Raw genomic sequence first — 284,363 nt, forward strand, 5'->3', positions numbered from 1 at the left:
TTTCTCTTTGTGTCTTTTGTTCATCATCCCCCCAAAAGCACCGCAGGCTTCCTGCGAAGCTGTTGGCTCAATCCATCCTGGTGGTCTTTGCTTCATTGTAATACACCCCAGAGGTTGTACCCTGCTGATAAAGTGGTTTTCCACTGTATACCCAGAGTGAGTTGTCATTGTGGAACCCAAATGGCTCGCCCCCCCCAAAAAAAAAAATGATAGTGCCATTCTGAAAAGTTGAGAAAACAAAACTAAGTGCACTTTCTTTTGGATGCCCATAAATGACGCTCGGAGGCAAGTGGCCTTCAGTGTGTGATTTTGAAAGTTTGGCGCAGTTTTCTCGCACTTTGCTTTGCTTTTCTACTGATATGACAGCATCGGAATACATGTCCTCTTTGTCCTCATTGTGACACTCGACGATACGAGAGGATCGTGGAGATGGTACGACCTCCCTTCAGGTGCGGCGGGAAAAGCATTTTGTCTCTTTCGCTGTCACACACACACACACACAAATATGGTGTCCCCCTCCTCCTCCCCCCCCTCCCCCCTAACGAGAGCCGGCGTGGCCTGGGAGAAGAGCCAGAAACACCTGCAACAGATTAGTGTTCCTAATGGCAGGTAATAAATCCTCTCGCCCTTCTCCAGCATCTCCATCTCCACCATGCATGGATTTCATAGGCTGAGGAGCATCCGCCCACTACACCCGCTGCAGCACACACACACACACACACACACACACACACACACACACGCGAGACACGGCGCGAGACACCGAGGCCGCGCCGTGTCCACGGCTGTGTTTATTTTGTTTTTTTCCTCCGTTACTATCAACCAGGCGTGCTTTGCTGCAGATGAAACTCCACTTGTGCAATCTCTATTCTCCGGTCCGGCGGCGTGGAGGTTTCCCCCCTCAGGGTTGTTGTTTTTTTTTTTTTTTACACTTGGCTCCATATCAAGATCAAACAGTCTCATCGTGGCGGCAAAAACAGCCAAGGCCGAGGCCGGAGCTGAGGCCGGCCGCCTCGCACATAAAACCTGAAAGGTGGCAGAATGATCGGCCAATTGGACTCTTACTTCCAGAGGTTTTGTAATGGAGGCTGAATTCTGCTTTAATGTCCGTGATACAGCGTATTATTTCATCTCTACGTCGACCGATAAAGAAAGACAATCTGTACGCGCGCCGCAGCAGTAAAGGCAAACGACATGTAAAATAAGTCTATAACCCTCTTCCTGACAGCACGCCGTACGTCCTCGCTTTTATATTTGCACACCACGTTTGCTGATGCAGCAGAAATTCCACGTCGCAGACCATAAATAGTCACCTATCCATGGCAATAGTACAGTGCGGCTCCACCATCAAGCACCAATTCCAATTTATGATTCTTTCTCGCGCTGCTCCTTTGAGCACAAAGGACACCGGTCCACAAATCTCCGGCCGGCTTCATCCATCAGTTACTTTGAGCACTAAAGAAAGAGCGGCCTTGGTGTACACACACACACATGCGTCGTGTCACGCATGCTGGCTGGCTTGTGTGTACTGTGTGTGTGCATGTGTGTGTGTGTGTGTGTGTGACATTTATCATCCACTGACTTGGGAGCAGGTGACCATCTGGTGAGAATAAGTGGAAGTGGGAGAGTAAACCATGAGGTTAGAGCACTGATGTATTATTAGGACACAGCTCTCCTGTCGATCCAAAAAAAGATAGATTAAAGGAGAAATTGGATATAAGAACTAAAAGAAACTTCTCACAGCAACATATAACTAATCTATTTTTAAAATGTATCGTATTGACTCCTCAAATGAACGGTTTGATGTCGAATGCAGCCAAAAAAAAGACTTTTACATCAAATAAATATGAGAAATCCATATATTACTTTATTTAAAAAATGATAATACTTCCCTGCAGGCTGTAGTTTAGTCACCTGAGGTGTATTGTGAGTCTGTTGTACCTGGTAGCGTTCATCTTGACATATTCACTGTCGTCTCTTGTAGGTGTTGAAGTGGCCAGCTCTCTCATGCCATGTGACACAGGTCACATGACCTCTCGAACGCACGTATGCACAAAGGCTTTTTAACACTCAACCACAGTGCCCAGTACACTTTTTTCTGACTTCAAACCTACACCTAGTACTTCCTTTAAAAGTAGCTTGACAGTCACTGTGTCTTATTTATACTTGACTACTTGCCTTACCCCCGAAAAGCACCTCATCTTTTTGTTTTACTTCACCAACATCGAGTTTCTTCTGAGCAGCACACACTTCATTTTCCATCAAATCTTTTACTGTGTTTGTAATTCATTTGTTCATGTTAATGAGAGCTTTTGAGGTACTTTCTGTTAGCCCATTTTGTTAGCTTTGAACAGTGGCAGGCTAGCTGTTTCCCCCTGATCCCAGTCTTTGTGCTGAGCTAAGCTAAGCTAGGCGAATAAACTCCAGTTTCCAGCTATGTATTGAAATGGCATATCTGAGAGTGGTATCAATCTTCTCATCTAATTTACCCAAAAAACGTCGAAATTGTCCTTTATGAGCTTTACGCGCCCTCACAATATAAAGCAGATCACCTCGGATATGTGGATTACTTTCAAGCTGCAGCATCGTAGTGAAGCAAGTGTCCTGTAGTAACAGTCTTTGTAGGCTACTAGCATTAAAATGTAATACATATTTAACATATCGTCTGTGGCGGATTTAAAATCTAATATCCTTCCTTCGTCGGCTCTTCTGGTTAAAACCACGCCATTGATCTGCGTTGTTGTGTGACCCGATTCATGTTCAAAAGAATGTTAATCTTCCTGAATACTGAGCTTGTGTATGACCGCTGAAAAGTTTTCACAAAACATTGAGCTATGATAACAAAAGGAGAGAGTGAGCGAGAGAGACAGAGGAGGAGGAGGGGCGGGAGGGAGGGAGAGAGAGGAGGGATGAGGGATGGAAAACCTATGAAAGGGAGCGTCAGTGTGAATAAAAACTGTGGGTGTGAGAGGTGGCTGAGGTGGCCCTGTGACCTCTGACCCCCTTCCCTCCAGGTCCATTCAGAGTGGCACAATGGTTGACACCTGTGTCCTTTCAGTGCTGGCACTATTATTATTTACATCAGTCAGTGGGAGAGCGCCGGGAAGACAGAAAGAGGCCAGAGGTGCTGTGAAGCGCCAGCCTCGTGCCAACAGCACCCCCCTCTGCCCGGATCCCTTCCAAAGACAGGTGCCCTCCTCTCTCTCTCTCTCCCTCTCTCTCTCTCTGCCAGTCTCTTCCTCTTTAATTATTTCGGATAACTCCAAACACATCGGCGGAAGGAGAGGATCCACACAAAGAGGACAGACGGGTGTTTTTACATCCTGTACCTAATTGTCTGCCAGTGCGTCTGCTCTGCTAAATCACCAGTAAAGAAAAGAGGGCATCACTTTGAGTTATGGAGGTGGTGGGTGGAGGTGGGTTACCAAATGAATGCACGTCGCCATCAGCAGAAAACCACTTTTACCTTAAAAAAAAATATTTAAAAAAGGTTGCTGCTGATTTACAACTCACGCTTCGGGGTTATTTGAAATTTGATTTCAAATGCGCGACGGTTCGGCGCTATCGAACACGAACCCAAACAGTTTCAGTTTAATGACGTTCGCGGGACAATCCTTTTGTTCTGCTCTTGTCATTTATCCCTCTCTTGCTGATCAGGCCGGTGGGGAGAGTCACAGGGAGCATGGGTGGCAGGCTGGGGGTTACATGAATTCTTCTTTCTCTCTCTCTCTCTCTCTCTTTTTTTTTTTTCATTGGGGGCGAGAAAGCCCAATTAACAAAGGATAAGAAGTGAACCGTAAACACCCTCAACAAGGCCCAACAAACCTACAGGAACAAGAGCTCTCTCTCTCTCTCCCCTCTCTCTCTCTCTCTCTCTCTCTCCTGCTGACCACTCCCCCCCTCACCTCCCCACCCCTCTTGCTCACTCACTCTCTCTTCCACTTCCCTCACAAAAGGAAGGCTCAGAGCTTACAAAGTGCCAATTAACACTGAATGTTTGCCCCTCGCACCTCCCTCTCTGAACTGCTGACAGCTCTGGTGTTTGGGTTAATACCAAAGGCCTGCAAAGAATTATAATTCTCCTCCTTGCCCCCATCCCCCTTCTCTCCCTCTCCTATCCTTTTATTTTGTTTCCAATGGGGTGGTTTTACAGTTCAATGCACAGTCAAAGGGTGATATAAAATGACTTTCCAAAGAATTTCATTTGGGGAGAAGAGGGGCTGTGTTGCATTGAGGACCAGGGGATGCGATGGGTGGGTGTGTTGGGGCCCGGCGAGGCATAGAAAGAGAAAGAGAGACAGTCGTGAATTAGAGACAGTCAAAAAAAAAAGATGTTTAATCAAAATATGTTGATCTTACTTTTGTTTCCTTTTTTTTTTACATATAAAAAAAACAAACAAATTCCCTGAAATCCCTCAGTCACCAACAAAGACATGAATATGTGTTCACCCTGAAGGCTTTGTTTGCCGTTCATCCCTCTATCATCAGCGAATTGTATGCAAAAAAAAAATTATGTAAACATGACCCACACACACACACACACACACACAGTTTCTCACCCATTGGAACTGCGGGTCCCACTTGAGATGAAGATAGCAGCGCGGGCCATTTATCACAGGCGAGGCTGATGGCTGTGCTATGCTTGTATTTCTCCCTCGTGAACTCCAATAAATCAGCCCTCTGAATAAGAGCGCGGCCAATGAGGAGAGGTGAGCGGGTTAAACTCTGGGAGAAACAGAGACCACTTGGCTCTTTAAGGGAGCTTCTGCTGGCACTCAATTCCCTGCCCAACCGGGGTCTGCCTCTGCAATTTATGACCCCCGGGGACCAGGTCTCTCTGCTCTCTTTCTTTACTTTGGGGTGTGATGCTCACTCCAAATTGGTTATTCGTCGGGAAGGAGCCAAAGTTGAATTGGATCCAACTAGATCTCAATATAGTTTGGAAAAAACAACACGGTAAATAACTCGCATGTAAAGGGAAACCGGGCCCATTTTACACATCACGATTATTTACAGGTCTCGGGGAGTACGACTGCATATGTGGGATAAAAAAAAACGTTGAACGTAGCCTTTTGCGGCCCCAGAGGGAGCTTTGCGAAATCTGATAAACTGCCTCGAGGCAGCGTCGGTCGGGGCTTAGGACGACTAGTGTGAAAAATGAAGGAAAAAAAAAATCTGTTGGTGTAGAATTAGAAAGAAATTAGTTTACAAGACCTCCGCAGCCGGCTCCTAATCTCTGCTCGAGGCAAGCGGCTAATCTCCTACTCAAACATTGGCAGTCAAGTTGCATTTTGGGTAACGTAGCCGCCAGGTTTTGACTAGGAAGGAGAATGCGTGGAATAAAAAAAAAAATCCTTTTTGAAAAACTGTCCATCATAGACAATGTTGCAGAAGTGCCATAAAATAGCATCTTTCTGTGTGCGTAGCCCTTTGGCATCGGATGCCACACACGACACAATTACTTTGCAGTGTGCGAGTGTTCTTTGTTTGTCAGTTTTTAACAGAAAAATTACAAAACAAAACAGTGGGCTGTGATTATAGACAGAACACATCAAATAAAACCTGTTGAATATATATTTAACAACCATAAACCCACAAAAATACAATGGAGGAAGGTTCACCAAACCCACGTGGAACTCGATCCACGGTCTTCTACCTTTACATGAAGGTAATCTACAGCACGATATTCGCACTGACATCAGCCTGAGACCACAGTGGACGGCAACTTGTGCCCGAAATCAATCTCTAAATCAAACCATCTCGTTAAAATATTCACAGATAACATCCTTTATGTATTTGGACAATGACTTATTACAAGATATGTGTATTTACCTACTACTACTACAACTACTACTACAACTACTACTACTACGACTTTACATGATGGGTCACAGCTCCGTCCACTCTGCAAATCACCAGGTTGTTCACATGTAAAAGGAAGAAAGACCATGATGCATTTGGGTTAGTAACACTAACAACAACGCCTTGCGACCACATTCTGCACTAGCAAGTGAGACCGCGACGGCCCACGGACAATCTGTTTCACATTTTATGTCAAATTAAACACACAAAAAAAAGAACACGTAGGTTTATCACCATTTACATATGTAGATTATAACATGAATGCTGTGAATAGCGGAGAGTCTTTATAAGTAAAAGCTCACCTACTGTTGGTGTAAAAGCAACTGTTTCCAACAAAAAGTTGTTTTTTATATGCAATGAAATTGTTCTATTTAATACATTAAGTGGTTTCACTGCGACAGAATTTCTTGGTCATGTTTGACCGTTAGCTTATAGCGGCTATTGTTAGCAAACTTAAGGAAGACGTTGTTGCATTTTTTTAAAACTTTTTTCATCAACATAAGTTCCAGTTAACTTAAGTTTTAGTTAAGTATCACTAGTATCCACATAGTGATACTTAATGCTCTATCGCTAGTGTAGCTATAAGCTAGTACTAAAATGACGTAGCTTTGCGCAAATCTTTACCCTACTTTTATCCTACCGCTACTTTTATTCCCTACTTATTATTTTCCGGACGATGAACAAGAGCTTTAGAGTGAGATCCTTCCTGTTAGGATGTCATTTGTTGGCGCTACAAAGGAGGGTGAGTAGCACTGGTGGTGTGGAACCAAGCCAGACTGACTTGATCCACATTAAAGTAAGGGGAGCTGAGCAGAGAGCTGACATGACCTGACACGGTTCATGGTTCCACCAGCGAGGGCTGGCTGGGTCTCCAACCTCCACCCCGGGACCCCGGGGTCAAAACGCTCTGCAGCCTCCCTGGGATGAAGGCGGCTGGGCTAATCATGTGACTCTGGCCTCTGCTTTAAATCCCCAAATACAGGGATTTACTTAAGATAAGCGGAGCGCCAAACGGGAACCTATATAGCTCGGTGGGTGAGGCGATGGATGGAGAATTTACGTGGGAGTGAAAACACAGTATGTATGCGTAAGGAATCCGATTTCAACGTTTCCAGACATACAATCGAGCTACAGTATATCATTTTTATCAGAAGATTTATTTGGAAACAGGTGCTCCTCCTCCGGCTAAGCTGCCAGGCGGCTAAGGAGCGCTCAAGTCTCCTCTGTGTAACATCTGATTCACATGAGCTGTAATTTCTGCTTGCCAAAACGGCGGATCCATAGGTCAGTGATGTGGCTGTGTCAAATGAGGGTCGTGAGAAAAGCGGGAAGGAGCACGTGCCTAGAATTAGATGGATGTCAAAATCCGTTCCACTCCTTCTTCAAGAACGGACACATGTGAGAGGAGTCACTTTGGCCTGAGTGCAATTACAGGTCCATCGCTCCCTCTCTCCAGCGCTCTCACAGGATTTCCTCCGTCCTTCATTTCAACATTCTTCTCTTTTCCCCCTTCAATCTCCCGTCCTTTATTTTCGATCAAACCCAAAGGAATTTCCTCGAGCGTTGTGTGCATGTCTGGAGTCTGCGTGACCCCGTCGGCGCTGAGCGGAGCGGAGCGAACCGGCCGAAAAAAAAAGAAAAAAAGAAAAGAAAGCCCTGTGGGACCCAAATCTGGCTCGGGATCCGGGACCCCGTCCTGCTCCACGTCGGAGCTCGGCCTGTAACTCACCCTCTTGTCTACGGTTCGGGATGGTGCGTGGAGGGTAGGGGTGAGCTGCAGGTCAGCCATGGAAAAAGCTTGCTTTATTGTCTGTCTCCGAGAATGAAGGACAGAGGGAGGAGAGGGGGGATGGTCGGAGGTGAGGGAGGTTGGCGGTTGGGCAAGAGGGGAGAAGACCATGAAGGAAGAGGAATGCATCCAACGCCGGGTGGAAGAAGAGGACATGGAGGTAGCTGAAGGACTAAAATCATAAAGTCTGAACACATAGAGAGGTGGTCCGTCATCTGCGATGTTCAGCTTTCCCACATGTCGGCCTGAAGACAGTTTCCCCTCCGCAGAAAGCCAGTAAACACATGGCTATCTTTAAGGCCGAGCCAATACCCTTGACACAGTATTCGTATCAAACGGTAGATCAAAAGCAACTCTTGCCGTATGCATGTGCTCTGCGCTCTAAGTGAAGGGCTTATGAAAGTTATATTGAGTGCAGTTGACAGTTTGAAATGCCGCACAGAATTAGCACGGGTAGCAGCACTCGCACACCACGACGGAGAGGAATATGAACGCATTATACATGTGAGCCGATTTGTAGAGTTCTCTAGGTTATCAAAATGAGATGATTTCTGCCAGATTTTGGGTGTCAAAGTTCTTCGACCAAAAGTGATCGATGAGTGGCCGGTAATTGTCCATTGTGAGGAGACGTGGCGGTGCGATGGAGGGTGGGGGGAGGGAGGACGGCGTGTCACCTCGCAGTGAGAGTAAAAGAGGCGGCAAATGGAAGTGATTACGTCTAATATTCTCCATCTGGGAGCGATTGCCTCAGAAGACGAGTTTCAAAGAGGAGTACGGCGGGGGGAGAAGAGAAAGAGGCAACAGTAATTTGCACAGGATTTACAAATCTCCTGAATCGAATTTGGGAATCTTTGTGCACATCTTGTTCTATTCCCTCGAGACAATCACTCATGAAATGCACGCACACGCGAATAAACAAAACTCCGCACAAAGGACTCAAAGCGCTACTCGACTGCACAGATGTATTCGTGCCGGTGAGATCGCTCGTCGGACAAACTCTCAACAGTTCCCTGAGAATAAAGTTGTATGTTGTTCCCATACAAGTATGTTGGATTTTAAAGGCTCGCACATCAATACTCAATAAATCTCACAGTCTGTCTGTGAGCAATCACAAACCACCCAAGAAATGGTTGCCAGTGTGTCAGAGTTGAGTCGGAGCCAGGTCAGAAGTGATCAAAGACTGCTGGGGGGGGACAGAGAAAGAGAGAGAGAGAGAGAGAGAGAGAGAGAGAGAGAGAGAGAGAGAGAGAGAGAAAGAGAGAGAGAGAGAGAGAGGGTTATCTGGTCCCAATTACACTCAATCATGGGGAATTGGCGATGTGCAAAGCGAGAGAGATCTTCGTGATGAGAGGCCAGATGAGCCGAGGTGGTCCGCTGACATTTCTGACTTCAGAGAGATTACAGTTTTTAGTTGGAGTGTTTTTATCTGTCTTTTTGTTGTCGCCGGGTCACGGAGCGATCGACTTTACATAATGATTGGATCGTCTGGCCCAAATCAAACATGGAAGAAAACACACAAATAGATGAAAGTGGATAAAAAAAAACCTGACAAAGTAAAACTACAAGCATGAAGCACAATATGAAAGAGAACAAATAGAGGGCATTTGGCTCGTTGATTTGATCCATGATGTCGCATTCATAAACGCGTCCCACAACATCGCAAATGATCTAGAACCTCGAGATGTTAATCTGTTTTCTCATCATTAACTACGTGCTGACAAATGAGCAGAACAATCAAATGTTATTTAACGTTCCAGACACAACAGGAAGGGGATACTTTACTGCGACTCATCCTTATTCGGCAATTCTTCCTGATGAACCTATCAACAGGTCGTACGATATCATACAAATTTCTTTTTAGGCAATCAGTGTGGCTGAACAAGCCACTGCAGTGTCAGGCCAACAAACTACTTGGTTGGATTTAGGAAGGGATTGTGGTTCGTGTTAACTTATCAACAGAAGTGACGTTACGTAATCACGGCAGTTACGTGACAAATAAGTCCACATTGACTTCTGGGTTTCACACAAGACAATCATGACGCCAAAAAGCGTTGCGAATATTCGCTTTTTTTTTAGAGCTTTTTAAAGAATTTGCCCAATGCTGAGTTGCGAAAGCCAATCAGCAGAACTGGTGGTCATTTCATTGGTGAACGGCAGCGCTGGAAGCGGCCGTCCTCCAGACGCAGTTCCCGGAGGAGTCGGTGAAATTCAGCGAGCTGTGTGCGGCTACGGATGTTATGTTTTGTGTTATGAACCCAGACACAACGGGGTTTGATGTTCCAACGTTTGTGGTATTCCCACAACAAGTACAATGCAGAAATAGTTGCTAATGTCCCATGGTCGGAAATGAAAACTGTTTTACAGGAACGTGGCCGGGTCAGTTTACGTTAGCTAGTGAGGCTATGTGATGGTAACTTGGGGTAACGTAGCCGCGCCCCCTTTCCGCCGCAAATGGTTGCGAAAAAGCGAATTAACCACATACAGTCGAGCGAGTGAAGCCGCTCGACTAAAGTAAAGATTAGAGGGAAATATGAATCCCCTCAGACTTGTGGGCAATTTTGATTTTGTTCCTGTATCGAGAAATGTCATTTTGCTGCATTGTTGGGTGGCAGAAATAGAAAGAAATCAACGACCCCATTGGTTATTGTTAACTTTCTCAAGTAACACTCACGGTCCAGGAGAGTGAGTGACTATACAGAGAGAAATATTTGTTATAATCATTAAAATTTAGAGCATTTTCACTCATTTTAAACACTATTTCCATCCTTCTTTGATTCCCAGTCACTAGATCTTTACCGTAGCTTTAAATCTTTGTCTTAAAACCTCCGGCTCATTGCTCACGTCACACGATCTTCAATGAATTTGCACAATACAGCAATTAAAATATTCCCATTCTCTATTGATTACGGTCTACGAGTCATTTTCATCATACCGCCATTAAAATGCTAACTAATTAACAAATCTGTAAACTTAATCTTGAAATAGTTTAATGAGCCAATGAGAATCGTGATCAGGTCTTTAAACCTATTAGGAATCACGGATTTAAATAATTAACTGTTGATAATGGGTGACAATGTAATGATAAGTTAAGCCAACTTTAAATGATGAAGCGGCTCAAACAAAGGCCTCTCTTTGTAGACAAAGGATTGGAACAGACCGCATTTTCCCTCCTAATGAATGCAGATAAAGTGAGAGAGGAGATAACCAAACAGGCATAACAAAAGGGATTCCTGAAGGTTTCACTCCGGTTTGTCAAGTGGTTCCTTGGTTCCTTCTCTCCTTCCCGATTGGCCGGGAGCGCTCACCAAAGAATGCCAACAACAAAAAAAAAAAAAGATGTGACCCTCCAGTGAGCATCTCCTCCCTCAAATCCCTCCATCCCCCACCTCACCCTCCCTTGCTCTGTGTCCCCTCCCTCCTTCCCTCCTTCCCTCCTTCCCTCCTTCCCCCCCACACCCCCCCCCCCTCCCTCCGAGCCCTCCACCACCCCTCTCGCTCGCTCTCTCCCAGTTGCCTCACGGCTCGCTGTGACCCATCCTGCACCTCCCGAAGCCCACAACAGACGCTCGGTGTGTGAAGAAGGTCAGGAGTTCAGGCTCGGCTGAGGCTCCGTCCCTCCCTCTGCACAGAGGAGGCCTGCCCTGCGGGTTTATAATTATCTGCCGTTGGCATTCAGCGCAGGTTCACGCACAGTGCAAGCGCTGGCACCAGCGTGGGGGGATGCGCATGGCTACACACTTGGTGATTAGTTGTCCCTAATTGTCAGTTCCTTGTTCCTTTTTTTACCTTTCTCTCCCTCTCGCTGTCTCTCTTCCACCCCCACCTCGCCGCCATTAGAACATCTTTACATAAAAAAAACTCGCCGCTTGGTTTATTGTCCTGAAGAAAAAAAAGAAGAAAAAAAAGCACGCTCGGCATTTTCTGCTTCGTTATTCTTTGGATGGGCTCGCTCGGCATTTTACGATTCCCCTCACAAAATAAAAAATGTTCAATAAGTAAAAATGATGCTTCTTTCTAACAGATTCATACCCGCGGTGACTCTGATCTCAGAGCTCTGCGATCGGGTGACACGGATGTGCAGCGGCTGACACAGGTACATTCAAAGAGTTGAACAGCCTTCACTCTTGACTCAGCGTGGATGAATAATGGATGCTGTTTTATGTTCCACTGCTTTTTATGATGATTTTTACATCTGTAAGTGCACTAATTCAAGGTTATCCTCGTGGCAGGATGGCTGCCGCGATGACACACTGGAGAGTCGGACCTTTCTAAAACCTCGCCGGCGGCAGATTCAAGAACAACGCTATGAAACTCTTCTAAGAGGAAAGACGAGGAGAACTGAGGTTACAGAGCCTCCAAAGATGACCACTGACTTGGGCAAACCGTGCATTGAGGAGTTTGTATTTTTTGTCTGTGACCCAAATAAGTTGTTCTTCATTCTCACCTCAAACTTGTATTTTCCTCTCCAAATGTATTTGACAATAATACTTCATCTCGTGATTCACTGCAGGTTGTTACCCCGTCTTTTTGTGGAGCAACCGAGTCGCTTTTCAAAAGGTGAGCGTGTGCTTTCCATCAGGCGTTTATATTGGCACTGACAGGCGGCGTGATAGATGACATTGGATAAATCCATTCGTCAATGCCTTCAGAGATGTCTCCGCACCATTAGTCACTCACACTAGAGATCTCGGCAAGAGTCCATCATTGCTGCTCTGAGAAACACATCTGCAGACCTTGAGACAGACCCTGAAATGGGCTGACAACTGAACCAATACTGTTGGGGGCTGTTTGGGTGGGAAGAGGCGGGTGGAGGGGGGGGGAAGGAACAGCAGTCAGGCAGATGTGGGGCCTGGACGGCTGCCAAGCAGCGCCCCGTCATCCTACAGCAGACCCTTCATCTCAATATGAGTGAGGGAGAGATGTGGAAAACAGCAGGGAGTAGGAGGAGGAAGAAGAAGGGGAAGAGGAGGGGGGGGCATGGATAGATTCTGCACAAAGGCTCCACGACTAGTCCTCCATCTGAGAACATCCTCCAAAGCGCTTGGCCTCATTACGACGTGACTGCACACCCACGGTGTAATCAGCAGTGCCAGCTGATGATGAAGACACACACACACACACACACACAAAAAAATAAATAATTTGAAATCATTAATTGTGCAAACACTTCACTGAATGCGGCACTCTGACTGGCCTATTATTCTTTGACATTCTCGTGGAAAGTAGAACTAGTCCTCCGAGCCTTCCATATAAATCTATATTTAACACGTGCACAGATGGTTGGAACGAAACCCACATTTACCCCTCTTCCCCTCTGCTTTTTTCGGCGCGAGGAAGCAGTCGAGATCTTTTTTGCCAATTTCCAAGAGCGATGTGAGATGAGACACGGACTTTTTGACAGGTGTTTGTTTGAATATCAAACAGAGCCGTGGAGGCCTGCAGATGGCAGGCAGATTGCATTCCAGACAGGGGCTTCGGTCTGGGGGCCGGAGCGGTGTGTGTGTGTGTGTGGGGGGGGGGGGGGGGGGGGGGGAGCCCATCTTTGCTCCTTGATGGTCCTCCAGGGGAATGCATGTACAAAACCTCTCGTCTGCATGACTATCATCATCATCATCATCATGGCCTTCGCGGCCGGGACAGGCGTCCACGGTGGAACAGCGCAGCACTTTTATTTTCCATGAGCCGTGTGCTCAGAGATGGGCTCAGTGTCGGGTCACAAACAGTGTTTGATGTTTTGCGTTTGTGTATTTGGCGGCAGTTGCGCGACCGAATGTTGCACCATAACACTTCTATGGGACTGTACTTAATTATGTAACATAATTAGTTGGTTTAAATTGGTGCCTGGCTGACGGAGGCTCGAACAATTCGGAGACCTGGACTCACATTTTCAGCTGGTAGTTGCAATGTGTGGCTGGAGACCGTGTTTAGTGTGTGACTGCATGCAGGTTGGGTGAGAGGTATACAATTTACAGTATTTCAGAGCAACGCAAAGGCCAACAGTGAAATTATTACCCAAACTATCGGATGTAAACATTCATCACTGTTTACAGACTCACTTCCTGGTACGTCTTCAAACCACCATACTTGGGTTTCTGGACGCGCACAATTCGGTGCAATGAGATATATTGCTGACATTTGGGGTGTGCTTAATATCTACGTTACCTCCAGATGCAGCGGTTTAGATGGTACGGCGTGTTTACGACCCCGGTCCGATATCTGTGGACCGGCGAACCCTCGTGTCTCTTGCCCTGTTGCGTTTCATCGCGGCGATGTCGTCACATTCCCAGATGTGTATGAAGTTAACGGATACGACCAGTGTTGATAATAATGATGAACGACAACTGCAATATGGTTTTAAAGAGGCAGAACTGAGAAGGTTGTATCGAAGACGTTGACTCAACCCGCTCACCAGATGTCTTTAATGATAAATCCGGATTAGATAGATTGCACAGATACCTCCGAGCATCTTGTTTATAGTACACAAGAATGACAAATTACACATTTAAGTACAAAGATACCCACTGCACATGGTTATCACGAGGAAGAGAAGTCACAGAGGTTCTACTTTCTGTAGCTCTCGTTTTAGTCTTGAATCTCCCACCTGCTTAGCTGGCAAACCGCTTTGCTGGAGGAATAAAATGCGAGTGGGAGGAAGGTATGAATAGCTGGCACGGTGCACCTCGGTGAGTCAACAGACGTCGGGCCCGGCCAGAAAAAAAAAGGCCCGTGCGGTGTGGGCTAATGCAGAGACTCGTAAGTCGGGTTGTTTGCTGGAGCCTCGACGCTTTGCTTTTTCATACAACTGGATTTATATATTAGGTTTTCACAGTCGCTTACGTCGAGCCGATCCCATCGGACGTGCGGGTGAGGAGGAGGGAGCGCAGGTCGCGGCCGCCGAGGAGAGAGGCTGAAGAAGAGGCGAGAGGCCCGCAGACAGATCCCGAAGAACATGGCCAACGTCAACAGGAGCCACGCCACAGCTCGGGGGCTCCCGCCCACACCACCCGTTTGGGTCTCGTTACATAACCTCTTTGGAGAAAAAAAAAGAAACTGTGTTGAATGTGGTTCTGTTAGCTCTGCTGGTTTTTATTCTGCAGACATTAGGAGCTCTGCAGCTGGATCTCTGTTCACTTTCATGCAAGTCCTCTGTGAGAGCTTGAACAGCTTAAGAACTGAACCAGCAAGAAGAAATCCCCAAAGGGAAAGTCAATTCCTTATGGTTTTTCTTTTTTTTTTGGAGTAGAATGGAGAGGGTTATTATTATTTTTGTAATTTTTTTTTTTTTTTTACAGCAATTCAAAACCATATGCACTTTGAAGGAGAGGGGGAAAAAAAAGAGTAAAAGTCCACACAACGTGTACCAGATGTGCATTTGGGCTCCACGGCCAAGTCTCCATCAGCGGCCTGCGCTCTCCTTCCCCTGAGGGTGGCAGGCCAGCAGCGTGCACACTGCCGCAGCGCTTTCATGCAACAGGTAGCCTCCGTTTCCACATTCAACCCCCGCCCCCCCCGACAGCCTTTGTAGGAAGGTCTGCCGATCTCTCACACCGTGAACAAGCCCACAGAGGAGAAGAAGAAGAGGGCTCAGTTCATCCTGCAGCTCCATTGTGAGCGCGCCCATGCTGCTCTTTCTACTGTAACAATGACCTGTGGATGAATGCTCCTCCTCCCTCCCACCACCACCACCACCACCACCACCCTGCCATGACCCCGACCAACGCTGAGGTAAAGACATGAGGCTATTTTCTTAACCCTGATACAAGAAAAATAGAGCTCCCAGGGAAAGGATCCGGGCCAAATTTGTGTTTTAATTCTAAAAAGACTGAAGGAGGGGAGGTGGGGGGGGGGGGGGGGTTAGTGGCTTTTTACAAGGAGGCTTCTCTCTACTTCAATCAAGTTTACTGAGGATTGTTGCTCCTATAAACACGGAAGGTTTTCATTGTACTTTCACTCTGACGGAAACCACATGACACAGGAAAAGCCAATAAAAAAGCCCACATGCTCATACTGGCCTGACATTATGGCAACCGAATGTGACCGCATCCCGTGAACCAATTGAAAGGAAGCGACTCCTGCCACTCATCTGTGACACCGAGGCTTTCTCCGATCGCATGATTTGAATCAAAAGCGCTACATTTTTGTGCCCCGGAGAGGCCAATGGGACGGCAGCGTCTGCAAGAAAGAAAAGGGTTCAAGGTGAGGAAAGCCCCTCGAACAAACAAGCTCTGAACAAAAGAGGGATGGAGGAATCCGTGCTGAAAGAATGTGGTTCCTCTTTCAACTGTTGGTATGCTCGCGGCACCTCCTGTCAAGAGAAGAAAAATCCCAGGAAGAAACAAACTGAAGAAATGCAAAACAATCCCGACCTCCTGCCGCCCGCCGATTGATTGATTAGGACTTGTCGCTTTTCTCTTCCTTTCAAACGGCTGAAGGCATTGAAAGAGTGAGCTTAGACCTCTGGGCTCATTCACTCGAGGACAACGCGGTCTTAAAGTTTTAATTCTTAAGATTTTTTAATTAAATCAACGACGGCCATTCATTGTGTTTGTATTCTTTAATTACCACCATATTTGATAGTTCTCGTTGTCTGTGGAGGAGTCCGCCATTTTGCAGCCTGCATGCACATCTACCTGGTGAAATGTGACTGTACGCGCCATAGAAGTTTGATTGCACATCAGAGTTGAGAGTTTCAGAGCTCACATCCTGTTATTGCAACAGCAACAGCAACAACCACCACAACCTTATGAATTATAGGCGTGGGAGATACATGCAACCCTTCCATGGTTCCCAGCCGTGGCATTATTGTGAGCCAAACTTTGAAACTGTTGAATCACCCTCATGAAATATATCAAAAGAACCACCTGACATTTGAAAAGCGTGGGTCTATATAACAAAAAAAGAATGAAGATGCTCCGCGCAATCCCCTGCAGGGAGAGGGAGAGAGGGTCTCGCCCTTTAAATCGGGCATCGCTTCTCACTCTCGCAGCCGTATGGAGTCACCGCTAATGCAAACCCAACACCCCCTGATGTTGCTCGCTCACGTTAAAAGGATTCAACTGTGCAACGTAGGGTGGATTTTATCGAGAGGCAGTCTCAAGAACTCAATCTACCCCCCTCCCCAGACTCCGCGGTTACCGCTAACGCTGGTCGTTCATCATGAATGAATCGAGGGAAACAAGTTTTCGTCGGCACGTTGTGTCGACCAATCGTTAGAATTTCGCAAAGGAAGTGTGGGGATCAAGAGCTGCAGGTGACAGGCTGCACACCTCCCAGGTAATCTGATGCACACCAGAGTGCTGCTGCGGTCATTATTGACCGACCGCTTTATTAAACCAACGAGAGTCTGTTTGGCTACACCGTAAACAGATACACAGCTGCTCCTCTGCTGCATTTATGACAATAAATACAGCTGCCCGAGGAAGCGTTTCCCGGAGTATCAACCGCACTCGCTGTTACCATGCTCACCACGGGCGTGGCAGAGCTGAAATATTAAAGATTATAACTTTACACAGAGTTTGAAAGGTTTGATTTAAGGACACAGTCGTATATATATATATATATATGTGAGTCAAAAAGTAAGTACTATTTATAAGTGGTTTAAATGGAAGAAGAAGAAGAAGAAGAAGAAAAATCCCAACCCGGCCTCACACAAAGCCGCCTCTTGGCTTGTTTATTCTTCCCCTCTTGTTTTGCTTTCCTCTCCTCAAGCTGCAAGTCTTTAGTTGGATCTTTGCTTTGACAGGTGAAGATCAACTGGAGTCATCGCCATTGGCAATTGTGGGACCGGAGGGGAGAGGTGGACGGCGGGGTCGCTCTCGCTAACCGATGCAACAACACGCCCGGCCGGGGGGGCAGAGTTCACGACGAGCGCCTCCGTCCTCTTCCTGCAAACACGCCGCTGCGCTATTTCACATTCAAGCCCGAAGGCAACAGCAGGAGAAGCGTTTATTTACTAGAAATGATGAACGGCGTCGACGCGAGCGCCCGAGTTAACGACCGTGTTGGCTTTTCCTTTTTCCAGCCGGCCAGTCACAGGGAGAACGAGCGCCTCGAATCCCGCGTCCTGTCGTCTGACGACCGGTCAGAGAGGAGCGATCGACGTCCGCCGCAGACACTTCAAATTGGCCAAACAGCGGTTTGTAGCGATTCAGCGGCAATCACATTTGTAATTATGATAATGTCAATTGAGCTTGTCAAGGATGAATAATTTCAGGGGAGACAGTAAAATACACCTAACAAGGCTTTTCTCAGCGGTAAACACGGGGCTTTTAAAACTGCAATTAGCCCTTTAATGTCTAACACATGGCTCACAAGCCGTCCATGGGCCCAACTTCCCCTTCTCTGCACCACTTTCCCCTCTCGCTCTGCAGGACACGCTCTTCACATCGCTGGAGCTCTAACCACACGAATAGGAAGCTCGCTCAGCGGGGCGGCGGCCGGGGGGGGGGTGGCGAGGCGCAGGCAGGAGTAATTCAGCAATTGTGGGACAAATTGTTATTTTCCTGTGCTGGAAATAGACACAAGGGAGACGCAAAGTCATATTCTTTTTGCCTGCATGTGTTGAATTCAATGGAGGAAAAAACTATCTCGTTCCTGTAGGTGCCGAGATGCGAAGCTAACAAATGCAGCGCCACGCTCGCCAAACACCCGCCGCCACCAGAGCACCCCGGCTTCCTCGCCCTCTCTCTCCCACAACTGCCCCCGATGCGTCCAGCCACCCAAAGTGTTCAAGAATTCCCCCTTGAGAGACAGACACAGATAATTGGTCACAGATTTTTTTGCTGGCAGGACACAAAGGGACCTCCTATTCACCCCTGTGCAGCTGTCTACTTCCTTTTCTACGAACTCGGCTCCCCTACTCGTCGTGTCGCCTCCGACGGTTTCTCCCCGTGAGCCGAGCCGCTCCTCGTCCCCTAACCTCCCCCTCCCCCTCCCCGAAAACACAGCCCCCTTTTCACTGCCGCAATAAAGCCATCGGGACACATGCCTCTCGTGACCCTGACCCCGGAGCCCCGAGGCCTCCGTGACATCGACGGGACCTTTGGATCCGTTACTAGCTCTCTTTGATAAGCGTTGTTCCGCTAATTAGGGATCCGCTGGCCTTCATTAATGCACCTGCCATGTAAATAACTCAGCTCCGTGTTGAGTTATTCTTCTGTGATGGCCATCATCGTTCAGACAGTTAGTATTCACGAGTTTTTGGTCAGTTTGGTTGGGAAAAAAGTGATTTCACACACTTCCGCGTACCGATCCAAAACGGTAACGTACGGCTTTGCTTATTTAGTGATGGATATTTAATGGTTGAAGACAAAATGGAACGGTTTGTGCCCTTGAAGTATGTTTAAGAACAGTATGTGAGTAAATGTACAGAGTAGATTACGTGTAAAGTCAATGCACGTACGTGAATGGTTGCGAAAAAACGGAAAATTAGCCTTTCCGCTAAGTTCAAATATTCAATGATGAGTTGCGAAAGCCAATCGGCGTTGAGCTTCTCTGCCTGAATTCAACTGGCTGCTGCTCCGCCTTGCCAAAAAGCGTTGCAAATATTTAGCATTACTGTGAATTCAGCTAACTGCAACTTTATTTTTCCTATCAATAGCAAAACAATGCAACGTGCATCACATTTAGAAAACGACCAAAGAAAAGTGTCCTTGGTTGTAGTCGCCTTTTAAAGAAGTTTGGTTTGATCACATTGGGTCAGGATGGATTTGTCCTTACGTGTGATTTCTCCCTTTCAAGTAACTTCCAAGTCAGTGTCTGATGACCAAAGAGAAACTTCGTTTGAGTTCAGATCAGACGTGTCGACTGGCAATCAGAATGAATATTGATAATTTTACGGATGATTGACGATTGTTTTTCCCTACGTCAATATTATGTCACTTTTAATTAACTCCCTATCTGAACTAAGATGTTGTTAGAATCTGAGCCCCTGACGAAGACCCTGAGGACCGACCATTACAGGATCGAGGAGAGCAACGTCACTCAATGTGTGTGTGTGTGTGTGTGTGTGTCTGAGAGCGAGACGTGACAGAGGGAGGGAGAGAGAAGGTGGACTGGAATATTAACGTGCATGTCGACGTTATGAACGAAGTGTCGAAGCTTCAAACTATTTGGCACAGTCTTAGTTATGGATATGATTTGAATTGTGATCTCGAGGATAAGATAATCGCCTCATCTTAAACCAGGATGTTGTGATATTGTCGCACAGAGCACAGACATGAGCCGTTGAGGAGACCTGGTTATTAGTCACCCTGCTTTTTCACGTCACTTTCACTGTACCGCTTGCTAAAAGTGTCTACGGGTCTTTGAGTTTAAAGCTCGGTCAGACACTGAGCCACTCCGCTGCACTCTGGATTGGATCGCACATCGGCGATCTCGATCTTGGTTCATGAACCTCGAAGCGATCGCCCAACCAGAGTAGGGAACAGATGGAGGTATGATCCGTCTGAGGAGTCAGAGTACGTGGTCTAAGTGATCTAAACGTGGGTTCAAGCTGGTGACTGGCACAGTCCGACTGTTTAAGTGTCAATGTAGATCGGAGTTCCTAGAAATCAATCTGGAAGGCTCAACATCTTCAGGATCTTCTTCCCTGGATCGTCTCAGTTAGTAAAAGACATGCGTTCCTTTCTCTCAACATCATACAAGATCATGCAAATACTTAACACAATTAAATTCCTACCAAAATGTGTTGGAAGACACCAATCGATCGACTGCGATCGAACGCCGGCGGTTTTCAGCTGCTTCGCCATGACGGCGACCGGCCCATCAGTTTCATATTTATGTTGTGAATGCGGTAACGTCTACGCATGTGTGCACAGACCTTAACGTCACAGCCACAGACACGCACATGTTTAAAAGCTTGTTGCCAGTGACATGCATGTGAGTATAACGTAACGCTTAAAGAAATTCTCATTCTTAAGAAGTCTTATTATTATTATTATAGAAATCGAGCCGCTGGGAGGCGGGGTTAAAGGAAAAGCTATCGTGTACTTGCTCTTCGGGCTCCATGAATGCGATAGATCGATGGAAGATCTGGCTAAATTTATACTCGAGGGTCAAACTTCTTTTGCTTCATGCGCAGTTTTCATAGGAATGAACGGGGCGTCGCCTCCAACGCTGAATCCAGTTCTCTTGATACATCCCTGATGGGAAATGGTGAAACTAAACGAAGTGAATTAAAACATTAACTTCAAACTTTGGTCCACATAGTCATGACTTTACTCCCTTTCTGTTTTAACCCATTTTGTTCAGGATTTAACACTGTGGGAAGGCACAAACAGTAGAAATGTGTTCATTCAGGAAACTGAGGAAAGTAGAGCAGCACGTTTCACCTTCAGCTTCCTGTACTTTCTCCCTCTTCTACCTCGCATAATGGATCGCATGTGCGGAGTTGGTGTTGTGCCGAATGCTAAAAAAAAAAGAAGTGCAAAACGGACACCAGAAAGAAGAAAGGGGGGCACAAACACCAAATAGTACGGTGTCGAAAGAAAGAAAAAGCAGAGAGAAGCAGCAGAGAACGGCGAGAGTTGAGTTTGGAGGGGAAGAAGCAGAAGAAGGTGATTACAATTCCAGTCACAACCAGCGCAGCAGCTTGTGCAGTGATCCTAGATTTCTTGTGCAGCCGAGCACAGCTGCTCCCAAGGGGCTCATGGGAAGGCATAGGTCAACCACCCCTTTCCTGACTCACCACATGTTAAAGGAATTCAGCGGTGCATTGTGGGATGTGACACCGGTAACCCCCACAACTAAGTTTCCAAATTACTAACACATACATTCTCGAACCTGTCTGCCATTTCAGCATTGGAAAAATGACAAATGTTGATGTAAAATGGGAATGTGTAATGTCTGATACGAGTAGGAAACGTGTAGATTTAAAATAAAAACACGCAATAGAGAAAAGAATGACTTTCTTCATTTGATTCTCTGTGTAAATGAAGACATTCTCACCTGTTTTTCTTCTTATTTCTTATTTCTCTCAAAAAATGACCTCACGAATGAATGAGTCAAATTGGAGGTATTTAACAAGTATTTATCACAATGTCCTGGCTTTCCTTCCAGAAAACACTTCTTATCTGTTTACCAAATGGAGACAGTGCATGCTATTGTAGCAGTAACAAAAGCTGAGGCCGGCAAATGTTTGTAAGTCAGTTTAACATTCCTGCATGCAGCTGGAGGTTTCAAATCATTTGTCAAATTCTTCCATCTTTCCCCATCTCTCCGCTTCTCTCCTCTCCTCCCGAAACATGGAACTAATTACAGGTTATTAGTAATCATACCTACAACTTATGAGCTGTAACTATCTGCCGCTCGGCCCGGAAATTGAGTTAGGGAGATAATGAATGAAACTGAGCCTCTGGACGTTTCACAATCAGGGCCAGAAAATTGCCGCGTGTCCTTATTACATGTTGAGAAAGCGTCTCCTCGGTTTGCAGAACGAATGCCATTCAACGGGAGGAGGAATACGTAGAAACTGCGATGCTGCATAATGTTCTGACAGCGGGATCGCCGTCACTAAGATCATCACAATTACAGTCGCACATACGCTGGGCTTTTAAAACATTGGGAACATCTTGCCAGCCAGAATACTGGGTGTCCATTTATAGGGCTGTGTTTCATGGAGCAGTTATTGCCAGCTTCCCTTGTCGGCCTGGAGCTGTGCTGGAGGGAGGGGGTAGGTGAGGGGGGAGAAGGGGGGGGGGGGTGACAGAGCTGATGGACATCTGTCAGCCAGCCAGCGAAGAAACCAACCTGCAGGACTAGCGAAAAGAGAGAGGGAGGGCGAGAAAGGGATAAACAAACAGCGCTCCGGTGACTTGGCAGGACATTTATTTTGCGTTTGAGGACAAAAAAAAAAGTAATGGTTTATTTGACAGACATGGCAGATAAATCCATCCAGCCTGGGAGGGCCGTAGCTGACATGCAGAGCCCGAGTCCCTGTGAGCCCGAAGGGACGACTCGGAGCCACAACAGGCCGGAGGGAGAGCCAGGACCACAGGTGGTGTCCAGCAGCTGCTGTCGGTCCGCATAGACAAACACACACAGATACACACACACACACAGACACACACACAGCATGCACTAATGGACATTCTCCGAACATACGCGTAAAAGTGCATGCCAACATAATTGTGTCAAAGGAAGACTCATAGATAGAACATAGAAGCATGCGAAAGCATTGCACAACACACACACACACACACATACACACACACACACACACACACACACACTGTGAGATACATAGACAGGCACACCCAAACACAAACATTCTCTATACAAACATAATATAAGTATAATATATAAACATAATCCACGGCTCAAGTATAGTGAACACACACACACACACACACACACACTACACTACACACACACACACCATGCTGTCAGATACACATAGACAGGCACACCCAAACACACACACACTCTATATAAACATAATATTTAAACATAATCTCCATGGCTGATGTATAGTGAACACACGCACATGCACAAACACACACACTCTTACACCCAGCTATTGTTCAGAACATTCTACCCGCATCTGGTCTGCACACATGCCAGCACAAAGCCGGCCTGTCGCTCCAAACCAAATCCAAGAGGAAAAAAGAAAAAGATTTCCTCATGACACAATGGTATAAACACGCAAAAACACGTGCAAACACCACACATAAGTCAGATCAACCACAAGCATCGGGCACGCACACGCAGACACACACACACACACACACACACTCGAACATGAAAAAGAAAGAAGCAGAGTGTGCACCCCTTCTCACACCCACACAGATTCCTGAACGTAAACTCCATTGCTGCCGTCCATCTTTCAGCTGTAATGTAGACACACACCCCGAGGAGGGAAAACCCGCAACTTTACAGATTTACTGGCTGGAATTGAGTCGATTTCTGGGTCGTCTACACCGCAACAGTCAGCACGTCTTTCTATCTGTTTGTTTCAGTCGTGATCAAAACTCATGCACACGTAGAAAGAATCCTAACAGCTTTTCACTGGTGTAACACAAAAACAGTCAAAGTCGACGACATTATGTTGAGTACAGTAACTACAGTGTATCGCAAATGTAATTATATTGAAATATGGAGTGGTTGAGTAGTCCGTTTGGCATTTCTTTTTCTTGAAGCATAAGCAAAATTCCCTCTGTTGCGTATAAGCCAGAACAACAAACTAATAAATATGAGAAACACTCACTAACTTTCCGAGCAAGAGTACCCAGATGAACAATTTATCCTGGATTCCAGAGCAGTGAGGCAACAAATTAAAACAGACATTAGTGGTGAATTTGAGCTCTCTTTCGGAGAAGCAGGACACATGACTGACAGCAGCGTTACGCAAACCCTCCCACAATTGTCCCTTTCATCGGCCCCGGGACTCAACATTCACGGAAAGAGAGAGAGAGAGAAAGAGAGAGAGAGAGAGAGTTAGGACTCGGTGGGTGGGATTCAACCTAAAAAATAAATAAATCATAAGCTCGAAAACTTAACTCCTTATTCGAATCAACCGAGATTTGATACGTGACACAACAACGTAGCTTCCCGCCAGCGCCATGTGTTTGGCGTATTATCTGGGCGGGTCACGCGTCCTCTCTCACTGTGCGCTCAGCAGAATCAGCTCTCGTCCGATGCTCCCGGGTTGCTTGTACGAGGCCTTTCCAACTCGTCAGACCAGACCCTCCCTGCCTTCTTTAGATTGCTCTGGTGAGGTGCACAGGGGCTAAACAACAGTGAAGGACCCGAGGGGGTGGAGGGTGCATCACTGTACCTGAAGCCCCCCACCACCACCACCACCACCACCACCACCCATCGTCCAATCCCTTGAGCTGACACGTGTCATTGCCGCTGTAAAGACGAGACACTGCCCTCAATTTCCTATGAGAGGCAACTTTCATTTCCAGTGTCTAGAAAAATATGATTATTAGCGTTGCGCTCCCTTAACATGACTAACTCTGGAGATTATTCATCTGGATGCTGGAGAACCAGAGCGATTGTCTTTTTTTTAATCCACCAGTTCTGCTTCCTTGGCAAAAAAAAATAAATGGCGCCAACGTTACCCGCGATGCAACTCCACCGCTAACAGTTTGGTCGGAGGAGTCGTATTTTGCTAGTCGCGGCTAGCGTAGCCTCAAGGAGATAAAAGAGGTGGGCTACAGGGATAAGCGCACTATTTGAAATTTTCAAACTTGTACCCCAAACGGACGCTGACTCAAGTGACATCACATGAGGCAGACTTCGCACAACTCCCTCTGGAGCCACAAAAGGCTTCCATTTTTTCCTCACATGTCGTGCTATCAACTTGTGAACATTCACATTGATGTGTACAATCGTTGAAGTTCCTTTCTTTGGGCGCTTATATATATATATATATATATATATATATATATATATATATATATATATATATATATATATATATATATATATATATATATATATTTCTTTACAAAATGTATGCAGAAAAAAGGTAGAAAGAAGTAAGGTGAGCGGTGAGGAAAGTTGCTCTCAAACTGCTTGCATAACCTTGAGAGCGAGGCTGTAATTTATGAGGTGTCTGCAGAAAGATTAACAACCTTTTCTTCTATTTATCTCTCTCTTTGTTTGGGCTGCGTTGCCCGCAGTGAGTTGAGATGATGGATTTAGGGAGTGTGAATGTTGTCAGGGATTTTTGACTCGACAAACAAAGAGTAAATAAACGCGACGCACACTCGGATGGGTAGCTCCAGTAATGCTGATGCATGAAAGTTAGGTGGGCGGTTATTTGTCAATACAACAGGCCTTGTCTTGCCCCTCCGTGTTCAGCCGTTACACCGTATATCTCTCATCACACGACTGCGCCGGAGGCAAAAGAGCGGGGCGAGCGTTCGTGGGAGCCTGTTTGAAAAAGGATTGTTGTGTCCCTCCGACGTTTGTGTTTGTCTTTCAGGAGTCATGGTGGCGGAGGAGGAGGAGGAGAGGGGGGGCGGGGGGGGGGCAACTCTCGAAAGCTGACAAATTGCCGAAAATTGCCTTCACACAGTCATTCCTGTTTGGACACACTTGGCACATCTGGTTGTGATCTGGCAACTAAAAAGTGCCGTGGCGGAGGGCTCGGCTCTCAGAGTGGTGCCACATAGTACCCCCACCTCCTCTCTCCTCCTCCTCCTCCTCCTGGTTTGGTCTGCAAACATACTGATGTTTCGTCCCACTCCCTCTCCCTCTCCCTCTCTCTCTCTCCCCCCTTTCCTCTCTTTCTCTCGCTCTGTGGGGCGCTCGGAGCTGATGGTGTTTATATGTGATGCTTGGCAGTTGTCCCGTCAGAGCATTCCTGAGCTCCTCTCCGACTCTCAGGGCATCAGTGGGTTGTAATTGAGGCGTCTGCAGAGATGAATGCAGAGCTGTGACAGTGCAAGCAGCACGTATTTTCAAAGGGGAAAGTTGCTCACAATCTGGCAACTTTAAACACGGCCAATAAAAAGATCCCAGAGATAAAAAATTCTCTATGTTTGGCACGATGCAACCCACACACACACACACACACACGATTAGTAGTTCAAAAGTAGAAGCTTGCAAAGTGCAGACATGTCTTTGTCTGTGTGGCACTGTGATCGCAGTGTGTGGCGCAGCGGCGTCATTCAACGGCGTCCTTACGAAGCCTCACCTCATTGTTTCAGCGCACTCATCTGTGTGCTCTGGACAACATCTGCCGGGGATGACTGCGTGTTTTCCGTGCTAGCGCCGCTCGTGTTATAATGTCTCCATGGAAAAAACACGTGATACGAATGAGAAGTGAGCCGCTCCACTGACTCAAACGCTGGAAAAAGAGAGAAGAAGAAGGAGAAAAAAAAGAAAAGATGCCGAGCGTAGCTTTTGGAAAAGCATTCTTTCTCCCTCAACTCTCCAAAATATTACAGATTTCTTGTGTGTATTCTTTTGTAACATATGTGTCGAATGAACATGCGTTGGATTCTGAAGTAGAGGAGAGGTCATGGGTAAATACTCGCAGCATTGTCAATCCTGCAGCTGTGGAGCTGGGAGAGGAAAACCGAGTGCACAGCTGCAGACCGAGGCCTCAGCTTCTCAAATTGCTTCTGCCTCAGTTTCCTGCCCTCTTTACCGACCAGGCCCTTATTAGACCCACCCCCACCTTAATAATCCATGATGTCACCATCAACATCACTTTTTTCGTGTGTGTTGTTTTTCCTTCAGCCCTGCTGGGGTTTTTTTTTCATCCCCACCACTGGTGCAACCCCCATTGTTTGTTAAATATTAACAGGTGTGGGAGGTCGAAGCGAATCCGCCTCGGCCGAGGCTCTTCTGTTACCGTGCGTCTATCTGTCCATCGGCTGCTATCGCCACATCTGCTTCAGTTTTGACTTCCCCTGGTTTGTTTGTCCATCTGTATTTGTGTTTCTCAACCCCCCCCCCCCCCTCCTCTCCCACCACCTCCTCCACCTTCTCCCCCCCCCCTCCCCCTTTCAGTGGAGGGAGGCTGAGGAATGATCAGTCAGGCTTTGATGCCACTGGCCCCTGCCCCGGCTTTCCACAGCACATGAGCCGAGGCAATTACGAAAGCTCTCCTAGCCGACTGCTATTACTCTGTAATGCTCCTGTCTGGAGCAGGAGGAAGAGGAGCAGGAGGAGAGGGATGAAGGAACGAGGAAGAAGACGGAAGCGCAATGTTTGATTTGATAGATATATATATAGAAGCACATTTTACTCATTTCATTCCTAAATATTTAAAAGAAGTCCGTCCCGGGCTGTGATATTGTGATTGGCGGCTCTGTCACTCGAGCCTTCTTCTTCTTCTTCTTCTTCCTGGACTGAGAGGAGAAAGTATACTACGGACGTCTGGATGCTGCAGCACACATGTGGCAGACAGGAAGCGCTTGGGTATGTTGGGAGGGGGGGAAGATGATGGCCTCCTTTATCCCCAGCAATCATTAGACAAGACTCCAGAGGAAGTCAGAAATCACCACTCCATATGAGCCATACATCCCGTCTATAGGATGAGTGCTTTTAAAAAAATACATAGCAGTATTGTGTGGAAACAGTGAGTCCACAGCTGGTTAAAGTCTGCCATTCAAGGAATATAATGGTCTGCCTGTGCACCAGCCATTAGAAATAAATCATGTGGATCATCTCTTTGGTTCGGGACAATTATGCGGCGCACTGACAAAGTGACGGCATCTGCCGGGAATAATGCAGAGAGACAGACACGCCGACAGAAGAGCAAACAACAACAGCATATTAAAATACCATTTTGGTTTTGCGCAAAGTACAGAGAAAGTATAAGGCGGAGAGTTGTTTTGCCTTGAAGCGACCAGTCTTCATCAACGTTTGAAGGGCACTTTATTGGAAGCTCATTAGTTTAATATGCCGTGAATATGAAAAGAGAGAGGTCCAGCCAGGAGTCTGATGGTTCTCCTGGAATCCAAAATGCTTTTTCTTTTTTTTTTTAACTGCCGGTGAATGATAATCTTGGCACGTTTCGCTGAAAGTTGTGGAAATAAAATCGGAGCTGGCTCGGGATCCAGAAGAGAGAATTGCAGCAACGGGAGCCTGGGATGTTTGTTTGTCGGAAAAGAATTGCTTGTTCAGCATTTCACGTTGTAAATAAAAAAAAAAAAAATCATCCAGTCTCAGTAAAGCTTGGTATAGAGATTGAAAAGTTTTCATATTATGGTCAGATTATACCGAATATCATCTTTCTTTGCAATGGATCAGTTCCAGTTCCAGCATTTGAATGGCGACCATAACTCGGCCGATACGAGATCTCTACTGCCGCTCGCTTCTGATTTTGGAATCTGCGTTCCGGCTCGACCTCTGACCCCAAGTCAGTCGGTGAGTGTCCTCTCATCACCCCTCCGTCCTCTCCGCCTCTGCTTCACCTCCAGCACCCCGTGGCGGCTCGAGGATGCGTTTCATTTGTTGAATCTCCCACTTAAAAGCGCTCGTCCCTTCACACGGGGGGGGGGGGGGGGGGGGGGGGTCACTCCCTTTGTGACCGCGGCCGGCCGCCGGGCTTTTGACACCCAAAGCCGCTTTGGCACCGCGTCAGCTGACGCGTGAGGAGAGGGATTACTCTGTTTACTATGCGCGAAAATGCCACCAACATTCATGTAATGAACCACAAGCACCCGATAAGACGTGAATCTTTTCACATATGGTGAATCTAATTATACCCCGCGTCACAAATCAGTCTGCGCTTTGGTAGCCAAACTCGTCCGGTGGCTTAATCCCATTCAATTTTCCAAATCGATTCCAAAAAAAGAGCACACACACACACACACACACATATTAGAAACAATAGAAAAGCTGTTCTTAAGACCGCAGATCAGCCAGCCAGCCACCCGCACCCACCAGCTCCATCACACTCACACCTGCTGTGTGCCGTGAGAGCAGGGAACAACTGGAGGCAATGGACAGTGTGCGTGTGCTTTTGTGTGTGTGTGTGTGTGTGTGTGTGCACAACTGGGCATGCAAACTCTTGTGTGAATGCGTGTGTTTACGTGTGCGCGGCGCTGCGAGAATGCCCCGGTGCTTGCGGCACAAGGCATGGCCTCAGCTCGATTTAACTCCTCGCTGAATGCCACGGTGACGCCAGGCAGACTTTGTGTGGCCGCATACCTCCACTGGAGAAGATATGGGAAAAATCTGTGGACCAGTAAGTCTCGGAGATTACATGGCTCCTCGCGGCTCTGGCCTCAACAATGCTTCAAATCCAGCAGTGCCACGTCACTCCGATTCAGAGTGTTTTTTTGTCTTGGAAAAAAAAAAAAAAAAGGCCGAATCTCCGTCCCACACCGCCATCATCGCTCTTAGACAGAGCATGTGTGTGTGTGTGTTTGTGTGTAAAAGAGAGGGGAGGCATGAGAGAGGGGATTATATGTAGAAATAGCAATGGATCAACTGAAACACAACATTGACTTGATTTTTTAATTGCCTCTCGGCTGCAATGAATGTCCGATGCAGCTGTCTGCGCCGACAGCTGCTCGCCTCAAACGACAGAACAAACTCTGGGAGTGAGGGGAGGAACAATGTGGGATGAATCATATGCAGCCTATGAGGTATTGTACAATTTCACAACTTTAAAAAAAGAAATGCATGCAGGATTAAGAATCACTTTTATTGGAAATTCACATCTGTTCCGAGGCACATTTCCCAGGGAGCCTGCAAAGATGCATTTTCTATGCTGTCTGGGCAAGACAGAAACAGTACGGTGTATTACTGCTGAAAGTAAACTCAAGCAAGACAATGCTTTTATTTGCTTCTTCCAGCTTTGTTAATGTGGTAATCTTGCATTTACAAGTTGCAATTTGCAGCTGTGGAAGAACCAGGGGGTCTGAAGGATTTGATGGAGCAGTCTGTATGGATTTCCTGCAGAATATTTGTCCGACTTGAATTAAATACTGTTGTTTTGCTCTCTCCCTCCCTCCCTCCCTCTCTCTCCTCCGCCTGAGGCCTCGTGGCTGACTACTCCACATCTATAAATCACCGGGAACGCATGCTTATATCCCCGGAGCGAGTGCGCTGAGTCAGTCTGGCAAGGTTAATCACATTCACATCTCCTCGGCCCAGTTTGCAGCCGCCAACTGATAACCAAACACACATTACGGGGCATGATCCCTCTTGTTTGCAAATTCTGCTCGCATCATGCCTCCGCAGTGACGCCACATGAAAAGAGGCCGGGTGCCGAGGGGAAGCTGTGGAGCCGTGTTTTTGGACGATTGTTACCAAGCGCAACTGGCGTGTTTGGACAGCAGAAATGAAGACCCCCCCCCCCACCGACAAAAAAAACAACCACACACACGTAAATAATGACTTTAAAAGGTGAAGGCGCAGATAACGCGAGGGTGGGGCCGGGGCAGCGGTGGACGAGGATGGACGGGTAATAACAGACAGAGGGCTCATTCACGTCGCACACATGCTCGGCTTACACCGGGGCCAATGGTCGGCTGCACTCGCATCCCTGCGTCTGTGTGTTTGATGGACTTTTAGAGAATACGGGACGCTTTCCAAGTGTGACACATGGTTGCGAGCCTATGAATATCTGGGAATACAAGCAGCAGAAGTGTAGTACGAGTGTGGGTGTGTTTGCAACTGTGCATGTTTCTGAATATGCGCGCTCGTGATTGCGCACATCAATCTTTTTTCCGTGTGTTTTTTTTTTTCTCTCTCTCTCTCTCTCTCTCTCTCTTCTCAGAAGTGCCCTACCCAGATATGTGGGAATTAGGCCACATCGCTCACTACCATTCTGCCCTAATCAAAGTGCCGATTCTTGAAACAGACAGCTGTTGTCATGTGCCTTGATTCCAATGGCTATCTGTCCCTGTAGCTGCCCAAGTTCTTAGTCGGCCAGCTGAAGTTGGAGAGGGAACGAGGGTTAACGCCGCCCGCTCGGTCAAACTTCAGCCCGAGCAGTGCTCCCAATTCACGACACAGCGTATACCACAAACACACTGACCCAAGGTAAGTTTCTTTTTGCTTTGCCGCCTCTTTGGATTTACTCACAGCGCCACTCAGAAACGCTGGAGATGCTCGTTGCGATTTTTGCGAAAGATAAGATGATGTTGGTGGAAACACCGGCTTCGAACGGGACTTGTACTTTGTACAATGCCACGAAACTAAACATGCTTGATCTGATTTAGTACTTCACTAACATACTGGAGTGTCAACGGGAGAGACTCATCAACACCAGCTGATGGGTTGTTTTAATCTATAGAGTGTGACGTGCGTGACCCCGTACGAGCATGTGAGGATTGGCTTTTTCTTTAACCTAAATGTGAGAAACATCTGCTGAAAAGCTAAAGGGGGTGAAGGAGGAGGTGGGCGGAGGAGGGGGGGGGGTGTACAGCCATATCAATTTCCAGCACTTCACGTGGACTTTTCTCCACCTCACAGATCTGAGCTCAGTACATAGCAGTGACTCATTTCAACTTAATTGGTAGAAGTGTACACCCTTGCCATGCTCCTCCGTGTTTCAGTGCCTTAAATCAACGGGAGCAGCAGGGGACATTCTCCGAATGCCTTCTTGGTGAAACTTTGGAACATCAGAATGGCTAAATTTATACACTCCTGAGTTATTGTCTGTTGGTCTATTCCTGGTTCAGGGCAGTTGTCTGGGTGGCCAGGACAGAAACAATACCAACTGTTGCAGAGTAACTGAAGGACAGGCTTCATCACAGACGCATCTGCAGATTAAGTCTCGAGCCGTCGGGTGGAAAGGGCAAAGGGTTGAGAGCACATGGCGGAAAAAAGTAAACCTTTTGAATCTCCACGTATCGGACTCAAGATTCGAAGGATTTTAAAATCCAAACTGTACTGAAGTATGTATTTCTATGATTCCTTGCATGTCAAACAGATCTGCTCAAGTCTATTGAAATGAATGAGAGAAGGAACATTAACCACCTGCTTACGATGTACTTAATGGTGAAGAAAGTTAAAACTGATGGAAAAGGAAACTCGCATAGGATTCCTGCGGTTGTCTTGGTGGCAGAAACAAACCGGCTCACTTTGAATTATAGCATTTTCATTAGCATTTGGCTAGCAGTCTTTTAGAGACATTTCTAAGGATGTTTAAAACACAAAATACAACTTTCAAATAGAACAAAAGTATATGTCCTACATTGCAGAATAGGCGCAAAATGGAAGTTTAAAAAAATGAAGAAATTATGAAAACATTGAGTGTTAATTCTTGAGCTGGTGGACACTGAGCAGAAAACTAATATGTCAGTGGTTTTTTTAAGCAAAAAAAAAAAGTTGTCGTAGGTCATTACGAAGCAATTTGTTGCCTGTTTCTATACCACATGGCTCGGGTGACAAGAAGTGTGGGAGTGCCGAAGACAAAAAGACGAGTTCAAACAAAGTTATGCATCGGAATAAGCTTCAGTGGAGCCGTACGTTAAACTGTTTTCACTACTTGATTTATTAGTTTAAAAAAAACAACGTGGCCAGGTTAAAAAGAAACATATATATATATTGGAGAATTCAAGATTGGGGAGAGGTTTAACTCTCAAAACACACACTCACAAACACATATGCAGGGTTGGGGTCGGAGGTCAAATGGCCCTGAACTCTCTCCCTTTAGGCTGAGGACATCAGAGGTCCCTGTGTGTGCTGCTCTCCATTTATTTTACCCATCATCCCTCATCAGGCGGGGACGACCCCGCGACCCTGCAGCTAGGGTTACCTGTCAGTCGACTGTCTATTCATGAGCACGGGGCTTGACGCTGTGTCAACATTTGTTCTGCGGCAAAGGAGGGAGGAAGGAGAGGAGTTTGCTGCAGCGCCGTGAAGACCAAAGCAACAAACAAAGAAGAAAAAAAAAGACTACATATTGAAATTAAGGAATGAAAATCCACTCTCCTTTTGTTTCCATACCCAGAAGCTAAGATTTCAGGCACTTGCGGACCTTCTGCTCTCATGACACGCAAGTGCGATAATTCCTGTTTACTTAGAGACAAAGATCCAAAGGAACTCTGCAAACAGATGCCTGCATGGATACCTATTGAGGGGTACCTACAAAAACACTCCAAAAGCCCCCCTGTGTGTGCTGTCAGCTATCAATCAGGGTGCCGTAAGTGGGATCCTTGAGTTGAGATGCTATCAGCGCTGCCCCGTATACACTCACACCACAGTTTCCCTTATCTCTGCTGAGATAACAGATCCCCTTCGAACAGCGAGAGGCCTGAACCAGACATGCTTGCTTTCTGCATCCCTCTCCATCTCCCTCTCACTCTCTGTCTCAGCGGTGCTACAGGCCCACTTCATTTCAGACAGGGGCCCTCAGAAAGAAAAAAAAAAAACAGTCAATTTGCTCTGGTTCCTGTTTAAAATTCAATAAGCTTGTCTCTTATATTGCAACCGTGTGGTGCTGGTGGAGCTGCAGAGGGCGCGTGCTACTTCTGATCCCAATCTCTGATGTTATCGGCCCCCAGAAGAAACACGATACATGTCTCAGTTGACGAATCTTGATGGGCATGAAATTGAACAAAAATCAGAAGCGTGACACATCAACAATTTCCTGCAACTCTACTTATTGTTTTGTAAACATGGCGGTGCCAGAAAAGCAGACCTGTTTAAGGGTTACGGCTCCCGTTTGAGGCAAAGAGAAGAGCCGGGTCAGGGTTTTGCAACTGTATTTACATGTTTAAAAAAAAAGAAAAGCCAATGTGCACTTGTGTGTAAAGCGCATTACCAGTCGGTTTTCAAGTGCTGTATGTTGACCACGTTGCGGTGTAGATGTGTGAGGTCACTGCAGTTACTTTTTTTTCCTCGCTTCGAGGACGGCGAGCTGAGGAGATGATGCCGGACCGGGCCTGTTTTTCAGGCTTCCACCAGACCACAGCACGTTGGGCCTAATAACAAAAACAAGCATCCCGGTGTGGAGCTGGTCCCACAGTGTGAGGACCTTAATGAGGAACATGTGGAGCTGCCCAGACACACAGTCAGAGGAAACCCAATCCCTCTCTCAACCCCCCCCACCCTCCTTTTTTTTCTTATTTTTCTTCTCCCTTCCCCCCTTCTCACCCATTCTTTCTCTCTCAGTCTCTTTCACTTCACTCTCTACACTTTCTGTCGCTAAGTTTTAATCACTTCTGTAATGTTTGTTCAAAACACTTTGGCTTTCTCCCTGCAGTCCAAACAGAAACGACCTTTTTTTTTTTGTTCCTCTGAAAAAGTGACCGATTGTCGGCAGGGGAAATGTACTGGCCTTGTTTTTTACCTGATCTGCACCCGTACAGCGCAGCAGCGCGGCAGCTCTCTCCCTCTCTCCGACTTGTTTGAGAGTTGGTAGCATATACAAACCGCTGGGTCATGCAATGCAAGACGCTCAGAAGGAAACACGGGAAGAAAGAGGTCTTTCTCCACCCATCAAGCCTGACAGGCGGACTGGGAGTTTGCTTTCATGTGCTGAATTCATCCTTAGCGTCCACCTGGATCAATTAACTGTTTGCTTCAGTGGTCATCAGTCCCGCAGAGTGGATCCTTAGCTCATTTAGTAGACAGCAGCTTATTGAGTGAAACTATGGCTTTGATTTTGTTGTCTTTTATCTTTGTGTAACACTCGCCGGGATCATGCAGATGGACTATTTCCGTCTGGGCATTTTCTCACCCTATGGCTGAGACAAATTGAAGTAAACACTGTGTTTTTCTTCTGCAGGAAATGTCCTCACTCGCTCGTGAGGAGAAACGCCGTAACAGGTGAGACGCTAATTTGTTTTTATTTTAATTTGCCCGCGCGGTGCAGACGCGCCATCAACAGATCTGCCTCTCCCGCCGCCGCGCCGCTGCCTCGTGTCAAAGTTGTCACAGGGAATATGAAGTGTAACCCGTTTGATGGGATTTCAAATTGTGACCATAAAGTGCACCCATAAAGCGGATGAACCAAGCAAGCCTCCAAAATTAGCTGAACAAACAGAGTAAGGTAGAGAGCCCTCCGGGGGGATAAACTTGGCACACTGGATCCAGTGTGACAGAGGCCCTTCTGGCAGCTCGGAACAATCCAAACGTTCCACTTGGGTTGAGCTGTCTTCGTTTCCCCCTCCACTATATATATCAGCCCCACATCAACATGGGCCTGTGAAGACCTTTCACAAGACTGACAGGCCACCTGAATCACACAATTGTGTGGCCGGAGGAGCCTGCATGTGTATAGAAAAACCAGTGATCCAATAACTGTCTGGGTTCACTTCTCTCTCATAAAGTCAGGAGGGAGGCGCAGAGGGAGACCCACACAGCTACAAGCCAAATGCTCCAGCTGCACCCAAACAAAGCTTTAACTTTTCATTGCAGTTTGAGAAATTACGCAAACTGTAACTGTTGATTTTTTTTAATACAGAATCTGGGTTGGTGGATTACATTTCTTTATTTGCATGGCACATAAAACCACAGAGTGTGTTAAGGGAAAGAAAAGAAAAAAGAAGCTGGTCAGTGTGTGTGCCTTGCAGATGGTCCGGCCTCACAGCAGCTGTGCAAATGAAAGACAGAGCGCCGTTGAAGGAGGTGCGAGAGACGGAAAGTTGGCCACAAAAAAATAAAAGAGTAACTTGCAAGTTGCAAACTGAAACTGTAATGGAAAAATGAGAAAGCGCACCGAGATTTGCTGAGACAAAAAAATTATTGAGAATATGTTCCCTTACGTGACAAAAAAAGAAAATGCCCTTAAGTTTTGGCAGGTGAAACATTACTTTGTTTAACCAGAAGAAGGGATTTATTGACCTTAAATATGACAAGTATATTGGAGAAAACCCTGTCATAGGATACCACTACATTTCTCCTCAGCTTAAATTATTACTTTTCAATCATGGGTAACGCCAACTCTACCTTCATCATCTTTATCAGGTTATACAAGTTAAAATATGTTAGTTTGCACACACAATTGTCAATCAAACTCTATTATTTAAAAAAACAACAGGTGGGAGAATGCTGCTTAATGCTGAAAACACAATGACATTTGTCCCCAGGAAAAGGAGGAGGAGGAGGAGGAAGAGGAAGAGGAGGAGGGGGGGTCAGAGGGGGCAGTTGTCCCTCAGTGCTTTGTAGTGCAAACATTTCTACGAGTCTGATTCAGCTCTGTCTAAGAACGGCTTTATAACTCGTCCCAATCTGATTTTTCCGAGTACCTCGGAGTTGTAAACCCAGCATTGTGCATGTGCAGATAATAGGTGACTGTTATACTATTATAAACCACAACACCCTGTGATTCTTCAATTATAAAAAAAAAAGGGCAATTATAATTCCACACCGCCCCCTCTGTTGTTGAAGGCACTTTTCCACTGTCCCAAATGCCAGTAATTGCCACTACATGTAAATATCAAGCGGTTAGTGAATAATTAGTGTTTCATTGGGCCAGCAATCACCTCTGGGGGCCCCCCTAGTCTACGCTTTTAGACCCCTCCCTCGTAGAGCCGCCCTGAAGACAGGGGCCCCCTTTTGAATGACAGCGCTTGGGAAGGAAGACGAATTTTTTTGTGTGTGTGTGTCTGATTTCCCCGCAGCCGCAGCGTCGATGAGAAGCAGTCGAGGAACTCCATTCTAACTGAATGGATTGGTATGGGGAGAAGCGGACCACAGATCACGGCTAAGCGGCAGCTTTTGGACTGTGTAACGATCACGATGGTTTTACTTTCGCTGCTGTTTCGACCAGGTGAGTGTTGCCTTTATTTCATGTTTTCTTTTTGAAAATCCGTGCTTCTCCACTCAGGCACGCGAAGCCGTGTCCCGCTCCTCACGCAACGCAATGGAGGTGGGGGGGGGGGAAAAAATAAAAAAAAAGTTAACTTTTTCACAGGGGCTGTATGGCTGAACTCAAACTATGTTTTAAACAACTCGGACACCCTCTTGAAGCACAATAACTTAAGTTGTGCGTGTTTGTTTTTTTGGTGTTTTAAAAGATGGAGAAAAGTCGCCGTTGGTTTCAAAGTATCGCGGACAAAGTAATAATGTCCTGTAGGTGCTAGCCGAGCAGCACGAGTTAACGCACGTAACGGACGTCTTTCTGAACGTCCCAAACCGCTCTCGTCGCGCAAAACGACGACGACGCCAACCAGCTAGTCAACCAACCGCTTAACGGTTATTACCACCGCTGTTGCCATGGTTTTATCAAGTCGCGTGGAGTTACGGGTTTAGCCGAGTTAGCATAGCTCGCTAGCAACTGGGGTCCGAGCGCCCGCAGACCGACGAGAAGAAAAACTACGGAGCTTGTTTGGGGGGTTTTCCAAGCCACAGAAATACCGTTAATCGGACAATAAGTGGTCATATGTACTATTAAAGTCCAGAGTATAACTTAAACGCGTAGTTTAGACCGTTTTAAGTGTCGGTGGACCCAAGCGAACCGTGTTATTTCCCCGTGTTCGTGCGTCATGTATTAACTTTGTGAGCTACCATGCATGATGGGGGTCCAACTTTTTGGCCTCTGAACGTGTCGGTGGCTGCTCTCTCCCCCCGTTAGAGATCAGAAAGCACTGCGTCAAACTCACTCACAATAAAGTTGCTTCAGTTCATGTTTTGTGGTCCAGTTCCTAATATAGTTCCAAATTACGTGTTTGTGATTCGTATTTGATTGAGATCAGATTTTTTTACGCAGGAGGTGCGTTTTGTTTAACTGCTCGATAAAGTTGAATAAATTGGTAAAAGTATTTTCTTTGGACAGTGTTGTCTACATAGTTTTTGGGGATAAAAAGTCACTAGAAAGCCCCTTTCAATGTGGACATTCACAACAGTCCAATACTTATTGTTTTTTAAAAGTAATTGTTTCATATCAAATGAAAGGTGTTTGTCTTCCAATATTTTAAATATGAAAACTGCAAACTATCTCTTCTTCAAATAAAATCCTGAGGAAACGTAAGGATAAACAATATTGAATTATTGTGCTGCACCTTATCTAAAGAGCCCTCGGTGGCCCTCAGGTTTTTCTTTGTAGTTTGTTGCATCTGGACGTGGCACCTTTTTAAGTTATAGTGCAAAAAAAAAAAGTTGCTAAAATTCTGTCAGTTTAGTCGAGTAATGTAGGTCTTTTAATACATATTGAGTGTAATTATTAACACGGTGACAAAGTGTAATCACTTTAGGTGATTACAAATAGTCTTTAGTACCATCAAGTGTCTTTCGCCATGTTTTGTACTGATAATGAGCTGGCACTGGGTCCAGTCAGGCCCTCAGTGTGGCCATGGTGGCCTCTCGTTAGAGTGCAACTTAAAGACTACGCCAAAGCCTTTAGAAAACGGTGCCCTTCATCTCTGGGGGTTAACTCAAATCTACTAATCTCCACCAATACAAATACTGTTGGCTTGTTCCTTTGCTGCTCTCATATTCTCCTCATGGTCCTCACACTTGGTAGTCTACTAAGGGCCGGAGCATAAAGGCCCTTTGGGGAGATGCCCGGTTGTTGATGGCTGTGCAGGCAGCGATTGTCCGAATGTGTCAATCACAGCAGACTCGGGTGACCTCGCATCGCAGCGAGACGGGGGAGGCCTGTTGGAATTCAGAGGAGGGCTGCAGGATGCCTCCAACTTGACCTCTCACACTCAATCTCAATTTTTTTTTTTTCGTGTTATATATCAGAGCTCGTGTTGAAGTGCAGCGGCTGTGAGATGCATTAATCATCTGTCCTGCCCCCCCTTCAGTGAATCAGACGCATGAGAAAAGGAAGAAACGGTGCAAAAATATTCATATGCACTGGTGTGAAATCACAGTGCTTATCTTGTTGTCTTTGTCCACGCTATTGGGAGATTAGATGGAGCTTTGGAGTAAACAGAAGATTATTCTGTTGCAATAGAGGAGCGGTCTGTTGCAACTGATCGCTGTTTTTGCAGTAGAAGTGGTGTACTGTGTTGTGGATGTTGCTGTAATGGAAAAATATCCACAATCCAGCAGGAGTTATTATACTATAGTCAGCACATGAGACATCCCAACCTCACGCAGCACTGCGCTGAAGTTAGTGCGATTAACATCCACAGAGAAATGGCTGTCGTTTTTGTTGGGGTTTGTTTTCCTTGATAATAAATATCCCACTTTGTCGTAACTTAACAGGAAGCCCAGAATTTAGGAGAAACCTCCCAAATATCACATGCTGTGCTTTGCAGCCCCCACCATCGTCCCTCTGGCTTTCAGTTTGGACGCGGAGTTGCTGAACAAGTGTGACTTTTAGAGACGTTGGCTGCCCCCGTGTGCCCGGCCCTGCCGTGCCATGTAGTGTAGCTTAATGGACTTCAATTACCCCAGCAACAGCCAAACCACATTCAACACCCTCAGGCAAACTAACACAGGTTGGTTTCCTCCTACGGTGAAGCTACGTGCTGTTGCTGTGAGGGCTAGTTGGGGGAAATAAGATTTGACTGACTCTGGGGCTCAGTGTGGGATCATGGCCTCGTGAGCTCACACATTTTTTTTGTTTTAATGGCTCTCCTGATTGAGCTAAACTTGATAGTGGAAAAGTTTGGACTGCGCTGCCTCGTGCACTGTGCTGAGGTAATGCATCCGTAAACGTCAGATAGTTTAACATTACACTGGGAGAAAACAGTTGTTTTTTGTTCTGTTTGGGGGAATCTAGTCAGCGGTATTTTAACAGACTGGGAGGTTACTTGTGAAAATGAGGGAGAAGCAAATATTTTCATTGTGATGCTATAATGACGTCGCAGTGCAAAAAATCAACGTTGCTTTGTTTGTTTGTTTTCCAGCTCACTGCCAGCAGTGTCGAATCCAGCGCTGCAATACGGAGTATGTGGCTTCTACTTCACCCACGAGCGGTCTGCAGGATGACGTGTCTCTAGACGTGGACTACTGCATCGCCTTGCGTGCCTACGCTCTGTGCACCCGTCGGCAGGCGCGCAGCTGTCGCGGCGACCTGGTCTACCACTCGGCCGTCTTCCGCATTAAGGAGTTATTCTCTCAGCACAACTGCTCCAGCGACGGGCCCACCTCCTCCGCCAAGGTGCCCAGCACGTCTCGCCCGGCCGTGTCGGAGCTGTGCGACTACGAGAACCGGGTCCTCGTGCAGGGCTCGGCCGGACAGCAGAAGAAATACGCCCACTGTGGATTATTCGGGGACCCGCATCTACGGACTTTCCGCGACGAGTTTCAGACCTGCAAGGTGGAAGGGGCGTGGCCTCTGATTGACAACCGCTTCCTGTCGGTGCAGGTGACCAACGTGCCCGTCGTGCTGGGCTCCAGCGCCACGGCAACCAGCAAGGTGAGGAAGGATGTGGCGCAGAGCTGCAACATTAGAAATCGACGAGCGACATCAAGTTTTGATGACCAGAGACCGAAAAAGCAGAAAAGCAAAAATGACGAGTAATCCCTTGGATCACATTCCAATAACATTATGCGACAGTAAATAATACATGTTAAGCGTTCAATCAAGCAAAATGTTTAGACAGTCAATAGACTGAACCATTGATCTGGTAATATTGTGACTATTAGTTGCAGCCATAGAGCAGTGTTTCTCCACATTTTGTAATGACAAAAAACAAAGTAATGTCTACTTGCAAACTCTCACATTCTATTAATATACATCTTTATTTTCTCTCTTTATATCGTTTCGTTTGAACACAATTTTGAGGTCTGATCGGGTAAATCTATTCAAGATTTCACATGGAAAAAAAATTCAAAGACTTAAAAAAAAAAAAGAAAAAGGAAAAGTTTGGCAAAAATATGTTGCTTGCTCGCTCAAGTATTGCCATAAAGTATCAACATGTGAAGTTAATCGTCATTCCACGGTGCCTCTCGAGCCTCCAGCATTCCTCTTGTCTTGGAGCTCCTTCAGATCTATGAGGGAACCGAGAGAGGAGGGGAGTCTTCAGCGGTGTTGAATCACAGACATGCTTGAGCGCTCTACCTTTTAACACATGGGTGGTCATATGGTAGTGATTAACGCTCACTCAAACATTTTCCTCCACCGCCACGACCAGGAATGTTTTTTCACCCCTCTGGTCAAATAATTAACTGGGTGCTTTTTTGTGTAAATATGGAATAATGTGGAAAAACAAAAGGAATAATTGGACGGCAGCGAGGGCTTTTGATTCCGTTAATGAAACAGGCTCTGGGTTTTCATGCTTTTGAAAGTGTTGAAACCTTTATCGTGTCTTTGTTACTCAAAGTCACATTGGTATACAAGACTCGGCAGGCACAGATTATGTCCATTAAAAACAGGTTAAGAAAGCTGCCTTTATTTGAATCATCAGCTTGAATGGTAGATCATTTTGTTGCCCACTGTCGGGGAATCTCATTGACTCCTTACGTTTAACAACGTTACCTCTATACGAAACAAACTAATATTGCTCAATAAACTCAACAAAGGCACTTTAATGTGTATATTTTTGGGTATGCGGCCTAATACAAACCTGTAGTCGGGGATGTCTTTGCAACTGCCAGACTTGAGACAGGAAATCGTCCATCAAATACTGCATCGCCCCCCGTAAGTGTAAACGTAACCACAGCCACCGCTTTGTCAAGGTACTTTGAAGAAACACAGGTTAGGCCCCAATTTTTCAAAGCTCAGCTGGAATACAAATCACAGTCAGTCGCTCTGCCAGCGGAGAAGAAGAAGAAGTGTTGGAAGATGCGAGGAGATTTGAGGCCGTTATGAAACGCTGCCGTTTGAGCCAACATTCACGAAGGACTTGCGGCGGTATTGCCTTTTCATTTTAGTGTTAGTATGGGTTTTCTTCCAGGTAAGAAAGGAAATAGTGAGGACCACACACTGATTGTGGTTTATTTGAGCAGTTTCTCTCTGGGTGGTACCGATCCAGTGAACCACTGACAGCAATCACTGTCACTCTGTAAAAAGGCCAGTGTGGGTCATCAACACCTTCCACAGCAGTCAGAATGTTTGGTTTCCTGCTGCCACCTTGTGGCTTTAACTGGTACTGCTCCTTTTCAAGCCCAATTAGGGCATACTTTGTATTGCTCATCATTAGATTTAGCAAAGAAGAGTCCTTTATTGAAAGGAACAATAGTCAAACTAAAAGAGAATCACGCTGATGTTTTATTTTCCCCTTATGTCAGATCACTGTGATCTTCAAGTCCTTCCACGGCTGCACCGATCAGAAGGTGTACCAGGCCACCACGGACGATCTGCCGCTGGCCTTTCAGGACGGGACCCGCAGCGGCGGCGAGAGCCTGACCATCGTGGAGCGTGGCGGCTCCGGAGTGGGCCGCCAGGTGAAGATACAGGCCCGTTACATCGGCACGTCCATCATCGTCCGGCGCGTGGGCAGCTACCTGACCTTTGCCATCCGCATGCCGGAGGACACCCTGGACTTTTCGGACAACGGCGGCCTGCAGCTCTGCCTGCACGGCTGCCCGCGCAACGAGCTCATCAAAGAGCACACGCTGAACCGCCAGAGCCAGCAGCCCCGCCTGCAGGGCACCAACACGGAGCTGGGTCCTCTGCGGCCTCCCCACCAGGTGTACACGGTGGAGCGGGCCACGGCCAGGTGTAGAGAGACTCTGCAGGTGGAGGACGTGTACTTTCAGTCCTGCGTGTTTGACTTGCTGACCACCGGAGACCCAGAGTTCTCCCTGGCAGCCTACGGCGCTCTGGAGGATTTAAAGGCGCTGCCGCCGAGTAAACTGAAGCAGAATTCCCCGAGGACTCCTCGTCTTTACAACCGAGGAACGTCGCACGCGGCGGCTGCAGCAGCCAACAGCTCCCTGCTCTCGCTCCTCCTCCTCCTCTCTCTGCTGCTTTTGTAAATATATATATATATATAAATGATTAAAAAGAAATACCTGGAGACAAACAGCACGTGGAAGCATTACCAGCTTGAGGAAAGAGTGAGTAGAGCTCAAACATATACATTTGTAATTTTCTTTTTTGTGAGGGGGGCAGGGGGATTTTGAATTTTGTGCTCTTTTTCTGTTTTTGTCATTTGAAGGATTTCACACTCATTAAATATGGTATTTTTTTTTCCCACTTCACATTCTCCGTGGATTCATGAGTGACATCATCAGTTGGAAAAAATAAATAAGAAAAGACAAATGCATGAACTCATGTGGTTTGGGGGTCCAGCACGTCATGTTTCCACACGCTCACTGTTAATCGGTTTACGGCAGCTATATGGCATTGAGTTATTTTTTTTTTTGTAAATAGAAAAGTCATCATTGTGCACAACCTTCAAACACTCCACATGAAGCTGCACATGCAACTCCAGACTGTATGTAAGCAAACATGGTTTCTAGATCCTGTATAATCCAGTCATATCAATAGCACTTAAAAGGTTTTTAACAGCAAATGTCATGTATTCAGATGTCATTTATTTGTCTATTTCAACAGTTAATACACAGGATCCAACAACTGTATGTAAAAACTACCTATCTATAACATATGGTGTGTCAGTGTGATATTCAACAGTTCTCATCTTTTGTGAAACACTCCCTCTTCAAGCTGTTTGGCTTCCAGTTTAAAAAAAAAAAAAGGTTAAAAAAAAACACAAATCTTTATATAATAATATATTAAAAGAGTGTATATATGTGTTTTATATTGTGTACATTTGCCTGTTTATAGATGTTTTAACTGTAATACGTTTTACATTTGTTGTGTTTTTAGTTATTTTTGAGACATTGTAAAAGTAAACTAATATGTTTGTAATTTTCTGTATTAAAGTGTTGGACACTCCGGACTTTGGTCTGTTTTTTTCTGGGTCACTCTTCTACCTGGCATCTTAGACAGAGGACAGAGATATTTTTCCATCACGCCATGATAAATAGTGTACAGAAGTTGTCTATCAAGCTTTCATGATCTCCTTTAAACCTTTGAACCTCTTAAAATCAGAACACATTCACTGTTTCTGGGGGGTCAGGACACAAAACGCCTTCAAGAACCTTTTCAGCAGTTCCTGGCTTTATGCTTGCAGTACCAGCCGTGTCCTGGTGGGGTCCTCAGTCCATAAGGCCTGACAGCTTGTAGTACAGAGACAGCTTTGACAAGCTGGCTGTGTAGCTGTAGGGATCCACAGTATGTTCTCAGTCCCCTGTGTAAATGTTACCTCTGAGTGCTGAGCTGGCTGCTGGCTTTGCTTTTGTCTGCCAGAGCGCTGCATGGCTCCAAATAGGATTTAGTCTGTGGTTTAACACCAGGTTAGAGTCAACACGCGCACGCCGCTGATATTTGCACTGTACGCGAACAATGAGTGCTATGATTAGGAAGACGGGATGTGATCAGTTTTCATCGCCATCAAAAAGGCAATTAAGAAAGCCCCTGCACACTCCTTATGAAGACGTCGCAAATTAATGCGCTATAATTAGAAGATGTAATTTGAATTTAGATCTGGAATTAAGTTTAAAGTGTCTTGGTCCATCTTACAACTCTTGAGTGACAGAATGCTTCGTCACACCTGCGATCACACTCGATCTGTCCACGTCCCGCTTCCTCAAATACAGACGACGGTGTGCTGTGCGGTTGGGAAGGAGATGGCTGTTTAAGAACATGCCACCATTTTTTAAATCAAGTCTTCTTTGGGCGACGCCACCTTGTCGTCTTATCATTGATATTAGGATGCAGAGAGTAAAAACCTGCCATAGTTGGAAAGTAACCAAGTACACATACTTTGAGTCTTACTCCATTACATTGCAGTGGCAAATATACATTTTACTCTACGTTTATCTCTCAGGTAGATACTTTTCAGCAGGAGGTGGAACGCGAACTAGAACGTTATCCTAAAAGTACCATCACATTAAATACATTTACTCAACTAATAGTATTTGTGTGAAACTGTACTCATGTAGAAAGTAGGTCAGTTTAAATGTACCGAGTGAATGTTACTGGCGGCCTTAATGCCTCCGATTATGAAATCCTTTTGGGCTTATCCGACGGAGGTTTTAGTACGACACGCTACCATCCCAGCGGAGACATTGGTATAGTTGTCTCTTTGTAGGACACTGATTTACATTACTCTTAAATGACAAAGTTTTATTGTGCTTTTGTATCGCGTCTTATCTTTCTTTCTGGATTGAGTGTTACATTTGGAGGGGAAACAAAGGGTGCGTGGAAAAACTGTTAAATCAAAGAGCAGGCTGCAAAATAGATTGCATTAAATGTCCAGTTAAACACAAGTGGAGCAACAGCAGCAGCACTGAGAGCCCTTCTGTCCGATTCTCAATTATAATGATACACCTGCCTTCCTGCTGTGGCCTTTGCAAGACTTTACAAGAAAAGAGAGGACACTTGGACAAATTAAACTAACATACAAATAAAGAGGAGCCACACACAACGAATTAAACACCAGCAAAGAGACAACATGTAAACAATATAAACCCTACAGCGGCCATTAACGCACACGTTTCTACACACCACGTGACGCGAACAATTCTGACGTTCACGTGTGGAGAGCGCGCGCTACTTCGGCAGTGACGTGTCATGGTGCTCACCTGTCTGAGCGGCACCTGCGCGGTCCAGCTTTCGCCTCCTCTACGTACGTGACGTGAACTGTACACTGTCCCGGTGTCACCAGTCCACTCGACGTCTCTGTCCCAGTGTCACCAGTCCACTCGGCTGGTCCAACTTTCTTTTTTAAATTCATGTCGTTGCGTACAATAATGCTGATTGTAACCAAACATCGTTTATGGAATCCTTATTTTAAATTCATTTTGTGTCTTTGATGTGGAAAGCGGCACGTTTCTCACCCTCTCATTTCCGGGGTGTCTCCTCTCGCGAGCTCCGCCCTCGCGCGGCCGCAGACACACCTGCAGCTGCTTCTCCTCCTGATTGATCACTTTTCATCTGTTGCCTGTGATCCATTCCTACTCTGTTTATCACGTGACTTTCATCGTGTGGTTGTAGTTTTTGCTCAGTTACGCTAAATGTAGCAAAGTACAATACTTAATAAATATCCAATGACCAATTGTTCAGTACTAATAAAGAACTGTGAGGCAGTAACACAAATACATGCAATCTAATGTACTTCCACTCATGCATTAATAAAAATGAATGATTTTAGAAAAAAAATCAAATATTTTTAGTCCAATCAGTGGTTCCCAAACTTAACCCCCGTCTCAAAAAAACCCCGTTGTCTCACTGTGGGGATCCTGGCATGATCAAGACCCCCAGAGGTAAAATTATGCAACATCCATTTCTTCTTTCCTCCTCTATTAATCATCTCAGACGCGTCACATTCATCTTGTGAGCTGTGTATAAAGGGGATTAAAACTAGTTCCACATCGAGCGGCTACAGCAGTAAAATGCAGCTTACACCTTGTTGCATCAGTGCTAACAATCTGTTAATGTCATACGAAATAAATAAAGCAGTCATAAAACTTCCGCTGACAACACCTCTGTACTTCAACATTTGAGAATACTTCTTACCTCGCCATCTTTTATGTAGGCAACTATGTCAACTGTGTGTGTGTGTGTCCTTCCATGATTTGAGAGCAAAGATAAAAAAGCTCGGAGCCTGGTCCCGATTGGCGTCATCTGTTGAGATGCAGCCATCTGACAGCAGCAGCCTTATATAACAGCGCCCTCAGTCTGCTGGAAGAAGGTGAGATTCTTGACTTCTGAACATGCAAGCTCCTCTTTTTCTTTTTTTTTTTAAAGTGGAGATTGACATTGGAAGACTAGAAATATGTAAGGAGAAAAAAATCTTCTCTAGCAGCCTGGAGGATGTAGCACGCAGGTTTGCAGGAAACTGCTCATGCCTGCGTGGATTTTCTCATCCGGACACGTTGAGCCATCTTGTCTTGACTTTCCTCCTGTAAACAAGGACAATTACCAAGCTAATGAGTTTGAGTGGAAAAAAAAAGAAAAGAAAAACCTGCATGAGTGATTGATACTCTCAATGGGGAAATTAATTTGATATTAATAGAGCACTTGGCAAGATAAATAGATAGTGGTGTGTGAGTCCTCTCCTTGATTGATAATAGATAGATTGATGGCTGTCTTAATGCAGCCTGTTCCTCAGACTTCAATGCGCTGGCCTTGATGAGGAGCGCGTGGCGCAATATGGCGCCTCATATCACGTCGGCGTCGATATTTAAAGCTGCGATCTTACACGGGCGTCTGTTAAGTCCCCATCAATCGCCGAAAGAGTGGAACACAGTGAAAGTATTGCAATGTTTAGTCCTTGGCGCCGTTCGTGTAAATAATAAATGCTGTATTGCAGTTTTTCCCCACAAAAAAAAGGAACTATATGCAAACAATTGTGGAAAGATAGCACGTCAGTTTGGAAATGGCGGACCGAGCCCGATACTCCAGACTTATTTCCACTAAATTATGGATTCTAAATCCTCAGATACATATTACATTATAACAGACCATGCAGAGGATGAGTGGTGGAACACATCTTTTGAAAAGAAGCGTTGCCTTTTAGTCGTTTGGACTCGATTTATTGATGCTACGTGATGTTGCCGTAGCTGTAAACCCGTTAGCTGCTCGTGTGAGATTGTGTTTGCCTTCAGCTTCATACGTCCATCCTTAAATGATCACCTTGCATCATTCCTGCCGCCCCTCCCCCCGTACAACATCCGCTTGCTGAAGCATTTTGCTTAATGATGCACTCAAGAGTCTGATTGTTGCGCCGAGTAGAAGACGTTCAACACACACATACATTACACCCTGTTACATGGGTCACTGCTGCGGAACAAAGAGTGAGAAGTTACTCATTTCTCAGTGTGTGTGTGTGTGTGTGTGTTTGTGGTTCTCAGGCTGCTGTAGTCACAGCGATTATACAGCTATCTCATACCGCAGGCTCTCTCATACCTGACCAACTCAATCTCTCTGTGTCTCCTCAATAATCAGAGTGACAGCGAGCAACGAGACATATCTCACCCACCGGCTCCCTCCAGAATGGGTATTGACCTACATATCAAATCATACGCTCCTGGCTTGTGTGATAGAGATTGGGGATGGGGGATAGGCGCGTGTGATTGGCAGTCCTACTTTAGTAAACACGTTGCATCCCCTGGGTTCCACCGTCTTCACATGTATTCACTCTTTAAAGGGTAAAACTCCAGCGTCGCTGCATCTCTCTGCAGGACGTCCTGCCACTTCTACAGCGTTTCCTCCGCTACTGTAACAGTAGAAAAAGCAGCTGAGAGCACCTGGTTGTCCGTTTGTGTGTGTTTTTTTTTCATTTTTATTAACGAGCCCGTGTCACCAAACTTTTAACAAATGGCCCCCCGGCACCCTGACGCCCCGAAAAAACCCAGCTCGGAAATTAGGCATCTGCATCATAAATCTTGGAAAGTTACAATAATTTGCAATTCACTCCCTCATCAAAGGCAATATTACCCTAATTTATTATCTCCCCGCACGAGGGGCGCGCAAAGGCCGTGGAGATAAGAGTTTATCAGGAGGGGGATTGATTTTCATTAACTGATTGTAATAAAGATGAACTGCCTGCCGTGCACACTGACCAAGAGCCACACTTTATTGTAATTGGGACAATTTATTTCATGAGCCAGTGGCTCTACTTTTTTTTTCTTCTTTTTTTTTGGTCCCTCCCACTCTTTCCTCCCCCCCACCCCTCTCGTATCTGTCGCCGCTCTTCAAAAAAAAAAAGTGAGCGTCTCAGCTGCACTGCTCATGGAGCTGCAGTGACTTGTGATGTAAGGAGATGATGATTGCAAAGTGCACGTGGCGAGGCGAGTCAACGGTCGACAGATGTTCCTCAAAGCAACGCCGTGGTTTGTGATCGTACACTTGACTGTATGCTCCACGGCTTCCTCATTTCAATTTGCTGCCTCCTGCTCGTCACAAACGAGAATGCTATTTGTTCCCTTGTCTCCCAAACTGTCTGATGTTTATGTGCCGGGGTTTTTGGTTTGTTGGTGTATTCTGCTCCCAGCATGCATCACAGCTGCTGCAGAGCAGCATCAGGTGACGTGCTAGCTGCTAAAAAAGCCTTCAGTCTCCACGAAGACCGATAATCCGGACCCGTCCCACCTCTCCCTCCACCGCTGGGTTTCCACACGAGTATGAAATGAATACATTTCCTTCTCCTGAAGCTCGCAGCATCTCGTGATGAATACCAAAGTATGGACTCCTGCCTGGCGCCAGAGCGGCAGACGACTGGGGGTCGAGCGGAAAATAAGAATGTTTACGGATGTGCGGCGATGACCCCGGCGAGAATTTAAAAAAAAGGCACAATGACGCCATCGTCGTCACGGTTTCATCACTTCACACCGGCCGGGGCGTCAGCGACAGACTCTGTGAGAGGGTGCGACGTCTGCACTCGCAGACTTTCACGGTTCCTCGAGAGTAAATCCTTGAGGACGTCACACATGACCGTGAGAAACAAAAACATCCTGTTTGAATTTTTATTGTAAAATTGGAAAAAAAGGAGAGAAAGAGAGAAAAGCCCCAATAAGCATTTCCTTTTGATACATATCTTTATCTTACCATAACCATAAAAGAAAAAGAAAAGTGGCTGAATAAATAATAAATAAATAAAAATAAATAGATAAATAAATAAATAAATAAACATCAAGTTACATACTTGACCCGATAATTAATTATAAAATGATTTAATCATCAATCATTAATATGAAGTAACCTAAGCAGCAAGTATTAAGAAATTTCAACAGGGGGAAAAAATGTTTGGTTTCTCAGGCTAATACAGAACACATAGTTTTTTTGAATAAGTTTTTGTTTATAAAAAAGATACTGCTTTCCCCGTCAGTTAATCCATGCTGTACTGACACTGCCACAAAAACAGGTGGCGCTCTCCTTTAAAAAAAGAAGGAAAGAAAGAAAAACAATACAACCTGTAAACTGCACTTTCTGCTCCAGGTTGAAAGAATAGTACTGAGATTCCTCTTTTTGCGCCCTGTATGCCAGTAAAGTCTTCTTCACAGACCACACTGCTGTTTATATGTTTTTGTATGCTTTGTGCTGAGAAACCAGAAAGTTAACATCTTTAGAAAGCGACCCGCCCCCTCCCCCATCCCCCAGTTCAAACCCTAATCTATAATGTAACCAAAGAAAGGTCCTGTGCTGATTTTTCCATAATATACAGATTTCATATTTATAATAAGCTACTATCCTTAGCATTCAAACCATAGTCAAAGAATCATATTGTTAATACTAGTAGTACCGTAATCTTTAACCCTCCCAGCCCCCATTGAGCATGCTCAGAGATCGAAAGGGCACCATGGCAGGATGACAAATAGTAAAAGAAGAGAGATGGAAATGGATGCAAGAGTGAAAACAATGTAGAAAATAAACGTGAAGTTTGAACCACATGCAGCTGAGTTCTACCAGTTCTGCTATTTCCTTACTGTTTTAGTGGACTTCTAATCAGCTCTGGTAATTCAAAAACGTTAACTCAATTAACTTCTTGGATTTCAGTCGTTTCATTACATCCCTCCCTCCCCTTCTTTTTTTTTTTATTCTCCTCCAAATTTCATAGTGGAAATGTATATTGAGGCTTATGCACCACAAACGCTCTCCGTCCACAAACCTTCACTGTTTTAATTGCGTTCAATCAAATTTCATTTCTTTCTCTTGGCAGAATGAAATTAACTCAACATCTTTTCAAACTCATTAAATTTCAGCCACAGCTGGCATCTTTAATTTGCATTACCCAAGCTGTTGTGAAGGCCACATTTAATTTGATTTTAATAATTTAAAAAACTCTCCAGTAGAAATCCCATAAGGAAAGATTTTTGAGTGGGTTTATAAGGCCCTGTATGGCCCGGGGTAAGGAGGGCATATATCACAGCTTCCTAAAGCTGCCGGGCGCTGACAGCAGAGAGGAAACGAACAGTAACTCACCAGGGGGAACAAAGCTGTCTTCTGGCAAATATATATGAAATCTAACCTTTTCACTGGAAAGCTCTATTGTATAAAATTACAACCTGAAAGGACCTTCCCTCCTCCACTGTTATGCTATATCACAAAATCAAATACTTCTTCCTACTGATCAATATTTCCTGAAAACCAACACATTTATAAGAAACGCTCTTCCATTTTCAAGGAACCTGGCACTCGTTTAAAGTCTGATGAGGAAATGCAGTGGATATGCTTGCATAATTTGGCAATTCATGATGAGAAAAGGCATTTTTTTTTAAAAGACTTTCTTTCTTTTTCTTTTCTTCTTTTCTTTTTTTTTTACAGCATCTAAGTATTGCCTGCAAGAGAACAATATACAGTGAATGAGGGTAGTAACATTTGTTAAATGGTCTCCTGGTCTACTGATCCTGTGGACCAGTAATCATACAAATAAAGAGGATAAAAAATAAAAAGATACAGTCAGCAGGACCTGGGGAGCCGTTCTGGTGATGGCATTAGTTGAGCGGTGTTTTCTGAAGACTCGGCGCGCGTGGACGGGGCCATCGAGACGCCGCTGCGATGCATCTCACGTTTAGAGCGAGATGATCAGAGCGATGAGGCCTCAGAGTCCCGAGGCGGCCGGCTGCGTCGGTGCACACCGAGCCCACGAGCGAGCGGAAGAGTCGAATGTTGGGTGAACACTTCTCAGAGTGAAATGGATGCAACAACAAACAAAAAAAAACAAAACATGACTCATGAAAAGCAGATTTCATCTCGGATGTACTGCACAGGAAGATCCTGTGTCTCTCTGCCCCCAAAAAAAGAAAAAGAAGCAGCGCCGCAGACGACGCCAGTGTCGTTAGTGAATCGCACGCGACGCGGCGAGGCGAGGCCGCGCCGTACAGGAGCCGCGTGGCGACCGCCGCTAATGGTGAGCTGTCGTCTCGTTGAAGCAGCAGCAGCTGTAGCGGCTACACTTACAGGCCTGCAGCTGTCTAATTGATGGATCATTTTGCTCTTAATTTGACCTCCTAAGGCTGGTAATGCCAGGCTGTTCCTCGCCGTGTACAAGCTCTCGCTGTGCCATTACACCCCAGATAGAGAAAGAAGAAGAAAAAAGACAAAACTACACAGCTGCTCTTCACTGAAGAACTCCTACGATGTACTCAAAAGACTTCTCCACACACCCCGCCGCGGCCCTGTCCACCTCTGAACCTCTTTTTCCTCCCTTTTTCTCGGCACCTGGGAATTTAAGTGCCTTCGACGTGTCACACAGGACACCGTGTCAGATTCGGGGTTGGGGGTCCCCTCCGAGACCTCCGAGGATAAAAAGACTCCCAATGCAAACCACTGGGAGAGATGAACAAAAAAGAAAAAAAAGGAAAAAATGGACTCTGTCACTCAGTCAATTCATTCGAAATGCCGATGCGGAATTGACTGCGCATCTCTCGCCCTGCGGTGCCGCTCCCCGTCTGATCAATATTATCATTATCCTAATTACGCTGTGGGTTAGCCCCCGGCCTCCTCCGCCCCCCCCCCCTCCCCAAGTGAACTGATGGTCCCTATTAAGAGAGAAATATGCTGGCACTGGGAGGTGAGGAGCCAGAGAGAAAGAGGAGGGGAGTCTGCGCTCGCCTGCTGAGAGCAGCTGGAGGAGCTTGGCAGCGGGAGAGGGCACGACCCGGCAGGGACCGCTGTGACACGCCGACGGAGGTTGGTTTTTTTTGTTGGTTTTTTTAACAACCGCCGTCAAGCTCATTTGTATATTTCATTAAGCAGTTACGATTGCCGGGGTGGCACTTTTACCACGGCGCTTCACGGTCAGATGATCTGCCACATCGAGGCTTTAATGAAGACGCGGAATCGCTCCGGCTTCAATTGTGGAATCGCCAACGCGGCGGCGAGAGCGGCGACGCGGCCGCACGCGGCGTGGAGTGCAGAGAGAGGCCGTTATTGTGTCGCTTACTTTTGGCACTACGGGTCTGCTTTTTCTCTTTTCCTCCGTCGTCTGCTGACACAAGAACGGCGACAAGATCACACCTCCGAGATGAAATGCTGTGACGCAGATGAAGCAATGAGTGGCAAAAAGAAGATTATCTGAACATGCCCGAAACAATGTCTAACCCACATATTTCTACGCCACTAAAATAGTATAGCTTTATACATATTTTTTTTCTGTTTTGTTTTAATATTCCTTAAACCCAGTAGCTATAAATGTAAAAGGAAAACAAAGCAAAACCCATTTCCTCTTTTTTTTCTTCTTTTTTTTTCAAACCTGAAGCTAGTATTTCTTCTTAAGTTTAACTTGTAATATTATTAGTAGTAGTTTGTAGTATTAGTATCATCAATACTATATATTACTGTTCAGAACAATAAAAATGTTTGGTCCTTTGGTCCCTTAGGGGTGAAAGAGTTGCAGTTCTACTGTTGCTAATGGAAACCTCAGTGACCTCCACAAGTCATAGTTCTGCGCTTGCTGAGAGAGACGGTGAGAGAATAAGAGAAAGAGGGAAAGAGAAAGAAAGTCTGTCAGTGGACGAATAGAATAGCTTCTTTTTTTCCACTGTTTTCCTTGATCTTCAAGTTTTAACCCTCATTTGTCCAGTACAGTAAAAGCCACAAGCGCCTCTTCCCTTATATATATGTGTATATAATATGTATATAGAAATCTATTTGTTGTTGCTGCTTTTTTGTTTGTTAGTTTGTTGCTTAATTAACAATTCAAGTCTCAACAAGAAAAAGTTCTGTTGTTCAGTCTCATCACATCTTTTTTCAGTTTTTTTTTCTCCTTCTTCTCGTCTTTCTTGCACTGTGCCATCTGTTACTGTTAAGTCCCCCGGTGAAGCGCCGCCTCCTCTTTCGCATCTTCTTTTTTCCCGCCGTAACCTATATCTTCATAAGTAAATGCTGATATGTCTTCAAAAAATTCCTTATGTGTTGATTTTTTTTTGTGTGTTTTTTTTTTCAAACATATTTTGCTTCTCAAAGAAAAAAAGTTGAACTCCTCCGAGATATCTTCACGTGTCCTCTAAAACCTGAAGAAGAAAAAGAAATAGAAGAAAGAAGGGCAATTTCAGATCTCGCTGCTCATTAAGCTGTCATTCCAAAAGATCCATTTCTTTAAACTTCGGCTAGTCCAATATGGCTCTATTATATCAGGGAAATGGTCTGGAGAGAGCTAACCCGCGCCGGCACACCCATCAATCTTTGTCAATCCCCACGATGACAGATCTTCTCACAATTATTACGCCTGCTGTGAGGAATATGAACCCGGACCTCGTGGTTTCTGCACGTCTGTGGATCCCGGAACTCTGGAAACACGTTAAATAATTCAGCTTTTTTCATTCGCTGAACATATTTAATACGTGTCTGTCTTGACAGATGTGCTGTTAAATTCGGGCTCGATCCGAAGGAAGTAGGGGAGGGGCGACGTTTTGGCCGTCAGCTCCGTCGAGCGCGGTTAAATCTTCGGCCTCAAACGGGAACAACATTGCAGATCTAAATCTCGGGCCGGTGACAGGGCTTTGACACTTTGCTGGCTCACCTGTGCTGCTGCAATGAATACTGAAGGTAGGCTGTGTCAGTAAGGGCGGCTGGCATCCTTCGGTCTCTTTAGCTGGACTTTCAACCTCTTCATCCCGATCTGAAAGCCATTCATGGATTGAATAGCTGCCTGTGCACTAGCAGGGTTGTCGAAGCTCACGAAACCTGCGAAGAGAGAACAACTTCATCAGCTCGCGAGCGCCGGGGACAAAGCTTCAGACGTCACCATTTAAGTCAATATTTAGAGATGATATCTACTGCAAGGGGCTCCGCTGTCTGGCAGAGAAAGCTGCTGGAAGAGAAGGACGGGGAGATAAAAACAACAACGTCTGGACGATGCCGTGGAGACACGCGACACCGTCGCGCCGCCAAGCGGAAATGCAGCGCTCGCGGCGGTGTGCTAAGTCGTCGCCTTTGAACTAAAACACTTCAAAGATTATTTGTTCAGAGTTTGATGTGCACACAATGAATTTGGTTCGGACCCCGCTGCTTCTCATCAACAGCTAAAGTAACCTGACATCGTGGGACTCGTGAGGCAACAAGTGTGGTGGGTTTTATTGTCATAAAGCAGTTCGTGCATGTCTCAGAGGTAATACGAGGCAGTTTCGGGATCTCTCAGGGAGGCGTGCGAAGCCCCTTTTCCCACTGGACTAAAAGCCCACAAACATCTGCTAACATCTGGCTTTTGTTTTTTAGAGGGAGAGGTTACGATCGGCATTGATTCAGGACAAACGGCTTTGTTGTCGTCACGTATTTATCGGTAAATTACTTTTTTACGATGCTTTGTGACATGTTTAATTGGCGTAATCGCACCATCGCCGATCAGCGAAAACACACTTCAATGCAAACTCGATCGGAACCAAATAAAACTCATCAAAGCCTTCTTTGTTTTGCCTTTCAACTGTTTTCCGACAATCTGGTTTGATCCAAATTCAACCCCTTAATTCACGGAGTCAGATGGAAAAGGAAACGGTTTCATGCTCTCCTCAAAGCTACCAGACTCCAGTGACATAAACAGTGTTTTAAACTCATTGATCGTCACTAAAACATCCCAAAAAACCAAAATAAAACTCATCAAAAGGGTCTTTGTATTTCCACTGTTTCACTGTTGTGATTAAGAAAGGCTACTCGTCTACAACAGGAAAATTTAACTATAATGTATATATATATATATATATATATATATATATATATATATATATATATATATATATATATATATATATATATATATAAACACAGTTTAGTTTTCCTGTGTGTCAAAAACCTGCATTTATGCGCTAAATTTGCAAGAAAAGTATTAGAGAGAATGAAATAACATACTATCTTGAAGGGTAAGAAAGAGAACAGCTGGCTGTGGAGTGATTGATGGGCTATCAAAAGATCTAATTAATCACTTTTGCCACATAAATTGTTACTTTTGTACGCTTTTAGTTTAGTAGGAACGGTGTTTTTCTAACTTTATGTAACGTCCTGACCTCCGTGGAAAAGCCCAAAAACACAGAAACGCGGATGATCGCAGGTGCCTGCGCGAAGCAGTTTGACCAAAAACAAGAGCAAACATAGTTCATCACGGGGAGACAAGTCTGCATTTCCCCCCAAGATGAACACCACCCTCCCCTCCGCCTCACCCTCCCTCAAACCTATGCTGAACATCCTGTTTTTCATCATGTGTAAAAACCAACAAAAAAAATAAAGCCTTGAGAATTCAGTGACCAGAAACTGCAGTGGAGTGTGTCTCCGCTTGATGCGCTCCCCTGTGTCTGTGGTGTCATTAGGAGCAGCCGATGACCCGCGAGAAGCAGCAGGAGCCTCCCCCCCCCACCCCCCCACCTGCCCCACCTCCCCCACCCCCCTTTGCGTTCACGGCCACCTGGGAGAGACGTCTGCCTGGCCTGCTGGGCTCCGGGGTTGGCCCATTAGGGCGAAAAGAAGGCTCGGGCGGCACGCCGAAGGTGCCGGGTGCGAGTCTGAAGAAAGTATGGAGGCGAGGAGGGGGGGGGGCGAGGAGGTGACCTCCTCACCCGCCATCGGGGTTAACACATTCGGGGGGGGGGGGGGGGGGGGCTGGAGAGCGGAGACGAGATGGAGAAGAGATGCGGGCTTACGGCTCTAAGCCCTGCGCTCGGTCCTGTCACACATTACAAGTGTGCTCGCTCGCTCTCTCTTACTCTGTGTTTCCTTGTCTTTTTCACACCATCAATCTAAGTTTATCCCCTCTTTCTCCTCCTCTAGATTAATTACACCAGTGTGCACCCTGTTTCCCCAGGCCTAACATTATGTTGTAAATGCATAGTGTATAAGTCAATACTGCAAATGGCTCTTCTTTCATGAATTTATATGTTATTAAGTCCCCCCAGGGAGACGGGGGTCCGGCGATCAATTTTGCCCAGGGTTCTGCCGTTCCCTGAAGTGAAAACAAATGCTGATCCATAATTGTCCTTTGCCTTTACAGCCCTCCATCCTCCCTCTCTCTCTCTCTCCCCCCCTTCCCGCCTGCAAACCCACCATCCCTGCTGCTTGTCTCCTCAAAGTTGCTATAAGCCCTGGGGCTTGTTGGTGTGTGCAGGCTGACGGAGCTAAATGGGACGGGGAGGGGAGGGGGGGGGGGGCGTGGCGGTGTGTGAATCAGCCTCAGCAGCGAGCGTATTGACAGATATTGGGGTTACAGCACGGTGATGTGGATGCTGATACAGCAGCTCCAGCTTTTTTTTTTTTTTTTAGGTCACGCAGCTGCCAAACCGAAACAAGGACATGGGCTCTGATCGACTGCATCATGGCGAGTTCGGGCCGCGATGCATTCAGCACTTTTTTTTCGCGACGGCGCCGCGGTCGCCCCCCCCTCCCTTTCCCCTCCCCCCTCCCCGAAAACGCGACAGTCATCAAGATGTAAATTCAGGTCAGTCAGTCAGTCAGGGGTAAGATCCTGCAATGTACTGCGTCTGGCTGCTGTCAAACACCATCACAATCTTCAAGCACCTGAGAGGATATTTGTTAAACAAGTAGTTTGGAGCGCAGCATGAAAAATAGAAAAATCCAAAAAAAAAAAATGGAACTTACACCAACGAAGCTTCGCGCCTCGGCTGTGAGTTTTTACACAACACCCACAAGTGTCTGAATATTTTAAGAAAAACTTGAAGAGATCAGACTGCAAAAACAAGTCCAACTCCTGAACGCACCCATTGTACATCTCCCCTCGAGTGTATTCATGCAAATATTTAAAAGGTGTGTTGCTCTGCTTCAGAATTCGTAGTCGAGGCCTGAGCTCCCAGACCCTCTATGCCAATGGTTTAATCATTACAAAGAAATATGATCATCCTTAAAGCCCTCTATTGTGACACGACGGTATGACTGTGAGTTGTGGAGCTGGATAGCTGTGTGTGTGTGTGTGTGTGTGTGTGTGTGTGTGTGTGAGTGGCAGCGAGTAAACTCACCGAAGCACTTGCTCTGGTTGGTGGCTCGGTCCATGAAGACCTTAGAGGAGATGACGCTGCCGAAGGGCAGAAACATCTGCATGAGTTCATTGTCTCCGAACTCCTGTGGCAGGTGGTAGATGAACAGGTTACAACCCTCGGGACCTGAACAGAGAGAGAGAGAGAGAGAGAGAGAGAGAGAGAGAGAGAAAGAGAGAGAGAGAGAGAGAGAGAGAGAGAGAGAGAGAGGGTTGGTGAGAGAGAGGGAGAGAGACAGCTGTGAATTTGTCATTTTCATCCATACTGTCTCTCGTGTCGACTAAATTAAGATAAGTGGAAATAGATTTCCGAGACGTCTCTCGACATTATCGGCGATAACACATAAACTGTTCTTAAACACACACGAGATAAATGGGGGAAAAGTTTCTGCGTCGATTCGCTGATAGGGAATGGATGAGAGAGTATTCAAATTTCACATTTACATTTTAAAAAGCTTTTTCCGATCAAAATATGAATATGAACATGAAGGCCGACGTCTAGATGACAGATCAAAGATTTTCCGACTGGCAACTATCTGTAATTTGATCAATGTGCCGCAAAAAGAAATTTAATTTAATTCATGAAAACTAATAGAAAGAGTTTGAGGTAACACTTTCTATGACACTGATGTCTATAACGCATTATGAACACACATGTGCTTATAGCACTGTATCGTATTGTTATACTCATAATAACAATTAGAACTATATTAGGTATATAATGACTTAATATCTCATTAATAATATTTAATATTTATGTATAACTGGTTGTCACTGCCAGTCGTTTTGCAAGAATTAGGATTATAATTCATATGGAAAGCATTGATGCGTTAAAATATGAATTTTCTTTATTTTAAGAGGTCATTGTTTGCTTGAAATATCATGAAAATATATTTTACAACATTTAGTTTGTTATTCTTGGATTAATTCAATGATACTTTTCAAAGAAATGACCACTGTAAGGAACTCAAAATCACATAATATTGCATTTTCACAGTGATGATAATACATTATGACATGTATTATAACTATAAAATGCTTTAAAATGTGTTCTGATTATAGTTATAAAGCATTATAAATGTGTGTGTAGACTTATTACTATAATTATTCGTTGCTGTAAGCAGTTTATAACTCCTTATGACTACGGTATGAATGCTTTGTAGAAATGGGCGTCACAGAAAGAGTTACCGAGTTTAAAAAGAGGACGAAATGAATCCTGTCATGTACACGACGTGTGAAAGTGAGGATTGCTTCATATAAGATCTCCATCATCCTCTCACCGCCTGTCGACACAGTTTCCACTAATATTTTAAACACATCGACAAAGACGACAACAAAACCACTAATTCGCTGCAAATTGCACAACGTCAGCCGGAATGTAAACCTGCAGTAAGTAAACTCTACTTTCTACAGTTTCATTATTTAAATGTTTCCATCTGGGTTGCTGTGCCATTATTCTTACAGCGAGGGATTTTATTATATAAGCTTTAATTATATTTTATGAAGAAAAGAAGAAGAAAAAAAAGCAGGAGCCTATGCAGATTATACGCAGCCTATTTCCAAGATGTACAGAATAATATATTCGGTTTGACCTTGTTCATCCTGGTGCTTTACACATCTATTACCTCGGATGAGACTAGACAACACCCGGTGATATCGTCCCACTTTACTTATCTATTACCGAGAATGAGATGTGTACAGAGTTAAAAGTAATATCCCGCTCTCGCCCGCACATTCCTTATAGCAGCATTACGCAGGAGGAGGTGTGTTTAGCGCTAAAGTAATATTGGTTTCCCGCGCTCATCTTCTTTATATGTCTATTACGCGGGACGAGATGTGTGTAAGTGTGGAGGGGAAAAAAAAAAGAAAGTAATAACGTTCTCTCACCCTCACCTTCTCTCTGCTGCTGCTGCTGGATGACCTGGGGTGGTTGGGGCAGCGTCTGGCCAATGGGAGTCAGCGTGGCGGTTGGGTAGATCGCTGCGTAGAGAGAGAGAGGGGGAGAGAAAAGAGAGAGAGAGGGGGGGAGGGCAGGGGAGAGAGAGAGAGAGAGAGAGAGAACGATGTCAAGGATGCTTAAGGTCGATCACACAAGCGTAACATGTGTAATCAAAGGCTCTCTGATGTTGTGTTCTGAGGCGCCGTCCTTTGCTATCTGAACACATGCAGCCTCACGCGCGCGCAGCCCTCACCCGGCAGTAATTGTCTCGGAGCCGCTGCACACATTTAGCATTTGCGGAAGATTGCGAAGTCAGAGGAAAGGCGGCTTAGGGGGAAAAGAAAAACAAAAAAACAAACAACAAAAAACAAAACAAAAGCGGAGCCGTCTCGCACCTGTGTACTGCTGCACTCCGGTGAAGGCTTGCTGGAGGGTGTCGGCAGCGGTGGGGCTCTGGGTGGAGTAAGGCGGCAGGCCGTTGGTGTACATGGTCTCCACCGCAGGGTGTCCGTTGGGCTGATGGGGGTGAAGGCCGGCGAATCCGTTGACGAGGGGCGAGACGGACGTGGTGATGTTGGCTGGTGGAGAACTGAGGCCTGCTGGGAAGAAGAAGAAGAAGGAAAAAGAGGCAAAACGGTTTCAAGTTACTGGCTCTGTCGACACACACGACGCGACAAAACAGTTGTGATGTATTGAGACGTAGGTACACACATACAGACAAGCCTTTCTCGAAGAGAGACAACACGACCCAGCACAAGTGGAACACACACACACACACACACACACACACATAAAGCACTGCATCTCCTCTCTAATGCAAGGACACGGCGTGCGACGTGAGTCTGTCACATATCCGCCGTTTGTCGTGACACATCCTGCGGAATAGCCGGGAAGTCAACCTGTGAAAAATGAGCCTGTCCGTAGTGTTTGTGCGATACCCTGCTGGCTCCCACTGCTCAAGATGATGAAACCTCGATGCAACTTCAGAGAGGATAGGGGGGTGAAAAAAAGGAAGAAAAAAAAGAAAAAAGATCCAGACGAAATAGGAGATTACAGAGGGAGATTTGCTTGAACGAGCAGGTAGCAAAAACAAAAAGAGGCCTCCTTACTTTTATACATCGTAAAAGGAAAAAAGAAAGAAAAGAAGACGAAATAACAACAGTTGGCACTTTGACAAATGGGTGGGTCATAACATATATGGTACACGCCTGAAAGGCAGCTGCAAGACGCTTCATGAGTGGAATTGAAATTGGATGCTCCCTGTCCTCTCTCATTCAATGCATTTTAAAAGGACCCTCCTTTGGAAAGTGTTTCCAATTATGCCAGGAACATCAAAGTGCCCATTTTGAGCCGAATCTCACTGCGTGATGGTCTCTCTAAAAGGGCCCGCTCCGTGGCAAAGCATCCAAGCTCGTTGAAGTACGGCTCCCCCGAGGACCACCTCTCAATCTGGAAACCCTCGCCCTGATTGGACGGGAAGCCCAGGTTGTCACGGAAACCCTCCGGCAGGCCATATCCCCACAATCTGGCGCCTGAGTAAAGACCCCCCCCCCCCCACCCACCCACCACCACCACCACCACCACCCTCCCTGCGAGAGGTGGTCCAGATAGGGTAAACAATCACATCCCGTATACACAGAGCATACGCTGAGATTTATGCTAATGCCACGGTAAATATGCTGTACATCACACGCCCAAACCTCCCACGACTGAGCAATATCATACAGTAATCTACATATCCATATGGATTTGCTTTTCTTCTTCTTTACCTATATTTCCCTCTCCTTCTCCTTCTCCTCCTCTCCCTGCCTCAGCATTTAAGTCATGAGGAGGCTGACAGTCCGGCAGTGACCGGGGGAATAGCCCGGGTCCAGTGAGAGCTCTTGTGTCTTTTGCGCTGCTTTCCTTTTTTTTTGAAGCCCCCCCCCCCCCCCCCCTTCCCGCCCACGATTGCTTGTTTCCCGCAGAGCTGTGATGAATTAGACTGCAGCTTCAGCCCATTCTCCTACCAGGACCCAGGAGACCGCCGCTTCCTATTCTGAGGGCGAGAAGACAGCGAAGTCTGCTCGGGCCACACGCACTCCACTGTACCGCCAGATAATGCACCCTCTCCATCACCAGGCAAATTCATTTTTTGTCCTTTTCTTCCCAAGGCTTAGCAGTGCGGTGTGCGTGTCGCAGTTGTGGCGACAGCAGGAGTAGCGGCGGTAGTGGGAGCCTTTAACACGCGGTGTAACGTAAAGTCTGGGGTCAGCAGGTTGGACATGACGTCAGAGGTAAAAAAAATTTTTTAAAAAGAGACCACGCAACGAAAGTAACGCAGACTCCAGTCCAGGTATCGTGCTGAAAAATGTCCCGGCAGGGAATAAGCGTAAAGACCGCAAGTGCATTGATAATGTAGAGCGGCTACTTGGGAACATTCACCCGCAGTAACTAAACTGAACTGAATGGTATTAAACACTACAGCGGCTGGGTTCTATTTATTATTATCTTCATGTATTGGCTCACAAAATGGGGTTTTTCGACAATGAGCATCAACCACGGCCAATAAAACAACGGTTACACGAGAAAGCCCTGGATGCAGCCTCGTCGTCCTCTTCATCCTCGCCGTCGCAATGACCCAATATCCGACAGGAGCACAACCCGGAGAATGTTTCCCTCTGTTGAAACGGCTGGAAGTATTTCCTACTATCCTAACAAGACATTTTCATTTTATACCTCAGTGGACATATAGTTCTTGCATTGTGGGAAATTGTATTCATAGTCTGCTTACACAATGCACACATCAGAGTGTGTGTGTGTGTGAGTGTGTTGGCCTGTAATAATGACACGTTGTTCACCCCACTCTGCCACGGCACAGAAAGATGACATATTCTATACGGCTCGCTCTTAACTATCACTTCTTCACTCTTATTACCACAAGAAAGGGGCCCGCGCTGCAAAAAAAACAACACAGTATGAATATGTGCATGTCACATACAGTATATTTATGTTATCCAGGCAGGATTACATTCATATTCTCGCAGGCCGCTTCTTAAGAGAAAACTGTTGATTCGCTCCGAGCCCGCGATCCCTCCGAAGAAAGAAGTCTTCACACGCGACAGAGGCATTTATTATGCTAATTATGCATTCAAATCAACGAGCAATGCTATACCCACGCTGCAGAGTGCAGTCATTACCAGCACGAGGACCGTCTTTCGCTGGAGCAAGTAATAAGCACTCAAAACAGATGCTTTCATCTAACTGATTTAAAATGTGATGCATTTAGACTCAAAGAGAAAATGTCTGTCTGCTCCTAAAAGTATGAATAATAAATATTTTTCAGAGGCCAGTTGGTATACCGTGAAAAAAAACAACCGATGTGACTTTGAATACGGCCTCCGTGGAAGCGGAGCCGCCTCGCATACGTATTTACACGCATTTTAAAAGATTTTAAATTGACGCGTCGTCTGTTTTGTGTTCAAAGTGTGACTCTTATCAATAAAGTCATTGACAACTGAGTGTGGGATGTATAGAGCCGTTCCGCTTCTTATCAATCAGATTCTTTCAATGACTCAGCAGCTCCTACACGAAAATACAATTTTCCGTTTTGGTTGCTATTTCACATAAAAGATCTATATTTGTCTGGTGGGCTGCCAGGCCTCCGTCAATTACCCCCAACCCACACGGTCCTGATGACGCAGATTAGATGATTCATGATTCACTTTGATTTTTGTGCTTATTTAGTTGCGAAGATTCCACACAGCGGAGACGTGTTAAAAGATTTTACGTCGAGTTTTCAGGGACTTAAAAAGTTTTAATTAAACACTTGCTGCTCCCATAACAAAGACTAATGATGTGCACTATATCTGTACTCTGAAATTTGGGGGATTTCTGCTTGGGTAGAGTAGGATTAGGGCCTTAATTAATGTATTAAAATGTCCTCCTGTTTGTCATCTCCGCTGATGACCTTGTTAATGTTTGTGAGAATGCGGATGATGCAACTCTGTACAGCCATTCGGGGCGGGGGTTGGGGGGTCGATACAGCATAGTATCGCGATATTTTGCATGCCGATATTGTATCGATACACATCGATCTTTTATTTAATCAGTTCTAAACGTTTAGGTCCTAGAATAATAAAATCAAGTTCTTTTTTTGTTGACAAAGTTTTCCTTCGGGGCCAATTTGCAGTTGAATACATCGCAATACTCAATGTATCGCGATAATATCGTATCGGAACTTAAGTATCGTGACGATATTGTATCGTGGGACCTCTGGTGATTCCCACCCCTAACAGCCATATATATATATATATATATACATGTATAGCCATATCTGGTTGAGTGCAGAAGTGGAAGCTAGCCTCAACAAATGAATAAATGACAATGTTCCTGTAAAGCACGGGTCTGCAGTATCATTTGCACCAAATCCGGTGTTCCTCTCGTGCGTCCGAAGGCGTCAAACGTCCGCGTCCATGATGACGCCGCGCTCGAATTCGGCGGGGAAGCTGTGGCGCATCCCGCATCCAGCTGCCTGTGAGTGGGCCGTCTCTGGCTGTGGAGCATCTGCAGTATATTTTGTTTAATATGTACTTGTGCGTGTACATCTTCAGAGGAGAGCGGCGCCACGCAACAGAACATTAAGAGTGACTTTGATTACACACTTCTCACATCCTAACAAAGCATCCTTGACACAATGTGTTCTTCACCACACACACCCAGCAGGATCCGCCGCTCTTTACATTTCTCCCTTCCCCTCCCTCCCTCACCCTCTTCATCTCCCCCTCTCTTTCTCTCTTCCTGTTCTGCTCTGCCGTCCTTTCTCTCTCTCTCTCTCTCTCCGTTGTTTTTGTTTAACTTTTATTCTCTTCTGGCTCAGGGAGCGGCACCTGGTGAACATTATTTTCAAAAAGCATCATCATGCATCATTGTAAGGATACATGCTCTAATCAGCTGAGCCATCTGGCAAACGGCTTATGCACCATCAAGCTTAAATGCTTTGCATCTGTTGATCAAACGGATGTCTCATTGTTTGCGGAGTAACACCCTTAACCTCTGAGCCTCTTTGTTTTACGTGCGGCTCGCTGTCGCAAACACGATTTTGCGCGCGTCGCAGAGGTTACACTGATCGTTTAAACACCAGATTAATGTCACGCATTTACCTGAAGATCAGGCCGGATTTACATCTGTACGGCTGCGATGGGAGCGTCGTGTTAATGCAGGGAGGTACAAGACGAGGTTTGCAATTGGCAACTGCTCTCGTTTGGGACGAGAAGGGGACATTAACCTTTTCTTCTTTATGTGCTTTGGCACAATTGTTGCAGTTGGCGAATGTAAAAAAAAAATAAAAAAAAAGGTATAGATTTGTTTTTAAATCTAATTTACTTGAGGATGCAACTTAATGCATAAATTACACCTCTGTCGAGGAAGAGAAGCACTCTGCTCCCAGACCCTAAAACAGATTCAGATATTACAATGAATAATTCCACTGACGCGTGGCAGACATCCTACAGTCTCTAGTGTCAGAGTCTCTTGGCCTACTTATACAGACAGCCTTGCCAGTAATGTTGTATTCCTTCAATGAACTCTAAATAAGTCATAGCCACAAGTGTGAAAAGGGAGAGAGAAAATAGCTGCGTATACCAAAGCAGCAAGCCACACTAGCACTCCTGCTGCTGCTGGCAGCCACGCTCAAATTAATGAATGAAGAAAGGGGAAATCAAACATTTCATATTTATGACAGTCCTTGAGAATTGACGAAAGCCATGCTTTCTCTCAAGGATTAATAGTATATGACGTTCAATAATGAAAAGTAATCAGCCCGACAGTAGCTGACACAGAAGCATGTCCAAAAGCAGATAAATGGCACCACTTCACACGTCACGTGTTCTCAGTCCTTTCCTGTCGTTGTATCACGAGCAAAAACATGTTTTTGCTTTGCCCAAGCCAAGTCGTTAGCTCCTGGCATTGCCAATTGCTCAAAAAAAAAAGAAGAAAAAAAGATTGCCTTACATTTCCCGAAAACAGGAGCAGTTTTGTTGAGCTTTTAAAGGAGTATCTAACAAAATACGACAATATTTCCTTTAGACTGAGGCACAGATCTTGGTTTTTCGAGAGGCGACAGTTCAAAAGAGACACGAGAACAGCACAAACAATACAAACAGACTGGAGGACAAAGACTCCGATGTGCACACACACACACACACACACACACACACACACACTGCCTCTTGCAATGCAGTTGCGCAATCTTTCATCAGCACTATAGTGTGGCAAAATATAGGTATGCATGCACAACACAAAGATCTGAATTGCCCACACTGTCAAAAGCTTCGCCCATCAAAATAAGAGGCTTCTCAGCAAGACTGAGCTCCACTTTTAATCACGGTCTCTGATTGATTGCGCCCGCCCAAAAGTGCACACTTTGCACTGAAAACATCACGGTGAAAATTTGACAAATGGATCCCCCGGCTCTGGATATATTGAACCGCGTTGAAAGGGATCGCGGATGCACTGTAACGCGCCGCCGTGCGCCGCGCGCCGCCGTCACACTTTTCCGTGCATGCGTTGGTCTGGCCGGAGGCGGAGACATGCGTGTTTAAAAGGTTAATGAGGGTCCTGCGGCATTGATTCCCACACCTGGTCGACTGTTGCGCAGTAACTAAAGCAGAACACAACAGGGTTTGTCCAATAAAGCTGTCTTTCCTTTGTGTCTCCAGATGGAGTGAACACTCGTCCAACTTCAGGGAACTTCAGTGCAGAGAGAATTTGATGGAGTGCAGCAACTTTATAGTAAGGATTCCTATGATGGCTTTAAAGATGATCTACAATCGGCCTCGTCGCACAGATGGCGGCTCTCTCTCTCTCTCTCGTTGTCTCTCGCAGTGATTGGTTTAAAGTTACCAAAGTCATCACCTTAAAAACTCAATACTGCAGTGTTGACAAAGTAGGTGAGCGGAGCGCTACAAAGACTCGGATACTGTATTATTTATTTGGGCTCGTGCTTTTTGTTTAGTGGAGAATCTTGAAGTTTCCCTCTGTCTCAAGGAAAATGAAGCACTGCTGAATAAGCAAATGTTATGCAGTGGGTAGGTATTTCAAAGTCCTTCCCTTTCCTCTGTAATGCATCTGCATCCGAGGTGTTTGTTATGGAAAACAAAAACCGACTGCATGCACATCATGCACGAGTGCTTCAAAGCACAAGGTCAAAATACTACGGGGAAATTAGCGCCTTATCTGTGAACTTACTTATTGATATTCCCTTATTCTGCTGCGATTATTCCCACATATTTTTCCGCATTCACAAACAACATAAAAATGCAAATTCCAATTGACTGTGTTTTTCATCTTAGCCTCCCTTTCTCTCCAGCGGAATCATTTTTGAATACCAGTAAGCAGGCAATCGTCCTTTCGGCCTTGCTGCAGCGCTAGTTTTTATTCTCACACACGCAAATAAAAATAGTCTTACAGACATGATGAAAAAGAGAAAAAAAAAGTGACCTGTAAGGACATCGCTGGCATGTACAAATACAAACCCACGCAAATCCGGCACACAAGAAGAGTAAGACATAAACACGAGCATACAAGAGAACCTGCTGGTAGCATCACCTCCCCGCCCTTGATCCACAAACACACACATATATTTATACACAAACACACACACACACACACACACTTGTGAGAGAAAAGGGAAGTGCTCACCCAGGGCTTGATGAAAGTCACCCGACACCTGGGTCATGGTGGTTTGTGGGAGGCTGTTGATGTTGAGCGCCCCCATCTGGTGGATCTGCGTGGCGGGGAAAGCCACGCTGGGCGTGAGGTAACCTCCGTGGCTTGCTGCCATGATGGCTGCCTGCTGCTGCATGAGCTAAAGAAGAGGGACACGGAGAGATGGGTGGAGGAAGAGAAGGGTTGGATGGGGGGGGGGGGTGAGTGAGAGAGAGAGAGAGAGAGAGAAAGAGAGAGAGAGAGAACAGGGCGCGAGAGAGGTGAGAGGAGGACAGATGGTAATGAAAAATATAGTAAGTTGGGAAGAAGTCAGCCAGAGACAGGAGAGAGGAACGTAGTGAAGGTAGAACAGAGGGAGGATGTATGTTGAGGTTGATGGATGGATAGTGCATGGGAAGTACAGAGAAAGTAGAGCGGAATAAAAGAAAGGGGAGAAAAAAGAAGCCTGTCAACCTATGTTTAGTGAGTCTGTCTATCCTCCCAGCAGGAAGCCTGTCACCAGCTGCAGGAACGATTTAATAGCTGTCTGTTGGGCTCATACAAATCAAGACATTGACATGTGGACATTATCTCCGCGCTCAGGGAACAGGCAAAGTTTGCAGGAGAGTTGCGATGCTTTTTCCTGACGATCGTCAAACTTCACAGCACTCTGTTCGGCTGTGTCGAAACGCGTTGGAACTTCATCAGGACCATTTGTTTTGAGAAGTGGCGTTCAGAGACGAAGACTTCGCCGAACTACACCGTGTACTTTTCTGTTTTGAGGAGTCGCTGAATCCCCCCCCAAAAAAAACCCAGAGTCATGAAAACGAGATCATCAAAGCGGGCGTCGCACTCGGATTCCAGACCACGCTAGTAATGCGGCGTGTTAGTCAGAGAATTGGAAAAAAAGGCAGTTGATTTTCACCCATTGGACAATCCGAGATGAAATCAATAGCCCTTCATTCACTCTGCATTTCTACTGAGCATGAAGTGGGAGCTGAAACTATTTTCCATCAAATGCTACCCACAGAGTGTTTATTCATGCTCACATGCACCAATGCCCCGTACTGCGCTCACTCACACACACACACACACACACACACACACACACACGCACACACACGACATGCATGAAGGGCGATAGAGACTATTTGAGTTTCTACACTCGGCTTGAATTCTCCCCATGCTAACCTACACGCTGAATGCCTAATTCAGAAGAAAATCCATCGTTGTACAAATTGTACTTTTCCTGGTTGTGGAACCCGGTGCATTTGCGTCGGGAAGCGACACTCTTTTGCTGGTGACGCGGCCCTGTGTGGTGAAGAAAGGGGGTGGGGGGGGGGAGGGGGAAGCTGCCGATGGCCGTGGCCTGAGAATAACTAGTATAAGCAGAAATCAAACTCCTCTGCCGCTGGCACTAATGACGATATTGTGAGACACTGGAGGTACAGAACGCCACTCCGCTGGTATTTGCATGGGGACCCTGCGACGCAAAAGCCAATTATTTTCCCTCAGTGCCCCTGTCAGGTAACCTGAAAGTGGCCTGTCCCGCTGCAGAACGCCCAGCGCCGGCATCTCATCCATTAGCCACATGCCTTGCCACTGCTATCTATTAACTCCTTTTTTTTTTGTTGTTGTCATTTGCATAATTCCAACGTGACAAATGGGAATCATCCATTTCTCTCCAAACAAGATGAATTGAGCCTTTAAAAAGGGGGGTGGGTGGAGGGTTGGGGGGGGGGGGCATAGCTGCAAAAGACAGCAGAGGAACAAGAAACTAAACAAAAGCAATGACACGGAAACAAACAAAGAGGTCTCGAGGATCCGGGGCTCCCTTGCTCCGGCAATGTGGTGACTGCCCCCCCATTAGGACGCGAGCAGCGGTTGGACTTCGGGATGAAGGGTCGGACTGGGCTGGTGTTACCGAATAAATACACTGTCACACCAGTCACTGTACTTTTCTCTGGCTCTGCTCGCTGCTTTCAGCGAGGACTGGGCGACTTAGGGCTGATTCTAATAAGCTTGCAGCCTATTTGTCGAGGGCCGCGTGGCCTGATACAAGACCCAGGCCTGGATGGAGTCATAATGGAGTGGAAGTGAATACTAGCCTCCTCTCCCTATGCATGTTTTAGATAATGCAATCCTTAAAGCCATCCGTCAGACTGTCATGGGTAACAACTCTGGCATTCAATGATGCGTCGTTCCAAATTCTCGTTCTGCAAATTGGAAACCCGAGCATATAATTACGCTGGAATGCAGCGGTTAATACAAACTGGCTCTGAAAGAAGAAGAAAAAAGATAAAGAGCAGAAAGCAGAGTGCTTATGTTGACAGAGATATTCAAAGTTCTTTCATTTTACTTTTCATATGTATATGCTTTTTTTCCCCCCCTCCTTCTTATTCGAAATTACAAAGGCATTATATTCAAAAGCCATTCCCGTTTCTTTATTTATGCACCACCCGGCAGATAGCAAATGTCTCCGCGGCGGAACGAGCAGAACTGAGTCTTCATCTTCACAGACGCAACCTTTTCTGCTTCCTCTTGAAAAGAAAGGATGAGGGAAGAAAAGGCAGACAGAAACAAGGGGGACAAAAGAGAAGCGCGAGAGATGAAAGGGAGCAAAGAAAGTTGCCCGAGCTCCAGCAGCATTCATTTAGTGTCAGACATCTGCTTTTTTATTGCAACCTGATGGCATTACTCTCCCCTGGTGCCAGCAGGCAATCACCTCTTTATCACATGGCAATTATCTCTATAGCGCCGCTCTGTGACTCGCTGACTCTCAGCTCTGTCACATGTGACCCCTTATAGCCCGACCAGCCGGGGATGGAGGGAGGGAGAGACAAAGAGATGCATAGCGGGAGAGAGAGAGAGAGAGAGAGAGAGAGAGAGAGAGAGAGAGAGAGAGAGGGTGAAAAAGGTTGACAAAATGAGAGAGCGAGGGAGACAGTAGGTCAATGAGGTGAACTAAAAGACTGAAGACTGAAGACTGAAGCTCAAGGGCCTCGTTTGTTATCCCCATGCGGGCAGGCTGGATTTCCACAGAAAGATTTGAATAGCCCCCCCCCACCCATCTCTCATCTGACGCACTTTGTTGTGTGTGTGTAGCGCTCGCCCTCACAAGTATAATACAGCGAAACCAGGTCACACAGGAGCGTGTGTGCGTGTGTGTGTGTGCGCGTGTGTGTGTCTGCGTGCAGCCGGCTTTACAGCACAGCTAAATGATGCAGTAATCTGTTCCCATCATTTCTCGTGTGTGCCGTGTTGCTGTTTGAACGCGAGTCCCTCCAACAGGGGGAGATGTTTCCTAATGTGAGTTCACAGTCGTCATCCTCCCTCTCATCCGCCCACACATTGTCACCATCAGCGCCAAGTTAAACCATTTTCTTCTCCTCTCATTTATCTATCTCACACTCAGTCCGATGCATCTTTTAGGGAGGCAAGCAGGGGCACGCCGCCGGAGGCGCCTCCGAATGTAAAACTCCTCCCGTGTCCCTCAACCCTCCATCCCCCCCTCCCCCTGACACAGCATGCAGTCCTCCACCTAAAGAGACCAGGGGAAGCTAAAATGGCTGTCTGCGCGGAGAGACGCGGGCTTGAGTGAAAGTGACTTGAATCAAATCTAATCGTGTACAAATATGATGTTTGTGTCTTGAAGGGGAAATACAAGAGGTAATAAAAGCTGGTTTTTATTACTTGCACTCAGCGATTCATGGGAGAACTATTATCACTCACCGCCGACGCCGGAATGAAACAAGGACTCTCGCTCGCTCGCTCTCCCCGCGCTTGTGTTTTATGAAATCACCTTTTTGCAAATAGGATGTCTCCTGTCAGAGCACACCAGTATCTGTGTCTATCGTGAAAATGGCACATTTCTCATTTTTGGCATATGTTGTCAGTGTTGTACCCCTCCAATTTGTGTTCATAGCCCCCTCCTTCTCCTGGTTTGACTAAAATCCAATTTACTGGCTGTCAGCTCAACTCTATAATCCCATCCACCGCTGTAGTGGAGAGGTAGCTCTTTGAATTCACCATTTACTGTACTCTCTGGTTATAGCTATATATATAGCATCTCGCCCTACGTCTGTATTCTTTGCGGTGCCACCTCCTCTTCTCTTGGCCAGTGTGTATGGAGAGTGGGCGAACATGTAGTGTGTCTTTGGAGATAAAGTCCTTTTTGTGTCACCGCAGGTTTTTTTTTTTTTTTTTCCTTTCCTCGTCTTGGGGGAATATGTGCAGTTTATCTTGCAGTGAAGAAACATTTGTCGTATCACTTCAGCACATTCCTGGTAGCGACGGGGGGGGGGGGGGGGGGGGGAGGGTGAAATCAAGGCTGCACATCATAAACATGCAGCCGGCACCAATGACTGAAATGTAATCATAACCGCTGCGCAAGCAGGACACCCACAATAAAGATAACTAGCATTTCCCTTTTATTCCACATTTTTGCGTACCTAGCAGTCTGAACTTGTATTAAAACTCATGAATAAGTATTTAGCGATGAAAACAAGAGCCTGGCTGATAATCCATTACTGCCTCTTGTGCACTTATTACTCCATCAAAAGTGAACTCCAAGGTTGCGTTTCCTCCGAGTTCCTCCACCAACTTGCTTTCTTTTGCTAAATTCATTTTATGCCGGTGCATGGCACCCACAGATTCATAATACTAATGCAAGGAGAATCTCACCTTCACTAACATCATTCATGCAGTATAATCTTTGTGTCGCGACACCACATACGTGCAATTTATCCTTTTAGATTTAATGGTAATTGATTCTCTCTAATGCTGAAGTATCCTCCGCGCCCTTGTTGCTTTCCCTCGGAACTCAATTTCCTAGCTCCATCCTGCTCTTTGTCATATTATATATGTGTACGAGCGAGAGAGAGAGAGAGAGAGAGAGAGAGAGAGAGAGAGAGAGAGAGAGGGTGAGGACGGCGAAAAGAAAGAACATTTGCCGCGCCGTGCGTGTGCGTGCGTACACTCTTGTGTCCTTCTGTATGAGTCGACACGGGTCTCTGCCACGGTAAATAAGAGTCATGGCCGACCTGAGCGGGGCACAATGGTCTCCCCGCAGACCGCCACTGCCTCCGCCACCCCTTAAACATTTGCATTTCTCCACATTTCCTGGGAAAGGGCTGCATTTCATGAATGGTAATGAAGGTGGGAGTTTTACTGGGGAGAGCACAAGAGATGGCCTCGCAATTACTCTGGGATGGTCAATTTGCACATTTCACACTGGGTCCCATAGCTGTGATGTAAAAAAAAATGAGGGGAATGGATAAGCCCCCCCAAGACCCTGGCTAACGTCAACAATTAAACCTGGCATTTAGAAATAACCACAAAAAAAATAAAATAATAGATGTAACTTTAACATTCAAATAAGTGCAGGAAAAAACAAATGTGTCCCCTCCCTGCTTCTCTGTAAATAAATACTCGGCTGATGTTTATGTGTATTTATGCAGTGTGTTGTGACAGAGGACCAGGTTTTTATCTCTGGGTGGAAAGCTTTTCTTAAATTCATTTCAACCTGCTTCAAGTAGGCTGCGTTTAAGTGTATGCGCACGCACGCACACGTGTGTGTGTGTGTGTGTGCTCCATCTCGGCGGTGAAGAGGAAAGTTTGCGTGCAGATAAGTTGCCAATGGAATATTCTGAGTCAACTGTGGCCCCTGAAGCGTCTCATGGGCCCAGAGGGAGGGACAGGGGGTGGGGGGAGGGAGAGGGGAGCGGCGTGATAGAAGGTAGAGGGGCCGCGTGGTGAGCGGTGCTGTATAGGCTGTCTGAACTCATCAAAGAGCCGTGGGTCTGCTGTACGGTGCCATGCCCTGAGGGGGTTACGGTGGGCGGGGGGAGGGCAGAGGGAAGCTGATGAAGGCTTCGGAGGGTACAAGCTCACTAAATGTGTGTGTGTGTGTGTGTGTGTGTGTGTGTGTGCCTACGTGCCGTGGGTTGTGAAGGCCTGAGCGTGACGGCGTAGCAGCGCTGCTTTAAGAGGGAGGAGTGGACGAAGGAGCGGTGCTGATGGGAGCGACGATCGCTCGGCGGGATAATTCTCCCTCACGACAACGCAGAAACCAAGTCGGGGTTAAAACGCAGGGAAAAAAAAAAAAAAAAGTGTGAATAAAAAGTATCTCTGTGTCCAGAAATGTAAAAGTTATGAACTACGGCTTTCAGCGGCAGACGTATACTGTGTTAATGAGCGGAATGCGTTAGCGCACCGGCAACTAGCGTTAGCGTCTCTATGCTACGCAAGCTACCGAAGGTTTACTGAACGTGTACACATGCTGCCTTCGCTTTTTTTTGAGCGATCGGAACTAGGATCTACAGGATGTTCGCGGTCCTCTGTCTCGATCTCCTGGCGACGTTGGTGGCTCACACTGAAGCAGCCGCCTGCTCCGGATGAAAGTGAAGCGACGAGAGGGAAACGAAGCAGTTAACGCGTGGGCCATGAAACTAAAACCGGGAGCAGGAAGACGCTGGGACACTCCGTAGAGCTGCAGAGTCCAGAGATGACTCATCATCATCGGCGATACCTTTCACAAATGCAAAGCCATTGTAAATATAATAAAAATACATATATATTTGTTTTGATCACGATTCTAGCAGGTTGAAGGACCGTATCGCAACAATCGGACCGTTTCAGATTCAGTGAGTAAACCTGTAAAAATTCATTGATTCATTAATTTAGTCAATTTAAATGTTATGCACCTCTCGCCAGGACAAATTCCCCGTCTGTGTGAACATACTTGGCGATACATGGTTCTGATTCTGACACCATCCATGAGTTGTGTGTGTGTGTGTGTGCTACGTGCGCCTTGTCCGACTCACCGCATGTGCGTAAGAACTATAGGTGCTGAAGGGAAGAGCGATGGCTGGGTTGAAGATGCCAAACTGCCCCACCATCTGCTGCATGCGTCTGATGGTGCGCTCCTTATCTGTGTCGGCAAACTTGACCACCAAGCTGGAGGAGGCACCCTGGGGGGGCAGAGAGAACTGGAAATCAGAAGATAAACAGCATGGAGACTTAACCCGGATTTACAGACAATAGATAATCAACATTTATAGGTAAGGAGTGTGTCTGCGTGTGTGTGTGTGTGTGTGTGTGTGTCTGTCTCTAGAGCCGCTCGTCGGATCACTGTGGGTGCATTGCTGGGGACAGAAGGGAGTGCATTGTCGAATTGGGTGCTATTTGGAGGAGCTACACATTTAATGTCAATACATTTAAGAAAAAAAGAGGCGACGCTATGTTGCAGCAGTGTGAAGTTGTTCGTATGAGCGGTTCTCGAGCGTTCGACCTTTTCTGAACAGGCCTCTTTTTGGACGGGCGCTGCACTCGTGCCCTGAATTTCAGATTTAGCACCTTTAATGCTAACACTTGCTCAGTCAGTCTACAGCTTTGACCCACTTCAGGAGGCGTTTGCATGTGCGGCTGGTAGGATTTACCACGTTTAGAGACAGCCACAAACCCCCCAAAAAAGGCCTTAAAATACAAAAGCACGAAGAATGCTGTTGGTTATTATTTCTGATTTCTTAGCATGCCGTGTTCATTAGCAACAACAACAACAATCGGTGTTAACATCAATATGTAGTGTGCGCCTCTAATTGCATGTCAGAGTTTTTCTTGGTATTCCAGATGCAACATCATTGCACATTTGTAGTTTTGCAGGGAATCGTGCGTTCTCATCGCGTGGCTGGCATACATAAACATGCACCGAAACAGATATATGTGGAGAATAAAAATATTCTACGTATTGAGTGAACAGCTCTGGAGGCGGACGTGTCGACGGAAACCTTCCGTTTTTTTTTTTTTCAATCAGTGTTTAACATGTACAAAGTCACTCGGGGCAGAGCAGCCTCGCTGTGCATGACATAAATACTTTATATTTCCCCCTCCCCACCTCCAGTAGAGTACATATATGTAACCTTGGTGCTCCTCCCCAAAGATAAGGTTAAAAGATCTGCAATGTACAACGATTTGGAATAAGAGCTGCAATTGGCGGTTCCTATTGACCTTGCTGTAAGTGTTCTTCAAAGAAAATGTTGCTTTTTTAGAGCAATTTCTCTCACTCACTCCAGTCCTCTGTTTATCCTCCCTCTTCCTTTCTGCGGCTCTGGCTCGCCATCCCCTAATCAACACTATTACCTCTTTCTGCAGCCCAATAATGAAACAGCAGGTGTGTCTGCCACACACCCTTCATTAAGAATCTTCAAATGATTTAGCACTACAGTTGACCTTTCGTGTGCTCCGCCTCTTCTTCCCTCTACGCCCCGAAACTAGCCGATCGATCCATATAAAAGGCCGAAATATTACTCTGATCTGACAGTGTTGAAAGGTCGCGCGTCAGTCACGATAAGAGGCCCCCTGAAATTGATGCAGGATTGTCAATAACAGTGGTGACTGGTTGCATGGATTGGAGGTTGGGGTGGTTGGGGGTATTTCAAGGGCTAAAGGGGTATTTCTTTTTTGGGGGGTTGGATCTGGGTTAAACCTGGTAGGAGTTGTGTTGGACTGCTTGCATTACTATACCATGCCTCACTATAATTGTATTTTTCCTGGACTTGCATATTCCTCTGAGAGTCTCAGGAGTTCTGCTAATAAAGACGTCTACAGAGATGCTCAAAGACAGACTCTGGACCTTTCGATTGTAGCTTATGGATTTTATCCTCTCTTTCTCCCCACTTTTCTCAATATTACCCCGAGCAGTCTCCTCCTGGCTCGCTCGCTGGTTGAATCACAGGTTTGAAGGATTGTAGGTGAGAGGCCAGTTGGTTAGTTGGATGCCTGACTAAATGGCTGATTGCCTGGTTAGTTGAGTGATTGACTCACCGGCAGGCCGGTTTGGCGAGATGGACGGCTAACTGGCTGACAGACTAATTGTCAGACTGTCAAGCCGGCTGACATCTGTACTCTGTCCAGCTGAGTGACTAATTGTTTTGCTTCTTGCTGTGAGAGCCATCATGTCGCAGTGGAACAACACTTTTCCTGCTCATTAGGAGCTCAGTGTGAGTCTGCAATAACAGCAACAAGAGACAGAACAACATAATGTTTTAGAGATGTACTTTCTGTACTATCACTTTCTTAATTAAAAGCGGAGTTCCCGCGGGCACGACTTTCAAAGTTGTCCGACCGCTGCACTGTTCACGCGACACACAACTCGCCGTCTCGTCTCGGGATCGTCGCGAGCCTTCGAGTCGTCGTCGTGTGGTTCACACACGACGACGACGACTGCGCCCGGCGACTGGGCGTCCCGCAAGGCAGGAAAAGTTCTTCCTGTCCGCCGGGTTTGCGCCCCCAGCCCCGTGTCCTGCGCTCTCATTGGCTGCTGATTGGTGAGCAGAATCGCAGCGCTAAAGTCACGTAGTGTGAACTGCTCCGTCACTTCAAGGTTAACTTCAGGTTTAGGGTTTGTCTGTTGTGTCTGACCAGCTTCTTTTTTTTTTTTTTACTATCTGCATCATTAACTTTATTATGAGGTTTAACTTTGAGAGAGTCCAGGACAGGGCAGCGCAGGACCGGAATACAGAAGAGATGCACTAGTACATATAAATAAGTCCTTCTCACGGTATAAAAGAAGCTATTAAAGGGCTAGCTCGTTTGGTAACAGGAGCTGTGTGTTCCTGCTCTGCTTCTCTAATTTTTAGGTAATTATATAATCTGTTTGAATACTGGAGTCATCCTCCTTTCTTTAGAAAAGCAGACCCGACTGCTTGAACGATAGAAACATGGTTTGTTGTAAATTGGCATGTCTAGCTGTACAAGAGCCTTGTGCCATTCTCTTTCATACGCTTGCATGTATGTCCCACTCTGTGCAAAGCTTCTCTTTTTTTTTTTTCAACGAGGTCTATACGCTGACTTTGCCCTCCCGCCGGTTCTGCAAAGGACCCCTGAATCGTATGGCTTATCGGCTAAGTATCCAATGCCACATTTGTTTATCTCCCAGGTTTTCCCAGTTAGGCCTGTCAGGATATCAGTGAGTAGAATCTGAAGTGTGAAGTAAAAGTCTCATTAAATTTTTAAGCTGCCATGTGTGAGCAGGATCCCCCTGCCAGGCGGCTTCCAGCTGCCTCGAGAGCCACTGAAGGAAGGGGAGTTAAACAGGGAGGATATATATATATATATATATATATATATATATATATATATATATATAAAAAGGCACTACAGAGATTCAGAACCAAAAGGAAAAGCCCGAGCTCGGTGTCGGTCTTAGCTGCACACCCGGCTATACATCCCGTACTTTGTAGACTTCAAACATATGCCGGCTTGCATCAGTGCAGCCAGAAGGAAGCCTGGTCCTGTGTTAGCATATCGCTGTATTAGCTTCAAGCGTCACGTGGCCTTAACGGTGTCCCGGTCTGCATGGGTTAGTGAAACTATGAGTCAGTCTGCGCGAAGCACAAAAACAAAAATTAAGAAAAACATGCCGTCTTCCTGATAAACACGATTTCAGCATCCTTACAGCAGACTCTTTTTTCATCAGTGCCTGCAAACTCAAAACAACCCGCCTCTTTTAATCATAATGTATCGCCACTAAAGCGTCCTGTTTCTCCACAACAAATGGCATCACATTCCTCAGTATTTTAGAAATCATGAGTTATCTATTTTGCCCGCACTGAGTTCTGTATTGCTGCTGCATGTACAGTTGGGTGCTACAGTGCACGGGCTTATAATTTATGTCCCTCGCGTGATACAATTCTATGCTTATTGTGGTGATAATGCATTACCACCCATGGAATCATAAATACACATCCTCTTTGAGCTTGGCTAGTAAAATAATGGATGACTGTAATCTATTAGGTTATTAGAATGTAAATTGCCTGGGTAGAAATACTTGTGGGGGAGATGACAGATCGTAAACAATCAACGTTAACTTAAAAATATAAAGGCAGAACACTGTTTAATGAGTAGCAGCACAAAGATCTATCATCCTTGTGAAATACTGACATTAAAACTCTGCATCTCATTGAATGCACAATGAGATCATTACCGTTTTCTGACATAAAGCAGCATTTATGTACTGCAGGATCTGCTGTTTTTCTCTCTCTTTTTTGCCTTTCCACCTTTAATTTTTATCATTAAAACACTGTGTCTTGTTGAGTATTAAGTCCTAGCACTTGCATGTGTTCTCTGTCTGAAGTAATAGAGAAGATCCGGCAGCTGGGGAATCACATTTGGATTTTTCTTTTTTTTTTTTTAAACCCTCTTTGCTCCTCTCTTCACTCTCAATCATCCAGCTCTGTCTTTTATGCAAACTTTACCTCATTTGCTTTCCTTTGTTCTGCTCTTATCCTTCCATCATCCTGCTCCAGTATTTCTGTGTTAGACCCTGCATGTGTCAGCTGAAACTGCCTCAAACCCGAGCTCAGCTGATGCGGATATGCAGTGAAAAAATCAGCGTGGCCCTACGGACCTGACCTGCAAGCCCCCCCCACCTCCTCAAACACACACACACACACACACACACACGTCTTCTATCCCGGGTCTTACTTCCTACACGGCCCTGCTGAATCCCGGCAATTTGCTTTACAGCTCTGGCGTTTAAATGTTTAATTGAGCCACTCGCATCCAGAACTGTGGCTGCGTGTGTGTGTGTGTGTGCCTGAGTGTGTGTGTGTGTGAAAGCTGAACAAGGCTGAGAAATGGTGGCGGTGTGCATGGGAGGCGGCTGCATGTATGCATGCTTGAAATATGACGGGTTAGGGTGTGATGGCCAAGGTCTTCTATGTGACCTGCCGATGCACTGCTATAATTCACACACTTGCGCTGCCTCGCTATCATCCCTCATGCACTGACATTGTGTTGTAGTTAGCTATCGGCAGATCATTTTTCATTTAGGTACGTACGCGGCAATACGTATGCGCCCGCACATTTCTTGGTAAAGTATATTTTTGCATGCACCGTCTGTCATAAATCTACATGCATATATATATATATATATATATATATATATACTCTCCACATACGTGCACACGCTCCATGCGGATTTCCTCTTTCCTGCACCGACTCACACATACGATACATACAAAATGCCCACTCCCCCTCGACATGAATAACACAAATGTATTCAGCTCGAGTCCTCCGAGCTGGAAAATAAGATCAGTCAGGGAGCCTTTGACCCTAGCCTGTGGCTGTACGAGCCTGTGACAGTGAAACAGAGAGCGGAGCAATATAGGAAGAGTGTGTGTGCGTGTGCGTGTGTGTGTGTGTGTGTGTGTGTGTGTGTGTGTGCTCATGCAAATGCACTAGCCACAAAGTGCTTCTGTTTGTACATGCTTATGTATGCACACACATGCATTCTTGTGTGTGTGTGTGTGTGTGTGTGTGTGTGTGCGCGCACTCATAAACTCTAAGAAGCCAGTGCTCATGCTTTGGGGGATTGGCAGTAGATCTATCAAATGGCTGAAGTTAGTCGCAGTGTTAATATTCACTGCACCCTAAAACGCAGCGAGCGACGCCATTGGCTGGGCTTTCTTCGCGGTCGTCTCTCTGAGGCTCAACAGGCGTGGCCTGGTGGGTGGCAGTCGATATGTGCACGCACGCGCGCACACACACACACACACACACACACACACACACATAACTGCGTCGGGTCGGGGTCGGTCACTACTCTCACAGACTCAGGTCACTTTTGGACAGAAATATGCGGCCTGAGCCTCATTATTATTTGTACATATTAGGGTTAGGAGAAAACATGCTTTATTCTTCGATGCATCGCGATTCTCTCTTGAACGATTATAACTTGATGCAGAAAACTCAATAACGGGCGATTTAAAAGCGAATTCTTAACGTTACCATCGCCTGTAACCACTCTGTGACGCCGTACTGTCCGTTCTTTACAGCCGCCCCTGAACGCAACAGACGTAAAAAAAACATGTACGTGTCATTCTGCGCTGGGCTAAATACCAGCAGAGGTTTGTTGAGAGATTATGGGATACAATCCCACCTGTACCGCCCTTTGGTTTTAGAAGCTAACGCGTGGTAGCCTTTCGCGTCTTCTTCCGCACAACTGGGATTGAAACTGTTTTCATGAACAAGAACGTGCGGCCCGACGCACAATCATTCAGAGCTTTCTCGCTACGTCGCACACTCTGATGTACAATGACGTTTTTACAGAGAAAGCTCTACAGCCAAAACCAAAGCTTTTTTTAAGCTACATGCTTCTTCTCTTGTTTGATATGAAGTCTAAGTTGTTGTGTCAAATGACTCAAAACATGCAGACGTCTGTGTGTTGTTTTTTTTTCACGAGGATGCCGTCACAGGAACATATTTGTATTTTCTCGTTGCTTCCCTTTGCGACGCTGGGGAACGCAACCCTCCAGTTGACGCATCTCTTCTATTAGTTACTAATATCGAATGAATAAAAAGGTAATGGAAGTAAATTAAGAATCATCACGAATAAGCCGAGCTTTAAAAAGAGCAGATAGAAAAAACAAATCACGCATGGAAAGATTTTGATGCGTCAAGACGAATCGATAATCGGTTCATAATCCAATCGAGAGGCGCCTTGAGATTCCCACCCCTAATAAATAAATATATAGTTTGTTCAACAATTCCTACATCATTTCTATTCGCCCCAGATGAATAGGAAAGAGACAATTGCTTACAACAATGGATGCCCTTCATAGGTTCAGTGTGTATCCTGTGACGCCGCCGTCAACGATCCCTTTCTTTATTCATGCATTCATTTTTCTTTTTTAACGCATCCAAGAGTGGGTATGAAATCCTATTTATCCATTCATTCCGTCAATGTACTTGTTCGTGACTTATTTTTGCAGCTGCGACTCAACCGCAAATCAACACGAACCCAAACGGATACAGGATGCACGCTCCAAAGGTTTTTTCTCTCGGATCTTCGCCACGCTGACGAACACTTTGCTCTGAATGGCGCCGTCCTACCGAGGCAGAATGGTCCACCGGTGGTCCGCTAATCTCAGCGAGGCAGGCACACTGTGTCCTCTCCTCTGGCAGCCACAGGATATGAAATGCTGATCAGATTTCTATAATCAATTTACCAGAGCAGGAGGTATAAATCCTGTCCATTCACTCATTCTCCCTCGCCCCCCCCCCCCCCCCCACCCTCTCTCTGTCTCTCACTCTCTCTCCAACTCTTACTCCCCTCCCTTCTGCCCCCTGCTTATAGTTAGATGAATAATTCAGCAGCCAATGTGGTGAAAGGTGGAGTAAACAAGTCTATTGCCTAATATCCCGAGAGGCTGCCAAAGAGAGACGAGTGGGGGCAGAGAGCGAGCATAGATAGGGGGATGGAGCCATGGAGAGAGGAGGGTATCTATGGAGAGGGGGACATCCAGAGTCTTTCCTCATGACCTGCAGTTATTTGCACTTAGATTGACTCGGAAGGTTGCGCCAAAAATGGCACGGCTGGCTTCTAGTCCAAGCCTCTCTTGAGCCACACGTTGGCAACCATTAATAATGAAATGCTACAGTGAAAGACAACATCGGCGAGATAAGGTGGGAGAGAGTTCAGGGTCCCGGCTTCTCCGGGGCGAGAGTTCTTCGAAAAACAAAAAAACAAAACAAAAATGTAAAAAAACAACAACGACAACAACAAAAAACGAGCATAAAAGCAGAGGCTACTGTATAATGTGGGACGTGACTCTCTGTCTGCTTCCCAGATGTCACGGAGAATGACTCTATTCAGCTGTGGAGTGCAGAGTAAGTAGCTTTTGTTTTGACGCCATCAGGTATACGGCGAGCTTGTCTCAACACCAGACACATACAAATGAGCAGCACAGCTTCTGTGCTCATAGTAAATCCAATACGGGGGAGAAAATTCAGAGGACACGATGTGCTTACATAACGAGCAAATGTAATCTCACACTGGAGTTATATTCACTGATTATGCAAGCAGAACTACTGATTGATGACTCGCCCAAAATTCAATTATCATTCTAAACAGTTTTATCTGGAAATTAGATTTGGAATTTCTTCTTTTTTTTTTTGGCGGGGCGGGGAGGTTGTAAAAAGTACCGTGTTAATTAAAGAGACAGAAGGCTATTTCTGACTGTATCTGTTTTTAACGCTTGGGTATTTATAAGGCTGGTTGCACTTTCTATAAATTGATTAAAACTTTACAGTTGGGAGGGAGGGGAGTTGAAAACTGCAAGTTTACATCTCTTAATCGGGAAAAGGCGGACTGCACACAGCTATTGTGATTGGAGCGCTGAGTGTACGTGTCGTGCATGCGGCGTGTGTGTGTGTGTGTGTGTGTGTGTGTGTGTTCCTCTGTTACATGTGAGTGCGAGAGAGAGCTGTACTCACTGGCATGGTCTGGCTGCCGTGGAGGGCGCTGATTGCAGACTGAGCCTCGGTGTGTGTGGAGAACTTGACAAAGGCGCAACCTGGAAGAGAGGAGATGCCACATCGCACACAGTCAGGTACACACACACACACAGACACACACACTGGCACGCACGCAGCATATATATACAGTAAATGCACTCAATCGAGCGAGTTTAAAAGCCTACGGTATATTAATAAAGGATGTTGAATTGTATTTGACACCACAGAAATCACTGTGCAGCGAGAGGCTCTCATTGCACAGCAGGCTGCCCCACTCCGGGCATTAGGCAGGCAGACAAGCAGGCAGAAGCTGCCGGCGAAAGATTGCACTGATGAAGCAGAAAAGCATGCTATTTAGCACCACATGCCTGTCTGTGCATATTAAACACGAGCTAAACTGGCTAATCTCGTAACGTCTCTTGAACAGAAAACCGCTCCGTTTTGGGAGCTCAGGAGAGTTTGTTGTTCCCACAACAGGACGATGTTCTCAACAATATTCGCGATGTCTGCCCGTAGGCCGGGAACCACAGGGCCAACACTCTGCGCTCTCATGTCCTCGAGGGATAGTGTGACGCGCGGACAAAGTGAAAGCCAGTTGAAGATGGCTTCTGCGGGTTCACAAAGTGAGCTGTCGCACATCAATTATTCAACTATTAGACTGAAGTATGGCGCCCTGATAGGACCGGGACACTTGATGTGAAGCCGTACGCTTCGTCTCCCTTTAGAAATAAACTCATAAACACGTTGTAATCCTCTTTTAAGACCAGTTCACTGTCTCTTTGTACCCGAGGCCAAAATATTGATGCCGATTATATGCCAGCGTCCCTTCCCACTGCTCTATGCTGGTCTCTGTTGTGAGTTTATCAATCTCCGAGAGCAAAGGAAACCCTCCTCACATGGACATGTGAGGACTGAACCAGGGTCTGTTCCAGTGAGGCAGCAATAGCCACGGAGCTACCGTCCCCTCTCATAATTATACCCCATTTCACCTAATTTCATTTCATTTTAACTTTCTTTTCTACTCTTATTTAATCTTTCATACTTTACTCTTCTTATCGTCTCCACTGCCTGACCTCGCCGCCCTGCCATTCTTCCCCTCTTAATGGGCTTACCCCTGTGGACACCAGCCAATCAAGATGCCCATTCAGCTGTCAAACCACCACCCTCTGTTGAGATATGGATAGAAAGGAGCGAGAGCTCGGCATGACCTGTACAAGGACTTTGCTTCAGTGGTATTAACGAGACGCCAATATAATTATGAATTTAACTCGTCCTGTACTTCACAGGCTGCGGTGTGCATTGCCTCTGTTTAGTTCTTGGAATAAACCAAACAGGAGTCTTATCGTGCGATTGAGAATGTGGAACCGTGCAGCAGCTAGCTCGCATAAAGTAGTACGCTATTCACAGTAATCATATTGTTGCACGCAGTTGTGAGACAATAGGTTGTTGTGATGACTAAGTGCAAAGCAGAGTTGTTTTGGCCAGCGGGGGATGGAGACATTTTGTTTTTGGTTGTGGTTTTCAACAGGAAATAATTACAAAAGAACTAATGTTGCAAACTAATAAAGACACCCATTGGGAGACAAAGATGGATATAATAGTAATATTTGGGGTCGGACGTTCTGAGTGTCTGAACTCAAGATGTTGTAGAGCCACAAAGAGAAGTTTCTGGAAGTAAGAGTATACCACAATGTATAAATACTCTGTTATGAGTAGAAAGAATCATGCATTCAAAACTATTACATCAGCGTAAGTATAGAAGTATTGGCATCCAAATATACTTTGAGTACTAACAGTACATGTACTCATTATGCAGCATTAGCCATTTAAGAATACAGAATATGTTAAATGTATATCATAAATGTGGATTACTGTTCACACTCCCGGATAGTTTTGAGCATGCATCATGACTCATTTGTTTAATGTATGAATAATATGACTCTGCAAAGTGACTCCTTAACTTACAAACTAACTAGTAACTAATTATTTGCCTCTCACGGAGTGGAGTACAAATAGAAAGTAGCATAAAATGGAAATACTCAAGTGGAGTACGAGTGCACACAAATTGTTCTTGAGAACGGCACTTGAGTGAATGTACTTGGTTCAGCCACTAGAAAGTTCCCCGGGCTGCCCTCCTCCTCACAGTGGGGACACTCGGATGGTTTTGACATCCATCTCTCCCTCCTCCTCCAAACCACTGCAGAGTCGGAGCGCTCCGGCTTCAAACCCCCTTTAGATGGAATTCCACAACAATTTCCTTAAGCGCCGACCGGGGAATGGGCTTTGGGGGAAGAGCCACTAGTCGCTTTGCTCTTTGCTTGTGTGTCAGAGAGAATCGATGTCTCCAAAAGTTGTTGGCTGTTTTGAAAAAAAAAAAAAAGGCCTGCAAGATATCAACACTATAGTGTCGGTTACTGTCCACACCTGCAGCACATGCAGGGGACAAAACGCTGCGGATTAACACAAAGGAATGAGGACGTGTGCTGAGGAAGAGTTTGTGACGGCAAAGCCAGCATTTTAATAACTCGAGCATTGTTTTAAATCTTTGCTGCGTTGGGTGGGATTATTATTCATAATATGGGATGTTATGTATCGCTGGTGGCTAAAAACTATGTACTAAACATTACACTAGTCTAGTAACCTGTGTTATTGCCTTATAGTCTACCTACGTTTAATGCACAATTCAACCTGTATAATATGTTCATATTACCTCAATTAATCAATCTGTATACTCCGTATTTATATATTACAGTTCCACTTGGGACGTTAACTTATTTTCTGTATTGGTACTTACTACTATTGCACTTCTGGTTGGATGCTAAACTGCATTTTGTTGCTCTGTACTTATACATATGTAATGACAATGAAGTTGAATCTAATCTAATCTAATAAATAGTCTTATTTTTGTATCTGGCTGTCACCTTTGTATCACCTCTTTAAGTATTATAACTTAATGACTTACATTTTTGAGGGTGTGCTGCTTTACACAACAGCACAAAAGAAGAAATACAAACTAATTATCCATTCAACTTCTCTCAGAGTTCCTAATTATGAAAAATCAGACAGCGTGTGGGACGTCAGGCGTAACTGTTTTCTCCTCGCCCGCAGCCCACGAGCACATCAAACAGCGCGGCGTCAAAATGTTTGCAATTACGTGTCATTTGACCTATATCTGGTGCATATGTCACATACACTCTACGTAGCCCGGCTGACGTAGACACTCACTCACGTTGTCACTTCTCTGTCAGTGACCTAAATAAAGCCGACAGCTGTATCGCGGCGCCTACCTTTGCTGTTTCCGTCAGGACCTCTTAGGACCGTGCACTCCTCAATGACACCGTAGGGTTCGAAGAGGCGGTACACATCCTCCTCGGTCTGTTGTTTGTTCAGCATCCCGACAAACAACTTCCTGTCTTCTGGAACAAACAACGAGACAAAAGGTTAAATTATAACTTTGACCTCAATTACTGAGCCAATTTTGGGAACATACGGCCGTGAGACCTCATCATTGTTCGCCGGCGCAGGATTTGATTTTCTGGAAGAAGTATCTGTTTCCACAGAGGCAACCGCACGTATATACACGGCCACCGAGCCGAGGTTTGTTGGGCTCGAGTCACATTGTATTATCTCTTTTCCAAGACTGATCATTTTAATCTCCAGTACAACTGGGTTTAGTCCCATATGTGCACATATACTGTAGCTGCGGGGGGTAAGTGAGTGGTCAGGGGCTGGGGGGAGAGCAGTGGGAAGACTAATGAAGAGGTTTCTCTCTCACTCACACACACACACACACACACACACACACACACACACACGCAAACACGCACACACCACGGCCCAAGACAATGAGCAAGTCTTTGGTCCTTTAAAAGCACCAGGGGCTCCAAGCAGCTCCAACCTCCTAAACACCACACTGTTACTGGCTGGAAACTCTCTCTCTCTCTCTCTTTCTCGCTCTCTTTCTTACACCCACTCTCTCCCTTGGTCTCTTTCCTCTCTATTCATCTTTCTCCCTCTCCTTTCTGCTTTTCTTTTTCTCTCTCTCTCTCTCGCTGATTCCACATTTTTCAACCTCATTCTTTTTCAACTGCCTCCCTCCCTTCCTCTCTTTATCTCTCTCTTACTCTACTAATTGCTGCTGATCCAGTGTTTTTTGTGTAGCCAGAGAAATATTTCAGTATGCTCTTCAGTGAACAATGGCGTGTCTCTCCTGCGAGCACCGAAGGCTGTGAGACATGCCATGAATAACGCTGACTTTTCAATAGATAGCCTGTATGCTATTGAGTCCTGTTAAATGCTGTGGGATCTGATCTTTACCTTGACCTGACACACTGTGTTTACTGATGTACTCTGGCCGTGTATGATTAATGCCACAGTGCAGCGAGTCTCTGCTGGCAGCAGAAGCACTAAAACATTCCCTTTTTTTTTTTTTTTCTTACAGATTGTTTCTCCAACTCTGACCTGTGAAGTCACAGTGGAGAGGCTGAGTGAGAGACAGGACCGGCGGCCGCCGCCGCGGCGAAGCGGTTGAGAGCGGCCCGGAAATCTCGGCCGACAGGCGTAGCGCAGTGCCAGGGCGACCTGCGACGACTGCAGAGTGTGTCGTGTGGTCGTGCGGTCGCGGTTCCCTGACCCGGACACGAGTCCACATTTCCTGGCGACGGGCACGGCGAGCGAGGGCGTGCAGACCAGGAGCGCCCGGCGAGCGTTTTCGGGCCCTTGCCAATGATGCACCTTTAAAATAATCACCCGTGTCAGTGCATTGTCTGGGGAGGGGAGCAGGCCCCTGGTTGCTGGCTCCTTATTGCAAGTGGCAGGATCAGAGGCTATGTATCACAACGGAAGTGATGCAATGTGACATCTGTCAGGGAGGATTGGGGAGCATTTATCTGCACAAAAAAAAAAAGAAAAAAAGAAAGCCCTGAACTGGAAAATGAAAGGCCAAGATGGTCCGTCCTTTTGCTGGAGGGGGAATATACATTTTCAGGGGAGATGAGTCAAGGAGAAGAGGGGGGGAGGGGAGGGCTCAATGCAGCCGGACCACATCTCTCATACGCTCCTGTACACAGCTGGAGAGCCACACACACACACACACACACACACACACACACACACACACACACACACACACACACACACCGCAGACAGGAACCCCCTTGCCACCGCGGTCGCCCCCCGTGGGTACTTCCTGCCCCTACTTTGGCTTTAACTCCCGTCGTAAAGTAGATGATGGGGATCTGACAAGTTTTTGAATTAATGCACGAGCCTATCAATTTCATACGCGCCGCACTCTCGACGATCAAACTCGGAACAGCTCTTGGCACGTCTTAAAATACGACACCGCATCCATCCTTCCTCTGAAGGATTTTCTAACTGGCAACGTCACCTCCAGCTGAATGGAATAATATTTATATGAATCTAAGTATAACAGGATCACGTGGGCACGATATATCACAGGCCTGTGTATTGGTTCACGGCGAGCGACACACAAAAGACGAACACACTTGAGTCATGTTGAGTCTGCTGGCTTCTTTGCATCGCGTCTGGAAAAAAAAAAAAAAAAAGATGCGAGGAGGCGGGAGATGCAAAGTAAGAAAGGTGAGAGTGTATATACATTTTATATGTACAACAGCAGCATTTAGCACGGGTTCATCATCTGTGGCTGACAGAGAGAGAGAGAGAGAGAGAGAGATGGAGTGCATGTTCTGCACAGTGAGTGTGCTTTGAAAACCAGCTAACAACGCATGAAAACAGATCATCTAGGAGATCTGTTCCACCGTCGAGGATTCTTGCTGTGGCGGCTTTTGAACTAAAACGCTACCTTGGGAATTCAGGTGTTGTGTTCATCGCCGATGGAAACATTATCTCATTTATCTACAACACCGCGGCACAGACAAAGTGTGCAAACAGACACGAAGAGAGTGCAAAGCACCCACAGCCATTCACACATGTATAAAAGGTGTGTCATTTCAAAGAGAAAAATGACATACGGAAACCTGGAAAACCCTCTGGCACTCTGACACAGAGGATTACAGGGGGCGGATCCCTCCACCCTGACCACGCCCATAAAAGACGTACATGTCCCAGTCGCGGCGTCGCCACCTCCACCAGTATGATAACTCCTTCTGTTGCCAACCTCCATTAATCGGCCGCTGCCACACAAACCTCTCCCCATATCAGCTTTCACCATAATGTCCAGATTCATGTCATCCAGCTGCTGGAACAGATACGCTCCTATTTCAATCAATCCGGCTGCCTGCACAGCTATTTTCTTCCGTTTTACACTCGGGACGACGGTGCATTCGGGCTCCTCGGCGCTGCCGAAATGGGAGTGGCCTACACTCGATACTGTGCCTGAACGCACCGTGCTTTACAAGCTGATTTGTTTTTATAGTTGTTAAGAAGTTATGAATGTCATTATGTCATTGAGGCCGACTTTGAAGGCACTTTTCTCCAAAACTGTACAGTAAAATCTCAAAGCCATACACGTGGACACAGCTGGGGTCAGTCTGAACAAGGCTGCATTGTAACCTTACTTTACAAATGTAAGGATCTGTTTTTATAGCTCTTTGAATATTGGAAATTATGACATTATGAATATCATTATGTCATTGAAGCTGACTTTGAAGTCACTTTTCTCCAAAACTGTACAGTAAAATCTCAAGGCCATACACAGGTGCATGGCAGAGGTCAGCCTGAACAAGGCTGCATTGTAATTTTACTTTACAAGTTTAAGGATATGTTTTTATAGCCCTTTGAATATAGGAAATTGTGAAGTTATGAATATCAGTATGTCATTGAAGCTGACTTTGAAGTCACCTTTCTCCAAAACTGTACAGTAAAATCTTGAGGCCATACACGTGGACATAGCTGGGGTCAATCTGAACAAGACTGCATTGTAACTTTACTTTACAAATGTAAGGATCTGTTTTTATAGCAGCTTGAATATTGGAAATTGTGAAGTTATGAATATCATTATGTCATTGAAGTTGACTTTGAAGTCACTTTTCTCCAAAACTGCGCCGGCGTGTGTATTCGTGGTGTAATTGTGACGCCGCTGCTAGCGGGTGCTATCGCTGGCCTAGTGGCCACAGCTGCATTACAGGCTGCAGCGTGCCCCCAATAATCCCGCTTCATCTGTTTGTCATTCTACTAAAATGTAAAGCTGGGCAGATATGATATATGACTGAACTGAAGAAAATCTCACGTCAGTGTCTCTCTATACCGTTATATTTATGCAGTACGTACATGCAGCATCTCTCTAACAGGGACATAATCCGCATGGATGGTAACTGATAACTCAGAGATCGAGAATCCGTGTATCATTTATTCGTTGTTTATTCTTTTGGGAATTGGGGGAAACAGAGATGAACAAAAACCAGAAAAGCAGTGGTTTCTCTTTCTTCATAACCGGAGCTGAAAGATCCACCTATGAAACGATATCGCGAGCCTTGCACACAGTACTCGGATGATAAAATGCGGGATCGGAAAAGGAAGAATGAGTCCGCCGACCCTCCGTAGAAAAGGGTCATTTCTCATTGATCAGCTGGAGGGGCACGGATCAAGCTCCAGTGTTTCCCAATGATTGCGCCTGCTACAGTTTCATAATGAACTGACAATATTTTTTGACTCCTCTCACCGGGTGGGGATTGATCTTTCCGAGGCGATCGAGCTCGCGCCTCTGGCCGTCTGGACGGGAAGGTGCTGTCAAGCACCGCAAAGGGGAACCGACAAGGCCGGGAGAAGCCCCACGAGGGGTTCCTCCCACAAATAGCAGCCGTCCAAGCTCACCATGCTCATGTTGACCCCCCCCGCCCCCGGGTTAGACTGCGTGGCGTCGGACTCCACCCGTTGACATGAGTAAAAATAGTGTCTGTTCATTATGAAACTGTAATGGCCCTAATTAATGGAGCCCGGTCCGCGGCCCAGCTGATCAAAGAGTGGCTCAAAGGTAGCGCGAGCTGTCTATTAATTGTCCGTCGCATGTCTAAGTGTCCTTGGGCAAGATACTAAACCCCCAAATTGCTCCCGAAGGCCGTGCCATCAATGTCAGCACTTTCGCCCTTTGTTTGCACGGTTAGCGCCATTAGCTCCATGAGCAATGAGCCACCGGGCCTCTCCGTCGAGACGTTGCGAGCAGTTGCGAGCTCGACCGTGCTCTACATAATTAATAGGAAGTCATGAAAAGAATATTTGTGATTGAACGGTGTTTTCTTTTCTGGAAATTCCAGCTGTCAGTCGCACGCAGCCCTGAAGCGCTCCGAGAAGCGGAGAGGTTAAAACCGTGATTAGCAGCAAGCGGCGTTTTGGATCCCTCTTTTTCTCTTTTGCAGCCTTCGGAAAAAAAACCCCCAAAAAACGTCCGAGTCATCTTTCTGTTGCAGCTACTCACCTGTGGTATTGTGGCTTCTACCGTATAGATGCATGCGAAATAAGACAAGAAATTATGAGTTGTTTTGTTTTGCTTACAGAGCCTGGCCAGCGTGAATAGCATCCTAAATTAGAGCACTGTAGTGTTCGCAGTGAAATGTCATTGCGGAAACAATTCGGGGGTCTAATCACCGCCAGCAACTTAACTGTGAAAACTGTGCAGCATGCTGGCATTAGGATGCGTTTACAGCTCACTGTGGCAGGGTATTGTATGCAACTTCATTGCGACACACAATTCCTATCCTGGAACTCACCCTCGCATCCTGTTTAATTTACTCCAGAGTTACTAAACAGATGCTTGTTGGGAATAAATGCATTGGAAATTAAACTCCGGAATAATGAAATGGCAGTGTGCTGCCTGGTTACACAGACTGAAGATTACGGGGTCCATTTGGACCCTTTCTAATCAATTTAAGCCGTTTGCTTGTGTGGCCTTGTGAGAAGCCTTTGAGCCACTGCGTGAAAAAAAAAAAAAAAAAAAAGCAACTTATATCGGCCGTATTTCATATCTTAATTCTTCCGGCTGTGGACTGACCGTTGCAGCGTGCGCATGACGAACGGCGGCGCTGTCGTTCCTAACCCCGTGAATGTGCCCCAAATCTCCCGTTACATAACGTGTATTTTCCACGTGGAGTTTTGAAGGATCTCCTGTCCACACGGCACACACGGGCCATACTTTCTGCTGGAGACGCTGCCATGATCACACTGCAGACTGCTGAGCATCTTCTTTTCTACAGTGAAATGAGACTTATTGAATAGCGTTGGGGCTTCTTTTTTTTCTCTCCAGCAACAAGAGAAAGAAAGAATGAAAAGGAGGGAGGTAGAAGTAGAGAAAGGACGAGAGAGAGAGGAGAGAGGGAATGTGTAGGAGACTGAGGACTGTAAGTTGATGTGCATACAGTCCTGCAGGCCTTGATAAGCCGGGATGGATGAAAGAGGTGCACCGCTGGAGTTGGTAAATCATTGTCAGGGGTGGAGAGGATGAGCCAAGGGAAGGGAGGGAGGAGACTGAGAAGGGGGGGAGGGGAGGATGGGGAGGGGACGCGGGGAAGGAAAGCATACCGACTCTCTGCTTTTTAAAAAAAAAAAAAAACCCTTCTCTGTCCGTCTCTTTCTCAGTCCTCGCGAAAGCGAGGGAGCACGGATGGAGGGAGGGAGGGAGAGAGATATTGTGACAGAGGGAGAGAGGGTGCGATAGAGAGAAAAAAAAGCACTTGTCAGAGGGATGGGGAGGTTGCTATGACAACCACTCACACAGCGGGCTGTCAGTCATGTTTCATTGGAGTTTAGAGAGGAGGAGGAGGAGGAGGAGGAGGAGGAGGAGGAGGAGGAGGAGGAGGAGAGGAATGAAGGGAGGCGAGGAGTTAAGGAAGGAGGGGTTGGAGAAGGGTCATTTCTCCATCTGTCTGCTGAGCCGGAGTGTAAATTTGACTGTCAGGCTCGGAGATAAGGACAAATTATGAACAATATTAGCTCGCCGATAAAAGGGAACAATAATGAATGGATAAATATATTAAAACCAAATGAGATAGCATCCAGGCAGAAACAGGGGCCCCCGAGAAGCCGTCCAGGTTTTCTCATTTGGAAGGGAAGATAAGAAGTGGAGAGAGATGCTGTGAGGAGGGGAAGGATCCAGCGTATTAGAGCTAACAGCTACCGCGGCGTACTTCCTTGTCAAAGGAAAGGAAGAAAGAATCGAAATCACTTTGGAGCCGGAATACCAAACATTGTGGCTTCCTCTCCCTCCTTTCACGAGCCTATTATACTTCTCCAATGAGCAGGATGCCGCACAATAACAGTGTCAGCATGTGTTCAAGCATAAAAAACACGGACAGAATGGAATTAAATTAATTAACCCTACGAGATCACAGTGCTTAGCCGGTGGAATCTAATCCAATTTATTACATATAGGGATCCAACCAGGGTTGTGTTTGCATTAATGAGACGGCGAGTATGTGTGCGCACGTGTACAGGCAGTGTATGTGTATAGGTGTGCCACGGGCATCGTTCCCATCCCCGTGTACAGTAAGGGATCAGTGGCAGAGGAGGGGGAAAGACCAACGAGGGAGGGCGTCGGGGGTTTGGCACAGCCCCAGGGCGAGGAAAACCCCGCCAAATTAACTCCTGAATAATGAGCCTTTTATGTGCTGCGTGCGTTATCACCGGCGACAGAGCGGCCATGAATATTGTCACGACGCCGCAGCCGCTTCAGTCGGTGGGATCCACCGGCACACCTTCTACCGAGAAGGAAATGTGGCTTGATGGACTAGTTTGTTTACCAATTTCCAAAGTAAATTAGCGCTCCTGTGCGTGTGCGTGTGTGTGTGTGTGTGTGTGTGTTGTATCTGCGGCTGTCTTTTGAAGTTCGCGTGCTAACCCACAGAGTTGACAGCATAAAACTGCAAGGCCTACCACGCACCGGCCCTAATGAGGTAGCTTATTAGTGCTGTTTCCCTCACAACTTCAGAGATGTTGCTTGGAAACAGCGGCGCAAAGAAAAGAAGAAAAAAAAACAATACTGGCGTTCTCCACGAAAACGCCACCAGCGATTCCAACACCAAAGCGAACGCGGTGCGGACTTCTATTGAAACAACAAATGCAAAAGGGGGATTACAAAGCAACGTTTAAACATATATGAATGTTAAACATCCTATATTTTGTTGCGATGCCTGCCAAGGTTGCCTGCAAAGTCAACAGCCGTGTTCTGCATACACCGCCTCCAGCCTGTAACTCAACTTGGACATCACCAGGATGGCACCGGCTCCTTTTTCCCCCCTCCAGCTGCACCTACTGTGACGCCGGCTTGGTTTCGTGTCATAGTTCCATCATTTCGGTGTCAAGGCCGCTCATCGGCAGCTTGGCTGCGACCCGTAAAAGCCATCAGTAAGAAATGCCAGAGAGCGCTGCGCGTGCAGGGGCCTTGATAGCCGTGCTGCCGGAGCCGCGCATCCTTCACTAAGCACCCCTCTGGGATGGATTAGGCCTTTCCCCCCGCTTTCACATACATGTAAATAAGTACACAGAAGCACGCTGACACAAGGCTGCTCATATGTGCATAAACGCTGTAAACAGACGGCAGTACACAAAGTAACCGTAAAATTATATTCAGACACACACACACACACGCACACGCACACACACAGGCGGTCAGAGGAATAAAACAGCTTTAGCAGCTATATCAACAGGCGCACCTTTGGAGACAGTATACGGCGCGCGGTGCGCTGTACATCAAGAGGCACCAGCAGCGCAAACAAACATCACTGCAGTGGGAGGTTGCTTGTTGGTAACTGTTGCATCACGGGTCCCTATAGCGCATTAGTCAGGCCAAAGAGCCGGAGATCAAACTGGAACGTGTTGCCGAACAGCCGCCTCGCGGGGAGAGAGAGAGCTTCTGCATTTGCGAGCGTGCACATTTCCTCCGAGTCGATTCCATCTCAGAGGGGATTGGGAGACCAGTGATCATGAATTCTCTCTGTGCCGCTGGCAGAAAAAGGATGATGGATATTGTATATGACACCTGGAGGAATCACCCACACATCTGTGCGCACACGCACGCGCCTACACACACATGTTTGTGTCCGTCCACGTGAAGACACGAAATGCACACACAGCACACACAGGACCTCCTGTTTGTCACTCAATAGTCTCCGAAGAGCGCCGCGCATTTTACGCATCAGTGCGATCTAATGGCTGCTCTGTTCTACGCCGCTGGTCGGGGGATTTCAGCTGCATCCTGAGCCCTGCTGGAAGCCTTGAACACACAATTACAGTCTCCTGACTTCCTCCCCTACCCTAAATGCTCCATGTAAAGACCTCAGAGGTTGTTTTTTTTTTGGCGGTATAATTGTCGTGCGCTCCTTTCCTCTCTCTCTCTCTCTCACTCTCTCTCTCTCTCTCTCTCTCTCTCTCTCTCTCTCTCTCTCTCTCTCTCTCTCTCTCTCGCTGCCCAGTCATCAGACCCCCCCCCCCCCCTCTCCCTCATCATCACCCAACTCCCACCTCAGAACAGCTGAAAGGAGAAAAATAGAAGGAGAAACGGCTCAAAATATTTTATCGCCGCGCCGTATACGTCTGAGCAAATTTACACTCAATATGATAACAAATGTGAAATATTACTCGCAGCCTTGTGTCGAATTCAGTGTATTACGGCTGCGGTCATAAATCCTGGAGCTGCCGCGCGGCGTTGTATACGTAGCTACTGTATATAAACATTTACAATGTGGAGGTGCTATTTATATTGTCTCCCTTCATAATGCCATCTGAAGGGCACTTTGGCATCCGTTATGATATGGATTTTCTCCCCCCCCCCCACCTCCATTTTTCCCCCCACCGATCCCATTTATTGCCATTCTTCTCGCCCGTCCAGATTGTGTTCATATACAGCAGAATGGGCCTTTTACCTTTGGCAGTATTTAACACAGCGCTAGCCTGTTTCTTAATTATTTTCTCATCGCTCCACTGACACTGATTCATGAGGGTAATGTTGGACACGCCCCCTCGGCCAGCCCCCTCAACCAACCCCCACCTCCCTTCTCCTACGCTCGGTTCTTTCTCTCCTTCCTCCTTCGCTCCCTCCTCCTTCCTTACAGTAGAGTTGCTCTTGGCCTTTCCTTGTATCTTCTCGCTGACGTATTTTTGCTCTCCTTGTCCGATCGCCGGTGTATGTCCTTCTCCTCCTGCCTTACTATCTCCATCTCTCGCTCTTTCTCCCACATTACCTTGTGATTATCTTTGATAGCTAATGAGTTACCTTCATGGTAACTCATTAGCCTTCATGGTTGCTCTCAAGTAATTACCTTTTTTTTTCTCATTTGGAAGGTCAAAATTGACTACAGCGGGAGACAACAAACTTCATTATACGCCGAGCTAAACTGAGCCGCATGTGATATCCTGCTTCCCCTCTTTCTGATCTTATTGTGTGAAATATGGAGCACAATATCCTCTCACCTCCTCACCTCTGACCAACTGCAATATCGTAAAATATGAAACCCCATGCTGGAACAAAAAACCTCTGTTGGCGAAAAAAGACAACGGCGAGATTGACAGACGGGAAGCGTTTGATATGTAACACCTAAAGATAACGGCATTAACGCTCAAGAACAGCAAATAAAAGCAATGAAATTAGAGAGGAACGCGCGGAGAAAGAGATGATGAGAAAATGTGGGAAGCATGCACGAAGGAGGGAGGGGGCGAGAGAGAGAGAGAGAGAAATGAAAGGGAGGAGGCTTAGGAGATAGAGAGCGAGGGGCCATGCCCAACTCCAGCTCAAGAGAGAGGGAGGATGTACCAGAATATGGGCTATCTCTCTGAAGCTTTGTCTGCAAGAGCAACTGAGCTGGCAGATGACTTTGCTGCACATGGACAAAAGAGGCTTACAGGCCACCCTGCATGTCAGCTTTCCCCGGCCAGGAGTGTGAGAGCTGTAGGGGAATATAGGGTACGCTCCGGCACTCACCTGCCGAGACCTACTGAGACCTCGCTGAAAGTAAATTCAGATTTGCTCTGCACATGCGACGTCAGCCAGCAGCTTGGTTTTGCATATACTCTAGTTCAGTTCAGTGCAGAGCATCACTTCACTCTGGGAGAAAAAAAACAAAAAACTGCAGTGTTAACAGTTATGAGAAGGGGAAATGCAGCATGAGGTAAAGTTGCAAAATACATAAATAAATACATAAGCCCTAAAGCATGTCACTGGTGTACTTTCATTTTTTTTATTTTTTATTTTTTGACATTTCCATATTACTAGTTGGAGCTCGTGCTCGATAGCGGGCGAGACGCTAAACTTGGAGCTCGGCGCTGTCGTGTGCTTTTGGTATGCACGGCCTCTGTAGTGCTGATGTGACTGCAGGGGGAGAGCCTAACCCTGTCAGTCACCCTGACAGCCCGGCTGTCTTATCTGCTCTCGATTGGCGATGGTGCACTTTAATTAGGCTAGAAGGTCAATCAGCACTTTTATAGATGATGTCTTTCCACTGAAAGCATTTCATAATCCAGGACAGCCGCAGTGTTATGAGGGGGGGGGGGGGGGGCCTAAGGCGAACACGCGTACGTTGCTTCCTCACCCTCTATTCTCACTTATTTCATCCCTACTTGTCTGAAGGATCACATCTAGTTATATCACATATTTCCACAGAGCCCTGCACTGCTGAACTAATGAACGGCTGCAAAGGTTTTCTGCAACACATCTTCCTTATTACATCTATAAGAAAAAGAAATGTGCGTGACATACTGAGGGATATTGCTTTCCTCCAGGTTCCTGACATAAAAACCTGACTGGTGAAAGTGTTGCCGTCATTAACTTTTCTGGATGAAACGGCACCACATGTGCTAGCAGCAGGTTGTTCTTCTGTAGCACATTTGCCAGAATTATCCACCGCGGAGAAACAAAGAGTAAAATGCCGCCTTTGACAATTTAGCAATTTGCTTCTGGTTTTCCTCTGCCTGCTTTATTTCCTCTGTCTGCTTTATTTCCTCCGCCCTGCTTGGATAAATGCATTTCAATTTTGTTGTGGAAGCTGTTATGAAGCTCTACCATCGACAATCAAATTGGCTTCCTTGAATCGACCCTCGCAGGTGCACCGTGAGCCTGAATCGTGCACTGATGTCTGCGCTGAGCGGGTTCATTGGCGAAAATACAAACCCTGATATCGTGTATGACTTATTTACTCCGTCATTTTCAATTCATATTTGATATCTCATTTAAATAACGCTCCCCTAAACTACCGTTTCTACTAAACGCCGTCACGTTCAGCACTCTAATTAATCAGTGATGTTTCGGTTGACGTGCCGCCGATTGTTAGCGGTCGATATTGCGTAAAAAAAAATAGCCAATCGGGCAAATGGTACGAATGCTTTCTCAACGACACCGCCCGGTTGTCAAAACATGCGGATGAGGAGGAGCAAGAGCCGGCTCGTGTGTTTGCGCAAGTCCTGCGTCACACGTCGTCCACCGGCTCCCTGGATGTATGCGGAGAACGGGTCGCTCAGACAGTAATTGGCAGGAGAGCTAGTTAACGTTAGCCGTGAGCAGCCGGTGGGCAGCGCAGTCCAGGAAACGGGAACTTCGCTCGCCAACCGCCCGGCGGAGACTTCGCCGAGGAGGACCATCTGATTCGCACATGCACTACAGCTGGCATTACATGATGGATTTAATCTGTTTGTGCATCAGGTCATCGTGGCAGCTGGGCAGCTTATTAGGATTCAACTGGCGAGAGGTTAAAGCCAAGCTGCCGTAGTACATGAGCACAGTGCCGGACCCGCTGCCAGAGACTGGTATGGGTAAAATATAATAATGTACCTCCTATCCTTCCTATAATTGCTCCTTTACTTTCTACAATAGTTTCCTCCGGAGAAACTCAGCATGTAGCCACAGCAAATGCGGCATCAATTTATCCAGCTGTCACTTGTAAACTTGCTCATTTACTATGATTATTGCCTGAAACCAGGCTCAACTAATATCATCCATCTGCAGAGCCGACAGAGTTGATAAGAAAAGATAGAGAAGTGTACCAACAGATACGGACACGTGTGTTGTGGCAAAGAAATGACCCCCGCAATGTTCACACGCACACACACACACACACACACACACACACACGCGCTGCTCGGCCTCTCTTTGTCTCCCTCCTCCGCCCCAATCTTCTTGACAGCCCATTTGTTTTCATTTCCAAGATATTTAGCTTGATATCTAATGAAATAAATATCTATATATCGAACAAATCATCAAGAGGGGCGGCTGGAATTGTCCATCGGATGTCAGTTACATTTTCCCGTTGCTGTTTTACTTCACGCATCAGATTTATTGGATTTGTTTATTGTCATACAGCAAATCATCTGGCATGCATAGAAATGCATCGTGAAGCGCAGACTGTTGATGGAACCCTTGAACCGTGAGGCTCAATTTTGCACGCAGAATGTACAAATTCAATCTATATCTTGGAATTTGATAGATATGAAGGAATGGAGACATTTGGGCCTGTCAAGCTAATAGCTAATAGCATTGGACTGCAGAAAGGCAGACTTATTCCTCTCACCAACTTTGACTAAACTATCAGGCAGATGGCCTTTTCCTCTGGCTTTCTATCTCCTCCTCCTCCTCCTCTCTCTCTCTCTCTCTCTCTCTCTCTCTCTCTCTCTCTCTCTCTCTCTCTCTCTCTCTCTCTCTCTCTCTCTCTCTCTCTGACAAACCTTACAGTAAGCATTTTAATTCCCACTGACCTTTACTGATCTCACCCTGGCAGTGTTGCCCGTTGCTTTGGGCCAAAACAAAATGAAATTTGAATTTCAGATCAGAATAATTTAATATGATCCCTTCTATGCGGGGAGTTTCATCTACGTTGTAGTTTGGGCGATGCCAACTGACTAAATGGACTTCACGTCGGGGCTCTCTCTCTCTCTCTCTCTCTCTCTCTCTCTCTCTCCCTCTCTTGCCTATGGGACTGTGAGACACAGACAATGTGATGCCAGTGTGCGAGGAAGAGGAGGAGGAGGAGGAGGAGGAGGAGGAGGGGAAGACTGGGGGAGGTTGAGCGAGGATAACGCCCCCGACTATTCACATGTATGCACGCACGCATGGGCACATGGGCGCACAGACACACACTCTGGCACACGATCGGACATGCTCCAACTCCAAGACACTGAGCACCGGAGGGCTTTGTGATGCGGGGCTGAGAAATGCCATGTCAGCACGCACCACATGGAAGTTTAGAGGGGAGGGAAAAAGCTAAACAGTGTAGAAAAAAAATAAGGGAGTGTGCGATGAAAAATGCATGCGGGGGAGGAGAAAGAAGAGGAGGGGGAGGGGGAGGGGGGGCCGGTGGCTCCCTCTGCACAGCTGCCTGCAGATCCTCTCCCCTCTTTATCCGGCTGTCTCGACCGACTGTGCCGCTTCCCTGACTGACCACACACACACACACACACACACACACACACACACAATTCAGAGAGCGTACACACACACTCGCACTGAATGTGCTGCCGCCATCATAGATATAAATAAAAACTATGGACCGTGTGCTCCTGATCAATTGTACATTAACCTGCCAAACGACGTTGGATTTTGGATTTTGATGGAAGAAACGTGAACGTTTGTTGAGGGATCGTTATTTCCGACCTCGTTCTTTAGTCAGCTACCCAGCATGCATGGGTGCACACAGCCCTCTAGAGACACATGTTTGTCACATTTTGTGACTCACGACTCATTAGTGAAACAAAAAAACAGCCCCCCCCCCCCCCATACCCTACACACACACACACACACACACACACACACACACACACACAGGAAGTCAGTAAGTACTCAGCACAAGTGGGAGACGCATCCAAACACTTGAGTATTTTAGTTTTCCGGCTTCCCAGCTGCCAGACCGACGCTACATTATTGTAGCTGCTAATGTGCGTTAGCGTTTGGCTAACACCTCCCTTCACATCCAGACAGCTTTACCCTCATAGCTAGCGTAGCATACATCAAAGTGACTTCTTCCACACACGTGTGTGTGGAGAGATTATTTTGGGGGGAAAAAAATGAATATAATTAATTGCAACTAATTCAGAACAACAAAATGATCATTTAAAATCTTCTCCAAAAACTGGAAATGCACATATCGACCACTAGGGGTTTGTGAGTCCGGTTCAGGTGATTGTGTTATGTAGATATGTTGCACCGGTTTTCTTCTGGGAAAGTAGAACAAGTGAAATGAAGTGCGATAAGCTGCCATTCATTTTCAAATGAATTCTATTTGTCCAGTAATATTTTGAGATTTGTTTGAGTGAGAGTGATGTGAACCACACACAAATGTGTGTGTGTGTATGCTGCCAATTATAGTTTCTAAGAAAGAAGGAAAATCAGAATCGGCAGGTGGACGTTTAAAAAGAAGAAAATGAAATCGCAGAAGAAAAATTGAAATCGGTGCCTCTCTCTCTCTCTCTCTCTCTCTCTCTCTCTCTCTCTCTCTCTCTCTCTCTCTCTCTCTCTCTCTCTCTCTCTCTCTCTCTCTCTCTCTCGAGGCGACGCCAATATATTGTTACAAAGCAACACGTAAGACGCGGTCAAAAAGCGCAACATCTTTTCAGAGCAGTTGATGGAGAAGCCTGTTGGCTGTCGGTTCCCAGTCCGTTGATGGTTATAATCAAAGAACCAGTATTCTGCCCCATTCTCGCCGACAACCTTCACAAGATTCCCTAATCACACGATAGAAGTGATGTAACGAGAGAGAAACGCGGCAATTAGACACCTGCAGAACAACTCAATCGCTTCGGAGATCTTCCCGCCCGCTGCAATCCTTTCACACCTTTCACTCACGCGAGGAGAGCGTGCCGACGCGTCACGACGCGCAGACACTTTTCATGCACGTGCAGACATTCGGGGCGTGTTTTTTCTGACACACACACACACACACACACACTCTGAGACACACACAGACACTGATGGCGGATGTTCAGGTCGATCTGTCAAGAGTTCCTTCTTCGGCTGTGAACGCAGCGTGTCGTCCTTTTCACTCTACAACTGTCTGACAATGTTAATCTGCGTGAGTGGCCCGTATTGACAGGACACATTACGGAGCTTTAGGGGAGGGGAGGGGGGAAGCGAGAGGGGAGGGGGGGGGGGGGGGGCGCGAGAGGCTCGGCATCAACACAGAAATAAAAATATTAAAATCGGTAAATCTCTTATTAGGCCTGGATTTTTATGAGCGAATGCCCACTAGACTTAACCCTGCCCTTTCAAATTAATTCATTACGACTTGTTTACTTATGCACGCGGTAACTGTGCTCCATGCTCGAGGTAGAGTCCCGCGCGTGTGTGTGTGTGTGTTTGTCGCATTGAGCTTGGAAATTGTTTTAATCTCCTCAGAGCTCCATCAGCAGTTTATCACCACGCCACCTTTACCGGATGGGGGGGGGGGGGGAGAGGGGAGGGGGAGCGTCGCAGCGAAGTGACTGGCAGGAGTCAGAGAGGAGGGGCGTCTGCATTTCAAATATCAATTGGCGCCGTCAGCGGAGCCCAGCGTGGTGAAGGATTATCTGAAATTAGTTTAGTTAATTCATCATCTTAAAGGGCAGTTGCTTTGCCGCTGATTAGTTATTGTACACACTTGTCAATTAAGGGTCCCGGGAGGATCTCTCCCGCGAGGAAGGAGGCCGACATCAAACGCTCACGCGGGAAGGGAAAGGAAGGGAAAGGAAGGGAGAGGAAGGGACGGACGTGGAGGGCTGTGTTCGGCAGAAGGGAAAATGGAAAAGATGAAAAATAAATACAGGTGAGACCCCGGCCACCGTTTCACGCGTTTCATGTTGACATCCGTGAGAGGGGAATGTTGTTTTTTTTTTTTAAAAATTTAAAAAAAACCTGGCTGGACATGTAAGAAAAGCTTTCAGGTCAGAATGATCCCGTTTGCGTGCAGAGTTTGAGGTGACGAGAGGCGGAGGTGGTTGAAGATGTGGTGAATTAGAAAAATCAATGCGCACGCCTTTGTACAAAGAGGCCAAGTGGAGGCCATCACACTGACCTCTCCACAGGTTTCTATTCCCATAGTAACTGTTGCTACGATACTGGATTCGGCTCACCATGCTCTATAAATATATATATATATATATATATATATATATATATATATATATATATATATATATATATATATATATATATATGCTGCTCGTATTGGATTTAACATTAAAGTTGATGTTTGATCAGTTTTTTTGATACGATTTAGGATTCAACGTAACTTTGCTTGATTTATTTATGAACAATATATTAGTAATCTAAGTATTCTCCAGAGAACATTATGCCTTTTTTCTCGTTTTTTTTTTTTTTAACTTTACCATAATATCTCAGTCTTTTCTTTTCTTCCAGAAAACTACTGCCTTGATTCTATCCTGTAAAAGCATTTCTCCGTCCCCCATATTAACTTTTTTTTTACGCACGTTTCTTCTTCATCTCATTGGACAAATACTAGTCTTTACGAATCGGCATGTTTCTACACATTTATTAAAAATTCTCTAAATCTTGGGCGGACAAACATTATGAGACGAATAAGTTCAAACACGTTTAGGAGAAGCACGGGTGTAGTTTAAAAACTCTTGTTCGATAAAGAAAACAATAATCTCCGGGATGTTAATATGAAGGTATAAAAGCTGCTTGGCGCGGTCTTGGGTAAACATTCCTCACCGCTGCTTTCCAATATAGAAACGGGCAACAGTATGATTTGTCACCACTGATAATGCATTCCACAGTGGTTGTTAGTCCTCTTCCTGGGGACCCATAGTGCTGCTGGTTTATAATCCTATCGGCTCGTACCGTATCCTTCCATAAAGTTAATTACATCCACCTTTCATCCCAGGTGGAAACCAGTCCCTGATAAGGTGTTTAGAATGAAAAAGCTACCTATTTAATCCTATTGGGGCTGCGGCACTCCTACCGCTCATTCGCTAATGCTTTGTCCGCTTTCTCCCCCCTTAAAAATCTCCTGCAGTGGCAGGAAGAGATGCTTCTTAACGCCCCAGACATCGCATCCTGGACATCTCCGATAGGGCCTTCGGCTCTGTATATCTTTGTAATGAAGCGACCGTTTAAATTTTTTCTTGAGAAGATGTCCAATTTGCTTCTGAGATGTTGATTTCTAACCATTCTGCCAGGTCAAGCTACGTCTGCTTCTTTCCACCCAGATGCCCCACAAGGACCTCCGCTCTCACCTGCTCTATTACTCTCATACCTCAGCCCTTTCCCCTAAAGGTAAACTATCTCAGGAAGCAATCCAACCAAATGTGACCCGATGTTCTGCACAGCGGGAGGGCAGATGGCACAGAGAGGGAGAGAGAGCTCCCATAAATGCAAACCAAATGCGGTCTATAAAACCACAGGGGTGAACGTAACCTTTTGCATTGGAGGACGGAGGAGCCAAAGTCAGAGCAGTCATTTAACTGTTCTGACAGTAACTGCTCGTCCCCATTAGTTTCAGGGCTGACTTCTGAAAATACAGAGGAGGAGGAGGAGGAGGAGAGAGAGAGGGGGAGGGGGGAGGCAAAAAAAAAAATACAAATGCCAGAAAATGAAATAATAGAGTGTTTCTACAATTTCCAAATCAATTTCCTCTCGCTGACCTGCAGTAACAAGAGAAATCAATGCAGCCGGGAGTAAAACATTCTGAATTGAGGGATGGCAATAGCCTCGTTTCTTTTTGGTCCTCTTCTCCTCAGCAACTCCAAAGAACATCTTTGTTTTGGAAGATCACTCGTCGAAGAATAAATCACTTTGGAGTAAAAACGCGGGCACTTTGGCTGTCTGTAGGAGTAGGCAGGCACCGACCCCGACATATGCACTCTCCCCCTAAGTTTGCCTTTGAGACATTAGTATCTCACAGCTTTTAACATCCAGCCCGGTGTCCAGCACCGTGAAAAAACACATGAAAAGGAGGAGCTGCTGTCTGAACACAACCATACACCGAACGACCTCCAGCGTTACAGAATGGTAATAAAAGAATGCAGGATGTGATTTGCCTCCGTTTCCCATCGCGTCTCGTGTTCGCACGGTAGCGCCAGCGAAAAAAGGAAGCAGAGTGAGAGATCGCCGACTTTCCTCCTGCCTTCGGCGAAACGCATCCATCACCCGCGTTGTCAACGCAACAATCTGGCCGGTTGGATGGTGGTGCGAACACCCTTTCAGGGTCTAAATGAAATCCTTGATCAGAGGCGTTACCTGGGATTAATGCTGGCGCTTGTACTGAACACAGGAGGCTTAGACGAGAAAATCCAGCCCAGAATTATAGGCACAACTTCTCTCTGTAGACTTTAAAGATGGAGGGATAATAGGGAAAGGAGAGGGAGAGAATAAGCGCTGTCTCCATGGCAGCCGGTGATGGAGGCCCTGCCCTGCGAGACCATTAGAGCATCACATCTGGTCCTTCAGCGTCACGACTTTCTGACTTCTGAAGAATGAAATGGCACGTTCCACCGTGTGCAAATGCATTTCATCTGGAGAGCCAACACACGTGTCTCGCAAAGATTTAGGTTTCTCCTGTTGAGGGAGCCATCTTTCAAATGAATGTGACAGATTCAAATGCAATCATTGAGTCTGGTTAATCTATCCATCTTAAGTGATGCTTAACATTCTGCTTTCAGGAAAAGCCTTATAGATATATAGATTTACAGTATGCAGAGACGAGGTTTGCAAACTTATGAGAATAATAAATGAAGTGGAAACTTTCAATGGGAGTTTATAATAATTTATGGGAAATAACAGGAATAAAATTGGCTCAGGCTGTATTTATAATGCCATATGCAAGATGCACACTAACCATTTGCCATATCACAGCAGACACAATCCATTAATTTGCCAAATACATATGGTACATATGCTATGTCGTTAGTTAGTTGGCTAGCAAGTAAATTAGTGTGGAAAACTGGAAGGAATGGCTGTGAGAGCATTGACTACCACATCGCAATTTACACTTTTCAAACTCTCTCATGCTCATTTTCTCACACAATGAATGTCACGCTGTGCACCATATATATATATATATATATATATATATATATATATATATATATATATATATATATATATATATATATATATATACACATCCCAGTTGGAAACCAGTTTGATTTGATGAAACATTTTCCATAACAGGTTTGCAGAGATGAGTCGAGGATTTTTGCTCAAATTGTTCCTGTTGTCAACCGTAAGTAGTCTGAGTTCACATCGCCGGACGGGGAAAGTCAGCCCAGTAACCCGTTGAACATGTCCTCATTCTGAAGCTCTAATTAATTGGAAGTTTTCTGCAATTCTCATTGTTATCCTGTTCGCGGTGACACCGACTGTGTGCCCGTGTAAAAGCGAAAGTAGTTTTATCGTCTCGTTCCTGACAACATTACAAAGCCCCGGTGCTGGTGAACTATAATAGCATAAAAAATATAAAATATAGCCAGACAAGGAATATAATCAAAATGTACACGTGGCTCCCGAGGGAAAATACCCCTGGTGATGTCCTCGACATCCATGAGATTTCATGGAAGAGACTATAATGTTGCATTGTGGGAAATAGGATCCAGAATTTTTGAGACTTCTTGCCCGATTTCTTTTCATTTGTATCAGTATCTTCCAACTTTTAGGAAGAACAATACAAAAAACTGGAGGACCCATTTAACATGAAACATAGGTGTGAAATCAACATGTGAACATCAAAGTACACACACACACACACACACACACACACACACACACAGTTCAGGGCGTGGCTGTGCAGCTGCATGTACAGTATCTGACAGCTTTAAATTGACGACAGCCGAGGCCACAGCCCCATGCATAATGAATAGTTTGGAGTGTCCAAGAACCCTGGAGCAAACAAGAAGGAATATTGGCGCCAAGTCACTTGCAGGACTTTTAAGATGAGAGAAAATGGCCCCTGTACCATGATGTCCGAACTCTGACCCTGACCTTGGGAATCTATCAAAGTCCCGGACGCCTTTTGTTTTTTACGCCGTAGGCTCTTCTGCGCTTAAAAATATGAAATCGAGTTCCTCTAAACTTATCTTCAAACGTGCCTTTCAACCAACACTTGTCTTTACCGCAGACAGAGGGACCTTTGCTTTGAAAAGTGTGTCTGAGAGAAAATGGAGGAAGGTGTCTCTGACCACGTAACAGAAAAAAAAGAGGCCAAATAACTGTTGAAGCGTGAAAGTCTGAAAATGTTCTTTTCCTTCCCCCCCCCCCTTCCTCTCGAAGCAAAAAGAAGGCTTTCAAGTCCAGAGATTGCGAAATGTTATTTTTCATCTCCCTTTTTTTTTGGAGAGCACAAGGAAACCTGAAAAGCCACGGTTACAGCAGTTTAGTAACCATCCTATTTCAAAATTGAGGTCTTTTCAGATGTTGTGAGCCGTTCAGACCTCCTGGGATTCTCGGCAGCGCACTGTGTGAGTCCGACCACTTCTCTGGGCTGGGTGGAATTGTGGAGAGCTTTTTCTCCTTCTTTTTCTTTCCCCTTCTGTTTTTAAAGTACGCCGTCACGTTCTTCCCCCTTCTTTACCAGCTATACTTTGCCCCGGCACCATGCGGAGTGGCTATCCAGCGCTGCTTGACGTCTGAACTGTTCTCATGTGAATAAGTCCTCCATCCCCACGCCCGTGGAGTAGTTCCCCCCCTCCCTCTCACTCTCTTTCTTCTTTCATCATATTTTTAGATGCATAACTTTCATCTGTGCATTGATCCTCAACGTTAATCCTCCATCTGTGGCAATTATATCTCTCGCATGTATTTTTACATACCGCTCCGCGACTCCGTCGTTGAATATATTAGGTTGCTTTAGGTCGGCTGTTTCCAAACTCGGGAGACATGTCGCAATCACTGCTTGCTTGGGGCCGCTCCCGGCCTTATCTGCTGTGACAAATAAGTGTTGAGCGGCGGCGACAACAGCCGATTGCCATGCAGAACGTGGCCTTTAACGCAGCGGCAATACAAAATGAAATGGCTGTGAAGCGGCAGCTGTTATGAAGCAGTCACTTCATTTGCTCCAGAACAGTTTTCTTTCATCATATTAGAGCTGTTAAACAGGGCCGAGTCTTGCAAAGAGATGTTATTCCCCCCCCGCCCCCCCCAATATAAAAACTCATCAGAAAAGCCTCCCACGACTATTGTCGTCACTCATCAGTGGATGAACAATAAACCTCTGCTGCTCTACACATCCTTGATAGCCATCTTAAAAAAAAAAAAAACACCACTGGGATTACTCCTGTCGGCATGCGTGTGAAGTGTACATTATGGTAATGCCAGCATCAGAAAAAAAAAAGGTATATTTCTTGATTTTTATTTAACCCTCTTCCCCACCTCACCCGTCTTCAGCTCCAAGAGACAATTTAGACTCGTCCTTGGCTCAAAGGCAGCACTACTTGAAATGCCTTTAGATTTGGTGCACACACACACACACACACACACACACACACACACACACACACACACACACACACACACACACACACACACACACACACACACATCAAAGAGACCAGGAGCTTATTTTCAAGTATTTTGCACCCCGAGGCTAGGAGCTACTTCTGAGGCTGTTGTGTTCCCCGTAAATAGCTTGGTTTTTCTGTTCCACAGATCCCAGCAAAGCACCATCTACCAGAGGGCTGTGGGCAGGGGCCCCCGTGCTCTGCTATCACCAGAGGTCCAAAAAAAAAAGAAAATCACTGTGCATAATAGTTCTGCCGATTGCTTTCCTAAGGTGTTGATCAGTAATGCTCACAACAAGCAAGCGAGAGTCTGCCGGGGCAAAAGGCACCCAGAAGTCTGCGGCGCTTCTCGCCTTTGAAAGATCAAACTTCTCGTCCTGCGTTTGATGGGGCCACCCTGTGATGCGCGAGACGTTTTTCCCAGCGTTCAAAGTCTCTTTTATCCCGTCTTCATCTTGCGAGGACGTAAACAGTGACGTCCCGTTTCGGGGGTGAGATGGGAGGAGGGGGGGGAGGGGGGGGGGGCAATCCACAACATGTATTCTGACACCTGATGCTGCTGCTGCAGTGTTGTCACTCGAAAGAGAGCCGGAATAGTTTGTGTGTGTGTGTGTGCGCGTCACGTGACCGCCATTTAGCCCATAGCTTGATCCAGAAATGAAGCTGATTATCTTCTTTCTGTTTTAAACTACGCGAGGGGAGAAGAGGAGGCGGCTGGTGGAGCGAGAGACAACAGAGAGCGTCTGACTCAGATGATGATGATGATGAAAGTGCAGGCGGGGAGAGACCGACTGAGCCGGTCCCATTGACTAATTACATGCTAAACCCAACAAAAATAAATGTTCTATTTGCGTTCCTCATTTCAATATCTTTGTGACTTGCTACTGTTGGTTCCATTGCTTAGTCTGGGGACAAATAACTCACACATCCTGTAACATCATCAAAATCCAACTATATATATATGTGTGTATATCAGAGAAGCGTCACTCAATGTCTCTCTGGATACAAAGCAGAGAGAGTCCTGGTTTGAAATTTGAAAGATTCGGCTCGGCAACTACACTTTCGAGTGTAATCGCTGAAAAAAAAGAAAAGAAGCAGGCTCTGAAATGAATGTCAGAAACTCTCCCTTCCTTATCTCTTTCAAATAGCATCAATCAACATTAGAAATAATGGCACCTTCCCTCGGTAGGGGAAATGTGCCTTTAAAGAGTCGTTTTAAAGTCGTTTCAGTCTGCTGTGTCTATTGCTTTGTCTAAGCTCATCCTTTCTGCAGCGATGCCCTTCCTCTTTGTAATGACTGCTGCCAGCCAGCAATTCTGATGCCTCGCAGTGCAGAGCATCATTCATAAGAAGACTGCTTGCTGTGATTAGCCCTGTGCCTTAAGCCATATATGAAAATTCATTTTAAATGTCCTTTAAAAACCCATAAAACATCCATATTGACTTGAGGCTGCCAAGCTGTAGGGGGCTGCTAATCAGTTCCCTCTATGGTCCATTTAGCCTCTGTGTCATTAAAGATAATACAAATAAAATAAGTGTTGGAAGCACTTTGAATCCTTTCCCCCGAATAAAAAAAATAAAATAAAACAGCCTCCCCTCAAACTGTCAATAATTTGCACTGGAAGATTTTTTTTTTGGGGGGGGGGGGTGTTTCCCACGCTTGCAGTGTGTTTGTGCTGAACAAATTCCAGTTAATTACAAGGCAAATGGTACAAAATGTGCTCTGTGACCATTACAATCGTGTTTGCTATGCTCAGCAAGGATGCATCACTCATCACACCCACACAAACACGAGCAAGCACAGATAAATGAAAACGCATGGCTATAGAAGACTCCTGTTCGCGCACACACACACACACACACAGACACACACCCACATGCACGCACACTGTTCTGTCTCTCCTGATTAGACACATGCATCGTTTTAAGCGCTCTGCTCTACGCAGATGTAACAGTCTCACTCTTTGCTCTACCCTCTCTTGACTTTGACCAATATTGTGAGATAGTAGCATTCCAGCAATGGAACTTTAATGAAAGCTTTTGCAACATGCATAGACGCTTGGTTGATCTAATGAGATCCCTAACTGTTTCTGCCATCTGCCAGACCCTAGTCATGACATTAACTATGCAGCCATGCTAAGCTCCTCTTTCAGATGGAGCAGCCCTCATCCGCTCTGTGTCAAGTGCCGGTGCGAAAAAACAAAACAAATGCATGCCTCACGGAAAAGCCTGCTTTTTTAAAATCGGGTAAAATATATATATATATATATATGCCTCGGCTGTGCGGCGCACTGTGGAGCGCGGTTTGAACTTTATTATATATACGATGCTGCTTCGGTGCGATGTAATGCTTTTCTTTCATTTCACCGGGCTTTTGTTGCGGTATCGACGTCCCCACTATATAAGGCCCTGCTTTCAGTCAAACTCATCTGCAGTTTGCTGGGGTGCCATTGTTCGCCTGGCCGGGGAGAGGTCACTGCGAGGGAGGAGAATAAATGTGGAGTGATTGACTAGTCTCTGTTGGAGAAATGAGTTCTCCATTCATTGCCGGGGCTTCCAGAGGTGAAACGTCCTTCAGGAAAGTAAACACAATCTGACAGGGGCCCGACAACAGACGCAGAGGCACAGCGTGGCGTGGAGTCGGTCGGTGAGGACGGCACTTTGCTCCACTCCGCTCTGCTCTCCCGCGCCCCCCTTTCCTTTTCCTCCCCTGCCTCCGATCTGCACGATGACCCGCACACACACCCGCGGTCTCGCTGCTGAATCCGGACACTCTAGTTGGATTATTTTGGCTTCGCTGCCGCGTAGATGTATGTAACGCCCGGCGGTCACGCTCCCCATTTCGCTGCGATACAAACAAATACAAACGGGAGACGTGGATATAGTGGGACGGAGGGGGATCACTCAAAGAAGGGTATTGGTGTAGTTGCCCCCCCCCCCCCTGAAGACTTCCGTCCCAGATCCAACAAGGTCCCTCCTGGAAAGTAAATTGAAATCTGGATCGCCCATCAGAGACCAGATTAGGCTGTTTTCCCGACATGCTTAAATTGCAATAATCTCGAATGCAGATCACATCTGCAGCTAATTGATGGATTTGCCAGAGGATCTGAGAGCGGTTAGGCTCCACCGTGAGCTCCTGTTTACTTTCAGAAGGCAGATGCTTTAACCCTTCTCTGGCTGCTGCCAGCAACTCCAGGCCAGAGAAACCTTGGATGCCGTCATGAACCGCGGGATAACCGTCCAAATGCTTCGCCTTACACACACACACACACACACACACACACACAAACTCTGCCTAATTAGAGAGAAAGATGTGCCTGGGTTTTCTGTTATACATTGGTTTAGCATGAATAATTCAAGGCACATAAGGCTTACTGTTGTTCTTCAGGCCCTCTCTTGCCATTCATGGTAGGAGCTCCGGTGAGTGTAGGGGCGCCTGGCATCCACTCATGCAAATACGCTTGCGGAGAAAATAGCGGTTAGCAGCTCATCACAGCACCGCAAACGCACAGTTCTGTTCGCCGCAGCCATGGAAGCTTACACCGCGGTGACCCGGAGACCGAGACGACACACACACTGCACATCTAATTCCAAATGATGTTCTCACACTCGATAAAGAAAAATGGCCGTGTGTGTGAATCCGTTAGAGGCGGGGGGGGGGATAAAGAAAAATGCTTTCAACACATTTGCACATGTGTAGGCATTTCTGCATGTGCTTGCCCGCAACAAAACAATGACTGTATGTGTTTGAGAATGCGCTGTGTGTTGTAGTTGTGGCGAGCAGTGATCTATTTTTTCCCATTACCCCCACTGCATACGTGTGGTTCATTTACATTCATGGTTATCCAGATAATGAAGCTTTCAATCCGGGGGATCCTGTGGTGAGAACAATGAACCCAATTACCTCCTGCCGCCTGTGAGATGGGATGGCAGACTCGGAGACAGATGGGAGAGGCTGCACTCGGCCGGCAATCCAATCACATTCATCTCGCTTGCTTCCCTTTTCCCCTGTTCATGTGTTCTGCAGCAACTTATCAACAGGCAGGGGCCAAAGAACCTGGGATCATTACATCACACACATCAACAATTCCGCAAACACACACACACACACACACACACACGTACAGGCGAGCGCTGGCACACACACACACATTCCCTGAGGTCCACTCGGCCCCTGCAATCTCCCCCCCTACGTTCCACACCGCTAACATGCACCTCAGGTTTCTGTCTTCCTTGGAACACAACGTTGATCTTAAGAGATCACATACTTCACCTGCTGGAGGAGGAAGAGGAGGAGGAGGAGGAGGAGGTACGGAAAGGGTTTTTTAAGGGCGAGGTAATGTCTACCTCAATCTTGCTCTCCTTATCAGTGAGCCAGGGTCTGAGTAAGAACATTCCTTATGATTTATGCAAGATACTCAAGTTTCCTTTTTCTAGTTAAATATTTCAGTTATATGCTCTGACTGAAATCATTCAAAGATGGGCTCAGCAAAAGTTAGGGGCTACTTTATCAGCCCGTTTCTGGATGTGTAACATGATGGAAGAAAATGGAAATTGTGTTAAAAGAAAAGAAGTTAAATAAGGGGAATCTTTTTTGCGTGTGTGTGTCTCTCCGAGGGCATGAAATTTGAGACGATGGCAGTTGAGCGAGCTGTACTGTAACGTGGTGCTGTGTCGCAATACAGGGACTCACTAGATGACCATGTTTAGTCTTAAATGATGGAACTAATGTAATAGGAGTAACATTGAAATCGAAACAAACGACAAATCTATGCAAAGCTCGCAGTGCAGCACCAGAGCTGCCGTCTATACGTCGCCTGGAACTTTTATAGGCAAGAAAGCAAAAAAAAAAGAAAGTGTAATGTAGTTTTCTGTGAGCGAGGACTTGACATTCAGCAGTAGCCAATGATACAGAGTGAGCCTGGACCTAGACGCTGCTTGAGGGAATGTATTCCACTACTAGATAATTAGCCTGTGATTGCGTGAGAGCTGATACCAATTCTGCATAATACTCCAAAATTTTCTGCATGCTTCATGCAAAATATACCCTTATCTCATATTCCCCCCCTTACCCTCCCCGACTCACGGCCCCTAATTTTGACACTGTGATCAATAGTAATTGACTTAGTGATCGATGCGTCTCTTGAAGTTTTCCATCAGTCCGTACTGCCGTCAGTAGTGTCCACACCGTTGCGGGGTTAGCGGGGATCTGCATGCTAATGCTAATGCTTACGGCGGCTCCCCCGAGTGGCACGCAGGTGTTTCTATGTTCGTGAATGTCAGGAAGAAGAGATCCCGTTGGTCATCCCTATACACACAGGTGTATCGGTACACACCCCGCCCCTGCCCACCCATGTGTGCATGCTTCCCCGCATACACACACGGACACACACACACATACACACACACACATGCAGAGCGAGGCTGCACACCCACTGAACCCTTGGATGCATTATTGATAAGCTACTAATTACGCTTGTTGCAATTTCAGCTGACCTTTCCCGGGAACATCCCGGATCATTATAAGCTGCATTCTCTCTTGAAATTGCAAAGGTAATCTAAAGTCCACCTCCCTCGTCCCCCTTAAACCCTCCCCCCAACCCCTAACACCACCAAACACCCCCCCACACACACCTTCTTTGATGCACCGCTGGATGAAGATGCGTTCTTCCACCTCGGAAAATGGTGGGATGAAATGTTCAGAAAAAGGACACGTGGGGGCGGAGAGGCGGAGAGGAAAATGCAAAGGCCGAGGAGAGATGGAACAAAATATTGGAAATAATACAGCCCGCAGCTGAGTAAATCTTAAGTTGAATGTCAGGTTTGTACTTGAACTGTTCATCTGAGCAATGACTGAAATTAATTCTTAGAGTATCTCTTGAAGTTTATGGTGAACATCGCAATGCTCGGTATCATCACATTCTGTTAAAGGTTAAAAACTACACCACTGTGGGTTATTATACCTGTTTGCGTGCCATTATGACACATTAGCCTGAAACATTCTCATCATAGTTTGCCATTATGGCAAATACGTTAGTGTAATGGCTCTGTTTAAAGCAGCTTTCCTGCTCAGGAAGCCATTTCATTTTTGGAAAGGCCACAAACTATAATGTGAGTGGTTGTGCAGTCGGTGCTCAGGGAGATCAATTGATGATCAGCTGATGTGGGTGATGCAAATGACCCAATGTCCTTGTTTGAACATACACGACAAGCTCCATTATGGAGACAAATAAAAAAGATCTGTCTTCATATTCAGTCCAAATGTTTTGGATGCCGAGAGAAAGATGCATTTTTTTATTTTATTTTTTCTAATACAGCTGCTGAATTCCGCTTCAATTGATGGTCATTGCCATTTAACAACCAAGCTATCAATCTGGAGCGGGGGTCGTTTGCATAAATGTGCTCTATTTTTTTACAAAACGGAGCACAAAGTGTACGCACAAAGTGTGATTAGCAGCACTTGGGCACTACGTTTGTCAATTTCTTTTCGAGCTGAAACAACAGCACACGACAGACTTTATGTGACTTGCTGAGTAGCATAAAGTCTGACTCTGGTGGAAACGCACAACTCACAAAAGGGCTCCGGTACAAGCTGTTCGGTTCAGCTTGCAGACTGCGTGCTTCCTGCTCGAGTCCTGCAATGACTGCAAGCGTTTACAGGTACCTTAAAGCCTTGATAAATCAAGCCAATACATTTGATAATCCTCTCCGTGAAAGATGCACAAATGCAGATATTTGTGCAGAATATTATCCACAGAGAGCTCGGCTTTCACAGAAAAACTAAAAATACCAGATGTATTGGTGAAATTCAGCCAATACATCTGGAGAACAACAAGCTTCTCAGTAGATCCGTGTGCATTCAGAGTGATGATTGATTTCTTTCCAAGTCGCCTGGAATTGATTTATTTCGGTCTCTCTGTCTTTTTCTTGTCTATTGAACGTGTGAATAATAAAGACGACAGGTAAACTTTTTGGTGCGCGCGCGCTCAAAAGCCCACGTGTTAAAAAGTTGAACTGCTTGTGTGATGTTGTCCACCGAATGTGGACAAATCGACCGCACGCCGCGACACTCGGAGACCAGTGAGGGCCATTTCAAAGAGTCTCAGTTGCACTAATGCTATGCAGGCGTACACTTAAAGGCCTTGATCTACGACTTCATTATTTGATTCTTTGAAATCTGGCTGTGGGAGACATTTGCTCTTTTTACAGTTCCCAATCTTGAGTTATCTGTCCAAGATCACACGTATAATATAATTGGAGAACAAGGTGGGGGGGAAAGAAGGGATGGGGGGGAGGGGAAATGTATTAAAAAAGGTATTTTCTCAAACCAGTATGTGGTAATGAAGTTATGGGAAAGAAGCTTTAGTGGCGCTTTGGAAGAATCTCTCTGTTTTTTTCTTTCAATTTTGCATGTTATTCAAAAACAGAATGGCTGTATGAAGGTCATGGTGACAGATCTCTGCGAGAATTTCATTCTCTTTTGCTTTTACTAGTTCACCAGCTTTTATCCCACCGCCTCCACAACTTCCATCTCCCTCTGAACACACACACACACGCACACACACGCACACACACACACAACTAAACATTTCCACAGATTCTGCAATTTTCCCTCTAAGAGGGGAGTCTATATACCTAAATAGATATTCAGCTCTTCCAGTGGAATCAGATTTTGTTGGTGATGGGAGCTGACTCGGAACCAAAATAAATAGATAGAACGCACAAAAAAAAAAAAAAAAAAAGGGCTGGGAACAGCAGTTTGCTGGCAGCGCTGTGAACCGGGTGAGAACCCTCGCAGGGCAGGGACGACACCCGCCGACGGATTAATGGTCCCAGGGGACGCCAAGGTAAGCCTGCTGCTCCTGCGTGACATCTTTGTACTTGTAAGAGCACAGAAATTAGCCAGGCAACGCAGTGAGTAATGGCCGGGGCGCTTCCATCAGTCCCATTTAACAATGCATGCAAAGCCGACGCAGGAAAATGCGGCGAGGGAGAAATGTTCTCTCCTGGGCATGTGCGCCGAGGTAGCCTGGAGCGGTCCATCACACGGTGTCGTGGACGCAGCAGAAACATTACACTTTCTGAATATTTTCATTCGAATGATTGTTGCTGTCGATAATGAATGATAATAAGAAGAAGAATCATTATATATAGTCATCATTATGTAATAATCTTGCAGCATACATTAAACCTCAGCGACCACAACATATATCAGTGGTGTTCCTTCATTTCTTTTGACAGTATCAACCCTCAAAGGAATACTTTTGCGTGTCTCACGCTGTACTTGGCCAGTGTAAGTCTCCTTCCTCCGGTCGTATGCTCAGTACTCCCCGAACACATGAGTCTTTGCTCCAACTTTAATATTTAAAAACACTTCCGCGCGAGTCCAGACGTGTCCAAAGAGTTTTAAATAGTCTGTTCTGAAGCGAAGATGCATGTGTTTGGGAAGCACCGACGACCGGATTCAGGGTTTTGTTCCCCGGTTTCAGGCAGGTGTTCTCCGAGTATTCATGGTGACACGGGGCGAGTAACTGATTCGCAAATGGTCATTCTGTGGGTGAAGTATTCCTTTGAATTCCGGCGCCAATTCTTGAGAAAAAAAAAACCCAGAGTAAAGAGACACGATCATCTTAAGAACACCGTGGTGGAACCGGGCTAGAACAATAGGGTGCTTCTGGGCCTGTGCGACGGCTGATGTAAAATGGGCCGTAATGACTCACAGTAGGATAAAAAAAAAAAGAAAAATCACAATAAACTGGGTCAGACGTGAAGCCGATCCGCTCTCAGCTACTGTTGTTTGCAGAGGAGCGAAAACATACCTCGGGGCCTCCGGTACATAACACTAAAAGATTTCCCATTATTCCCTTTGTCACTTTTTCAACTTTTTGGGACTATTTGTCCTGCTTTCGAATGTGTGTCTTATTTGCTTATCGCTTATGCGCTGCAACACCCAGGTGCTAAAGAGCCAACACACACACTGCTCTTTGGCATGTAGCTGTCTTTGGAAATGTGATTTAGCTCTCTCAAATGCAATGCCCTTGATACTCATTTCACCCCTCGCAACAGCTGAATATTCCCCATCCCGCCTCTCCTGCGTCTAATCCATAAACAATGATGGAGGAATATGTATTATGCATGTATTTCCCAGATAGACATAGAGGTATAATAAAAAAAATGTAAAAAAAACATATCATGGTGAGTGCCCACAGCGGTCTAGACCTGCGTGGTGCCCGGGCCGCTCCAGATGTTCACATACTGTATCATAGAGACACGGCCGTGCTCTCTCAACTCAGCAGAGACTTTTGTCTCGGCGCTCACCAAATGTCAGTGACTCTGAGGTCAGATGGTATCACAACATGTGCGTCCACACACACACGAGAACACACACACACACACAATATGCATCCCTGAATAATATCGCCAGTGAAACTGCAAGGGTAAAGCTAACGGGTCTATGTTCATATGCATAGTGATTATATCCCATTTAGAATGATATATACTGTATAAAGTTTCCACAAGCATGACTGTGTGTGTGTGTGTGTGTGTGTGTGTGTGTGTGTGTGCACCCAAAGCATGAATCCATATTCCAGACAATGTTTGTTCTTTTACATATAATCCATTCAGGCAAATATTCTGGCTGAAAATACACTATATGCTGCACATGAAACATTTGTATGATGTTGACTTTGGCTGCACCAAGGTCACGCTTGCTGTGAAAACAAATTGTATCAGATTCACACGTGCAAAAGAAAGTAGAATGGAGCGGCGCAGCGTAATCCACAGGGTGGAGAGGGTTACAAGCAGAACTTGGCAAAGTCTTCCTCAACTTGCTTTTCCCAAGGGCAACCCTCTGCAACGGGGAGAATATATATATATAACCACTAGGGGCACTGTTAGAAACAATGAAACACCGTTTCCTTTTCCACTTCATTGCCGTTGCAAACTTTGATCATTTCTGAAATGTCTGTCTCATTGACTTTCAGACAAAGGGCCATGTTTGTAATATCAAAGCCTTGTAATAGTTGGCGAAGCAAATAATGTCCCTCGAGAACAACATATGTTTGAGAAGAATAAATAATTGGCCCACAGAACGCGGCTCGACTTTCCACTTGGTTTGATTTATTTCATTTATAATCACATGAAAACTATGCTCCTCTCTTTCAGAGTGGCGCACAAAAACACCCCAAAACTACCAGATAACTCCATATTTCTCCAAAAAAGCGCAACCCAAACGGTCTCTCCACATCGCCGAGTCCTTCTTGGTCTTACGTGAGCAGCGGGGAGGTTTGAGTCTACGGGGTCCTCCTTGGCAGAGATGGGCGGGGGGGGGGGGGGGGGGGGGGGGGGGAGGTGGATGGACGGAGGAATGAAGGGATGAGGGGCGATAGAGGTCTTCCCAGCTGTCTAAGACCCCCGGCTCGTCCCAGCACACTGGTCCCCGCTAATGACCAGAGGCCCTGAATTCCTCGGGGCTCCCGTGGGACAACAGCTGCTGCCGTCCCCGGCTTCTTCGCGGTGGGGGGGGGGGGCTTTGAAGGGGCCGTGGCAGCAGTTGAGCTGGCCGCCGTCCTGCCTAGCGGAGCGGCAACTCCGGGATCGGGACAGGCGGGCTTGTTGTGCCAGCAGGGTGGCTAAGCCTGCTGAAACCCCATCCAGCCAATTACTCCCTCCGAATGCCAAGCCGGCTCTCTAATGGGGGAACTGGGGACCGCACGCTGTTCGGGTTCCTCACGCAGGTTTACAGGTTTTACAGGTAAGCAGTAACACTCCCGCTTCGGCTCACGCGTTCTTTTTTTTCTTCTTCTTCTTCCAGTCCATTCTGACAGTTCGGACTAAACGGGGGGGCGGGGGGGGAAGAAAAGCTCAGTTTGATTTCCTGCAAACCAATTTGTTTAAAATGACAAATTCCTTTTCGAGCTCTTGTTTCTCTCTGTCTTCCATCCACTTACACATAGCCCCTGGTTAGGCTTACCCTTTAGACTATTTGCAGAGTGAGAAACTGCCTTAAAAAAGAAAAAAAAAAAGTGAGAATGGCCCGGCTAAAGGGGATTGGACGCCTGTGGTAAGACGACCTCATCATTCCGTCCACGTTCCTACTGTTCAGATAAGCAGCACAGCGCCTCCAGTGAGCCTTCCCTCCATCGACGGCGTACGTACACTTTAACTTAGCTAATGTGAGCAAGTCTTGCAGCGTTGCACACCATTTAGTGATACACTTCAGATTTCACTGGAGAAGCGGTGGACCGTATGGCGAGGTAGAGGTCAGAATAAAGAGAGCCGCTCCAACAACCCAGGAGAAATACATTTAAAATATGTATTGTTTCAACAACCGCTGTTCCCCCGTCAGAGCGGTTGAAGTAGCAATCAGCATTACTGTTTTTGCAAATGCGCCGCAGCAGCTGCGGGTAAATACAGTCAAATGGGAATAGATTTGCTGTGCCACTAAATCAACATGAAAACACATCCAATCCAAGTCATTTAACGCAAAAGAAATACTTCAGCTTTTCTTAATGGCATTTTAAAAGCAACAGGATCCCAACATACTGAATCAATGAGAAATATGGAATTACAGGCTGAGAAACTCATTTTGTTACATGTGACAACTTCTGAATTGTGCTCCCCCCCCCCCCCCCCCCCCTTCTGTGTTTACAAAACAATTTGTGAGAGTCCACTGAACCAACTTTCCTCTAACAATGTGTTACGAGACAGAGAAAAACAAGAGAGAATCAATAGGACCTGTGGTCATGTATAATTTGCAGGGCCAGCACCTGGCTGCCAACAAATAAAGATTTTTTGTATTTTTTTTTCCCCTGCACGTTGCATTCAAGGATATTGGACAATTTTGTTGGACGTAGGCGGCTATTTTCACCAAATCCTGGCTGCAGGTCAGCTGAAATGATTGGATCTCTGTAAGCTCTGTGGGTGCACACAGCATTGTCCCCATGTAAACAGGAGGCCTGAATGTGTTCTTCACACTTCTTTGCGTCTTGTGTGTGTGTGTGTGTGTGTGTGTGTGTGTGTGTGTGTGTATCCCTGCACACGCTCAGCTGAGACTCGCTGACAAACTGCACCTCGCCGAAGTCATAGCCAAACCACACCGGCGGTAAAATAAATCTTTTTAATTGCAAGGGAAGCCGTGTGTGCGATCCTCAGCGTTTTTCTCCGCGTACAATCTTTCTCTAACCGGGCACTGTGTGGTCATGTGTGTGTGAGTCTTTGTGTGTGTGTGTGTGTGTGTGTCAGGTTGGCTGGCAGGCTGAGTGGCTGCCTTGGCGAGTCGGGGAGCTCTTCTCCCTGAACCAGCTGGGCCCTCCTGCCTCCCTCCAAAGCAGTCAGTGCAGACCACATGGTCTCACCCCCACTCTGAAAGGTGCCATTCAGCCTCACACAGCGACTCACACATGGACACGCACACTAGCAGACACACACACACACACACACACACCGAGCGACACATCGAAGCCCGGATAGAGAAGCTTTCAAAGGAACACCTTCTGCTGTCCACACATAGCAAACTAACCTGTTCAGCTGAGTCATCCACCAACAGTATTTATAATGCAACGAGCCAGGGAATGCATATAAAAACATGCAGGCCGTCCAGAGTGAAGCATTACAGCGATATAATAAATACGGGCAGATTTTACATGAGCTGCGAGTAAATGCCTCAGCTGCATGGTCAATTCCACTATGCCCCTTGTATTTAATCAAAGAATACACTTTGAATTACACTCTTCTGTCTCCACATGGCAATCTTTCCACTGCTACTCTGCGGTTGTGTTCATAGTACTGCATGTCTGTTGCTATTTCTCTGCTTTCTAACTTTTCTGTTCTATTACAAGAGATTTTAACCGAGTGACTTAAGAGATATGTTGTATTATAGTCTATTTATATCAAATGTCGTTGTATTCTACTGCCACACTTTGCTTATTTTCATAGAAAACAAAAGGCATTTAGGTATCGTTAATGTTTAATTCCGTTCTGTACAAATGTCCCGAGGTGAAACGATACTTCACGATTCGGAGCTGCAGAATTCAAACGTATTTTTGTTGTTGTGTAAATTATAGGTACTTTGCATTTCCCGCAGCGTTGCTCTGCGATACGGGCGGCCTTCTGAACCGCGCTCTGGTTGGCGGAGAAGCCGTTGGCTCTCCGAGGTTCGTTCTATCACTCTCTGGATGAGGTCACTGAGGTGGATGCAGATAAAGAGATGCGTTGAGGAGAAAAGACAAAGAGGAGGAGGACGAGGAGGAGGAGAAGAGCAAGATGTTGGGAGGTCCAGGTCACATGATGGGCCCCAGGACCTTGTAGTGGAGGTAGCTCACTTCCCCTGAGCTACATTTACCCTTTAGCTGGCAAGCAGCAGTGGACAGAGGTAGGGAGGCGGGGGGGGGGGGGGGGAGGTGGAACGAGGGAATGAGAGATAAAGCGCGACGAGTGAACTGCGGAGAGAGAAATGTAGCATTGAATCCTAATGTCAGATCAGAGCGGCGGAGGAGATCTCTCCTGCCAGCGGCGTGCGAACATGCGTCTGCATCAAGGGTAAAATATTGTGATCTTTGATTATTCCCTTTTTCACCTTTCATTAGCGTTACCCAGACGGGGAAGGCGAGGCAGCTTGACATGCACACATGAGAGCAGAAAGGATTTCACAGACACGCCGGTGAGATAGCGCAGGGTTTTTGACAGAAGCCTTTTGTTTCCTCCCGCGCTTGCCGCTGTACATTTCTGCATCTCTGCAGTTGTAGGTCACATTCATTTCACATAACCGAGACGATGCCGCCCGTGTGTTCTCGGCTTTTCATGTGGCGTTCGTGGGCTCATGTGATAGGAGCGGAAGCGAGCACTTTGCCCTCATCGTGTGCAGTGAGGACGGAAAGGGACGTTAGCAAGTGGGTTACATATGAGGAGGACACTGTAATGTGTGAGGGGACTTACGAGGAGGGAACGCAACCCCGGAAGACTGAGCGATGACGTCGATGTAATCATCACAATCATGATTAGAAAAATGTATATCATTTAGTGTCAAAAATAAAAGCGGCAGTTTTAAAAAAAAAGAGACTAAACAATTCTTTGTTTTAATTGCATCTTTGAACAAACAAGTGAGAGATTTGTAGCGTGATGATGAGAGAAATCCTAATCAAGATTCAGGGGAAATTAAATAAAGGGATAATATTGCATTATCGCCCGGCCCTAGGTGGGGGTGTGTCAAAATTAGCGTGGCAGGGACTCTGCACTTTGTTTGTTTTAATGGAATCAAGTGGTACAAATAAAAATCCTGTTCCACTGTCGTGCCGGGATCCCATTTCTCCAGATGAATAATTCAGATTGTGCATGCTGGGAGGCCGAGAATAGATTCCTAAAATAACAGGAGGATTGGGGAGTGGAGGAGAGGGGGAGGCGGAGGGGGATGGTGGGGGGATAAGAGGGGGGTGGGGGGGGGGGACAGGACGACAACTATCGGAAAAAGGAGGCTGACAAGCCAGGCGAGCTGGGGACTTCGTGATCCCTTCAGCATCTCAACCTCCCGTCCATCCCTGACCTGAGAAAGGTAGCATCTCTTGAAAACCGCCGCCGGGTCGGCCATCGTGTCGCTCACAGCGGAGGAGGGCAGGGGGGGGGGGCTAAAAAAGACGCCGTCCTCCTGTCGCGCCTGATTTACGCCATGTCCCCCCCTCCCCCCGTCGGATTGGTTTTGTTAACCTGAGCCGCCGTAGATTAGGAGACCCAACCAGATTAGGATGCCAAACCTACTTCACGGAAGAAAAAAAAAGCATCCCTCCCTTCAAGAGGAGGATGGTCTGAGCGGTGCTTCAAGGTTTCACTTTAACATTCAGGAATCAATCCCCCGCTTCCAATCCAGCGCATTAGCTTGATGTGTGCCGGCGTTCCGGGCAGGCAGCTGTTGAGGGCCGTACCGTTCCCTAAAGCACATTGTGCCTGCGCTGTTCCCCCGATTCCCTGATAACATTAATGCCAGGCAGATGTCCCTGAACTAGTCCAGACATTTTCTTAATATTAGAGTCGGAGACTGGCCTCTTTTTCTCGTGGCCCCCTGCCGAATTTTCTTGAAAATCTCCCGTGGCTTTTAAGAGCAACACAATATTGACCCACAATATCTTCCACATCAACAACAGCCGAGCCATTCGCTTCCCTAATGGTAGGAAAATCAATAGGTAACGAATGGGCTTATTTATATTTCAAGCGATGATGTGTCTTGTTTTGGGTTTTGTGACAAGTTTATTGCTGTAGGGGGATACTGAGGAGGAGGATTTGCAATAATGAAGAAAAAAAAAAAACCCCACTGTGTCTGTGGATCTCTATCAGCTGTTGTCATTCTACAGCAAATAACATCTGTTCCAGATGGGGATCTCTTCCTTATCGAGACACTGCTCCACCTATGTCATTAGTCTGCGTCCGACGCAGGAGCTAATCTAGAATGAAAAGACAGTTCAGCCCCGCAGATCTCACCCGATGACTCCCTCCAATATCAAAGTGCTCTTTGAAGTTCACGTTGTATAAAATTGGTTCAAGTGTCAGGTCAGAGTTCCTGCAGCCAGAAAGGTACGGCAGTCATTTGAAGCCTCATTCTTCTCTCTCGTTATTTCCACAATGAAGCCTCGGCTTTCTTTGTGTTCTTTAGCGGGAGAAAGCTCTTCATGTTTATTGCAAAGAGGCAATCAAAATGGCCCTCGCTTGGACCTGGCCCTGAAGAACTGAAGAGTCTGGGGATACGCTTATTAACTTCCTCGCACACACAGACCCATTCGCCAATCATCCCTGACAATGCCAGTTCGCCTGATAGACTGATCGATGAGAAGAGGGGGCCGGGGGAAAAGTCAACAGGAAGAAAAAAAGAAGACGAAAGAGAGGAAAAAAAGGCAAACAAAGCACACATGAGGGGGAAGGATAAACTCGGTCCAAATATCAATGCGAGATCGAAGGGGGTCTAGTGAGAGAGGAGGAATATCAGCCATGTTTGAAAGGAAAAGAAAACTCACATTAGAAGCTGCCGGTGAACCGCGGCGAGACGGAGCATGACCACATCGACACGTATGGGTCAGGTGGTAACGCCGCAACGGTGACTCAGTCAGGAACGCGCGCGCAGACACACAAACCACTCATGAATACGGTTACAACACTGCTTCTTCCCTCATGCACCCAAGCAAAAGGTTACCCCAATCATCTTTTTTTTCTTACAACGGCCGCAGTTTTACAGCCGCAGAGTGACTGCTTCTCTCTCCATTGCCTCGTTTTTTCGACCGGCGATGGGGGGCAGGCGAGGGACGCGGCCCGGGCCTTTATTTAAAAGCCTCTTTGTGGCGGCCGCTGGGCCAGACGCTGGCATTCCCTAATGCTGCATCGCGGGCACGCCGTCCCGTGAGAGTCCTCGCCGGAGCCCTACGCCCCTTTGTCCTCGTCGCTCTTTAATATCCGCCTCGGCGTAAGTCGCCGGCAATATAGGCCTTAAAATACATACAGATTACATTCTGCATTTTGTGCGAGCGCTCCGTTTAATCCACTGCGTCCGTATCTGTGCTTGAATCGTTGGGTTGAAGCAGGTGTCCTTTCCAGTCCAACGGCAGCATGAAGCGGTGATTTAAGTGGACTGACAGTGAGAGAGACAGAGGGCGATATGAGAGGCTAATGGAGTTAATATCCTAAGATGGAGCGATAAAGGACAGACGAGGTCAGATTGGAGGGACAGACACAAAGAGCTAGCAGAGTTACAGGAACTGAATATGAATTCAGATCTAATTTTACAGGCGATTATTTCCTCTATAACTTTTTGTTGGTTTGTTTGTACCTGGCTGCTGCTGCTGGAACTGGTTCGTACTGGCAGAGCTGACTGTGAATGCACTCCAAAATATATTATTGTCCTTATGCGCGCAGCTAATGTGTGAAATTGTGAAGAAACACAAGTATAAGCTAGCACTAATCTGGCAGTGAGGTATTCAAAATGATATAGAAATAAAATGATTATATAGAAAATGTTCACACACTAAAGGGCTCCAAAAAAAACACGTTGAGATGGAAATTACAGTGTGTTGTGTTGACACAAAGTAAGAAGTGCATTGAATATATATTTCTCTTTCACACTGATTGGAAAGGCATTTTCTGTCCATATCCCGAGGTGGAGAAAGCTTTTCTTTTCTTCTCTCCTGTCTCTTTCTTTGTCATCACTTATATGCCCTGCCATTCTTTCTCTTGTGTTGGCGCCCTCTCTCTTATTTTTCTATTTGTCACTCATGCTCCTGAGTGTTTTCGTGGCCCCAGTCGTGAGAGATTGTTTTCATATACCCAAAAAGAAGGGACAAAAAAAAACAACGATTCTCTTCATATTAAACAATGGGACCAATAATATAAATGTGTAAACACTGTCACACCTCATAAATACAGCAACTGGAAACAGCAGTATGGCTCTTTTTAGTGTTTGTGCGGATTCAAATGGGCCAATGTTTGTGCATGAGCTACACTTGTTTATCTCTCTTTCTTTCTCTCCATCTCATCTGTTTTTGTTGTACACACAAAAGCCCCAAAAATAGTCTTTGGCCTCTCTCTGTGAACAAACAGGACATTTTCTTTCCACATGGGGTGGAGGGAGCAAAGGTCTCCCAGAATTAGGGCAGAGTATTCGGTGCAGCGCTGAGGCCGGGCAGCTGGAGAGAGGGAGGAGAGCACAATCTCAAATCTGCTGTTCACCTGAAAATATCTCAGTAACCTTTTAGTATCTGGAGAAAATGACTCATCCTCTCCCCAACTTGCTATGTTGCAAACATAAACTTCAGAAACCGAGACCTAAAATGACACAGACATCGTGTCTAACTCACACTAAGGGTCTTTGGATATCAGTTGTTGTTGTTGTTGTTTTGATGCAATTAATTCTCACAGGATGGGACTTGTGGATGTGGCGAAAAAAGCAATCGACTTTTTGTTTGGAATAATGGTGATTTTTTTTTTCTGGAATAGTTCGCAACGCCAATGAAGGCAACGGGTTCAGCTGAGTCTACGTTTATGGAAGGACAACACAAAGGCTTTGTTATCTGAACCGAGATGGTGAACATTGCAGAAGCTGCACAGGCCACATCCATTCCTTCCCTTCTTACCTTTTTTTTTTACAACAAAAGCTCTAGACCAATAATATCCGCGGGCGAGTTACGCCTTTTCGGTACACCCTCGGGTGCGTGAAGGCCTTTACTCAACCAAAAGTGGAGAGTGGAGCTCTGTACCTCTGATGTACGAGTGTTATATTTATACGCGTGTGTGCATGTGTCTCCAGTCTGCTTTAATCTCCACCCATCTGCTGGTGGACCTCCTCTCCCCGTTCTGAGGCCTGCCGTGCCCCATCCGATCTGCCGAGCCTGACCTCACTGTGTGTGTGTGTGTGTGTGTGTGTGTGTGTGTGTGTGTGTGGGCTGCTTGATGAGCCTGGTTCCTTATGAAGTGGTGTCATTAAAGCGGAGAGAAGGAGCAAACGGGTGATTGCAGTGATTTGGCAGAGGTTGCACAGACTCTGTCGTCCAATCAGAGCCCTCGCTTGGTCTCCTCCAGCTCCACTGCAATCACAGAGCACCAAGTCCACAGAGGCCACAGACACACACACACACACATAGATGTATACCCCACCCTCACACACACACACACACACACACACACACACACTCACACACACACACAAATACATACACTAGTTTATAAGCCTCCTTGTATTGCCATTCACTGCTTGCACTGTAGTTATATAACTAATATTAACTGCACACATCTTTGAGATTATGTTTATAATTATTTCTGTGGGCACACTTGTTTAATTCAGAGTTGAACATCTGCAGGAATCCGACTTTTAAAGTTAAATTGAGACAGTTAGGGATTAAGGGAACATACTTAACAGTAGAATCAACGTCCGCTGTAAGACGGCTACAGAAGCCGCTCGTCTCCTAATGAACTGCACACAGGTTGTTTTAAGTTAACAGAAAAGGAAAAACTTCCCCAAACAGCTTTCTAACTCATCTCCATGTCAGCGTACTTTAGACGCTCTCAGCACAGCAAGCCTCGTTGCTCTTCTGGCATCCACTGTGGGTAGAAGGTTTGTGAAGCGATGTTGTGCATCCTCACAGCCCCAACAGGCAGCTGCCGGTAACAAAGAGCAGTAAAATGGGACTGATGTCATGAAGAACTGGCGTGTCATTATTATTTTTTCTCTCCATTCATTTCCACATGGTTGCCTTTGACGTTGCATATTGATGTTGAGCGTTGCATCATTTTTGAAAAGCACGATGCTCATTACGACCCATATTGTTGTATCTAAAGACCCGGTGTTAACCGGCGGTGGCCAAATGACGAAAGGCAACCGTTTAGCCTGCGTCACGCGGCGCATCGGCACCGAGATGATGGATTCTTTTGAAGTCGCGTCGATATCCGGTTCATCTTTGTGTTGTGTTAAGGCTCAACGGATGACAACTCAAACATCAAAGCGGTGCATCTGCGCGGAGCAGAACAGAAGACCTCTTATTGTCACAGCGCCGTCGACAACTACTGTACATCATCTACATGTTTTTATGCCTTCAAAGGGTTCAGAGGAAAAGAGAAGAAGAGGGGAGGGGGGTAGAGGGGCAAAGAGAGAATGAGAGGGAGAATGAATTACAAAGTGCAGAGAATTGAGCTGTAAATTGATCCGCAGTCTGTCCGTCCCCGAAGACGTTGAGATGGCGTAATGAGAACGGCAGACCAGATGCATACGGGGGCCGTCGCTTTCCCATCTCCATTCCTCTCTGAGAGAAGACAAGTTTGTTTCTCAAGGTGATTGTTGCGGTGATAAGGGAGAGGCTGTTATTAAGGGTGACAGCGGAGGGGCTGAGAGGCAGTGGCGGACTGGATAACCTTGTCCCCATCCCCGCCTCGCTTCCTTCTGCATGAGCATCTCCACCGCCGGCCTGCCCTGCCTTGCTTGCTCGTCTGAACACAATCTGCTGGCTGGAATTACCTCCCGGCCCCGGAAAAAAAAAAAAAAAAAAAAAAAAAAAACTAAACATGATTTCTGACCTTTCCTTTCTGTGTTCAACAGTAACCTTTGCTGGTCCGCCCACGCTGCGAGACCGTCGCGGCGAACGAGAGGACGGAGTGGACGGCGTGTGCGCGCGGGTTTTCAGGGGGAAAATGGCGAGCGAGGATCAATGTGTGTTTAGCTGAATTTATGTGTGTATGCATATATATATATTTTTTTTTTTAAAAGGCAAGTGCTGGGGGGATGAATGCAATAACCTCGACAAATACCACGCAATCAAATACAGCAGCCCTGAAATACATGACACCTCCGTGGAGCTCACAATGTCCATATTCCGCCGTATTATGAGGCGTTTCCGTTATTTTGTCTATCTGCCGTGAGTAGCTGCTGCTTCCATCTGTGCATGTGCTGACTGAGTGTAGCACAGAAGTTGCAGCAATGGTGTGTTTTCTATGAGACACTGTGTTTGCAGAAATACCGCATCTTTCAACTCGCTAAACTCATGACATCATCAGTCTGCTTCCTCTTGTTGTTCTCTGCCGCGTCAGCAACTTTTGGCATTGGTATTATCATTAGAAGTTTGTTAGATAAGGCTAATTGATCTCCACCTACCGAGTGTATTTAGCGGATTGTTGTGATCTGCTCCTTCCACTGACTCTGCATAACTCCTCCAGCCTCAGCACAATCTGACCCCCAGGAGCAGAGCGCATCCCCGTAGAAAAGATTTCATCATCTCTTTCTCTCACTCCGTTTGTCTGTTGTTCTCCCTTCCCTCCCCTTGTCTGTCCCCCTCTCCCCTCCCTTTTTTCCTTTCAAAACGAAACCAGTTTGTGCTGATGTGAGGGCAAATTTACCAGCTTACGGGCAGAGTGACCTGAACATCCCAGGCCAGCTCGGTGGAGTTAGCCGACTGAACTCCGGGGCTAGCCGAGGCCTGTGTGTTAGTATTGTTTGTGTAAGAGCACCGGAGGGGATTTGGACAAGCAGTGTGAGCTCTGAATGTGTGAACCCACAGCTGGCCTTAGCGTTGGATTAGCTCCCCCTGATCCCCACAACCTCAGAACATGCTCCCTACTATTTCAAGATCTCTCCATTTATGCCCAGCCAAGCACATTGTGACCAGTAATCTTTAGTTTTCTTCCCTCCAAAGGGAGAAGATAGAGCGTTCAGCTTTCTGCTTTGCCCCCCCCGCCCCGCCCCAACCCCCAGACAGTTTATCCTCACTTCCCCCTGTTTATTTAGCACTCGTTCCCTCTCTCTTACCCAGTTTAAGTCACTCAGTGCAAATTCCCTTTTTTTTTCCACCATCTGTCTTTCCAGGCCTCATTCCTCTCCTTCTAACTAACCCTCCTCTCCTTCGTTCCTCCTCTCTTTTCTAAAGGGGATCAGTGGAGCTTAGAGGCCTTCCTGCTTGGTTCATTACTGAGCTGCTCTGACATGGGGCGCTCGTCTCTCTGGTAAGGAAAGGAGAACGCCACTGATGTTTAATACATGGACCACTCTGTTGTCTTTCACGCCAGATAAATTCATCATCAGAAACTGAGGGCAGAACAGCAGCAGAGCATGTAAACCTGCTCTCTCAATCTAGATTCCCAATCTTCCATTCTTTTTTTTTGTTGTTGTTGTCCTCACTCTCCATTTAACGTATTGCCTCTCGCTCCGGTTCTCTCTCTCTCTCTCTCTTTGTTCCGTCACATCTCAGTGAACTGGAGCAAACCTTTTCATTGTCCTTCAGTCGGCGTAAACACACAAACACAAAGCAACGCCGCTGCTCAGACCCGCAACGCAAAACGCAGCTCTTAAAAAGGAAAATTGACCTATTCCATTCGTCGAATGCGTGCATTGTGTGTAAATATGCAACATATACTGAACATGTCCCAGTGTGTGTGTGTGTGTGTGCGCACATGCCCCTATTATCAGGTCCATCCAACTTTCCGCTGCATGCATTTGTGTGTCTGCGTCAAAGAGAGTGTGTGTGTGTGTGTCAGAGCCGTATGGGTATGAACGTGTTTGCCTGTTTCCTCTCTGTGTGGGTGTGTGTGCGTGGGCGGCGGGCCCGCCTTGATAACGCCAGAGCCTGTTTCTAATCCAGGCCTCCTCAGTGGGCTGGAGATGTAGTTGTGCCAAGCGGGGCCTGCTGCAACACCAACAGATCCCCAGCTGACAGCTCGCCTGCTCCTCTCTCGGCTCTTCTGGACAGTCTCTGAGCTCAAAACTTTAACAATGAGTTAAGCCGCAAAATGTCAAGACCCCACGGAGGACCAACGCGTGCAGGGGAAAAAAAAAAAAACGATTTCGCCCGAGAGCGTGACGGCTCTTTTAGGATTATCGGGGGAAGGGAGAAATAAAATCAAGTCAAATGACAGCTTGCGAAAAAGGAAACAAGAAGGGGCAGGAAAGTAATGGTGGAATGCCAAGGGGGTGCCGTTGGTAAAAGGTTTAGGATGAAATCAAAGTGGTTAAAGCTGATTTATCCCGTGTAAGGACGCCAGGCCCTCTAAGGAGGCACTCAACGGCCCTTCAAAAGTGAAATATCAGCAGCAGTCAGTGCCAGTCATCAGTGCCATGTGTGAAGGAAAATCAATCTATTTCATATCAGAGACCTGTGAGGAGAAAACGAGAGAGACAGGCCCCTGCTCCTCCTCGCTGCACCTCTTTAATGCCCCCCCCCCCCCCTTACAGTGTAACATCCCAGAATGCTCTGCGTCATCGGTGACGGAGACATTCACGGGTGTGAATCGTGGCTCAATGTGTAACTGCTGCTGTTCTGCTAGATTAGGTAGGTGATTGGCCATTAATATTCATTTCACAGTGTGTCTTTGTTAGGCGGCAGCAGGGGCTGACAGAGTGTTCGGATGGATTTACTCTAGCGTGTATTCCCCTTTAATTTCTATAGGCAAGGTGGTTTACTCATATGGCCTCAGTGGAGCTCTCGAGGGCCCGATGTATTTTTTTACAGGTTCCTTCTGTCTGATAAGGTCAAGGCTATGAACCCGTCCACCAGGAAACTGCTCAGTGCTGCTCAGAGACAGGACCCGAGTCAAGTCTTCCTGTCCGATGTCAATAAGAGGACAAGCATCGTTCATTTTGACAATAATGTTTCATTTTGTTTTAGTCCGGTACTTCCTGAAAAATTGTTGGAGGTTTAAAGTCACAAGTTAGTCTTTTTGTTTTGTTTTAGACAATATTCAGTCAGTGGAACTTCAGTCACATTCGAGTCAATGTTTTCGTCATAATTTTCTCAGGTGGTTTCCTCACACTGTATTTTGCCGAAGGACATTCCTGCTGTTTGGATGCAGTTTAAATGAGCAGCGACACAGTAACCGGGGAGCGTACACCGGGCCCGTCTGGTCTCAATGACAGCGGAGGGTTGCTCCTGGAGGAGGGCAGCTCCAGCAGGCATAAAACCACGCTTACAGGTCTTTCCCTAATGGACGGGCAACCTAGCGAGGTGATGTGAACAGTCCTCCTCATAATGAGATTAAGGGACTAATTAGTATGACTGTGGCTGGAGTGTGACTGTGTGCACAGAGGAATATATGGCCCCTATCGGACTCGCCACGTGGCCCCTGAGAGAGCAGGCCAGACTGGGCCCGTCCCCGGTGAGCATCCCTCCACTGCACTGAGAGGCTAATTAATAGCTTTTGCATCTGCTCTTCCAGCCGCTGTACACTATGCTGAGTTATAGTCCTGAAGTTATTGATCTTGGTTCTGGCAACAAATCCAAATTACCCAAAAAAAAACAACAAAAAAAAACTGTAACAGGGCAATATAATTACAGGACCCTGAAATTTCAGACAGCTCAATGAAATTCTCTTTTATCTTTTACAGCAAATGAGACGCTACGGCTTGTAAAAAGTAGGCCACGGAGGCGCATCGGCTAGCGGTAGCAGCTAACGACTGGAAGCAGATGTGGAGGAGACCAAGATTGTCTTTGCTAAGGATAAGCACAGGGAGAATTCAAGCTAGCAAATCAGAAGCAGGGTGAGAAAGAAGAAAACAAGCTTAACATGAACATCGGATTCCTTTCCTTTGCAACATTCCCCGACTCCCCCCTCCTCCCCCTCCTTTTGCCTCTACCTCCTAACACGTTAAAGTCACGCCAGTGTTTGATTGCCCCTGCGGCGCCACTTTGACCTGTTCATTTAAGATGATGTGCAACTCTCAGGTCTGTTCCAGCACTCATTTGTTCCTCAGTGGGGTCCCCACGGCTGGCTAGCAAGAGCGCCCCATACTGACCAAAATGCCCTGGGAGCTTTAAACCCAGCCACTCACAACCAAGTAAAGAGACAGCTGAGTGTCATTGTTAATGTGGACACACAGCTCCACAATGGCAAAATCAATGGAGCTATAGGGGACATCAATCTCAACAGCACAAGACCCTTTTGCTTGTCTCACCACTCCTCTAAAGCTCTGAATGAATGGTCGAGAGAAGGAGGGAAGGCGAGGGGGGGAGAAAGGGAGAAGGAAAGAAAGAAAGAGAACATGGAGGACTGACAGTGATCTTTATTGGCCTTTCCTCCATCCATCTCAAGGGGTTATGCTGTCCTTTGAAGATTGTGTGCATTTGACAGGCAGCCAAGTGGCCAGCCATCCTAATTCACCCCCAAAAAACAGAGGCAGAGGTTTTTAGGTAAAGCCTCAGAAGTGCAGCACAGCAGCTGTATGCAGTTGGCATCGCGCTTGCATTTGCTCTCCCCGCCTGTTCACTTTCAAAATCTCTCTCTCCTTCCCTAAAGGAGGAGGAAGACCGAAAAAAAAAAAAAAACAGCGCTCTTTCTTTCAACAACAAAAAAAAGGCACTTGCTTCGTCACGGGGTGACACATGAGATGCACACCCCGCACAAAAACGCACAAAAAAACCAGCGAGGTTCATTGTCTCCGACTGATACCGACTTAAAGGATGCCTCCTCATCCCATTAACATATATGCAGATCGGCAGTGAGTAAATGAAAGCCTCCCAAAAAACGGGAGAGATCAAAGACGACAGAATTAAGGCCAAGTAATGAGGATCTTGGCAAGAACCCTGCAAATTCATTGATTGTTTGGCAAGCTGTATGTGCTCCTGCTCCATTTTACCCTCCCTCTATACCATTTACTCTCTTGTTTCAAACGCACGCAGGCCGAGCGGCGAGGGTTTTTAACGGGGCCTTTGCGTGGCTCCGGTTCCAGCAGTGGGCTTAATCGCAATCTAATTTACAGTGCAACGATAATGTACTTGGCATAGGGAACAAGAGAAGAGAGATGGGCAGCCCATCACAGCCGTACATACTTTCAATAACACAGACTCTTAAATCAATTACATCTCGTACAAGGGCAAAGGCAGGGTGAGGCTATGTGAGTTTAATCCTCAAACCCAAAGGATTTAAAACCAGAGACAACAAAAAAAGACACAATAGAGCATGTATGAAGTGGGATTACATTTCTAGTAAAAAAAAAAATGTCGGCTGAGGGGCCGACAGTCAAACCAAGATGACATCAAATCGCTGTGTTTGATGAGGAGACGTAATGTGTTTTATATACATTCAGACACTTTGCTTTCAGCTATTTGGTACTTTGTTTGAAATGATCACATTGCCACTATTGTGTATGCAAGTGCAGCAACATGAGAATAAAAGGAATTGGAATGAGGTTTTTTTTTTTTTTTTTTGTTGGCTGAAGAAATATTGCATGGAGAGCAGTGGAACAGATGAGATCAGAGGGAAATAATGAAAAGAATTAGCCCAGATGAGGAAGATGAAAAGGGGACATGAATAAATGATGGAGAAAAGAAGACAACTACCTCCACGGCTCTCGCTGTCAGCCGGTTTCACCTGGATGGGGCGAGTCATCTGGAGGGAGGGAAGGGGGGGGGGGGGGGGAGAGAGAAGAAAGAGCAACAGAGAGGTTAGCGCTGGCGACTCGGGCTGTCGTTGCTACAACAAGAGGCCACAAACCAGAGGTGTCAAGGCCCTCTCACCCATACTAATGGCTGTGCTGCGCGACTGATCAAAGTGCCTCGGCTGGGGAGGAAACCAAAGCACCATCATGCAGCTAACTTGACTTGACACTGTAGTGTTTCTGCTGCCGGTTATTCAGTGTAAACAAAACAACTCTCGTCCACACATGAAACAGGAAATGTGCGTCTTTGTGTGTGTGTGTGTGTGTGTGTGTGTGTGTGTGTGTGTGTGTGTGTGTGTCCATCAAGTATACGTCCATTCGAGGTTGCGGTGCGCGGGGAAGTTGCGAGGCTGCAGATGTGTGTCTAAGTGATAGAGGCTGAGGCAGTCCCACTAAAAGTGGATCCAGCCAGGAGGAGGAAAGAGATCAATGCGGGCCTATTGATCCAGGCCCTTGGGCTGTGGAGAGCGTCTGGCTGGTGAGGATTCTCTGGTTAGGAGGCTCACTCTAATCCACTGGACCCTGATAAGAATGGCATTGCCTGGATTAGATGCCTCTGTCATCACAGCCTTTGTGTCACGCTCTCCTCCTTCCCCAATTTGACTTCCTTCTCTTTTTTTTTTTTCATTATTGTTGTTCGAGCTGAACAATTTCTCCAGACAGTGCAAGTTTGAAAGATGGAGCTGTGATTTGCAATATGTTTGTTACAGTTTTTTTTTTTTTTTAAAGTTGAACACACGACTCATTGTCACATATCTGAACACACACTGCGCACACACCCACCCACACACACATGCATGTAATATGTATATATGGACTGTGGCAGCGCGTAAAGCCTTCAATATAATTTATGTGCATTGATCTGAAGCCAGTGCCCCTCTTTTCATGATTCAGTCCAAAACAAATGGATTGAACAATAAAAACACACACATTTTAATAAAATTGGAGCCAAAAGTGGCACCAATTTATAACGAGATTACTGGGACATAAAAGCAACCTCTCATCACACTCAGCCGCTTACTGTAAACCCTTTGTAGCTCCTATTTAAGCATCTTTTTTACTGCTGGAAACTATTTCCCATTACGGGGCATCCCAGTCACGTCACTGAAAACCTCCCAGCGCTGATATTTTTATACGTACATGTGTATATATTTCGTCCCATCGCCCTGTCATGTATCTCTTTTTCTGTTCGATACCAGAGCGGGGCTGAAAAGGTCAGATTTAAAGACAGGGCAGTCCAATAAAAGCATGACATGTTCAAGGAGAAACACCATAATGGGATTTTAAAATGTCTTAATAACATGCTGATATATGGGGGAGAGGCCCAGGCCTGATTCATTAAGTGCTAAACGTATCCAATTTCACCTTGAGGAACTGAGTAACCTTCCCTCGCCGAAATGATTCCATAAATTTACCCATCTTAAATGATATCTAGCGCCGGCTAAGTCTTTGTAGGAACAACAGGGAGGATGCTCTGTGCTGGTGAAGGTTGAGGTGTTAGCGCCTTGTTTCTTGGCTCGCTCCCCCCATCCTTCCCCCCCCCTCCCCATCCTCCTCCCTCCCCGCCTGTTCGAGTGCTTTCTTTCCCCTTGTACAACACGAGCAAAGTAACCCTACAGTATGCTAATGCCGAGCCACAGGGCGCACTGCTCCACAGCATGTACGGGTAGATTACAGAATCAACCGCGACTCCATCGCACACGCGTTCAAAGCAGCCTCTGAGACAGAAACACCTCCGAACGGAGAGGGGGAAAAAAACATCCGCGAGACAAATTCGCGGATAACTTTTTACAACACGGGGGGAATCTTTGAATTTGCCTTTGACATGTCAAACGGACAAAAGAGGCTGCCAGTTGATTTTTTTTTTCCTTTTTTTTTTGTTGTTCAAACGAACATTGGAGGAGGCCAAATCCGCGGCTGTTGCTCCTCCACCGCGTTGTGATCTCAGCCGTCTCCACGGGGGGGGGGGCCTGTGCGTGGGAAGCGGCTCTCTACACAGCTAGTTACTGTTCGGCTTCCAACGCGACCGGCTTAATGGTCTATTTATTTGCCCGAGAGCAATGCATTATGGTCCCGAACAGTCGCTACTGATGCCTCTCAGTTTGCTTCATTCCCCTTTCAACACCAAAAATAGCGCGATTCCAGCAGAACTTGGGAGCCCGTTACAAAGCGCTCATTGTTCTATGTTCATGCTCACACTTTGCGATTCGGTAGCTTTAAATAAAGAGCAGCAAGGAGACCGTTCATTTCATTGAACTCCAGATACGGTAGGGGCGTGTTTTCGCTCCCGAGCTTGGTGGGCTGGAGCTCGTTGCATCTGGACACGCCCACGTTGAAGCGAGCGACGAGTCCCCTGCTGCTGCCTTTACAAACAGTAACAGGTTTTAATTGTAAATGCTCAATCCCTCACTCAGCGAGTTAAGGGAGCGGTTAGGTGAAGGGAGGAAGTGAAGGGGGGAAAAGAGAACCAGAAGAAGAGGGGAGAGATAGTGGGAAAAGACAACAAGAGATGGAGAGACGGGAAAGAGAGATACAGTACAGAGAGAGAGAGAGAGAGAGAGAGAGAGAGAGAGAGAGAGAGAGAGAGAGAGAGAGAGAGAGAGAGAGAGAGAGAGAGAGAGAGAAAGCTGCCTGCAACTCTTAGATAAGATTGCTTCTCTGTTGAGTGACATTTCTACTTCTCTGACTTTAACTTTCTGCCTTTCTCACACACACACACACACACACACACACACACACACACACACACACACACACACACACACACACACACACACACACACACACACACACACACACTTGTTTCCCAATGGGCATCCCCTGCTAAAAAATGACTGGTTCAAATATAAATTGACCAAATGGCCAAATTATGAAAATGCCTGTGACATTAAGGGGGAAATCTTAATCTGTCCGTTGTTTCATGTTTATATAAGCGAGGTTGTGCAGCTGTCTCAAGTACCTTGATTTATTGAACATGAGTTAGCATGAGTTTGGTTAATAAATAATGCTAAATGCATTTTCTCATTTATATATGGATTTTATATATAAATATATAATACAATATAAATGCTCGGGGTTGTGAAATTCAGTAACATGGATGGGCCCGTTGGACATTTAAAATCCAATGTGGTGTCATAATTAAACTTCACCTGAATGTTGATAAACAGACATTTCTAATGTAGACACTTCATATCAAACAGGATGACATCACTGATGAGAAAATCCCACATGCTGATATATTGTTGAATGTGCTTTATGTGTCTTCATGTATCTAATTATTTCCGCAATGAAAAAAATAAACTATTGTGCAAAATAATGAGGTAAGCAAAAGGTTAACAAGGACTTATTTGACAAGTCTGTGTTGAATTCTGTTTGGAGGGAGGCTTTACAATAGTGTATTTATGTTGAGGAAACAACACACATTGGTGTTGGGGAGGGCACATTTCTGAGGACATTAGGGACATTATTTACGCAGACGGCGCTTTGCATTAGTTCTTCTGTATCTCAAAGGCCAAGTTAAAGTGAATGTGAGCTGAATGTGTTTTTTCTCATCTGAATAAACACGCTCCTGTGATGACTCACAACAACTCCGTGGCTTCACAACCTTCAAATAAGTTACTATTCTTTCACTTCCCCCTCTCGTAGAAAATGCAGCTTTTTTGTTTTTCCTCGTTCGAGCACTGGTCTTTCTCACTTTCCCACTCCGCACAAACTGTGCCGCTCGGAGGGCTTTGACAAATCTATAGTTCCATATGGTTTTATTAAGCCGTCTCATTTGCCAAGTTAAGCCTCCAGTCAGTTGAATTAAAGCTCTTAGCACTAGTATGCCGTTTTATATGGAGGGTGAGATAGAAACCCCTAGGCCTAAAGTACATAATGTAGTGTGCAATGGGCCTGGGATATACACACACTGCCTGTTGGCTTGTCTGTTTTTATGTTGGCTATTTCTATTCCTTGACTGAAACTAGCTGCAAATCAATACGCCTACATGCGACAGATCTTGGCTTTTTTCTTTTTTTTTTTCATATCATTAAACTGGTACGGTTTGGCATGGCTGGGGGTCAACAGTTATTAGCCACAAAAAGGACCAAAGGCCTTCGGCCACAAAAGACATTCCACTGTCTGATTTCAAATTACACGGAGCAAGTCAAGGAACTGGAGTCGGGACTTGGCCTGTTAGCAGTGTGGAGGATTTAGAGTCTACTGTTGGCACTATCTACGACAGTAATGAGTTCATGACTAGTAGAGTTGAGCGGGATAGAGCAGTATAGAGTTCCAGGCTCCACACGGCTGAAACCCCAGAGAGGGCCAGTAGCAAGGCAATAATACTGCTTTGGAAAGGCTTTCAAAGACCTGGTGATGTTCCAAGCCCCAAAAACTTTGCTCGTCTTTAACTTATACGATCCAAACAAAAAAAAGACAGGAGAATGTAGTAAACAGGAATAAAATTGCAATAAATCCTGTCCTGTTTTTCGCAGAAGGCTTTTTTACAGCAGTTATGCAACGGCACTTACTTACAGTGCAGCGCTTGCAATAAAATAACTCTAATAGCCATACAATATGTGCGACGTCTTCTGGCTTTCACTCAGGTTTAATATAGAGTAATGTTTGTCCTGGGATCATTAATACGTATTAGTGGGCCATCAAAGCTCATGTTGCTGCGATGCTCAGTAACAGGAGCATAAACAGCCCCCTTCTGACTGGGCCGTCTCTGCTGATATAATTAATATTTCCAATTATTGATCTGAAGGAGTGCTGAGTGGTGGCTGTCCGGGGGCCCCGGGCTTCAACTAATAAATCTGCACTGTGTACAGTGCAGGAGAGAGAGAGAGAGAGCTAGAAAGAGAGAGATAGAGAGTTAGAGAGAGAGAGAGAGGGGTGGTGCAATGATTCATGGTTAAGAAGTGCTTCATTGCAGTCACAATAGTTGTTCATTAACAATAAGAAATATTTAAATGAATTGATTACAAATACAGATGAAGGCTTAGTCGAGCTGATGAATGAACTATTTCCTAACATTGTAAATTAACGGGATATGAAAAGACGTGTCACCACTCTCACATGTAAACGTGATTTCTCCTCACAAGCAATGCCGTTAAAACGCCGAGTCGGGAGTCTCTGCGATGGACGAGTCCTGCGGGTTTCCTCCTGCGTCTGTATTCATTTACAAGAGTTGTGTTACAAAGCGGGACAAAGTGACGCGCCGCAGTGGTCAGATTACCTGTTGGTTGTAATGAGTAACTGCGACGAGTTAGTTTGCAGCTATTTAGTTACCTTCTCATTTGAGGAACCCTGTTACAAGCGCTCACAGTGAGATGCAAAGCGTGCCCCGGGGGATAAGCGTCTGTCAGCTGCGAGGAACTCGACTGAAATTTGAAGCAGCACCTGCACACGCACAGCTCCGCGGCTGCTGGTGGGTGGCGAGGCCCATCGAGGAGGAGAACTACGCTCCGTGACTCTCGGCTGTCGATCCCGAGGCAAATTAACGCTCTCGTAGCCGGTTACGCGGCGGGAGAGACGCTACCAACATCAAGTGTGAAGCCTCCATCTTTCCGCGAGATCCTTTCTGTTTCTTAGGATGCAGAACGTGGAGGGAACGGAGCTTGACGGATTAAAAAAAAAAAGAAAAAGACAAACATTTGCTCGCTAACATAATAAAATAAAGATCAAGAGGTATGCGCAACCTCTGGACAATATAACCAACACGCACTAGGAATCACATCGGGTTTTTCATTTTCATCCACCGTTGCCATAGATAGATAGAAGAAAAGACATTTCCCGTTGTCTGTTTTGTGTTTACACGATGAAATAGTATCTCCTACACATCTACATCCCATCTGGTACACACGCTGACGCATGCATGACACGTTCTTGTAAGTTTATATGTTAATATGAAGACACGTAGATGTAGATGTCTGGCCGTAGTGTGATCTTTGATGTGCTCGTGCCGTAGCGGCGCTGCCATGTGTGAATATATCGAATCAATGTGAGCGTGTTCATATGTGCTTAAGTGCATGTGGGAAAATGTTTGTGCAGGGGAGTTATAATTTACCCATATGTGAAAATGTGCTGGCGGCAGCGGTGTGTTGGTCCAGATAAGAAGCATCAGTCAGTGCTGAGGAGATGGCAGCTACTATAAGCTTTGGGATTCCTATCAGAACCGACAGGATTTACAGCTCGAGGCGCTGACATGGACTGACAGACACCTGCAGACCTCAGCGAGTCGGTATCGGATTTGGAGTTCCACGCCATACTGCTGTGTCCATTTTGAATGCAAAATGCACATTCTGTAAGAGCGAGTTTTGTCTTTGGGAGACAAGAATGCCAACTCTTGTTTAAAAGTGCAATTTGCGTTTGTGGTTATTTTGTAGGAGTAAGTTGTTTTTTTTTTTTCCCCCCCCTCTCCGACGGCTGAATGGCCCCTTTTGGAAACAAAACTGTTGATATCCATCTGTTACATTGACTGCTTCTTGTAATACACAAATGAGGCTACTGCTAACTCGCAAACATGTGCAATCTGCAGTGCCATTACCACTAGCACCACTGCTACATCTCTGATTAAGACCATTAGACCTTCTGTTGTCTGACGCCATCCAAGTTCCTGTTCATCTCTCCCCCCAAAACACTAACTGCCTCCCAGGAACAGCCTGAAGTTCATCTAGCGAGTGCTTTCCAAAAGGCTTTCCAACCCCCTCTATTATCATTGCTTTACTAGCTGAAGTGGTTGGCCAGCTGTCTGACTGCTCCAGCCCTCATTACACAGACAGCAGAACTCAGCTCTCATCAAGATTTCATGAAGGTGAATGTCACCCATCAAAAGCACCTCATTTGTGGCGGCCCATGACTCAGCAGAGGGAGCAGCGTGGCATGGGCCGATGTTGGGTCTCATCAAACTCTTTATTACTTCTGTAGAGAGTCTGATGAACTCAACATGCCACATAAAAACCTCACCCTGCACCTCGGAGTTTGCTTATCACTGTCCCAAACCTCAACACACACACACACACACACACACACACGCACACACACGCGCGCGCTGTCACTCGCTCTCACGGCACGCTTGTCCCGTCTCCTTGATTATGTCTTCCTGTCTTGTGGAGTATAAGCTCTCCACCACTACTTGTATGAGAGACTCTGAGTCCGACAAGACTTGTGCAGTGGACTAGGGTGTGTGGGTGACAGAAACAGTGTGCAATCATGAGGGGGAGTAGATAGGAGGGGGGGGGGATTGAGCTAATGCCTAAATCCTGTCCTACTGAGCCTGAAGCGGGGCGTCCAAGAGATAAAGAGAAACAGGGCGAGAGAGAGAGGGGCAAGAGATGGAGAGAGAGAGAGAGAGAGAAAGAGAGAGAGAGAGAGAGGATCATGGAGGACTGACAGAAACGGGGAAACTAATGAAAAGAGAGCTTGAGAGATGAAGGAGATTGAAACGCGTGGGCGGGGATTTATTAATAAGAGAAAACAAAACAAAAAAAATGAATAAAATAGCGTTCCTCTCCCTCTGCCGCCGCCGCCGCCTTCTCCTCCACTTCCTGACTTATGAGCCGCACTTTGGTTATCGGGGGAAGGGCATCACTCCCAGACATCTTTGGCACGGCTGCTTTTCAAGCCCAGAGAGCTATTGACATGGCGTGTTACTGTAATGCGTGAAGCAGTGGGAGACTCATTGTAAATCTGTGTCAACAAATGCTGGAGCAGCAGCAAGCTCAATCTCTCGCTCTCTCTCTCTCCCTCCCTCTCTCCACTCTCTCACTCTCTCTCTCCCTCTGTGTCTGCACTCGCTTTGCCTCTCTCTTGCATTTACCGACCTATCTAATGAATCTTATCTGCACAGCACACTGGAGGCTTAAGCTTTTGGTGGGCTCACATCTCTCCCACACACACAGAGAAACACACACACACACACACAAACACATACACACACACTCTCTCTCTCTCTCTCTCTCTCTCTCTCTCGCTGTCTCTTTCTGCTTGCCGTTTGATTCGCTTTCCGCTCTTCAGTTCATTTTGAGGAACTGTCCTTAGAAAGATAAGATCGAGACGACAGACCCGGCCCAGTGGCTTCAGAAGGCCAACGTCATGCCGATCGCGGCGTGCGCCACAGCGAGGGTCCGGAGTGATCAGGAAGTACAGCGAAATGGCAGAGGATGTGTTCCGTGACAGAATTACAGATCTGGACTCGCGCGAGGCTTTAATGCTTAACGGTGGCCTTACGCGCCGACGCCGTGCTCCCTATCTGGCGACTGCCGCGATATTTGCTTTGAAGATTACGTCCCGGCCTACTGTAATGATGTGCTACATGTACAGCATGCGAGCCTCCCAGCACGCCATCGCACGGACACCGACAACATATCTTTCAACACAACAGTTCACCGGATTCTCCGTCCTCGCAGTGTCTAGACTTGGAAAGTCACCAATTTACGATGAATCCACACAAAAACAGCACTGGCAGCATTAGGTATGAACGCAGGAATGGAATATGTATTTACTCTGCTGTCTCGTTCAATCTGTGGGACGTTCACGGTCTGGAGTGATTACCGGCGGTTTGTGTACTGGATATAACATGTGGGACAGGACAAGGGATTTCATACTGCTTTACTTTGTTGTGCTTCATTCAGGTGATGAGACAAACTGCTCATGTTTGCTCTCAAAGCCACATCTGTTTTACGCCAGAACTCACATTTGGCTTTGTTTTGTTCTGCGTCGTGTCTACTGAAGCCAAATCCACACAAATTAAATGGCATCCTATTTTTTTTTTTTTTTTTTTTTACCCGCAGCTGCAGTTTCTCCAACATTTGAGTTGCTGTCTTTGACTCATCCAAGTTTAAACTGGTTAGGAAAAAAAAAGAACGACGCCGACTTAACTCCCCGCAGAAAGGATGCTAGCGCGGCGGTTAGTTGTTGCTGCTTAAGATTAGATTCATTGTTGGACTTTCAGGTGCAACAAAGGGGTACAATTTACTCACAGAATCACTTCACTGAACATACCAACGTGATTACGTTTAATCTGGAGAGATCCAGCTATAGCGTCAGTTTCTATACATTTTTTACCTTCCACTCAACCACACTCATACAGGCTTATACATGGAGACACACAAACACACACACACACACACACCCTTAGCTGCGTGTTTCCTTTACCCTCTGTGTTGAGCCCAGAATGCTCCTGCTGCTGTCACAGCAACTCCAGGATTGTGACAGATTACGGCCTGCTGCCCTGACCAATGGGAGCCAAGATGTGTTGGCTGCCCACTGACTCATAATTCTTGGCATACCTATGCCGAGTTGACGTTTCTTTAATGGTCCCCAGACCTCCAGCAGGCATCCTTGTCCTGAGCATTATGATTGCCTATTAGCAATTCACCAACACTTGCACTTTTCTACCCCTCCGCTCTCCATGCCATCCCTCCTCGGAGGGGGGAGAGAGGACACGGAGAAGAAAAAGCCAGAGGAGGATAGAGATAGATGGAAAGAGGGAGAGACGGCGGCGCAGCCAAGCATGTTGGCTTTGAATGGGAGAGAAGTCCGAGGGGTGCCAGAAAGAGAGGAGACGGACAAAAAGGGAGACAGAGAGAGACAAAAAAAAAAAAATCTATGTCAGAAATGTGGATAATAGAGCAATACATCCTTCAACCGCTTGCATTATTTAAAAACAATATATAAATTTGATGTCTCCCTTAAGTCTCTCTTCCATCCAGGAAATATGTTTCTCTTCCCCCAAATCCGTCCTGCCTGCTCCGATACCACTGGAGGACTTCTCCATTCGCTCTCATTAAGCCGCCACATCTGCCATAGCGGCAGATCAGTGTGACATACTGCTTATTAATGATAGGATGATGGACCATTTGTTCTCCTATAGGACCGCCGTCCAATCGGTGGGATCTGGACGCGGCGCCGTCGCATGTTTGTGTGCCTCCGTGTCTGTGTCCATCAAAGTGGGCATCGCGAGAAGGAGCCAGAGCTCACAGGATCGACACGGGGCCAGCCTGCTCCGTCCATCTGCTCCGAGCCTCATTCCCAGCATATCAATACCCCACGTCTCTCACACACACACACACACACACACGCAAGCGCACACACACACTCTGTCACCTGCGACTTCTGCTGGTTCCATCACTCTCCCACCGCTCCATCCCTTGGCTGTAAAGCCTGCTTATGTTTCATCCTGACACTTAGAGAAAATCCCTGCTTGTCTATAAGCGCATTCAGCACCAAACAAAAGAGGGACAGGCCCGTCTTCCAAGCCCTCGCACCCCGTCTCCCTCCCTTCCAGCCGAAGTCGGTCCAACTCAACTCACTTGTTTGTCAAATAAACACAAAAAGCCCTCTCGCAGTGTCTAATTCAACCTTGAACAGCACAGAACCTGGAGGGCCGGACGAGCGGCACACCGGCCTGACCTCTCACCATTTCTCCCAATCTGCAGCAAACACACTCTGACGAAGTGAGAACAAGAAGCGCTGGAGCGGAAAACACATTGGAGGTGTCTCTGCCAACTCCGGGTGGCTTACTTCATTGGTGGGGTATGTGGATGTGTTTGTTTTTTTTTGTACACGAGTTTGTGTGTGTGTGTGTGTTCATGATGAAATTCGGTCGAAATCCTTAGTGCGGAAGGAATGAAGGAAGCTGTGTCACGTCCTGGAGGTGGTTTACAGTAAAAGGCAGCGGCTCCCACCTCGTTTGAAATGCGTTCGGAGATCCACAGGCTCTGTGGTTTGGGACGGCGAGGGGAGTATTTGTGTCTTATCGGGCAAGAAGAAGACATATTCATGGTCCCGGGTTTGGACCGGTCATGACTTCTTCTTGTGAAAGACGAGCCACGATGCCCTGACTTGAGGCCCATTAGGAATGCAACCCACCCTGTCGTTCCACCGCTCTCCTCAGACCATATCCTCCTCCATGTTTACAGCCGCATCCTTGACAGCCCATCACCACACCTGCCCCTTTGCACCTCCCACCATCCGGGGACATTTTGTATGCATGCATGTATTCATGAGCGGGCATTAAATTTAAAGGTATTTTTTTACAGTCAACAGTCACTGATATACAGCCAGTGCAGGCCAAGAGAGAGAGAGAGAGAGAGAGAGAGAGAGAGACGGAGACAGGGAGGGAGACACTCTGTGCACTCTGGATGAACTCCAGCTGAATCACACTCACCAGCCTCCTCCACTTTCTCCCCTCCTTGTCTTAGTTTGTATTATTTATTAATTTATTCATTTTAATGATGTTCATCTGAGCACATTCGTCTAACAATTAGGACTTAAAGGTTTAACATTGTGCAGCAAAAAGGACCTTAAATCCTACGGAAATTACATTTGGGATTTGAGAGGCGTTCTCTCTTTCTTCTCCCTCCTCTTCGGCCCGGCAGGCGCGAGGTAGACGTTCTCTCTGCTGTTTCCTGGGGTCAGGATTGTTTTCCTCGTCTCTTTGGCTCTGAGGGCAGTCCGGGGAGCTCTAATGGCTTGTTCACACTCTGCTTTGCATTATTTCCTAACTGCAAATACCAAGGGGCCATGTCACGGAGAGAGCCATCCTAAAGCACTTACGAGTGTAACCTACATACACTCGAGCGTGGACAGAATCACGCATTCGGAGACACTAAAGCATGAACTTAAAGCAGGCTCACACTCCAACACTCCACCGGCAGGACATGGGGGGGCTCCTCGCTCGATGGGAGGGGGGGCGTCAGGGGGGGGGGGGGGTCACACAATGGACGCTTTTATTTGCTCTCGGTCTGTGCCACCCACGGAGCTCAGCCGATACGGTGTGCGGCACTGATTCCAAAGTAAAGAGGACAGAGGAGGAGAGGGAAATAAGAGAGACGAGTGCAGAGAAAATGAAAAGACCGAAAGAAACAGATTTTCCCCCTCATAGTTCATCTTCATCTGGGTGTCCTGTCCCAAACCCCAGTTCATGAAATAAGTCCTGCTGAAAATCAATGGCAGTCCGAGCCGTGTAAAGGTCAGCCATTCAGCGGCGCTGGCCTTGGTGGACCAGTCAAGCCCGGGCTTGTACTGTGAAGCTCGGCTAAGTAGAATTAATGGGGGGATCGATTATTCTGCACACAACTTAAATTGAACTAAGCAGAGAATCATTTTAAGGCAGGAACTGTAGCATGACACAGAATGAGATGCATTTGCCACACAGCCAACCCCAGAAGTCATTTAACAAGCACAAAGTAAAGGGTGGGGAAGAAAGAAAGAGAGGAAGAGAAAAAGATTTTTAAATAACCCTCTCTTCATCTCCGCTCAATCTCTCCCCTTCTCTTCTGTAACAGTAACCTCCTGGTAAAACCCTGAACCCACCCGGGACCCAACTCCGATTTGAAACATCCTTCACTCCCTCTCCACCATACCTCTTTTTTTTTCTATTTCGTGTCACCTCCAGCACCTCATTCTTCTTGTATTTTCCCCTTGTTTAAAGCAAAATCAATATGGAACCGGAGGAGACAAATCAACGTATGGTGGCACTGCGGGGGGGGGAGGAGTCGGAAGAGGAGGAGGGGGATGGGGAGGGGAGGGGGGGGGGTCACATGTTCGTTGCTCGCTCGCTCCATGGTGTGGGGGGAGGGGCGGCATAAGTGAAGGAAAGAAGGGCGGATGGGTGGAAGTAAAGATGTAAGGTTTGACTTATGGAAGGATGAAATGATGGGAGACCAAAGGGCTGGAGAGGGATGAAAGGGAGTTGGTGAGGGATGAAACAACGCTCCAATGGGAGGGCATATGGAAGGAGAAATGAATGGAGAGAGGGATGAGAGAAAGAGAGGAGAGGAGTGGGCGGCGGTGGCGGCGGCGGCGGCGGCGTTGGGGGTGCGTATCATGGAAAATTCTGCTCCAGTGACTGGCGTGCAGAACGGGAGCCCTCATCTATAATGTATATCATGGATCCGTGAGAGATTTTCATACATATAAAATGGAGCAGCACCAGGAAGTGTCTCGCTGCCACAGCGCGTGCCGAGAGTCGCCCGTGGGGGGCAATTTCAATATGCCGTTCCGTTTGTACTTTCGTGCCGTTAATTCACACACACCGCTGTGTTCCTTTCGCGTCGCTTCGTACCGTGGAAGTCAAAAAGGATTAAAAGACTCCGTGACTATATGTAAACACATTTTATTCAAGATTATTCAAATACCGCCAGCGACGAGAGACGCGCATTTAACCTCGCGCTGTACGCCCGAAGAGATTTCGCTCCGCGCCGACACGCCTACAAAATAAAAGCCTCGACTCAAAAAGTCGGGAAAGTGAAACACTCGCAAGTTTCAGAAACACAACGGACAATAGATGATTTATATCACTTATATATCCATCATGGGCGCGCGCCTCTACCGCCGGTCTTGCGTTTCGTTCTAAACAACTCGGACAGCCGACATTGGCATCATGTGGGAATCGAGGGGGAAAAAATGAAATAAATAAACATGACAAGTGGCCACTTAGCCACAGCCTCCCTCATTGAAACCTGATGAGGGCCCTGTCTCGGCTAACTTCAACAAACGCTAAGTGACATGCTTAAGTGGGTTCAGGTTGCGCATCCGGGGTAATTCAGTAAAAATACAAATGAGGCTGGCTGGGAAAACAGATCACTATGCACTCATTCAAAATAGAAGGAGAGAGAGAGAGCGAGAGGGCCAGGGAGCGAGAGAGACTTTCATTTCTTTTCTCTGTCCTTCAGAGGATTCTCTCGGCCTCACATTGAACGACTGGGACACACACGCACACGCGCGCGCACACACACACACACACACACCCATAAACAGCACTATATAGACCCGGTGATTTCCCTCATTGGGAATCGATAACAAATAACCTCACTTTTCACTGGCCATTATGGACGGTGTCGACCATCCTCAGCCGTCTTTATCTGCACACCGGTGTCGCGCCTGACCTTGACTTCCACGCTCTCCTCTCTCTCTCTCTCTCTCTCTCTCCCCTCTCTCTCTCTCTCTCGCTCTCAGGTAGATTTCCAGCAGAGGGTTTCGGCCCTGGTTTTTTTTTTGGAAAGGTTCAAATTGAGCCCTATGGGAACGAGGAGCAGGGAGCAGCCATCTCCCATGACAGATCAATGGTAGGTCTCACCACAGGGCAGGGGGCCAGAGCCTCGCACAACCTGCTAATAGAATCCCAATGTCACTGCTGACACTACATCGCCGGGGCTGCTGGGGGTTAGCCCGAGGTAGGACAGTAGGACGGCCACGGTTTGAAATGCCTTCAAGGGCTCCGTGTTTCACAATCCTCTGTTGTGTGTGTGGAAGGGTGTGCGGGATACATACGAAAGAATTACGACAAGGAAGGCGGAGAGAAGAGAGATATGAGTTGCGAGGATGTGTTGCCGGTATGTGATGTGTTTAAGTGCAGGACATTAGCAACCTTTGAGTTGAAAAAGTGCTAATTAAACATACGACGCTGCGTAAAATGTAAAGCAGGCTATGCAACTTTCTTTAGCTTTCCTTCCCTCCCTGTAAACTCGTCGGTCCCTTACGGTCCCTGCATCTCCCTTAAACCAAATCCAGGCTTTTGGCTTCTCTCCTTTTGCATTTAAAAAAAAAAAAAAAAAAGATCTTCTTCTCCCTCTCAGTTCAAAGATACAGTGGCAATTTTAGGCCTTCATTAACATCCCAGACATCCCGCCACAGAGTGGAGCAGTGAAACCCATGATTCATAGCACAAATCATTTCATATGTTCCACTTGAAGGCAGGCTGCAGAGGCTGTTAAGCCACTATAAACACCTACACAGGCAAACACACACACACACACACAGACGCGCATACACACAGATGTATGAGTGAGCGATGAGTGCGCGGGAAATCTTGGTCACCAGAGGAAACATGTCTCAGAGAGTCTTAAGAGCTCCTGATGAAGATGAAGAGAGGATTTAGACCTTTGCATATTTTACTCCCACTTTTTCTCTCTCGCTGCTCCACTGTGTGTGTGTGTCACACATACCCGGCATATATAGCAGAGGACTTTAGAGCCCTTCTTTTTTTTCTCACTTCTGCAGCTCCTCTTTTGCTGGATTTTCTCTTCAACGCCCACAAGAAAGTTTTGCAGCTTGAGAGACACAAGTTTTTAGAAACTGGGCTGAAGCTCAATCTCGCATCTGCTGTCCGTTTGGGTCCCGGCCCGTGAAGTGACAGGCGTTTCTGACATGGACAACAGCCAACTCTGGGGCACGTGGTATGAAAACGCACAGACTGTGTAAACAGTTAACGCTCAGTCCGTCGTCTTTACTTTAATTACCCATTGACCCCTCTCCGCCTACCCTCCTTCCTCCTGTCAGTGGGAGTCATGACATTTGCCAGTTACATAGCATGTCAGCCCCCCGGGGCAGATTGGAGATCCCCAGCAAACAGCTACAGTACGTTAATTAATTACCATGAAATTAGAGTACCATCTTTTTCGAGCGGCTGCGTTCATTACACTCTGCCCTCCGTTTTGTCCACGACTTCAACCCAGAACCATATGCCCCTTACAGTATCCTCTCACAACAACAAAAGATTGTGCGGCGTCACGGCCCCTCCGGGCCGCGACAGATGGATAGTTAAGACATTCCAGTGAAGACACAAAGGAAGAGCCGAGCAGAAACAAAGAGAAGACAAACCAGAGAGGTGCACTGTACAGAGATGCTCGGGATCAAAGACTTGAGTGTACTAATAACAGACTAATTGGCTGGATAATTAATATACTGATATTTGAATAATACAGACGTGTCAATACTGGGGGGAGTAGAAGTCAGTCGGTGGAGGTTGAGTTTTCCCCCATTGGTTGTTTCAAAATGGCCAATGGTAACGTCTCTGACTCCGTTATCAATCAGCTGATGCACTTCCTCAATACGCAGTCATTGTTGTTGCTGAAAGGCTCATTTGAGAAATCAACGGGGAGCTCTAAACGATTAGAATGTGTTTAAGCCGCCGTGTTTGTTCTGTATAAATGCATTTGTTTATGTATACGTGTTCAAAATCTATAAAGGAAATAAGTCGTCAAGCCTTAATGCTGAGGCAGGAAAGTTAACTTTGTTTTTTTTTTTTTGTCAAACAGACAAACATTTGAGAGGGTTGGCAAGTTTATAATTGCCATGCGATGTAATCTGGGTCTGGTCTTTTAAACCATAATTACACAATCACACTTGAGTAATACTAAACAACAAATTGTTAAAATTGCAGTTTTAAATTCTTGAATTTACTAAATTAAAACAGCCTTAATTACTAGTCTAAAACGAATCTTAAGCACGTCGTACACTATGCCACTTCAGTACACTTTAATAACACATTTTACTGGGACCACTACAAGAAATTTGCAATTCAGTGACGAGTATTTCACACTATAGTGCTAATAATCCTTACAAAGCTCATGGAACACACACACACACACACACACACACACACACACACGGTACAGACATAAACTTGGTAACACCTAATTAATCAGAATACTTTAACAAACTACATCAAGGGATCCCTGCCAACACACTTTCTTGTTGTTTTAAAAAAACAACAACGGAATATTGACTAGAAACTCTTTATTATTGATATGATTCCTGCTGTTTCTGCAACACATACGCTGCACTGATACATCTGTCTTCACCATATATCATCTAATACATGCCAACGGATCAGCCCAACAGACCAACGTCCATGATTACATGCGCTCACAATTAGCTGCGTGGTTGTCAATTTGTCGCGATATAAATAATGAAAACCTTTGTACCTCTAACAAGCACAAAGATACAACCCCCCAATCCAATCACTCATATACGGTCTTGGCGAACACTGCAAAAAATAATGATTTCCATCCTTGCAAGGGAATCCAGATGTGAATGGACGGCTGATTAATTTTCCGCCTTCAATGACGTTACCGTCTTTAAATGTGAACCAACAGGAGTTGCGCGCACACAGACATATGTATTCACAAACCGACACTTCCAAACCAGGCAAGCAGAGAGGAGATGCGTGTGCTTCTGCCTGCATTAATTCTGTTAATGATCACAGAGGGTCAGCCTGCCTGCAATCCCTGTCCTACCATTAAACAAATAAAAGCAACACTGATTACCGGGATGTTCACTGGATGCATCAATCTTGAGTAATTAGAGAGCTGTGTTTTGACTCGCTACCCTTTTCTTTTCCTCCTTTCTTTCCCGCTCTCCCTTTGCTTATAGCAAAGTCAGGCGGCGGCGGCGGCGGCGGACTCCTTTTAATGAACTAATAAGGGCGCGTGCTTGGCTAACCAAGAGTGAGACAGGAAAGAGACAAATAAGTCGGAAGAGAGGTTGCTTTACCAGCTAAATAAAGCCAACACAACCACTAGCTCTGCCGCCTTCCTCTACCAGGGTTCATCGCTCTCTTTCCTTGAATAGAAGCAAATAATAGCAATATGTGTGTGTGTGTGTGTGTGTGTGTGTGTGTGTGTGTGTGTGTGTGTGCGTGTGTGTGTTTTGCCGCCTGGAAAAGGACACAGCTGTCACATTAAGATCACACTAGCCTGTAGCATTAATCTGTCTTGTAAAACCTTGAGACCTAAAGTACTGTGGTACTTAGGGCTATAGTGTGGTGCGTGTGTGTGTGTGTGTGTGTGTGTGTAGAACATGTTGGCGATTGCATGTCTATGGAAAGAGTGAGATGAAGATGCTACGGTAGAAGGGCATATGGCTCAGGATTCAAATCCAGATGCTCACTCAAACCAATAGCGTGAGATCGGCGCGTGAGAAGAGATCTGGATGGAGGCGGACGAGGAAAAATGTGCGAGGATGGAAGTGAGATCGGAAACCTGGGTTTTAAATAAGAGATGGCGTAGAAAGCAAAAGGCGATGGAGGGAAAGAACGAGAGAATGACGGGATTCTTTTGAAGAATGTGGCGAAAAAGATAAAAGGCCAGAACGTGGCTCAGGAGTTAGCACCCGGAAATACATTTGTGATGACGAGCCGGGCTGTGTGTACTATGCTGCACGTGTGCTATGCTAACCCGGCCGCGTTGCTTCCGTGCTATGCTGAGCAATGCCGCGCTGCGCTGTGATAAGCCGGCTATGTTGTTTCTTTGCTGTGCTGTCCTGGGTGGTGACAGCCTCAGCCGCTGACAGGTCCTTTAAATCCACCACTGCCAATTAGAGTCACTCCAGACCCGGTGGTGGGCGCGTGGAGGAGGATGAGGGGAGGGGGAAGTGAGAAAACTGCTGGGACGATGGTTGCAGGCCTGACAGGCCTGATGTGGAGATGGAAATGCGGTAATTTGGAGTAATTCGGCAACTCGCTGGCGCTTGCCTTGCCTGCCTGTCTGTCTGTCCGCTGAAATAAATGGGGTCAGCAGCGTGTGATCGGCAACTTTCATTTATATGTAAATGACCCCCGTCGTTGCCGCAGCAGCTGCTGTGGAAGCTGCTGCTAAGTCTGTACACACACCGAATTGCTGGGCTTGAGAGAGAGAAAGCCAAGCAGCCTCGCTCACTCGCGTCTCTCTGCTTCTGCCTGCCTTTCGCTCCGAGTGGCCTTTTACTCCCCCTCTCACTCTTTGTTTGTCTCTTTTCGTTTCCCTGCCTCTCTGTGGACCGCGACATCACGACAATCATGCACATAAGAGGACAGCTCACAACTTTTTCAACGTTACTGTCATGAACTGACTTTTGACTTCTCCGCGGCCGGTCCGGTCCGAGATGCAGTGAGAGCTCACGTATCAATTTTATTGTGTGTGTGTGTGTGTGTGTGTGTGTGTGTGTGTGTGTTAGATTGAGGGCTTTATCATAATTATGTGAACTGCATTTTCTGCTACTAGAGCAAGGAGTGCAGGGCAACATCCATCATTATTATTATTTTTTTTGAAATATATTCATTATTGAACATTTTTTATTCATTTATTTTTAATTAATCCTCTCTTTTTAAAATGTCATTTACCAGAGCCCAAGGTGACAAAAACCCCAAAAAACCCAAACGTATTCTAGCTCCAATGCCGACAGAGGAAGGAGGCACGTCCTCGCATTTGAGAAAGTGGAACCAAAGAATGATTGATATTTTTGCTCAATAATTAAACAATGATGCATTATTAAAGCCGTTGGTGAATAATTGTACGTCAATCAAGTGCCTGATTAGTGAACTAATTGTTTTGTCACAATCCTAATAAAAATGACACAGTTGTGTGTTGTTTTTTTTTACTTGTAACCGTTACATTTACAACAAGCACATTACTTGAGTTGAACACGGTTGGCCGTCTTATTTGAGGCTCGCATGTCTTTCCTGGGATCTACTGCAGAAGTGTAGAGCAGTGTAGCAAGAAGCACCAGTGAAGACAGTGGAGCAGATCAGATAGTGTCTTGTAGGGCCTGGAGGTGCGTTCGCTTCATTACCCAGGTAGCCATTGTGCTGATGCAGAACCGGGGTCCTGTAAATTCCTGCCTGCTTGTGACACCATAGATAATTACACTTCCATAAATAATGGAGTGTGCCTTGCCCACTTCCTACAGAGCTCCACTAATGAGATTAATATACAGGGAAGCAGCTGAAAACACTTGGCAGGTAAATCTTAAATCTTTTCTTTTTTTTCTTCCCCGTGCCTTTAATACACTTCTAGAAGACTTTGAAGAGACTAAAGTCTGACATCCGCTCACATCCGAGCACAATGTGTTTGAAGTAACAGAGTTTTTAGTCAAAGACTATAACATTTTGCAAAGTTGGGAGATCTTGCAGGGTCATTATTTAAGTCTCTGAGATTATTTCCCATCCGGAACCTGGTGGAAATTTACAGATACAAGTGAGATAAAAGTGGACATAAATTGCTGCCGCCCTTAAAATCCGCAGTGAGTACGCTACGTGCTATAGTTAGCTAGCTAGACACTGTTCCCAAAGCAAATGTGATTTTCCCCGGGATTACGAGGGCATGAGTCATTGCGTTGGTTGGGTTTAGGCAAGAGGAGTGAGATTGGTTAGGGTAAGAACATCAAGGTAAGTCGAGCAGAGGCAGAGGAGGGCGGATTAGAGGCACAGCGACTCATTTGCATCATGAAAGGGGCTACTTGCAAGCTAACATTAGCCAATATAATATATCCTGTTTGGTGATGGAGGGAGCTCAGCTATCTGTTGTTCACGTCATTGAAGATCACCGTTTGCATGAGCCGAGACTAAGATAATATATATATATATTTTTTAATCCATGCTGAATAAATGTACAATACTATTAACAGCTGTACTGGCAGTGTATAAATTACGACTGAATGCATTTTTGAACGCAATTTCCAACAAAGTTAAGTTGAAGCGGCTGAAATTTGAGGTCCACGTTGCAGAGAGACTCTTTTCCATTTCATTGTTTGGTGGCGGATTTACCGACTCATTCCCAAATAGATAATTAGCCAAATGTTGACAGCGTAGCATCGTGCTAGGATTTTTCTCAGTGCAATACGATGATGTTTGGTGAGAGAAAAGTTTTCAGCTTTCAAAAACATCAATAGGTATCTGCAGGTTTTGGTGTCAGTCCCTCAGAATAAAGAGACAAAGGATTATTTGCACTGATAGTGAGAAATAATACAGAGAGAGAGAGAAATCTATTTCCAAACAGAGAGAAATCCAGACTTAAAGAACAGTATATTTCTATAGACCATGATGCAAAGCAGTATTTGCAGTATACTACTGGCAATGATGGATGGTGTTTGTCTCCATGTAAAGACCGGAGCTAGGTTTTGTTTTAAAAGTATACTATTAAAATGACTTATTAGCCCTCTAATTGACCGTCCTGGTCACGTTAAAGTGAGCTTTTATGTATATTGCTGCATCACTTTTTTTTATTTTGCATAGCGTGTGCATCATGTTTATTTGTGATAACTAATTCATGAAAGAGATGCCTTTGATGATATATTGATTTCATTATCAAAATCTTTAAGTTATCTTTCATCTGGAGTTTGTCTTTTATCTACGTCTAGTCTTGATAGCTGAAACATGTGGGAAGATCTAATTTGGTTCTCCGGATTGAACTGTTTTTCAAGTTGAGTAAATAATTAATGTGTTGAAATAGTTCCATCTGCTATATATATATATATATATATATATATATATATATATATATATATATATATATATATATATATATATATATATGGAGTATGTGTCTCTGTTGTGAAAATGAAATACCTTTTATTAAAGTTGTTTCTTCCACTTTTAAGTGAGAGATCTGAACGTGCCCACATTCTGGCCCAAAATCTGTTCAAAGTGTGATGATAATCCCATAGAAGATGATCCAAAGACAACTTCCAAAAACTTTATCTGTCTGTGCCAGATCTAGGTGGTAAGCCTGGTGTGTGTGTGTGCGTGTGTGAAGTCATCGATAAGGACTAAAAAAGTTTTAGGGTTACTTTTGGGAGGGTGTACCATTTTTCGCACAGTAGCGAGCAACACATAAAGTACATTTCTTCAGCTAGTGAATTTTATGGACACACACACACGTACACCCGTACACAGACACACACACACACACGCTGCACTACATTACCATTCTCATAGTTTCCTCTCTATTATATTCACTCTCCAATTCCTTTCCAACTGCCAAAGCAATAAAATCCCATCACACTGGAACAGTGGCTAATAAATTTGATTTGTTTGGACACACACACACACACACACACACACACACACAGAAACACACACACACACACACACACACACACACACACACAGAGAAACATGCATGCACACACACACACAAATCCAAACAAGTTGTTTGCATTTAAAATGTGCAGTTTTGTGGTCGTTTTCATGTTAAAAAAAAAAACCCACTGCCATGGTCCATTGTTCATTTACCATGAACTAAACCCAATAAACACGCGTGTGTGTGTTTGTGTACCCGCATGCTAATGAGTGAGTTATTGTGTGGGACAGCAGTTGTTCCCAAATTGGACGGTGGACCGGTCGACGGCGCTTGAAGGGCATCCGAGACGTCCAAAAGGAAAAGAACCGCTTAATTGCATTTAAATGTATTTCCCAAGAAATGGTCCTCATGAAAGTATGTGCCACACAATAAAGTGACCTTCTTATTCTCAGTGAGACCTCAAACTCGCAACGATCTCAAACTAACATTTGAACGTTTGAAACTGGACACGGGAGGTGAGATGAAATGGTTAAAAACACACAGAAGGAGTCAGTGCATCTCTCCACCCAACACATCCAGCACTCTCCAGGTCAAGGACACATGAACGTGTGAAAATCCACTCGAAGGCAGCTGAAGTGTGCACCATGTCATCAAGTACCATGTGTGGAACACGGGCTGTGTGAATTATCATATTAATATTCCGCATCAGCATCATCGTAAGTTTTCACTTTTAATAGGTGATGATGCTGATGTGAAAATACAGCGATGACTTTTTTTTTTTACTTCACCTTGCAGGTTTATTGCTGCACAGACACACACACACACAGACAGATCAACACATGCACGCCTCTGTGTAACAACGTGCATGTTTCCATTAAACTGAATACAGTACACGGTTGTGTACTCTACACACTCGGTGAACTCCATAATGGTACCACACGGTGGAACTATTAACACAATAAACCATGAGTGCTTCAAAGAGGATTGGGACTGAGTAAGGAGGGTGCGGGGGGGGAGAAAAGTGTGTGTGTCTGTGTGTGTGTGTGTGTGGCATGGGTTTGCTTTTAAACCCAAACACACAGCTCCCCAGTATCCCATCACTGGTTTAGGTAATATTGAGGAAATAGTTCCACTGATTGTCTGAACACTCAGCCACAATGTCTGTCTGCGGAGGGGAAATAAAAGAGAGGGCCTAATTAAAATTTCAGGGGTACCAGCTGGGTGTCTCTGACCCCCCCCCCCCACACACACACACACACACACTCCCTCCCCTACCGGTGTCTTTGTGTCTGGTTTGAGAAACACTCACCTTGATTTCTTCATTTATTAACCTTGACAGAAACAAATCTGCATCCCCACTCACAGTGCCACAAAGCGTGGATAATGGGACGAGGATGCAAACGTACAGTACGTGCGCACACTCCCTCGTCTACCTCCACGAGGAAAAAAAAAAGCCTCGCACACACACACATAGATGCACGTACTGTACCCACATTAACTCACCTGCACGCGCGCGCGCGCACGCACACCCTGTAGGCCTCGACAAGGCCGTTCTTTAATGAACAGCTTAATGGGCAAAGAAAGATACAACAAAGCAGTCTGGGAGGACTGTTTGTAGTGAGGTGATCAAATACATTTGGCAATGATATCCTCGGCGCGAGCGGCTCTAATGATGAGCACGGATGAATATGAAATCAGGCTCGTTTTCACCTGAATTAAGGCGTCATTTTGCCACCGACGCAGCTCCCAGCGACGGGCGGATCAACTGGGAAACTCATCCTTCATCGTTTTCGCCGGCGACGGAAGACCCTTGTGATTGACTGCTACTTCACAGCTTTTTTTGTTTGTTGTGTATCTATCCGTGGAAATGGAGAGCCGATCGAGAGAGAGTCTATATGTCCATGCGTTTGTTGGCGCGTGGATATACGCGTGTGCGGCGTTCCCCAAAGAGTTGCTATATTGAGGGCCGCATCTTCAATTGGCCCGCCGGAGAGCGACCTTGCAGCCTTCGCCTCAGTGTGCTCCACCGCTGCCTAATGAAGACTTCAGGGCCGGGCAAACAAATTCTAATAAATTGCCGTGCTGTGACTGAAAAGTAGGTGGTCGACCACACACACACACACACACACACACACAAATATAGGAAAACTGTGCACACACGCACATAAAACACACATATCTATTAGCAGGCACACAAAGGTACACAGGCTCATTGAATATTAGACAGAGCATTAATTCTCATCAGCTCGGGAGCAAGAGTGGATGTGACGGTGTGTCTTGCGAAAGCCTCTCGTTCCAGAGCTGCCTCTCTCTCACAAAACACGCTCCTTTAATAAAACCATCACGATCGATATCTGATATCCCAAGTGACAACTTTAAAACACACACACACACACACACACACGCCGGCAAACCTTTAGCCACTGAGAGAAAGTGGACGAAATCTACAGAAAGACGGAAAAAGAGAGGTACGCCGGAGAGGAGGAAGAGCTAAATGTTAGTTAGTTTGAACCTGCATGTTTGTTTTTTCGGCGCGTGAGTGTGTGTGTGTGCGTGTGTGTGTGTGTGTGTCTATCGCGGTAGTTGTCACCAAGGCGATGTCTGACCTTTAACGGTGTCCCGAAGTTAGGTGTCTTTCTTCTTCACTTAAAGAGGAGTGACATTTAATAGTCCCCACGGGTCAAAAAGGGTAACAAACACCAAATAAAGGCTGAAAGATTGCCAAAAGGAGAAAATCCACACTCTGTGTAGTTAAGTGAAAGAGTGTGTCTGTGTGTGTGTGTACCTTTTTTAAAATATTACAGGGTAGGGCAGTGATTCAAATAATAATCTGACACTCTGCCTCGCCAGCTCACCGCACCTTGTCATCCCGTTTCAACTCCTTCCTCTTTTACTCTTCAGGTTTCTTTTGTCTCGTGGAGCCCAACACGTCTTTGCTGCCACGTGTCCCTCCGTGTCAATTAAGTGAAAGCAACGGAGAGGTTGAGAGATAGGAGGACGGACAGGAGGAGTGATGGCCCAAGGCGTGCCATGCGCCGCAACCGACAGACCCTTGTTGCCATTGGCCACTGTAACGGATACCCGTCTCTGGAGTTTTAAATGATTCAAGCGTTTGCCCTTCGTCGTTCCCGCGGTGGGCAAAGATGTTCCTCGTCTCCTCTCCGGCTACGACTCTGCGGAGGCACACTTTGCCATACGAGCGGCGCACTCGCTGAGCAATTTGCCTTTATGCTTTGTTTTTCCTTCATTTCGTCTTTTCAATTTGGAAAAAAGAGCCTCCAATTTATCCTCATTTCGCCAAAGACTACAGGACGCACGGGGAAAAAAGTTTTACAGCAAAGACTTCTGTTTTTTGTTTGATTGAATGAATGCATGACTACAAGCCCCGGGGCTGTAAAGCGTCATCAAACGCACATTCAAACCTCGCAAACAAGTTGCGAGGTGTGCAAGCAATCGGCCGGAAATCACTGCTTAATACACTTCACCGAATCTTGCCAAAAGCAAAATTAAACTCACCAAGCTGTCTGCCCGCCAAGCAGTGCCGAGGTAGAGCCGCGCGGCGTGTGTGTGTGTGTGCGTGTGTGTGTGTGTGTGTGCTGGTCGTACCGTTCGCCCGCCAAACACACCATCCAAAAACAAAACAATAAAAGTGAGCCAACTGTTCCCCCCCCCCCCCCCCCTCCCGCGGTGATCCTGGCAGCGGAGCAGTGGCCGAGAGGTACGCAGCCGTGTGCGCGCTGGTAGATCTGGTAGCTGTTATCCAAAACACGCTGTCCAGAATTCAGAAAAGTGTTATCGGTAGCGCCTCCCCCGGCAGACCTGGGGCCGGTCAAGAGGAGCGAGTGAGGAGTCAGCGGGCAGTAGAAATCAGCTCAGGTGTTTTGAGAAAGTGTGTGTCACCGTGAACCCACGAAAGGTCCTTGATCGCGCGGCCGTAGCTGGGCATCCAAAATAATTTGCTGCTGCAGAATGCGAGATTAGCCGCGGAGAGACACAGACTCACACACACACCAACACACACGTACGTAGGATTGCGAGATAATACATTTTGGTCACACAACTCGAGTGAAAACTGACTGGAGACTAATAGGAGACGAGCAAATAAAGCAAGACCGTAGCCTAATAAACCTGAAATAATAATAACCCACATCTTGAACCCCAAGCCTGGAATAGAGAGCGCGAGAGATGCATTTGGATATAATTGGCAGTCTTTTCTCAGTTCTTGGCAGGCACGACGCTGGACTAGAAATGAGAGGAGGAATGTACTGTGTTCAGTTGACAGAGCTCTAGAGAGGGAAGTAGCTCATTCCCCAGAACTACGCAGCGGCGGTGAGCAGATGAGGGGAGGCCAGAGGTGCAGGGAGGGGGGGGGGGGGGGGGGCAAACAGCAACGCAACAACACTCCCAAGCCCTAATGACTGACAGACCAACAGCAGATGAGCTCGCGGTAAATACATTAATTACACAAACCAAGGCCGAGCGGAGCAGAACTGAGCCGAGCCGAGCCGGGCCGGGCCGGGCCCAGTTGTCTCTCCCTAAGCTGAGTTAGGCCTCAGTGCAAGGCTAGTGGAGGATGCTCCGTCTCCGCCGAGCGTGCTTCGCAATCCCCCGGCCTCATTACGGATGCAGAGAGGTTCTGACTCCCATCACCTGTGAGCTTTTTATATCTGGCATAATCTCTTAGTAGATATTTCGTACATCCAATAATGAGCAAGTTATTACTCCATACAACAGAGAGAGGGTGCAGGGAGGGGAGGATGGGGAAGGGGGGGGGGGGGGATGAGCGGGAGGAAGGAAAGAAGGGAAGAGGAAAAAGGGTTAAGAGCTGAAATACAGAGAGAGACAGAGTCGCCACTCGGGTTTAAAAGGCGGTAGAGATAAGGAGGCATCCCTATTCAGTTTGGTTGTTAACATCAGCAGTGTTTACGGCATTATGACCCTGGTGAAAATCAAATAACTTGACAACCCCCTGCCTGCTGCCTATTTGGGCCTCGGAGGAAGCGGAGGAGGGAAACGGAGCGCAGAAGGGGAGCGGCGCTGCCTAATAAATACATAAATAAGTGCATATATAAATACCACATCAGACCTCTGCCTGACATGGCAGAGACAGCACCTGAAGCATCGGGAGACGAGTCATCCTTCCACTCTCTCTTTCGCTCCTCTCGGCTGTCTGCATTGATTGATGTGAAGCGAGAGGATCAAAGGCTGCTGAACAGTAGTACTCGGGAAGATGGAGGGATAGAGAGGGAGGGAGGAAAAGGTGGGTGGAAGGAGGGATGGGGAAAGTGGGAACAGATAGAGAAGTTTAGGGCCCTGCTGTCTGTCAGTCAGCCCCACAAAATGACCCTCTAACTACCAGGCTAAATCAGACATTAAGGCCTGCAGAGTCAAAGAGGATTCACTCATTCTCAACACCCCCCACTCCTCTATCTGTTCACCTCTCTCCCTCCCTCTTTCCTCTCTCCCTCCCTCTTTTCTCCCTCTCCTTTATCTATTCTCCTCTATGTCCCATCCAGAAGAGGAGGAGCAGGGCCAAGCACCATTAATCTCCTATCTAATAACACTGGTAATGTTACACATTATTGGAAAGAGATGGGCAAAATGAACCAATAAGTTATCGGATATGGGTCTCCCTTCTCCACGCATCCTCCAATCCCAAGGACATTTAGGCAAAAGAAGAGACACAGATGCAGTGACTGAGGAAGACAGAGGGAGGGACGGAGGAAGAAGGAGAATTAGTAATGAAAAAGGGTGGGCATGGTGAAATATTTCCTGCTATCGACCTCCTGGCCAGGGACATGCATAGATTTCTGTATGTGGAAGATAAGTGTCTTTGATAAAGTAGGTTAGCATTGATTAATCCATGAAATCTTCGGGCTGTGGACTTGAAGTTAATGAGTAAGGTTTTCTATTTTCTCTGCAATCTCTCACGACATACGTTTTCAGCACGGCCCGGGGACCCTGCGGCCGCAACGAGACCCCCCCCCCCCTCGCCCCACCCCCCCATTTTAAATGTCTGTTATTTTGGGGCGAAGACGGCCAATCAATGAAGTTGACATTTGTTATGGTGAAGGATTCACAATGCAATCAAGGCGTGCGGGGCCTGCTAGGTGCATATGGCAGAGGGTGTGTGTGGGGTGTTGGGGGAGGGCGGGTGGGGGGGTGTTAAGGTCACGGCTAATCTAAAGGGAACAAGAGTTATTTATCCATACATACCGGAATAAAAAAAGACGACGAGAGACACAATCTATATATACAGCCCCTGGGGGGGTTAGGGCGGCATCACACACACACACACACACACACACACACACACACACACACACATGGAAAACAAAGCATCCTATCTGCAGCAAAGTAATCCCTCCCCCCCCCCACTCCTTTTTCAATTGATAGTAAACACTGTAGATTAAGTGACCTATCTCGCAGCCCATAACCGAGTTTTGAAGCAGCCTACAGCAGCTTACAAGGATGAGCAAATCTGAATACGCCATTAAACACTCACCCTCGTGTGAGGTTGGGCTTACCCCTGTTTAAAAAGTCCGTCCGCATCATTTGTGCGCCGTGTTTTCCTGCCACATTTAATACGGTATGACAGTCTTCTTCTCTTTTCTTTTTTTTTTTTTTTTTGGGGTTTCGTCGCGAGCGGCCGCGGTGAAGGAAAGCAAAGCAAACAGCACGTTGGCTGTACACATCAGTCACATTTAGAACAACCTTGAAACAAATAGCACCGCGGACGCATCCTCAGGCTCGGAGCGCTGGGGGGAAAGAAATCAGGGGAGACAGACAGGCGGGCATTGCAGGCAGGCAAACAGGCAGCTTTCTCCCTCTTTCGCTCCCTCTCTCGCTTACCGACTGTACATCAACACCTCGGTTGCCCACACTCGTTCACATTCTAGTCTCTCCCTCCTCTCACTCACATTAATCAATTTCTCTCTCTCTCTCTCTCTTCGCTGTAAATCATCCCTCTCTTCCTCAACCTCAGCGGCAGCTGTGCGGAGGAGGTAGAGTGGATGTCAAAATATTTGGCAGCCATCTCTAGTGCCAGTGTAGCATTTTAACCTCCGTGGTTATTACACATACACAGGTTTGTCTGACATCCCCCCAGGCATTAGCCTTGAAATCTCTCTCTCTCTCTCTCTCTCTCTCTCTCTCTCTCTCTCTCTCGCTTTCTCCCACTCGCCCCCCCCCCCCCTCTCCATTCATCACATCATTATCCTTACAGCGAGGATACACAAACAAAACAAAAAAAAGCTCACTGCTCAGCGCTCTGTGAATGGGTGAAGCTTGACGCCAAACACAGCATGCCCCTAATCCACCGGAGCGGGAGCTGGAGTCAGGCAGGTGAGTGAGGCTCACCTCTCCAGCCCACGGCTGCCACAAGGGTGATGGTGGGCAACTGGTACATACATGCACTGGATCCTAATACTTGCGTACGTGCGTCCCACGCCTGCTGCCGCACGCACACAAACACTACATGGCTCTTTCTCTCATGCACACGCACATATTTCAGTAGCTAATTATCTAATTTGTTCCTTCAGCATCTGCATGGCGAGTGTGTAAATCATGGAACTCTATGCCCCCAGGCTCTGTCTCCGCCATGCAAATAAAGCAAACAAACACACACACACACACACACACACACACACAATGCATCGCCGCTCTTTTGTCCTTTCAGTTCCCGTGCGTTTTTCTTTTCGTGCAGAGGAGTTGTAGGTTATTCCAGGAAGAGAAGAGAACCCCTGCAGGGCTCCCTGGCAGCGTGCGTAAATCAGATGTTATAGAAAGATCTAATGGTGTTGCATGGTCCTGATATACTGTGCTGTAGTGTGCTGACAGTTGCATGTAGCGTGTTGAACGCAGTACACACACACACACGAGCATTTACACACGGGCCCATCCAGCGTGTGTGCTAATGCAGTACATAACGCCAAGCTTAAATGTGGCTGACAACTGCCTTGCTCAGCAGTACAATAGCCGTGAACGAATGCGTCTCTTTTGTTGTTGTGTTGTTATGGCCCAAAAAAGCACACAAACGCAGGTTTACGCACACATGCAAGACAACATGAGTGAACAATCTGGAATATGCGGAGTTGAAAAAGTGATTTCTGAAGCCATACTTTAATTCATCTGCTGTTTTTTTTTTTTCCTCTCTCACAGAAACACAGATTCATCTCAAGTCGAGCGGTAATCCTTTACGGCTTATTTTCCGCAGCACAAGACAAATCCTCCCCTAAACTGAGGTAATTACTGTAATTTGTATTTTCGCTGCAGTTTCACCTGATAATTAGCAAAAACATGTGTAAGGGAAGGTCAGCGCGACTCAAAAACCGCCTTTGATTGAGTATCGTGGATACAGGAAGTGGATTCACATAGAGAAGAAGCGCAATTATTTCCCACCGTTCCTACTTATTCAAGAATAATAAGATGTAAACCCATGCATGTCTTATTTAAATAGTTGTTTTGTCACAAGGTCCCATATGTATGCACACAAAGCTTCTGCAAACCCACGTGCATATTAAAAAAAAGAGAGAGAGCGGGGAAACAAAACATTTCCGCCGCGTTCCGTGTCTCCAGTTTCGTTACGGTGGATGGAGGAGAGCGCGGGAGTCGCTGATGGCGCTGCCGTGGTTCAGAAACATAAACATATCTCCCCTTTTCTGCCCCATTAAAACCGGTTCTCCTCTCCTGTGCCCTATTACCGCCGATCCTCCTCCGTTCTTCTGTCTGCCATCAAAGATATTTCCCTGCAGTGCGTAATAGACTAACTAACCATAAAAAAAAACACAAAAAAAACAAACACTTGTTAGCATACCTCTTAGCATACTGCGACCACAGCACCACAGGCGTTTGACAGGAAAGCAACAAGGGATTCACTGCTATGGAGGATGGGCAAACAATATGTTGGTGGTATGTAGAACTCTTCCTTTATATGAAGACAGTAAAAGGGCGTGAGCAGGATGGAAGGGGATTATAGGATGTGCCTCGAAAAGCTAAGGCTGAACTATCCAGTAAGATGTGGTTTAACGCAGTATTAAGGGTACTGACTTCACTCTTTTGTTTTGTTTCATGTACATTATATGCACTGCGTTGGTTGCACAAAGTCCAAATGATGACGTAATCAAGATGGGCGTCAGTAACTACAACCATGACAAACAGTTGGGGAGAAAGAAGACTTGGAACTTTGACGCTCGCGGGGGTTTTCAGAAGTTAAATGTATAATTGTCCCCGTCCGCCGAGTGCATACTCATTCACATCATGTTTCCGTCTGACAACTGATTTGACAGAGGAACCAAGCACGTAATGCGACGACCTGTAGGCTCAACCCCCCCCCCTCTGCATAAATATTTATAGAGAAGCCAGGAGGCCAAGGAGAGTCATTCTAACCTTGCGGAGACCCGAGTACAGTATATCCTTGAGTCAGAAATCTTGTTCTTCAGCACAATATTATAGTTACTGCTGCAGGTGTCATGTTGCATCGCATGAAAATGTGAAAAAAGAACAAAGAAAGATGAGGAAAAGTCTCGACAGCAGACGGGATACTGGTGCGGGGGGGGGGGGGGGGGGGAGCCACACTGGAAAGCGAGTCAATGTGAGTGTGGGGGTGTGGGATGAAACGATTGGGGTGAGGGAGGGTGAGGGGAGAAGATAATGAAGTATGAGTCCATGGAGCCGGTCTGAGAGACAGCGCTGGATGCAGAAAGCAGCTTACTCACACTGGTGGTGAATCATTGCGCCCGGCCAGATAAGCTCTGACTCACTGAGAGGAGGGGAGAACAGAGGAGGAAAAAGCGGACAGTGTGGGCGGAGAACGAGCAGAACGTGTACTTGTGCATCTCGCTCTGTGAGGACCAATTTGAGTTTGGAGTTGGAGATCATTGGTGTGGCTGTACATGTGCACCTGTCTTTGTGGGGACACGTTTTGAGTTTCGGAGTGAGGTTATTTTTGGGGGAAAGAGAGGGCATTTGTGGCTGGTCCTCGCTTCTTTAAAAGGCCTGTTTGGGACCTCAGGCTTGGTTTTAAGGATCAGGTTAGGTTCATGTTGGGGTAAGGGTCGGGGTTAGGCACTTAGTTGTGATGGGTATGGTTAGAGTAAGGGGCTCGGGGATGCATTATGTCAGTGAGTGCCCCCACAAAGATAGAAGTACAGGCATGTGTGTGTGTGTGTATGTGCGCCCCCATGTGTACACCGCGTGTATTCTGGCTACATGCATCCTCCCTGGTGGACCCATGTGTGGATGCACGTGTGTGTGTGTGTGTGTGTGTGTGTGTGTGTGTGTGTGTGTGTGTGCTGCAGTGGTGACAGTGAAGGTCAGTTGCGTGGGTGCGTCTCAGGCCTCCCAGCTGTGGCCCGGGGCTAAGGAGCCATCACTGTCACATCTCTGTCCCGCTGCTGTGTGCTGCTGGCCCTGCAGCACGGAAGCACACAGCACTGACTCACACACACACACAACCCCGTGTCACCGAGCGTGCACACACACACACGCACACGCACACACACACATACGGACGCGCTAACACATAAACTAACCTCAGGATACAGAAGCACATGGAGAATTACACATAAATACACAGTGAGTTGTCACATGAGCGTGGTATATTGTGCATGCTCCATAGGGGCACGCACACGCTCGCACGCACACGCACACACCATCAAAACAGTCCCTTTACATTCCTGCCATGGGAGGCATAAAGCATGTCCCCTCTCTAATATGTGAACCTGATGACCTTGTCCACACTCATTCAATCACTGGTGGAGAGAGCACAATTAATCCAGCCGGCTGCTCCGTAGTCTCCGCTGTATGCGCTCAGCTCTCTGCTGTATTCAGCAAATATGTACAAAGAATCTTGTCGGGAAGTTTTGTGCCTCTACAAGCACAAAGTCAAACAGAGTGAAGGTTTGGAGGTGAACGCGTCCCGCTCGACGCGACGCCTCGATCTTCAACTCCGTCTCGGCGCTCGCGTCTCGGTGGGTCTTTTTCCTTTCTTTCCGGAATCCAAGCGTCTGACTCTGCAAAAAACAGTCGGAATCGTACGTCCTCCGTCGACACCGTCAGTTTCAGACGAATTGAGGAAGCTGGAATGAGACATTGTCACTGAGACGCCGTTAACGACGACTCGCCGTGTTTATAGCGATACAACGGTGAGAGTGAAAGGCCTTCAGCCTGTTAAGGTGCTGCTTCTTTTAGAGAAATACAGCATGGAGTGGGGAGAGGGGGGGGCGTCTTCCACTCCCCTTCAAAAAAGAAATATATGTGACCTCTGGTCATATTGTAGAGCTGCAATGGGCTGATGCTATAGTATGCACTTCAGAGTCCCTCTCCTACAGCCATCCGCACACTGGCCTCTTTATGGCCAAATGCACGGCACATAAAACGGAGAGCACATTGCGCAATTACAGCCTAATTAACTGGACGATATTTTATGTGGTCAGCGAGGCCACAGACAGACTGCAGATCATTTGCCAGGGTTTTGAAGGGAATGTCTCAGCGCTCTGAACTCCGCAGCTAATTTTGCGCGCGCCTCTGCGCGCGCACGTTTGTCGGTCTGCGTGTGCGCTCGCTGAAATGAAAGAGGGCATACACTGTATATGTCTTTGGAAAGAGTGGGCCATTTGTCTGAGTCACGGTTTGTACCCCCTCACATCGCTCCCTATCCTCCTCCCCTCTCCTCCTTCCAACTCCGCCTCACTCAGCCCTTAACGGCAGCAGGTTTGCATTGGGATTTGAGGTGTAATTAAATTCAATAAATAGGCGAAGGTGAAGAAATAAATCAAGCGGAAACTGATAAACAACAGGAGATTAAATGCCACTGAGCCGTGCAAACAAATATTTCAATAGAATTTTCAACAGAGGGCACTCGGGACCCCCTGCGAACCTCGAAAACTTTTCAAACTGAAAGTCAGCTCACCAAAGCCGCCACTGCCATAATTACGTTTCGACGCCACCGTCCTCGTTGACATCATAATATGGCGCACAATAAGGGAATAAATAACCATTTGAAGGACATGGATTGTAGGCGATGACAGGCGATGTTTCCTGCCTCGCCGCCTCCCCCGCACCTCATCATCCTCCTGCACCGTCGCTTATTCAGAGGCCAGCCAACTCTTTATTAATGACTATTGAAGTAGCAATTAATGCTGCATAATACATGAACTACAGCTGTGCAAATCTGAATAAAGTCTGATTAGGTGCTAAAGAGGATCGGGGAAATACTGCTGGTGCATATTAATGCGGCCATTTTAGGAGGGGAGGGGTGGGGGGGGCTGGGCCGGCTCGCTCTTTGTGCCGGACTGGCTCGGATAAAGCAAACAAATCAGTTACCCGGCCAGTGCTTAGAGTCAGTCACCTGGCTAGTCGGCGACAAAGGCCAAAGCAACTCAGAGGGAGGGAGGCCGTGGAACCCGTGCTCCCGTTCAATTTTAAGCAGCGTGAGTCAGAGAGCCTTGGTTCACACACTGATTTGCTTGCTCTACTCCATACCGTACCGTACTGCCCTCCCGGGCATAACAAGCCTAAGTGCTTAAAGTCCCCAGAATGGAAATGAGGTAGGTTTTTTTTCCTCCAACAGGCATCGTTCAAGGCCACACCTGGTGCACCGAAAGCACCCGGGGTCCACCGCTTGGTGAATTAATGAAGGATCCTAGCGGCGCGGAGGTCAAACATTTGACTCGGGCGACTCATTCACAGGCCTCCGAGCAGGTATTTGGAAAAGAAAAATGTCTGCCTCCGCGTGGGTGTTCGTATTGTTTGCCTGCTCATTCTCACTCCTTCCCTCCTTGATGGAGACATGCTGTCCGACCCCAGATTAAAACGACAAGGACAAAAATGCTTTTTTCAAATGATCAACCGTGTCCATTCTTCCCTCCGATTCCACTCTCTCTCTCTCTCTCTCTCCCTTTGCTTCGGCTCTTTCGCCACTCAATAAATCTTTAATTCCTAAAAATACAGTCTCTAGTCTTCCCGTAATCTCTCTCTCTCTCTTTCTCTCACTTTCTCAGGCTCCCTCTCCCAGTCTTTCCTCCTCTCTCCTCCTGCACTCTTGTCCTCTTTTGAACAGCTGCTCTGCCTTTATTATGTTGCGCTCTCTCTCCCTGTCTGGCCTTTCACTCTAATCCTCCAATTGCCTTTCACATGCACAATATTCCCCCCTGAGCACCCCATTCCTCTGACAGGCTTTCACATATTAGATTAGGCTTAGCTTTGTTTATTTATTTATTTATTTAGTCAAGGCTATTGTCTCTGAAACTTTTGCCAACCCAAATCCCCCCCCCACCCCCCTCCCCTCCCTCAATAAAAAACAACCACCGACTGTAATTTACAGCATGTTTCTCTTTTCCGTCAGCAACATTCTGTTACATATCAATTTGGCTCTTATGTGCCCCACTGCAATCATTCTTTGGTGCTAGTTTTTGGCAGCAAACATGGCGGCACTAACAGAGTGCTTCAGAACAGGCTGTCTAATGGAAGCTTGCAGCATTTTGTGGTTTGCAATCATTCGATGGTAAAAAAAAATAAATAAATAATAATAATAAAAAATACACGGTAGCAAATGGGTTGAGCAGTCAACCATTAAGCCGGCCACCAGCACACCTCAGTGTAATTGTGGTAATGAAGTTCAGGCTGACCCTATAATGCAAGGTCCATGCATGCTGCCATCCTGACGCTTTTATAGACCTGACCTGAGTTATGACCCTCTCTCGGATAGGCCGGCGGTGAGGACGGCGGCGAGAGGGATGTAGGGGGGGGGGAGGGGGGGGGGCGAGAGAAAATAAAACTGCATGGGGGAGGGGGGGGGGGGGAAGCGAGCGATGGACTCCTAAAAAGTCAGGCAATGACAAGTGGACAGGGGAAGGGATTTCCAGTAAATCATTATAATGAAATGAGTCATTTACCTAAAGGACAGTGTTGCACCATGGGAGTGAGTGCTCTCCTGGCCGGGTCCGACCCTTCAGCCTCCTTCCTTTTAGCCCATTAGCCCCTTGGGCGGGCCCCCGCCCCCACCCATCTCTACAGCCTCTCTAGTGGGCAGGCCCAATCAGGAATCAATAGCCATGTCACAGGGAACCCACGCTGCTTTGACACCAATGGATACGACAAAAAAAAAAAAAAAAAAAAAAAGTCTATTACACGGCAGTTATCTCCATTACTGCTGAGCAACTTGGTCTTGAAAAAGGCACCGAATGGAGGACGGCAGGCTGAGGAAATCAGTGAAGGTGGTGGCGGTGACAGGTTGTGAAGCTCTAATTCAGAGCAACACGTCTGATTAACCTGCATCTCTCTCCTTCGGGATTGGGTCGGTGTGGCTGGCAGGAGACAAGAACGCAGAAGACACACACATGCTGCGAAACAGGCCGGCGCACGTGTCCGCGTTTCACGACCGGCAAAAAAAAAGTCGGAGCGACACGCATTTCATAAACAGTATGTCGTTATTCCGGCCACGCGTGTACCGTCCTTCACCTCTCGCTTGCAAAGTGGGGAGGAGCTGTATAACTTTTGGATAATGTAATAATCCGGCGGGTTCACGGTATGGCCAGCTGTTTTTAATAATTTGAAATTAGTGGACGGCTCGAAATACTGACTGAAGATGAACAGTGTGTATGGTGCACAAATTCCCCCCCCCCCCCCCCCGCCCTCCCACCGATAAAAACAAATCTAACTAATGCAAGAATCATACAAAGGATTCACCCACAATTTTATTCCAGACAAAAGTTCTGTAATTCAAATTACCAGAAGATTTTTTTACAATGTGCGTCTCTATTGTTAGATTTTAAACAATAACACACCCATGAGCCACAGCTGCCGCTACGATGGAGAAGTCAGAGGTGCGATTCAGAGCGACAGAAAAAAAACAAAAAACATTTCTTGTTACAGCTGTAAACCAATGCTCGGTGCAGTAATTGCTGGATTCATGCACAGTTGACCAAAAATCCCCCAAAAGATTATTTTTTTAAGCTAAATTGTGCGCTTCCAGTGTTCTCAACGGCGTGATCTTCAGCGTGTGACCGCCAGCGGTGCCAGAAGTTGAAGCGATGTGATTGGAATGTTTCTGAAATGTTCCTCTGGGGTTGTAGTTTACAGATTTGAGGATACAGGGTTGCATGTTTGTATTCGGGTCTTTGGGAAGGAAAGTTTCACGTCCATCACTGCGAGTCACTTGACATGCACCTCAACGACTAAAGAAGTGAATCGTTTCCAAAATGACCCGTATGAATGACTAAAAGTACTTTGATGAGGTTAGAGAGAGAGGTGGTTGAAATAAACCGACATTTACCGACATGTCAAACTTCAAGGATGGAGGCAAAGGCACAGACTCATGACTCTGATGCAATCTTTTTTTTTTTATAATAACTCCCATGGATCAACGTTTCCAACATTTCCAACTCACATTTGCCAACTTCAGAAGAAAAGCCAGTAATCATCTGAGTGACATTTGCAGAGGACAGGGGTTGTCAATGTTGTTTTGTGCAGCTATCCATCCATCCCGCTCTCCTCCCGGAGATGTTGAATGACTGTAAAATAACGTCCCACTCCTCTCACTTTTGTTACAGAACATTACACATGTGCCGTTTCCCAAAAAAACAAAACAATGAACGCTTCCATTTTTTTCTTGTGGCGAAGCCGGCGCGCGTCTGGAGAAGTGGTTGTCAGGCTTGTCAGGAAAACATACACTTAGGCCCTTTTAAGCAGAACCGATGTTGATGGTTGTTTTTCCCTTTCCCGAGGACAGTTTCAATGTACGGACTGCATTAACGCGCTGGAGGGTCCGTGCACCGGCAGACCTATGGGACAGGAACCATAAAGCAACGTGACACTGTTCGTTGGGTCTCACCTTGGCCCAGTAACCTTGATGAGTCAGGGCATCAATCAATGTTTAATTGCCGAAATGTTATGTGTGGGATGTGGGTGGGCGGGTCTATTCCCGAAGGGATGGGTGGGTGGGGTAGAGGGGGGGGGGGCTCTGTCCAGTGGGTTTCCTCTGCGCTGCACTCTGCTCCCCTCCTGCCTCCCGACTTGCTTTATGACACTCATTTGCTTGATTAGCTAAACAAACGCTGACTGCTCCCTCACTCACCTCTGCGCACACACACACACACACACACACACACACACACACACACACACACAGAGTTACTCTCTGTGTGTTAAATGTATGCATGCAGAGTAAACCGCACGCATGTACACTCGCATTCATATTTCCACGTGCGGCGCTTAAGAATGAACAATGTGCATGCTCCAAAATGATCAGCTTTTAAAAGTGCTCATAAATCACGGCAGGGTCGGAATCAGAAAAACAGTAGCATTAATCAGCGGCTTTAGCACAGATACAGTACAATTAAATGCGATCTATTTGTCTTAATTTGATACGTACTGAGCGTACTGTACGAGCTCAGAGTTTCGCCGGGCGTAATGGGTTCAGAATGGAATCCAGTAATGTTTTTTTGCACTTTGTGCATGCAGCAGGCGTGTATAAAGGTATGCAAATGACCCTTTAGATCCTCCCACCGTCGAAGAATCCCGACACAACGTTTGTCTTCGTAAAATACAGCCTTTGATACGCCGAGCTTCTGTGGTAATGAAAGCAATAGGTCTCTGCGAGTGGAGATTGCTTTTCCAGAGCTTCATTTTACAGCCGGGCGTTGAATACACTCCTCTGGCAACTCCTCTTGAATGTTTCATCACAGAGCAGATCCCGGGGGTTGCTGCAACCCCCTCACCGCACATACACACTCGCTACACCTTCGCATCATGCATGTGGTGCAGGATACGGGAGTCAACTGGATGCCATTTCATCTGCTTTGGGAGCGATTTGATTGAATATTCAATGTGCGCGGATACAAACATGATAGAATGTCAAGTAACACCGCTGTGGTAGTTACAGTCAGCTTGTGTGTGTTCGGAGAAGCGTTCAGAGGTGCACCATCTCATCGAGCCTATCGCTCAGGAGACAATTTACATGTGGCCACAAGTCCTATTTGTGAAAACGCGCCGTTCCATCACGGAAAGCGCTATTTCTGTGGCGTCTTAAAGGCGCGAGTAAGAACACCGCAGTGTGTAAAATACCCCAGTCGACTGGGTTTCTTGCCAAATGATCAGTCATACAATCTTAATATAATCGTCCCGTCCGTAGATACTAGCCGCTGCCAAGAAGATGCCAGATGGCTTATTGAGCGTTTGTGATTGACGCATCTCAGTACAAAACACAGAGTGATTTTCCTCGACTCAGTAGTTCAACACAACTATTCGGTGCATCTGTCTCCCGGAACCGACAGACAAGACAAGAACAAAACAGAGCCAGTGGAGCCGATAGTCTTTGAAGAATGTAGGGAAGGCGTCTGAAACCACCTACCTGTGCGTGTGTGTGTGTGTGTATATGTGTGTGTTTCTGCGTGCATGTGTGTGTCCACATGCATTGGAGCATGTGAATTAGTGACTGTGTACAAGCAGTCTCCATGAGTGCTCTGCATGACGTGCTGTGAGTGGGCGGGGCACAGTGTTGGTGTGGTGTCAGGTGGAGGAATTCACGTTAGTGAGCGAGAAGCCTCTGAACTCGTCTTCAAAGACACTCGCGGCGGCTCATGACGCAACCCTGAGGTCGGTCCAACGGTAGCCCCTCATCGATAACGCACACGTCGACAGACACATTAAACGATGACATTATTCAGATGCATGTTGAATCCTTAGGATTGCTCTCCCACTGTTTGCACTGCCGCGCCGTGTTTGAAGTCAGAACTCCCGCTGCCCTCGTAAGACATCTATACGTTACAATATTATAATAATACTGCTTTGAAAAACATGCGCTCTTGAATAATATGTGTTAAGAGGGTCAAAAGTTGCATGATTTCACAGGAGGGATGCTAATATATAGCCCTAATAACCGACTGTTGTTAACAAACAAGATGAAAATGTAATACTATTTCTTTAAATGGACAAATATCCCATTCAAAAAATGACGGTACCAATACAACTGAAGTGTTTTTTTTGTTTTATTCCACAATGGTGTCGAAACATCAGAGTAGTCAAAACACAACACCACTAATTCTACTGTCAACGTTGTGAATGAAGCTTTTTAGACTTTGTGTTGTAATATTCGTCTTGTGCGCAGTCTGAGACCCACGGCGTAAAAACTTGAGTACCTTGATTGCTAGAAATCGTCGATCGAAATAGTTTTTGCATCGAGGCTTCTGCTGACCTTCCGCCCACACCAGCGCGCGGGCGAGGGTTGAATTAAACAACACGGCTGTGTCGAAATCGGGAGGAGAGCTGCTGAATAAATGCAGTTGTTTGAAAGAAGTGTTTTCACAGCGGCATAAAGTAGAAAGGGAGAGCGGGAATTGTGTTCTGTTAAACTTTCAAACGCTAACTTTAAGCAGCTTATAATACATAATTAAAACCACTAATTTCAATATTTGTTTTTTATTCACGCAAATATTCAATTTGAAATGCAATTATGTATTTCCTAGTCGTGTGAATAGTGTGTGTTCTATAAAAATAACCACTCAATAGATTAAAATAACGAGGTGAAAGAACAAACAACATTAAGAAGTTTGAATTTGTGACAGTTCACACAGACTTTGGGACAGTTCTATGTTTAACATGCATGCACTTTTCTGTTAAAAAGGAATAAAGCCAAAAGCCAAAACGCAGATGTTGGTTGGGCACGTACACATGATGGATTAAAATATCTGCCACACAGAATATGGTGTGGACACGGCTGTCACGGCTCGAATTGAACCCATTGCTCACAGGCCAAAGGCTGCGATTCACAACAAACTCTGTCTGCAGTGAAATCCCATCCACAAATCCATAAACGCGAACAAAAAAATGTAATAAAACTCAATCTGTATGGTCCTTCCCCGGCTCTTCGGGTATATTATACTGTATGTGTATGGTTATACGCCGAGGCCATATTAAAGGAAGAATAGAGGAAGAAGGAGAGAAAAGAAAAAGGTCTGACGCTTTAAACATAAGCACACAATAAGGGCGAAAGCATTCAGCTTTTAATTAACATTAGCCATATCAGCATGGAGTAATTTAAAATTGTCTTTAGGACTTCAGAGAGAAAGAGTGAGAGACAGAGACTTTAAACCATTAAGCTCAGCTGATAAACCAGTCATACCGGTGGAGTCACTATCTTTTGCAATAATTTGATCTCTTTCACTTTATATTTTGCTTCTTTTTTTAGAAACACATGGTGCTTTCCTTCCTTCCTTCCTTCCTTCTTTCCTTCCTTCCTTCCTTCCTTCCTTCCTTCCTTCCTTCCTTCCTTCCCCTTATCCTTTTGATCCGGGCCCCTTTTCTTTCCACATTTCTCTTCCTTCAAGCTTCATCTTTTTTTTTTTCTTCCCATATTCTTTTTTTTTTCTTTCTCCATGTTCTTTATTTCTTCTTGCTCTCAGCTCTTCTCCAGCTTTTATCTCCACTTCATACAGAATAACTGCGCGGCTTGGTGAGTATAATGAGGCTGTTCCTCTACAACTTCAAACCTTCCCGTCACCCGTTTGCCAGGGTTCTAAAACAAACCCGTGACAAATATTTTGACATTCAGACACAAGGGAAGACGCGTGCAACGATTCCATGCATCCTGATGCATCTTCGACTGATACAAAAAAAGGTAACGGGGAGGAAAAACCCTTTAAACATACTGTAGCGTAAATGAGGAGAGCCCAATCAGATCCCCCCTCCCTCCTTTTTAACTATAGTGATCACTTTGATCCTGATATTAGCTGGTCCCTGTGGAATTAGCAAGCGTTATACTGGAGCTTATTTGGAGGTAGAGTAATTAAAGCCTAGAACAGACTCTATATGTAATGTTGTAAACGATTTAGCAGGCTAGCGGTGTACCACATTGTCATGGATCACAGTAAATTGGCCGGGGCAGCTTGTTGTGCAGATACAGTCACTGTAGCACGTTCCTAACAGTAATTGCTATGAATGAAACGCCCATGGTACTGCATAGCACGCCACTCCACAATAAACTTGATTATTATGGTAATTATATAAGTATAAAACACTTTAGCACGGGGCCTGGATTTATCATCACAATTGCTGTAAGTGCATTTACAGAGCTGGGAGCGTGGACTCTGGCTATTCAAAGGCCAAACCATTGAGTTGATGGGAGTTTAGCAAAATTAGAAATCCATCTGGAGAAAAAGGCAGCGTTCCTTCCATTGTGATCATAATCATTTTTCTTGCTCTACTATTGATTTAGCTCCGAATGCTCTGGTCGCTTTTAGCTCCTCAGGACGGCGAGGGAAGGGAGTGTTTAAGGCAGGATGAAAAGATAGAGGGATGGTGGGATAAGAGGGCGGGAGGAGAGGAGGAGGAGGAGGAGGAGGAGGGTCGGTGATGAGTCTTGAGCCGCCCTGAGCAGTAATGAGGAAGCAGTAAAAATGAGACGGCATTGTGTTGTACTTTAAGGTAGTTCATCTTTAAAATGAATAGTCCCTGAAGGGCCAGGTGGTTAATGCCATTTATTAATAGACAGACAGGGCCAGCAGTTTGGGCTGTGGCCCTCTGAGAGCCCTTAGTTAGGATGGAGAGAGAGAGCGAGTGAGTGACTAAGAGATAGGAAGAAAGAGTATGGGTTGTGGGTAGTGGGGGAGAGAGAAGGGGAGGGCAGAAAGGTACAGATAGATCGTGCTGAGTCTGCTTATTGATTGAGAGGATGAGCTATAAGGGGTGTGAGGATGTTCCTAAATGCCAATAAAGACATTTTTTATTTTAAAAAGTGACGGCATTTAAGGTAGAATCAACTCTCTGATGCCAGCTAATCACCGGACAAACGCTTCATCATTCGAGGTCAGAGGTCGATTGTCGATACAGAGTAGCAGTATGAGTACTGAGCAATACCATGCAGTGCTAACAATGACTTTCAAATATACAACGTGATGCCGTTTCTGACATTTTAACACCCAGCGTTGTGTTTTGGGGGTCCTCACGTACCTCTAGGAGCATTTGCAGTCATGTACCTACAAACAAACTACACACACCTGCACTACCACGCTCACAGCTACGACGTCGATGCTGTTTTCATCCTCATCGTTGACCCGACACTCACTCATGTCACACTGCCAGGCACCCGGGACGCCTAGCAGACACATTACCGAAGGCCTCACAGCTTAACTAATTGACGCGATGAAGACTTAAGTTGCTGTATGTTTCCGCGACCAAGCACTTAGCATCGTGGCTGCTAACGGCCTGTTATTTAACCTGGTTGTGCATGGGGGGGTCATAGTTACAGCTGGGCTCAACTGACCAGAAGCTAACGCCACGCTGCTGTCGTGGTTACTGGTCCGGTCGTATCAGAGTAGTTTTAGTCTGAGGAGGAATACGTGAGCACAGTATCAGACTGGATACTGGACACTTGTATTAGTTTCATTGCATCCCTACTTATTTGAGACACTCTCTGACTCGATCATTAAAAGGGGCAATATCCATTCAGAGCATTAATATGGCGGCAAATAACAATTTACTGTGTACTTAGTGGAGTAATATCTACTTGAGCAAGGAATGAAGTCACTCGTCCTCTGTGTGTGTTTTTATCCTAGCTTCTCCTTGCTTTGCCTCACATGCTTCACCTGCAAGTCAGTGCACGCGGCTAGCTCGCCCAACTGGCTAGCTCGCGGCCGCCGCAGTTACGGCTGATAACGCCGTCCTGACCGGCGGCATCGGCGTGTCTTTAGCCATCTTGAGAGCCGTTAAGAGGCAGTAGAAATGCTCCCAATGCTGCATTATGCAGCTTTAAAAAGGGTAATCAAGCATCATTGAATGATATACCTTGGGGAAATTAAATATATGTTTGGGAATGCGTAGGAGACTGGTGCATCTGCCCGTCAGCGTCAGAGCAGGGAGCATAGAGCATCGCATGTCTGGTCCTGAGCCCGCAGTGACCTGGCCTACTAATGAACCAACAGGCATTACCTCCCTGTTAGCCCGCTCAGCGCCCCACCATTTGTCATAAACTGGGTGGAGCTGTCACAGGCGGGCTCATCAGCAGTACAGCTCCCGGAGCCTGAGCCGAGCGCCGAGCCGTTTTCGCTGGGAGCCGGAGCACCTTTAGCTGCCTCCCAGAGCGCCAACGCAGCGACAGCTCGTGCCAAATAGCTTTCATTACGTGGGAAGTATCAGTCTTGATAAAAGATCCAAACAACGGACGAGAGGTGGATTTACTGTGCCGCTCCACCTGGGCTCTGATAATGTTGTTGCTGTCGGGGGTAAAATATCACTGCTGCCATTTGCACACATCTAAATCTTTGAGGGTAGACAGTGTCAATGTGCTGCTAGCTACAGGCCATATTGCTATTGATTGGTGGAATGATAGAACAATTTCTTACCTGATGTTGGAGATGCACCAGAGGCGATGGCATAGGGGAGAGAAAGAGAGAGAATTTGATTAGTGGTGGCCTTGTACGGTGTACAGCACATGCACAATAGGGAAGTACAAAGGAGGCTGAGTGCACTCCATTATTACACTATTGCAATCAAAGTCTGCAAACTCCACCCCGAGAATCAATTCAACATTTCCTCTGTGGCTTTACCGCATTACGTCATAAAAAACTGCCACGACTGCAATCCTAAAGAGTAATTTAGCGTTGCTCGCTCTCCAAGTGAAGAGCGGCAGCACGACATGAGTCAAAACCCCATCAGACATATATTGGTAGTTTGAGCATCGTACCTGTATACTAATGTCTTTCTTATTTACATGTTGTGTGTGTGTCCTATAGTGTTAAAAGCCTGACATTGTGGCCGTAACGATGCTTTTAACGTGTCCTATAGCTAATATTGTGAGCTACTTATGTCACATTTACTTCATTTCCTACTTCCTTCACCACCACCATCATAAATAACATTTAAAATCTAAATGAAAGGTGGACTGCCCACTCACTTTCTACTGAATATGTACTGTATATTCCCGTTCTAGTCCCAGTGATAAAGACAAGGACATTTTAAGCCACGAAGCCGGCTGAATAGGGATCCTCATCCCCCCTAAGCCACACTCCAATGCCCCTTACACCTCCTGACACTCACTAAGGCTCTGAGTCAAAGTCTTGTTCTCATAGCCACAGGAGCCTCCCACCACAAATGTGCTTTTTAAATACATAAATATTCATTGGCATCGCACATAAACCCTACCCATACGCCAGCAGAAGCAGCCATCTGCATTAACAGAACTCAAGCTGTGTGCTGCGCTCCATCCACCAGCCTCCTTCATACGTACATACATCAGTGGGTGACTGGGCAAAGCCAAATCCCAACACCCAATTCCAAAGCAACCTACACTTGGCAGGTGTGCTGGTGAAAAGTGCAGCTCCGCTATTGATGGAACAGTAACCCTCGGCCATATATAGCTGTTCCACATGATCTTGGTTTTTAGTGGGTGAGCGTTACTGTTGTACTAGTGTTCTGTAGTGCCTACACACAAATATGTAGTTTGAAGAATGTAGTGGTTGGTTTTGTGTAATTCCACGCTCGTTGGGAACCTAAAAATAAGTAGAAACATATACAGAATTGTATATAGAATATGTTTCTGTCAGTTCCTGTGCCTTACTGCAACCTCACACTGCGTAAATGGCAGTGTATTAGCGACACATGACCATACACCAAAATGACCTAATCTAGTTAATCTGAGCGAACGATTTGTAACAAGTTGTTTTTCGGAAAGTACCTGTGGGGAAAAAGTTCCCCTGAATTAAAAAAAAGGCGCAAAAATGAGAAATTGCACATTTTTGAATAGTAACTCTGCGTCATGGTGAAGACAGGCCTCTGATCTGCCTAAACTCTTAAGTAAGGATCATCCTCAGTTTTCAGACACTGTCACTCAGAGCTCTCTCAGCTGACAGATTTCCTTTTCAGATAAAGCCTGGGGATCTCCGGCCAGATACTCTGTCACTAGAAAGCTGTTTTTTTTTTCTCCGACAGATTACATCAGCTTTGGTTTTGAACCACTAGGAAAACAGGCACACACACAGAGAGACACACACACAGAAGATGGTCAGTAGCCTGCTTCAAGAAGGCATAAAGCGACGTGCGGTGAAGGGGTTAACTTTCACTGAGCCCTTGCTTCCCATTCTGGACTCTGTGTGGAATTATTTAAAGGCCTTGTATTACAGTCTACAACCGGAGCGAGCGTACTGAGGGAGGGAACGACGGAAGATCGGACAGTTGGATGGAGGCATGGATGGAGGGATCAGCCACCTGCCGAGAGAGAGAGCAAAGCCTTCCAAGTCGGTCCTATGCAGAGAACGAGGTGGGGTTGAGTTACATGATGTGGGTTGCCTCCCTGCTGTGAGGCTGCAATAGTCCACAGCCAACAGCTGGCTCCTGGGATCAGCCACAGGGATGAACTGACTCCCTGTGAAATCGGAAATGTACCAACGGCACCACTGCGCGCGCATGCGCGCGCGCGCATGCGCACGCGCGCATATATACGTCGGCGCGAGTCAGGCTGCTTATTCTGATGCAACAACCTGGAGCTAGAATGCTCCAATGATGATAAACAAACACCATTTTGGATGGGGCGGGACGCATGAAGGGCTGGAGGGAGAGGAGGAGAGAGGAAGGGAGGGAGTATGGCAGTGCTGGGCAAATAAGACTCAGGGGCTTTTTTTTTTTCTTCTTCTTTTTTTTTCTCCCCTCACATGAGATAGTTGCGGTTCTTTTAAAATGTATGTTTGAAGTTGGGGCTTAGTTGAACACGAGCTGTTTGAAAAAGACTGATGCAAGAGTGGAGAAGGAGATGAGAGAGAGGCCAAAAAAAAAAGAGGGAGAGGGTAAAGGGGGTTGTGGGGAAGACGGAAAAAGGGATCCGTGAGACAAGTATATGGAGAGAGCGTGAGGTAATTTTGCAGGACCAGAACATGGATGGAGAAAGACAGAAAGGAGGCCTCCAGTGGCACAAGGTTGCTGTTGCAGCAGAAATTCAATATGCAGCCAATATCCATTGAAGCTGACATTTAAAAACACAACCAATGAAGAAATTGAGGGGCAAATATGTAAGCCCGGGTGAGGTAGGGTCTCTAAAAGAGCATCATTACTATTCCGAACTGTTCTTAAAGAAACACAAAAGGCATAAACGCGAAACATATTCTGATAACGTAAAAATATTCCGTTCTTGTTCAGAAGGACTCTCATGTGGGAAGGTCAAAGATGACAAAGAGTCTTTTCCCCCCTCTCTACATCCAATGCCTTTCTACTGTCCAAGACACACGCACACACACACACACACACACACACATTTCTGCGACACTTTAATCAGAGCGTGGCATGCTCTCAGTCCAGACAAAGCCCAATCAGGGCGGTGATAATTTGGCCTCTCCTTCAATCAGCAGCACCGTAATTGCATCAGTCACAATCTCCATTTCATCTTTCATCTCTGTGTCAGGGTGGCGGACAGGAGACAGAAGGACGCTCTGAGGCTCAGGCCTATCATTAAAACAGACAAGCAGCAAATCCAGAGGAAGAGGCAAGGAGAACAATACAACAAATTGTTGTCGTTTCAATGAGGCTCACCCAAGTCCTCCGGAGCATGAACGTTCATAGGGGTGGTGTGCATGCTTTGTCTCTTTTCTATGTGAATATAAATGCTCTTTATGAATATTAAATGGAATTAGTTAGCAATTAAGTAACTGTGCTTGATATGCACATTTAAATGTAATAGAAGACAATACAAATACTAAAACTACAAGGAATGGCCGAGTTCAATTGACTGATAAAACATGGAATATTTGGTATGTTTAGTCAGAAATGCCTGGTAAACTTAAGATAAAAAGAGATCTATGAAAGTAATTTGTCGACAATATGTTTCAGCGGCGAGGGAAAGCGGAGAAACTAAAAGAAACCACGCTGTGGTGTATCAAGTTTCAGTCTTTGATTTCAAAATTGGAGTTTTTCGACGACAATAAAAAAAATAGCGGCAATGTAATAATTCGGGAGCACTTCATAAAATAATGAGAGAGCGATAAGGACGAGCGCAAGACAGAGTGATTGAAAATGAGAAACGAGTGAGTGACGACACAAAGGAAGAAACACAAAAGAGGAGCGATAGGTAAAGGAAAGAATTAGTACTTCTCGTGACTTCTGTTATCTTTTGGCAAAATGAATCACGTGTGCGTTATTGCATGGAGCGTAATGCACACGTCATGTAAGAGACAATTAAACTGGCCTCATAGCGATTCCCAAACAAGCTACGCATTGATTTATTTGCAGATGATTAGCTTGAAATGCGAATGAGCAATTTCACTAAATGTTCCAACAAGGAATTCAGCCTGATGAGCTGCATTCAATAAGCGTCATGGCCAAAGGAAACAGGCCGCTCCACCTGGACCGGGCGAGTCCCTCGCCTTGTTTGAAGGAAATGAACAGATTTGTCAGCGGCGTGAAGGAAACATGGAGGTGATCCGTGTGTCTCGTGCACAAAGAAGAGCTGGAACGCTGCACAAAGAGACTGAAAGCTCTGGCCGTGAGAAAAAAACCTCCCCGATCGACTGCAGCGGCATTCGTGTCTCAGACGCACAAACGCAGACGCACAAGTGCATCTCTTCGTTGCCGTCCACGAGCTCAGAAAATGAAATCGGCTGCGAAAAGCGGAATATCGTGAAATTGGCATATTTATTTATGGAAAATCAGGGTTATTTCTTTTTTTCACAGCGCCTCTCAGCTGAATGAACACAAAAAACAACAACTCTGTGGTGTTTTTGTCTCATTTACGGGCACGTGGAGTCGCTCTTCTCTCCTCTTCTCCTCGCACACACACAAACACAGCTAGCGTAGAGTTCACGCCACTCGATCCCTAATTTTCCGCTCGTCGATAGTTTTTGGAGCTTCCCAACAAAAGCCACAGATCTGAAGCAAATTGCTGTTGGCTCAGCACATCACGAAGCGGGTTGAATATCTGACTGTCGGGGAGCTGCAGCCAATGAGAGCAAAACATGGGTTGATGGGAAGCTCAGGCATCTGTTAGTCATCCAAAAAATGTAGGAATTTGGCACCAAAAGCGACATTTTCAGGCGCTGTATTTTACAAAAAGGATGGAGAGTTGGGTTTTTTTCAGAACTGCATTGAATCACTTTCTTTTATAGAAAATAGATAATAGCGGTAGATGTGTTTCAATTAAATTCATCAATATTCATTCAACTTAGAATATCTTCTTATGAATCATTGAAATGCTATTCATCTCCCACATGATTAGACACGTTTTATTATGTGAAAACATGCTTGAATCGTAAAAAAAAAACACAGAATTACGCCCCGAAAAACAAGGAATTTGGGGAAAACATTTCATCTAATCTGTTAAAAAAAAACCATTAAACAGGTTTTATAGTACCCTGGATCAATGCTGGGCGGCGAAGATAAAAGCAGACAGAAGGATCAATTTAGATGATCTATGAAAGTTATCAGTAATGACATTTATGAATATTTTATGAAAGGTAGAGAATGTCATCATACATTTTTATATAAGGAAATGAGGCAGGGATATAAAACAAACAGCATTAAACATTGAACGCGGCCCCCATGTCAAAAGGATTGTGTCCAGAATAATGGCCGAGTTAACAGGGACGAGGGGGCGGGATGAAAAGAGAGACGACGGCGAGTCGGCGAGGAAATCTCTGCCTCTCTGTCGACGTGGAAAGGTCGAGCCGGTGTGCCTGACGACCATTAACGAAGAGGCCAGGGATCACGGCGGAGGACAGGAGCGCCTATGTGTGTGTTCATGGATTCCTCAAAAGTAAAAACCCCTCATCATTTATTCATGTATTGATTTGATCCGTCCCCGTGTTGTTCACGTTGTTGTACTGCATTCAAAATAACAAAATCCAGCCACGCGCTTTGCATTCAATATGCCCCGTCCCGGCTTTCGCGCGCCCTTGCAGCAGTTTCACGGACCACAAGAGGAGCCGGTCGGGACTCTGCGGCTCGAACAGCTGGGATACACTCCACCACATGGACGCCAGGGACACCTGATCCATCACTTCAGACGACACCACACTGACTGAGTACTTCTACTGTCTTGATGTGCGCTTGAATTGGAGCAAATACTGCACGCATATTGCACTTCCTGTTAAGAGAAAGCCTGTATACTCTTTCCCCCCCCGCCCCCAAAATAATGTAGTGCCACTGGTGCTCGGGGGCTTTCCAAATTCTTCTCCCCACCTTGTGCTCACCTTCTTCGATCCGTGTTTACATGACAGCGAGTGGACTAGCGTGTATCCTCCCGTGTACCCCCGGCGTGTCGGGTGAGGTCTATAAAAAGAACAGCCGATACCCGGGAGAGACGGCCGGGCAAAAGTAGAAATAAAGAGATGTTGCTCATTTTCATTGGGATGGCACTCGAGGAAAGAGGGCGACACGCACTATAAATACAGGGATAGAGGCTGACTTTTTTTTTAAAAAATTTTTTTTACCTCAGACCATAGTCAAAGTGCAGCGGCCGAGCTAGCGCGCACTGATGTCCTTGCCTGAGTTAGTGTAGATCACTTTAAAGAGGCTATATTTTGCCGTTTAGCGCTGACGTGAGCAGATTTCGGGAGGGACGGGAGAGGCATGGAACATCTGGATAGCGTTTAGGCTGTTTATAAAGACAGGAAGTCCTCTCTGACCTGTTTTTCACACTTCATTTAATGCCATGGATTGATGTCAAATCCCTCTGTGTGTCCGTGTGTGTCCGCGCGCGCGTGCGCGTGTGTGTGTGTGTGTCTGCACTTTCTGTATATGCAGACTAGGCTCATGTGCACACATTACCATACGGAGAAAAAAAAAGCTGCCATGTTATAATTCACACATATGCTCAACACACACACACACGTGCGAAAAAGCTCCACATTTGAACTACACTTGACATCCCGCAACTTAACATTACTGGGCAGCCTAATTATTGTGCGCGCGCATGCGGCTCTGAAGGAGTGTGCGGCGGCTTTGGAGTGTCGTTCCTTCTGCCAGTGACAGTCGGTTTGTCAGGGGCCAGGCAGAAGAATAGCATGTGGCCAGGAGGGAGGTGATTAGCATTCACATGGCACCTGTTGCCAGCCAGTGTGCCCATGCAGGCTACAGATAATTACAGTGATTTTGTGGAGGAGAGGAGTGCAGGGGTAATTGTAGTCTTGGCAGAGCAAAGAGAGAGGAGAGAAAGGAGGACAGCACTTTCACTATCTCACGCCACAGAGCTGTTGACAAACACGCTGGTGTGCACACTGACACACACACACACACACACACACACACAGTTATAATACTTTCTAAAGCTGACGGCCGTGCACACGCGCAAGCCGCCAGGCACGCAAGCGGATACACAAAAACCGCAATTAAGCTTCGGTTGCCATAGCAACACCTCGCTGGACGGACGACGGGGTTCGGCCGAAGCGGCGCAAACATTTCGAATCGGTCATCAGAAGACCTAATGGCACTGATGTCTGCGGGGCGGCTGCTAGTAGACCTGCCAGGACCCGCAGCTCTCTCCGCCATAGAATCTGCTTTCACGATAAATAAATAAATAAATAAAAATAACCCTCAGCCATAAAACACTTGCCTCTGCTCACTCACTTAGCGGGCCTGTTGTGCCATCACTTCAGCCATTACAAATTATGTTATTTAGTAAACGTCTGCCGCGACACCCGAGGGATGGCAGCGGGGGTGGGAGTAGGGGTGGATGGAGGGGACCTATAATATTACATAAAGCGTTAGCACGGTGTAAAGCTTCAATGATTGGTGTTACAGTTTTCATTACACAAAATGAGTAATTGCTTGTCATTTGGAGCTGGCATATCCCACAATCATCCTCACTTCTGTGCCATCAATCAAGCGTTTAAGTGCTGATGACTCGGCTCACATTTAAAGCAGGGCAGCCGAGCCACAATGCACTGGGGAAACTCATTGTTTGCTTCGTTACTCCTCGGAGCTCAGCCACTATGTGCGTGCGCGCGCGCGCGCGTGGGTGCGTGTGTGTTGTCGTGTTTGTACAGTATGTGTGTCTTTTTGTCAGTGCGGATGTCGTTGTGCGCGGAGGAGAAATAAGATCGGGATGTGGTCTCGCTTCCTAAGTAGCACTTAATTCCTCAATCCAAAATATGTCGGGCGGCGCTTTGAAGAAGCTCACAGAGCATTTCTCGGGGCAAAGACAATGAACTCTACTGTAAACTCAGAGTGCACTATTAATACGTTTGTGTGTGCATGTATGGGCTTACACGTGTGTGCATGTGTGTGTGTTTGTGTGTGTTCTGCATGCCAAAAAGCAGACGAAAACTAGCCGGGACTAACTTTAAAATTGAATGAGGTCCTTGTTGACTCTAAAGTAGGGCGATTCTCACACACACACACACACACACACACACACACACACACACACACACACACACACACACACACACACACACACACGCGCAGTAACACTCACAGACAGACACACTCCATTTTGGATGATGCTGTTGGAGTGGGGCCACAATTTTACCCCATCTGTACCAACACAGCTCAGTGGTCCGGGAGTTGTGGTGAGTTACCGTTGCTTATACCCCTGCTCATGACCGCCAGGACATGGTGGGGAAACAGCCACTCACACCCATTCTCCACACACACACACACACACACACACACACACACACACACACGTACCCCCCCCCCCCCCCCATCTGCAGGAGAGCGGCAGAGGGCAGAGTGGGACATGAGATGAGAAGACTGGTGGGGGGAGGGAGGACAAGAAGCACACCACGCCAGTCAACCAAATGATTTGCTCAGTAAAGTAAAACTCAAGTGGAACAACAGCTAACTCTCCAGTCGAGCCCGAGCCGTCGTCTCTCTCTCTCTCTCTCTCTCTCCCCCGCCCCTCCCTCCCTTACCTCTCATCTCCCTCCTTCAACCCCCTTTTTGCTCCCGATTCCCACCAAATCTCAAGCTTGGTTTGACAGCAATAAAGAGCGCTGCTCAGGCAGGGAGAGCTGGTAATATACTTTTTTCATACAGATAATTTTTGGACTGAGATACAGCCAGAAGGCAGGAGATGAATATAGTGTACAAAACGATGACAAGGAATGAGTCACAAACTACAGAGAAAGACAAAGATAGATGGACAACAGGGGACTTACACAACAGAACATGACATGTTTTAAGACAGGATTAGTACTAAGTTATAAACATGTGATTTAGTACTCTATACTATTGCATATAAACAACCATCACTCACACAAAAAAGAACATGTATTCTGGATGTAGCTCAACTGCAGCTATGTCTTTCGCAGCAAGCAGCTCAGTCAGCATCTCTGCTTTGTTGTGCAGTGTGCAAGCTGCTCCTTTTTGTTTATCCACTATGCACTCGCACCATGTTGAGAGATGTCTGCAAAAGTTACTCTCCTGCTGGAGGAACGGCGGACAGACGGACGGACGGGCGGCACGAAAACTGAGCTCGGGCCCAGGGCCGGAGCAAAGTAAACAGGTATTCATAGCCAGTACACGGCCAAAGCTGAGGCGGAGCGAGATCAATAGCTTAATGGAATTAGCCTGGCTTTGAAACATGACTGCCAATCGTATTTACTGAAGGCTGTTTATGTTTGCCATAGAACCTGACTCAATATTTAAAAGCTAGGCGGAGAAACTTGTGCGAGCCGACGACAGGAAGAGCAACGTCTCCACTGGCGCTTTAGCACACCGGCGTCCGTCTGCAGTCGTTTACCACGGAAGGAATAGAAACAACATAGAAGCACACATTAGGTCTGCAGACACGTCCAAGGCTGTTTCACTTGTTATGCGATGTCATGTCTTATCTAATGTACCCACAACACGGTTCGCCTCGGACTTAATTTGATCTATATAGTCTCTGGACTTATTCCCACTGAGGCCTTTAAAGCAGGACCACCATCAACAACATCCGAGTGTAATGACATGTGACCATGAATCTTGGTCTGCGTATCTGCATTGAAATGTCAGCTACGTCTCGCTTAAAGTAAGATTCGGTTGACCCCCGCCTGACAAAGCCGCAAAGTTTTACATCTTCCGGTGAGGGTGAAGTTTTCCACTTATTTGCATTGGTGTGAACAAAAGGTGGTAATCAATGAATAAGCTCCTGCACTGCAGCTCCTAAGCCTGTGAAAGCAGCCTGCAAGCAGAGAGTAAATCTCCCCCCTTAGCCCGGACTGAAAGTAGCAGAGAGGTGACACACCAAGATACCAATACTGTACACCGATATAAATATATCCCTCCACACACACACACACACACACACACACACACACATACACACACATATCCACAAAAAAAGCCAAGCTCACCACAGGGATGGCGGGTGCGGCAAGCGATTAAGGGCATGGAACAGATGCCCACCTGCTCCCCCTGAACCTGGCCATGCCTCGGCTATGCCAGGGTGCCCAGGGTTGCCCCTGGGTGCCTTAATACACTGTTTCCATCTGTTGCCTGGAAAGTGAAGGGCAGAGATGTCCAAGTGCACAGGCATTACCCTCCCTTTCTCTCGCCCTACATGTATCCCTCTCTCTCTCTCTCTCTCTCTCTCTCTCTCTCAGCCTGCCATCTCTGTTGCTTCCACCTACCAATCTGCTGTGAGAGGGAAATTGTACATTATTGAAATAACACAATGTCTAACTCTTCCCTTGAAACCATCACACCAACTAAGCGGAGTCTCCAGGTTTCAGCTGACAGACCAGTTCTGTACATTTAGCATAATGATGACATGAAGGCAGGGAGGGAAGAGATGGAAAAAAGCTGCCCGGCATGTCTTCTTTACTTTAGCTCAATCTCCTCAGTTTATCAAAGATAGGCACGTATTTGTACACAACAAAACAGCAGCAAGAAAGGTCTGCCCATGTGAAGAGTGCCGTGTCTTTACGGGTCGGATATGAAACATTAATAACTACATATACTGTGCTGAACTCGCCTGTCCGTCAAATAATAGTGATTCTGGATTTTTTTTTTCTCTCCTTTTCCTGCAGTTGTAAATGATTATTATCAGCACAAAGCCTGCCTTTATTCTAATTACCTTGTAAATAAACTTGCTTGTCATTACTTTTCAAACCAATTACACGCTGCCTAATGGAAGCGCTTAATTAGCAGACACTCTACCAGAAAAAAAAAGTAGGAGACAGGGGGGAAGAAAGGGAATGAATAGGGAAAAAAAAGGAAAAATGCTGGTGGGGGGGGGAGGACTGCATGCACTGTGTAATTATACAGTCATCAGATGTTTTTTTTTTTCGTCTTCTCTGCTGTTTTGCAACGGCGCCACAATAGAGGTTGGACCTCTCTTTCCCCTCTCTGTCGGTTAAGCGGGCAGCTGACAATGGAGCACTCGGCAGGCGGTGACCCGGACCCCCTAATAGTGCTGTGGCAGCCGCGGCCCTCACAGCGGGAGGACAGGAAACAGCAGAACGCTGCATGTTGGCCGGCCCACCCGCCCCCCGCCCCCACGCCGCCTTCAAACTACTAGCCCCATCTATCTCCAACACACTCCCCTCATCACCTCTATTCACTGCGATGCAATCCCTGCAACCAACGGCATCTTCCTCCTGCATAATAACCTCACGGACGTCATCCATCTGAAGACAAGTCCCGCCTGGGTTGATGTAGAGTACAGCAGCGTCAGCTTGTGTCCATTTTACTGTATTATTAGTTAAACAATTGGGTTTGAAACTTTACTTCTTTGTTCTCCAAGAACCGAGGAAAAAACTGCTCGACGTTATACAAGGCAAAATAAATTTTAAAAAACAGAATTGTTTTCGTCAATATGGATACTGCATGTTTGGGATAATGGCAGGCCTTTCTATTGACTGTCAGTGCTAGTCACCATTATCATAATTAGAGTCCATTTTCCTTGACAGAGAGCTTTGGGGAAGGGGAATGCCCCTCTGTCATTAGCAGAAAATGTTCCAGCCCTAGTAACTGCCTCCTGAAAGGGTCGTGACTAAGTGGCAGAGGGAACAAATGTCCAGTATTTCCATAGTATCCCAGCTCTAATGAATAAAGCAGAAGGCAGTATCAATATAATCTATACAGAAGAAAACGGGACCATGGCACCACAATTTGTACTGTTGGTGAGCGAGAAAATGGTGGACTCAAAATCATGCACGCCGCTGTTAACTGTGACATGTATTCCCCCATTACGTCCTAAAAGATGCTCAGACTAAGTGTGAAACGCATTAAGCAAGAAACAGGGAAACAGCTGTAACTATCTCTAAGCTGACAGGAGTGCTGCCTATTCCACGGAGGGGGGGAAAAATGTTTTTTTTCTGTGATGCTGTTATCAGCTACAGTCCATCTGACTGGGCAGGGTTGGGAGGGAGAGAGAGAGAGAGAGAGAGAGGGGAGAGATGGGGGGGGGGGTGATTACGGCCATGTTAAGACCTGAGAGAGAGAGATCTGTACCCACAGAGATTAGACACTCATCATTCACAGAAAGGTAGGGATGCGAGGATAGAGGGATGACGGGTGGAGGCACGGCGACGGAGGTGGCAGCCGTGTTATACTGGTGTTTGGGGTTTAATATAAGAAATCTGCCAGCATAATTGCGTTTCTGCCCTTATCCTCGGCTGCATCAGGCCTCGTTTGGCGACAGTTTCGGGTGCCTTATCTGCTGCCATTCTCTCCCTATCCGGACCCAATCAAATTTGCTCCGGCTAGCTAGGGACAGGCAGAGGAGGGAGGAATACAGCAATGATAAGGGGAGGTGGGGGTGGAGTTAGAGGGGGGGGGGGGGGTTGTATTTTTTTTTATGTGTGAGGGGATTTTTTTTTTTTTTTTCTAATTCGAAATGAACAGTTTGCTTGGCATGCTTATCTTGCTTTCATTAGTGGGCTGTCATACTGTGAAGGCAGCCACAGAGTAAGGCAGGAGTGCAGGCGGGCAGAGGAGAGAGGAAACGGGCAGACAGGCTGTTAGAGGAGGAGGAGAGAGTCACGCCGGAAAGAAGGAAAGACAGACGCCACGACAGGGGACGATAGACACGATAACGTCGGGTACATTCTCCGGACAAGAAACGGCGGAACGGCGACATGTCAAGAATAACTCACAAATGAATTGCTACACTAACTTATTAAAGGTTGACATCGGAATTTAATCTATATTTGGGAATGTGCCTACAGCGAGCATAATTACAGCAAGTACTGTACAGTAGGTCAAAGTAAAGCCAGAAAGTTGATTGCTTGCATTTCTGGCGCCCGTCTGACATCTTTTTATTTCGCTGTGCTCAGCAAATCACTTGGGTAGTAGAACGTTATTACTATAACCAATATCACGCTGGTTGTATTAAACCGGAATGTGCCCTTTAAGTCTCACATCAGAGTACAGTAATTGTATTTACTGTAGTGTGGTAACGGACCGCTGTCGATCACAGAGTTTAACGTTAACCACCAATGAAATAAAGTTTTACTGACGATCGTTATCCACCAATATTCAGTGAAATATGTGATCAGGACATCGGCATTTATGCTTTTCTAGTCGCCGACCTCTGATGGCGCAGCATTGTAAACAACGTGACAAAAGGAGAGCTCGTAAACGAATGAAGGTTACGTCCGATTACATTATGATGCGTTCAGGCTCTGTTCAGGGACAATGAGTATTGGGCGAAGGTAAACTATAAACCTTATCGGGATGTGCTCACATGTAATCTCCTAAACGGTGGTGTTGATGAGGAACTTGAGTAAATCCAGTTGTTTGAAGGAGATGTTTTCACAGCAACATACATAGATATTAGAGATGTATTATGCTCTGTTTACTGTACCTCTAAGCAGCTTATGACACATCATTAAAACCAATATTGACCAAGATGTGTTGTAATCCATAAAATGACAATCTTGTGTTTCCTAATCACTTGAATGGTGTGTTTTTATGAAGAAAAATACACTTTAAATGGCTGTAACTAAAAGTTGACGTATGCAATTTTGAATTTTTCATGGTTTGTGATCGGATGAAATCATTTTTGGCACGGTTGCAAAAGAAAGCCTTGCAGACCAGCTGCCATAATCAAAACAACAAAGGGATCTGTATCTGCCGATGTGAATCATCAACGATCATCAATTAGTATCAGCGGCAAAATCCAAAAAAATGATCAGGGAGCTCTAAAAGTTAGATATGCTCCCTTTTTTTTTCTTTTATGCTGATCCGAGCCGCGAATCCGGTCCGAACCGTGAGTTTCATGACCCGCTGCACCACAAATCTACTCGTATTTGAGGCAAGCGTCAATGCCTATTCTGCCGGTTGTCCATTAACAGGCATAATATGATGTATCAGCCACCTACTAGGCTCCTAGAGCAGCACATACCCGTGCACCCACACAACACATGCGCGCACACACACACTCACACATGTACACGCATGCTTTACAACCGTGCTATTGTGTAGGAGGCCTGCGAGCTGCCTGCATGTGCAGTTTCCATTTTCAAATGCATTCTTCCTTGGACCATAAAAAATTGTCTCCGGCATGCTCAAGATATTCCCTGCCATATTCATTGCATTAGTCACGGCCCCCGTCTGAAAGAGAGAGATGAGGAAACCACATAGGGTGGCAATGTAAATGCTGCATGTCCTGCATGACTGTGTGTGCGTTTGTGACGACTGGCAAAGTGTGTGAAATGTTCATGTGCACGGGGGGGCGGGAGGAGGGGGGGGGGGGGGGGAGGTGTCACTCTGCCGCCATACAGAGCAGGCAATCCTGTTCTCATTGTTTGGTTGAATAATTCATTTGAGGTTGAATGAAGAAAAAAAAAAGAAAAAAAAAGCCTTATGAATAGGAAAATTAAATCAACACACATTGATACATTCTGAAGTTAGAGAGAAGCCCTCGGGGCACAAAGATAGGTTTGAGTTTTAAGGTTTAATTTGTGCTAAAGAAATACAAAACACAATTACACCGGCCTTGGAAAGAAAAATTAATAAAACGGTGTGCTCTCAGATGTGCAGTAAAACAAGTCAACATGTTCAGCGGTCTTGGGTGAATCCCCCGTCATCGTGACCCGGGCTCGTCGGCTGATCGCAAATGAAAGGTTGATGTTTGTGTACATGGTTTAATTATGAAAATAAATTGATTTCTGTCTGGATCAGATTATCGCCTTCTGGATTAATTTACCTTGAAGGGATATCTTACGGGAATACCGTGTCATACTTGCAGATAGGACAAAAGAAGAGCAGTCGTGTTTGAGAATATTATCTGAAATTGCAAAAGGTGTGCGCCGTGAAGTCACTGTGACTTCTTCCCTTCAAGTGTGACGTGTATATACATTGGCACTAACTTGGAAGACAGGTTGTAAACAGTAGTAGGAAACTTTAAACAGCTCATTAATTTCATAGTTCTCCAAGCGAAATAGTGTGCAAGCTGATGCAAGAGCTGCTCCACGAATAAAAAACAGGGAGAAAGAGAAAATGTGCATGGCATGTTATCAACAGAGTGTCAGGGGGCAAATGCATCATAGATTACGGAATTAATTCAAATGAGCTGAAATGAGCATGACGTACATTTTTGTTCCTAGCCTGAAGTTTGTCTATATTTGGGCATGAGAACATTTAATAATGCAATCACGTTATGCAGTTGCACTTCAAAGTATTTACTGAATCACCGCCCGGGGTTCGGATTTAAATTCTGAATAAACGTGTTTACGGATGAGGCAGGTAGCGGAGGATCTAATCTGACAGATTGGAACAGAAGAGAAGAATGTATACTTGAACCAGGTGAGGGTTAGCGTGGACCCACAAGGCATCAATCTCCATGACAGAGCAGGACCGACAGATGGAAAGCAAGTGCGGGGCCGGGATGGAGGGAGTAACTAAAGAGAGACTGATGGATGGGGAAAAAGTGCGAGCGAAGTGAGAGTGAAGGCAAATGTAAAAGGAGATGAGGGGCTGGCTGGATCAATAGAGAAGTGTTGCCATGGCAACAGGTCATTGAAAACCATCGTTGTCATGTTTTCGACACCATCTTCACAATAAATGGCGTTCGAAATAATACTAAAAGAAAAACATAAATGAGGGGTGTCATTTAAAAAACAAGCAAAATGGACGCTACAATGAAAGCACGAAGTAACATTGCAGACCTTCATTTGAGAATGTTTGGAGCCGTTGTCTGGTAATAATGTGTGCAGGCTTGAAGTGGGGATAGCTGATGAGAAGTGAAAAGGTGGAAGGATTAGAGGGAACAATGTCCAATCAGACTAAAGGGGCCTCGCCCGCTGGTTTTTAAGGGAAACGTCTGTATGCAGCAATCACGCCTCAGTCATCGACAGCTCCGCCAGAAGTAAACAAAGTAATCATCAAATGTGATCAGATGTTGCACACCTTTCACTTGTGAAGAAATTAAATGTTCACTTTAGATTGTTCCCAACTGATGGCATGAAATAATAAATGCGAAATTCAATGATATCGCATCGCTACAAACAACAGCCTGGCTGCGTGTTTTCTTCCCGTCAGCTGATGTCATTCACATGCGTTCACACATTTCCAGCCGTGAATCACTTTTTGTCCGTTAATATGTGGCCAAAAGCACAATTGCAGGTGAATTTAAAAGCAAACTTAACAGACAGATAAACCTTCCGTCTGTTTTTGCGCTGGATCATTCGAGCTTTCATCGAGCGTTAGCTTTAAAATAGCTTTAGCGGTTGCTCGTCTACATTGATCCATCGCAAAACAAAGGAAATGTATTTCAGCCGGTGACATTTGCTTTAAAATCAACACCTGTAATCTTGCGTTTGCTTGGCCCGCTCGACCGTTGAGCCTCGGCCTCGTCCACGTTTTCAAACGCCGACTCCGGCGGCGAAGGAGTCGGCGTCATTTTCACTCATAACGCAAACTACAAAATAGTTAGGACGCTGCTACGGCGCAGCGTCACAACGTAGACCCAAATAATGGACGGTCAAATTTCTTGCCAACCATTTTAATGACAATTTGAATCAATTTGATTAATTAGTTGTTGCAGCCTCATCTAAAATACAATTGCATGTTCCAAAAACTCAAATGCCTGGCGTACGAGGCCTCCAGGACTCTCGCTTCGAAACATTACGACACCGGGTTTTGTTTTTTGGCTGAGGGTAGGGACTCTGCAACACCTACTGTAGTTATTAGCTGCGAGAATTCATTCTGAGGGTAGGTCGTGTGCAGCTGATGCCCTAATCGCCTTGGATCTATGCGATCCATTTTTCAGCTGGAGAGAAGCTGCCGTCTTCCCCGGGCCCAGATGGTGTCATTACTGTGGTAAGGCTGAGTGATTATACACCGCTCACACTGGGAGAAACAATGGTAGAGACTTCTATAGGCATCTTTCCTGACACACACACTCCCCTCTCTCTCTTTCACACTCATCTGCTCTCGTTTCTCACTCTCTCGATTCGCTCTATCATCTTTTTTCCTCCTCCCCCCCCCCTTTTTTTCTTCTTTACCTCCATTTCTGCATTTTTTTTCTCAGTTTTATGACTTTCATTATCGCTTTCTTTAAGGGATAGACACATATTACGGTGAAGTCTAAATGGTTACGTGGGTTCACACATCCAAACAGACAAATATGAACTTGCTGACACACACGCACACACACACACACACACACACACACACACACACACACACACACACACCAACACACACACTCCCAGCCCAATCTCAAATCAGTTGGAGGTTGAGATAGGGGCAGCTGACTGGAAGCCGACAGGGTGGCATGGTCACAGCGCATCAGCTGGAGCTTTTGTTGCCAGGCAATCTTGTCAATCCGAGCTGGCAAGGGGAGAGCTGTGAGCGAAGTAATCTCGAAGACAAAGGTCAACAAGTTGAGAGAGTGACGGAGAGAGCCGTGACACACCTGTCACACCTCTGACAGACCGGCAGTCAAGATGGAGGGGTGGGGGTGAGAGGACAGAGAAGGAGAGAGGACGTGGGGGAGGGGGCGGAGGGGAGGATGAGGAGAGGAGGGAAAGGTATAGTGCAGCGATGGAAAACATCACCGAGCCTCCCCAATAATGTACGAAACAAAATAAAAAAAAGATAAAGGGAAGCAAAGGGAGCCAGTGGTTTGTAACACAAAGGAATGGAGTGAAGAGTGGGCTGGAGCTGCAGTCTGTGAGCCGCTGGGAATTGGGGAGTGGGGAATAGAGGAGAGAGGGAGGAGGGTCAGATTTTGTTATTTTTCCCTTTCATGGTCTATTTGGTTTGCCAGACCATGCAGCTTAAATACCTTCCCTCCCTCCCTCCCTCTGCCCCTTCCCAACAGCAGTGCAAATTCATGTTTGAGGCCAAAACACCCGCTCACACAGAGTACATACAGTGTCACACGAGTAAACACACACACACACACACACACACGCACACACACACATACGATGCGCACATATCAACGACGACAGCAGACGTGGACATTTTATGCTTCAGAGTATTACAAGATATCTAAATTATTGATAAAACAGGAGTTACGCTTAGCATGTCCTGAGTGGTTTGGAACATGCTTTCACACACACACATGCATGCACGCACACACACACACACAGAAACACACACACTGTCATTCCAGTGAGGACAAACATTCCCAGTTTTCCTTCTGAGCCATTTAATCCCTCATCGAGTCCCGCTCACTTTCTGGGACTCTGTCGCACATATACTGTACATCCGCATAGCTTCTTTTGCGGATGAGCAAGACACACTCCTCTTCCCTCTTTTTTTCTGATTTCCTCTCATGCCTTCCCCCTTTCACAACAGTCCCGGTAATTTTGCCAGTCAAACAGGACCCTTTATTCGGTTTCTCCCGCCCTTGACGCTCCCCCTCTCATGTTTTGTCTCTATTTTCTTTGTCCGTCTCTTAGTGTTCCGGTCTAGTTTCCTTATGTCTCGTCCATCCGTTCTCTCTCTGTCCCTTTTCCCTCCTTTTGCGATGACAGAGAGCCTTCCTCATCTCCAGCAGAAGCCCACAGTTCCCTAGCAGCAGCATCTGCTTATATAACTCAGCTCCTGTTTGCTCGCGGTATCCCTCATTTCTCTCCTTTGTTGTTCTTTGTCTCGTACCTCCCCGTCTCAGTTGTTCCTACCCGCCATACACTCCGCATTCTTCCCCCACCTGTTTCCTTTGCACCTTCTCATTTTAACGTCTTTTTGTATTAAAGTTGTCTCTTTCCCTCCAACACGTCTCTTTGCTTTGCTCCCCCGCTTATCCGCCCCCACCCATTTCCTGTCTGCACTCATTTTCATTCTCTCTTGTTCATCTTCACTCTTGCTCCACTCCTTTTTCCTTTTCTTTCTGTCTTTTTCACCCCTCCCTCTCTCGCACGCTCTCCTCCCTCACACCTCTTTCAGCATGTTGAGAGATGGAAATCACACAATGCCAGTGAGGAGGAGCAGGGAGAGGTGGTGGGGGGGGGGGGTGGAGTGCCATTTCTACATAGTATTCACACTTCCTCTCTGGTGAGGACATGAGAGAGCCCTGCAACGTTTGGGCCGGGGGGGGGGGGGGGGGGTGAGGGGTATTTGTCACAAACGCACAACTGAAGGTTATTCGGCTTTCACCGATCCACACCGATGTAACTCCACAATATTCACGAGGACAAATAAAATTGTGTCGGAGCTACTGACAAACTAGTTTGACTCCTTGAAATCCAGAGTTTCGCTCATTTGACGCCATCCAGGGAGACGTATTGTTGCGCAGTCGGCACCTCTGCGTGTTTGCTTGTAGAGACAAAGTGCCTAGGCCTATCATAAGGATGTGGGAAGCGGCACAGGGGGAGAATGTGGAGAGAGAGAGAGAGAGAGAGAGGGCTGGGGTGGGGGGCGATAGAGAATTGGTAATGCACTCCTCCAGCATACAGCGAGCCGCATGGAGGAGCCAGATAAGACACCCTGGCCCCTGCTCTGACTGCTGGAGTAAAGCCTCTCCACCGACGCGAGCGATGACTGCGAGGCTTTGGCCGACGCTTCGCTCTATCCATCTATAGCCCAGTGATGCCTCTATTACAATGGCTGCCCCACAGCTACGTGGGCCCGCGCCAGCTGCACAGGATTATAATTAGAGGAACCATGAAGTGCCCTGGACACTGGCAATTGATCTGACTGACAGGCCAATATTTCCACCAGGGAAATAAACTTTGGTTTGCCACTGAGGCAAAAGTGGGAATCGGGGTCGGGAGTGGGAGTGCAGTGGGTGTCGGGTGAGAGACGGTGGAAAGTGAAATGGCAGCGGACTGTAGGGTGGATTTGGGATTATTTTTTTTGTACGCTTCTCACTTTGGGTTTCCAACAAAAATGGAAAGCTGACCAAGTGCATATGAGCGTGTATGTGCACAACCGTGTGTGTGTGTGTGTGTGTGTGTTAGAGGTGGGAATCACCACAGGTCCCACAATGCAATATCGTCCCGATACTTAAGTCCCGATACGATATTATCGCGATACATTGAGTATTGCGATGTAATGCGATTCATTACATTTTCTTTTAAACCGCAAATTGTCCCCAGAGGATAACTTTGTCAACCAAATTGTCACCAAAATGTTTAGAACTGATTCAATAAAAGATCGATACTTGGCTTCCGTGTATCGATACAATATCGCCACGCAAAATATTGCGATACTGTGCTGTATCGATTTTTTCCCCCACCCCTAGTGTGTGTGTGTGCATGATTGAGACTCCTATTCACTTTAAATTCACGCAACACCTCCTCTCGCGTTCACACAGTGAAGTATTTTTTCTGCGACACCACAAGTCACTTGTGCGTTTAATAATGCCGATCCTTGACAAGGGGTCTTCCAGCACATATGCAAGCAGACACCGCCGCAACTGAGGAGGTGAACTACGCTTAACGATGTCAAACCCATCTGCTTTTCCATCTCTCAAAAAAGCAATATGTTGTGTGGTGACAGTTTATGGTAAGACGGAGTGCTGTTTTGAGCAAATCCAGGTCAGCCTGACAAATACACGGGTATGTGTAGACATTTTGGGGTTGTTCTAATGTTTGCTTCTGTTGTTTCCGCTGAGGCTCTGGGGAGGCTTTCAGCTTGACAGCATCACTACAGTTCCCACAAGTCTGCTGCTGGGTCACATGCCCAGAGAGAGAGAGAGAGAGAGAGAGAGAGAGAGAGAGAGAGAGAGAGAGAGAGAGACAGCTGGAGTATGAAGTCAGACAGAGACAGGAAGAGAGAGCGAACAAAAATGGAGGATGATGACGACAGATTTGGAGGCTGTGAAATGTTATGGGGATACACGTCGGTCATTTTATACACTGATTATGTGGATATGCACTTCAGAAATATACTCACGTAAAGCGTAAAGTTCCCACGCACACATAGGTGTGAGTTTGTGTTAGTTCACAGCCATCTACACATTTTGTATTTGTGTCCTATCCCTTTTGCCTGTATTAAGCCAGATGGTACTGTAGAAGCTGCTGTTTTAAAATGGAAGCCTCTTTTATTAGCACACATACAGTATGGTACATATCAAACAGATTTTTTTATATGGCAACCCACTCGTGTTTTTTTTCACTCGGCGCAGTCTTTATGTTCTGTGCAACGCGTCATTAAAATTCAAATAATAAAAAGCTTTTATCGCTTCAATAACACAGTGTCTGAATTTCACTGGGACAAAGCAAAAATGTACGATGGGAATATTAGATTATCAACAGACAAAAAAAACGAAATACGGAAGGGAAAACAGAATAGAGTAATGCATTTCAACATTTTATTTTGCTTTTTTTTTTGGCCAGATACATACTCAGTACCACCACGTTGACAGAAAAACATGAGCAATTCAATTTGAATTGATTTCAACTGTTCTCAGTCAATATTGCATTGCAACAAATACGACAGCCTAACATCCAGTCAATTCTGCCACTCAGCAAGATCCCTGTGCTATATAAACATGGAAATATGATCATTTTGAAAATAGCGAGAGGAAAAGAACGATTTTTTTGCACAGGAATTGGTAGGATTGGGGCTAACCTACCCTGTTGAGTCAAAACCTCTCCCTGAAGTCTGCTGTAGATAAAAACTGATGTAATTTATTGTGCAACAGCTGAAAATATTCAGATCATAGTTTTTATTATTTAAATTTGAATCATTCACAGACAGCCCTGATACTCCGTTTGAATCTCTTCTGTTGCAAATCGAGTTTGGTTTAATAGGACAAATGTTGCCTTTACTTTTGAAATATGTATTTATAAACACCGTGCAGCTTTTAACCAGCATCCCAGCTTGTGACTGGACTTGACTGCATCATAAACTAATCTGTGGTCGGGCACATAACTGCATCATCTTTACAGGATAGAAGAGATATTCAGATTTTCCTGCAACTTCTTCCTGACTTTCTTTGTTTTGTGCAATTTCCTTTTTGCTTTCCTTTTTTCTTTTTCCATCCTACTTTGTCCTGTGATCATAACGCATTCTTTCTCTCTAACCACATAGACTTTCCTTTCCCCTATTTTTTTTGAACTATTTCTCTCCCTCGTTCTCGCATGCCTCCGCTGCTGCTGTAGCATCAAGGCTATTCAAAGCAGGCACCCGGTGAGGGCATCATGTGTCATCTGCCAGGGTGACAGTAATGCACTATATCATTTCATCTTCAAGCAATGCCTGCATTATCAGTGTATGAGACGTATGGAAAGACAATATTAATGGGCTCTTTCTCCGGTGTGAAATGAAAGAGGCCTCAGCAAAACAAACAATCCGCTCTTTCTTCTCAAGGAAACTGAGCAGGTATATCAAAGGAGAGTAAAAAATGACCACTATGTGTGTCGTTTGTCTCTGCCGGGTCATAAGAGGGATGGCTTTCTCCAGCAAGAAGCAGAGCGAGCGAGGCTGTTCACAGTCTCACGGCTGTGCTTTACACGAGCGGGATCCACTGTTGAAATGTGACTGTGCAGCATGGAGCCATGAATGAGCACTGACACCGTATAAGATGATAAAGCTTAGAGTAATGCTTGGCGAGTATCAAAACGCTCAAGTAAAGCAGCGTGTGATGCTGACAATGCAGAATATTAATAAGATAAGTAATAAAATCAATTGGATTCCAAGATTTTGTGTTACAGTGCATTGAATCATAATACGGTATATCACCAGTGTCAGCATTATGCATTGGCCCCTCAGTCAGAATCCATATCCACTCAAGAGTCAATTTTTAGTGGTATTAGAGCACAAAGCATTTAAAGAATCTGGACATACTAAAAGGTAGTGACATTTCGACCACAACGCTTGTGCATGTCGCAACTGGCTGAGTAGAGCTCGGGGTCTATTTGTCAGGAACAGGGCATGACGATAAAGGACAGAGCTGTCTCTCCGCATTAAAACAAAATGGACGAGAATAAGGGGCTTTCCACGTGGATGAGTGGGTGCAAAGTGATTATATTTCTCATGCAACGTGCTGGATTGAGAAGTAAAAGTAAAACAAAGAAAAGGGTTCAGGGGGTGAATGAGAAGAGACAAAAAAAGATGGATTAAAATGATGGCATGGAACCCTTTTGGCTCATTATAAAACATAAGCTTAATCGGACACCAAAACGGTAATTTCATAGCCATAATCCAGTGAATGCCTTTTTATCTGTTTTTTTTTTTTTTTTAATTCTCTCTGTCTGCTCTATTTATGCAGATCTCGATTTTAATGAGCCTCTGTTAAAAATATGCACAGAGAGCAAGCAAATCTGATGGAGAATAGGTTAGGAAAATGCATTAATAAATTACCTTTCCTGTCTTTATTCATTCTCGTCAGGAACTACTTTACCCGGATGATTCTGTGCCTTCATTCCAGTTTGGAAAACGGTCTAAACAGGAAGGGAGGGCAGATTAAATCCCTTTTTATTTATTAGGCATAGACGTTTTAATAATATCGGTTTATTGGAAAGCCGTGGCTGTATTCAGCTGTTTATAATTCTCTCAGACCCTGGTAATGTATGGAAGGGCTATCTCCTACTGAGGAGATATATTACAGCGGGAGATACCTCCCAAGCAAGTTATTAAAAACACTAAACCATTAGCTTGTGGAGCTGGGGCTCACTCCTCCTTCACTCGCCTGATCTCCTCACTACTCTCTTCTCCCGAGAGCCTAAAATTAGACAGAACATCCCTGACACACACACAGCAACACACTAGCCTGCATGTACACCCTCCCCCCCCCACACACACAACTATTTATAGAGCATAACAGTGACCTATTTGTTTGGTTTCTAAACTGTCTGGGCTACACATTTAATACATAGATTAAATTAGACAATACATGACGAGGTACATGTCAGTAAGAAGTATTAAGCTTTACATCCACTGGTAGAAAAAAAACACATTTATAATTGGTATACTACAGACGGCTACCGTGGCCTATTTTGGAGAACAGATTCTTTGCCCCACCGCCCATTGAAAGCGGATCCAGATATTGGATCCCTGTACTTTATTTAAGCAGGACTAATATAAAGGAGTTCTGTCTGGCCTTGGACAGACTGTTTGTAGGCTACGTTCTGGCTCCAGGGAAGCCCGCGGCGCTCCAGCACCCACAGTCCCAAAAGGAGTGCCACCACCGCTGAGTGAGGAGAAAAATGGCTTTGAGACACAGAGATGGAAATGTGTAGAAAAGAGGCTGGAAAGAGAAGAAGAAACAGAGCGATAGAGAGATAGAGAGAGGGGGGGGGGAGAAGGATGATGTACAGAAGGAGAATGTGCTTTCGGACTAGCCCTTAAAATATGACCACCCTTAACATAAAGACAGAATAAGGATAGACATATGCGATCGCATATCCCCTGTGCTCTACGGGACTCAGATGAGCGGTGTAATGCGTCTTCATCATGGCACTCATTAACAAAAAAAAAAAAAATGGACCAAAAATGTTTAACCTGTCAACAGCTCAGGGAGAGCCGAAAAAAATATTGCAACAGCCGGTCCCACGTGGGTTCAGGTAATTCAAAAGGAGTTCGGCAGCATGACAAAAGACATAAATCAAAAGGTATGCATTTTGGTTTATACAAAAGGCTGAGCTAAAATTACAGGTCAGAAAAGCAATTACTCTTTTCTGAGGCTGCCAAATCAAATAAGAAATGTGTTTTAGACAAAAGACAGAAAGCAGCCTACTCGATGGGTGTCATAACACGCGGCTGCTTTGCCCCGAGGAGCTGGGATTTGTTTTGCATTGCAAAAAAACAAACAAAAAAAAAACATTTTCTTTAATGTGGATATTTCACAATGAATCACACGGATTCCATTCAGGTCACATGTATTGACTCGTGGACCACCCCGCTGCTTCTCATTGTCTCTCTCTCTCTCTCTCTCTCTCTCTCTCTCTCTCTCTCTCTCTCTCTCTCTCTATTACTAATACTACAGGCCAGATGGAGGGAGACAAATAGACTTAAACTAATTTGATAGAGAATTGGACACATTCATAATTCATACAAAAGAGAAACAGGCGAGTTTAACTCTGGAGGAAATGGTGCCTGTGCTACTGGCCATTTCAGCACCATGGACAGCACCACAAGCCAGGAGAGACCACCACACATACCCAGGATTCACCATGTTTTAGAATCGTTTGAGCTATGGAAATGCTTTCCCTCACCAGTTCAGACACATGCCACATATATTTGATTAGTAGCTTAAACATGACACCATAATTGCGACTCGGCTCTTGCCCGCACGCCCTGTGATTTTCCTGCTGGAAAACAACGCATAAGCAAACAAACGTACAAGCAAACAAACAAATTAAAATAGCAGGCTGCAAAAGCATATAGCCCTGATTTTGGAAGCCAACACTCTAGTTAAAACCTCCATCTGTTGAAATGCATTCCCGAGGTGCTCCTAGAAACTGTGAACGCCCACACACAGAAAACTCTGCCAGGAGAACAAAGACAAACATTTCAGAACCCCCGTGCACCTCTCGCACCACAGCGCACGGAGAAGAGAAAAAAAGCCTTTCCCCCTGCTAAATATATGGGCTTGACGTGGGAGCGTGTGGGCTGGTGAAAGCTCAAGATGCAATGCTGTACTTCAGCACGGTTCTGCCATATTAAGACAGACGTAATTTCCTCCTCATTCCGAAGAGTCGCTTGCCCGCGACGCGTAGCCTAGTTTGGTGGCACACATTCACCTCACAACATTTGAGAAGGAACAATGAGATACACGCCGTGAAGCATTTCATTAATTTTCCAGTCGCCGTGCTAAAGCGGAGAACAAAGAGGTATATAAGTACATGGAGTCTATGTACTTAAACCTCTTGATACTCCGCGTTCCCCTGCTGTCCGTGTTCCTCTCCGTAAACATTCGCAAACATCTCCCAAAAAAAGATTTCTATACAATAATAACCACAGCCCCCAGTCCATTCATATTTATAGTCAACATCAAAGGGAAGAGGAAAGGCATTAGAGCCCATTTTGGCTCAAGGGGAGAAGCCATTTCCACAGTTTCTCAACGGGAGAGTAAAACCGCCTTCATCCTGTAACCCATGGCAATCCTAAATAACCCAACCGCTGTGATCAACAGTCAAACAAAGACATTTCATCTGAGGCGCCGACGTTAATTTGATTCACTCTGACCTAATGGTTCTCAATCAGAAAGGCCTCAGGTTTCACGCTCACAAGTTTCACTCAACTCAGGACAAAATAGGCATTATAAATTGCCAATTTTCTGACATTTTATAGACTCAAATATGAATTGATTAAACATAATCAGCAGACTACTTGATATTAGACAGAGTGATTTCAATTAAGGCCGAGCTTTACGACATCCAACTTCAATGAAGGGAATCTTGGAACTTTCTGACCGATAGCCGACCCTCATCAACCGATCAACAGACAGGATGAGTGTGAGTGGAGAGCCTCGCAATCCTCCCAAATGCAACAATAACCGACGCACGAACAGGCTAAACCAAAAAAAAAAAGGTTGAATCCATCACATATTGCCAGCTGTAATGAATGCGCAAAACAGGCACCGGAGTCTGCAGTTCACCCGCGAGTCCGGGGGAGTTAACAGCACAATGTTGCACCACTTTCCCAGTAAGCCTGCACAGCATCAATTAGTTTAGCTGTGAGGTTTCCGGCTGAGTCTCTGACTGCCTGGCTGAGGTCATAAGTAACATTACAGCTCTGGAGTAACAGAGCAGTTTATGGACAGTGTTGTTTTTTTTCTGTGAATAAATGCCAAAACTCCTCAGTCCCACGCCAGATGATGCATGTTTCTGCTAACATCTTTCAGTTTATTTCTGTATGTATAACATACTGATGTGTATCACTGTTGTGCAACACATGAGACACAAATCTTGACAAATGTAAAAAAATAAAAAAAACATTGAGAACTGTGTTGGTTTTTAATTTGCAATATGAGCAGAATCATTGATTTGGAAAACCATACCACTGAAAGTTAATAAATAATAGTATTGGCATATGGCCATTCTGTTATGACAAGTCACAATAGGTGACTCTAAAACACACAGGCGTTACCATTAGTTTCATTCAAGTAACTTCTGCATTGCAGAACTTTTATTTATGTGCGTATTCTTCGTCGGAACGTTGTAAAAGATAATCCGAATGGTCTTCGTCCCCAATATGTCAGACGAGACGTCGCCACAACATGCACACATACACGAAACCTTCTATTAACCTCTGTCCAGCCATCACGCCGGGGCTGCAAGCAACAGAATAACACACACTTAAAACGCACGGGGACATCCATTTTGTTCGCCGTGTTTGCAATTCACATGGTGACACTAAGAAATCCCATCCACTTCTCTGTCAGAAGAAATCCATTAGTCAAACCAAACACTGACACTTAGAATGTCAAACACACAAGGTAGCAAATAATTTGTTTCACAACAGTTTGATAGCTCCAAATTATGTCGGCCTGACAAATGCAACAATTTGAAAATCACCAGAAGAGAGGCTATTTGAATGTTTGTGGGGGGTTTTTATAGATCTCAAGAACAGTGCATGCCTTTGGTGATGATTACTTTGTACATCATGCGCTGTGTACTCTCGGGACTAGCGCAGCATCCCACTATAAGATGTGTTACTCAAGAAGTAATGATGAAAAATAAATAAATTACAATTATATGTACTTACTTTGATCTGTGAATACAAAAAAAAAAAAACTGTGTTGACAACATGTGAAAAGCCTGTCAACTGAAAATGTGTTTTCATTCAGATGTTTTCGAATGTCCGCGTTTCTTAGTCAGTCTGAAAAACATTTGGTGTCTTTCCGTCTTGCGGGCAATAAGCGGATGCATCACCCCGGGGGCTTTGCTGTTCTCCCTAATGTGAGTTAATCTGGACGCCGTCACATCAAACGCAGGGACATCTTAGGTGCTATGTAGATAGTGTTTATACAAACTTAGCCCGGCTCGGTCCCAGTGGGGCCCCTCTCTTGGCTTTTCATTTGGACGGAAGCAGAGAGATAGGCCATCTTCAAAGCCCTCTGTGTCTCTCTGTATCGACCACGCACCTCTGCAGCCCCAGAGGTTTCCTATTAGAAAGGATTTGTCTTACAAGCTCTGTGTGCTGCCACTCGGGAGAAAAAAAATAAAAATAAAATAAATGTGTTGTTTTGCCAAAGACCCTTTTGAGAGGATTTTTGTCTGGAGCTTTGTAACTGCAATCTTATTCATTAATTTCAATCCAATCTTGCCGACCCGTCAGCATCCGCTACACCTACAGAGATGTATTTGACGTGGCAAGATATTACTGCGTCTGACCGGCAGAGCCACGTCAAGCTATCACACATACACTTAGCTAGCTCCATCCACACGTAACCCAGGCAATATGTCATCGCGCTCCTTTATTGCAAGAGGGAATAGCTCTTTCTGCCCATTTGGTTCGCAGCAACAAAAAAAGAAGACTGTAAGCCTGGATTTACAGCTCAGTGATCCGTGTTTTGATAGTGAGGGGCTGAGGTGGACCGACATTTTTTTTGATATTTTGTAATTTCTTATTTTCCTTTGGCTGCGCCCGGTGCTGATGCTCGGATAACCTGCCATCGCTTCTGCCTTTATTACTGCATGTCCTATTTCTCTATACTATAGCCAGGCCACTATCAAGCATCTTCAATAAGAGGGGGGGGCTGGCCGGCAAAAGATAGCAGCGATGACAGAGGAAGAAAGTAAGGGCGAAAGAAAGTGTGAGAGTAAGAAAAAAGGCTTTCATTTTCTCTTCTTTGCCACAACCTGAAATATACTCAGGCAGCACAACTATAGCCGGCCAGCGTATCCCCACAGGGCTCTCACTACGAACGCTCACTATAATCAATCTGACATTATCAGATCCTGGTCATTCAGCAGACACAGCTTAAGTGCTTTTAGATGTGTCAGAGGACATGGCAGACTTCCACTGCCCCGCTGATGACTTCCCATTCATCCTGTGTAAAGTTAGTCAACGGCTCCCTGCAGAGCTTTAATGCTCATAATCATGGTTTTGTATATTAGCGGCAGTTTTTTTCCCACCAAAACAGCATTTTCTCAAGGCCTAAATAAAACACATCAAATTTTCTACTCCATTGAACATTTTGCCTTTTATATTTTCCGAAACCGCCACAGCTTTCTTCTCTTCTTGGCACACTAATAAGACATTACAAACGCCAGCTCTTGTATGAATATGTAACGTGTCCTATGTGCATCATACACAGAGACTGTTTATCACCCTTTGTTTTGGCTTTACAGAGCCACTACCGCTAAATGCTCCAGAAATAGTTAAAATAACCTTAATAAGTCTGTCAACCGGTGAGATGAGGAAAGAAAATGGGGGGAAAGAAGTAGTTAGAGATGGAGGAGAAGATGGCAAAGTGGGTTGGTATGCTTTGCCCTTTCTCAAACCGGAAAGAGGGGCACTGCAGAGTCGTCTGTGAGGAATATATAAATAACACGGTAGTAAAAGCACGCCCATGAGGCGAGTGGGTCCAAGCTGAACCTATCAAATTAATCTGAGCGAAATGTGCAAGTCATCATAATAATTTCAAATGGTTAAGAGACGGAATAAAAGATCAAAGAATTAAAAGGAACTGGTCCGATGACAAAGATGTACAATAAGAAGCCGGGGGAGAAAAAAAAAGACAGGTGAGAGAAGAGAGTTTGCGTAGCAGACATATTTTGATAGACAAAGAAGAAGTCTTGTCAGTCCAGACGGGAAAATGGGCAGAAAAAGCAGCCGGCCCAACTTGATATGCCGCTGCGGTAACATACAGATTGATGGACTCATAAATAATGAATCAAGAAAAACAGGTAAAATAAACTCTGTAAATAAATGTGCCGTCTCGTTCCTGTGCCCCGGTGCCTAATGGATGCCTGTCTGTGCACATCTTTGCTTCGGTGTATATTTGTGTGCGTGCGTTTCTGTACGTGTGCAGTCATTTGAGCGGCGTGGCGGCCCGCGCTGCCATGGCAATCATTTACCAGAGCCCCATCGCTGACGTCGTGTGATCGTGACGGGAGGCGGCTTTAACCCACCTTCACGGTAACGCTCCCTGATACATGTGCATCCTTACGTTTTGCCTGACACTGAGCATATTCCATGCGCTCGTCTTCATGTGTCATCTTGTATAATCATTCAAAAAGACAGATATACAGATTTAGAGAGAAACTTTACACACTGAATGTCAGAAAAAAAACAGCAGCACTTTCATAAAATCAGCTTTAAATATTACTGACAAGACCAGTTAGAGATCATTCCCCCTTGACAAACTCCAGGTGAAGCATGATATAGTATTGTTGTTCGTATTCACACTGAGCTTCATCACCTGCAACAGCTGCCCAACCTGCACACAATCAAACAAGCAAGAGCTTTAGAGGTGTTCAAATGCTTATTTACCAGTAGGTAATTCAAGCGAGCCCGGCATTCCCTTATGAAAGCAACAGAAAAAGAGTGAAGGAATGAATTGAAGTAATGGTTTCCTCATATTTCAAATCTATTTTCCAACGTTTCTGTGTGTGTGTTTTTTTTTTGTGTGACAGAAGGTAACATTTTCTCATGCGCTCAGTGGGTGGAAATCAATCTGCTGTGGACGACGGCGCAACCCATCTGTGTTCGAAGGCAGAGAAGAGGGAAAGTTTTGTCGGAATCCAAATTAATCAACGTTTTATCACAGACTACTCCTGGTCAGCAGCCAGTGCCGCCCGATTGAGGAAAAACTTTGCTTAACAAATCCACTTATCTAAAATTGGCTTTTGCCAGTCGAGGAGCGATGCGATCAGTCAATAAAACTAAATATACGGCAGTAACGGCCGACAAAACCGCTCCGATCGACGGCCCGTCGAGGAACCGGATAGTGTCCACCCGCCGGTCCCGCTTCAGGTAAACACGGCTAGCTTTGTTAGCACCGTTTACCCTGTTAGCGCCGTTAGCAGGGAGCTAACCGTTGCCATGTGGAGAGCTGTGTGAGGGAATAGATATGCTTTGAATTTCCCACTTTTTGATATTAAATATACCTAATAGAAGGCATTGGGGAAAGCAATTACTTTACTGTATGTGTGTTTGTCAATAACATTTTATTTACTTTTTTATGGTTGATGCCATTAGATTTGTGCAAAAGGCTTCTGGTCATTAAAGCTGCACACTGGACATATTTTGGAAATTATGATAACAGGCATCGATCAAAAATACAGACAGAATACCTGCAAAAAGAAAATAAACACTATATTATAATACATAATGTATAGTATAATGTTGCTGCTTTTGTCTTTGTTGCTGCTTTTGTCTTTATTCACATTATTTATAAGCAGTACAAGTAATACCAGGAATTAAATGTCATACTGCGTTTATACTGAGATGGTAAAATATAGCATTGCTTATGTTACAACAGGTTTTAGAAGTTACAAAGAGAAATTGTGTGTGTCTAATGAAAAGTACTAAGCCAATGTAAGCAGGAGTGATTTGAAAGCTCACAGGCCAAGAGAAGATTTCATATGTTGAATAAATCTTGCTGCAGACAGAATTGGTAGCTGATACATGTTTCCTCCTTCTTTTTGCAAGAAATAAAAACGGACTAAAGACAACTTTGATTCTTGAGACTTTATTCCTCCTTCCCCGAGTGACAAAGAAAATCTTCCATCACGATACATCCTGTTGCATATATTTAGTATTAGTTATTTGTTGAATAAATGTCATAAAAAATGTGATGCAGGGAAAAGTTGCACTGCGACTCGAGAGAATTGCGAAAGTCAATATCATTTATTAATATATTGACAAAACAGGGCAAACAATGGAAGCTGGTTCCATATGAAAAACACATGGATTATCCAGGGATCAAAGCTACTTAACTGCTTTGGTTCATATTTATTTTGTTCATTTTGATTCTCCTGCCTGCTTTTTTCTTTTGCTTTTTTCCTTCCTTCAACCGGTCCCTTTAATTATGTATTTAATTAAAAAAAAGAAGAAAAAAAACCTGGGAGGCAGTGAATATTCAGCTCGTGAGCCCCACACACTGTCAGCCTCATGATTGCCACTGGGACCATCATGGATATCATGAGATTCAACAAAAGAAGGACCACAGCTGTGCTGCTATTATTCCTGATTCATTCTGTTTAGGTGAAAACTGCCAGTCCAGTCAGACAGCGGGGCCCTCCATCAATACCTCCTCCTCACGTTTCCCACTCGGTCTCACTCCCTCCATGTCATTTCTCAATCTCCACAACTCAGTGAATCAAATATCTTTCCCCTCACATTCCGACCCTTGCCTGCTCATCCTCCTCTCTCACTCTCCAATCTCCATATCTTCGTCTTTTTCTCCCCCTTTTCCGCCTCCGAGCCGACTTCACGCAGCCTCTCTGGGAACTCGCAGTGAGCACATTAAAGGATGCACGCCGGCTCACCGCGGCGAGCAGCGTGACACGCGTCCTCCAAAACCAAAACGCGCCGCGCGTATATGCATGTATGTGTCCCCCCCCCCGCTGTGCAGAGAGCCACGCCGGGCTGACAAGAGTGAAAGACCACGCAGTCCCTCTGCAGGCTCTGCAGACTCACTTTGCTCACAAGCACACGCGTAAAAGACACGAATGCAAAGCTCTGCACGGTGCCAAGCAAACTCTGCAAACAACAACACAACTCAGTGATGTGTGTGTCCCTACAAGCCCCTTCACGGGTATCGGATCCGCTATGGTTTTGGAGTTGTGGTTGGAGTGATGGGTCGAGGGGAATTTAGTGTTTCACCTAAATGTGAGCTTGCTGCCTGGAAGACATCCAGTATACTGTTTTACCCTGAATTATTAAAAGCTGCCTCTTATTGCAGCTGGGACTGAAATAGTTTAGAGGCCACAGACTATAGCTGTTGGCACATAACTATATAATTTATATTCCTCGCTATTCAGCAGTCATCCAGCTTATTGTTATTTTCTATATGAAAGGCTTAAAGGCAGCCGTGATGGACAAAGCATAACCACTTAAATGAAGTGTCAGGTAAAATCGGAGTCTTCCAAAAAAAAAAAAAAGAAGAAAAAAGAGAGACGCTACAAAAACACTCGCAGAATCCTAACACAAAGAAATGTTGAATGTGCCGAAGCGTTTGATCTCGCCGGTGCTAGCTCAGCTATATGAGGTGTCCTGGTATTCTGCGGGGCAGACAACAGAAGCCTTCACCGCGAGCTATCGCCCCGACGCCGGCTCCCTCAGCGAGCGCCACTGACAGCCCTCCTCTGCAATGCAAATACCCACTTCCACATGAGCAGGCCCATCACTAGCACTCCCCATGCACTTGTATTCCATGTCATTACCCCCAGGGACCCTCACACACACGCGCATACACACACACACACACACACACGCACACACACTGCTCCTCCCCTCTACCCTATGCCTCATGCTGCTACCCTTATCTGGGATGGGAAGGGGGCCGGATGATGCATTGGTAGCCATGAAGGAGGGCTGCCACGGGCTGTTTCCACTCGTGCCTCCTGTCAGTCACATTCCTCTCACCCCCCCCCCCCCCCTCCCTCCAGCCAAGTGTACTGTATTTCATTAGTCCTGATTTTTGCTGACAAATGCTGGCTGTCGTGCTGCGCGGGGCCCTTACCCTCTCGACGGACTCTCCACTAAAGCGCGGCTAGATCTGCCTTACAAATGAGCTCCCCCTGGTTCCGCCACACAAGTGTGCCATTTCCATCGACCACAGACATCCAGGCACATGCTGTGTGTTTGTCTTTGCATACACACTCACGCCGAGAATTGCTGTTTTTTTTTTTTTTTAAAGTAGGACTTCAAGCGTGTCAGGATGACCCTGTGCCCCCCATCCCCTCTTCCTCCTCTCCTCTTTTCTCAACATTTCAACTATTCTCTCACTCCATCTCCCTCTAATCTCTCACACATTCCTAACTCACCCCCCTCTGTCTCCCAAAGGCACACGGTCCAGCCAGTGAGATGTCAGCTCCGATTAGTCACATTGGGTGATGCGTTTTAAGTGTGTCCTTCATTATTGAGTGAAGTGACATGTTCTCAGCTACACTTGCCTGTGCCTCCTAAACTGCCACCGTGTCTATTTGGATATCCAGTTTTTGTAAGCTAATCTTTTTTTCCCTCTCCCTTTCAACAAGGACACACACTTACACACACACACACACACACCCCTCTATTCAGGGCCATAGTTTATCATCCATGTGCACATCCCTCCGCTCGCTCATACACTTTTCTCTTTGTGTCTGCAGGCAGTGACACACCTGAACAAGCCTGTACAGGGACCCGCAGATGGATTGTCAGTCAGTATCTGGGCCTTGCCTCTTGCAACGGTCTGCGCTGCCATGCCCGCCGGCCTGAAATAAAACCAGACTCATCTGGTTCGGGCCCCACCGGTACAGGTGATGTTTCATAGTGCCAAACTGCCATTAGATCCCCTGAACTGTACAGCGTCGGAATGAGCCAGACCAGCACATGTTAGTCTGGTGTTCAGGCGGTGACATTCAAAATCAATCAAACAAATCTAGCCCCCCCACACACTCTCACTCTCACACACACACACACACACAGACACACACTAGACAAAACCAAGCTCTATAACCCAGATCACAGCCACATCACATGATCGAATCACACAGACAGGCGGGCGAGCAGTCTCCAGCCACAACCAGAAATAGGTTAAACAGACTAAAAATATCAAAAACATTAATAATTCAGCTTTTTTGCTAACCTGTGCATCAGAAGAAGAAAAAAAAATAGCACACTTCTCACTGTGAAGTGGCCTAATGGGCAAGGTGTGCAGCCGAGTATTTGGGTATTTCAAGCAACGTCTCCTCTCCTTCCCCAAGAGGCAGTTAGCGAGATGTGGCTCGAGCGGTGGGAGGGGAAGCAGCACTGTAATGTCATAAACACTAACGTCACACACGGGGTCAAAATACGGTCATCTGTAACTCAAAGACAGAAAGAGGAAGTAAAGAAGTAAATCAACACCCCAAAAATGTTGAAAAATGATTCACTTTGTTCAGTCAGTCTAACTAATAGAGCGAATTTCCTGGTCTGCATTAAATATGTGTTGCATTTAATCGTCACAGTTGCACAACAGCACTCTCATAGCAACTAAAGTGAGACCATTGCATATGAGAATAGTAATACATACTCTCTGAAAATGGAAATCGAATTTCATGATGAAACACATTTTCAGTGGGTGTTGTTTATTCTCCAAAGGCAGGTGCAGAGTGTAGATCCTGCTCTTTTTTTTCCCCAAATACCCTTGGAAGCCAATCCCCTGGGGAGAAGAAGGCTTCTCTAAATATGTGGCTAATCTACCACACAGAAAAAACCAGCCGAACAAAGGAGGGGTGTGTGTGTGTGTGTGTGTGTGTGTGTGTGTGTATGTGTGTGTGCGCACGTGTGTGTTTTAAAGGGGGTACCAGAGGAGCAACTACGAGACAGAAGGTAGAAAACAAGCAACATTGTGAGGGCTCCAACAGTTATCCTGTGTGTTTTAGTCTATTTCGAGCCCCTCTGCTTCAGGGGTGTGTATATTTCTATGTCTGTGTGTGTGTGTGTGTGTGTGTGTGTGTGTGTGTGTGTGTGAGTGTGTGTGTGTGTGAGAGCATTAGTGCATGTTCCTAGGGTGTGGAGATTCAGGTCCCTTAGGAGCACTCTGGTACAGTGGCTCTTTACTGTGCGTACATTAAACCAATATGCCATTACACCAGATGTACACTCAAATACACAAACACACACACACACACACTCTAAGAAAAAAAAAAAACAGTTTTGTTGTGCTTACTGCTATTGGCAGTGTGGTAATATTGTTGCGCGCCGGGGTACCCCAGTGCAACCTATAAAAAGTATGCATCAGGGTGAAAAAAGACAAGTCTACTCACACATGCACAGCAGCCGCAGACCTCCAGACTTTTTATCACACCACCTGCTCTTTCTATTCATGAGTGTGATCTGACTTGGGTAATACGTTCAGAGACAGGCCAGGTCACAGACATAAAACCATTAAGAGTACGGGTATCTGCAAAGCCATCTTTATTCTCATCCCGATGCATCAACAAAGGTTATGAAAAATAGACATCAGAGGCAGACTCCTGCAGATCAGCTGCAGCCGTCCAGCTTATTGGAGTGCTGAGATCAGCTGGCGGCAAGTTTCTTTATGAGAAAACGGATGGTGTTCAAATGTTTTAACAGACATCTGGGTCCTTGCTTATGTGTTTGTTAATTACAGAGGCACAGACATCTTGCCGTGAAACCCTTCTAAAACATTTAAGTTCACAGTCAGACATGGCCTTGGCTAACGGGGGAAAAAAACACACACACATAGTGTATAAGCTGGGCGGTAAAGACGCAATAGGATTTTACTTTCAAATCAAATGTTAAAATTCACATCACATGTCCCTGATTAATTCATAGAGCAGGAAAAAAAAAAGTATTTTATCGAAGAAAGGACCTTGACCATGTCCGTTTCAACTTCTACTCAACTACGATCATTTTCATGAACACACACGCGCACACGCACACACACACACACACACACACACACACACACACACGCTCCTGTTGCCCAAAGGCTTAATTCTAACGAGTCCCCTCTCTCTGACTACAAGGCCTCCAATCCTGCCAGCACCGATTGGCTTCATGCTGACCAGTCCTCTCCACCCTCCGCCTCCACCCGTGCCCACTCAACAAAGGCACATACAGTACACGCAGAATCGTACAATACACTATACTCAAACTCCGCCAACCTTCACCGAGTGTAGCATTGAATTATTCAGCCTTTGTGGCAGCCAGGCCGGCACACAGGCTGAGCTCGGCTGGATAGGATAGCACGCGCGCAAAAGTATGGGTGCATTGCGTTGCGCGCGATGCCCGGTGTCGAGGAACGCCGGCCGCGTTTCCCGCCGCGCGAGGTCGGGGCCGCTCTCTCCTCGCGACGCGGCCCCGGCTGAGCTGAGCGCCGGCACACATGCGCACGGTGACACATACAAACGCATGTAAATCCAGGCGCGCACGCGTGTACAAGCGTACAAGAATCCACGCGCAATCACACAGCAGACTTAACAGGTGTGTGTGTGTGTGTGTGTGTGTGTGTGTGTGTGTGTGTGTGTGTGTGTGTGTGTGTGTGTGTGTGTGTGTGTGTGTGTGTGTGCAGCACAGTGCGAGACCCGGTGAGCGCCCGGAGAGGGAGACAGAAATGGAGACAGAGGGAGACGGAGGCAATTGAGAGGGAGGGGATCTACTTAGAGTGTTGACATTGCAGGAGCCCACATGTGTGTGTGCCGGAGCATAATCTTCTCCCCGCTCTCATTGGGTTTTTTTAATGCGGGTGCTATTTCCATAAACCTGCCTCCTGAATCACAGTCAGCCTCTCTTACACTACCCCCGGGTCGAGCTGCACGGGAAACTCTTGAGTAAATGCATGCCGCAAACACATTTCCACCATTGCCTCTCCGAGACAGTCCCTGTTGAACAACAGCGGCTCGCATGACAAAAAGGCGACGGCGGCATGTTGTTCGGTGCTACGGCAAATAGACCCGCTGCAGCGGCTGGGATTATTTCTTGGATCTGCTGGATTTGAGGAGTGGCAGCGAGAGGACGGAGAGTTTGAGAAGAGAGCGAGAGGGGGAGGGAGGAGAGGGGAGGTGGAGGATGGAGGGAGGGAGATAGGATGGGGGATAGTGTGTGAAGGATGCAGGATTTTGTCATGATGCTGAGCAGGGTGGAGTAAATCTCCCACAAGCCTGTGTAGAGAGCTGTGACACTCACGAGCACACACACACACACACACACACACACACACACACACACACACACACACACACCAACTGCTGTGGAAACCGCAAGAGCTGCAAAGATTAATCGATTGGATGTGGATTATTAAATTAATCTGCTGCTATTTTGATAATGGATTTATAGGTTTAAGTATTTTTTTTTAAGAAAAAAAAGAGGGAAGATTTTCGGATTCATGAACAAACAACGAACCCAGAAAAGAGTTGAGACATTTATTGACAATAATTGGAAGTTGCAGCTGTCTTTTTTAAGGAACAAATGATGTCAAAAAAAAAAAAAGCAATATTCAGCATCCAAGGTTATCAAGGGGTGCTTAAACTTTACATGCAAGCACGCATTCAGATACACAAAAGCACTTGTATGGTTATGTAATATAAAAAGTAGTCCATTGCCATCAGCAGCAAACAAGCACGAAACGGCAAACAAATGATAAATTCGAGCCTCGCTGCCGTGGGCGGTGCGTGATCACGGCAAGATGCCATGTGCACATGTTTTTCTTCCCACCTTTATACACTGCTATCTGTATCTACATAGGGCTGGCTGTGATGCAAAGCCAGCTTACCACACAAACACAAACATACACAGATAATAGAGCCAAGCGACACACACCTGGTAAACTGTCAGAGCTTCTCCTATTCGGTGGCCAAACTTATGTCAGGCACTCGCGTCCCCAAGGTTCCCATCACACTTCACCGCAGGAATCTATATTCCAGTCCAGTACACTTCCATTAGGCCATACTGTTCCTTTCAGCAGCTAATGTGTAACAGGGGGACATGGATAATAACATCCAAGAAAACAAGCACTTTCTTACCGATAATAAGAGGACACTGGGTCTGTGTGTGTGCATTTGTTTGTGTATCAACTATAGAGGATATATCAGAGGGTTCGCAAACATATGGCACTGCATAACAAGCATTTAATACTTGAAGTAACTCAAAACTTAAAATGCAATGCTTTAAGTTAGAATCCTGAAAGCTTAAAAAAAAGAAAAGTATACAATTTTAGCTGGTATTTTTTTCTGCAATATAAATCCAATTTCTGAGCTTTCTGTGATTGCCTCTCTCTTTTAGTCTTGTTTCGGAGGAGGAAACCTTTCCTGCAGAGGATTTAAAGTACATATACACACACACACACACACACACACACACACACACACACACAAGTGAATCTAAGAAAACGATCCACGTACGTACCAGAAGTGACATGGAAGACCGAGCAAACATTTGATCGCGAGTACCACACTGAACAACAACATGGGACTGTAGTGTATTAAAACACAAATCCTCTCGACACTCAAACGCACTTTCCATTACCAACACTAACCTCGGCGGACACCGAAATCTACCATGAGTGAAATCGTCAGGGTTATTATTACTTTAAAGTATTTGAAACATTGTTTTTTCTCTCGCCCAGGGACATCACAGCACACATACACACCGAGTGACCCGAAACATTCGGACACTCCATCTCGCGAAGCTCGTTGGTGTCCATGTGTGTGCGGGCGGTCTTGTTGGTGCTCTGTGTTCCAGCGAAGCGCCCTGCAGGAGTTAGGTTTTACACTTTGCATACATGGTGTTGCTCATTAGCAGCCAGGAAAGTCCAGCGGATTTTTGGCGGTGAATTCATGAATCAATTCAAAGCATTTAAAGTAAAAGATAACCATGCAATCACACCGTTCCAATGCCGAGCAGCAATGCAAGGGTTAACGACCAAACGCAGACATTAATAACTCGTAACTCATCTCTGGAGGATTCCTAGTTTACATTAATTACAGCGTAGCCCCTGGCAAACTGCATATCAAGCAGGATTTTGCAAACAAACAACTGGCATATCTACTTACCATCAAGCAGTGAAGCAACAGGGGTCATATCAAAAAAGATTTAGGAGCATGGAGGCTCAAGAGAGAGGGACAGCAGAGACGATGGGAGGCAGGCAAAAGCACAAACACACACAACCCGATGCAGCACGGCCTTTGTTGTAATATGCTGTATGAAATGTTCCTTCCTTAAATTAAATTGTTGAATAAATCTCTCCCCAGCTGTTGGTTCATTAATAGGTGAGCAGAGTCTATGGGATGTTCAGGGACCCTGACATGCTCTCGTAATTCTGATTAGCTTGTGTTGTAGCTGCTTGTGTCATGTCTGGATGTTGTGTTATAGCACACACTCAGTTTCCCTGGACCGCTGGTGTTTTTGTGTGTGTGTGTGTGGGTGAAGCTGCAGGAAAAGGAACAGCAGAGCAGCCTCGTCTGTGGGGCCTGACACCCATCAACGTCGGCCTGTTACATTTCTATGACACGCTACTGTCTCAGGAAGAGCAGCGCCGCAGGAGCAAAGGGACAGAGAGGGGAGCCGGGAGGATGCGGGGTGGACAGGGCTGGGTGGTGGAGAGGGGAAGTCAGCAGGAGGGCTGAAGCAGAACTGAAGGGTACAACAAAAGGGGTTTATTTCATTCCAGGCTGAGGCAAACTTACTGAACTTGTGTGTGTGTGCATGTCAGAGACGGGTACATTGATTCTGCGCACAGTGACTTGAGACTCGTCCTCAAAAGACTTTGCACTCAAGATTTGGAGCTTGTGAACAGTCGTTCATCAATACGTTAGGACATCATTTTTCCTACACCTGATACACACACCTGAACACACACACACACACACACCTGCACATGCTACTGCAGTGCCCACCCAGCCCCGCCTCCTCTCGCTCACGTCGCTGTCTTCTCTCGCCAGCTCGACTCGTTCGCTCCGATTGAATATAGAGGAACTTGCAGGTCCGCGTGGTCGCGTCGTGGCCTTCAGTGTTTCACATTAATTACCTTGACAGTCTGGGCCCTTCAGTCATAATGAGCTGGAAATGTTTTTGCGCTTCAATCTCGGGCGGGTCAGGGACGGCGGCTCGTTGTGGGGGGATCCCCTCGTGGGACGTCTGAAGCCCGGCTCCAGATCGGCTTGGAAAAGGCCCCCGAGGTGATGGCGGCTCGCGGTTTCAACCGTTAGCTTAGCGGCACCCGGTCATATCTAGCATGCATTCTGCCATGTCACCCCCATTCATAGCTCTAGAACGACTGTATTCATGATTAACTGTAGTCTTTGATGGTCTTTGATGACTGTAAAAAGATTTTTTTTTAAAACATGAACATTTATGTAAGCTAAGTGGGTTAACCCTAATGTTAGCTATAGCCAACTCATAGTTCATGTGCTTGTTGTTACAATCTAAGGTCTCATCATCATCACCGTCGCCCTCACTGCGATTTAGTTTCATACAGAAAGCGATAGGTCCGTTTTTATTCCACCCATTTGTTAATTCATACAGAAATATAATGCTCCGTTTTGTCGAGCGACCGCACTGCCATTTGAATGTGGAGCGTCAGATTGGATTCACGAAACACACCCTCAGAAAAGAAGGGTGTGCAGGCGAGAGCATCAGACTTGTTAGCGTTTATGTCTGTGCCCTCATGCCCCTCATTTATGCATTCGGCCACATGAACCATTTAATCCCAGAGGTAGGTCAACCTTTACGGTCTCCCTGCCAATCTGGCAGGCGGGGATGTTATTAATGACTATGAGACGTGACAGAGGAACTTACTAAGGAGCCAGACTGTGGACAAAAACAGTAAAATAATCAGAGATGCCTTCTTGCATTTCTTACATATAGCTGAACACGGTCATAAACTCTCATGAACACATCCTCTGGCGTTACGTGAAATACCAAACCCCCCCCCCCCCTCCACCTCCACCCAACCGCCCTTTTCTCTGTCTTCCGTGTCATTATTCAAATGCAGAGGGGGGGGGGGGGGGGGAGAGGAGGATAACGCCCTCCAGTCTCGCGCTCGGCTAATTTGCAGGATAAACGAAACAACTTGTTTTTGATGAAAGCCACCAGGAAAAAAAATGTTCAAAGTTTGTGGTAGTTGCATTTGCATGTTTAACAGAAACATGTTCCTTTTGGCTGAGTTTCTCAGGCTCTGCGTCTACTCTCCCAGGGAGTGTTGAGGGGTTACGCGAGGAGACGGGATCTTTACTTTGTGTTTCCCCCCTGGCGCAGGCTTGATCTGACCATGTTAAGCCACGCTGCGGGGAGCCACTCCTCCATTCTTTCCACACTTGGGAGGATCTCACAGATGTGGCTGTGCACAGGTGAACACACTCACGCAAAAATGCATTTACACCAAAACAACGACAACAATTCAGTGTTTCCCCGTGTATTCATTATGCATTCAATTATGAGCGCCGCTGATAACATTTTACGCGATCGTTACGATCCTCTGCTCTCTTGTTTCACAGTACAAGGCTTTGTGTCTCCACACACACACACACACACACACACACGGAGCAGAGGAGACTCAAGTAGGTGAAGATATAGATGTCAGTTTGGGTTACAAACCAACTCTGTAGTGAACAGCACGCTGGCGTGCTGACGGATTCGGTGTTTCTGGGGTTTTATTTGAGCCAGACCAGAGACTATTCAGTCACACGGTTTTCCCCGCATTGTTTTTCCCATGAAGTTTACTGAAAGTGATGCAAGATAGCCCCCGTGCGTTTTATGGGGAGTGAGCGCTGCGCCGGACTTTGTTTCAAAAAGTATGCTCTTAAATGTCCCATGGCTTGTCAGCAACCACTCGTGGCATTCAGTAAAAACACCAGTCATCATTTTGTTGTTTTGAAAACCCAACATTTGCTCCTGGTGTACTTCACCGCACTTTCGGAAGAAGGGAAAAAGCGAGTGTAACAAGTGCTGTGGGGTGAATCTAATTTAATGCAGATGCCGATACGTTCGGCGCAAATGAACAAGAGTGGTTTTCTATTTATCAAATGAATTATTCCTATACCATTAATCTAAGCTCTGGCTGCTTTCTGTTGATAGCCCTATTCCAGACATGCAAAAGTTCGATGCCATTCTGTGCTGTTGCTTTAAAAGTGTGGGTCTGAGTGGGTCTGATCAATGCTGGCAATACCGCCAGGAGAACAGACACATGGAGAAGTTGAAACCGGGCCTTCAAAAGGCTGAGCTATTGATTGAATGCTTTCCAAAATGTTTTTCATCTCTGGGACTGTACAAGGAGCATGCCGGCTGGTGTGCAGCCGGGTGCAGATGGCATGGCTGACCACCATAGAGAGAGATGGGAGAGTGAGAGAAGAGGAGGAGGAGAGAGAGAGAGACCGAGAGAGAGACAGACACTTACCCCTGGCAGTGTTTTCTGTTCATGGAGGGCGTTCTGGGCTTTGATGGCCGACTCTCGGGCGCAGTAGGTGAGGAATGCGCAACCTGCAACAGAGCCACAACACATATAGACAATATTAGAGTGACACAAAACGTATAATCAGGGCTAAACAAACAAAAACATTGTCGAAAATATGTTTTATGCATTACAAAATGACACAGCAGTTAAAAAGAAATATCAAATAAGAATATTAGGACAATGATACAAATACAAAGCAATTGACATATAATGTTTGAGCCATTGTAATATTAAAGATGCACCAATATCAATTTTCCAATTTTTTCTTCTTCTCTGACTTATTTCAACAATCCAACCAATTTTGTTTGCATGATTGTTTACATTTTACTCTGTTTAAGTTCTTGGCTTCAGGAGTTGTATTTAAATATTTTAAAGCTAGCTAGCTAATGTTAGCTGCAAGCACTGCGCTGTCAGTACACAAGCAGTTCATGGCATAATATTCTTTGCGGCATTTATGTGAATTACAATACAATATGTGATTTATAGGCGATTAGGGGATGTAGTCATTTGTTCAAAAACGGTTTGATTGTTGTGTAACAAATTGCAAGCTTTATGTCTTCACTCCCGCTGAATAACTTCCACACCAAGACATGCTGCGCGGGGCTGTGATGTCACAGTCTATGCTGCTTTAAAAAAATTATCACGCGGCACCTCGATCTGGTGGAAACTGTCTGTTTCGGCTGCCGATCAATTTGCGCATCTCTAACTATAATAATTCTTAGGTGAAGAAACTGAACTCAGGATCTTGTAAGTTAGTGAAGAAAAAACATTTCTTGGAATAAACAGAGCAAGTTAATGAAAACAGGGCAATAGATCAGGCTAGATATGGCGAGGGGAGAGGAGAGGAGAGAAGAAAAAAAAAAACACAATAAAAAGGTAGGAGATGAGCTGAGAATTCTTTGGATGAATTGCCGGGCCTGTCCAGCCTCCCCATCCCTAGTGCCATGTCCTGTCAAAAGCTCCTAGTAGCCTGGCCAGTGTCCCCACCCTGAACAGTTGTGACAGCAGCGGAGACAAAAGAAACTGCAGGAGAGTATTTGGAGAGGGTGGGGGGTAAAAAAAAAAAAAAGCAGGGAAGAAGGGATGAGATCAGCGTAGGGATGGAGGAAGGAGGGAGATACTGACAGAGAAAAAAGGGAGGGCGGGAGGGGGTGTTAAAACTCTCCAGGGTGAGTGCTGCCATGCGTGCACACACACACACACACACACACACACACACACACACACACACACACACACACAACATCTGTCAAAATCACTGAATACATAAAGAAGAGAAGAAAAGAGCAGAAAAGAAAAGGGAGGAGAGGAGAGAAGAGGCAGGGAGGACGGGAGGTGGAGAGAAACCAGATGGAGTATTGAGGCAATCATTTTCCCCCTGACTCTCTGAATAAATAGATTTGCTTGTGTTCTATTAATGAGGTTCATATGGGTTACCATGCATCATATTTCTGCCACTCTGAAGATGCTTTATTAGCAGCCACTGCATTTTGGATCTCATTTCAACAGCCAAATGTATTCAGTGGGTGGTGATGTATTAAGAGTCTTTACACGGACAATATTCCAATTCGTTTTCCTTGTTGCATATGAGATCACTTTACCCACTCTAAACATTCACCATCCATTTTTGCCGTGCGCTCGTTCACGCGTGTCTTTTAATGTCATTTCAGGGGCCCTTGCCCTTTGCACTTTGTCTACGTCTCCACTGTAACCGCCTCAGGACTGCATCAAAAAAGGGAGGGCTAAAACGCCATGTCAGTCATCGATCCATTGATTGACCTGTAACCTGTTTTGCATTGATGCTTTAAGCCCACTGTGTCGCCAAATGTGTTTATGTGGCTGCAACCCCCCCCACCCCCTCCCTTGTACACAAAAAAAACAACATGAAACCATTCTCATGTAAGCCTTTTGTTTGGGACAGTCAGTCTGTGCCCTGCCAAGCCTTTCAGGAAGAGAAAGACAGATAGTGATGGAGTCTGTCCAGGGTCATGACCTTTGAGGTGGCTGACTGTAGCACTGGTGTCACGGAGCAGCCCTCCTCATAGCCTCCCTTGTCCCAGCAACCCTAACCTAATGATTTCCGATGGCCACCACGCAAATCATTCAATCACTCACACTGTTGTCTCCCCCCCCACCCGGCCCCCCCCCTCTCTCTCTCTTCTGCGTCAGCTTGTAAAAAAAAACAAAAAAAAAACGAGACTGCGGAAATGTCATTGTAGTTTTGGGTTTGTTTGTTTTCTCGAATGGTTGAGGGTAATGGGAGAGAAAGGCTCCATTTTGGGGGTTGTTTTCTCTCTCTCTCTCCCTCTCTGGGCTTTTTGTTGTTTGTTTACTTGACAAATGCTGGCCCTATCTCTGAATAAGCAACAAGTATTTTGCATTACAATCGCAAACACAATTCATTTGTTAATGTGTAATGCATAGGGCATTGAGAATAAATTAACAACAACCACAACACTGGCAAACAAAAGGGAAACATGAACTCCATTTAAATGTGATTCTGTGCTCTTTAATGTATGGCTTAATAAGAATTTGCAGGCCACAGGCGGAAAAAGCTTTAACAACTCCATAATTGGAATCCAAACACGTACAAATTGCCAGTGCTGCATTGCATACCAAGTGCAAAAGTGGGAGAGGGGGAGGCGGGGGGGAGGGGAGGGGGGAAGCATGATGAAATTGTTTGAAACACAACAAAAAGCCAGTGTAATCGGAGCCTGCTGACACAGCAATGGGGTAAGCCTTCCCATTGTGAGGCGATGATCCTCTGCATCATCTGATAGAAACCTAAAACAGCCTTATCTCACACATTGATTTCAGCTCCAAAGAGAAGAAATCCCTTCTCTCCTCTTTGCCGTCTTTCCCTCCTCTCTCTCTCTCTCTCGCTCTCTCTCTCTCTCTCTCTCTCCTCCGTCCCCCCGACTTCTTCCTCTTCGTCAATGCCGACGCCGCTCCTCTCGTCTCCTATTTCTTCATAATATATTTTTAAAGTGTGTGCGGCGTGTGTACCGGGAAATAGGGCCGAGTCTCTCCATCTCCACTGTGTCGAATTGGCATGTAATTAACGAGCCTTACATGGGGGGAGAGAGAGGGAGGGAGAGAGGGAGCGAGTGGTCGAGATAGGGAGGGAACGTTAGAGAGAGTGAGTAGTGGAGGTTACTGTATAGCTTTGGCGACAGCAGCCATTTACATTCACCGCGGCTCAGGCTCCCCATTACCAAAACCCAGTGTGTGTGTGTGTGTGTGTGTGTGTGTGTGTGTGTGTGTGTGTGTGTGTGTGTGTGTGTGTTTGCTGCACAGTAGGACGCCGTACTCTACTAATTGTTTTGTCACGTTTGGCGGCCCTATTGATAAAGTCCATGGATACTCACACACAGACACGCACATCTGATCCTCTTACCGTGTGTAAGCACTTGTTTCAGACACACTTATTCAATGAACAAACCGATTGTGTCCCAATTCTGTATTACAGGATATATTCTATTGTACTTAGTTACAACAAATGGATCATCAACTGGCATCAACAAATTGTCTCGCGATTAAATTCTTTATTTTTTCCTTCCTATAGTGATAGTCCCCACTATCCAGAGTTTGTTTTTTAGCAGCTGTGAGCAGCTCCTCAAGTTCCTTTGTTAGATTTTAATTACAATACACTACTACACAATCAAAACCTGTATAATAGCACAGTATATCCAGCTCTCTACCCGGCTGTTACATGACCAGATATATATATATAAATACTGGACTTTCGCAGCCAATGCGCACGCAAACAGCATTAATATGAACACATTGCACCCACTCAGTTTCATTGTGCTCATTGTTCTTTATCACACACATTAGAAGACCCAAAAGCCGATGAAACACATTCCTCAATCCCCTCTGTTACAAAATCTATGAGCGACCATTATTGTTAAAAACATGGTCACGACTATGAAAATGAAACTCTTAGAGAAAAATCGTTATCACAGTTTCAGCACAACGGCAACATTAACATCAACGCTGTACTTTTTTTCCAGAGAAGTAATCGACTTCTTTTCATACTGGTAATGAGGAAGGGGCACAGGACGTTTTATGGACACACACTCAGTTTTCATGTACAAAATTTCACACCAGGCACATAAGCAATGTTCCTAAAACCAGTTGTATAGTGATATGTCATCCCCGATTGTAAACCCGGTGCAGTTCCTCATTAAATCCAACTATAAAGCAGTGTATAACTGTTGGGGTGCACCGTCCTGTCACTGAGGTAAGAAAAGCCCCTTCACTCGCAGCCCGCTACCAATCAAACTAACAAACCTGTCTTGCATGAAGCAAAGCCACAATTTACTATCATTCATAAATTGCCTTACAGATACAAGCGTAAAATCAATTCTCCTGGAGGAAGAAAAAAAACATCAATCAATACAAAAACTTTTAATATGATTAACCTTCACAATAAACACTGCGACTACACACACATACACAGAACTTCTGCCCAATTGATACTAAAGAACGAAAAATAAATGAAACAAAAGTTAAACTTGTATCCTTCTGGTTGTAAATAACAATCACGAGTAGAGCAAATATGTCCGACAAGACGTCGATGTTTACCAGCTAATGTTAATCACCAAATACACACAGATTTTGGATAAACAGTGCATTGATAAGTAGTAAGCTAACGCTAACCGCACTGTTTTATTACTTCCAAGTCACGTTTAGCATTGCCTACAAGTGGCTACATCCACTTCCGCGAGCTTTCACGCGAGGTATTTCGTTCCTCATCACACAATATGAACTACACAGTTACATTTCTGCAATGGAAACTTTAGCAACATTTACGTTAGTTGCCGTACCGCTCGTCTCTCCATCACCCTGAGCTCGCGCTGATTGGCTAATTCTCAAATTCAAGTGAGTTTTATTGGCAGCAATGTAAGCTTCCTTATTGCCAAAGCTAAGTTACATCATTGTTGAAGTTTCGTTTTACCCGTGAAAACAAACTATATAGTTCTGAATTAATACAATTCAACACTATTCAAGATCATAATTAATGCAATTGTTTCCATTAAGATGTCAAAAAGGGCAGAGCCGTTTTCAACCAGTGTAATGGTTTTTAAATGCACATATGTAATGCATGTAAATAATTCATCAATTATTATGAAAATAATTATCAAGAATAATAAATGATAATGTAGACCATCTTGTAAAAAATAAATGGAAGCCCCATTTGTTCCATTAGAAACCATTTCCCACGTTGCCTCCATTTCCTAGCTCAATTGCCTAATCCAAGTGCTCTCTCTCAGAGACGGATAAATCTGAAAGCCATTTATTTATTAATCACGGCGAAGCCCTTTTCGTTCGTTATCCATATACATCACATTTTACTCTGGGAGTGATTGAAACTTTAACAGTTGCATTTTTTTTTTCTGGGTCTTGGAATTTTCTTTGATGACATTTCACCAAAAAAACCTCATCAGTTAATTATATTTATATATACTAAGTAGGACCATGGAGAGATTCATTTGTGGCTGCCACTATAGCGACTGCAGCTACAGGCCGTGACGTCAACTGCAGGAGCTCAATGTGAAAACCCCACTTCTACGTTGGCATAAATCGTGTGCTGCGGAGCCGTCAAACATGAACGCAATTCCGAGGAAGACGTGGTTAGTTGAAACCACAACGTCTGTCTTTTCCCTCCGCCTCTTTGCTCCCTTTTCTCCCTTTTCTCCATCTCCTTTCTTGCCCCAGAGGAGCCAAACTGCCCCAGCGTTATGAAAAAGTGTGAACCTGCTCTCAATGTGGCATTTCCTTGGCCGGAAAGTGTGAAGGTAGCAGCGAAACAAGCCAGTCTTGGCACCGGTCTCGCCTGCTCCCTCACACATCATTTGCACTCTTTGGAAAATGCTATCACTGTGGGGAGATTACTTGCTTACTTCATTTACTGCCATGCGGGGCTCCGGGGGAACCGATAGCCTTTCGGAGGGGTCACAAGCTGAAACACACATCATCAGCACTGATACAATGTGATTATGAGCTGAATCATTGCCAGCCGGGGAGGCGGGAGGCTCAGTGGCGCAGATTGACCGTGAGGGGGGTAATCAGTCCGGTCTCCGAGAAGCTTTTAACTCATATAATCACTCCCTCACCTTTGGAGAAGAGAAACCAAAAAGATCCCAAACAGTCATAGCAATGTTCAGGGAGAAGGAGGACCGATTGAAGGAGGACAGATTGAGAGGTCTATGAGAAAGAAGTGCTGGAGCATGGAGTTGGCAGGGACTTTCCAAAATGCTCTCACTCATTGTTCTGACAACAATATTTTCTCTGCCCAGCCCTAATGGGCTTGTAATGAGCACTGTAATATAAGCAGTAGCCTAGCGTAACCTGTAAACCTTAATTAAGTCAGACAGACACCTTAAAAGGAATCCGACGCCTGTGCTCAGTCACCATCTCGTGATCCTGAAGCTGACTGCACTCCTCCATCCCTGCTCCATCAATCACTCCATCCCTTCATCTCTGCTACATCCAGCTCCAAATCCTCCTCCCTTTCTCCTTTCACTATACCCCCTCCTGTCATCCGCTCACCTTGAGCAATGTCTGGAGGAGGATGAACGTCGCAGGCCGCTGAGGACCATCGATGTCCATCATGAGGGGCAAGAAATAGTCCCCCGGACACTCCCTCGTATCCTCTTCGACCCCTAAGTAGGAGACCTCAGCCATTGATTTGTTGCTACTCGCTCACATAGACTACACTATAGCCTCCGAGCAGCAGTCAAACGGATCCATAGGCAGCGCTTCCCAGAGGACTGCCTGTGTGCTGTGTGTGAAAGTGTGCATTTACAGAGCACGCACGCGTGCGCGATGCGGCGCGGCGTGCATCGTCTAATGAGGGTGACGAATGCAATGAATTCTTCCTGAGAGGCCCCGTGTATACGTTTCAGGATCATTACTGGGGCAAAGAAGCTATCGTAACAATAGAGCGAGAGAGAGACGCACTTTGATACCTTTGCACTCACAATCTATTGTGCGGCTCTCGGAGGTTGAATAGTTCTCTCAGGGCTCAACTGGTTCCTCATAATCCAAATGTAGAGGATGCAGAGGGGCGTGGGCGGCGCTGCATTAAGAAAGGCTGGAAACAGGAATGCAGCTTCCAACTTGCTAGCGACGAAGTTCCTGAGATCATGCCTTTTGGTGGTGGGTGCAGTTTCCAGAGGTGACATGATAGATTGCAACCGGCCGGCCATTCCCAGAGTTGGCCAGGACTCTCTCAATATGCGCTTCTGTATAACAGTAAGGGTACGGCGTTTGGCATCCTCCACCGTGCCGTAGTCCCTAAAGTTAGCCTTGGCTTGTGCGGACTGTCTGTGCACTTCATCCCTCTTCTGCTATTAAAGCCAGGGCCCGATCTATAAATACATCTAGTGGCCTGCATCCCTGATGAGCGAGCTAATTGACACCGTTAATGGATGGAGTTTCACAGAGCTGTAAATAATGTGTAGGTTCACACTTACTGCCTCCTGCCGTGTTACTTCTGGGAGGGCAACAAGAGTTTACCTGCCAAGTCCCGTCTCGGCAGCCCGGCGTCCCTGCCTCCCTCGCCCAGCCAAGTCTGCTCCAGCCAGGGGATTTATACAGAAATCAATATAAGTCCCCCCTCCACACCCGCTCCACCCCCACCAGTCAAAGAAAGAAAACTGCATTTCCTCTTTTTCATGTACGATAACAACCTCTTGGAGAAACAAACAAGACCAGGCAAAGGGAAATAATAAAATCACTTTCACTTGGCTCACGCCCATTGCCTGCCGCTCTATAAAGTACACTATGCTTCATTTAATGTACCCGATTGGCGTATTTGATGCAATACGGTGCTGCAGGAGTGAGTTTACATTTTTTTTTGCACTTCAGAGTTTTCAGCCAGATGCCTGAAATGAGGTCTGCGGGTAACACGAGCTGAAGAGCATTCACTCATCAGACACCATGGAACTGCTGTTCATTTGCGAAGATGATCGTGCTGTCGTAAACTTTTGGAGATTATTTCCTGCAATAATCCAAACACCCGATGGAACAATCCCATTGGCCTCTTGTGGAGGGAGCCAGTGCTTCGCTAACTTCCGAGGGGTTGGCCTCCAAAAATACGTCATCCCTGCAGCACTCTCCGTTCCTAACGATGCTTGTCCTCTTTTGAAAGGTGAAAGGCATTTAAACCTTTTAGACGGACCAATTGATCATAGCGAAGCCACAATCACCGTTGACTGGCAGCTGCAAACTGACTGCGGACTAAGAGACGGATCAGGTTTTCAGTCTCTTTGATTTTACAAATTGAAAGATTCCTTTAAAGACAGCGCTTCAAAGGCCCAGAGGTGGCTCGGATGGAGTGATTGAAGGAGGGATGAGTAAGAAAGACGTGAGGGGGAGGAGAAAACACACTACCACGGCCATACCACACACACACACACACACACACACGCCTACACACACTTATTTGTTGCTGCTAAACACAGGCCACCTTAAGATGAAACATTACTTGCATACGGCTTCATACACAAACATTTAATGAGTACCCTGCTTCGTATAGCTGCTCTTTCTATTCGATGAATGTAAAGAATGGAGCACAGCAGGAAGAGGAGACTGTGTGTTTGTCTCAGCATGCGTTCTTTCTTTCTTTTTCCCTTTCTATGTCTCAAGATTCTAATTGACACTAATGGTCTGAATAATAAGGCACCAGGGTGTTAATTGCATTGACGTATATTTCCTAGGCACCAAGTTCAGCCCAAAGGATTCCAGAAATCTGTTTTCTATCCCTCCATCCCTCCATCCCTCCATCTATCTATAGCTCAGAAGAATGGCAAAGAAAGAGCTCTGAAGGGAGCCCAAAGAGCACATGAAACAGATAGGAGCCCATCAGCCATTAATTAATTTGAGTAGTCTTTTTTAATTAAGCCAGATCTACCGCTGAATGGGGGAACCACAGAACGGCTGCCATGTTGGAACTCGTATGAAGTCGGCACACACCGCTTATTCGACCAAATTGTAACATTTGATCATCAAAAAAAGGAACACAAATTCCACCTTTCATCTGCGTCTTCGGCACCGTTTGGCACGCGAGTGGCGTGTACGGTGGAAAAAGAAGAAAAGAACGGGAAGAAAAAAGAAGAGGGAATGCGATACATCTCCAGTACAAAGCCCCTGACCGTTTTTTTGTCTCTGGCGATAAAGCACAGAGACTGTTAGCTACCGCGCGGCTGCTTCAGCGGGGGAAAGATAGATGGAAGGAGTGAGGGGAGAGATGGCCGCGTGATGGAAGGGACGGGGGCGTGAGGAGAGAAAGAAGGAGGGTGGGATGGGGGGGGGGGGGGGAGGATGCTGGAAATGATGGGGACATGCAGTCGCCCACAGATGCACCCTGCGTCTCTCCCTCATTCTCTCCCTCCTTTTGAGCACAGTGTGGGAGAGCGGTCTTTTGGGGGAGGCTGGCAGGCAATCAGTGATGTCATGCCAGCAGTGCAGTGATGGCAGCTTAACCTATTTTCGGAAATACCACAGAATTTCTATTTTTAACCGTGCTGAGCAGCATGTATCTTCACACATCCCTCACGGACCTGAGCATTCATCGACACTTTGCAATCTAAAATGTGTCTTCATCGCAGATTGGGGGATTGCTTAATATCTGCAGGAGGAAAAGAAAAAAAAATCTCTTGATGCTGATCATGCTGATTATCATAATTACCAGTTAGGGAGGTATTTTCCATGATGTCAACTTTGCATCATTTAGTCCGTCGTTACAGTTAATATGAGCGTCGCTCTCGTTACTTGCATTGGTAATGTAGGAATAGCAAGAGCCGTAACGTCGCAAATCGCCTCTAAAACGCTGGTAGGAGTCGTCGCTTTTGCACTTACATCGGAATAAGTATTACTTTTGTCACCGGAGGGAATTTCAAGTGATTATTTCTAGACATCTGCCACACTTGGCCTCTGCTCCTCCTCCATCCATCCCGGCCCCGCGGTGTCCAAGCGGGTCTCTCAACCTGACAGAGGGATCCTCCACGTCCCGAGCCGAGCCATCGCTCTACTCTCCCGCAGCCTTGGGATAAAAGCAGCTATTTGTTTCTGCATCTCTGACAAACACTTCATCTAACTCCCCCCATTCCCACCACCACCACCACCACCCTCCACTTATCCATCTGTCCATTCATCCATTGTTCCGCGCCCATGTGTCTGTCTGTCATTTGCCTTGCGGGCCCCGCCGCGTACATGCGCCGTCCTTCCCTGTCCAATTCCGTCGAGCGACGGCGCTAAGTCGCATCCGCGCGGCTCGGCGTGCGCTCCCGGGCCCGACGCGCGTACGACATTTACGCATTGTATATTCACACCAGCATCAAGGGCTCAACCATTTGGCAATCGGAGAGATGTGACAGCTTGACTAATCTGTGATTGTTTTTTTTGGCCAAAACATGGGGGTTAGCGAGCCCTCCAAGGGCACAGTACTAAGGCAAGACAAATAACTTATTATTTTCCAGGCTTGTACAAGGCTTTATCGCATGAGTTCTCCTGAACCATTCCAAAATGGAGAGGGATTATCACAAAACATTGCATTAAAATCTCCTCCCTCCCCTCTCCCTTGTTATTTCATTTTCCATCTAAAATGAATCTGTGCCCAGCCAGGCTCAAACACAACATTAAAGAGCTCATGCTATTCTAACAGAAACTGCCAACCCCCTCCTCTCCTGCTTTTTTTTCCCTCCCTCTGTGCATTTAACCCCCCCTTCATAAGAGCACACTCTGCTCTGTAGGCAATGGCACTCTCTGCTAAGCTACCCATACAAAATAGATAGGCTTCCATCCCTCTATTTAGACTAAGGAAATAGCTGTGACCTTTGTGCATGAGCAAGAAGGCGCTACGGGTTTACCGACTCTACCTTGAGATGAGAAACGGGACCAAAAAATAATTAAACCCCAACTCCTCGATTCAAAATTTCAAACTGCTGTTGGCACTGCCGCAAAAGGCTGAATGGAGTTCCCCAACAATTTTCGCTCACTTACATGTAAAACATCATTGGATCTTTTTTTGAAATACTTTTGCGACACATTCACAGCATCATTATATATCGCAAAAACAATCACATCATCACAGTTTTTAAATCAACAACCTCCAAAAAGTACATTTACTTCCAGGTCGCCAGGTGATGAAAAAAAACCTTTCAAAGTGTCTCCAAGCCTTAACCATCACACCAGCGCCATTATAATCCCACCTCCAAACACGACTCTGTCCACAATCTAAAACAAACCGCCACAGAGCTTCATTTCGTGAAATACAGAGGTAACATACTGTTTCATAAACAAGTGTCTTCGTGGTGAAATCGCGCCATGTTTTCCCTGAGACCTCACAGTACATCTGCTCATATCTATCCCTGCTCCAGGCACCTATTAAGAGCAAACATATTCCAGAAAGGTCACGGAATGACGGCACTTCCAACATACTGAAAGCGTAATGTACTGCGAGCCATAATGAATGTTGCATCGGTGCAGGAAATCAATCCATCTGAGAGGCTCTCTCGGGCAGGGATTAAGGGGAAAGGAGCGGAGACAGAATAAAAGCCAGGTGAGTCGTGTGGACACTAACCTCCAGCGGAGCGCGGCCTTGTCGGCATCTGAGATTGGCAATCTCCTTGGAAAACCAACAGAAAAGTGGAGCAGAGAGAGAGAGGGAGAGAGAGAGAGAGAGAGAGGGAGGCAGCGCTCCTCATCCTGAAGTCAAGGCCCATAAGCGCCTGTCAGTACCCGTTGAGCTGCTGCATCTTTTATGAGGAAAGCCCTGTTGCTTATTACAATATTTACAGACGTTTAAAGATTGCAAAGCAAGCGTTGTTACTGCATTAGCTGGGCTCGGTGGCCCGCGCTCACTCGTCCTGGCAGACAATTTTATTCCAGATTTGTTAAATCGAATCACTGCGCACGACCGCGAGGAGAGCGAGAGACTTGTTTTTCCTGTTTCGCGAATGGAACAGAAATCCTTCTTAAAACCTTTATGAAGCCGTTTAACGTCATAAGCAACGATGCACCGGTCACACTGGCAAAAAGCCCGTACGCTCTGCCGATGTCTGTTAAATCGGTAACATCATCACAGAGTGTTGCGTTGGTACCGTCCATGTCACTTCTACAGCTCTGTTTATAGTCTGTAAGTGAATTTATCCCATCTGTTTCCCCAGGGGGGATGCTGTCCTACAGCAGTGCCCTGATCTTTGACACTTTCCATAAGGCACACACAATATGGAGACGTGTGGATGCACTCTCACTTCCATCATGTCAAAGCAGAGAGAGAGAGAGAGAGAGAGAGAGAGAGAGAGAGAGAGAGAGAGAGAGAGAGAGAGAAAGAGAGAGAGAGAGAGAGAGAAGCTTCAACAGATTAGAGCTTACTTTAATCAATGTCGCTGCCTTTCAGGTATCATTTCATAAATTAAAAACTGCAGTCTCATATTACAGCAACGGCATATCATTTTGGTTTAATGCATATGCTATATTCCGACTATTCCTGTTATTTTCTCTGTTTTTTTTTATTATCATTATTATTATTGGGAGGGCAGCCCACAAAGGGACGCTATCCATCAGACTAGCTCACAGGCATCGAAAAAAAAATGTAAAATACAAACTTGAATAAATATTTCATTAGATTATTCTGTGATTTAATGCGCTTGGCCGGGGTCCACGGCAATATCTTCTGTCCATTTATAAATGCATTAACACAATGACACCCGAGACTAGCATGATATTGATACCCGGGCTGAGATTGAAGCAGCGTTGGGATTGTTTTGTCGGTCTGTCTGCTGTGCAGAAACACACCTGCAGGGAAAAAGAGATATATATTTTCTAGCTTCTCTATCGTTTGAGTCAACCAAACTCATCGGATGAAATCTGTCCGGGCAACTGGAGCGTTTCGACAGAAATCCACACTGGAAGACATTCAGCACTGAGGGCTTTTCATGTATACATCCACTTATGCAAAGCGGGACTGTCAATTTGAACACAACGATGGACAAGAAACAGCAAAGTGAACACATGAATAAACTAAGACCACAGATTAAAGCCCCGGTTCATATGCACGCGCATAAACACGTCTTCTGCGTGTGCTATAAGTGGAAGCCAATTAGAGTCAAAGGGAGAAGTTTTCACACTCTGTGATAAATTCAACATCAGGAAATCCTCCACCTATTAATACCAATTGGGCGACAATAATTGGCAGGCCATCGACAGCGTGGGCAGAATTAATCATTTGAAGAGGCAGACTAGACTGATTTTTTAATTGGCAGAGGCAGCCACTGTTTAGGGAGGCAACCAGCTGATCACCCGAGAGACTGCTGCTTCAGACAATGCACATTTGCTAATCCTCTTGAGTCAAGTTATTATGGCCATGCATTATTATCACGCTTTACAAACTAATTCCATGTTTTCCCTCATGGATTACCAAGGGGGGAAAATAGTTGCATAAGAAAAGAGGAAATAATAAAACACACAAAGCGCAATGTGGATGACATGGAAATCAAAATGACAGAATAAGTGCAGAACCCACAAATGCACAACCCTTGGAAGGATGACAATAACGTGCGTGTGTGTGTGTGTGTGTGTGTGTGTGTGTGTGTGTGTGTGCGTGTGTGTGTGTGTGTTTATCCCTCTGTCCATCAATGTATTTGTCAGTCTGAACGTCCCTGTTTGAGGGTGCCATTACAGTTTTTCCATCAGGATCCATACCCATAATCCTTTTCTGCTTATTAACATGATCCACTATGAAATAACTTCAGAGATCATTGACACATTAGGGTTTGATTACATATTGTTAATGGTGTGGCCTGGAGTCATTGCATGTTAAGCCATTTGATAGAACAGCACTTATTTTCAATTGATTTGTTGTAAGCTAAAGTCTAAAGGTAAAAAAAAAAAAATCACTTTGAGAAGAACATTCAGGATTAGGTTTTTAATCATCTTTGTACTCAGATCAGAGAGATTACCTCATCTATCTGCCTTTACATGTAAACACATTTTTCAGTGTAGGAATAAGCAGTAACAAAAGTCCTGATTGACAATATAATAAATTAAAGTTCACAGGATTGTTTTCACCGGGTTTTTTTTTATGAAAAAGGGGATTTTATTTTGTTCCACAGCTCTTCACAAATTTGAGTTTTGCATTTCATACTAACAAGGCGCCTGAGAAAGAGATTGTTTCAATGAAAACAAACATTTCTCTTTTTTTCAGTTAACTTTACCACCAGAGCATGAATGATGCAATGTGGATTTATAATAAAAAATAATAACGTGATAGTTATTATGCTGCTACGATGTCAAAAAAGAACATTGAGGTGAACAATTCCTCCAACATATAAATGCTAGCCTACTACTACTAATACACTACTAGATTTATTCCACAGCTGTAATTGTGCCAGATATTTCTCTTGTATTACACAAAGATCTATAAAAGCTCGATTTTTCTGTCAATATAATGTGTCTAAGAGCCCAAATCGTCTTTTCCCCGCCACCCCGATCAGGCGACAATCACTTAAGAGCTAAATGCTGCAATCATTACGCAACACCGGGCAATGTTATTTTAGTGGCTGTATGCACACACATGCACACGCAAACACACTCTGAGGAATGCCAAATGAGTGCTGCACTGAAAACAATGTCCTCCCTTTCGCCACACTAACAATATCAGCTCAAGAGATGTGGCCTCGTGAGATATGTGGCTAACAGCAGCTATGATCGCACAATCGAATGGCGCAGTGTGAACCCTCACGTGACTGAAGAACATGTTTGGATCCGAATATGATCACAGGGCTGCTAATTGCAGCTCAAACAATTCACATGTATTTACATTTGAACGCTTTCCTCCATTTGATGAAGTCGGCTTCTGAGCGGGTCTCAGTCTTAGTGGGGCTTTGTGGCAGTTGTGGACAAACCCTTGAAATGGGAACAAATTGAATATCTTTTGATGGTGATTCCATATGTCATAGAGGACATTGTTTGCAAATGGCATTTACATTAGTGTCACAGATTGTCGTTTGTCTTTTTTCAAATGTCACTGCAATAAAAAAAAAAAAAGCTTATCTCCATTACTAACATCCCTCACATATCAGCATCTGCCCTGCAGGAGTACAAGATGGGGAATACAATGGAGAGGGATATAATTGGGAAAGACTTTTTTTTTCTTCTTTTAAGTGTTTTTGGTGAAAGCTCAAATGTAAACCCTGCACACAGATGGACAATGTTTGACAGCCATTACATGGTTCTTCTCTCTTTGAAGCATGATTCAAATGTTCAAATTATGATAGCCAGGTCATTATCGTGGAGGCAAAAATGTCCCTGTGGTGGTTTAAAACCGTGAAACAGCCTCGAGAGTCTTCAAGAGCTTATGGTTCTTGTCCAACCTGGCTGTCTGTAAATGTATTTTTTTTTAATATATATATCAAAGTTGGTTGAACGTGGTGATGAGGATGAGGATGATGATGATGAGGATGGTGATGTGGATGGTGATGAGGATGATGGTGATGATGACGTCCACCCTGCATGGATCGACTGCGTGACATATGGTGAAACCTCCCACACCCAGGGAGCGATTAAGCCACCTTTGATGACCAACTTCATTATGGAAGGTGGAAGTTACCGCTGTGTGTGTGTGCGTGTGCGTGTGTGTGTGTGTGTGTGTGTGTGTGTGTGTGTGTGTGTGTGTGTGTGTGTGTGTAGCGAGCTGGCTGGATTGTACACCCTCCGCTTCCCCTTTCAGCGTCGCTCCCCAACGCTCCGCGCTGACGTCCGTCATCTTGCGTCAGCTCTCGCGCCCCTTTTTGGAGAGACGTCGTCGGCGCTTGAACTGATTTGGCCGTGTGTGTCGAGTTTGCACCCGACGCAGCCCCCATTCGCACATGGGGAGACGTTAAAGAAAGCCGATGGGATGAATAAATAATGCCGCCCCTCCACAACAACAAAAAAAAAAAAAAAGAAAAGAGAAGAAGATGGGACTGGCAAGGGAAGGCTCTTTAAAAATGCATCATTTCCAAGCGCCTCTGCCCCACTTAAAGAGCGTGTTAAGAAAATAGCAATACAGAACATGGCGCGCGCGCGCGCGCGCGTACACACACACACACACACACACACACACACACACACACACACAGTGTGTCACCCCATCATTCGTGACACTGCAAGCGCGACTGATATTTATTAAAACATTTTTTTTTAAATGCCCTCATTTTGATTGTCCCCACAAAAAAAACGTCCAAAATACAAATGCCCAAAAAAATATGTTAGATAAGAAGAACTTTACGAGCAAAGCAATCATAAATGGGACAACATCATGAATGTTAGATGAAAATATGTGAGCAATGATGCTCATGATGAATTTCAGATCGGGATTTAAGCCTGATGAAATGGCGATAAAATAAAAATAAAATGTAATTAAAAAAAAGTGACAAACGCGGGGTTTTTTTTCTGCGTCTCTATTCCAACACGAATCAATTCAAAATACAGCAATAATAAGCAATTGTGCAGCTTTATATGGGCCTCGCAGCCATTTGAGGAGCGACACGTTACCTTTGTGCATGCCGGTGTATCGGTCCTTGAGAACTGTCAGTTCGTGGATTTTCCCAAACTGTTCAAACAGGGGTTTCAGGTCTTTTTCCTCCAAGTTCCGCGGTATCTGCCCGATAAACAGCTTAATGGCATCTTGGTCTTTCATGTTGCCGCTCTCCGGATGAATTGAAATGGGTTCTGACCCGTTCATGGGTTTCGGAAATGTGATCTGAGGGTACTGGTGCTGATGTGGGATAAGTAGTAGTGGTTGTTGGGTCGGTGGCGCCCCCGGTCCGGTGTAAACCAGGCTGGAGTGAGCGGGCTGGGGCTGCTGTGGATGGTGCTGCCTTCTTGTTTCAGTCTGAGTGAATCTGGCCATTCTGAGCTGGGAGCAGAGTGGATAATAATGACAACACACACACACACACTCACACACTCACACACGTACACGCACACACTGTGAGAGAGCAAGCACTCAGCTGGAAACCAGGCTGACTTTCTATCCGACACACAACACACACACACACACACACACACACACACACACACACACACACACACACACACACACACACACACACACGCACAGTACAAGGCAGGCGGAGAGGGGAAAGGGAAGGGGGGGCTGGTAGTGTCGGAATAAACGCACAGGAGCGATATTAGACGCTCTGGAGCGACACCCAGCGGTCATTTTAAGTACTTCAACATAAAATGGCAGCAAGGATTGTTTGAAATTTGGGCTCTGACCAGCTTTTTTTTAAATGTTTTTTTAATAATGACTGAGCATGTTTGAAAAACACTTTCCATCTAAACAATGATGGAAGAAGGCAAACTTTTTATATTTCATACGTTTGTGCTTTAACTTTAACAAAAGTCAATGTGAGTTGAAGCAGGAGAAGCTCAGGTGTTGCTAATAACCTTAACGATGGCTCCTTTCTATTTGAGTGTCCCAGTTGGCCCAGGACAGCCATCGTTAAGTTCACTGTGTACACCTGTGCATCGTTAAATGTCTGTTATGACAAGGCCTGGTAGTACGACTAAAAGCACTTCATTTAATATTTTACTGGACTTTAAGTAAACGAGTGTTGTCAGCCATGTGAGCGTACTCTTTCAAGAAGGATTGATGTGTTAAGACGACAGCAGTATTTCAATGTAGGTTACACGGGTCGTGCTGAGGCTGACGTTGTAGTTAAGTAAAATGAAATGCTGACGTACAGTGAAGTGGAATCTGCAAAGGCGCTGCAGCGGTTGGATAAATTTAATTGAAACTTTTTAGATAACTGAAGTGAAATGGGGCTTTGTTTCCATCTGGATTGTGGTCGAAAAAAGTAAAAAAGTCTCACAAAGTTAAAAGTCCCGAAGACTGTGCAGGTCTGCAAGTAGTAATCCATCAGTTCCCGAAGCATTAGCCTCACAGAAATCAGACAAATGCTCCACTAAAGAGGCTTTACAGCAGCAGAAGTTGGATACTTCATTGTATCTCTTGAAAATGCCAAATCAAATGTATGTTTGATTGTGAATTGCACTATTTTGCAATTCTATCTAACTAGAATATATTTTTCTAGTTAGCTTCAATGTATGTATGTATGTGTATTGCGATATGGAAAATACAACTCTTTTCTTGTGTCATACAGCTTGACTTACTCTACGTGGCTACATTAAAGAGCTTTTTGCTGTCTCTTCTGGTGTTCATTTGTTAGCTCTCTTCCCAATATTTGGTCTCACAGGTGTGCATGCATCCCAAAGATTTAAAGAGAAAAAACAATATTGTGTTAGAGTGTCCTTTCTTACCTTAAAGACACTTAGTTTGCAAAGAACTGTTTGCTGAATCATTTTTACGAGGCTTCGCCATACAATCACATTATAAGATGAATGCAGGATGAATACACTACTGAAGGTGGCTGTGCCTGTTGTACAGTAAATGCTGCTGCTAGCAACAAGTGCACTATCTTTCTAAGTGAATGGTATCTGCAATCTGTCATTAGATTGAGTCAAGGGACCAGCAAACATTAACCACAATTAGCAGACTTACTGTAAGTACTTTTCAAATGGCAAGCAGGCTAATCCCCCACGAGAGGGGTTATTTGCATCATTTGCCTTCTCTTTGCAGACACTGTCAATAGCACTGAGATCCAAATCCGTCATTAAAACTAAATCATCATTTAACTGTCAACTGAAAAGAGAACAACACGGACACAATTGATGCACAACCGGGAGAATAGTTTGGTTTACAACTTAGCCACAAACCACCCTTTACCTTAAACACATCCGCTGGACAGATTTCTAATTACAGCCTGTTTAACAGTGGATTAAATAAAGTGATATATACTGTCTGTGACAGCAGGCTCAAGGCTGCAAGGTGAATCAATACGAGCTGCTGCTGCTGCTGCTGCTTCTCTCGCCGAGGAGGAGCGGCACCGCAGGGGTCCCCTCGCAGAACTTTGACTCACGAATGGCTGCATCGCCGGACGCGAGCATCGCCTTCAGCTGCCTCCGTGGCTCTGAATTCAGCAGTGCGCCTGTAAAGCAAGCGAAGGCTCACATCCAAAAAGGGCCTCGGCATGCAGCGGGAAACAGATTGTCAACAAAGTTCAGGGTTGAGAAGTTTGGAGAGAGAGAGAGAGAGAGAGAGAGAGAGAGACATGGGCTCTCCAGAGCAGATGGTTGTTTTCACTGGTTGGTCGGATAATTTCAGCTATTGAACCCCAGCTCATAATATTTCTTTCTTGCAAAAGCTCAATAAATGCCAAGGGAAGAGGGAAAGACATCAGCAGGCAGGGGTACACATTGACACGACCGGTCAATAAAGCGGTGGGTGGTGGCTGCACAGACACAGGGCTTTTAAAAATGTTTTTTTATTTATTTTTTTTATTGTGAACATGTTCTTGAATGTAATTCTTTTGAAGAAATACATCCCAGAGGGCCGTGCGTGATCGCTGAAACCGCTCCCATATTTGCGTTCGATTGGCCCAAGTCGCAGTGTCCCTTTATGCTCTGCTCATCGTGCTCTAGATGTATTGATCAAAAGAGGCAGGGTACTCACTGAATGTGGCCCGGCCTTCTGAATGCCTGTTGGCAGGGTACGAGAGTCCAGAGTGGACGTGTTTGGTGGACGGCTCAGCATGTTAGCCCTCTTACATCTGCAGTGGGGAAACAAACCGGGGGGACGCAGTGCAGCTCGTGTTGGGTAAGAGCGCCGAGCTGTCATGGCATCGGCTCTCCGGACTCCGAGGGAGGCTGAGTGGCTATTTTTAGGGGGATGTGGTCAACACAGAGGGGAGGGCGGGGGGGGAGGGGTATTGAGAACTTCCACTTCATGGTTTTTTATTGACCAATGCCATTAGTGTTGCGCCAAGCTGAAAGCGGAGACAAGAAATCAATAAAGGTCACACTATTAGTGCGAACTAAAAAGTTACATACAATTTAACCGGCTGGCGTTCATTCTGCTGCTTGTTAACCAGTCTGGACCCTGAGAGGGAGGCAGCCGGGCTGAATCTGTTCAGCTTGGGAGGTCTGGAAGGCCCAGAGGGAGACAAACGCAGCCAGGGGAGTCATTTTGCATTCTGTGTGCACTTGTAGGCCTACATTTAAGACAGGAAAAGAGAGACAGAGAGAGAGAGAGACTCACACACACACTTCCTAATCACCCAAATTCAACATTATTTCCCACATCCACATCCAGTAACTGCACTCGCATATCGTGCAAACACGGCAGCGAGGCACAAACAGCACACAGCGAATATGAGCACACGCAATTTAACTTGCCAGATGCCAGTCAGGAGTCGGAATCCAGCGACCGAATGAAGGAACTTGACGAAACAACACTTTGCCGTGAAGGGGAAGCTTCTTCTCTGCTTGGGCTGGCATGGTGAAGAGTTCTGAAAGTGCAGTCGGGGTTTAATAAGCGGCAAGAGCTGGAGGTGTCCCCTGGTGCCCGATTCACCGTTGCACTCTGGTTATGCATTGCAAGCCGTGCTCGCTCGACTGTTAGGTGTTGTTCAGGAAAATTAGGGTGTGATGTGATGATGGCATATCACGCCGGGGACAGTTTTATGCACCGCTGACTCAACAGGCAGATGAGATGTGATAAGAGCAGGCAGAACTGTGGAGTTGTTGAGCCGCACCTTATTCTCAATGAGGGATCAGGTGTAAAAAAGTAGTGTTGAGCTCTCAGGTATCGATCGGAGCTTTTTTTTTTTCCATTGAAGAACACCTCTTTCGTCATGTTATTTCTTCATCCTTTTGCAAGCAGTAAAGCAACACATATGTGTGATGTAGGTATACGTTCTCTTTTTGTGGAGTGTAAATAATCCACAGAGAAGATGTTGATTTAAAAGCATGTAAACTGGTCAAGCATTTTCACAGTTTTACTTGCAGTTACAACACAGATGCAGTCATTGGATGAGAGAGGGGAAATAACTGGCTCTTTCATTCGGGCTCACTGTGTTGATCATCGTGTGCTGAACCATGATTACGCTGACCTTACTTCAACCGCTGGAGACTAGATGCGATCGCCTTTATGGAAATACGAGACCTGAACGGCACCAGAGGAATTGTAAAAGTGCAGATTACGAATGTCCCTTAAATATACAGCAACGTGTCTAATAATCTCTTGTAACAGATTGCAATATTTCAAAATGTTATAGTTATTCCAGCTTACTTTGTATACTGTTTGATTATAGTTGAGTCATGGCAGCTGGCTGACTTGCAGTGGTGGAAAGTACCTAAGTACATTTACTCAAAAACTATACAACTTTACTCCTCATATAACTTGACTGAATCCATTTATACTACATTGTTCCTACTCCACTAAATATTGTACTTTCAACTCCCCTACATGTATTTGATAACTTCAGTTACATAATATGTACTTTTACTTTTGTTACTTTAAGTACACATTGATGTTAATATTTTCGTACTTTTCCTTATATAAGCAAAGCAAGACATTTTGAACGCAGGATTTGTACCACAGTATTTGTACCTAGCGCTGTTGCTACTTTTACTGAAATCAAATATGTGTGTGCTTCTTCAACCGCTGCTGATTTGGCTCAAGCTTCGACATAAATCCAAGATGTGGCCGAGCAGGACGCTCTCGGCCCGCTGAGGGCTGTGAAGCAGACGATTCTCCTTCACCGGGTCTCTCGCTGAGCAGCAAGGGGGTTGCAGGATTAGAGGAGGGCAGGAGTGATGGGGAATAAAGAGCCATTTTTTTTTCACACATTGAAGATGCATTCTTATCATCCCGAACACGGCCTCTGAAAGAATCCCACCGCATGCTGTGACTGTTGCAGTTTTGTTGTACGGGCGAGATAAACGGCCAGCCTGCTGAGCAATCTTTTCTTTCCTGCTAATCGAAGTCACTGCTGTGATCTGAGTTGCTGCTGTTTTGGTCTTAATGCGATGTCCAGAAAAACATCGTCACATGAACGGACTGCGTGGTGTTCAAGCCCCTGCATCCCTTCTTGCCTCGCTCACTCTATCTTGTGCATTTTTTGGGGGTGATAATATTTGTATTTCCGAACATGCAGAGGTTTATGGCTTAACAGAAGATGCAGAATGGTGTGTTCATCAAAAAAATATCCAGGTTCCTCCTGCATTTATTCCTCTGGACATTTAAAAAAATAAAATTGGGCAAAATCAGCACCAAATTACAAAAAAAAGCACGCGATCCTGTAGTTTATACTTTACATGTAAAATATAAATGCTGACTAAACGCAGGTTTCTATTTCCACCACCAAAGCAGCGTACAAGAAAATATCAGCGGCCCCTCGCTCCAGGGTTGAACTTGTACTTACCTTTTCCAACCAGCAGATGGAAGCTGTGATCTACTGTGGTTTCCTCCTCAGATCCTTCCACTCATGTTAGAACAACCGTGTCTGAATAATGACTAAACTGTTATACATTATTGCCAGTTCCCCCTAAAGCTGCGTCTTAAATATCACATTCGTGGCTAATAATCCACATAAATCACCCCCATTCAGAAACTGCCAGCTAAACAAGCAGGGCTCAGTAGATAGCTGTGGATATCTGGCCTGCTTCACCGGCTGGTTATCTCTTTGCTTTGGCACACAGTGCAAGCGTGTTGAACACACCAACGTTCAGGTATGGGAAGGCCTCTATCGTAGAAGTGGCGGCGCAAAAGTGTTGGCACTCGATAACAAATGCAGTCGTGAAGCGCCTCTTGGATCCGGTGACTTTTGGCATTTGTCACGACCCGTCTCAGGCGCCGTGACGAGACGAAAGGGAAACACGGCGTTCAAGGCAAAACCTGTTCTATTTACCAACTGAGGAGGGTTGCCATGAAGTCATGAAGCGCTGTCGCCATGGCCGGCCTCACACGGACCAGGCCCGGAGATGGAGATGAAGAACGAGAGAGAGAGAGAGAGAGAGAGAGAGAGAGACGTCCCAGAGGCGGAGCTTTATCCCCGGAGAGCGCTGGGTCCAGGTGCTTCCAATTAGGGTGCCCCCCCCCCCCTCCCTTACCGCCTCCACCTCTCCTGTTAACTGTGGGAGACAGACAGACAGGCAGACAGACAGGCGGGCTATATAGGGAACCGTCACAGCATCATTAAGAGGAGGCTGTTTTTCAGAGCCGCCGAACATCTGCTGTGTGCAGGAGACGTTGAGGAAAGGTGCCCCGTACACATGAGCACCCGCGAGTATGTCAATACCTGAGGTGTTTTCCTGCTTTCGCTATGTGTCTCGTATCTTATGTGTCATTCGGGACAGCGTATTTTTTGATTACTTAAATTCCCGCATGAATAAGACATGTGAATACAGTCGTGACAGCAATAAAAAAAAGTGGCAAAAAGTATATAAATACATTTAAAATGAAAAAAATATATATATACGTAAAAAAAAACAAAAAGATAGAGGAAAATACAACACAGAGCATTCAATTTCACATCAATACAATGACCCTTGATGTCTTCTCTTCAACAACCAGATGAGATTACAGATCCCTGAGGGAGTGATGACAGGTGATGACAGGTGAAATGCAAAAAAAAAAATATATATATATATATATTATTGGCACATACGACATTGGTTGAGATGAGAGAGCAAAGCATTCCAGATGTCTGTTTGAGCTGAACCCCTCCAGCGCTGCAGTGCAGGTTGATTCCTAAACATTCCCAGCTGGGAGCGTGTTCAGCGCGGGGCTTTCCTTCTGCACGAGGAGGACATGTTTGGTGTGTAAGAAGCGAGTGATGTTCAAAGCACAGCGTCTTCAAGGAAATGCAAACAGAAGTGCATTCTTTTTGTATGCAAACGATGTCAAGAAAGCTCGAGTAATCAATGCAAAAACATTCAGGCACATGGTGGAAGTTGCTAAGCGACAGCGGGTGGTTAGCAATGGTGTACGGCGTGTGGAACGGCGGCTGGGCAAGAGTACTTTTTACAAGCGGGAAAAGCTGAAAACACTGTGAAGCTGGAGATACTGTGAAGCTGCCTCACTTTGTCGATGAGAGGCGTCTCCAATCTTATGAAAAAAAACAACCAAACAACCCAGTGAAAGACCTTCTTACCGGCACGGATAGTTATTTGTTACACCTGCTCTGGGTCACAGTTGAGAAATACCTGCGAGCAAACCTAGTAATCCAGAAAGGCTGCTTGAAAAAATCCATTTTTGTGCAACCAGTGTGTCCACTCTGAGTCATACAAACCAGTGAACCACAATAAATGAGCTGACTGAGGCTCACGGACATGTCTGAGAGTCTTTCGCCACTGAACTAAGTGCTATCACTACTTGTAAACATTAAGGGCTTGAACCCAAAATTGACAATCTCAGCAATACCTAGCCTACATTTTAATTTGAAATATCCCACATACTCGGTGCTCAGCTTTTCTTTTGAGCAGCTCAGCTGCTTTGAGTCGCAGTGCTGCTTGTGAAGTGAAAGTTGGCGACCGTCGAACGCTTTGACTTGAGAGTTTTTTTAGCTAAAAATGTCTGCAGGCATAGTTCATTTATGCCTTTAGGAATATTATAGGAACATCAAGCAGGGCTGGCTAACCATAGACTACTCTGTGAGTCAATCACAGTCACCTGACCTGCATCTATCAGAAACAGGGCCTAAGTTACTGCAACTTTGTTCAAAGTTGAAGCGTCCTCTTTTCTTTTTTTTGTCACTACGTCTTCTTCATAACCCTGAAGAGTTGAATCCAAGTGTGTTCTTTTATTAGGGCTATTTTTCCAGTTTTTCTTGGCGTATAAATAAGGAATTTAATAATTAAGCTTCGTCAAAAGCTAAATAAATATAGCTAAATAAATAAAGCAAGCGGAAGACCTAGTATTGAAGTCTCTGTATTTTTAGAATGATGTATCCTCATCGGATTACTGTGCCGGAGTTGTTCCTGTTTAATTAGATTGGATTCATCATCCTGATGGGAAACTGAAACTTTGTTGATACACTATAAACTGTGACTCATTTTGTGATATCAGCCGATAGGAACGACACAATCAGTGACTTTGCTGATACCGTCAGTGTTGATTGTGTGAGCCCATGCTGTTTAATGCCACTGCCACTTATGTTGGTGGACGACGAGCTCGTCTTTCTGTCTAAATGCATCAGAGGGCTGAAGTCCCGGTCCATTGTGTGGCTGATTCCCCCGCTTGTACTCTGTCGTGTCACCTCTTGAGTATTTGTTCACCCAATCAGAGAATGCAGTCGCTCTTCCCGCCATGTGTGTTGTTATCTAAGCTTCTCTGTGCAGAAGATGGCACCTTGTGTGGTTTCATGCTTTCCCATGAAAGGGTGAAATGACACCGTGTTAAAGGTTTTGAGTGGGCACAGGAAGAGAGCGATACAACAAGTCCATTTACCATTTTCTTATTTAGCACTTTTAACAAACTGTGAGGAGGACGAGGTCCTCAACGGTCCAGAACGATCAAATATCAAAGTTTCAGAAAATGAATCAGTAAAGTTAAAAGGATCAGGAATGAATCAATAGAATGACCCATGAGGCCAAATGACCACAGTTACACATATTTACTTCACACTGTTTCATCTATGTTCTTCATTTGTTCATTAACTCTAACAAAAATTCTTCTCTCTCCCGGCTTACAAAGCCTCCGACATCAGGCTCTCTCTTAAAAAAACATGACATTCACATCTCAGATCGGAGTTATTGGTTCAGCCTTGATGTTGACCTTAACTCACACAAGGGAGTTTATGCAAATGAGCCCATTGTCACATTGCTGATCTGATATGCTAATAGACTCTAAGACCCAGACCGCGGATGGTATTTTGCTTGGTACATGCAGTATTAGCTGCCTCTATGGTGTTTTCTTCAACATAATGGCTTTCCTCCTTCTTTATTTGATGGCATGCACACGCACGCATAAAAGTACGTCCTCAAGATCCTTTTAGAACAATTTTTACTAAAAGACAAATGAGCTCAGCTGTCTGAAATCCTTTTGTAAGACGGTGTCTGAACAGAATATATTATACAAACTACTCGCGTGGTTGTAAACAGAGATGAAAGCACCAATACTGATGGAGCATTATAAGTGCATCAGTGAACATCTTTTCTGAAACACACCCATGTTGAAGCACCACAATAAAAGTGGCAGGTTTCCGTTGAGAAGAAGCTATGCTATTGCGCCATAGCCAGACTATATTCCATATTGCTATGGTATGGCGATTGCAATTAGTTTTTCTATAAGCGGCAATTAGTGTTTTGTGGGATTTTTATTTAAAATTATGCATGCCATCTATGGGCTTAGTTACAGCGCTTGTCGGACTGGCATTTAGTGTAATGATTGGCATTTGGTCTTCAGCATCTGTAAATCTCAAAGCGTTGCTTTCAGGGGCTAATTAACATATCCGCCTCCCCCCAAGTTTCAATTAGGAATATGTTGTCATTTGACCCTTATTTCAGATTTATGGAAAATTAAGCACAGTGGAGAGCGTTAAAATGGAGAATTAATAGCGTTTTGTCAAATGTCATATCAACTCAACTCAACTCAACTCAACAACAGGGGCCGAGTCCATCCAAATCCTTGACTATGCGTGTTTGAATCGTATATCTTCTGCAGGGCTCTCATCACCGCACAATGATGGCATCTACTTGTTACTTTTTGTTCAATCGACCCCTCCAAAAGAATGGAAATTGAAATGGTCTGACATCCAGCCAACAATGAAAACGTATGTGTTGTAGTAAGTCCAGCACCCACCTGCGTCGATCCAGACACCTTCAAATTAATATTTCACAGTGCTGTCAGACTTCTGACCTTATAGTTTGAAGTGTTTTCTGAGGCCCAAGTGAAGACCCGTGCACGGCGGTACCGTATGCTCTTGGCGTCTCCGCGTCCCAACCCAACAACCACTTCACACCCACAAACAGAAAACTCACACGGTGAAATGAGCGTATTCTGTTAGCTGTTACTCAACACGATTAAATATGTGCTCTTAAGGAAGGTCACCTTGAATTGAATTGCCTAGAAATTGCTGAAATAGAACCAGAGCTGTTCCAACCACCAGCAATTGTTTATGTTGTTCTTGAGAAATGCAGATTCACTATGAACAGCATACAGAAACAATAAACTTGTAAAAAATCAATGATATTGTCTCTAATGAAGCTCTAGCGTGAGTTCAGACAGGAAGACAACCCCCTCACGCTGGGCTCGGAGGCCTCTCGCTCGTACTGTCCCTCACCAGCAGCACACATTACATACTGGATGTCACCATCAGCAGTGTCAGAAGTGTCAGACATGGCGCTCCCAGCCAACAGCACAGTCACAGCCTCTTCATTAGCCTATCAGCTTGTTGCCATCCATGATCCAAACCGCTTATCCAGTTTCAGGGTCGCGGGGGGCGCTGGAGCCGATCCCAGCTGTCAATGGGCGAAGGCAGGGTACCCCCTGGACAAGTTGCTAGTCCATCGCAGGGCAGACTCGGGCCCAATCCCAATCTCTTTACGGACTCACGGACTTTGAGTCCCGCTCCCGCGAAGTCCTTGGGGGTTTAGGGGGTGGCTCCTTGTCCAATTGCCTGAGGGCCCTGTGGCGGACATTTTGAGCCCTTTATGAACCCTTTCCGTAAGTCAGCTTTGCTTCAAGGAATTACCCACAATGCATTGCAACATGAGGCTAAAAACAAGTAAATCAATCATTTTAAAGTGACTTAGGACGTTCAAAATCAGTGAATAAAAAGTATAAAATAAATACACAATATTCTTTTATGTAGTCACGTGATGTTGCAGCAAAGTGCTGCCCCATTCATATTTACACCAGTTCAAGCCCTCAAGGCCTCTCACACTCAACCAGCGTGCTGAGCGTGCAGGGCATGAGGGTTTAAGGTGGAGAATTGGGATTGGGCCGTAGAGACAGACAACCATTCACCATTCACGCTCACATTCACACCTACGGGCAATTTAGAGTCCAATTAACCTAAGTTGCATGTCTTTGGACTGTGGGACGAAGCCGGAGAACCCGGAGAGAACCCACGCTGACACAGGGAGAACATGAACATGCAAACTCCCCACAGAAGGACCTGCAAGCTCCTCCAAGACGGGATCCGAACCCCTGCCCCCTCTTGTTGTGAGCCATCAGTGCGGGCCACTACACCACCGTGCAGCCCCAGAGAGCTCGTTGCCGTCTCCTTTAAATGTTCTGTACCCCCCCCCTCCTCCCCCGCCTCTAGTGTCCTGTTGCTGTCTCATGCGACCCATCGCCTCCCCTGCACCATGCGCCTTCTCTGTGTCCGGACTGTATCCATAGATCTGCTGCCGCTCAGGGCGAACAGTGCGATCTCAAATGTCCAACGTTGAGTTGAAGATAAATTCTGTGTAACCCATGAACGCATCATCTGGCATAATGAATGTTAACTACTCATCACTTACTGTCTCTTCTGATTGAAATGTGTGTTCTTCTGACTTCTCGTCTTGTACATGGTGGCTTTATCTAAATAAAAAATGCAATGAGATGAAAAGTAATGGACTTGGGGACAGCGGAGGTAAACGCTAACGTAGCATCATCATCATGTAGACAGCAGGTACCGTCGAACATGTTTACCATCTCAATTCAACGTATTAACGTTCTAACATTTGCTAATTAGCACTAAACACAAAGTAGAGCTGAGGCTCATGGGAATGTTTAGCAGAGGTCACCAACAACAAATTAAAATCAGCTAATTGAAAAGTCAAGGGATCACCAAACGTATTATGATTTTTCCTGAGGGGGGGACGTGAAAGTCCGTAGCCAATTTCTTGGCAATCTATCCTGTTGCTGTTCTCTCCGAATTACAAGTTTCAACCTGCTGACGGCGATAGTAGGAAAGTCAGATGATCTCCAGAGTTAGGGGGATTTGTTGTGGAGGAACTGTACGAAACACATTCATCGCATATTTATTCATTAGATATCGACAGAGCATTTTAATGAATCAGTTTAGAGTTAGCAGAAATGCAGGTAACACAAGTAGAAACATTACAGATGACGACATAAAGATACAAATACAGGCAAACGGGACAAACTACACAAGACGTTGTTGAGATATTTCATTTTTTTTCCACAGTGATGGACCAACCAACCAATTGGCGCTGTCATTCCTTGTCACAGTCACGGCAAAAAACCTTCACTTATTTTTAATAATTTGTACAGCATTTCATAACACACCTTCTGGTATACATAACAGCTGTCTATGTTTCTTTGTTTGAGAGACAGTGACAGATAAGTGACAGATAAGTGTCAGCAACATGAAGTCTCCACCATGAAAACTCCCTCTGTGTTTGTTATTGAACATGTCCCCCTCGCCGAGCTGCTTTTCAGAGCTGAAGTTTTCAAAATCAGCCCGTGGAGTAATCGTAGAGCTTTTCGCCCTTTGGAACCTTCCTGCTTCAGATAAAGACGCAATAACGATTACATAATGCGTCTTTTATGAAAACCCAACGGACTAGCCCCGGCAAGACGCTCCGGCTCTGTGCTGTGTCAGCTGACGGCTTATCACAGCGGTCAAATCTCAGCTGCTGCTGCTGCTCCTCCTCCTCCTCTTCCTTCTCCTTCTCCTCCACCGCAACAACCTTCACCTCCTCTTGCTCTGCTCGGTTTCATCCTCCCTGCTGCGGTTGTTTGCTGCTCTCCCTTCCTCTTTTATTTATCTTGTGTTACGCGGAGCTGCGGCCTTCCCAGCAGCAGATCCGGGCCACCGAGTCAAATGAACTCATCGTCCATCTCGAACCCGCAAAGCTTGACATCTGATCTGACCTCATTCTACAGCTTCCGACCTGGCAGCGAGCGAGGAGAGAAAAGCGAGGGAGGAGATTTCTGGTGATTTCTGGATTTCTGGCGATTTGGATTTCCACTCTCAGACTATTGCAGCATTTCCCTCTAATTGATTTGTGGTGGACATGTTGGGACATGTATTTCCTAAGAAGTCAATGAGGAAAAGGACAATTAAGAGAAATCTATAATCTTTTTTTTTCTGTGGGTGATACATCTCTCAAAATAAACTACAATAATACAATAAAAATATGAGAAAAGAAAGCCCAGAAAACGTTGCTGTTGACTTGTATTTCGTCTGTTTAGTCTTATGTCTTTCACCACAACACAGAACATTTGTTGCATTCTTTCTCAATAATTGCATCGCTGTATCGAGGATTGTGTGCTTGCAGGTCGCCTCTGTGATGAATTAACGTTTTGTACTCGTTGAACTCTGGGTTTTGAAGCGTAAAAGAAAAAATAAATGATGAAACCCTCAAACTAATTATAAAATTGGAAACAAACGGTGCAAATTGCTTCTGTGTAATTATAGTTTAATTCACTACTTTGAAGTGCATTCATGTTTTAAAGCCACCACTCATTTGTGCTTCAAGAGGCCTCAGGTTGCTTTGTGTTCGTCCCACTTGTAAATAAATTATTCCCGTAGTTATATAAATGTGTCATCATGAATTTATTTACTTGACCAAACAATTAAATGGAATCTTTAGTTTTTAATTCACCAATATGATTTCACATACATACGTGGGTGTAATCCAATAAACAGTGCTTTTTGGCTTAAATGACATCTTCTACAATATTTTCTGAAACCAGTTTAGTTGCTTTTGTTTTCTAGATCGTGACCATTGTATGTTATGAATATATGGCAAAGGTCAGAGCTATCCCTCTGTCAATAAATTAAAAAAATAAAAGGAAAATAAACACCAGACTTTGACCCTCATGGTGCTTTACATCTTAACTGCACGTCCTGCGTCTCCAGACAGACCAACTTGTGAAGTGACTTAGTTGTGTACACTTGGCTCCCAATCAGATCATATCTCCCTGCATCCAATGGGGAAGAAGCGAGCCAGTCGGCTGGGTGTGTTGGGTTGGAGTTTCAACTTTGGACCCGAGAAGAAGAGCCGAGAGATACAGCGGAGGCTCTTTAGGAGCGGAAGCAAAACTACTCCACAACAGAGTAGAAAGCTGTTTTGGCTGAATCTCTGTTGTTTGAGGGCCTTTTTGGTTTTCCCCATGAAGCAAGGAAACTATGGAGCACTACCAAAATCAGGTAAATAATCAAATATTATGTATATATGTATATTGCGCTGTAGTTTGTCAGCCAACGTATCCTCATACAACAGTTCGTACGATGGCTTGAGAGGAGCGTCAATTCTTTTTACAAGATACATGCAGGAAGTCTTTTCAAAATAAACTTCCGTCTTCGCAGGAAACTATTTAATTAGGTTTAGGCAACAAAAGCTACATCGTTAAGTTTAGGAAAATACCTTTGTTTGGGTTCAAACAACTACGAAATTGACGTTGATTAACTCCGAAAGCTATGCGACCAACACTTCAACGTGGACTTCTCGCTTCACGCCGGTGAACAGCAGGTGAAAATACATGTTTCCTATCACCGTAAAAATATTCACAGACACAAGAGCTGTCACGGCTGATTGGGGCTCCATATTTTACAGTCCAGTGGATTCAGGGAGGATCGAGATGAACGGTTGTCAGTAAAAAGCAATCCCCAGCTGGGGCAATTATGCGTATGACACCTTTATATTCTTGTTGTCTTTACTTCTCAAAACACGAGACACATATGTCTTTGTGTTGCCATTAAATGTCATGATCTCATTCCAGGATTGTGATGGCATCGAGCTGCTCGACTGGCTGTTTGATCAAAACGATGGGATCCTCCGTCTCGAGGAAACGGGACGCCATGGCAACCATCACACCTGGCCAGTCCAGGACCCGAATGTGCGTGAGACTGTGGGATCTCCATTGTTACTCGTAAATGCTGCAAAAAAAGAAAACGCTTTGTGCGTTCTGTATCCGTGACATGCTCCGTGGGTCTGCGTTTTGGTGGAGCTGTCTGTTATTGTCTCACACAGACAGACTAATGATAGCGTTTAAGGGTTTTCCACCTGCAGGTGCCGCAGCCGGCCGGACAGGCGGACGAGGACTTCCTGAACGCCCTCCTGAGCGGAAGCGAGTCCGTGGCGGGCTCGCCTCCCTGGCCCTCTTCTCCCAGCGACAGCGGGATCAGCGAGGACCCTCCCTCTGACCAGATGGACAGCCCTCAGCGGCCCGAGAGCCCCCCCGGGGACGCGCGGTGTTTCGGCGCGAGGCCGCAAACCAAGGCGGACCTCGAAGCCAGAGGCTCCGCTGACCTCAGTGAGTCACGCATATCCACAAGAAAAAAACACATTCGTAATGGGAGATATTATGACATCTGAGGGTGCAACTATTTATGATGCTTTATTGTTGTTTTCCTGTTTAATGAACGTATTGTTTGGTCTATAAATTGAGTCAAAGAGATGTCTCATTGTATTTCATCCAAAACCCAACAACACTCACCTGTACTCAGGTGTTTACTTGAATACTTTGCCTATTTACGAATGTAGATTTCTCCTAAATTCACCAAAATGTACCAATAAATAATGCCTTGTTTGCTTATTTACTATTATACTATTATAATATTAGTCTTAATATAAGTATTTAAATGTTTTCCTTATACTCTGAGCCAGAAAACTAAACTTTAACAGCACTTACAGACACCATTTAAAAAAAAGAGATATCCGAATGTCCCTCAGTAAACTCTAAAATGTCCTTAAAATGGTTTTATTCAGTGTTCAGATTCTTGCTCTAGAAATGTATGCAAATGGAAACATAATAACATCAATTTCCAACACAAAACATATAATTTAAGGTAACTAACAACAAGAAAAATATATATACTTATCAACTGAGGAAGTGTACTGTTGATATCTATCAGTAAACCGTTTACCGCCCCTGTGGTTGCTCCGCTTAATATACTAACATCAACAATTAATTTGGATTGCATCATATTAAATTGTGTTTTCTGAGCTTGGGAACCGAGAATAATCAATGCAAAAAAACAATTGTCAGTGTGACATTTCAGTCACACCCTTTGCATATGAATTCTTGGATCTCTCGTGTCTCCGAAGATGATGCAAGATCACACGTGATATCTGTCACTGCGTAAAGAACTGAAACCATCAAAGACACAGATGTTATCGTTAATGGAAAGCACTCATGTTGGGAGCCAAACCGAGTAATTGGCTTTTGCGTAACATTCAAGCTCCAAGTCTCTTTTGTTGTTATTCTTATTGTTGTTTCCAAACAATTGTAATTCTTTTGTGTGTATCCTTGTGTTTGTGTGGGTGCAGGTGGCTGGGAGGCCAGATTCCCAACGGGCGGGACGACACAATACCCTTCTGATGTGCATCGGACACATCTGCCCTCTGGCTTCCCGCTAACTGTCAAGGATCTGCTGCTGTCTGGCACACCAGAGCCCGTAAGTTGTTGTCTAGTTGTGGTGGAGTCGGTCATGATGGTACAGTAGTAGGTGGGAGAGAGATAGTGTCTTGTGGAGGTTTGGCTTCTTTCTTTGGCTGCTTGACTTGTTTTTTGTGTGAGTCAGTGTGTGTGTGTGTGTGTGTGTGTGTGTGTGTGTGTGTGTGTGTGTGTGTGTGTGTGTGTGTGTGCATTTGCATTTTTGTGCAAACAATTGCTCCAAGTGTGGACTCACCAAGGGCTGAGACCTTATTCCTATTTTTTTTTAACTTTTATTTAGAGGAAAGTTTGCTGAGTTTTGACTTTTCTTAACTTCCCCATTGTTCCTTTACGATTTTTGAGACGTGAACTCTTTTCGTAAGTGTGGCTCAAAGGCTGTGGATAAGAAATGTAAGAAATGGACGCGGTCACCGTGACTTCACCCAGTGATTTTATGGACTGCTGGTTTGAAAAGCCTCGAGGTTGGCATCCTGCTTTTTTTGGGACCAGAAGTGACACGAGAGAATGCACATTAACTCTCATGAACTGGGGAAAAAAAACCTGTAAATGGCTTAAATTTCTAAAACAAAAACAAGGACATCTACCAAATCAGAAAACCTGTTGATAAAAAGGTAGCCATAAAGCATACCATGCTTTTTTCATCTAGTTTACTCTATGTGGAACCATGGGAGTGATAGATTACTAAATGGCCTTTTGTGGAGCGAGTATTATGAAGCGATTGTCACAATCATTTGATTTCCAAAGAAAATGTACCCAAAGGTGGCTATTATCAAGTGAAAACAGAAGATCAGGAACAGCATAATAAGTAGTTCTTTCTTCTCAAACTTGAAGGTGTGTGTTGGTGTGGATTTCAACCCACTCCAGCAATTGATCCCATCTCCGTCTCATAAGATGAAGGAAAGAAAGGCAGAATGCAACGTTCTCACATTGTAATTGCTTTGAGGTAGCCATGAAATGAGTGTGATCTCTGTGGCCTGATAGTCTGTACTCATTTAACTACTTCCTGTGAAGCTCTAGGGAGAAAGAGAGAAGGGGAGAGATAGAGAGGAGTGAAGGAGGAGGAGGAGGAGGAGGAGATGTGAGGGCGGACAGAAAATGTAATCACGTTTAATATTAGTATTCATATGTCCCCGCCAGGCCCCACACCCATCCCAACAGTCCATTCAAGAGTTGATTCTCAATGAAGATGAGAAGAAGCTTTTGGCGAAGGAGGGAGTGGCTCTACCCAGCCAACTGCCTCTCACAAAGGTACACTGCTGCCCATACTTCGAAAAACAATTATCGGCAACCGGAGTTTATCTTGCTGGGTCTCAAAATGAAAATTTTAATCCCCCTGTCAATCCAGTACGAAGAAAGGATTCTGAAAAAAATACGCAGGAAGATTCGCAATAAGCAGTCCGCTCAGGAGAGCAGGAAGAAGAAGAAGGAGTATATCGACGGGCTGGAGAGCAGGTATGAGAGTCACAAGCCAGATAATGAGTGTTCGTACAACATATTCAACATGCTTAACATCTTCTAAAGCAAACTGTTAAGGCCTCCGTGCAGCCCTTAGTCAGTGGAAGGCATGATGAGTCACCTTGTTCCAAGGAACCATGACTCACTCCATGGATGATGTCATTAACCTATTTAACATAGTCGCAGCCTACTTTGGGCCGTCACTAATTTCCGTGGGCAAACGAGTCAACATTGGAAACGTTCTGGTTTCTGTTTTTTTTTCCAAGTAGTATTGCCCAATCCCTGGGTGAATGTGGGTAAAGAGTCGTGGTGGAGCACAAAAGATCGGCGAAAATGTGATCTGGGAGCTCATTGGCAGTCATCTGATGATTATTTTGCTTTTTATTGGTTTGAAATGAGCTTTTAAACTAGCTACTTGTGAAACAACCGCCTCTTGACTGCAACTCCAGTCTTGCACTCTTGCGTCTCAAGTTGCTAATCAGGCTGTAAACAATGAGCAGCGCCCGGAGCAGGAAGTCCATCCACTGGCTACTGCAGAAGTATAGCCTCCGAACCCTTCAGAGGCTCATCCGTCACACCAAAAGTGGGCAATTACAGACAAAAATGCTGAAAATATTTTCTAAAACATCACCTCACGGACACAAAATCCATTTTATAATCAAAATGTTATCATTTCATGGTAATGTGAGCAGTGATTTGCGAGTTTTAAGAGCCAGGCGCTGACTCACAGGCCCAGGTGTGAATTCATTATCCGACCTATGATACTGTAAAATATGTACCAGTAGTGAAAAGGTGAAGGTTATTTCGAAATATTGCAATGAAATATGTGAACTCACATAAATAAACGGATTCATTTGCCTTACCTCGGCTGCAAAATATACTGCATATTGCTTACCGGAGCTGTAATGGAAAAGTTTGAGGCTTCAGTATCAAACCAAGTGAGATATTTATATCATTCTTTTGTCTGTTTGGGATTTCATCTTGTTTCTTATCATCTCCTTCAGGATGGCTGCTTGCAACGCACACAACCAGGAGCTCCAGAGGAAGTTGTCCCAGCTGCAGAAATGCAACATGTGAGGGATTTCAAAATCTCTTTTCCTGACATGATGACATGTCTTCCACGCAGAAACTGCCTTCAACGTCTCACCTCAACCTCTTGTTCCATCAATCTCCCGTTAATCCAAGTATTTTTGTTTTTCTCCACCTCTTTTTATTTCCTTTTTCCGATCCTCTCCGCAGGTCACTAATGGAACAGTTGCGCAGGCTGCAGGCCATGGTCATGAACACCTCGAACAAGCCGGCCCAGACTGGGACGTGTGTCCTGGTACGGATGTCCTCTTTATGAACGCACCCCGACAATCCACATGACTCACCAATTTACATGTCATAGCAGGAGAAATAGCAGCAACCGCTATAGCTGAACCAACCATCAAGAAAGACAGAATTAGATGGACACGAAAGCACTATAGGACACAAAAAAAAAGCAAAATTCACTCTTTCTCGGCCTGAACAGAAGCCATTGATTGCCTTTGATCACTCCAATGGAAGAAGGTGCAAGACCCGAGGCAACAGGAGTAGAGAATAAATTGAATAATGTAACTTTCAATCTATAAATATGAATGAGCCTCACTTTCCAGCACGGAGCTTTTGCTTTGCACGAAAAGCACAGCAAGAATATGATTACCGTTTCCTCTGAGCATTGCATAAAAAGCATATTCACAGAGAAAATATCCAAACCACTCGCAGGAGGAAAAGTACAATGGTGTAGAACCAACAGATTTTCAAGCACCACCTTTCTCTCGGCGTCGTCCTTTATCTAACTCTCTTTTTTCCTCATCCCTCTTCATCACATTCTTAGGTGCTGCTGCTCTCCTTCTCACTGATCCTGTTCCCCAGCCTCAAGCCTTTCTCTGACACCAAGGTCAGCCAAGGAGACTTCAGTCCAGTCAGAAGTGAGTAACCTTCAGAGACAAATAGCTTTGTTTGCCCGCCTACCATCTAATCCAGCACGTCTATGCAACATCAGAGAAGCTTGTTGTGTAGAGCCTGACAGCCCGCTCCGCCTGTCTGAGGATTCCCTTTTGTCTTAAACCTTTAGAGCTAATGCACCAAGAACCAAAGCCAATGTATTATCATATTGCTCTGTCAATAGCTACTGATGAATTATTACTTGATCATTAGATCTGTCGGCACAAACACGCCAAGATGTCAATTTCTAATTATGATGCAAAGTCAGGATTTTCAGAGCACCAGAACGGTTTGAAAGCCTTGAAAAAGCAGTGGATGCTGCGCTTTCCCTGTGTGCTCGATGCGGTGTGACCAGTTTTTAGTGCCTCTTTCCTGGAAATCACAAAAATGCCTCTCAAACGTATAGACTGGACTGTATAGAAGAAGTGGGGGTAGTCAACATGGCGTCACTCATGGGTTTGTGGACTGCTGCTTTGAAGCCTGCAGTTCGGCAGATAAGGCGCTCTACATCACTGATGGCTCGGCTACCTTGTGATTGACAGGATAGCGTCTTGTCAATCACAAAGTTGCCCCGCCCTAAAGCATACTACGCTTTATGGTCTATCTGACTCTAAAAAGGATCATCATTTACTATCGAAGACTTGAAACTAGAGAGATGTTTATTGAGGTAACAAATCAAGAGAGGGGTAAGGGCCTTTTCTCATAGACTTCCATACAATTGGACACATTTTTGCATCCAGAGGAGTCGCCCCCTGTAGGACATTCGAGAGAATGCAGGTGTAAGGTACCTCCGCATTGGCTTCACTTTTTAAAACTGGAGGTAAAACTACTGCACCAATATGACAGTAATTCCCACGTATTTGAAATCTTAATTTAGTCAATAGAGAGAATGAAAAGTTTAAGATACATCCACATCCGCTTCTGGAGACGTTTATAGGAAGTTTATAGGAGTTTTTTCATTTGCAATAGCCAGGTTTCAAGACGTATAGAGCAGTTGTTATGCATATTTATAACACAATATGTAAAATTCAATCACTAAAGGTCAATATTAGGACCTGAACAACCCTACTAAATACCTATTTACATTGGTACAAGTGTTTGGGGGGTTTAGTTACATGTTATTGTCTTCAGGTTTACATTTGATGTATTCACAGCAACACACAAAGGTGCAGCATTGTCAGCAGAAATCATGGTAACAATAGGCAGCGCTATGTACCAGGAGGCTTAAACTTCTCTTTCTTTCTCTCCGTGTTACAGTCCAGTCACGATCCCTGCAGAATCTACAGGGTTCCCGTGTGCTGCACGTCATTGAATCTCCATTCTCCGCTGAGGACGAATCGGAGCCTCTGCACCGGCCTCTCCCTGGTGACCGGGAATTGGAAGACATAACTACCATGATGGGAAAGCTGGGGGTGTACCCGGACCTGTCCGACGTGGAGCCCATGGCTGTAAACACCAGTCAGCAAGAAAAAATTGGTCATTTCGAGGTAGACCCAATAACTGGTCACATCGCTTCTTTAACCTTGGATCCCCAGCGCTCTGCCAGGCTGCGACCACATGCAGATGACATGTAATTATAATGAATAAATTATTGCTACAAGATTCTCCTAAATCCTCTTCGTCCTAATAGCAGAGCCGGGAATGATCTGGGCTTTACACAGACAGGGAGATCAGGTTTAAATCAATCCTTGTTTGCCTTTCATATCGTATATATATATATTATGTTCGTCAGTCTTTTCCATATTTGTGATAATGCTTTATTTCAGTTGTCTGGGGATTTTAAATCTTTCTAAAATGATGAACAGCGTATTCTTTGTCTTCTGGCTTTGATAAGACGCCAGGGTGAATGTGGGTGTTTAAAACTGGGCAGTAGAGCTGTGATTTTGTGTACAGTTTTGATCTCAATAGATCATTTGTGAAATGTCCAAGGATTTTTTTTTAACATGTTTTCATTGAAGAATTGATTGGAACTGTTTAAATTAATTCCCGGGTAAAAACTTCATCAAATAAAAGACGTCAAAACGGAGGCAGCGGGCTGAAATTGCTGTGAATTTTCATTTCATCTGTTAACTTTTCTAGCTTTTATAAATATAAAGCCACTCAAAGTGCACAATAATTGCCCTGACAGAGACTGAAAAGATACAATCCGAAGTCTAGACACTCAAATGTCGAGTATATACATTAGTTTTGATGCTAATGGAGACAACTAGGGAGACAGCGGGAAACTGGGACAAAGGTGGGACAGATGACCTCTTATCTCATGTCACAGTATTCTTACACAATAAGTGATATCTCGATCAATGTATTTGTTGTAGACAGACGGTCGCTTGTGTCCACAGATCTCACAGTGTCAGTGCAGTTCACACGTTGATGGGGTGAAAGTGTTCTCATGCTCGCTGCCACTTTGGCCCTGAAGGTCTGATACGGTTTCTAAGTTCGGCTAGACTTTGAAAAAGGGCCGGAGAGTTCATTCTGTGATTGAATGAGCCGAAAAACCAGATATTTTTTTTAAAAAAAAGAAAGATAGTATAAATATATCGTAACATCCCTAATGGTTTGTTTGATTTCTATTAACTTTATTATATGGCTCATAAAACACACTGTTGTGAAATTGACTTATAAAGAGACATTCCATCCAAAACGCTGAAATTTTAAACACCTTAAATAATGGAAACCTTCAATAATGGAAAGACTTTTTAAGAATAGATCTGTTTCATAATGTATCAAAACTGATGTGAAGGGCATTACATCAAAGGGAATGTTACAACACCCACAACACCCTGTTAGCCTTCCACCGTATAGAAGACATGGACGCAGTCAGCGTGACGCCGACCACTGGTTAGCGGTTTGGAAATAATCCCAACCTCCACATTCCCACGAGAGATGTAGGCTGACTCACTGTCAATTCCTCCTCTCTCGTAGATATGTTTTTGCCCTTTATGAACACTTTCTCAGCATGTCCATATTTCTGCAGACTTTGCCCCACAAGGAATTTCCCACAATCCATAGTGTTGTGACGTTAAGCGGGGTATAGTGGAAGCCAGACATAAATAAATTAAGAGGTAAACAAAAAAGCTGCCACATCTGTCTTTAGCTTGACATATTCACATAAAAATGGAGGATTAAAGATCAGAGCAATGAAAGCAGAGGCTGCATACCCATCGACCATTCATTATTATTTTGTTATAGAAGCTGTTTTGATAAGTTAACATTAATAATGTTTAATAAAAGATAAACCCAGATCTCACCAACATTCATTTTTCTGCACATTGAATTCTTGTTTTGTTTTTTGCTTTCATGTGTGATCAAATAAAGGATTATTCTCTGTAGCCGGAGGCTTTTCATTCCTCTAATCAGCTTGGAACCCGACTCATTGTCATAGTTCAGTTTATTAATATAGTTGACAGGGCTGGGTTTGTGTCAGGTCTTTGAGTTGATTTGAAGGACAGGATTAGGATTAACCCTAAAAACTTTAAAGGAAACAATACCATGATCAATTAATATCTCAGTCATTTGGTCATATATGAAAGTGAACACAATATCCTCTGTGACAGTATGACCTGATGATGTGTGAGCTGGTTGATTCACCGTCTAAATACCCATGACCTCCATCTGTCCCTTTTCTTCTGTTACTTCACTCCGTCTTTTTTTCTTTTTTCTCTAATCAGAGTAATTGACAACCAGTGTCTTTAATCAGCACTTTACCTCATCTTTTTGATTAACCGAATCCCCCGAGAGCCGTGAAGACTCTTGGCTCCAACTGAGCTTGTCAGAGAATAGTGCGAATATTGAGTCAGAAAGAGCCAGCGTCTTCTTTTTTAATCTCTAAAATAGGCAAACCCTTTCAAAGTGCAACGCTGACCCAGAAACACTTTGTTTGGGGGAGGAGTCCTGAGAACCTGCAAACTTATTAAGAAAATTGTTATCCAACCTCAAAGGAATTAAGTGGGAATAAAAGCACCCAGCTAAACACTTTGGTTGTTGTTTTCTTGGACATGCAATGAAATGTGAGATTCTGCTGCAGCACTGATTTGAAAACTGTCAGGCTCATAAGACCAAGCTGCAGTTTAACAAATACATTGTTTGCATACAAACTTGTCGACTGTCCCCCCAAAAAAAGCAGTAGATGGTGTGTACAAAATGTCAGCATAAAACACTTTCAGATTAGCTCATTTTGTTGATGAATTAAAGTCAGAAACAGCTTCATTGGTGACTACAAAAAAAACAAACACAAACTAACAAAGTTAGCCAGCACAAAAATTAGCCAGTACAAACGTTAGCCAGTACAAACGTTAGCCAGTACAAAAGTTAGCGAGCACAAACATTAGCCAGCAGAAACAGTAGCCAGCACAAATGTTCACGCCGTCATAGCAAGCGGATGGACTAAGCTTTGTAACAGCGGCAACAGAAAGTTTGCTGGTCTGGCGGTCCAGGATCAGAACCCCTGTTGGGGTTTGCGATGGCTGAATTTAAGCTAACTGCTAACATCCGTTTCATTTTAAAATTTAAAATTTAAAATAGAAGTCGTTTTCTCGTTTCTGCCATTTTTACTTCAATCCAATAAAAAAAAAAAAAAATTAGTAAAACGCTCACACAGCCTGGACCTTCAACATGATTGTCTTCGTCCTCTCGTGTTGGACAGACTGGACGTCATAGTGGTTTACAATACATACATATCTTCGACATAACACTGTCACTTCTTCACAGTCTGTAAATGTTAAGCTTTTAAACTAAAACTCGGTCCATACCTTATACATTGCACCTCAAACTGCTACCCATTGTCCTACAGTTTCATAATGCCACTCATTGCCATCTTTAATTTAAACTGCAAGTTATTCAAATATCAGCACTGTACAACCTTCCTGACACTTGAACCAAAGCACACAGAAGCACAGGAAATTATCATTGGCATTGCCCTGTCTTATATAATTAACTGTCATGATTAGGATCTATGAATTAAAATAACTTTGTACAGAAACAAGTAGGTTACATGTAATTAATGTTCGCAAGATTGCCTCTAATACATGTTGTTAATACCTACAGATCACATAATCTCTTTACAACAGTTTAAAGCAAGGATGTGTTACTTATGATGAGTTCTTGCATGAGTTGATTAAACATGCAGGGCAGTTATTTGTGGAATTCTCCGCAGGTTAGGAGATGAGTATTATGAGTTGTGACTATAATATAGAAACAAGACAATGTCTTGACTCAGCTAAAACCCATTAGGATGATAAACAAGTAGTTAAATCAAAAGCAATTCTGCTTGTATCTAGTGAATTAATGGGACGGGGTTCTTAATCAGCCATTCATTAATCCATGCACGTCAATTGAAAAATATTTTTAATTTTTTCCGTCAGTGACGCTGTACTCACTCGGCTAACAAGGCGCTCCATCTGTGCGCTTCGTTGGTGGTGATTTATGTGCAAGTGCAGCCTTACAAGAAGGATTAAAGCGGATTAAATAATTCTCCATGTGCCGGATCTTCAACCACAATCAATAAGATGAAAACTAACATGGTACGCTGCGTACGGCACAACGTACAGCTCCTTTTGTTCTCTCCATTGACAGTGTAAGCTGCAATTTTGAAAGCCCGAGTAAACAGACCGGCCTTGGTCAGGCAGGCTCTCAGTTTTAACGTGACACTCTAACAAATTAGCTTTCAGTAATGACAAGTGTCCAAGAATGAAGCAAATACAAGCCATTAACAAACTATACAAAATAGCAAATCAGTTCAAGTTTCTCCCCAGAAGTATTTGGTTTTACCCCTGACAGCGCATTTTTACCAACGCCTGGGTTCTCGCCATACAAAACGTTTGGAGTGAGACATCGAAAAAGATTCTGAAGGCACAAACGGTCTGAAGATGTCAGGAAGTCACTTAAATTACTTCTGCTTCTCATCACGAAATTAGAAATGTAGGCGAGGACGGTAAAACTTTTGCAAAGCGGAGACTTCACTGTGAATGGGGAGCATTAGCGTCTGCTTTTATTCAATTCACTTTATCAAGATAATGAAGACGATTATGGTTGTTGGAATAAATAAATGAGACTCCTGCAGAAAGTGTTGTTCCTGAAAGGGCTGATTTGCATTTTGTCTCATGTTTTCTACTTCTCATCGCAGCTCTAATTTTCTGGTTCTTCAATTTAATGAAGTACATTGAAACGTATTGGAATTTCAGTCAAACTTTTTTATATAATTATTGTCTAATTAGAGATTACTGTTCGTCAGCCCACCCAGAAAGAGCATTTGTAAAGAGGAGTATTTGGTGGTGGTGAGTCAACACACAAACCGTGCACAGTGCAAACAGAAGAAGGTTTTATTAACCACCAAATGTCACAACCAGTGGCTCCACTTGGCCCTGAAATTGAACCTCAGAAAACGTAATAAATGACCATGTCACACACTATTCATCTCAGCGTTTACAAATGCTGAAAGCACAAATGTCTGTGCAATATAAAAAGAGATAATGGCTGTAGAATTAGACAAAGAACTTCTGAACAAAGGAGAGAAACAGGAGTATAACAAAAACATGAAATGTCCTCGAAGCACTATGACTAGACGAGGTGTCTTTCTTTTATGTGTCTCACAACAGAGTTGCACCCTCAGAGTTAACCAAGCTCCAAATATTAGCAGATGACGTCCTGAAATTGTTCTTTATCCCGCTCTCTAAGCTGATAACCAAACGCTCCAACGGGAGATTTTTGTGCAATCAAAAAACATGTGGCTGTGCTGTCGGCAGTATCTCTGTCCCCCGCTGAGACAAGAAAACTAATCATTCATTCGAGCAGGCAGTCAGCCCTCCAGGCAAATAAATATCAAAATGTATCCCTCTAAATGTTTTCATGATTCTATCCTGCAGGGTAAATGAACCAAGGCACATCCTTTGTCTCGCGGGTCAGTAAGACTGGGTTCACTCCAACAGTCGTGAAACACAAAAAAAAGCTTGTTTCACACAGATGCTACAGTTTGCTCACTTGCCGCATTTCAATTTTTGCAAATTTGCATGATCAATCCAGACAGCCTCAACAAGGCCTCTCCCTTGAACGTCACACTTCGCTGTCGGCAAATACAAGAGTGCCACGAGGACAAAGACGGTGAACTGTCTTTTCAGATGTGACATTGTCCATCATGCTTTAAATATAAATAAGCATTAACATGAGTCTCTACTTGTGAGACATTTATGAATCTTCCTCCTGGTCCGCTCACTTCAGACATATTTTATGAGAACTTTGGCTGTTTCCCTCTTCAAGAATTGAAGTTATGTCACTGTGGTCTGGCCCAGGTTGCACAGTCTCCCAAGGATTTATTCTATGTTATGTATTTTGTATTATCTGGACATTGAGTCTGTAATAAAAGTTTGATTGATTCCGCCTGGATCCAGATCTTTGTTAAAGTTGAAGTCCACCCTTCGGCCTGACCCGAGGCCCCAGCCTTGTATCATGTTGATGTCTTGGCAGAAATCATGAAGCTTTGCTCTCTATAACTTCGGGTTTGTTCAACATGGAACTTATTCTCCACAGTTGTTGTGTCTAAGTAACCAATGAGGACAAAACATGTTTTACTTGGTTCAGTATTGAGGGAGAAGGCTGCAGACGGCCTCCTCTGGGTCTGAATAGTCGGGCCAATGTTCAAACATTTGACACTTCTTCTTCCTAATGGCCACAAGGGGGCAACTCATCTGGTTGTATAGAAGCCTATGAAAAACATGACTGTTTCTCACTTGATTAAAATTAAACATTGTAAATATGAGTTAAGTCTCCATCCCTACTTTTAAGTCGCCTTCAATACAGCATGATGTTCATTTAGTAAATTATAATCCTAAAGGTAAAATAGACAATAAAGCCGGGGTATGGGAGTTGTCCTTGTTTTGTTTTTTTCTCAGACCCTTTCAAAGTGTATTTTCAGTTAATTAAAGGGGATATGAAGGGTTTCAGTCTGGTCCATTCATATTCTGTGTGCAGGATCATAAGTAACACGCCTTTAGAGCAGGGGTGTCCAACTCATTTTAGTGAAGGGGCCACATGCTGCCCATTTTGATCTCAAGTTGGCCGGACCAGTAAAATCACAGCATAATAATGCATAAATAACAACAATATTTCTCTATGTTTAACTCATTGGTGAAGGTCTTTGAATGACAAACTCGATTTTAAGGTATTTAAACAATTAACTACAAACATAAAGACCAAAAATTCAGACATCAGCCCTCTGTTTATCTGCTCGGGCTCTCCTCCTCTGCAGATTCCCTCGCTTTGTGACACGTTTGTGATGCCACTTTCGTGACGTGATCCATTTTTAACACAATAATATCAGCGGTCACATCAATTGTGACTTTGGATCAATGCTATGCATGTCTAACTTGCAAGCAGAGGATCAGAGGTTTGAATCCCAGCTCTGCTAGTTTTGACCTCTGTCAGACTGGACACCCTGGCGAGCCAGATCCGGCCCGCAGGCCGTATGTTTGACACTCCTGCTTTAGAGTCAGAACATGGGTTACAAAGCAAACATGTAATCACACCAAAGAAGCCGACGAGAAGAAAAATACATTCCCTGATATTGCATCACAACTAAAAGCTTCATCTACATTTCGATCAATGCGAGGTGTCCTTGACAGCTGCAGAATAACTTTAAGTCGCTGAAAAGCTGGTTTTGTGCATTGAAATGTCTGGTGCTTCGTCAGCAGTCTGCTCAGACTTATACATCACAGATTTAAACGCTTAGAACATTAAACCGTGACACACCGTCAGTGCGCTGCTTATGGAGGTTTAAGGCTTGTTAAAATGTCAAGAACTGGGTCACAACGGATTTAAACAGTGCAGATTTATTTTTTTTATCCACTAATGTCTTTTTAATTTGCTCCAAAACTTACAGAGAGGGATAACTTAGAGAGAAGGGAGGTGACTCCAAAAAACTCTCTGTCACAGGGTAATACAACATTCTCTTATTCATTATGTGGAAAGTTGCATACATTTCTAGAACAGCAATCTAAACATTGAAGCCATTAAAAGCATTGTTTCATTTTGCTGAAATATCATCAGAGTCAAAGGATTTCATAGAAGGACATTTGGGCATCTCTTTGTGTCACTCCAATCAGATAATAATGTCAACAGCCATTAGAAATCCAATTCCACCATGTTTTGAAGGAATATAATGTTTTATAAATCAGGTCATGAATGAAATATGAACAAACGCGCTGTCGAAACCTTACAGAATATAAATAGGAATCAACCTGAAATGTTTGGTGAATTCAAATGGGGATTTTTGTGGCTTGGAAAAAAAAGTTGGAAACTGCAACACCTAAACGTGTCTTTTGGGTGTTTTCTTTCCGCTGTAGTGGAAGCAAAATGGACCCAAATCTCAAAATAGACCAGTGCATGAAGACATTGTTTATTTTGGACCGGGTTGACTTTCCACGCTGCAAATAAATACATTCAGAGCCAGAAAACATTTAATTTAATCAGGAGGTTGCCAAATTCAAAAATATTGAACTTGTTTATAAATAACTGGCTTATGATTTTACCTTTAATGTATTTATACTTCTAGATGAGACATTCTGCAAAGTTTTCTGAATGAAACTTAATGATTTGAAATAATCAAAAGACAATTATTTGGTGAGTTGTGTCCTTATTTTTATATTCATAATCAAAGGCATTCATTGTAAAAAAATAAAAAAAAATGATTAGGACCATTTGTAATATTCAAAAGGTGCCATATACATTGCTGTTATTAATATCAAGAGGAGTATTGGCAATCTTTATTTTATTTTCAGTTGCAGAGTAGCAACAGACAGGATTTGTGAAAATCGCACATACTATACAGGGAACGCGCGAGACTGATTCATCATAAAGAAATCTAAAGCGCAATATGTTCTCTTCCAGAGGGATTGTTCTTTTACAAAAGGTGCAATATCATCTCCTAAATCTCCTCCCACACGTACGTCCCCAATCCCCTGCTCTTGAGACGTGGGTGAGAACATCAAACACAGGACTGTGTGCATTAATATACAGTCGGAATTCAGAGCAATGCTGGTCTCCTCTCCACATCTTTGCACATTTTACGCACACAATTGTTTCCACGTGCCCAAAGCTCGCTTTGAAAAGCGGCACGGCACAAACATGATTATCTGGAAGGTGCCGGGTGTCATGTCGAAACACTTGGAGATCCCACCCTATCGGACGCGCTGGGAGACTTTGATGTGGGAATTTGCTCTGGTCCAATAATCTGCCTGGTGAGACGATGAGCGTCGGCCGCGCGACTGAGCTCCGCGCGTTCACGTGGAACCTATAAACGGAGGTGGCGCGCCGGAGAGCCGCGAGTAGTCGTGGAGAGAGGAGAAGAGGATAATCGTGGCAGAGGATCTGTGGCGCAGTGGGAGATAACCTGACACAGATACGCCAGGAAGATGCTCACAATGCCATCATCACAACCTTTTTCATCTCTCCATCAAACACAAAGCTGTCAAACTTTGGTGTCCACGGTGATGTGAGACTAAAGGAGAGTTCAGCCATGCAGCTGAATGAGACTGGAGTTCAAACAGTGGCTCCAGAGCCATGTGAGCCGCAGATACTCCAGGAGGACAACGCCGGAAACTGTAGCGGCAGCTCCACCGGCAACTTGTCGCTGCACTGCTGGCTGCAGCTCCTCAGCAGGGAATCCATCATGGAATTTCCAGGAGACGGCTCCAGTCTGGTGGTGCGCGTGATGATAGCGTGTGTCTACTCCATAGTTTGTGCGCTCGGGCTGGTCGGCAACTCGCTGGCTCTGTATCTGCTGCACTCGCGGTACAGGCAGAAGCAGTCGTCCATCAACTGCTTCGTGATGGGGCTGGCCGTCACAGACCTCCAGTTTGTTCTGACTTTACCTTTCTGGGCGGTGGACACGGCCCTGGACTTCCGCTGGCCGTTTGGCAGCGTGATGTGCAAAATCATCAGCTCCGTCACCACCATGAACATGTACGCCAGCGTGTTCTTCCTCACCGCTATGAGCGTGGCGCGTTATTACTCCATGTCCTCCGCGCTGAAGATGCACAGCCGGCGGGCGGCGGCCACGAGGGCCAAGTGGACGAGCCTGGGCATCTGGGCTGTCTCCCTGCTGGCCACGTTGCCCCACGCCATCTACTCCACCAGCGTCCAGGTGTTCGATCAGGAGCTTTGCCTGGTGCGCTTCCCGGACTCCGGCAGCTGGGATCCGCAGCTTCTTTTGGGTCTCTACCAGCTGCAAAAGGTCCTGCTGGGCTTCCTCATCCCTTTGATCATAATCACTGTCTGCTACCTGCTGCTCGTGCGCTTCATCCTCAGCCGGCGCATCGCGGGCGCGGGGGGCCCCGAGGTCGAGCAGGGCCGGCAAAGGCGCCGCTCCAAAGTGACCAAATCCATCGCCATCGTGGTCCTGTCCTTCTTTCTGTGCTGGCTCCCCAACCAGGCGCTGACGCTGTGGGGAGTGCTCATAAAGTTCGACCTGGTGCCCTTCAGCAAGGCCTTCTACAACGTGCAGGCCTACGCCTTCCCGCTGACCGTGTGCTTGGCGCACACCAACAGCTGCCTCAACCCCGTGCTCTACTGCTTGATCCGCCAGGAGTTTCGGGCAGGGCTCAAGGAACTCCTCTTCCGCGCCACGCCGTCCTTCAGGAGCCTGACTCACCTGGTGCACCGCAAGGCCAAAGTGTCCGAGGCGCCGCCCGTGCTGGTCCAAATGGACGTCTGACTGTTGATGTCGAGCGACGGACTCATTTCACGGGCAACGCAGATAAGCGAAAGCTGCCTCCAAGCCTCCGTTGATCCGGAGGTGTTTACCATGACGGGCGCATCCATCTGGACCCTGTCAACACGCACGTCTTTGGTGATCTTTGAAAAAGACATTATCATAATGGGCGACCCAGTGGGATCTGCCCCACTTTGACTGTGTGCTCCCATGAGTCACTCAGCAAACATTTTGACTTGTTCTCTCTCTCTCTCTCTCTCTCTCTCTCTCTCTCTCTCTCTCTCTCTCTCTCTCTCTCTCTCTCTCTCTCTCCCTCTGCCTCCGCCTCTACGTTTGCTGCTCTCTTGTAATTTGTCATGTGTGTAGAAGTCACTTATAGAATGAGATTCCTTGCAGCACTCAGACAGTTTGACTGTAATGAGCTCAACCTCAATTAACATTTTGCCACCGCGACGCGAGGGAGATCAACCGTCTGTTACACTCCCAGGGCACGAGGAGCTTCATTGATCAAACTTTCTGACTGTGAACGGATGAAGGATTTATTCGAAGAGAACTCAAATAAATCAGGACCAATATCTTTTCAAAGGAGGATGGAGGGTGTGAGTATATGAGAAGAAGTTTCCCAGTGCGTTGGGCCAGTTGCTGTGCTTGTGTTTATTCTGTGGTGCGCAGCAAACTGGGAAAATGACACCCAACGAGCACTTAAATCAACCTTTTTTTTTAAGGTTAATGTCAAACGGTTCAGTAGAACACGTGTGTTGTTAGTGAAATTAATGTTGTCCTTGAAGGCACCTGAGGATCACAAGTTATGGGGATTTAAAATGGATTCATACTCCTGTGCATCACATCTCACACTGGTCCCACGTATACTGAGCACATATGCTGCATTGTATGCACCCAAAAAGAAATGTTTGTGCTCATTATTACTCATACACACATGCAGAATATATATATATATATGGGTTTTCTCATAGCTGTATATGTGTCAGATTGAGCAATACAATATTTATAATTCACATTAATAATTCACATTAAAGCTGCAGATGTGTGATTTTTGCAGAATATTCAAACCAGGCCATTGATACAAGCGTTGTGTTTCTCCATAGAGAGTTCACTGATGTGAACGCCAGCCTTTGCTTCTCTGTTAAAGTGTATATTGAAGGTGCATGTAACCGACATGATGATGTGATCTTCTGCGACTGTGGTGCTTTCTGTCATCACTGACCATGATCTTTTTTATGAGACGCTTGTTGATTTGCTGTTTCAATGGAATGTTTCAATAACGTCATGAATAAATAAACATCCTTAGCTCTTTGTAATTACATAATTCAAAAGTTCAAATTCAGAGCACATAGCCACGGGGAAATGAATTAGGCCTCAGGGGTTTGGAAGATGAAGTGGGACCGTTGTTGTAAAACAGTTCACTGACAGAAGGGCATCAGGTCATAGACTCACTCCTCTAATTATTGATATTTAATTTTAACATCACCTCTTGAATGACTGACCACATCAGCACTGCACCGCACAAATAATCTATCAACAAAGACCATAGATTCTCACTTTTAATCCAAGCTCCTTTGTCAAAGTGAAAATATAGAGAAGCAAAAATATTTCCCTCAGAACACTAAATACAACATTATGGGATGATATGTATTTGCTTTTGGAACGCCAACAGGGTCACTGTTTGTTAATTGATTTGTGGTCATTTTTTAATTGCTCACAACATGCTCCACGAAGTGAAAGCATGAAACGATAACAGCATTAATTAATAGTGCTCCATATGAAAGCAGAGCATATACATTGCCCCCTCGTGGCTCTCGACAGGCGGCTCGGAGTCAACAGCGCTAACAGTGCAGGTGGTGCCGGTCTGGGCGGCGTTATCAGCTGTAACCACGCTATGAGCGCAGTGGGGCACGTTCACATCAAACATGCACTAAAGTCTTATGATGCCGGATACGTAAACACAGCCCCGAGAAGCTCAGATAACAACACTCACCGAGGGATTTAATTCTCCGCTCAAGGCTGCTTCTTCAGATTGAAAATACTTGTTTGCTGCAATATTTATGCCGTGAACATCAAATGCAGAATGTTTAAGGTTATTGCATTAGGACCTAATCTAGAGACTCAGGCGTGTATGCCAAATGTAATGTCAAAACCTACATGAAGACCTTTTTAAAATGTATATTATGCATCAGTGTTACTGGTAGGATTCTATCCCATACGTACAGTCGTACAGTATCTCATGTCTAGGTTCCCACGCATGCACATATGCAATCTACTGAGTGAGCGAGCGTAAGAGAGAGAGAGATTGGGTCATGTCTATGTATTTTTTTAAACACTAATATTACAGAAACAAACATAGGCAGAAGCGCCTGATCATGTCTTGAGGCCCTGAGGCTATGAATGTTTCCCTGCCTTCAGCGCACGACAATGTTCATTCAGCAAACACCTGCAATATGAAGTTTGACTTTATAATAGTCCGAAGTTTCAGGTTTCCCGAAGCAAACTCTATTTATTCTCATAACGCCTTTAGCGCTGCACGGCAGGGACCATCATTCATGCAGAACTAAAGTGTGAATTGTGCTCACGTTGATTGGGAAAATTGAAAAACAACTGTTGCACATTTATTTTTCTGACACAATTTTCCGAGCGCCGCAAAAGGAACACGCCCAGTAGAATCAGGCACGAGCAGAGTGTTTTAAAGTCTGCTCACATGCCGGAACAATTCAATTTATGTTGCTTCATCTTGTGCATCATATAAACCCGGCCGGGAAAGTATCCAATAACAAAGAGCAGGCTCTCTGGCCGACAGCCAAAGTGGCCCGCGATGAAAAAAGTCATCATGCAAAGCTCATGAAATGATAATGAACAAGTGCCATGTCGAGGAAAACTGTTTAGCATTCATGTGCTTTCATTAATAGTTTGACCATCCCCAAACAGCAGCCCGAGACGGAGAAGACAAGACAAAGTCTGCTTCTTTTCTGTAATTGCAGCTGACCTATATTTGCCTGTCTTCTTTGTTTGTGTGTGTGTGTGTGTGTGTGTGTGTGTGTGTGTGTGTGTAGTTATATACACAACAATGATTTTCACACTTGCTCTTTCTGCCCTCAGCAGCTCACACACAGTTCTCATGGATTTATCTTTCATAAACCTTGTGCAGCATATAAATAAACAGGAGACTGATGTACACAATACAGGAACTACGATAGGGCAAACAACAGCTATACGTTTCAAGTAAATAGATGATTTATTAAAGTCAACAGCTGAGAATAAATGGAGAACATACCTCCAAACCTTCTAACAACAAACCTTTCCAGGTATCATTACAGTACTGTGAAGTTTATTTTTTACATCACACCATGTGCGAGTTCTTCTTCTTCTTCTTCTTCTTCTTCTTCTTCTTCTTCTTCTTCTTCTTCTTCTTCTTCTTCTTCTTCTTCTTCTTCTTCTTCACATGTATAAGTGCCCTGCTGTGTAAGGAGTTCCTTGAGATTTACCAGCAAGCTGAGGAGACTTTCCAACATGCACTCATGCACTACCACCCATTATTCACACATGCACCAGACCCTTTGATGCTGACCTTTCTCCGAGACCCTAATGATATATATATATATATGAATATTTAAGTATCCCTCGTTAGCGTAGGACACACTCGGATTGACTTTTTCAAACACGGATGGGATTATTTCGAAGCAAGCGAGGCACATAGCGCGCTAATGTCACGTAGCCTTCATCAAAAGGCCCTGATGTGAGAGAGACCCCATACAGCTAAATGAATTATCTAAACATGTAAAGCTGCAAACTGGGCGCCTCATGAACAGCTAAAAATGCCAACAAGGCAATTCAAAGAGCTTTACATTAAGTACACGGCCATTAAAAGGAGATACAAAATAATAGACGGATAAGACAATACAAGATAATGAGAGGATATGAAATAAATAGGATTTTGTGTGAGATATGCAAGCTCAGGGTATGTGTATTTAGGAGATGTGAAGAGTTAGCAATTTAAACGCACAAGGAGGCTGTGAAAATGCCTGAAAACAAGAGCCCACAATGAATTTGTATCACTTTATTTTATGTTTTTCTCTCTCTTTATTTCACTTGTTCCTTTGATCCTTTTCTTGTTCTTTGTGCTTTCTCGTCGGGCAATTATTATAATCAACTTGTTTATCTATTCGTTTAAAATATAGCCCTGTTGCATCATAATCCCCTTTAAATGGGCATTTATCTGTAACAGCTCTCCGAAATGACATTCCTAATGAATAAAAACACACAGACACACACACACGCTTTTCTTCTTTCTTTTCTCACAAACACATCGGGCAACAATTTTGATTGTTCATGACTAATTCATCATTCAAAGCAGCACCTTCCTCTCTGTGGGAGCTGTTTTCATTTCCCACGATATCATTTGCAGGTTTTAGGAGCGTCTGAAGCTTTTCAATCAAGGCACATGAGTGGATCCATTTTTTTTCTTCCCGCTCATCATATCCAGTTGCAACGTCACACCCCTATGTTCAAAAGTCCATCATGGAATTCAATTTACTCCCAAAGCAACAGAATGTGCTTATCTCACTCACTATTAAAAGGCTTCATGAGTGCTATGCACTAACACAGAGTTAGTAGAGGCTGATTCTCTCTCTCCCTTCCCAGCCTCCTGCTTTGCTGATGTCCTCTGGGTTTGGCTCCAGCACCTCTGCGACCCCCGGATAAACGTGTACAGAGTACTGAGTGTGTTCTTCGCCCTCAGTGTGCGCAAAGCCTGCATATATATGATCTTAGCGAGACAGGACATTTACACCAATTTTCATGTGGGAAAACTTTGGTAACTGTATCTATCTTATCAGAGCAGTAACCCATATGCCAGAAACATTTAATGGTACATTCATTAATCCCGCTGAAAATCTCCTCTCGTCTCTTCACTTGTCTGATGCTCGGCTCGTTTGTGTCACTCAAGTGTCTTGTCAACTTTGCTCCCTGCATGATGCCCGTATAGTGCGGGCAGGCGCCGCGGAGAGATACGACTCCTAATGTATTTTATTGGCCCTGAGGGGAAACAAGTCAATGTCGAGCAACTCCTCCGTGAACCTGAAATTCTCGCAGATTTTAAAAGCCTTTTGGTGTTGTTCAGGGAGCATCCTGGACTCAGATCAGAAACATCCCCCCAGTGAGGTTATAGTCTCAGGCTCAGCATGAAAGTCAATGTGTCAGCGTGTTGCAACTCATACGTTTTGGTGAAAAACATATTCACGTTTTGATTATTCAGTTACAAATGGAACAGGAAAAGGTTTGTGGCAGAAAAGGTTTTGATCGCCATTTTGCAGCAGTATAAAAGATGTGGGAAACGGAGTAAAATGTATATTTGTGATGGACATTAAAGAATCAGTGTGAACCATGTGGTGGCATCTGGTGGTGCGGTTGCAGGTGGTCTCCAAGTGGATGTCCCTCCGCTCACCTTTCCCTTTCAAAGTGTCGAAGAACTACTGTGGCCTCTATAGGTAACGTAAAAAAAGACAAAAGGCTTTCTATAGAGAGTCAAGTGTGTGGTTTGTCCATTCTGGGCTACTGTAGAAACATGGCGGTGCCCACTCCCTATATAAACGGCTCATAATGTAACAAAAAGTCAACCATTTTCAGTCATAGGCAATTGTACACTAATGAAAACATAGTAATGAATATTAAATTACATGTCTTAACCATAATTATAGTATTGATTTCGCGTTTAAGCATGCTAGTATTTGCTTAGCACTAGTCAATAGTTTCGCAAGTATTTGGACATAAATCAGAGAACTGGACACGTTAAAGTGTTGGCCTGATGATGACATGAGTAAAGAGTAAAAAGTATTATCAAAAGGATTCAAATTTATTCGGAGATAAGTACATACAATTAGTACATACAATTGTTAGATAATTTCACTTGAAACTACAAATATCAACCGTCTGCGGGCCCATTAATCTCTATACAATATTTAAATGTATTGACACATTTCCATTAACATCAAATTAGTTCACGTTTGTCCAATTTGATCAGACATATTTCTTTGCAAAATTCACCTCGATTCACAAAAAGTCTTCACGGGTTATTTGCGACAGGATGAACGCCGTCGTCATCTGCCGCTGCGTTCTGGCTGACCTTTCTCTACTGATGAGGATCTTTCGGAGCCTTGAGGAACATAGATTAGCTAAAATACCAGCCAGTGTTTCAAGCTCTATCTGTTATCCACGTTGACATGTAATGAAGCCCAAGACAAAGAAAGTTTTTAGATACACCAAGCCAGCCCTGTCATCCGTATCTGGAGCCTTTATTATCACACATACCATGCGGGCGAAGCTGATTGAGCACAGGTCAGCCTCATATGCATGGCGGTAGGATTGTCAAGTGTAAAACCCGAATGTTAATCGTTAAAAAAACGAGTCATTCTGTCATACTGTTTGGAATAGTGAGTAAGGGAAGATACGGAAGAAAGATAATTAGATTGGCATAGTTCTCGCCTCATTAGCGTCATAAGATGACTCATAGTCTGTCCACTGCTTTGGTGCTTGCTGAAATATCTCAATAACTACTGGATGCATTGGTACATACACTTATGTCACTCTTTGAATAAAGATTGATAACTTTCGGTGATCCTTGGACATCTCTACTGCTACATACATCTAGGTGATCAACGGCCTCTATGGATCAAACAACTTGAGGTAGAATCATTTGTATAAAAATGTTTTTTTTTTTAAATGGTTCATAGTAATCCTTACAGTGTTTGTGGTCTTTTCATATATAACAATCTATAGAGAAACATGTTGATACTACGGGCTAATGTCAATTAAATTCATCAGTTTCCTTACTGCTTTAACACTCACTGCCACGTATTAACCTGTTTGCTTTCCGGCGACATGAGGCCAGTGCTGCGTGTACATTGCAGTCACGACGGGAATGAGACAAGTCCTTTTCTCTCCAAAATAAATAAATAATGAGCACGAAGTGGCCCTCTTCTCTTGGTGACGTAAAGGCAGGAAAATTGACAATATGCCACTATACATTTTAATTAGATGACAAACAAAACAAATGTGGTATTAGTCATCCGTCCATAGTGTTCAAATCCCATCAGCCTCGGCTGTAGTTCGTGTTAGCATTAATTAACATTGCCATTGTCGCGTTGTCATTGTTAGCATGTTAGTATGCTGTCAAAATACTGCTGTGCAATATGTTTCAAGGAGCTGCTAGCGGTTACATTTACGGTTCTTTAAAAGACGGGACAAAGGGCCGCTGGGTAGGATTTAAGAATATATATATATATATATATATATATATATATATATATATATATATATATATATATATATATATTCCTTTAGTATATTTTATAAATATATAAATATACATTTATCCATCTTTGACGCTACCAAAGCACGTTGTGTGGGTTTGTGCAGGAGATGATCCTTGCCATTTCTTTCGATACCATAGATTTATTTGACTCGTATGTGATTCTCACATGGAGTAAGGCAAGGTGATCTCCCATTTTCAAAGATGCATGTCTTCATGGCACTCACCATGTTTGCATTGTGTGTGCTTCCTCAGCGAACACCCCCTATGATAACACACTCAAGGTCTAGCTTTTGTGCGTGTGGTGCTTAGTGAGGGCCATTGCACTGTTTAGTGAGGGCCATTGTACTGTTTACGAAGCTTATGAGCCCTTGTGATGCCCCTTCCCAACAGCAGCAGGATGTCGGCGTCTGGACCCAGAGGTGGGATTTATGTTGCTATCTGTCTTATGTGTTGGTGTTGGTAGTGGTACGCAACTTCTAGTTTTGGGGTTTTTGATCTATTGTTGGGATTTCATTACACTCAGTAAGTGGAGGTAGTGGGATGTTTATGGTCCCATCTATAGATTTTACTGTGAATCCGTGGGCTTTTCTGCCAGTTGTTCCCACCTTTCCTGCACAGGTTTCGAGTGTGTGTGTGTGTGTGTGTGTGTGTGTGTGTGTGTGTGTGTGTGTGTGTGTGTGTGTGTGTGTGTGTGTGTGTGTGTGTGTCACTGCTGCTCCTTTGATGTTGAACATTTAAAAAAAAAACTCTGAGGAAGAGAATGACACATTGCTCCGGTCATCTAAAATGCCATGCATTTCTCTGTAGGCTGCTGCCAGAGCAGATCCTGGAGCAGGATTTGCCTTTGAAGTCCTCACCACATACTTTGGCACACCTCGATGTGATAACAGGCTACCTGGTGTCCTCCCTCTCCCCGCCGTTTACTGAGCAGGGGAAGAAACCTGGCAGAAAATGTGCAGCAGCACCGGGGTGAAGAGCAGCAAGGTGTTTATTGCTGTCACACTCTGTCCACTTGACGTGGGCTTCACAGGATTTAGCCCGGTGTGTAGAAGAAGCACAGCAGCGAAAGCAGATATTGTTCTCTTTTATGAATTTCTTTCATCTAGAACATTTTCCTGAACCCTCTTCCTGAACCTTTTTTTTCAATAATTAAACATTATAGCTATTTTATAATGCAATTGTTTTTCACAAATACACTACATGTATTGTACTATTTTTCCCTATTAGCTTATTTTCTCATTTGATAATATAAATCCTGATTACCTGGAGATATTCTTCATATTCTTCATGCCTATTAAAGTTCAGGTTAGCAAGGTCAGTACACCACAGCACCACTGTAGTGTCTATGAAATGTCCCATTCTCAAGGGAAGCTAGTCACACGCCTGCACACTTCAACACCCACACCTGTTTATCAGTTTATTGACATTATGGAAGCAGACTGTCTGTTGCACGTTGCAGCCTTGTGAGAAAAGACAAGGACATAATTCGCCTCCTCTTACACAGGTTAGAGAAAATTAAATATTACTTTGCTTGTGCTATGTTGATGACAGAAAACCGTGTATTAAAGAGCCCAACTTCCGGCTTCCTGGCTTATTACGTTACTTGTAATTAGAGGAAATAAATTGCGAGAACGAGAAAAGTTGTCGACCTGAATTCCTCCGGAAGCTATACACCAGGCATCCAATAATCATAACAGGCTAACACATTGGACAGCTGTCTTTATCTGTTCCTCTGCTCCTTCCTACACACTGTTCCTTCAAAAATAAAGGATTGCTCTTTATATTCACATAATCATAATCTCACATCATTCACATGTCTTCAAATTGAGGACAAAGGATCAACATTACAAAGGCACTGCAGTAGTTACTGTTGCGTATTATGATGACTACCACCACCACCATCCTCATCTTGTAATATAATTATAATCATTCTCATGCACCACAGGTCGCTGCTACCCCTCAGAGGTATAATGATGCCGTGATATGGCTGATTTTCTATATCTGCAATCGAAAAGCCAGTGCTGATGCTGCAGAGCTGGGGAAAAAGTGCCCTGCCACTTAAATATTCCTCGGGGCACTGACCTATTTCAAGAACCCTAAACAAAGAAACAGCCCGACATTAAGCAAGTACTCAACACAGCCATGTTGGGTTTGGTTCTGTGGAACTATGTATCTATCATGTATCTAAGAGGACACGACTAATGTATGATTGCTTTAGGTGCAGCTCAAAATAATCAAAGACAAATTAAACATATTTGGGGGTTTAATTTTTCTGCAAAAGGCAAATTTGTGTACCGGTACCTCTGCTAGCATACATATTATGTAACCACTCAATGTCATTTTCAGTACATTCTGGACATGTTTTTTCTATTCCATGTGCACAACCTTTGTGTTGCGTAACCTGTTCAGTGAAAGCTGAGAGACTGAAAAAGTGAAGGTTATCTTCATTCCTTATGTGAAGTACGTTATTTTCCGGCAACATTGTGCCAAGATGTTGACCCACTTACTGACTCTATTGGAGTTTCGTGCATTCAGGTTTCTACGAAATGGAAAAAAGAAATTGACTGACAAATGACGCAGTTTATCATACAATATGTGCTTTTTCCTCTTAGCCATGAACTTATTAAAGTATGTCACAGCAAGTATCTCTTCATTTCAATTATTCCATGAGGTATTTAATGTTTTGTTTTTTTCTGAATGCGCATTCACGTTGTTCCTATATATGTTGTTCCTGACTGGATTCATGACTGAACCTGTTTTGGTTTCGATATGAATGCAATATCACAAATGTGCCCTTTAAATGTCCTTGGTTTAAATACTGCCAGTGAGAAAATCCAATCATAAACCCCCACAATCATCAATATTAATTATTAAAATAATGTGCGCACTTCCCCGGTTATCACACTCCACTTTGCCTGGTGAGACGTACTTGTGTACTTTCGATTTTTAAAATTGAAAGACAGGAAGTTTTCTGCAGTTACCTCAGTCTTTTATTAACGCAGATGAAATCGAGCTTTCTGACCTTCTGACCCTAACATTTGTTTTTCAGCCTTTAAACGAGGACAGGCTCCTTCGTGAGGTTTTCCACGGGGCTTCTCAAATTCAGATTCCTCTAGAGACTGAAAGCACTGTAATGTAGGTCAGGCATTTTCTTTTTTGCTGTGAATCAAATTTCAGATATTCTCATGTGATGGAGGGAGTTAGCGCGAGAGAGACGGTCTGTGTGTCTGTGTGTCTGTCTGTCTGTCTGTCTTTGCTTCATCTATCGATCTTCTTCCATCTTCTTCCTTTTCTGTGACAGTGAATATCATAAACACAACATACTGTTCTGTACATGCAGCTGAATATCAACAACCGTGCTCATACCGCAGCTATGATTATTGTCAGCTCTGGGATTCAGGCGTATTTGTTACAGGCCCGTATTGGTGAATAAGTAAAAGACAGCTGTTAGTGCCAAAATAAAAACAATTTGTTCCTGTTGGTGAGAGAAAATATCTCACATATCTACATCAGCATTCCTTTCTGGACAACAACAAGGCAATTCCAAAAAAAAGGGGATTGCTAAGACACAAATACACTCTCGCTGAAACATTTCAGGGGGATTAATAATGCAGTTTAGTGAATTTCAGTGGGCACTCATGAGTCCAACCTAGTTTGCCCTTGTTTGGGGTTTGTTTCTCATCGCTTAAGAGAAACCTCACAGCACTGAGACGGTGCCTGCAGAGCCTCCTGTTTTATCTTCAGTCGCTGGGAGAAGCCAGATCCTCTGACTGTGCTGTGCAGTGCACTTCTGTGCGTTGACCCGGGGAGATCTCAAGTTCACCGAGTGGAGAGGTGAAGCAATGTCACCTCGAAAGGGAAAAGACTTTAGGCTAAAATGCTGATGTACAGAACATGTTGGTTACTATATGATGCTTCAGGAGATATAAATCTGTTGGCAGTGTTTCATTGAGCACGCTTTCTAATGATATAACAACGCCTGAATGCAAGGGCTGCAACAATCATTTGATTAATTATTTTCTCAATTTAACATTTTTTTATGCGCATGTTCAATGAATACAAATTAACATATTCAAGGTTGCTTTCTCTTACCAAGGGTGCAAAATCGAAGAGCGACAGTAATCTTAGTGAAGACCTAAAAAGCCATAATATATTCTGCAAATTTCAGAAACTTTATAGCATTACACTATTAGTCATGTTTGTGTAAGGCCATACAGAAAAGGCCATACAAAAAAAGAATGTTGTATCATATAAAAAGAAAATCATATATATATATATATATATATATATATATATATATATATATATATATATATATATATATGATTTTTCCCTTATTTCTTTCTTTTTATATATATATATATATATATATATATATATATATATATATATATATATATATATATATATATATATATATATATATGATTTTCTTTTTATATGATACAACATTCTTTTTTTTTCTCTCATCTGTGGTGTCATGGATTTTTTCATAAATCATTCATAGCAATTCACATTATACATTATATTACATAAGTATTTTCGGAAGTACGGAGGGATAAGAAGAGATGGCTAAATGTAATGTTCAGATTTCTTTGAGGAGGTTTTTGCAAGTTAGCAACTATTTACAGTAATAGATCAATGCATCATTTGCATATGTTTTCAGAAAACTCTTTAAACAAAAAAGAACATTTGTATTTGATTAATTTATTAGTAAAAAAAGTTTAAAGAAAGTTTACTAAGCAACTGTTTTCCATATAATTACACTAAATCAACTCTGCCAAATCTTAGCCGGAGCCTTCATCCTTAAGAATGCACACATTCAAAGTATGAACCCGATCTTCTCCTTCTGCTGGCCGTCAGTGTTCTGTGAAGCTAAAAACAGAGCGACATGGCCGAGCAGCGTGACCTCATCCTCCTCGTATGTCTGACCTGCACTGAAAGTGTTTATAGCAACTTCACATGCAAGTGAGATGTGGCAGGATTAAAGATAATTTATAGCTTGTTTGCCTTGACTTTATTTTTCATTATATATTTATCAACGCCATTTATGTTGTTTTTGTTAACAATCAAAGTGTGTAGACTGGCCGTTATTGCTCTGACAAAGCCGCAGTGTCATTTCAGCTGCAAGCTGTCGAATATCCTTCACGCTTGCTTCACACATTGTTCTTTTCCAAAATAAAAAACAAACAAACTAAGGATAACAAGATAATTAAAAATAAATCCCTTCAAAGTTGGAACCATATCACGAAAAGGAGAGCTCTGACATTCAGGAGGAACTTGAAAACAATTGTATTCTTTACCCTACTGTCCCTACAAGTGGAAATGTTCTCATGTATGCTGCACAGGAACCACACGTGTCGCCCACCTGATCCGTACATTCTGCCCCAACTCTCGACAGAGAGGAGAAAGAAGCAAGATGACCTCCTCGTGAGCTACTTTCGTTAAACATTTTCTATCAATTATTTCCTAAAAAACTTCCAACTTCGCAGAAAACTGTTTAGAAAAAAAAAATACTTTGGTTAGGTTCAGGAAAAGATCCTAGTTTGGGTAAAAATAACTATAGAGGTGCCATAAAAATCTAAATTACATTTAAAAAAATGTTATCTTTTGTCAGTGTAATCCTGGCTCTGTGCTTGGGGAGAATCACTTTGTATTAAACGTCAAAACTACTTTGCATCATATATTCCCAGTGGCATGTGTAAATTCTGATTCTGAAGGTATTTGGTTTCTTAGGTATGGGTTTTCTCTTATGTCCCTTGTTTCATTCATTTGTTTAGTGTTTGGTGTTTTATTTTTTATGCCTGGTTTTACTTCCTACTCTTGGCTGTTGTCCAACTTTTGTGATTGTTGCCCTGATTTGTTCCACCTGGGTCTAATTATCCTGCCATCCTTAGTTATACAGTCGGTATGTTACCCATGTTTCAATGTCATTTTTGCCCCTTGTGACGAGTGTTTACACATTTTTTCCCCCCCCTGTGATATTTTTACTCTCAGTGTTTTCAGTTTGTAGTTTACTTCTTATCACTGTTTGATTCTTGTGCATTTGTTTTGCGATTGCCTGCCTGCTGGACAGCTACGTTTTGTAATTGAACATGTCTCGTGGAATTTCACAAGTGGCAGCCTATATGGAATATTTATTTTCCTCCATGAAGGTAAAACATTTATGACCACCAGCGACATGATAAGATGTCCCTCGATGAATGATGAGTGGCTGGAGAACCCTGCAGAAGAGTCCCAGTGATGGATCAGGCATGCAAAGAACATTATTTCCCATGTGTACTGTAAGAGAGAACAGAAGGTGTAATGTGGATCAGACGATGCTGTATTTCTATATATTTCTGCTACAAGTATGTATTGTGAATATCTTTAGTTTTGTATGGCTTTTTTTTGCATTACTGGAATAACTTTAGTTTCATTTTGTGTATTTGGCTATACACTGTGGTCTTTAGGTACAAGACCAAAGTGATGCATATTTAGATTAGATTAGATATTCCTTTACTAGTCCCACAGTGGGAACATTTGCAGGACTACAGCAGCAAACAGGGTAAAGTGCACACAGGGGCATAGTAAAATCAAAACAAGTAATATAAATAATGGACTTTAAAAAAAAAAAAACAGGAAAAAACTACAATACTGAATTATATATATGCAGACAGAATAAATATTATTATGAATAGTGAATTAATATTTTAAAGGGTAAAGAGTTTGAAGTGGTTGAAGTGTTTTTGTGTGGTTTACTGGGAGCTCAGCTGGTTGTGCAGCCTGACAGCAGCAGGGCGGAAGGACTTGTGGTACCTCTCCTTCACACACTGGGGATGAAGGAGCAGTGCAGCGCTGCCAGTGTCTCGCATGGGGTCGGAGATGTTGTTGACAGGGATGATAGCTTTGCCATCATTACATATATACACATTTATACGTGGTGGTATTGGTCTCACTGTAATGAGTGTGAAGTGTTATTGCTGGCAGACAAATGTTGTCAGAGTGCTGCCATGTTGACCGATACCCAGTTAGTGGGTCCACTCAATCAATGGCAGTCTTCGTGTCCAGGGACAGTCCCATTCATCAACAGCAGCTCTGTACATTCTCAGCGAGTCAACCTCTGGCGAGCTCTGACAGTATTTCTCACAACCCTTTATTTTTGTTTCCACAGTTCAATTCGTAAAAAATGCAAAGAGGCTATATATATACAAAAAAAAAATGCAACACAAAAAGTAATGAAGATGGAGCTATGATGGTGCACAAGGACATGGACTCATGGTATATTATTCTGGTGTTAACAAGTTCTGTTATCAAAGCAAGGTGTCAAGCAATTTTATTGAAATGGGATGTCTATGCATGTACAGCCTTGTATTTGATGTTATTCCCTTCATATATAGTGTGCCTGCAAGTCACTTATAGAATTGTAAGGATGATGTTGGCTGCTTGGCTGGAAGAAAATTGGACCTTTAGGCTATGATAATGTTTGAGACGTGGTATCCTTGGTGTTCAAACACTCTCCCTTATAAATACAACAGAAGTTTGCCTGAAAGTATGTTTACTAAGAAGACTATGTTTGTAACCCCAGAAGAGAGAGATTTGTGTCATTAAAGGAAAAAAAAAGTACTGAGATACAAGGAAATCAATAAAAGATAGGTTTGAAGCAGCAATCTAAAACATTGTCAATAGTGAAATTATGTCACGGACAGTAATGACAGGAGAAAATGTGTGAATGAATGGTTTTCTTTTGAGGAGGAACGAGCATATCAGTTCTTTCAGTTTGATGTGAGTACTTGAAATAATGATCAGCATGAAGCAGTTCAA

The 284,363-nt window shown here is 45.3% G+C and overlaps 4 protein-coding genes across 13 annotated transcripts; 3 read left to right on the plus strand and 1 right to left on the minus strand.

The window, feature by feature from the left end:
- The first annotated feature begins 34,823 nt into the window (after window positions 1-34,823).
- Window positions 34,824-43,761, plus strand: rgmd (RGM domain family, member D). Its single transcript, XM_068591784.1, has 4 exons — window positions 34,824-34,843; window positions 36,640-36,788; window positions 39,820-40,331; window positions 42,146-43,761. Exons 2-4 carry the CDS (start codon window positions 36,695-36,697, stop codon window positions 42,833-42,835), a joined length of 1,296 nt encoding a protein of 431 aa, XP_068447885.1. The 5' UTR covers window positions 34,824-34,843; window positions 36,640-36,694; the 3' UTR covers window positions 42,836-43,761.
- Window positions 43,762-52,401: 8,640 nt separating this feature from the next.
- On the minus strand, window positions 52,402-237,895 carry celf5a (cugbp, Elav-like family member 5a). Of its 10 annotated transcripts, none has more exons than XM_068591218.1 (12): window positions 237,408-237,895; window positions 220,806-220,888; window positions 133,918-133,966; window positions 86,050-86,175; window positions 82,742-82,821; window positions 74,290-74,436; window positions 67,460-67,625; window positions 60,175-60,378; window positions 59,734-59,820; window positions 57,824-57,967; window positions 54,391-54,554; window positions 52,402-53,881 (listed from the first exon to the last, which is right to left on the minus strand). In XM_068591218.1, exons 1-11 carry the CDS (start codon window positions 237,763-237,765, stop codon window positions 54,427-54,429), a joined length of 1,572 nt encoding a protein of 523 aa, XP_068447319.1. In that variant the 5' UTR covers window positions 237,766-237,895; the 3' UTR covers window positions 52,402-53,881; window positions 54,391-54,426. The 10 variants fall into 10 exon arrangements, with proteins under 10 accessions (XP_068447319.1, XP_068447317.1, XP_068447312.1 ...); XM_068591216.1 differs by having other exon boundaries at window positions 59,728-59,820; XM_068591211.1 differs by having other exon boundaries at window positions 59,728-59,820; window positions 74,290-74,454.
- Window positions 237,896-251,848: 13,953 nt separating this feature from the next.
- Window positions 251,849-259,115, plus strand: creb3l3a (cAMP responsive element binding protein 3-like 3a). The gene is made up of 10 exons (XM_068591666.1): window positions 251,849-251,869; window positions 252,442-252,570; window positions 252,741-252,975; window positions 253,992-254,119; window positions 255,256-255,366; window positions 255,464-255,570; window positions 256,578-256,646; window positions 256,813-256,897; window positions 257,432-257,525; window positions 258,799-259,115. Exons 1-10 carry the CDS (start codon window positions 251,849-251,851, stop codon window positions 259,113-259,115), a joined length of 1,296 nt encoding a protein of 431 aa, XP_068447767.1.
- Window positions 259,116-267,866: 8,751 nt separating this feature from the next.
- On the plus strand, window positions 267,867-270,534 carry rxfp3.2b (relaxin family peptide receptor 3.2b). The gene has a single exon (XM_068591497.1). It carries the CDS (start codon window positions 268,046-268,048, stop codon window positions 269,240-269,242), a length of 1,197 nt encoding a protein of 398 aa, XP_068447598.1. The 5' UTR covers window positions 267,867-268,045; the 3' UTR covers window positions 269,243-270,534.
- Window positions 270,535-284,363: the final 13,829 nt, after the last annotated feature.

The sequence above is a fragment of the Clinocottus analis genome, unplaced genomic scaffold (genome assembly GCF_023055335.1).
Source record: "Clinocottus analis isolate CAN_PGR_092001 unplaced genomic scaffold, fCliAna1.0.p SCAF_25, whole genome shotgun sequence".
NCBI lineage: Eukaryota > Metazoa > Chordata > Actinopteri > Perciformes > Cottidae > Clinocottus > Clinocottus analis.

Bases quoted from the DNA above. Each gene is read 5' to 3' on its own strand.
- rgmd (XM_068591784.1), top strand. From the start codon at position 36,695: ATGGGGAGAAGCGGACCACAGATCACGGCTAAGCGGCAGCTTTTGGAC. The intron at 36,789-39,819 runs GTGAGTGTTGCC...TTTGTTTTCCAG, and splicing joins TTCGCTGCTGTTTCGACCAG to CTCACTGCCAGCAGTGTCGA. The intron at 40,332-42,145 runs GTGAGGAAGGAT...CCCTTATGTCAG, and splicing joins GCGCCACGGCAACCAGCAAG to ATCACTGTGATCTTCAAGTC.
- celf5a (XM_068591209.1), bottom strand. From the start codon at position 237,765: ATGGCCAGATTCACTCAGACTGAAACAAGAAGGCAGCACCATCCACAG. The intron at 74,455-82,741 runs GTGAGTACAGCT...TCTGATTTCCAG, and splicing joins ACGGCAGCCAGACCATGCCA to TTCTCTCTGCCCCCCCAGGG. The intron at 57,968-59,727 runs GTGAGAGAACGT...CTCTCTGTTCAG, and splicing joins GCAGCAGAGAGAAGGTGAGG to GTCCCGAGGGTTGTAACCTG.
- creb3l3a (XM_068591666.1), top strand. From the start codon at position 251,849: ATGGAGCACTACCAAAATCAG. The intron at 252,976-253,991 runs GTGAGTCACGCA...GTGTGGGTGCAG, and splicing joins CAGAGGCTCCGCTGACCTCA to GTGGCTGGGAGGCCAGATTC. The intron at 256,898-257,431 runs GTACGGATGTCC...TCACATTCTTAG, and splicing joins AGACTGGGACGTGTGTCCTG to GTGCTGCTGCTCTCCTTCTC.
- rxfp3.2b (XM_068591497.1), top strand. From the start codon at position 268,046: ATGCAGCTGAATGAGACTGGAGTTCAAACAGTGGCTCCAGAGCCATGT.